Below are 287,878 nucleotides of genomic sequence, written 5' to 3' on the forward strand. Positions count from 1 at the left end.
CTCTCGGGGGCAAAAGGGCTCCCTGGGACGGCAGGTCAGGAGCGGCGGGAGGGAATATGGAAACATTTTTCTTCCATGGAGGAGATAAAGAATTCCTCCAGACAGGCAGGGATTCCGAGCTAGCTCAATGCAAGTGCAGGCCCATAATGGGCTTCTCCATTTTTGCAGTAGGTGTGGGTGCCATTCATTGGGTGGCCACCACACCCCAAGCCAGCCATACACCAGGTGGCCTGGTTGATTGCAGGCCATTTAAAATGAGCAAGGCAAGAATTGAAATAGATGTTGTGGTGATCACACAGGGTCCCCAGACGTTTCACCATCGATTGATCCCTGTGCCACCACTTTATTTCTCGCTGCCACCACCCAGGCCCTACCTGGGACAATACTGAGTCCAGTCAGCGTTAAATTGAAACATAAACTTTTGTTTATTTATTGCAGTTTAACAAGCGTGTGGTTTCATAAACAGTATCAGTCAATTACATTCACGGGGTGCCTATCCAGTCCTATAACTTTCGCTACCTGCTCTCACTCACTAAACCACCTCTCAGATATTTACTTGTTTGCCTAGCCCATAACTGTTCCTGACTCAGCCTATTTTGCTACACTAACTCAACCTACCCACAAATTCTATCCCAATTCACTCCCACTCCAACCAACCACCCAACTCCCAACGAACTCCTCACGAACTCCCCCCAGAGCTGGTTTTATAGTCCCTCTGAGTCCACCCCCCTGGGTTCTGATAGGGTAACCTGTTTAACTATTTCACCTCCAGCACTCTCATATGGTAATGTCACAGATGTCCGTCCAGCAGAATTGAAAATCCTCCTGCTTGGTGCATGGGGAATCATAGGGCCAGCTGCGCAGAAAGCCCTTTGCCTGCAGTAGGTCCCAGCTTCTATGGGAGAGGTGGGATGCTGGAGGGCTGCGTCTATGGTGAGAGCATGAATGGATAGCATGCATTGCTGAAAGTCATATCCAGTGTAATTATGGGTGATTTTGCTGTTTTATATTGTTCCGTTTGACTTCCTGCATTTATTGTACTTTAATTGTAGCTTTCTTTCATATTCACAGGCTGTTCATCACTCTGGGGGGCTTAAGGCAGAAAAAAAATGACATAGAATTAGCTGCAGAAAATCATAGAACTGTAAAGTTGGAAGGGACCATGAGGATGGTCTAGTCCAGGCATCCCCAACCTTTTGGACTCCAGATGTTTTGGACTACAATTCCCATCATCCCTGACCACTGGTCCTGTTAGCTAGGGATCATGGGAGTTGCAGGCCAAAACATCTGGAGGGCCACAGGTTGGTCTAGTCCAACCCCCTGCAGTGCAGGAATCTTCTGCCCTACATGAGACTCGAACCCGCAACCCTGAGATTAAGAGTCTCATGCTCTACCAACTGAGCCATCCCAGGGCTTGAGTTCCAGTCTGGGGGAAAAGGCAGGATATAAATTTAATAATAGTGAAATAAACCAAAAAACAACAACACTCTCCTTTCCATGTGATCACCCCAATGAGTCTTCTACTATATATTTTATTTATCAAGGTACATTTACAACACGCATCCCCACCTCCAAAAATAAACAGATTTGCATAAGGGAACCAATAAAAATGAAACAAGGATATTGATTAAAAAAGAAAATACAACTAAATCTATATCTTCTGGAAGGCTGGTGGTTGTATTCTGTTGCTGCAAAGTTCATAAAGCATCCGGTAGCAGCTTAAAGACTAACACATCTGTTATAAAGGCATAAGCTATAACCAAATCCATAACAAACAAACGGGTGAAATTACAGAACCACCAAGTAACAAAGTAGAACATTTCCCTTGGCATCCAACCAGGAGCACAGGGAGGTGCCACGCGGCCCTTTGGATAAGCCAGCACCACTGGCCAGAGCCTGGCATGTCAACCTCACTCTTCCAATTCCCCGAGGAACCACTAGAGGTCAGCAGTGGCCACTGCGAGGGCAGTCAAAGCCCAGGGACCCAACTCCTCCTGGCACCAGCACCTCTCGCCTTTCAGATTATCCTCTTTGTTCTGGGCTCGACTTGGCATTTGGTATCTGCCAGTTTGTTGGCTCGGAAAGGGATGCATGTGCAGCAAGAAGCCCGGGCAGGAGTCCAAAGGAAAACGAGGGAAATTAGCTTCGTCTTCTTTTATAAAGTGGGTTTAAAAATAAATAGCCCATCCTTTGGCTCCCCCTTAGCTTGAAATAAGCAGACTCTGGAGCCAGGGCTGCTTAGCTGCACTGGGGGAAGGGGGGAAGCACAGGGCCTCCAGACATCGTTTGACACCCACCAAAGTCAATTGAGATCACAGTGATTTACACTTGCTGAGGGCCCAGGTTATCCTTCAGAATGTGCCCAGCTGTTGGATGATTTCCTCCTGTTTGTCTCCTGGGCTCTCTCCCTGCCAGCTTCAACTGGTGGAAGGAGCTGCTCAGAGAGTTCCTGAGATGGAAATTGTCTGGTATATCTACGAAGCATTTCCAGAGGAGTTGTCAGGTAGATGAGACGTGGTTAGATGGAGAACATCAGTGCCTGCTGCTTTTACACAGGAATGAGATGAAGGGAGGGGCTGTGGTCACAAACACACCCTTTAAAGGCACCTCCCCCCACTTTGGGCAACTACAAAAGAGCTTACCTGTTCAGGAAGTACTCGATGGGACTTAAGTACACTTGCAGTGTGACCTCAGAAGAAAGTCCCACTATGTTTAGTAGGTTGAAGATTGCAGCTTCAGGGTTACACTGACAGATTCCTAGTCTTCTTTACTCCTCGGACTCAGCTACATTAGTCAAAAAACAGTGTTTGGAATATGTTATAAACATGAAACACCAGATAGCACAGGACAGCAAATAATAATAATAATAATAAAATGTATGCAATTTTACATAGCTTTTTTTCTTTTGTTATTTATGACTTATTTATAGTGTGTTTTTTCCCTGTGTGTAGATCCACCCTTAGTCCTTATAGTCATGATGAGCCTATTTTCACCCAGGAATTATTTTCTGCATTGCAACTTACATTGTATGTCAAGAAGGTTTGGGGTTTGTTTTTTTAATGCAAAGGATTGTAGCCAATGCTGCTCCTACTCAGAGTAGACTCATTGACGTTAATGCACATGACTGACTTAGTATGTCTTCTTTGGGTGGAACTTAGCTGAATACAATCCTTAGATTTCAACTGAAGGTAGAGAAATACTTTGGTAAACAAAGATGCCCCCACCCAGCTTTTGTCTATCCAGCCAAATGGGTGGGATATAAATAATAAAGTTGTCGTTGTTGTTTGGAACAGGAACTATGGGCATCATCTGATGCAATGTGTGCATCTTTTCAAGATCCACAATGGATACACACGAGAACAGGATGGCAGCACCCTCTGTGCCCATTGCATTGCTTTCAAAAGGTGGCTTGCAGAACTGACTATGTACCTGGACTCATATCTCCACTGTCACACTGGTACAACCAACCAGTCACACATAACTTCCATTTTTGTGTGGCTGAAGTTAGATAGGGGCCAAGGGTATTTGCAATCCTGCTGTCAGGCGGCAGAGGAACCAATTGCCACAGCAGGTTGCCAAAAATGGATAAGACAAGGAAAAGTCCTTACCATCTGCTTTTTTATTCAATATTTACAGAGAGAGGCTTGGGAATGCAGCCTTTTGGAATAATAGCATTGTCCCAAGTAATTCTCCACCCCTCTTTTCTCCCACTTCCTCATTCGTCAACAACACCATCCCCTCTATGGTTTCCGCTATGTGTCCTCTGTCTTTGAGCTCTTTGCTCTCCTACTTTTAAGGCTTGCCGGGTTCTGGGAGATGGAGGGTCTGGAATGCTTTCTAGTGACAATGTGTCAGCCAGCTTCTGCTGCTCCGGTTCTGCCTGCTCCTCCTCTCCCATTAGTTCCCCACTTTTCCCCTCATCTGCCTCTGAGCTGTGACCTCCCTCAAACCCCCGTTGTAAGTCTGAACTGTCTTCTTCTTCTCTGGAAGGGTCAGGCTGGGGAGGTGATCTCCTCCATTCCTCCTCTGCCCAGTCCCTGACACCTGCATGGTGCTGGTTGACCAAGAGGAACTGAGACCTGCAGCTGAATGCCTGGCAGTCTAAAAGGGCTTCACACTGTACTCTGGACTGGGGTGGTGAGGAGTCAGTCACAGATTTTCCAGGGGGAGCACATTCCAGAGCCAAGGAGCGAAAGGCCTGTCCATACTTCACTACCAAGTGTCCAATTCTCATCATGAAAGAGTGGGATTTGAGCACAACAAATAAATAACCCAGATTTCCACTGGGATGACAAAGACTGCTTCATCTGAACTGGAGGAGGTATCTCTAATGCTCTGGATTTTTTGAAGTCTGGGGAATTTGCCAAGGATCCTGCTGTACAAATATCATCAGAAGTCCCAGCAACCTGTTTCCAGTTTCCAGACAGATAAGATAGCAAGAACTTGTTGCACCTCCTGCAAATATTCAAGAAATAAAATTGGTTAATAAATAGCTTGGCAGCCAGCCTGCAACAGTGAGGTGTGGCTCCATAATTAGACTTGCAACATCTCCTCAGTTCTTCTTTGTTCAGTTTGTACTTCACAGGGTGGGGATTTGAGGGCCAGTTTCCTGTCAGGACACGATGGCTCCTGAATTTTAGGTCAGCATGGAACAGGATCAGATGTCTGAACAAGGTGTGCATTTTTACTGGGAGCCAATGCAAGTCAAGTAATTTATTACTTGAGGCTTTCTGCGCTAAGGGTCTTCAGATGAAGCATGAGCAAAGGCTTCTGGTGATGCAGTTTCTTTGTAGATATTTGTAGAATGGGAGGGAAAGAACCATTTGAGTCTACTCATAGGCTGGATCTACATTGATCTGGAAAATGCTATTTAAAAAATAGCTCCCAATGCAATTTCTCATTGGTGACAGATTGCTGCTCTACAGAGCCCTCTGGTGTCACATTTTTATAACACATTTTTAACTTTTTCACCAGTGTAGATAACACCATAAACATACACGACACCTTAAGATGAAGAATGTCAGGGACAGATAGGAGTCTGAAGGGTGGACAGAGGAGGAAGGAGGAGGGGCAGATATTTGTGGGGTTCTGTGCCTTCCCTGAGGCAGAAGGAAGGGGCTGGGCAGTCAGAAATGGGGGAATAGGAAGCAGGGAATCCTCATTCGAGTCCCTAAGGAGGATTCTCAGCCACAGCTGGGATGAGTGGCTTGCAGTGGCCATGAGCAAACCAGGGCAAGGCTTTCATGTTGTCACTTCCATTTTCTTGCAGCTTTGGTACTTAGCAAGGGCCACCCAAAAAGGCATTGAGGGCCACATGCAGGCTGCAGGCTGTGTGTTGGACCACCCTGTGCTAGATCTTTAGAAAGAGATTTCTGTGAAATCTTGGCTTGGTCAATGTTGTCAGATAATGAAGCTACCAGGAGTGAGCCAGCAGTAAAACACACTGTGCATGCTGGTGTTCACTCTTTATTAGCAAAAATGTGTTCTGCGCAGGAGTGCCAGGCCTAATAAGCACAGAAACTCATCTCCGGTAGGTCTGGCCCCCATGAAACAGTTGCTGAGACTGAAGGTCCTTGCCTCCCCCTAGCTGCCTAAGTCCCCTCCTCTTCAGGGTGTATCCCAATCAAGGGCTGAGCCTGTGTGTTACCAATCTCTTCTTCTTTGCCCTTTTTATGCCTCTTCTGATTCTGGGAGCAATCAGGGAGGAGATGTTGTTGCAGCAGGAGGGGGAGACACTTGTGACTCACCATATGACTCATCTCTGCCTCTTGGCCTCTCTCCTCTACTGCTTCAGCTTCTGCCTCCGATTCTGTACTTCTCTCTGCAACAAACTCTCCCAGCTCACTAAGCCCTGTTACCTCCTCAGCTCCTGACACCTCTTACCAGTCTTCTCCCTCCCCTCCTATGACCACTCATTGTTATCCCCACCACCACTCCCCATGCCCTGAATCTTCTTCCCTTGGTAGTTCCTCAGCTGGTTCCTCCCACCATTCATCTGAGTCCAACCAGTCCATGACAGCAGGTAAGACCGGTGGGCTATTGATCTGCCCCCAAATAACAGCAAGCTCTCATATCCACTTCTTGTGAACTGCATCAGTGAGCTATTTAACTGGTAGTGTGAGTAATAATGGCATCGGGGTCTCAGTGAGGACTAGTGTGATGTCATGGTTAGCATATCAGACTAAGATGGTGAAGGCCCAGGTTCAAATGCTCACTTATCTATGGAGATTCCTGTGTGATCTTAGGTGACCAGTATCTCTCAGTCTGACCTATCTCACATCTATATTGTTGGATAAACGGGTGGGGAAAACTTGAACTCCTTGGAATTAAAACAAAAAAAAATCCCTTCCAGTAGCACCTTAAAGACCAACTAAGTTAGAAGAAGTGTGCTGAAGAAGTGTGCATGCACACGAAAGCTCATACCAAGAACTAACTTAGTTGGTCTTTAAGGTGCTACTGGAAGGGATTTTTTTTTGTTTTAATTCCAAGGAAGGGATTTTTTTTGTTTTGACTATGGCAGACCAACACGGCTACCTATCTGTCCTTGGAATTAGATTACTATAATAATAAATGGCCATGCTGATAAAGACTGAGTGGACAGTGCATGTACCAGTTTAAGTGCCCCATTTCTTTCCTTTCTTCTTAGTGGGCATCTTTCACCATGCAGATTACTAGATTACTCTTCCCCCAAAACACACCTTAAAATGTTATCTTCCAAAACGATTTCATCAATGATGCTTCTGAAGACTCGTTTAAGAGTGAGCACATCCCCTCTCCATTTATCTCGCTCTTTCTGCCTCTGAGCTATTTTTAATTAAAATAATTTATTCTTACATTTTTAATTGATTCCACTTCTTTCTCGCAGACTTCCCATTGGGTTGGACTTCTCCGTTTACAAGGGAGGCGCGCACACACACAATTCATGCGGTGCCACAGCAGCCCCTTGATACTACGCAAAATTTATCCATGATTTGGTAAAATGTCAAACCTTTTAGGCTAAAGAGATGAGAAGGGAAATGGAAGGTGGCAGTGGGGTGGGGAGACAAAATAAATAATTATGCAGCAAATTGAGCAAAAAACACCCTCCAAACAAACCCGGCGCTTATTAAGACATCAAGAGCAGCGCTTGTTACTTCTGGCTTCAGTTCTCCTGAGTACAAAGGACGGCTTCTAAATATAGGCGTTGAAGAGATGATTAGGTCATAGGCTGCTAGAGAAGACATTTTAATGCAATTACAAACCAAACCATGCATTGTCACAGGGAAAGAGAAAGGAAAACATGACAGCAGAGAGCCTGGGTGCCCATTTCTCAGCACTATAAAAGTCTGCCTTCCATAGCTGAGTCACCGTTGGTAATATTTTCTTCTTCTGAGCTCTTGGAGTGGGGCAAGGAGCAGGGATAAAGTCTTGGAATGTGGACCGGCTGGCCTTGGCTGTCAAAGTGATCCTGAGTCACAGCTTACAAAGGTCCTCCAAGTGTTTGCAAGCTTAGGTCTGTAAGCTACAAATGACCTTATTGTGGTCACCCACACTTTTCCTGATATATTCTCCAGCATTTCACAGGCAACTCCCATCATCCCTGACCACAGGCTGGCTGCGCTGGTTTGCAGGTGTGTGATTGCAGTCCAGTTGTAGTCTAGAGGGCATCAGCTCGGGAAAGGCTGCCTTAAACATTAGAATCTCACCAGGTCTTCTCCTGCTACATAGCCTTCACCCACCTAGCTCAATATTGCCTGCACTGACTCACAGCAGTTTTTTGGTAGAGGACATTCCCAGCCCTACCTGGAGAAGCGGGAGATTGAAATTGGGGTCTTCTGCATGGAAGGCACCTGCTGTTTCTCTTCCCTTGTTGTGATGTATGGAAGTGAGAGTTGGACCATAAAGAAGGCTGATCGCCGAAGAATTGATGCTTTTGAATTATGGTGCTGGAGGAGACTCTTGAGAGTCCCATGGACTGCAAGAAGATCAAACCTATCCATTCTGAAGGAAATCAGCCCTGAGTGCTCATTGGAAGGACAGATTGTGAAGCTGAGGCTCCAATACTTTGGCCACCTCATGAGAAGAGAAGACTCCTTGGAAAAGACCCTGATGTTGGGAAAGATGGAAGGCACAAGGAGAAGGGGACGACAGAGGACGAGATGGTTGGACAGTTTTCTCGAAGCTACCAGCATGAGTTTGACCAAACTGCGGGAGGCAGTGGAAGACAGGAGTGCCTGGCGTGCTCTGGTCCATGGGGTCACAAAGAGTCGGACATGACTAAACGACTAAACAACAACATGCAGCTGTTAAGAGAAAAAGGAGCCCACAGTGGGGAGAAGGGCATATGGACTTTGGAGGCTGCCAGAGAAGGTTCAAGACAAGTCTAGGAATCTCAAGCACAATCCTAAACACAGTTACTTGAGAGTAAGCCCCACTGAACTCAATGGGGCTCCTTTCTGAGTATGTGTGCTTAGACCTTGGTTGTAAATTGATGATAGATTAGGGGGCACGACACCAGGGCCCGCCTGCTCATGAGGAGGACCAGAGCAGCTGCCTCAGGTGGCAGAATCCAAGGGGGTGGTGCCCCCACAGGTAACTTGCCCACCGCTGCCACTGGGGTAATGCAGTGGCAGGTTCTGGCAAGATCTCACGAGATCTTGCAGAACTCTCGCAGGAGCTCACTGAACTCCCAGTAAAGACATCCCTGGTTTGGTGGTTGGGGTTCTAAAGGCAAAACCTTCCCATTTAGCCTCAGGTGGCAAAATGAGACAGGCAGCTCCTGCAGGTGAGATGATCCCACCAATAGGAGACAGAATTATATTCTTGCTATCCTAAAAAGGCAGAGATTCAGTCAGAGGAAGAGTCATCGGGTATGAACTCCTTCGTACGTTATAGGTTTGGAGGCTGTTATCCAGAGTTAACTCCCAGTCTAGATGAAAGGGGGATTTCAAGGAGTCTAATTACACCTGCTAGAGGAGGGGTGGGGACCCTCAGGCCTTGGGGGCCAAATATAACCTTCCACACTTCTCTATCTGGCCCCAGACCACACCCACACTGGACTTTCTTCACTCCTTCATCGAATGTCTTCTCCTGGCTGGGATGTGTCCTCAAATTCTGATAACGGTTCTTGCTTGCCTGGATGAAGGGCAGTGTTTGTGTGCAGAAACCCCAGCCTACTGTACAAAACGGAAAATGACATTTGCTGCCATGCCTCTGGCACCGCCCATCAATATGTGGCCCTCAGAAGACTGCCTAGAGGGGAGCGTGGCCCTTGGGATGACTACAGGGATTCTAGACATCTATTTGGCTTATTGCAAGTGGTGTGGGGTTCTCTTCCCCCTGAGAGTGTTTTGCACAGCCTGGGGGTTGATGTGAGGTCCCCACTTCTTCCTTGGAGGCTGTGGGGGTCAGGTGCCTGCCCTCCCAGCAGAGAAGGCTGAGCTCTAGCACGCACAAGCAGAGGACCATCCTTTTCCCCCGACACTGTCTGGCCTGTTGGAAGATTGATGTGGAAGTGTTTGCATTCAGGCTGGCTTCCTCTGGAAATCACCGACTGTGTGAAAGAAACATACAATCAAACAAAAACCACTTTTGTACGTTCACATTGTACATATACACAAACAAAGGTTAAATGCACCAGTGAGTTAACTTTCAGCAGGGACTTAGCTATGGGGTTTCCATTACTGCTAATGGGACTCATGCAGCTTAATTTTATGCGTGCAGCAGTAAAAATGGCCCCCTTAGCTACAAAATTTCAGCTCCGAGTTCCAGCCTTTTGAAAGTTAGTAGGTAAGCAAAACTCCTCACTGTCATGCTATTTCCCTTGTGCTTGGGCTGTAGTCCTCTTCATCAGGCCCTCTTTTCAACATCTAATAAATGGGGAGGGGCTTCTCCCATGCATGCTTACTTGCAAGTAATTCCCATTGAGTTCAACAGGGTGTTTAGTAGGCTAAAGGCTGGCTGTTTCCTGTTTTGCCTACCACTTCCAAACCTGTCCTAGCCATTGGGTAAGATGCAGTGACATCACAGAATGCTCACTAATGTTCTAACGTTAAGGAGAAAGATGTGATCCGGGGGAGGGGAGCAAGAAGTGAGGAGAGGGCGCGTCACCCATGGCAGCTGCTCAAAAAACCCAAATGTGCCCATGGGTCTTCAAAGTTGGGAATCAGCAAGCTTCACCACGTCTCTGCTCACCCCTAACTCCATGTCATTTATAAGCAACTTTACAGGTAGTGGTCAGCCTAGTACTGATCCTTGGGGAACCTCACTTCTTGCATCTCTCCATTTGGAGAACTGTCAGTTGGTTTCTGATCTGTTCTTTGCTTCTTCTTCTTTCATCAGTTACTGAACCATAAGAGCACCTCTTCTATTCCTTAAAATAAAATAAAAAATCACCTCTGATGACGTTGGCACTTACAAAAATGTTCTCATCAGGGCTTTTTTCCAGCAAGAACTCACCAGAACTCAGTTCCGGCACCTCTCAGGTGTGCACCATTGCCCTGATTAGAGAACAAGGGAGGTGTTCATGGTGAATACCAGCATCTCTTTTGCTAGAAAAATAGCACTGGTTCTCATCATCTCCAGAGCTTAAAACCCAGGGAAGAGAATACTTCAAAACCTCAGGTACCTCGTCTCCTGTGATTTTTCATTCCTACACAGATCCAATAAGGTTCACCAATATTTTGAATTTAGCCCAGGCCACAACACAGGTGCACATATGTTCTGTGTGGCTAGCCCCTGTCTCAATTCCTTATCCACAGAATGTGCAGCTCAGCATTTCGATGTGGATTTAATAACCTCTGTGCCTCCACCTTTTGTGAGGGTTTTGATATCAGGCCGTCCATGCAAAATGAGTGCCAACCTCATCTGTCCCCAGCATACATTAAACCCCATTATAATTATAAACACACTTTCCCTCTGCAGATTACATTCACCCCGGTGACGAGCCTCAGGGCATCTCCATTCTTAAATGTGTTTCTTATTTTCCTATCTTAACTGGCTGTAATATCAGTTCACATCCTATTTGTATTATGTAAGGGGTGGGGGTGGGGAGAGTGGAAGTGTGTGATTTCTTATGAAGAGAGAGATCTCTTACTCTAATTTGGAAACCCTTTTTTTCTAGCATGCTTTGTGCACTCTTCAAAGAGTAGACCCAAGGCAGGGTGTCCATCCCTTCTCTCCCCACTTTGATTCATCTGTACATATAACGAAACTTGTGGGGTTTGTTTGTTTGGTTGGTTGGTTGGTTGAATGAATGGTGTAAATATTATCAAAATGTAAACTCAGGGGGCATAAGCCATGGGTACAAGTCATAGGTGCTGAAAATAACAAACCACCAGATATACTCTAGAAGGGGATTCCAAGCTGGAATGCAATTCAGCCTGAAGCTGGGGAACACCCCCATCTGAAGCCCTGGAGAGGTGCTGCCAGCCAGTGTTGGGAGTACTGAGCTAAATGGACCAACGATCTGACTTTTTGTATTCCAAATCTGCTCATCACAGCCTCCATCGCAGCCTCTCTCTATTCCGAGGAGCAGATTTGTTCGCCCACCAGACACTGTTTTCCCCTTTCTCTCCCCCCCCCCCCGCCCTGCCGCCACCCCCCATTTCATCGTAATCTTGCAATTCCACATCCTTGTCCTCTCTATAAAGGCCAGCAGTAAATCTTCACTCTCAGCCTTTCATGGTCATTCTGTGACACCAGAAAATGCCCTGCCAGCCCTATATAAGTCCTGCTTGTTTGTTGAGCTAGGACTTTAGAAATAAATAATAAAACCTTATCACAACGGGGGTTTTGTATGTGTATGTACAAGCAGCTCCAATTCCTGTCTAATCAGAGCTTCCTCCAGCCAACCCTGAGGGCCTTTCTCTATCCTGCCTCTTACCAGGATTGGTCATAGGAACCAAGGAAGCTTAAAACAGAAACACTTCAAGGCCCTGAGCCTGATATTCCATGGGCCAAAGAGAGTCAAGGAAGCTTCCTTAAATCAAACCAGATGGTTGGTGCATCTAGTTCAGCATTGTCTACACTGACTTGCAGCACCTCCGCAGAGTTCCAGGCAAATCTCACCCCAGCCCTCCTTGAAGGACCTAAACCTGGAACCTTCCTCATGCATAACAGGTGCTCTGCCTCTGAACTATGGCCTCCTTTTGAGCTCCTGAGGGCAGAAGGCCACAGCCCCACTCAGCAGCAGGGGCAAGAGCTGTGTTACAAACTGTGATATGGCAGCAAGGAGCTAAATAGTACCTTGCTGTTGTTTAGTCATTTATTCATGTCCGACTCTTGGTGACCCCATGGACCAGAGCACGCCAGGCCCTCCTGTCTTCCACTGCCTCCTGCAGTTTGGTCAAACTCATGCTGGTAGCTTTAAGAACGCTGTCCAACCATCTCGCCCCTGTCGTCCCCTACTCCTTCTGCCCTCAATCTTTCCCAACATCAGGGTCTTTTCCAGGGAGTCTTCTCTTCTTATGAGGTGGCCAAAGTACTGGAGCCTCAGCTTCAGGATCTGTCCTTCCAGTCAGCACTCAGGGCTGATTTCCTTCAGAATGGAGAGGTTTGATCTTCTTGCAGTCCATGGGACTCTCAAGAGTCTCCTCCAGCACCACAATTCAAAAGCATCAATTCTTCGGCGATCAGCCTTTTTTATGGTCCAGCTCTCACTTCATACATCACTACTGGGAAAACCATAGCTTTAACTATACGGAGTTTATGGGCGCAACAATAGAATGTCTAGGTGCAACTTTTTTATAACAAGAATACAAGTCCTTCCTCTGCCCATCTCCGTAATATTCTTAAGAGGGTCTCTTCTCCAGTCTTCAGAGAGTAGCTGGAAGTGGGGAGGCAGAAAAAAGGTCTTCCTTCCCTTCCACTCTGCAGTTTTAATCTGAAATCTTAGGGCACAGTATCAGCTCAGAATCTGCTTGTGCTAATGAAATTCCCCATCAAGGGATGAATTGCCACATTCTGAAGTAAGTGACCTAATATATAATATCATCTACAGGGTGGGGGCATAAGACAAATGGTTCATACTTGGCCTGGATAGCTCAGTTGGTTAGAGCTTGGTGCCGATAGTGCCAAGCTTGCAGGTTTGATCCCCAAATGGAACAGCTGCATAATCCTGCCTTGCAGGGGGGTTTGGACCAGATGATCCTCAGGGTCCCTTTCAACTCTACAGTTCTACAATTCTATTATAGTAAAACACACAGACTGTATTCTATATGCAAACAAGCATGATTACCTTTGTTTGTCTGCATGAGACACTTGAATACTCCTGTCTAAACTTACCTAACTTCGCTAATTTTCCATTTTAAGAGCAAACAGGACATGGGGCTGTGCGGTGACTGTGGAGCGCCTCCCCCCCCCCCCACACCTAACCCCGAGTTCCTCCCTGTTCCCATCTTTATAAGAAGAGCTTCTGGATCAGGCCAATGGACCAGTTCTCTAACCCAGATGCAAGGGGATAAGTGGCAAGCAGGTTCTGTGCGCAAGAGCACTCTTCCCACCAATTCTTACTCAGGAACATTACTGCCTCTGGCAGTGGGAACAGGGCCCAGCCTCCATCATGCCTAGTAGCCATCAGTAGCCTTATCCCCCATGAATTTGTCCAACCCTCTCTCAAAGCCATCCAAGTTGACCATTGCAGCTTCCAGTGGGAGTGAGTTCTTTAGTTCAGCTGCTACAGGCTGTATGAGGAAGTACTTTTTTTGAATCTGTCCTGAATCTTCCTACATTTAGCTTCGTGTCCACGAGTTCGAGTGTCAAGTTACTTTCATGCTGCTGAAGAGGATTCTTGCATCACAAACGTATTTGAAAACTGTCATATTAGCATTCAAAAGTCAGGTGTCAGGGCTGGCCCAGTTCCAAGCTTCCAATCAGTATGCCCACACTGACACCCCTCTCCACCTTCCCTCTGTCTAACCAATTGATTAACTGAAGCTTAAGATGTAGAGAGTTAACTGTGCATTTCCCCTGTTTTGGCAAAATTGCTCCTACAACAGCCAAGAGAAAGAAGCAAACTGGAGGAGCAGCTTTCTTGGAAGGAACTTGAAAATTGTTCTTTTTCCATTTCTCGCTTGCTCAGTCTGTGATGGGGACTAAGCCGTTGGCCCTCCCTTCTCAATTGCATTTTTCAGACTTCTGAGAAGTGGGGGGACATCAGCGGCACTGCAAATTGAAAGTAGAGGTTCCCCTGCACTCTTTACTCCTGCTTTTACAGTGTGCGGGAGGGGCGGAGTCTACCTGCTGCTTCTCTGTATGAGTCTCTGGCTGGAGTGCACTTCCCCATGGCCAGGACAGAGCATGCAGAGACACTCACAGTGAGTGAGCCTCCCATTTTAGGGGATATGTTGGGGTCACAGGGACATTTCCAGGGCAATCCCAAGTACGCATGCATAGCAGGAGTGCAGCTTCAGTGGTGTCAGCAGCTGTGCATATTTGCAATCTGTTACCAGTCCTCCGAAAGCACAAAGATATGTTGGAAACCCCCCCCCCCACTCCATTTGGAATTACTGATTCTAAGAGGATGGACTGTGTGTGAATTATTTAACCCTCTCACTCCTGCAGCTACTCATTTTTCCCCAGGCCTGAAATCCTGGACAGCCGCTGCCCCTCAGTGTTGAGCTACATGTGCCATTGGCCTGGCTCAGTAATACGGCAGCTTCCTATAACCCCGACTGAAAAAAAGAAATCCACCCCCCACCCCCCAACATTTTGCAGCGCATGAAACACCCTCTCGAGTTTCAGGACATTTTGACTTGTGAAGTCACCATCCCAGCCACTCTTCCCATCGCTGTCCTCCCCCACCCCTCGTTTCATTTAAGAATTCTTAATGATGGTGATGGTGATTTATATTCCGCCCATCTGGTTTTATTAGCAACCGCTGCGTAGATCTACCTGGGCGTGCGAACTACAGTGGTACCTCGGGTTACAGACGCTTCAGGTTACAGACGCTTCAGGTTACAGACTCCGCTAACCCAGAAATGGTACCTCGGGTTAAGAACTTTGCTTCAGGATGGGAACAGAAATCGCGCGGTGGCAGTGGGAGGCCCCATTAGCTAAAGTGGTGCTTCAGGTTAAGAACAGTTTCAGGTTAAGAACGGACCTCCGGAACGAATTAAGTACTTAACCTGAGGTACCACTGTAGTTCGTGTGTAGCGGGGAGACGGCGAGGACTGGCAAGGGGGGGGGGGGCGAGGAGCGAAGAATCCCCTGCATGCCTCGCAGACGGCAGAACACTGGATGGGTGCGGGGACGGAGAGTCTTTGTCTTAATTTTGGATGCGTGGTGGCGAAGCGCACGCGTTTTCTTGTTTTAACCTGGGGCGTGTGTGTTGCGGTGCGGACGGGGGCGTCCAGCTGGGGCTCGCGAGTTTGAGCAGCAGCAGGTAGCAGCAGGGAGGCGGAGTGGAGAGAGAAAGGAGGGGGGCTTTGATCCCTCCCCCTCCGCCCCTCCCGTAGGCGTCTGCTGCCGCCGCCTCCATATTTGATCCGGGCAGAGGGAGAGCGCTGTCCAGCAGCAGCAGCAGCAGCCCTCGAGAGCCCCTATGGCGCGCGCGCGCGTGTCCCGCGCGTATTTTCCGGATCGGACTTTCCAGTAAACCCAGCGCAACTTTCTGGGGCTGCCCCTCTGAGCGCATCGGGTGCTCAATTCGGAATTCCACCCACCAACCCACCCCGAAGAAGCTGCGGCGAGTTACAACAGGTCCGCGCTGTGTAATACTGTACAGTACTTGAAACGGTTCTGTTCCCTTAGTTACTGCCCCGAAAACATCTGGTCACAGATGGACTGGATCAAAGGGAGCTGGGCATGTTGTGGGAAGGGGGCTCATTTTAATCCTACTAGCCCTCCCCCGCATCATGTGGACCGCTTCTCTGCCGTCCCCTTGCAGCACGGCGTTTCCACGGGTCGAATTCCAATGCGGAGTCCCTAGGAGCGCTTCAAGAAGCGTGTGCGTCGGTTGGTGGCGAACCTTGTCTGGGTCCTGAGTTGCAGGCTCTCTCTCTCTCTCTCTCTCTCTCTCTCTCTCTCTCTGTGTGTGTGTGTGTGTGTGTGTGTGTTTGGTGATGGAAAGTGGGTTAAGCGCACGAGCGATTGGGTAGTATCTGTAACATCAAGATTCATTTGACGCAAGGGACTGAAAAGAAATCCTCGGGAAGGAACTGGTAAGTGGGCTAAAAAAGAGTGCATCTGGGCACGTGCAGAGCGCCCCTGTCGTGCACCCTCGCTTTAGGGAATATTTCCATCAGAATGCAGGCCAGGCATCCAATTCCACTGCTGAAGCATCGGCGCCTCTCCATTCCCAAGGCAGCGCTGTCCAATTGTAGATCGGGGCGGCTTCTTCCACTACGTCCCGGCAGTCCACCGCGCCGTCGTCAGTCAAGGGGTTCTTTTGCACGCGAGAACCGCGTATGGTGCAGGCAGACTAGCGCTTAGGCAGCCCCTCGAGGTGTAAGCAAGCCCCGTTGCCCTCCTTGGCAGCAGCAGCCCCTCCCCTCCCGCGCCTCCAAGAGCCATCGAGCAGGTCGAAATTCAACAGGGGTCCCCTCCCTCGCTCCCTGTTGAATTTTCTCGCGTGACGCGGGCGCAATTCTTGAGCGCCGGGCTCTTGGCCCCGCGTGTAGCCAATCGCCCAGCTGTAACCAGAGCAGCAGAGGCGTCTTTGGCAGCTAGGGGTCAGGCCATCCCCGACTTGGTCGTGCGGCCCCGGCGTCCGGCTCCGGGCGCTGGCTGGCCGTGGCTAGGCCGGGTCCGGGCGCTGCGCCGCGCGCGGCCGCTTGTGGGCAGGAGCCGTCGGTGCCAGCAGTCAAGATGGTGCCTGGCTGGGGCTTCGCAGGGGAGGAGAGCAGGGGGCGGCCCCGACGCGCCTCGCCAGCCGTGGCAACGTCAGGCAGCCGCTGGTGATTTGCTAGCCGCGCCGCCGAGCGCAGCTAGAGAGCCTGAGAGCGGGCGCTGCGAACTCGCCTGACGCGCCGGCGATGCTGTTCCTCCGGCCGCCGCCGCCGCCGCCGCTCCTCCGCCACTGCCGCCTCCTCCTCCTGCCTCCGCCGCCGCTGCTTCTTTAGCAGCCCGCAAGAGTTCCGCGGTGCAGAGCCCGGTAAGTCTCCGCGAGCGGGACCGAGCCAAAAACTTGCTCCTTGGGCTGGCGTGCGCAATTACGCACGGGGCAAGCGACGGCCCCCGAGGGCTCCTGCGCAAAACTTGGGGTGGGGGAGAGAAAAAGTGCCCCAAGGAAGGGTCTTTTTTTGTTGTGGTGGTTGATGGCGTTTTTCTTCTTCTTCCTCCTTCCCTCCCATTCTTTGGAGAGGGGAACATAGGGGGGAGGGTTGTCAGTTCGGGACACTTTGCAGGGCACCTGGGGAGCGCGCGGCAAGTTTTTCGGGGCATTTAATCTTTTTCTTGGGGAGCGGAGTGGCGTGCGAGCGCAGGACAGTGGCCGAAGTCGTGGAGCGTGTGAGCCTGGCTGGACTACGGCACGCGAAGAAGCAGCATTTGCGCGCCCGGGGACAATAGATATAAAATTTTATATATATATATATATATATATATATATATATATATATATATATATATATATATATATATATATATATATATTTAAGGCCGAGAAGGAAGGAAAAAAGGATTAAAAAGGCAAGGAAATCCCTTATGTCAATAAAATAATCATTTGATGTTAGAAAGCACAAGGAGATTGTGGGCTGTGCGCTCCTACGCAGTTGCAAAGGGAACAGCATCCCGTGCAAGAGAGTAGAATATTTGGGGTTTCCTGTTGAAGTGGGGGGATGCCAACTTGCTCTTCTTCGGGGGGAAGCGGGGCGGTTGCACTTTGCTCCAACCTTGCCATTTTGGGGGATGGTGCAAAGGTCGGGGTCCGCGGTGAGCGCCGGCAGTTGCGCGTGTTGGTTGTGAGCGGAGGCTGCCGAGGGCGTGCGCCGGCCGGGGTATGTGAGCCCTGGGTTCCTCATCCTCGTGCCTGGCGGAACAGGGCTCTGCTCGAGCACACGTATTTTGGGAGCGGTTATATGCAGGGCCATCGGAAGCAACTGTTGGTCAAAATAGTTGGAGGTTGCTCAAAGCGAATTATTTGGGGAAGGTGCACAGATGAACAGGTCAGTTACCCCAACATCAGAATTGCACCTTGTTTTTAAATGTGTGCGTGGTGTGGGGATTGGGGGCCTCCGCCTGCGCGCCGCAACCGGCGCAAAGGGCGCCAGCGAACAACGAGGCTAAAACAATACAGACCTCGGATTTATTTTCGGACTTTTTTTGCCTCGGGCCCCAAAGGAGTTTTGGCTTCCAATTTGATGGACACCCGCGGATTCACCCCCTCCAAGCCCAATTCAAGTGCTTGCTTGGGCAGTATATATCTCCTCGATCTCAGTTCTGAAAAATAAATGTACACTCTCCCGGCTTAACTGTATTATGAATTGGGTTGCTTTGGGGGGGGGGGTGTGTTGAAGAGAAGTGCAAAGAAGACGTCTTTTTTAAAAAGCGTTTTCCCCTGTACTCATATTAAATATATATAGGGAGAGTGTTTTCTTCCCCCTCCTCCTGCTTTAGTTGCAAAATACGAGGGGATTTCGCCTTGCTTTCTTTCCCCTGCTGGGTTAAATCGCGGCTTCTGGACCTCATGAATATCTCCTTGCCAGTAAACGCGCCCTGCTCGCTTCTCCCTTAATGGCACAGTTCAGACTTGCGCCACGAAGAGCCTTCTCCCGCAAAGTCATAAAAATAGGCGCACCCCACACAAAAAATCAAACAAATAAGATTACTCCCCAATCTTCACCCTGGATCAATTGTGAACCGAAAGCTCCGCTTAGAAGCTCAGATGCGGAGCGATCCATTCTAGCGCTGGTGCGGATGGGAAAAGGTACTAGGGTTCGGGTACCGAGCCTGGCCGGTGGGAAGCGAGTGAGACCTGACCGGGACCTGGGGACCGAGTCCCGAGTTTCCCCCAGCTCCTGTTTCCTGGGGTTGAATTATTCTAGGGTGACACCCCCTTTTTTTTAGTTCTGCACTCTGTTTGCCGTGCGGAGGCTCGGAGGATGCTGGAACCGGGTGAGAGTTAGGAGCCCATTGCTTCGTGGTTCGGGGCATTAAAAGCTAAAGAGCTACCTGTGGGTGTTTGTGGGTGGGGAGAAGTCAACCCCTCACTCTCCCGGAGACTTATGGTGGGAGTCAAGGGAGGCAGCCCTAGAAACCGGGACCCTCAGAGCCTTCCAACAGGGGAAAGTGTTGCGTGTTGTTATATCAAGTGCAGCTACTGCTGCATTGATTCTAGAAAGTTGTGGCAAAGGGGTGTCGTTGCCTATAAGCGTGCAGGGGGCGGGCGGGGGCAAAACCCTTTTTAGTCATTGCAACCCTATCCCTACCCACCTCCAAGTAGTTGGGGTTAACCTTTTAATGCCAAATCTGCTTTTGCAGTGTGTGCTTGTTGTGTGTGCACGCTTAGAAGTTGATGTGTTTGTGTATATGTGAGAGCCCGGGCAGGAGAAAGGGATGTTAGGCAGTTTGTATATTCGCTCTAATAATGTAGTCTAAAGAAGATGCTATTCAGAATGGACTATTTGTCTGTTGGCTGGCTGGGTATCATCCTGGTCTCGTTTGGAGGAGAGTGGGCTTGGGTTTGGGGAAGTGGGCGGGGGGGGGAGAGAGAATCTCATATGGATAGTAGAATTTAGGCTCCCCAGCGCTGGCTCGAGTAACCTCTGTATGCGCTCTCACTCCTCTCAGCCCCATGGAACTCCCCCCACTCCTCCCAGGAACAAAGGAGAGAAAAGCTGCTGGCCAGGATCCCAGCCATTCCCCCTGGCTGCACTTTTGTCCTGGAAAAGGCTCTGTGGGGTTGTGGAAGAGGTGATTCTGCCCAGGGCCACAGCTGAAGGCAAGGAGAAAGGAAGGGAGGATGTCCTCCCCCACCCTCTATCTTTTCAAGTTGTGGGCTGGGGAATTCTTTGGGAAAGGCTACTGGGGTAGAAATCATGGGTTTGTTTGCTCTCAGGTTATTGTGCCTCCCCTCACCGTCCCTCTACCAATTTAGCTGTGTGCCCAGGGTTAACTTTGCTTTCCACGCACCCCAAGCCTTCAGTTGTCTCTGTCCAAAAGTGGCTTGTTGGATGGAGGGGAAAGCAAAGCAGAGCAAATAGGAGTGTTTCCCCACCCACAATCCCACCCTTTCCTTCCTCTCTCCAATTCACCCATAGGATACAGAGGCACAGCCCCGCTTTCACCTTTAGTGTCTAGTTGTCTTCTTCATTTTTTGCAGGGGATGAGTTCTCTGCTTGACTTCTTGGGGTTCTCCGTTCGATCTCATCACACTGTGTGCCACATTCCCACCGCCTTTCCTCAATTTCTCTCTCTCTTCTCTCCCTCCCTCCATTTCCCTTCCTTTATGACAGCTCCAGATCGTGCAGTGGAAAGACTCCCTAATGCCTAGACCCCGGGAGTGTTATGGATTTGACTAAGATGGGTATGATACAGCTCCAGAACCCCAGCCACGCCACCGGCCTCCTGCAGAAAGCCAACCAGATGCGCTTGGCTGGGACCTTGTGTGATGTGGTGATCTTGGTGGACAGCCAAGAGTTCCACGCCCACCGGACAGTGCTGGCTTGCACCAGCAAAATGTTCGAGATCCTCTTCCACCGCAACAGTCAGCATTACACCTTGGACTTCCTCTCGCCAAAGACATTCCAGCAGATCCTGGAGTATGCCTACACGGCGACCTTGCAGGCTAAAGTCGAAGACCTGGACGACCTTCTTTACGCTGCTGAGATCCTGGAGATTGAGTACCTGGAGGAGCAGTGCTTGAAGATCCTGGAGACCATTCAAGCATCGGAAGACAACGACGCCGAGGCCAACATGGCTGACGGCAGCACCGAAGAGGAAGAAGACCGGAAGTCAAAGTACATTAAAAACATACTCATCTCCAAGCATTCCAGTGAAGAGAGTGGCTACTCCAGCCTGGCCAGCCAGAGCCTGATGGTGGAGCAGAGCCCCTCGGTCTCGACCTCCTTTGGACTCTCGGCCATGAGCCCCACCAAGGCTGCCGTCGACAGCCTCATGTCCATCGGCCAGTCCTTGCTGCAAGGGGCGCTGCAGCACAGTGGCTCCGAAGACTTGCACTCTGCTGGCGGCCGCCACCCAAACCTGTCCGAGGTGAAGACAGAAGCGATGCAGGTGGAGGAGGCCTCCAGCCATGAGAGCCCGCGGACGGCCGACTTGAGCGCTTCCGTGGGGGACAAAGGCGATGACAAGAGCAAGCAAGGGCCCGGCACCCCCACGCGCAGCAGCGTCATCACAAGTGCCCGTGAACTTCACTACCCCCGTGACGAGAATGCTGACCAGTCCTCGGAGGCGGTCCAAGGCCCGCCAGCTGGGCCAGATCTCATGGTTTCCCACGGCGACAAGACAATGGGCATCTACCCCGTGCTACCTAATCACAAAGGCGACTCCATGCTGAGCATCCCGTCCTCCATGGCACCTGCTCTGCACGTTCAGCCGGCTCTTGCGGTGTCTATGGACTTCAGCGCCTACGGGGGGCTCCTCCCACAAGGCTTCATCCAGAGAGAGCTGTTCAGCAAGCTCGGGGAACTGGCTGTGGGTATAAAAACTGAGAACCGAGCCATTGGCGAACAGTGCAGTGTCTGCGGGGCAGAGCTTCCGGACAACGAGACAGTAGAGCAACACAGGTACGTCCTTTTGGTTTCCCTCTCGAGCTCGGCAGTCAAACCTTGCCTCCAGAGTCTGTTTTCGCAGTCTTCTTTATGCAACCTTGTTCCTCACTTCCTTGACTGCAGCCAGTAGAGCTGAGTTTCCTTTTGATAGGCCTGCTAATTTTTTTTTGTTTTTGTGAAAGTTAGAAGCATGATGTAGGGTTTCACATTAACCTCATGCTACCAGGAGTAGAATAAATGGGGAGGTGGGGCAAAGAGATTCAAGATGATGGCCGAGTGGGCGCCAGGAGAAGAGAGAGGGATGGTAGGCCTGTAGGAAATCCAGCGTCCTCCTCACTAGATTATATAGCCAGAGTTGCACTAGTGGTTTTGAGATATAGCAGAAAGAGGAGCTGTTTCTATCCAGGCTGGTTGGCACTTTCTGACATGTTGTCCATTTTAGAAACATTTTAATAGCTAAAGTTTTGGAGGGGCTGATGCTTTGAGTGTAGGGCTGGGTGACACCTGCTTTTCAATATTGTGATATATTACCAGCTAAACATCACAATCTACTGATATATCACAATGTCTGAAATAAGGATGGAACTGCGTAGAGGCGAACACTGTAGGGCTGGGCGATATCTGGTTTTCAGCATAATATCACCAGCTAAACATCGCAATATACTGACGTATCACAGTGACTGAAATAAAGACGGAGCTATGTAGAGGCACTGGCTGGCTTCACAGTTTTCCCACATTGTGATTTTTGCATAACACACACACACATCATGATTTGTGATATATTGCCAGGTCAACATTTATGAAACTGATATCATGATATGGACTTCAAACTGGTTTTGGACAATATATCACCCAGCTCTATTTGAGGGTGGGTTGTGATGTATATGTCAGGGTTCCTGGGGAAATAAATGAACTCCTGCCCATTTGCTTGGAAGGACATGACTCCTTCTGGTTGAAACTCTGTGCCCACTTACCTGGGAGTAAGTACCATCAAACTCAAAGGGACATACCCCAGCTTAGACATGCGTTCTCAGTTACTACCCGATATGGCTCTGTTCCAGTCTACATAGTTAGCTATGCCAACATCAGTCGTCTTGTTGCTTCCATCTCATCCCTTTTTTATGAATTAAAGTTTGGAGCAGCTATTGATTTGGTTCCTTTTATTCCCCCTCCTCCCAAAAAGTCCCTCCCACCACTATCTCTTTGCAAGCTTTATTTCTGACCTCATGGTGCACTTGCGATGTTTGAACGATAATTATTTTGGGCATTGAGCCATTTTGTAATTGATATGTGACTTTTAAAAAAATGTTTGGTTATTGTAAGCTGCTTTGAAAATCACTTCTGGGAAAGCCAAGTATACATTTTTAAAAATAAATCAAAACAAACAGAAATTTACACTCTGTTTACTACAACCTCGGGGTTGGTTTCTGGATCAAATCTCTCTTTTTGGAAGGGAAAAAGACACTTCCTCTGAAAGCGGGGAGTTTAAAATGGATGCTATCAGTTTGGGCTGTAAACTTTCACAGCTTATTTTAACAGATTAATTCACAAAAGCAATGTAACCTATTAAGAAGATCAGCGATTATTTATTTAGTGGGGGTGTTAATACATGGAAACCAATTATGATCTTTGCCAAGTAACTCATACATTTGCTTTGGGTTTGTTCTAAAAACTATGTTGCCCAAGCTGAGAGACTAACCTAATTTAAAAAATAAATAAAACACCATTATCAGTGTGTGAACCAAGTTTGAAAGTAGGGCAGTTCTTTTTAAAATGTTGGGTTAAAAATATTCCCCATTTCAGTTTTGCAGTGACTTAATCCAGCTGTACCAGTTTTCCTGAATCCTTCTGGTCCTTGAACATAACTGATCTTTTGTGTTCCTTGAGAGTCTGGTTTTACCTTTGGTGAATGAATCTTAGAAAACCTCTGTTACTTGGGGAGAAAGCCTCTTCCCTTTTGTGGTTGAAGGCTGCTTTGGGGATCGATTCCTTGTGACATTTTTTCCCTAGTCTCTGGGTAGAAGCCTGCCTAGCAAATTGGTCTCTTGGTCTCGCAGTACTGCTTTTCCTTCCTGGTTTTGCCTGTAGTGGCAGAAAGCTGAAACTGGTGCCTGAGAATGCCTTGGTTTAGTCCCTGTGCAAACATTTGGCTTGAGTTCAGTGTATAGAGTTCGGCATATTTCTTGTGTATCTTATACTCTGCAAACAAACATATTACAAGGCAGTCCGCTAATAGGATTCAGAGCAAGAATCCTGGAGATGCTCTGAAGTGTTTTAATGAACCAACAAGTTTAATTACTGTAGTCCAAATGTACACACAAGGCTCTGACAGGATGTGCTTTTTCTCTGTCCGTTTGGGCAACTCCGGGTGCACAAGTTCTGTTTCGGGGTCTTTTAAAAAAATTGTCAGTCGTGGCCAATGTAGGTGTAGCGTATGGCTAATGTGAGATCGCTTCTTGCCAGTGAATGGGCAATTCATCTTTCCACATTTGAAGATCAGTTTAAGAAGTCTACCACTCAGCACCCCGCACAGGATCGATGCTGCCCATCTGAGCACAAAGGGGCCTAAGCACCCTGCATGTCCTATCCGAGATGACCCCAGATGACCTGAGATGATGTAACAATTTTTGTGTCATTAGGATTCTGGTTGGATCGGCCAGCTCCCTTAAAATAAATAAATACAGGTGCATTATTGCAGCAGTTGGTCAGTTCCTTTTCTTGGCCCCAAACCAGAATCCCGTGTTGAATGCTCCAGTAACAGTCGGTTGTCAGTGTTAGACCAACTCTCATAAAGAGCAAATAAGGAGGCGAAGCAGATTCTGGGCTTTGCAGGTGAGGTTCTCACAGAAGGGAATGCTCTTCCTAAACATTAACATTCTCTGCATGTGGAAATCTAGCATGAGGAGAAGGGTTCTGTCCTCGTTTTCCCCCGTACCTGCTAGTGCAGGGAGCATTCAACCCTCTCTGCCCCCTTGCCATTGGAGGCCATAGAAACAGACTTGCCCATTCACGGAGAAAGAGTTCTTATCTGACAGCATTGGATGGCAGTTCCAGCAGTTCCCTGGCTGGAGGGTCCCTAGGCAAAGAGTGTTGGGAACAGTGAGCCACACAACTGCTTCTATTAGGCTGCAAACCTATTCTCTCCTTCCTGGGACTATATGTCCCATTGGACTCAATGCAGATGGAGCCATACCATTAACCCTTGATGTGCCAGGGATTGTGCAGAATTTAGGAGTGACCGTCATCTCTGCAATCCACAAGGAACACAAATGCACAAGACCTTTGAGTGCGTGTGTTTCTTTTATATTTCTGTAGCTTGCTTCAAAGACAGGGGTTTGCATTCACCCTTTTATAAGGAAACATCCAAAGAAAACCAGTCCTTTTGTCGAGCGTGTTTGTGAGGTGAGGAGACAGAGAAATGAGGCCAATATACCACATGGTTAATAATAATAATAAAAATTAATTTTATTATTTATACCCCGCCCATCTGGCTGCGTTTCCCCAGCCACTCTGGGTGGCTCATTTGAATGCATTTTGGGGCAGCTGTAGCCAACTCCATGCCGCCCAGCAAAGGTTTGTAGTCCATAACATCTGGAGGACACCAAGCCCTGGGGTGTATTTGGGCCAGTCATTGCATCTCAACCTCTGCTTTCCCACCTGTAAAATGGAAACACCCAGTGGCTTATCTCTCGGTGTAGTTTTGGTTCAGCAGAGACGAATGGTAGGGGCACTGGAGAAATGCCAGACACTTTGTTGGTGGAAATAATGAATCACCTTCTTCTACTTTTGGAGTTGAGGTGGGACATGCAACCTGTCTCAGTACGTTAAGTACAATCTTTCTCTCTCTTTGTTGTTAAAGAGCATCTCTCCTTTTATTTGAGTGCTGGGGACAAGCTTTTATCTATGTTTGCTACAGTGCCAGGGTTTGGCAACTTGGCAAAGGTTGCAACTAGGGGATTTCTAATGCTGAAGCAGCCGGGAGTTATATATATATATATATATATATATATATATATATATATATATATTCCACTGCAGCTAATCTCAGTGTTAAATTAGTATTTACTTAATTTTACCAATGTTGCCATTTTTTAAAACTGAAAACTATGAATAAGAAGGCATAGAATGTGTCGGTATAAATACGCCTTTTTTTTGTTTTAAAAAAGCTTTCTGTTCTGTCCTCTTTTAGATGTAATTGAAGCAACAACTGTAGCTGTCTAGATTATTTATTTATGATGCTCTTAACAAAGTCTTGTTGGTTTTCTCAGAAAAAAAAGATACATGTTGGTTAGGAGTGGATGGCAAATATCTAGATGAAGCTTTCTAGTAAATGGGGTGTTTTTTAAACTGATGGGCACGATCCTGCAGAAATTAATCATGGCTGCATTTGACTGAAAGCCATGTAGTGGTCACGAATTCTACTTCCCACAAATCCAGTCAGATTTTTGTGCTGCTAATTTTTGAAGAATTTTGTACAGTGTGATTAAGCCAAAGCCAGGGCACAAGGGAATGCTTTTAAATTTACTTTGAACCTCTGATAGCTTGGCTGATAAATGCCCACGTATATGTAATCACTGGTTTTTTAGTTTTTAGTTTTGCAACCCAGACAGTGTATATAACTGATTAAGTATCCATAGTCTTTTGTGTCCTAAACTTCCTCAGGAATAGATTGATCCTGAAGGAATTCCTCCCAAGAGTGTTAGCAGTTCATTGCATTTCTAACATTCATTTTAACCTACATTGCTATGGTAAATGTTAGAAATGTTTTAGTACAGCATCTGGGTAGCTTTACATGATTTATAAATGATGAATAATAATAACTCTCAGTGTTTTCAGAGACCAGTGGGAAAAATCAGAAAATTCACTGATAAATCACGAGTGTCTAATGAGCTTTGGCTATGACCAAATTTTATCGTCATTTATCAGAAAACATTGACATTTATCAAAGAATATTAGTAAGTGTCCCCAAACCAGTCTGATGACACACTCTCTTCAGCTACTCACTTGCAGATCTGAAGAATGGCCAAGATCATGAATGACTCTGTTTCATCCTCATTTTCATCTTTTACTGGCAAATGTTGTTGTTTAAAAATTCTTTAAAGAAAGTCAGCTGAGAAACTGGTCCAGAAATATATAGAATTAGTTGAAAATTCTGGAAGATTTAATTGGACTTAATGTGCCAAAGGCTCATAGTAACTTTGGCATTTTGCGCTAACTTCATCGAATGACTGAATCGTGGGTAAATTATCAACATTAACGGAATTTGTTGAAACACGTATGATGCATTTTCTAAGGTTTTGTGAGAAGATGTGGGTGCGAGCAACATTTTACTGGTGAGAGAAGTTTCATAAGTGACTGGCAAAAGTTTTTCTTTTCTTTTTAAGTTTACAGTGTAAGATCTTCACAGCCGCCCCAATGCTTACTTTTGGGTCAACTTTTTTGCCCTGTGATATTTATTTATTTATTCCTCCCAAAGGAGCCCTGATATGCCTTGTTCATCAAGAGCTTCAAATTTTGACCTCCCCCAAAGTCTTACAAAACTCTTTGCACTAGTATAACTTTATCAGGTCGGCTAAGCTACCTTTTCAATAAGAAAGCCAACGTCGCTCAATCTCTTGCTCTTTCTTAAACTGTGCGTATGATTTTGACCAATTGACCACATCGTGAGTTTACAATTGTATTTTTTAAAAAATGTTCATTTTAATAAGAGGTTTTCTTCAAGGTTCAGGAAAGTTCAGGCTTAATCTAATGTTGGTATTGATTGTAGCTTTTAATTGCGGGCTGAGTGGGGGGTGGGAGGCTGTATAGTTCAAACACACTTAAACACAGCAATATTAATGAGGGTGTTACTCACATTCCAAGAACCAAAGGGCATGATCCTGCCAGAGTTAAGCACTCTTTAAATCCCATTGATTTAGTGGGAGAGAATTAAGCATGTGCACAACTCCCCCACGGAATAAACATTTTAACAAAGCGCTCAACTTTGGCTGGGTCAACATGGCCAAGGCTTATGGCTGTTTCAATGGCCAACTTGCCTCTGCATGTCTTTTTTTTAGCCACATTGTTACATAAATGCAGTTTTCAGTGCATCATCTGCATTTTGGAGCCCTGTTCCGTGTCCTTGAATAATCTTTCCTTTCCTCAATGTCTTTTGCTTTTGGTGTTGGCGATTAGGCAGCAGGGAGAAAGTTGATTCCAATTTGCAGTTAGGAGCAAACCTACTTGTTTCTTGAAAAGGAAAGAAAAACCAAACCGAAGCCATCCTTTGAAATTTGCAATGTCTCAGAATTTTGCAGTGCAGTTATCCATCCAGCTAATGTGTAAAGACAGGGATATATTAAAGTGAAGTGTACCTCAAAATGCGAATGCCACTGAAATTATATTGTGGAAAGTCAATTTGAAAAAAAATATGTATAAATCAGGCAAAACCACATACAATAGGATAATTCTTTTTACTAAAATGCTGTTTTATTTTCATGAGGACTTTTTTAAAAAATGGGCAAGCTGATGTGGAAATGTGGAGACTTGAATTTAAGATCAGATAACTGAGAGAAACTGAAATTGACAGATTGGTTCATACCTGGGGGTGATGTAGCAACCTTTCCCCCCATATTTTAATGTCGTGTTAATGACGCATTGGCTAATGTACTCCCAAATCCCTTGCAACCTGAATTTTTGGAATCTCTTCTGCTGTCCACTCACCCCCTCCTAGGGAAAAGAAAAACCCTCTTGACAATGATTACTTCCAGAGTTTGTAGGCTAGGTTAGCAGTCTCGTGATGGACCTTATTAGTGGCACCTGGCATTGTAACCCGCTAATGGAAACCAGCACTCTCCCACTATGGGCTGGCTGACAAGTAGCTCTGTCAGGCAGCGCTTGCCATGCGAGGAAGTTCTTATTAGCTTTATGGCCAAGAGAACTCACCCCCCATTCAGGAAATGAAGGCTGCCGTTAAGGTCCACGGCTCTGACCCCGATCGTGTAACCTGCGAGCGCCGAGGAGACCCCTCCTCAGGAAGTTTGGCGGCCAGTTCAGCCCTCTCTGGTTCTTGTCACTGGGGAAAGAGGGAGCGCATTGTGGAGGGTAGGAGCCTTGAACTTTTTGATTTATCCTGTGGGGGACTTAACTGTTTCCATGCGTGGAATGTGCGCTGGAGGTGGGAAGACCCCTAGAGAAATATGTACTCAGGCCACTTCATTGGACAGTGCTCTTTGCCCTTTGTAGCAGATCCTGCTCAAAGAGAAGGGGGGATTTTAAACCTTGATTTAGCAAGCGACTCCTCCCTTGACTACACACACACACACACACACATCTCCCTTATAATATCGCTCTTCCCATCTTAGGAATTTGATTTGATTCTCCCCTCTTTTTTGCATTTCTTAAGATTCAGTCTTTAAGCATTATGATTTCCTGCATGCCCCTGTCCTTATAAAAGGAAACCCCAATGAGGTAGCATCTAGCAAGATTTGTGCTGAACTCCATCAAACAATAAGTTGTTCATTTAAAGGGTTCTCCAAATGGGAGATCTTGAACTTCCTAAAATCAAATCAGGTTAGGCAACTGCAAGCATTGCCGGGGGGAATTCCATAATGCCATGACTGCCACCCCAAAGGTAACACTATCCAAAAACCATTGTACTCACCCCAAGCTGTCACCTTTTGTCGTCATCTGCTGCTGATTGATGCTTCTTTCAGCCAAGGGATTCAGGAACAGGGAGTTGCAGGTGATAGAGCGCCTCCACGATTTTGGGCGTGTCAGCAAAAAAAGAAAAAGAAAAAGAAAAAGGGGGTTGTCCTTTTTCTCAACCTAAAAGCGATGATCACCTGAGTGTATAATAGAGGTGACCTTCATTGTTAAGAGAATGGTGAGGGTTGAGTATTCATCCCTTTACCCTGATTTGCTTCCTCCAGCCCCACCATCCTCTTCATGTGTGTCGAACTTCTGAAATCCGCAAAGTTGTGGCTTGTCACAGCCTGAACTAAAGGCTGAAGGGCTTTTTTGTTTTGCAAATGATTGCAGCTCTGATATCTAAATTTCTTACATCTGTTAAATCAAATGAAGGCATTGATTAAAAAATGTACTTTATTTATTATTATTAAAAAATTGTCTCCTCCTTTTGCCATGTTAACATCATTCTGAAGTGCCCCATATTCTGATGAAACTAGCTTGAGATCGAGGGTGCAAATCACGTGAGCCCAGATTGAAACGATTCCAATCTGTGGTTAGTTGAACACCTTGTGGGTACATGAGTTGGTTGCATGAACTGGCCACCAGGAACGTAAATCATCGCTTCATACCCAGTGCCTAGCATCATACACATTTCGTTCATTCATGCTCTTGATGTGGCAGATTAACGCAACCGGTTCACCATGTTCTTTGTTCTATTCTGCAGATTGAAATGAGCTATCATTGAATGGATTGAAATATGCCCAGTGGTGCAATCTTGTTATCAGCTATCTGGTTTCGGTGTTTGTTTCCACCCTCTCTTTGCAAGGCTGGCTCAACCTTACTGAATGTTGATGACTCCCCCCTCTTCTTTTTACTGGGAAACAAATCTGTTTCGGAGTGAAAGGCAACACTAATTTGTTTGCGAGGTCTGGAGAGGATGAGTGAGGAACATGGAAATATTAGCACAGAGGTTTTTCCCCTAGTTGCCCAGAGTTCCCACAGAGAAGCTTGCAAGTGTCAGAATGACGCCAAACTTCTAAGAAGTCTGAGTAACCACCTTTCTCTTTGCATGAGCGGAGCAGATTCATTTTCTTATCCCGGGGCTGTGAGCAGTAGCTGCCTTTTGCTTCCCTTGCAACTAGCAAGATGAGCGACATTCTCCTTTTCATTCATAATTAGCAACCGTTGCACCCACCCCTCGCTGGTTTCAAGGAATGACTTCTAAAAATGAGTAATTACTGAATATTTCCCATCAGTCAAACATGGGGGCTGCTGCATCGCCTATCACCCGAGTGAAAAAAACAACAAAAAAACCTTCTGTTTGTAGTTAATTTTAGTGGCAGGCGGATCATGTTAACTGGTTGTAATTGCTTCCAGATATGGCCAAGGTTTTTGTGTGTTGGGATGAAGGGTCTGGTAAGTGCTTACTTCCTGTGTAAATTAGCTTGTTCCATTCATACTGGCCAGACCTGGATTGTGTCATTGTTGCTGCAATTTTTCTCTCTCCTGTCCTGGTGTTAGGCAGCTAAATGCTTTATATAGCCTTAATTCTTCACGGAGCTTCCCTTGACTTGTAGTAGCGTCTGCATACTCTCATTATCAATATAGGGACCCCGTGAAGCTGCCTCACAGCGTATCAGACCAATGTTCCACCTAGCTTAGAATCATAGAATTGTACAGTGGGGAAAGACCCCAAGCGCCATCGTCCAACCCCCTACATTACTGTCTACGTGGATGCAGGGGCATAACGTGGGTTGCTGGTGCCCGGGTCAGGGCAAGTGTTGCCCACCCCCACCCCAGCACACAGCAGTCTTTTGTGGGCTTAAAAAGGGGATAACCCCACAGATTTGGCTTTTAGCACCTGGTAGGTAGAACAAGATATAAATGGCGATTAATAACAGCAGCCTGCACAAGTAACTTCCACTCATATTTAAGTAGCACCATAATATTACATTTGATACCCAACAAATCTGTTGTGTCAAACAGTGTTATTTGTAGCATGATCTGTATGCATGCTGCTTACAGGGTCTCTCAGATGATGGGCCCCTGCCCCAAGGAACACACATTTAAAACTGCAGTCATGATTCAGCCCCCAAGTTAAGCACCTTTCAGCCTTATTGACTTCAGTGGGAAAGACCCAACTCTCTCCCACTGAAGCTGGTTGGAGTATGGATAGTGTCCTATTCTCTGATATTTAGCACATTCTACCTTATGTGCATAATATAAAAGTGAGCTGTCTGGTTTGTAGCCAACGGTGCTGGCTGTGGGGAGAGGGGTGGGTGGGGCAGTAGAGGAGAGATGTAGTTATTCCTGGACCATGTTAGTACAAAAGGTTTGCTGTTCTTATCCGATTATATATCAGTTTTACTGATAACCCTGCAGTCTGCTTAGCTATGTATGAGAAGCTGATTACCCGCTTTAGACGCCGGGTTTTTACAGACATATGAAGGCGAACTGTCAAGTGGGAAATGATTTCAGATTAAGAGAGAGATCTGAGGAGTGGTGGGATGGATGGAAATTGGTTCTCACCTTTCAAGCAGGGAGAAATAAAGAACTGCATTTTTATCTGCAAATTAGGTGGCGTGCACACTTATACACATACATAACAGCTCAGGTTGGCTGTAATGGAAAACGGTGCCCTCTGGACTGCAGCTCCCGCTACCCCTGACCATTGGCCATGCTGACTGCTGTTGGGAGTTGGAAGTTGGAGTCCAACAGCATATGGAGAGCCACAGGTTCCTCTTCCAAGTCTTGGTGTCACCTGCATGAGTGCAGGGTTCAAACACCTCCTTCCTCCCCTCTTCTGGTGCAGCTAGTAAACCCTGGTTAGTTTAAACTAGAGGTGCTGAACCTGAGTCCCTCCAGATGTTGTTGAGATCGCCGTCGTTTCAGCTCCAGACAACATGGACAATGGTCAGAGATGATGGGCATTGTACTCTAGCAACATTCTGTGGACCAAGGGCCACCCACCCCCAGTTTAAACTATTGTGGTTTTTTTAAAACCAGCCAGGATCATAAACTGTGACATAGTCCTAGATTGTTTAAACTAATCATACTTCAAGTTCCCCTTAGTTTGGATGTAATGGGGAACCTCTAGTTAGTTTAGAAGTGGAAGCAAAAGCTTCTTAATTTCTCTTCACATCTGCAACAGAGGAGCAGAGTAATGTTGGAAGAGCATGTTCCTGACATTTTTCTCAGCTCCAGTGCATAGCAGGAACGAGTCTCATTCTGGTCAATGCTGTGCCAATTTAGCATGTGCTTGTACATTGGTCTGTTCCATTATGTCCCATTTCTACATTGATCTGCATATATTACATAAATTGGCATTTAAGTATATAAAACCACATTTTGAAATGCATTCTTGTGAGAAGGGCATCAGAACGTTTGGGAAGTGCAAAGTCTGATGGATAACTTGGGTTCTGGTCTACATTTTAGTTCTGGGTTGGTGGGTCAGGTCACTTCTTAAAGAAATTTGAATAGATCCCATTCCCCAAGCCCCCTAGCACATTACACTCAACCATAGTTTAATGTTACATGCAAAAAAGGCTCTATACATACACACATATGGGTACGTCTGCATTGTATGAAAAAGGTAATTCATTTTGGATACCGAAAATGAAGATGGACTTAACCCATCTAGACTATTTTACTGCATTTATCTTCCTGCAAGTGTAATGTATAGAAGTATATATGAGCCTGTATATGTGAGATTAAGTGTGTATATATATGAGATCAAGTATATATGACACCTTTATTTATCTTCATGGCTCCTGCATGGCATGTTTTTGGAATTTGATCCTAATAAATTAACATTGTTGGAGGGCATTTGGAGTTTGTATGTGTGTGTTCAGACTTTGAGTTGAATAACTTGGAAAACGACCCACCCCACCTCTGCTGCACAATCAATTTCTGCTATCTGTCTTGCAAAACTCAAATGGTGAAGCTGTTTAAATTGGGTGCTGTGCTGTCCAGTGTTTGCAGAACTTGGTCAGCTATTTAAAGAACTCTGGTATCTCCTTGAGGAGTTTATTGTACCGGGAAGCAAACAAAAAGTAATACAAAGTCCGTTCTTTTGTTGTTTGCAGTTTTCATCATGCAAAAAAACCTCAGGCCCCTCTGTGTGTGTGTGTGTGTGTGTGTTTGACAGAAAGACAATGAGAGAGGGGGGAGAGAGAATAAATGACTGCACTCAGATGTTCTGATGCAAACCATGGTTGATGGTGATGTGAGTGAGCCTGCCCCTCTTCACAATTTATCTGCTTTTTAACGCACCATCTGAACTCAACAAACTATGGTCAATCTTAACTATTCTGTGTTTGAAACAAGCCACTGTCAAACCGTAGTTTACAAAGCTGGCTTGTTTCAACAAGATTGGTTTAGGGTTTGAAGTAATGCTAAAATGTTCTTAATTGAATTCAGAAGCAAAAGCTTGTTTTATTTATTTAAATGTTTATAAACTACACATCTGATCTCCTCATACAGAGTGGGGAAGCACACAAGCCCAGGGGAAGATAGGTTCATTCATCTCTCAGAAAGGCATCGTTTTTACTGGAGTTCAGCTGCAGCAACATCCTTTTAACAACTTGCTTGTTTACATAGACCCGTACATGAATTTTCTATCTTCAAACTGCAAAGATGTTCATTCTAACACACCAGGTACTACTTTTAGGGCAGTGGATGTTGCACTCTTACTTAACACACTGTTCCTTGTGCAAGGAAGCAGGCATTAACTGGATCCATTCACCTTCCAAGGCAGGCTGGAGCAATAGAAAACCAGAAGATTCTCCCCATTCTCTTTAAGCACCAACATCAGTAGGAGCTCAAGCAATAGGACTTTAACAGTTGCAACAAAGAACACACCACTCAGAGGTGAGGCCGAAAGAGATAATTTTCTGGGACATCTTTGGTTCCTCTGTTGCCAAAGTTAACGCACAAAGTTTGCATACCTGCCAAAATGATTTTATGGCACATCATCACTTGTGAGATGGCGCTGACCTTTATTCTCAGCCAAGGTTGCCGTGTAGTGTCGGTACGAGTGGCCATGGTTTTGCGTACTTTCCTAACCTCCTCCTTTTGTGTAGTTATTCACAGGGGATCAGAGGAGAGTGCTAAGGAGGACGCGTGATTCACCTTTCTGGTAACCACTGATGACATAAATACGAAGTGCTTGATATTTGTGTGTTAAAAAAAGAAACAAAAGCAGCGACACCAAACCTGACTTTTTCTTCTTTTTAAGGAGGGTTTCTGCTAACTGTTGAAACTTGCGAAGAGAGGGCTATTAGGAGAGAACTGATTAAATTCTGGGCAGTTCAAAAAATGTTTCAATTCCTCCTCCCCCTTTCCTTTTTCTTGGAAGTGTGTGTGAATGATAAAAATGGAGAGTTGGGTGACATTTCGCTCGTTTAAAATTTGGTTTCTTGTTGAGCCAGCTGAGGCCACCTGCCAAAGACCATGTGTCTGAACTGGAATGTCTCTCCTGGTTGCAAAATTGTTGGTGCTCACCCATACTCTTAGCGGACTGGATCTATTTTTTATTTTTTTAAGTGAAAGGACTTGGCGTCCCGTCTAGTAGGCTTTGTATATTCAATTGACATAAATTCTTAGAGGTTGTAGCTCAGCTGCGGCCATTGTGGTTCCGTACAGCGGAGCTGAAGGAGCGGAAGGTGCCAGGCCTCTCTTGTGATCAAAGATTGCGCTCTGCTCAGCCACGCTGGCCTCATCCCGCTTCCCACAAGCAAAGAGTTCACACCATTGCAGCTCCCTCCTCACGCCAGAGGAAGGATGCAGAAATCTGAACTGGCGATCCTATCTTGATTCATCTCCACCACCCCCCTCTGTTCCTTTCATGAATTGCTCTGGTTCGGATCGGCTGTTGAGGGAGTTGCAAGCGCGCTTGTTTCACTGGCTGCCTGAGGTGCCTTATCTGCTGCTGCTGGCTGCAGGGTTTCTGTGGTTGTAGCACACTTTCTGCAAGATGCACAAACTACCGTTGTGTCTGAGAGATAAGGCAGAGAGGTGTGTCCTGCAATGCTGGCTCCTTGCCAGCAGTTTGCTGATCTCTTGGGTTTTCTCTCAGAGCTGCTAACCTCAAGGCAAGAGCCCGTTCCTTCTCCTGCCTGCCCCCCGCCCCGGCACTCATGCTGCTGCGGTCTTGGCCAACTCTTGTTTACCACGGTCTCCTTATGCTCTCTCTGTCTTTGCTCTTGTGGTTCAACATAGCAGGCAAAATGACAATACCTGTCAAACGCCTTGGGCGCATTTAATTTACCGCTTTAGAAATCCTGGCAGAGTCAAATGCACGGAGAAGTGGGAGGGTGAAAAACAATACCTTTTGTTCTCTAGAGACGTAAGAAGAGGCCAATTGCCCATCTAGTCTAGCATCCTGTTCTCACGGTGGCCATCTGGGTGCCCCATTGGGGAGCCCATAAGCAGGGCCTGAGTGCAACAGAGCTTTTTTCACCTGTGTTTTCCAGCAACAGGTATTCAGAGGCATGCTGCCTCTGGTAGTGGAGGTAAATTGTAGTCATCTTAAGTTGGAGCAGTGGATCTGTGGCCCTCCAGCTCCCAGCACCCCCAGCTGCCAGCATGGCTAACAGGCAGGGACTATGGGGACACGGGTGGTGCTGTGGGTTAAAGCCTCAGCGCCTAGGACTTGCCGATCGCATGGTCGGCGGTTCGAATCCCCGCGGCGGGGTGCGCTCCCGTCGTTCGGTCCCAGCGCCTGCCAACCTAGCAGTTCAAAAGCACCCCCGGGTGCAAGTAGATAAATAGGGACCGCTTACCAGTGGGAAGGTAAACGGCGTTCCGTGTGCTGCGCTGGCTCGCCAGATGCAGCTTGTCACGCTGGCCACGTGACCCGGAAGTGTCTGCGGACAGCGCTGGCTCCCAGCCTATAGAGTGAGATGAGCGCACAACCCTAGAGTCTGGCAAGACTGGCCCGTACGGGCAGGGGTACCTTTACCTTTTTATGGGAGTTGGAGTCCAGCAATATCTGGAGGAGTCCAGCAACACCTGTGGCTGAAGCAGCCCTTGTAGGGCTTGTAAGTTCTGTCCTGAGAGAGAGAGAGAGAGAGAGAGAGAGAGAGAGAGAGCGCACTGCACATGCATGGCACTTAAGATAGTGCAGGTCCCTGCCCCAATGAGCATGCAATCTGAAATTTGATATGGGAAGCAACAGAGAAAGGGAAATGGTGGCAGGGGTGAGCAGGGATAAGAATATATGATTGTTGCTTTGTTCAGCCTTCAGCTACCTGTACCCTCCAGATGTTTTGGACTGAAACTGTCTTCAACTCCCATTGGGGAAGGCTGGCTACATGACCATTGGGTACATGGAGGGATGGGAATGGGGGGTTGTGCTGAATCAAGCTTCATGGAAAAGGTGGGCCTTGAGGAATGATGGGCAGGAAGGAAGAGGAATAGCATTGTGTAAGCATTCAAGGAGCCACCGTCAAGCATCAGGTTTCAAATCCCATGCTGCTCTAACTTGGATTGGTTTTCCCCATCATGCTTATAACTGGCACCTTCAAAGAGGAGATTGAACACATTGGGCCAGTCAGAGAGGTTTGTTGGCCTGTGGGGGGTTGATTTGCATAGGGTGAAATCTCCCAGGAAGTTCTCTTGGGCCCAAACACTGTGGCGCCTTTGAGAGGACCTGTGAATCAGATTGGGTCCCTCTCCCAAGTTGCCACCCTTCTCACCAGCCATAACCCACCATTGCCTCACAGCCTCATGGGAGAGTGGCTGCCCTCTTTCAAAGCCGTCAGCAAAGCTGAGTGTGGCAGCACCCACTCAGCGACGCTGCCCACCACTCTGTGCTCCCAGCTTGCGATGGCTCCTGCTTGCATTGGAGGAAGTGGACAAGGCCTTTTGAAAGCGGAGATTATTTCTGCCTTGGCAGGTGAGTGGAGAGGTGAGCTCCTTGAGCCTCCTTTCCCCCGCCAAGCCAAGCTTGGATTTCCATAGTAATGGTGCTGATGAATTGGCAGCTTTCCCCTGCACCTCTCCTTCTTGCTCGAGGGAGAGTTTGGAAAGGGGCCGCTCTGATTTAAAGGATTCTGAGCCCGTTGCCGGTATTGATTTTTAGCTTATCTGGCCCTTTAGCTAGAGGCTGCTCCTCTCTCAAAGTGTCTAACCAGATGTAACTTAAAGCAACAGAGAAATGTATATCATCCTTTTCCTCGCATTAATTAGGGTCTGCAAATGCATTATTTAGAGGGGTAAAAGCCACAGCAGCCTCCCCTGGAGATAATTTAGAGACGGGCTGGTACGTGCCGCTCGGGTCGCAGGTATTGCATGGCTGTGCTGGGCGAACGTGCTGTGGGACAGGCGGGAGGGGTGCAGGGCATGCAGAGCGCTGAGCGGCAGTCCAGAGAAAGGCATGCAACACAGAGAGATGTAGCTCAGTGGCAGAGCAACTGCTTTGCATGCCGAAGGTCCCAGGTTCAAGCCCCAGCATCTCCAGGTAGGGCTGAGGAAAGATTCCTGTCTGAAACCCTGAGGAGCTGCTGCCGGTCTGTGTAGACAGTATTGCACTAGATGGACCATTGGCCTGACAGTGTAAGGAAGCATCCTGGCTCAGTGTAAGGCTAGTGGGGCATGTGTGGACTTCGGATAATCCTATTTCATTCCTCATCAATGTGAGGTGCTGAGTTGTATTCTGAGCCTCCTGCCCCATTACTCCACAAGTGTTCTTCATGCCCAAAGCTGTTTCAGACATGCATGTTCATCCCCTTCCAGTGACGACTCACATGTCTGAACAGGTCGACATGGGTCAAGCCTGGAAGAGCACAAACTTGCCTATCCCCCAGAAAGGCTAATGTTTTGTTCACATGTTCAGCTAAAAACCATTGATTGTTGTTTAATCGAGTGTGATCTGACTCCAGAGGTTACAGGGCGCTCTGTGCATGCTCAAAGATGCACTCTTCTGTTTTTTCATGACTGAGCAATGGCATTGAAAATAAGTACGGAAATTGAAAATAAGCTTTGCTGTCAGGCTACGGCTGCTTATAAATCTCTTAAAACTCTTCACCACTGCAAAAGTATACAGTGGTACCTTAGCTCTCAAACTGAATCCAGTCTGGGAGCCTGTTTGACTCCCAAAACCATTCAAAAACCAAGGCACAGCTTCCGATTGGCTGCAGGAGCTTCCTGCACTCAAGCGGAAACCGCGTTGGACGTTCGGCTTCCGAAAAATGTTTGCAAACTGGAACACTTGCTTCCGGTTTTGCGCGCATTTGGGAGCCGATTTGTTGGGAGCCAAGCCGTTTGTGTACCAAGGTACCACTATATTTTGTGTGGCCCAGTGGCGTAGCGTGGGGGGTGCGGGGGGAGGGCAGCCGCACCGGGTGCAACATCTGGGGTTAGGGCAAATCCACAGGTTAGGGGGCGCAAATCCACGGGTTAGGGGGCGCAAATTACTTGCCTTGCCCCGGGTGCTGACAACCCACGCTACGCCACTGGTGTGGCCTGAGCATCACCACCATTGAGACAGTTGTTTTCCTGTGTCCTTTGTGGGAGGGGGAGAGCTTCAGTGACATTTTTGAGGGGATGGGGCAATTTTGTGCTTATCTTAATAATTACCAGCACTAGATAGCTGAGAGGTGTGTGTGCTCCTCCATTTAGCTTTTTATAAAATTGCCATTCTCTGTCTCACTCCCTAAAATTCCATTGAAAGGATGTTATGTCACAATACCCACCCATGGCCATGCCAGGAGCTGTGCCAGCTGTGGAGGATTGTGGCAGTGCCCCCGAAGCAGCACAATTTTATTACTTTTTTGGTTTAAATGTTATTATTGAAGGATGTTCATAGATAGCAAGGGTACATATACCGTATTTTTCGTCCCATAGAACGCTCCGTCTCATAGGATGCACCTAGTTTTTTTGGGGGGAAATAAAGGAATCCCCCCCTTTATTTCCCCCCCAAAACCAGGTCGGGGAAACAAAACCAGGTCGAGGAACAGCGGGATGGCGGCGCTGCGCCTCCTTCTGTCCCCCGAGCTTGTGGGGCTGGCTGATGTCTTTCCGGCGTGCGAGGCACTCTGCTTCAGGGCGCCTCTCGCGCCGGGCGGCAGGCTGCTATCCACAGCGTAGGGAGCCCTGCGGGAACTACTGCAGGGCTGCCTAGGCTGCAGATGTGTTCCCAAAGTGCCGGGCGCTCTGATTTCAGCGTGCCCGGCGCTCCAGGAAGCAGGCTGCTATTCGCAGCCTAGACAGCCCTGTGGGAACTCCTGCAGGGCTGCCTAGGCTGTGGATGTGTTCCCGAAGCCTGGAGAGCGAGAGGGGTCAGTGCGCACCGACCCCTCTCGCTCTCCAAGCTTCAGCGAAAGCCTGCATTCGCCCCATAGGACGCACCCAGATTTCCCCTTCATTTTTGGAGGGGAAAAAGTGGGTCCTATAGGGCGAAAAATACGATAATGTCTCTATTTTAAGTTCATAGTGTAGGCCTGAACCCCTTGGCCTTCCCATAATATTATGGTAAGCACCCAACCCAACCTCCCCTTTGAGAACTTAACCAATACTTTTCTGCCTCTCCCTATTGTCTTTTTGGATGTGTGTGTGTGATTTCCTGGGCGCACAGCAAAGAGACGCTTGGAACAGGGGAGCATGACTTGAGTCATTTGATCATTTGCAAATTCCTATGCAAAAGGCCTCAGACCTGAATGTAGCTTTCAAATTGATTTTGCACTTCTTGAACTGTTGCAACACGGTTAAATGTACCAGACTGCAGATTTAAATACATATTGTGCCAGAAAATGTGCACTGAAGAATGTATTTTGAGATTTTAAAAAAAAATTAAAAAATCAGGTTATCATGCAAATAGAATAGAATTATGGGCCTAAAGATACACAGAAATAGCAAAGCCCCAAAGTAGACAAATTTATCCTTCCTTAGATTTGAGAGGGGAACCACCTAAGTTTCATGTTGGGTAATTGTAGGATTCTGCCACTCCTTGGGTGCAGGATTTTGAAAAAATAAACAGCAGAATTGGATTTTGGGGCTCAGGCGTTCTGTTGTCTTGAATGCCTAGAGCTCATCCCCAGAACATGCAAAGTGCTAAAGAGGAAAACAGTGCCTCTGAGCATGAAGAAAGTGCATTTCCCCCTTGGTGTTGCTTTTCAGATAAGACACGGTTTCTCTTCCATCTTGATTTTATGTGAAAATCTGGCCAACCTGCACCCTGTGCAATTGCACAGCCCACCCCCACCACATCCCAATGGTAGAAAAATACTTCACAGTGGCTTGTGAAACTCCCAAAAGCAGGCTCCATGCCGGTAAGGAAAGCCACAAAGCAAAATCCAGTGACAGGCTCCATGCATGACGAAGCTTTCGGACTGAATGCAAACTTCGACGTGATATTAGTGACACTACCTTGTAACCTCAAACGTGTCATTTGGGAAGTTGTCAGATTAGGGATGGGTGAATGTGTCAATTTCAGTTTCCCTCTATGTCTCATCTTTCCACGTATAAGTTCAGCTCTGTACATTTCCACACTCATTTGCTGCCCTTTTGGTCGAATTTCTTCCTAGTATTTCTTCGGATGCAATTCTGCCTCATATATACATTGGGGGGGGGGGTTGAGTTCTTTTCTTGTATATGGAGTGCATTTTCCCGTGCACACATTTTTGCAGACATCAATAGACTGGGGAACTGCGTTGAAAAATTCGGGGTGGTTGAGTTTTGGTTTAGAGTCGTTTTGCAAAATGTGAATTTGGTGGGTTTGCCTAGAAATGTAAACTGAATTGCATTTCTCCCTTGCCGTCCCTCTGCCAGATGCTTCTCTTCCACACTGAAAACCTGATTCCCTCCTCATCCTAGTTGGGATGGCTCCCCCCCCCCCCCGCCTCACTCTCTGAGGTGTCTCTGAAGGGGGCCTTTGTCTGGAGGCTCCTCTGTTACAGTAGGCCGGACGCAGAGGGGTCAAGGCAGGAGACAATGGCCAGGTCAGGAAGGCCCCATTTATTTACAGTAGCCCCTTTCATTGGCCCATAGAAATGGGACTCCCAAGTGGCCATCTTGAAAGGCTACTGTCTCTGTTCAGTCAGGCCTACCCAGGCCGGAGAGGGCAGAGCACAAAGGTTGGGGGGGGGAGGGTGATGGGGAGAGGGGGTGTAGAAATGACACAGATTGCTGGAGACTAAAGGGGTCTTTATTGTCAGTCACAGCCAGGCTTGATGGAGAAAAAGGAATGATGGTGTGAGACTTTTGCTTGTTTGTGTGTGTGTGTGCGTGTGTGTGTGTGTGTGTGTGTGCATGCACACAAATGTTTTAGGTTTGTTTAAACCTTGCCTACCAGCCTCCCTGTGTTTAATTTATGTTCCTGAGATTGTTGTAGAGGTTAGGAGGCAAACTCACCCCTGCCTTTTAAATGAGCCGAGTCAGAGTTTCACACCATCACTTGGCGGGCCGAAGGTTGTGTTTGGCCCCAGCTTGCGCATTCTGAAACCAGTTATTGGTGGGGTCCATAAATGTTCTCCCCCCTCCCTACACTCTCTCTCACACACTCTGTCACACAGATTTTTCTCCTTATTCTCCAAGGCCTGCTTTCTCTCTTTCCTAACATGATCGCTGTGCGTTTCATGATAACCAGAATCAATGCACGTGGCTCGTTGCTGTGTCGAGCAATTAATTTCGGTGGAAGGGCCTGTAAAGGGTACCTGGCCATTAAGAGTTTGTGGCATGGCTGTCATGGAGCAAGTGGGTTCTCAAGAAAGGAAGCCAACTCAAAACCAATGGTTTGCAGAGAGCAGCCTGGCACTCCCTGGATGTTTTGGACTACAACTCCCATTAGCCCCAGGATCATGTGGCTAAGTGGACTAGGAAGCTTTACCCCAAAACATCTGGAGGGCACAAGGCTGGCTGGGAGGAAATGAGCACCCAGTGCAGCTTACATTATAGAAGGAAAGAGGAGAGAGGTGCTGGGTGCTGTCCCTCGCTAGTTTTTAGTGCTGGCGGATGGCGCTGTGGGTTAAATCACAGAGCCTAGGACTTGCCGAACAGAAGGCCGGTGGTTCGAATCCCCGCGATGGGGTGAGCTCCCATTGCTCGGCCCCTGCTCCAGCCAACCTAGCAATTCGAAAGCACATCAAAGTGCAAGTAGATAAATAGGTACCACTCCAGTGGGAAGGTAAACGGCGTTTCCGTGAGCTGCTCTGGTTTGCCAGAAGCGGCTTAGTCATGCTGGCACATGATCTGGAAGCTGTATGCCGGCTCCCTCGGCCAATAAAGCGAGATGAGCGCCACAACCCCAGAGTCGGCCGCGACTGGACCTAATGGTCAGGGGTCCCTTTACCTTTAAGTATCATCAGTCTTAGAAGTAAGGTTGGGCAAACCTGTCAATTTCAGTTTCTCTCGGTTTCTCATTTCCCCAATCTTATTCAGCACATTTCTTTATATAAAGAAAATCTCTACCCAAAATTCTCCACAATTTTAGCACACATTTCTCATAATATACACATGTTCTTCCCCGCACACTGGATCAGTCTAACAGTCTAGTCCAGCAATGTGTTCTCACAGTGGCCAATCAGATGTCTGTGGGCAACCCTCAAACAGGATCTGAGTACAAGAGCATTCTCCCTCCTACCTTGTCCTCCATGAATTTGTCTAATTCACTTTGGAAGTCATCTAGATGGGTGGCCTCTTGCAAGAGCAAGTTCCATTTAATGATGTGCTGTGCGGAGAAATACGTTCTTTCCTCTGTCCTGAATCTTCCAACACTCAGCTTCCTTGGATTCCCATGAGTTCTACCATGTATACCTTTCCTTAAATAAATGCCCTTTTCTCTGTATGACCATCATAGCTGAGGCTGATGTTAGTTGGAGTCCAAGATTACCTGGAGGGCAAACCCTCGCTGTGATCAACTCCCACCTGGAAGCCTATGTCCCCACTGTGGAAGGACGTGTGGATCCAGCAGTGAAATTTTTTTTCTACAGCTAGCCTCTTTCCTTATAGAAACAGGTGCAGTTATTAATTTACTGTGGGTGATGACCAACTAAGTCATACTGAAATCAATGGATTTAAATTTGTTAATTTTGGTGGTCCTATTCTGAATATGACTAATGATGGATTCTGTCCCATATTTTTTTTTTATCCCACTTTTCAGAAAATTGTTGTCTCCCAAAGTGGCTCATACCAATAGGCCTTGCCTTCCGGATTACAAAGTAAAACGACAAGACACACAAGGGAAGGGGCATGAAGGGAGATAGTAGTAGATGAGGGTTGCTCACTTCTTCAAGGCCAGAAGGAAATGGTAAGCTGTAAGCAGGCGTTTTTTAGGACGCAGGTGGCGCTGTGGGTTAAACCACTGAGCCTAGGACTTGCCGATCAGAAGGTTGGCAGTTCGAATCCCCATGACGGGGTGAGCTCCCGTTGCTCGGTCCCTGCTCCTGCCAACCTAGCAGTTCGAAAGCATGTCAAAGTGCAAGTAGATAAATGGGTACTGTTCCGGTGGGAAGGTAAACAGCGTTTCCGTGCGCTGCTCTGGTTCGCCAGAAGCAGCTTAGTCATGCTGGCCACATGACCCGGAAGCTGTACGCCCGCTCCCTCGGCCAATAAAGTGAGATGAGCGCTGCAACCACAGAGTCGGCCATGACTGGACCTAATGGTTGGGGTCCCTTTACCCTTTACCTTTTTAAGCAGGTGTTTATATCCGCTTCAGGCTAGGCTAAGCTTCCTTTGCTGTGGTGTACTTTCTTGCATAGACAGGTGACATCACGCAGTTCAGAAAAAGTACAAATTTCAAAGGATATGTACATTCAGCATCATGCATTGGTTCAAGGTTATGTGAACTAGGTAGCTTTTGCATTAAAATGGGAACCAAGCAAATTCCTCGCACCTTTCAAATCCCTGGCAGTCAACGAGTTTAGTTTCTTCCACTTTTAACTTTGATTTGCTTTCAAGGAAAATGCCACTTGTTAAGAGCCACATTTGCCGGATCGGGTCCACCCAATCTAGCATCCTGTTTCTTGTGGTGGTCAGTCCTATTCCTCTGGGAAGTTTAGAAGCAGAACATGCAAGTTTCCTGCCTGTGAACGTGGGTGGTGAGTTCACAGCTCCTTTTCTGATCTCGGGAGGTGACGGGTGAAGCAGGGGACATTTGGGGTGGTGGGGAGAGGGGTCTTCCTTCAGCGTAAAGTCCTGAGCCCACTCCCCAGCCTTCTGCTCCAAGATCGGGTAGCCTTAAAGAGATTGGTGAGCTTAAACAGGGCAGGACTGCCCAACCACCCGCCTCGGCAGCCTGGTGCATTTTTCCGCAAAGCCTTGATAAGATTACCCAGCGCACGTGTGATTCCAAGGAAGCGGGCGCAGAGAATAATTTTCACTTAACAAATTACAGCCCTTACGAAAGAGCAGCTTTGAAATCCATTTAACTTTTCAGCATCCCATACCCCTTTAAGTGTTCTGAGCGCATTCGCGCTGATAGGTTACCTTTTTTCATTCCCCCGTAGGCTATAATTAGTGTCCCTTACATGGAATTGGCTTAGAATTGGATTTAAAGGAGATAAGAATCAAATTACCAGTATTTATCTTGTAAATTCCAGAAGATCTACTTAAGATGCTGTATGTATTAAAAGAGGGAGGAGGGTTAAGGGTTTGTGTGTGTGTGTGTAAAGTTTATGCTATGAAAATGTAAACTCTTAATGGCTTTGTACATCCATATAATCGTCTTAATATTATGCTATCATTATAAAGAAAAGCAGTTACTTCTTAATTTCTAAGAACACTGTCTGTCTCTGCCCACATTTGTGAAAATGAGGAGGACCTGGAGGTGCCCATCTGCCATTCCCAGAGTTCTGATGCTGGCTGCACTTAGTGAGTGCAGAGAAAAAGCACTCTGCACATCCTCAGAGGAACCCTCTTCCACCTCGACTCCTGCATTCCAGATCCCATTGACCTTTCCTGCACCTTGTTAATTGAAGTGTGTTTCTGGACCCTGAAAAAGGCCAGTAGCCGGGCAGATTTATTGAACATGCAGCATCAAAACGCCCGAGCCGTAGACGGCTTGTTCCGTGTGGACACAATTCCTTTTTGTTTAAAGTTCACAATAAAAGCCACATAAACTGTGTTGCTCTCGTTTTTATTGGCAAAATAAATAATTTTCCTGGTTTTGAAGGCCCAGACGCCTGAAAGGCCATTTATCCTCTTTTAATCCGTGTGTACCTGGAGCTGCAGAAACATTAACTTATTTTCCCCCCTTTCCCCTTCAACCGGCATATTATGCTCAAACGTTGAGCGCGGCTGAGCCTTGTAACACTTTCGCCTCATAAAGGGCTTTGCTTGGTTAAAGCATTAATTTCCCCATTAAACTGTTCAGCAAGATTTACCATACGTTACGAATCATTTATTACTGCACGCTTCTGATGTTGAACTCCGGTGAACTCTGGCTCCGGTGAGCAGCTTCCAACAGTCCCCGTCGTTTTCCTCGCAGCCTAACACAAGTACTTTTGTAACGTCTGGGCCATCTCTGGCTGGCGTTGGGCTGACACTGCCGGGTCCGCAAGCTTTATTTTCCTAACCTGATGAATTGCCGTCTGTTTCCTTTTTATTATGATTATTCTTCATCTTCTCCCTCTCCGTCTCCGTCTCTGACTGGGTGAATATGGTGCAGATGGTGGTGGTTTTAGGAGCCGAGGCAAAATGGCCAATGCTCCCAGGAATTTAGGGAGCTGCCTTACACTGAATCGGATCCTTGGGTCCATCTAGATTAGTATTGTCCACTCTGATTGGCAGCAGCTCCCCAGGGTTTCAGGCAGAGGTCCCTCTCCCTCTGGGTGCTCTCATTTCTGTGCTTGCCTGTACCCCCTCTGTCTCCTGGGCTTAGGGTGGCTTATAGTTGTTGGGGTTTTTAAAACAACAACAACCATGGGGTTTCCAATCTGAGGAAATCAAATGACTTCCCAAATGGCTAGCAGTGGGGATAAAAGCAGCCATATAAAATTAAAAACAAAAACAAACGGCATTGCAAATTTAGAAACTGTTTTTAAAAGCACTGTAATATTGTACCAGCCAGCCCAGACCTTCCAAAGAACCCATTTTCTATCTTCCATCTTTAGCAGAAAAGTACATTGTGTGGGTTGCAAAGAGAGGGGCTTCTCTGTGGTGGCTCCCCAACTGTGGACTTGCCACCCTGAGGGAGATCGTGCCTGACACTAGGTTAAAAACCTGATCTATTTGCCTCAGGCATTTTAGATGGTGATATTTTTAGCTGCTTGGATGCCTTTGTTCCTCTTGATTTTATTGTGTTGTATATTTTCAAAGGGGGACGCGGGTGGCGCTGTGGGTAAAAGCCTCAGCGCCTAGGGCTTGCCGATCGAAAGGTCGGCGGTTCGAATCCCCGCGGCGGGGTGCGCTCCCGTCGCTCGGGCCCAGCGCCTGCCAACCTAGCAGTTTGAAAGCACCCCTGGGTGCAAGTAGATAAATAGGGACCGCTTACTAGCGGGAAGGTAAACAGCATTTCCGTGTGCGGCTCTGGCTCGCCAGAGCAGCGATGTGATGCTGGCCACATGACCCGGAAGTATCTCCGGACAGCGCTGGCCCCCGGCCTCTAGAGTGAGATGGGCGCACAACCCTAGAGTCTGTCAAGACTGGCCCGTACGGGCAGGGGTACCTTTACCTTTACTATATTTTCAAAATTGTTAAATCTCTTTGGGGATGACGCTGAGAAGTCAGTTTTGGATGAACGGTGGTTCACAGGTTGTTTTTTTTAAAATAAATAAATAAATGCATAGCCAACCAGTCACAACAAACAAGCAGCATCCAAAGGACAGAATTTGTTTTTGTTTTTGATGTGTTGCTGTGTGTAGAAGCAGTCATCTGCTAAATGTGCCTTTGCCCCAGAGGTATTGCCAAGTTCCATGTGTAACCAAGGAGTGGATGGTGTTTCTGGAGATCTGCCCAAGACCAACACAGGTAGATCCTTAGGTGGAGATCTGGGAAGAGTCCTCTTCCTGCTTCATCAGCGGCAGAGCGAACCATCAATGGTGGATTTTTGGGATGAGGTGCTTTAGATTTGGATGGCATTTTTGGGGAGAAGTTGTTTGGCTTAGGACCAGAGGAAGCGGAGAAGAAGAGAATGGGCCATTGCAACAGCTGGGAGGAGGAAGGTAGGCTCAGTTTCCCTAGAACTAGGTAAAAAGGTAAAGGTAAAGGACCCCTGGATGGTTAAGTCCAATCAAAGGTGACTATGGGGTTGTGGCGCTCATCCCGCTTTCAGGCCGAGGGAGCCAGCGTTTGTCCACAGACAGCTTTCCGGGTCATGTGGCCAACATAACTAAACCGCTTCTGGAGCAATGGAACACAGTGATGGAAACCAGAGTGCACGGAAATGCCGTTTTACCTTCCCGCCGCAGTGGTACCTATTTATCTACTCACACTGGTATGCTTTTGAACTGCTAGGTTGGCAGGAGCTGGGACAGAACAACAGGAGCTCACTCCGTTGTGAGGATTTGAACCACCAGCCTTCTGATTGGCAAGCCCAAGAGGCTCAGTGGTTTAGACCACAGCACCACCCATGCCAAGAACTAAAGTGAGGTTCATAGGTGCATTTTCATCACTTGAGAAAGTCAGCACCAGCTGATGGCACCTGTGCGATGTTGGCCCATCTCAGCTTTAAAAGCTCACAGAGATATTTTCTCTGCATAGATGCATAGTTAAGGCTTTTGTTGGTTGTGTTTGTGTTAACTGGTTTCAATGTAAGTCACCTCAAGTCACCTTTATTGAGGAAAGTGACAAAGGAACAGAATGAATAATAATAACAATAACAATAACAATAATAATAATAATAATAATAATAATAATAATAATAATACACTTAGTTTATTGATTTGTGTTCCATCTTTCTGCATACAATACCCTCAAGAGGGCTTCTATACCAGGGCAGCTAATACACTAAAAGGATATTGAGACCGTTTCACTTAGAGAAAAGGCAATAGGTGACATAGTTGAAGTGTATGAAATTATGCATGGAAGAAGTTGGAAGAGGGAAGTTTTTCTCCCTCTCTCATAACACAAGAACTTGTACTCATCCAATGAAGCTGAAGCTTGGACGATTCAGGCAGGCAAAAAAGGGGACTTCCTCACATAAAGGTAAAGGGAACCCTGACCATTAGGTCCTATCATGGACGACTCTGGGGTTGCGGCGCTCATCTCGCTTTACTGGCCGAGGGAGCCGGCATACAGCTTCCAGGTCATGTGGCCAGCATGACTAAGCCGCTTCTGGCGAACCAGAGCAGTGCACGGAAACGCCGTTTACCTTCCCACCAGAGCTGTACCTATGTATCTACTTGCACTTTGATGTGCTTTTGAACTGCTAGGTTGGCAGGAGCAGGGACCGAGCAACGGGAGCTCATCCCGTCATGGGGATTCGAACTGCCGACCTTCTGATCGGCAAGTCCTACACTATGTGGTTTAACCCACAGTGCCACCCGCATCCCTAGCACATAGTTAAACTATGAAACTTGCTCTCACAAGAAGCAGTGGCGGCCACAGACTTGATGGCTTTAAAAGAGCACTGGGCAAATTCAAAGGCTACTATCCTTGATGATTATGCTCTGCCTCCACAGTTGAGGCAAGAGTGCTTCTGAATTCCAGTTGCTGGAAACCACAGGACAGGAGGGTGCTCTGGTCTTGCTTGCAGGTTTCCCAGTTGTGACATCTGGTTGGCCACTGTAAGAATAGGAAGCTGGACCAGATGGGCCATTGGCCTGGTCCAGCAGGCTCTTCTTACGTCAGTGATGGCCAAACTCAGCCCTCCAGCTGTTTTGGGACTACAACTCTCATCATCCCTAGCTAACAGGACCAGTGGTCAGGGATGATGGGAATTGCAGTCCCAAAACAGCTGGAGTGCCAAGTTTGGCCGTCACTGTCTTACGTTCAAACAAAAACATAGCCATCCCTCAAAATTCACACTTCTCCGAATTTTGCAGTTCTGTTCACCACTTTGGGCACAGCTGCTTGCAGAAAAGCAGCATATAAGTAAACTCAAATGATGAATCAATCAAGTAATATGTACAAAGATGCACATACTAGTGCGTATAAAAATGCACATATTGGTGAAAATGCAGTATACACACATACAGAAAATGCATTATATTAGGGGAAACCTTGCCAAAAAAAACATGCCTGTTGCATTTGAAAATGTGTATTATCAGGGTTATTTCACACTAAAATGCTGCTGAATTTTAACGAGGAATTTTAAAAAATGCAAACTGATGTAGAAATGTGGAACACTGAATTTAAGAGCGGAAGAGCGAAAAATGGAGAGAAACCAAAACGGATTGATTCGCCCACCCCTGCTTCTAAGCTGGGAAACATTTAACCCCTGGTGAAAACTGGCAAATGGCAGTGCCTGACGTCTCCCATCCTTTTACACATACAGTGTCAGCAACTAAGCTACACACTGGGCACCAGCTGAGCCTTTTCTCTCTCCCCCCCTTCAGTTTCTACAGTAAATATTTCAGGCACCCTCCTCCTTGTTCTCTCTCCTCACAGTAAATTACATATTAAAGTAGCTTGGTAACTGAGCAGTGGTTGCCGTGTGATAAGGTTGAGGAAATCAATATGTTTGCCATGTGCCTGCTTGTTTATGACACTCGCCTCTGGAACGGTTGAGCAATGTTCTGTTTGTTAAGGCTACATTTCAGAAAGCCCCCCCCCCCTCCTAAAACAGAGTCGTGATCTTACTGGGAAAAGGTGCAACAGCTATTGATTTCTCTCCCTTCCTAAGTATGGCATTACGCTCTTTGAACACTGATGTCTCGGCGTCAGAGAAGTCTGTCTCTTCCTCCCACCCACCACCTCCGAACAGAATGTGTAAACTATGAAATAACATGAGTGGCAAGATTTGATTATAAAGCGCAAGTCAAGCTGTCTGGAAAGATGACTGGCCAAAAATGGAGGGTCTGGTGGAGTCTTACTTTATCTTTTTGTTGAGCTCTCTCTCTCTGTCTGTCTTTCCTTTCCCATCCCTCTCTTGCTTTGATTTCCTTCGTTCCACACCTATAAACCTTTCGATTTCTCTTCCCAAGCAATCTTTTCATTCATTATAAGCCATGTTGAGGGAACGTGTTGCAATCTAATTATTAAGGGTGGTGGCGATGAGGATACCTGCAAGTGGAAGACCAGGGCTCTCCCCCAGCTGGAACTCACCAGAACTCAGTTCCAGCACCACTCAGGTGTGCACCTTTGCCATGATAAGAAAACAGGGGCGGCGTTCATGGTGAGTTTGGCACCTCTTTTTCTAGAAAAATCGCACTAGGTAAGACCACTGTTTGTTTTGCATGCCTTTTTCCACCAGAGTTGTTGGCTGCATGATAAGATGGCAGAAGAACTTGGAGGGTATGTCTGCAGAGAAGTGTTTTTCTAAGACAATAAAACCAGCAGGACTGAGTCCTGTCCACCAGTCCATTGCATTGTTTCCAAAAGGTGCTTCTGGAATATGTTACTTTTGTGTATGGAGAAACCATTGAGCCATCCATAAGAGAGAGGGGGATTCACAGTTCACTTTACTAGCTGAGCCAAAATTGTAGCCGCTGGAGCCCTGTGGAGTAGCAGCCCACCAGCCTTCACTACAAAAAGGGTGGATGGAATGGTTTCTGCTTGCCCCGGGAACAAGCAGAAAGTTGCTGGGTACCTTTCCCAAAGCTATTTAAGATAACAGGCACCGCTGTATCTTGTGCTAGTTTGTCTTGTGGGCTCATTTGCCTCCTGTGAGGGCATCCACAAACACAGCTCATGATGAGACCCCTAACTACACCCATTTATTAAGGGAATAATCTCTGTGAACATGTCCGGCACAGTGTTGTACAGGTTCTTGAGTCTCTCCTGCCATTGTCTCTTCTCCTTCCTCTTTCTTCTGCTTTTCCATCCTTGCTTTTCTCCATGTTGTTGGAAGGAAAGCACCTTCTATGTGGTGTGTTTGAATGCTCCACACCCACACCACACCCACACCCACCCACCCACCCACTTTTTTTTTTTTTACATCCCTCTCCCTTTTTGAAACCAAAAAGTGAAAGCAAGAACTTGAATTGATGCTCTTGGCTCTGCTGAAATGCTGGGCGTGTCTCTCAATAACCGAGGGCTGAAAGGTCTAACCCATCTGGGGAAAGCTCAGGAGTGCTTAATGAGTTGCACCCTGTAATTCACAAAACAGGCCTGGCACACGGAGCCTAGAGAGGCACCAAAACACATTGGAAGGAGTCTGTTAAATCACAAATTGAAGTTGCTTTTTGTTGTTGGTTTACTTCCCTAACAGATCCTCTAGGTTGCTTTCCCTGTACAAGGGTCTCCATACTACCTCTTGGCTTTTTAAAGGCAAAAAGTGGTGGCTGTTATGGCAGGGCCAGTGGGTCTTGTGGTTAGCTGGGACATACCAAATTCAGATCCTTGTTGGATATTAGGCTCCTGCTCAACATGGACCCTGGATATGACCTCCTCAAAAGAAAAGGTGTACCACTCCACAGGTGTGGATTTGGAACAACCCATTAGAGACCTAAGGCTGCCAGGAGGCTTTCTCTCCTGGGGTCTCCTCAGGAGGAGGGAGGCATCAGAGAAGAGTCAGCTGTAAATTATGACTTAGCAGATGGCCAGGAAGGGGTGAGGTTGGCAGTGAGGTCATAAGCCTCTCACTTGGTACTGTGTTGTTAGTGCAAGGCAGCTCACAGGGTTATAGGAACTTTGTCCTATAATGAGCCAGACTCTTGGTCTATCTGGCTTAGTATTGTCTACTCTGACTGTCAGTGGATCTCCAGGAATTCAGGCAGAGGTCTTGCCCATCCTTACCAGGAGATGCTGGAATTTGGACCTGGGACCTTCTGCATGCCAAGCCAATGCTCTACCACTGAGCTATGGTGCCATCCCATATTAACAGCTGCCTGTCAAGGGCCTTTGTCCAGCGCCTGCTTGAGTTCTCTGGCTTAGCTCCTGCTCCAGCATTTGGTATTGGTCAGGGGCACATGCTTGGGTGGCCATCTCCTAGTTTTACCATGCTGGCTGGGATTGGTGGGAGTTGCAGTCCAAAATATCTGGAATGCTCCAGGCTGACAAAGGCTGGTCTTCTCTGATTCAACTGCAGCTGTGGTTTGACTCCGTATGCGGCAGCTTCACATGTTCATGTGTAACTGATGAAAGGTCACTCCAGAAATCCAAGATAAGAAAACATTGTATTTACCTCCCTTGAGATTTTGGATAGGGACATGCCATAAATCCAAGCCAGATAAGCAAATGTAAGGAAGTCACGCTACCATTGGAGTGAGTCATGCTTTGAGGTCTTGGCTTTGCATTTTGTTCTCCAAGGATTTCCATTGGTGCTGGCAATTAAGTGCCAATCATTAACCCAGTTTGGAAGTTCTCGAGGCAGATCTCCTTGGCTTTAAATCAGGGGTTCAGCGATGCTGTTTGCATGCCCCTGATCCATGCATTGTCTGAGTCCTGAGCATTGAGGATCACTGGAAGACCCATCCAAACCATGTTTAGCCTCTCCCTGACTGCACATCACAGGACTGCAGGACCGCAGAGCATTTGGGCTGAAATGCAAGGGAAACCTTTTTGATTCTATAAAGAGTGAGACAAGCAGGCTGAAACTGGCAGATGTCCCACAGGAAGAGAGTTAAGTGGGACACAGCAGTGTAGGCTTGTATCATTGGAGCATTATAATTAACTCCAGGCAGTCTGACCCTCGCATACTTCTCATTGACTCTGCCTTTTTATAATCTGAAGGATCAAGAGGTGAAGTAAAATCAAATTTAATGACTGTTAATATTGTTCTCCCACCTCCTCTCTGGAAAAAAAAAGCACTATAAAATTAGACATCAAGAGTGAGTGATCTTTTGGCCCACATATGAAGTTGGCAATCAAACAGCATGGTTTGCAAGAATTTTTGTGTGTGCGCGCAAAATTGTTGACCTCTTAACGAGATGAAGTCAGCAAGATAATAGTAATTATGAGCAGATTATTGAATGGCCAATCAATACTGAACTTTACCTCTTTCCTAAAGCAGAGGTCATGTTTTATTGGGTTAAGATAACAGGCACTCGTTTTCGCGCCCTTGTTAGAGGAGTTGAATACCTCTGATGGAATGTGGATTGGTGAGTGCCTATAGTATTTATTGACGTAGAGATAGGCTTCCATCTTCTTGTCATTACACAGATAATGAGAGAAAACTGAGTTTCCTGCTCCTTAAAGGATTGCTGCCGCATATCCAGTGGAGGATTGCTCCTTAAAGGATTGCTGCCGTCAACGTGGATCGTCATTCCAATTGGAATGTCATATGACTTTCCTTTGTACGTCGGGTTGCAGTATCAATGGTGGGATGCAATAAGCATATTTCTGCTGAGAACTTGAGGATTTACTTAGTGCCACCTTAGCGGTGTGGGTGCTGCTGCAAGATGGTCTCTTTATAAAATTGAAACCCACAACTTTCTGCAAAGAAAAATGCTGGTCTGGGAAGGAAGCAGAGCACGAACTCCACCTACATCAACTTCTAATGTTATGGAATCATGCAGGAAGGAACCAAACTTCTACAATTTCTGTGCCAATAAAAGCAGTTCCCTCTTCTGGCTCACCAGACTAAACTTATCTCTCTTTTTCAGCTAGGTTGTTTAGTGGTTAAATGAAGGCTAGTTGATGCTTAGGCAGACCCATAGGTTTTGGAAAACTGTCATATGGGATGCACCCCAAAATTGGATCAAAGCGCGCAAGCTAGGGCGGAAGTGTGCATAATAATGCACATAGTGGGGAAAGTAACACATTGAAAGGCATTATATTAGGGGGAACTACTTACGAATGGGCAAAAGATTCTAACTCTACATTTCTATAATTCTATGATTGTGTTGTGTATAATTGCATAAGAAAGTATTAAAATCTCTTTCTTCTTTTAAATTACAAATCGATTTGCAAACGTGATAAACTGAACTTTAGACTGGAAAAACGAGACACTGTGAGAAACTGAAATTGACTGATTCATCCATGCTGCAGAGAAATCCCACTGGGGGTGGAGTCGCCATGTCAGTTGTGACATCAGCCTTGGACTTTGGAGGGTTCAGTGCCTGATTAGACCAGGCAATAGAGCCTCTCACATGGTGTGTGTTATCGCCAGCTTCCCCTTGGTGCAATGTTTTTTCCCTCCCTCCTTCATATCAGATCTATGTATCTATCTCATCTATCCCATCTACCCATCTACCCATCATCTAAAACTGCCTCATAATAGGTTGGGCTGTTGGTGGTCCATTTGTAGCCCAGAACTCTTGACTAGCAGCCATTCTCTGGGCTGTGAGGTCAAGGATTCTCCCATCACCCAGACCCTTTTAAGCACAGCTTCTGTGAATAATAATAAAATAATACAGTGGTACCTTGGTTCTCAAACAACTTGGAACCCAAACAACTTGGAACCCAAACACTGCAAGTGTTCCAGCTTGTGAAGCTTTTTCGGAAGCCAAATGTGCTCCGTTTTGCATGTTACACTTCCGATTTGAGTGCCACGCTTCCGTTTTGAGCAGCCTTTCCCCACCTGTGGGTCCCCAGATGTTGTTGAACTACAACTCACATCACCCCTAGCTAGCAAGGCCAGAACTCAGGGATGATGGGGGTTGTAGTCCAGCAACATCTGGGGACCCACAGGTTGAGAACTGCTGGTTTTGAGTGTTATGCTGAGGTCTGTCTGCTTTTGCTATTTATTTTGCATTTTTGTTTTTGCAGCTCTTTTTGTTTTGTTTTTGTGACTGTGTGGAACCCAGTTCAGCTACTGATTGATTGATTGATTGTGTGACTGCAGTACATTGTTTATTGCTTTCATTTTATGGATCAATGTTCTCGCTAGATAGTAAAATTCATGTTAAATTGCTGTTTTAGGGGTTGTTTTTAAAAGTCTGGAATGAATTAATCCATTTTGCATTACTTTCTATGGGAAACTGCACCTTGGTTTTGGAACGCTTTGGTTTTGGAACGGACTTCTAGAACAGATTAAGTAAATAAACTGTAATTTATTACTTATACTCTACCAGGAATGCCAGCTTGAATAAAGTACTTATTGGGGGACCCAGGTAAGCCCTGCCCCACATAATTGGTCACAAGACACAGCACATACACACCATTTGAATGGCAGTGCTCGGGGAGCCCCCTCAAATATTTTTTGGGGGGCGAAGGGACATTAAGCTCTAGGAGTTGGCTCCTATGTACCCCATCCATCTGACTGGGTTGCCCCATATATGCAGTGCTTTTTTCTGGGGGCACATAGGGGTACACATACCCCTAAACATTTTGTGAATCTTTGTACTTTTGTCCATTTACTGTATTTATTTTTCCTGATTTGAACTATAAAATGGTGATTTTCCTGAGTCAAAATGAGAGTACCCCTAAGCATTTTTTTAGAAAAAAGCACTGTGTGTTTGTGTGCCCGCGCGCGCGCGCACACACACACACACACGCATAATGAAACATCAGTCATTAAAAACTTCCCGATACAGGGCTGCCTTCAGATATGTGAGCTAAAGCTGGGAACTTCTACATGGAAAGCAGCTGCAATGCCAGTGAGCCGTGGTCCCTCCCCTTGTGGAGCTTGTCGAATCAGGAGTCTTCAAAACTTTATTCCCCCTCCCTTTCTATGGCACTGGACCCAATAGGAAGGGTCCTGCCACCCCACAGCATCTTCTTCTGCCATGCCTTGAGATCACACTTCCCAGCCTTCCCCTCCAGATGTTTTCGACTCCAGCTCCCATCCTCCCAGCAAGCCAGGACATTGGGTGCTGATGGAAGTCCACAATGGCTGTGCCCCTTGGGGCTGATCAGAGTTTTGTCTCATTGCACCTGGAAGGCACTAGGCTGGGGAAGGCCCATGTACGGTACCTTGCTGGGTCGTGCTTTCTTTCAAAAGCACCTTCTCACGCTGGTGGTGAGACACTTCCTGCGCCAATTTACCTGAAACTCTGCTTGACCTATTACAGAACTATGGAAAAGAGAGGGGTGGATATCTGCTGATGTCACTGTGGGGCTTTGCAGTGAACCATGACTCAGAGCATTGTGTGGGGGGTGGGGGGAAACCTTTCTGGAGGTGTGTGGGTTGGGGAAACCCTTTCAGCATTTTTTTACTTCTATTTCATTTCTGTTTCCGTTCCGTGCTGCCCTTTTATTAACTGCGTGAGGTGCTTTCTCGATGCGGTAGATGGACTCAGAGGTCTCAGTAAAGGCATCACTGAAAGAGCAGCAGGGAAATCCTGAATAACAGAATTTCCTGGCTGCCAGCCTTCCCTACTTCAGCTCACTTTGGGATTGAAAAAGAACGAGAGATTTCCCTTTTGTCATTTAGCTGGTTCGTCGGCCTCCCAGATAACTCTCCTTTGGCGTTTACTGGTTCTTCTTCAGTCCCTCGCAGGAGTCCCGATTCTCTCTGTGGCCAGGTGTGTGCAAATTGACTCCTGCTCCAAATTATAAGGTTGCGCCCTCTAGGTAATATCTTAAAGATCACCAAAACGGGTAGAAAACTTGCTAATTAAAGGGGAAGGAAGTGTCAGGCAGCTCTACGCAACTTATCACAGTGATTTGGGCTGAGCACTTTTTTGAAAGCAGAAAGAGAATCGGGGGGGGGGGGGGCAGCGGGGAGACGACACCAAAAGTGGTGACTGCATGTGCATTGTTGACTACTGAGAATAGGCAGCTGCTGAGGTTTGAGTCCAGCAAACTGGGTTTTTCAAAAAGCACAAAACCAAGTTGTTTCCGTACTATGCTGCTGAACTTGCCCAAGGGAGGTTTGCAAAGGGTGCTGAAGAGCATATCTGGATTGTGCCCAAAAACTGGCAAATGTTGTTTGCCAGGCTTGCGGGCATGAGGACTAGCCACTATTGCTGAGCTGTGCCTGGGCACGTGGGGCACATTATATGCATGTGTGTAGAAACCCAAAGCACTCAAAGTCACTGGGCTGTGATGGGCCTCTCCACAGGTAGCACAGAACTCAGCGGGTGCCACATTATTCAGTTTCTCTCTTGGCCGTGTATCACTGGAAGAGGATAATAACACACCATGTCATTTACCACATGGCCAGGTGCCTTAGCTGAGAATAGAAGGGACTTAGCTCACTCATAGAGCACCTGCTTTGTAAGCAGGAGGGACCCAGGTTGAACCCTCCCCCCCCCCCATAGCATCTCCAGGAGAGATCCCTCTCTGCCTGAAACCCTGGAGAGTCACTTTCAGTGAGAGTAGATAGTGCTGAGTTAAATAGACCAGCAGACTCTTCAAGTGTCCCTATTTTCCAGGGACAGTCCTGGGTTTTACAGAAGCCATCCCAGTTTCTGATTTGATCCCAGAATGTCCCACTTTTCCTTAGGATGTCCTTATTTTCATCGGAGAAATGTTGGAGGGTATGGAGTTATGCGACCTCTGAGCCAAGGAGATAAGTAACTATACAACCTTTAGAAGACATTTGAAGGCAGCCCTAGATAGGGAAGTTTTTAAATGTTTAATGTTTTATTGTGTTTTTATGTATGTTGAAAGCCACCCAGAGTGGCTGGGTCAACCAAGTCAGATGGGTGGGGTATAAATAATATCACCACCACCACCACCATCATTACAACTACTACTACTACTATTTTGATGGAATAGGACATCCCTATTTTCATTGGAGAAATGTTGGAGGGTATGGATCAGTGCTCTGTCTTGGTGTAAGGCAGATTCCCATGAGTGCAGCATATATTTATGTGGTCACACTTTGAGATATAGGTAGCTTCTCATCATTGCATCATGAGGATGTGGTGCTTGGTGCTGTTTGGCTGCATCCTGGCAACACTCTGAGAGAGCTTTCTTGCATCACAGGACAACGAGTGCATTTGCAGTTGTGTCAATCCGTGCAGTGGCTACTGTTCTGCAGATTTATTTGATGCCAATTGTCTCATATCTAGATGATTGCAAGCCACATTCTTTTCCACATGGCATACAAGTCACACGGCACTCCTTTTTGCCTCTGAAAGGGGCACAACGGTCTGCTGAGGGCTGCCCACCATGCTCCTCGGTCCAGAAGCTGCCAGCCATTCTTTCTTTGTGGGCACTATGCGTTTTCCACCTAAGCAAGTCTGCCTGGGCTGCACCAAGTCTCCCAGGTAAACTTGGAAGGGAAATAAACACTGATGGAACTGTCACCGGGGGTGCCATTAAAAGCCGCATTTGGGCAGCCAGCGCTCCGCGGAGGCCTGCGTTTTTGCAAGAAGTGAACGCAGGGGGATTCTGGGGAGCGGGGGTGTGGAGCACGCCTCCCCGCAAAAGCATTTCTCTCTGTTTAGCTTTTAATTGCTTTCTCTCACTTTTTATGTGTAAAAGATTGTCCATTTAATTAACTCCAAGAATGCAATTTCAAAAACACTAACGTTTTTACACATGATGGCTTTTAAAATAAAAGTAGCATTCTAATATTGAGAAGTGCTCTGCTTCGTGTATTGCATTAACCTTTAGTTGGCAATTTTGGAGACAACAAACAGGCACAAACATCTCCTGGTGAAGGCAGAATGTAGGGAAAAGATTGCCGTTCTCGGCTCAGCTGGCGGGGAATCTCCAAGCTGCTGCTGTTCTTCTGTCAGTTGAGAAAGACCTTTTAAAAACTACATCAAGACGGTGGCGGTTGCTGCTACTGCTGCTTGTGTGGGGAAGGTTTGAATTTAGTTCCTAATGGATCTTTTATATGCTTTCCCCTTAAATTTCCTTCCCATGCTGGTTAAAGGGAAGCCTCCATGGTTCATCAATCTGTACCACACTCTCTGCTGCCTTACGGTGCAATAGGGCTGGATGCAGAACGCCAATCTTTGAACTGCTTGTGCCTGCTGATCTTTTGCTCTGTGGAATACGGATTTCCCAGGAAAATCAGGCCATTTCTGTGGGTTTGCAGATGTCATTTCCCTTTCTCAGTTTTTAAAGTTGGGGGGGGGGGGGGCTTTGATTCTGATGGAACTTGCATTTTTTTTTAAAAAAAACCCTTTTCAGATATTCAATTGGATTCTTGCAACTTTTTGCTACCGTTCATACTCTGGAATGAAAAGGAAGAATGTTAAAGTTTTCACAACAGTAAAAGTACATTTGTAATGTTTGTCCTTGGAAGGATGCTCTGGGTGCATGGCTGTCAGGGGAGAGGATCCATGGCCAGAGGAATGTGCGGGTGGAGACTGAAGGAAGTGGACATGGGTGTTGGATAACAGAGATCTGGCTTAAAGGCAGCCAGTCAAGCACTGCTGGATCTTTAAGGGCTCACCAGGAAGCAGGGGTTGCTCCAGGGAAGTCTGAACCCCTCTGAGTTCTTATAGGTCTGCTCAGGGACCTGATGACTCTCCCAGCCTTGTCCCTCAAGCATGGATTCAAGAAGGCATCATTTTCCATTCCTCCCACATGTATTGGTTGCACGCAACACTGTTTCCATGCTGCTGCCATGCAGCTGCTGCCATAAAACTACAATATTCACCTTGCTGTCGGCTGTGGTGAAATTTCATAATGTTTCCATGAAGTTATTCCGCTCCATTCATTTTAGTGCAAAGGAAACACAATGCAGAAGTCTGGGGGGAGTAATCAATTAATGTGTCGTTTGCGAGCTGAGAGCAACAGCAACAGTGAAAGCCAATTGCATTCGCTGGATTGATTTCCATTCTGAACATGGGATGAAAAAGTGAGCACCAGCTATTGCCACTCCTATTTCTATTTTCGTTGGAATTATCCGGCATCCCAAGTGACATTGCAAGAAGTTGTGCTGATGTCAAGCAATGATGCCCAGGGCATCAAAGTAGCCTCCGTCCTTGGGCTATTTCATAGGTTGCGTTTCCCTGGCTACATTTGAAAAACACATCTAGGGAAGCAAAGGGAAAATTATTGGAGGTGCCTGTGCAACTCCCCCTCCCCACCCCTGCAATATTGGAAGGTTCAGATGAGACCATGAGACCAGGTTACAGGTGGGAACATCTTTGAGATTTGTGCATCAATATGTAGCTCTGACCTTCTGCAAGGGGCTGGAAACTTTTAGATGATTCCTTTGGCCATATCCACTCTTCGCATGTTTTTAAAAAAATGCAAGCCAGCATATATGCTGTAGCTTCATCCCTAACTTCATCTGCACTGTAAAGCTACATAAATACAATGTCAGTGCTGATATTTTAAATACAAAGGCAAGAGCTGGCATAGAACTGTTAATTCTTGGATGGCAGCAGTGATGCTTCCTCCTTTTTCAGAAATGAAGTAAAGTGGACATAATTCCATCGTCAGAGGAGTCTCATCTTGATTTCTCTCTACGTTGTCGGCAGTTTTGGAGTCTGTATGTCCATTTTGGCTGCCCACCCTCTAATTCGGGATTGAAATGTGCCTTTCCTAACTCGGATGAAGTGGCTTAATCTGGTGGGAACCTTGCCACAAGTTGCCATTCTTATTCTTTCCCCGTGTGTATGTTAAAACTGTCAGTCTCTGTCTCTTTTTCAGAAGCTTGCCCATTGTAGCAGAAGGCTGGGAGGGTTTGAATGCCACATGTGAGTGTGGGCAGCTGAGTGGGACCATACGGCTTCGTCATTCATTAATTCCTGTGTTCATTCATCCTTCTATTTAAACTTCTCTGTAAAGACGGTGGCTACAGATGGTCTTTTGGTACACGCTTTAGCTCAGAGACCCTGGCTGTGACAAAGGCGCTTCAGAGGGAGCAGCAGAGTGTACAAAATATTTCCAGCCATTAGAAAACCAGGTCTCATTTGCCAATAGCTCCTGTTGTAGCAGGGCGAGGGGGGGGGGGAGACAGTCCTAATGCAATATCTTAAAGATAGTGAATGGGAAAGCCCAATGCTCATTGGGCAATGTGTACAAATCCTGTGCAGATTTGGGGAATCCAAACTCCGGGTTCCACTGTAGCAAATTGTTCAAAAAATCTGCTCTGCCAGGTTGGATCTTAGAAAAGAACAGTGCACCCTGTTAGGAGCTCAGCATGGGCACTGAAGCACAAACGGGGCTTTAACTTGGAGTATTTGCATCCACTTTTCCCCAGTGTGTGTTTGTGTGTTAGTCAAACTAAAAATTAGGTTCTTATTTTTACTCCATTTGCAATTCTGTCAGATTTGACCGTGATAGTTTTTATTCATTTGTTTCGCTTATTGTGAATCGGATATACTTAGAAAGAGCTCCTTTTCTCTTTCCCTTTTAAAGAATGAGTTGGAAACTGTTGTGCTTGCTGCTACAAACAACCTTGAGAACCTGTATGTTGTGAATGTGTAAAAATGCCCTTTCACCAGGGCTGCTGAGAGTGCTGTGGTAAATGCCTAGCAAAGCTCTGCTCTGGAAGATGTCTTATTGTACAATCCGATTCCCACTGTCTGAGTAAATGACCTCATGGGGTTAGATTCAGCGAGGAGCGGGGGAGGGGAAAACTGGGCTTGTGTGTAGTTAGTGATCACTTAAGTCTGACTGAATGGACATACTCTCAGCTGGGGGAGAGATGGTGTGTGTGTGTGTGTGTGTGTGTTAAAGCCTTCCAACAACTCACAAAGGAAAACAGCTTTCCTTGTTACTAGTGGAACAAGGAGTTAATGCCACTTTGGTGAGCAGTACAGGTTACCCCAGAGAGAAATTTTGCAATATTAATTCTAAAGCTACTTTCCTCAGACCTCCTCCCTCCCCCCAGGAAATAGACTTCCCACATTTTAAATAGCCACAATTAGCACATTTTAAATTATGTAGTTTGCCCATTTTTATGAATTTCAAATTCTGCCTCTCTGAAATCACTGGAATTACAATGGTTACAGTCTCAGGGTGTATCTTCTTGGGTAGGAGCTTATGGGAAGAGAAACTTGCCAGCATTCATTTTGGAAGGGATGCATTTGCAAAGGGTTAGGTATATCGTAAAAAAAACACCACACACCATATAGTCGCTTCTGTGTACTGCAAAGTGTGTCTGAGGATTGAATTATTCTGGTCCTTTCCCGCTCGGCTACCCATAGCCAGTTGGCCTGTTCTGTTATCCACACTTTGTATCCTGAATCCTAGCCTGCCATGTTATCTTGCATCAGCTGGATTTATAGAGGCACACCTTATTGCAGGTTCAATTCCAGACCACTGCAATAAAGTAGGGTTGCCCCCCAAAGGGGGGGGGGTCCCCAAAGTATGGCATCCCTACAATAAAGTGAATATTGCAATAAAGTGAGCCACACTTTTTTGTTTTGTTTCCCAGTGCATATCAAAGTTATGTTTACGTTATACAGTAGTCTGTTAAGCCAGGCCGCCCTGGCTGCTGGAGCGAGGGGGGAAACCCAGCTCCAGGCCTAGCCAGTTCCACTCCCTTGGCCTGTGTTTCATAGAATCATAGAGTTGGAAGGGAACCCAAAGGACATCTACTCCAACCCCCTGCAATGCAGGCAGCTCAGCCATGTGCATCCAAGATAGGTGGTCATCCACCCTCTGCTTAAAAGAAAGGAGAGTCCACAACCTCCAGAGGGAGACCATTCCAATGTCAGAAAGTTCTTCCTGATGTTCAGTCGCAATCTCCTTCCTTGTAACTTGAAGCCATTGGTTCGGGTCCTACCCTCCAGAGCAGGCGAAAACAAGCTTGCCTCATCTTCCATGTGGCAGCCCTTGAGATATTTGAAGATGACTATCATATCTCCTCTCAGTCTCCTCTGTTCCAGGCTAAACATACCCAGCTCCTTCAACCACTCCTCATAGGGCCTTTTTGTTTGTTTGCATGCATTTCTTTGCATACATTTAGATTGGTTGCCAGGAAGGGTATCTCTGAACATATACAGAGCTCATGCTGCTTACCGCTGAAAAATCACAGCTAGACTTTGTGCATTGAGGATAGAGGGGATCACCTGGACTTGGCTTTTGGCCCATGCAAGCACATGACCATCTAAAACTGAAACAGGGCCTGCCATCTGCAGGGGGCAGCCATGTCCTTGTCCCCACCCCCACCCCCCACAGCCAGGCCAGATGGCTTGTATACATTGTGCCTTGCTTTTGGGTGTAGGAATGTGTTCCCCTGGGAGTCTTACAGCCCCCCAAACTAGACTAACATAAACATCCTTTTCAGCTTGGTTCCTATGGGTCGAATGTAGCTGGTGCGGGAACAGCTGGGGGTGGGGTGAGGGAGCAGTTCCCCCATGTGGATTGTCTCTGGTGCTGTTCTTCCCGTAAACAGCAGGGTCCGTGCCTGGCTGTGTCTAGAAAGACTCCTAGCCCATTGAGAAACCTTTTATAACCTTTACAGCGCTTCATATGATACCATGTGCATTGATGGCGTGCTAAAGAAAATAAGCAATGCATTGTAATCAACAGATCATTCCTGCTATTCTATTTTACAATTGCTTCTGCATCTTCAAAGTGTTCAGGATTTTTCCACCTCTATTTCTCATAGTTTGTTTATTTGTAGCTAGTTTTTGTCTCTCTGTGTGAAGAGAGAGATCATCCGTGTGCACATAAAGCCAGGCTTTTCTATTTCCCCCCTACATCTTAAAAAAAAGCCATACCTGGTGGTTCAGCTTTTGCCCTACAGTAGGCAGCTGAGAAAAGGGAGCCTCCCCTTTTGAAAAACAACAACAGTGAATTGTAAGAGCCTAGGAAGCTGCCTTATACTGAGTCAGACCAAATGGGTAGCTCAGTTGGTTGGAGTGTGGTGCTGATAATGACAAGGTTGCAGGTTCAATCCCCATATGGGACAGCTGCATATTCCAGCATTGCAGGAGGTTGAACTAGAGGATCCTCAGGGTCCCTTCCCACTCTACAACTCTATGATTGTATGATTCTAAGATCATAGGTGATCCATGAAGGGATCACCTTGCCAACAAAGTCCGTATAGTTAAAGCTATGGTTTTCCCAGTAGTGATGTATGGAAGTGAGAGCTGGACCATAAAGAAGGCTGATTGCTGAAGAATTGATGCTTTTGAATTATGGTGCTGGAGGAGACTCTTGAGAGTCCCATGGACTGCAAGGAGATCAAACCTCTCCATTCTTAAGGAAATCAGCCCTGAGTGCTCACTGGAAGGACAGATCCTGAAGCTGAGGCTCCAATACTTTGGCCACCTCATGAGAAGAGAAGACTCCCTGGAAAAGACCCTGATGTTGGGAAGATTGAGGGCACAAGAAGGGGATGACAGAGGATGAGATGGTTGGATAGTGTTCTCGAAGCTACCAGCATGAGTTTGATCAAACTGCGGGAGGCAGTGGAAGACAGGAGTGCCTGGCGTGCTCTGGTCCATGGGATCACAAAGAGTCAGACATGACTAAATGACTAAACAACAACAAGATCACAGGTCTATCTAGCTCAGTATTGTCTAACTGACTGGCAGCAGCTTTCCAGGGTTTTGGCAGCGATATTCCTAGTCCTTCCTGCAGTTGCCTTGGATTGAGCATGGGACTTTCTGCATGCATAGCACCTGCTTGGTCTCTGGACTGCAGCTATGTGAACACCACACATCTGGGGACCCTGGACCAGAAGCCTCCCTCCTCAACTTTCTGATTGCCTGATCCAACAAAAAAAAGTTCTGTATATATTGACTTCTCTGTGGGGAAGTCAAAAGGAAGGAGATAGGAGATTGTCTCATTGGGCTTCGAGTCCATCTGCCCCCCCCCCAACTGGTTTTCTGGATGCCTTGAGAGCTCTGGTAAGGGGGTGGGATTAAGGTCTGTGCCAGGCTGGGACTCAGCTTGGTGGACCAGAAAGTTCGTGGGAAGCTGTCCTACCTAGCTGACACTATCTGTGAGCTGAAACCAGTTTAAACCCACTGATGCACAGTTTGGGCTTGTCAGAGTGGTTTTCCCCTTGCCCCACTCCTTTCCCAGGGAGAGCCCTCTCTTTAGTGCTAAATTGGAGCAAACAGCAACCTGGAGAAAACCCAAATTGCTGTCTGCTCCAACTGAGCGCCAAACAGCGGTTTTCCCAGGGAAAAGGAGTGGGACAAGAAGTGTGGATGAGCCCTTTGAGATGCCTTGAACTGGGCATAACTGGTGGTGGTCATAGGATTTCCCAGCAAGAGAGATTGCAGTGGGTGTTCCTACATGTTGCTTTCTGAAATGGTCCTTGATCGTTCCTATTCTTGGAGGTAGGAATAATCTCCACTGGGTGGGCAGGCAAGGTAAGACCTGCAATGAACCAGAACTGGCATGTCAACATAGGGATCGAGCAACCTCATTCAGAAATATCGATCTATCTTTTTCTTGGGAATGCAACATGGCTCATAAAGGTAGGAGGAAATCTGAGAACAGAAAATCAGAGTTCCCGGTTTGGTTTCTTTGCTAAAAACCAAGGAGGGAAGATGTCAAGAGGTAAGAAGGAAAGAAGCAAAATAACTTCTTGAAAGGGCTCTGAGATTGCTGCCTTGGGTTGGGCTAGATGCCCCTTTGGTCTGCTTCAGTTCTGTGATTCTATGAATACCTACTTCAAGACATGGGGAAGGGGAGAGAGCCAGCTCAGTTTAATTCCAGGAAGCACCCCCTAAAGTTGACTTTTATCTTCCAAATCTGCCTTCCCAAGTGGGTGCCGTCTACATGTTTTGGACCATAATTCCCATCAGCCCCAGCGGTGGCGAAAGTTGTGTTTCAGAACATCTAGAGGGGCACCCAGTTGGGGATTGCTGTTCATAGTTTGAAAATTTTGCATAAGAGAAACAAAAGATAAGCTAATAATGTAAGGCACATTCATCATCAGAAAGAAAATACACATCAGGATATGATAGGAAGTCCAACTACATTCTTTTAATTTATGCTAATAAATAGATAAGAAAATAAGAGAGAGTAAAAATACAGAATAAGTTTAATGTCTGTAAACAAATGGAGTATTACTTGTATATGCTTTTTGTTTATATGGTTTATATTCTTGTCTAGTTAAGAAGATGTGCATTATATTTGTTGTAGAAGATTGTCAATAAAGTGTTCAAGCAAAAAAAGAAAATTTTGCATAAGAGAAACGAATGAGTTTAATGCGGGGAATTTCAGCTTAATAAAAAGCCTCATTACCTGATGCTGAGGAAGATGAAGGGGGGGAAGCCCCCCACACCCAGCACCACACACATTTGATTCCCTCCCCCTTTTCAGCTGGGGCGAAAAGTTTTTTCTTCAGGGGGGAGGAAAAAAAATCCTCGAATTCTGCGATCTTGTCTTTGCACATGCTGTGCTTAAATATTAACACCAATTGAGCAAATTGCCTTTTAACTGCCTTTATTTGCTTTCATTAACAGTATAATTTAAAAGCTCTAGGATCTGCATGGAACCTGTTGTGCGGGGGGGGGGGCGCTGGGTGTGTTTTGGGTGCAGGGGCCTGTGACTTCATAAAATAATTAATTGTGTGGTGGGTAGCGAGGTGGTGGGGGTGGGGAAGCCCATTACAGGAAAGTTGGAGATCTTGTGACATGTGCGCAATTGCTCCTGCTCTCAAAAGCCACCATGAGGTTTTAGAGAACTGAGGAGAGGGAAGGTCAGCCATGGAATGTGGATAGGGTCCTTTTGGGGGGAAAGTGGGCATTTGGTTGTGCTGGGTGGAAAACCACACACAGAGGAGACCATGTGTCTCAAGGACAAGGGACACAGCTTTCTGTGTGGAAGGTCCCAGTTCCATAAGAAGGATCAGGGAAAGACCCCTGCCTCAGACCTCAGAGAGCCATTCCCAGATATTGTAGACAGAACTGAGCTAGGTGCGCCAGTGATCTGACATGGCATAATAAGATTGACTACCCAGAGAGACAACGCCTTTGTGACTCGGGACAAATAGAGACAGTAGAGCATGTCCTTCTGCAGTGCCTGTATTACAGAGACATTTGTATTAGCCTGATTTCTCCACTACTTCATAAGTACCCAGGGCGCACAGGGCAATCTATACCTCCCTGCTGCTCTCAGATACCAGTCCTGCTACAACATACAATGTTGCTAGATTCTGCACAGCAGTGCTCAAAATTCATTGGAGGATGACCTCTGCCACAAACTCTGTAAATTAATAGTTAAAATATTTTATATATCAACCTTTTATGCTCTTCCACACACCCCCAATGCTCCTATCCCTTCTTTTAGCTTCTTTTAAATTCTTATAGACTTTTATACCTTTTAGCTTTCCAAAATGCTTTTCAGATTTTAAATGACGGTATCCTACCCTTTTATGCTGGTCTATAAAGATTTGATCTGTTGTGTTTTTGAATCTGACATTGGCATAAGGCATAATCTCCTTACCTTCCTGCGATGTAAGAACATACGAGCATGTTGGATCAGGCCAGTCTAGTGGCTCATCTTGTAGGGCATCCTGTTCTCACATTGGCTGCCTGTATATCTCTGGGAAGCCCTCAAACAGAACCTGAGCCCAAGAGCCCTCTCTCTCCCTGCAGTGTCCAGCAACTGGTTTTCAGAGACATATTGCCTCTTACAGTAAAGGTACAACATTGCCATTGTAGCCTTTGATAGCCTTGTTCTCCGTGAATTTATCCAAGCCTCTTTGAAAGGCATCCAAACTGGTTCTCATCGCTGCCTCCTTTGGGAGTGAGATCCATAGTTTAACTATGCACTGGGTAAAGGTGTACTTTATTTCAGTGTTTCCCAACCTTTTTTGGGCAAAGGCACACTTGTTTCATGAAAAAAATCTCGAGGCACACCACCATTACAGCCCCGTGACGTCAGCGCGCAGCGTCACGCCGGGAGGGACATGAATTGCTAGCAAATTACATAATCACCTCCTTGAGGGCTGGCTCATCTTCTCCGAAGGCAGAACCCCATTAATTAACAGCACAGACTCACACCATAGCCAAGACGAGGGGGGAAAACCTCAGTCATGCACAGTCATGCACATGTGGGGGCTAAATGAGGACGAAGACCGGGCAGAGAGCAGGGTTCAAATCACCCCACCTGGCCAGGACAATCCCTGGGTGCTCCCTTGGGCCACTCGCCTGACCCACCTCGCAGGGCTGTTGTTGCGAGGATAACACGGGGAGAACCACGCGCGCCCCCGGGAGCTCCTTGGAGGAGAAAGCGGGCGATGAATGCAATGCACGAAATATATGAGAGGCGACCAGGTTTTGCAGGTGAGGGGCCCCCGCCAGCCTCCGCTTCCAACACCCGGCGCAACGACGCCGAAGTTTCCCCCCGGGCTCGGCTCGGGGAGCAGCGCTGCTCCCCCCCAGCTCCCCTTCACCCTCCCGGCTCTCTCTGCCGCCCACTGGGGACCCCCCTCACCTGCCAAGTCCGGAGCGCCGGTGGAAGTTGCATGCATGCATGCAGGGCGCCGCGTTGCCATTGCATTGCACTGCACTCCATGCAACGCCTGCACACATGCATTGCCTTGCACGCCCGCCAAGGGGTCTCCCCGCGGTCCGATGCGTCCCCTCCGGCGCGGATGCAGCATTGCAAAAATAACCCCCCCCGACGCAGCCCTACCTGGGGGGCAGCCTCCGCCTCCGCCGCTCCGCCTCCGCGGGGATCCCCGGGCTCCATCCTGCCGCCCGATCTCCGCGGGGGCGCAGGCAGGCTGCGCGGGGTCTGCGCGGAAGAGCCCCTGCCCGCCCGGCCGCCGCCGCTGCGCTCATTCCATGGCCGGGAGAAGAGCGCTTCAAACAAAACGCCCGGCCCGCCAGGCCACGCTGGGAAACGTAGTTCGCGCACCCCGTGCGGGCGCGGAGCCCAAGGGCGAGGGGACTACGGATCCCGGCAGCCCCCGCGCCGGGGACGGAGGGGGACAGGCCGGGTGCAGGGATGGAGGGACGGGTGGGCGAGCGAGTGAGTGAGTGGCAGCCGCCAAGCCTTGGCCGAGAGCCAGGAAGGGCCTCCCCGGAGGAGGAGGAGGAGGGAGGCGCAGAGTGGGAGGGAGGGAGGGAACCCCAGGGGTCATCTAGTGACGACGCCCCAATCGAAAATTTGACTTTTTAAAAAAAAATCTTTCAATTTTTTAATTTTTCCCGCGGCACACCAGGCAACATCTCACGGCACACTAGTGTGCCGCGGAACAGTGGTTGGGAAACACTGCTTTATTTTATCGCTTCTCCTTTTCTGGGTTACCTGGTACCTGGGTCCTCCCCTGCCCTGTCTGGCATTTGCATCCCATTCTGGTTGCCCGATAATACACCCCCCCTCACCTAGTTTTTGAAGCAGTCTTCCATTCCATTCCCCCCCCCCTCCTTGTGTTTAAGGAGGAATGAGTTTGGGATGGTTCCGTGTAGCTTTCTTCCAGCATTGCCATAAAACATGCCAGCCTTTTAAACAAAGAAATCCAAGCGATCCTGGCATACTTGGCCTCGTTTCCTTAAATGCTTCTCTCCCCCCTCCTCCCTGCCCCTCGCTGTTAGTGAGCCCACGAAAAGTCCTGGCACGGGTTGCTAACTGCAGTGTCCTTCCAGGCACTAACATTAACTGTATTGTACCGTTCCTGAAATTACCCTCGATTTAGCATTTAAAAAGTTTCCAGAGTAATTTTCGCTTGAGCCTGTTGCTTCCTCCTGTGCAGATTGAGGTGTGTGTGTGTGTGTTAATGTGGTTTTGGAACAGGAGCCAAATCAAACATTATGAATGAGCTTTGCTGAGACCACCGTGTACCATGTAATATTGAAAACTCCCGAGGGAGCGAGTTTACACAAGCTAGTTTGACACCTCCTGATTTGACAGGTCTTTTGCCCTGAAACAATGTTTTATTTGGTGCAGGAGGGGGGCAGAACCTTGTGCCTCATTTTATCAGATGACTTTGTAATGGACTCTGGCATAAAGTCAGGATATGAGGACTTGAGTCAAGTATGCCCCCCCCTCCTCTCCTCCCCGCTCCCCCCCCCCTATGTGCTGATCTGATCTTTTAAAGGAAGGGTATTTTGAGAAGCGTTCTTGCAGTGCGTAGTCGTAAGCAATTTGTTCCTCTTGCTCTGTGCAATCCAAGAACTTGTTTGGGAGGAGAGAAAGAGCAAGTATCTTGCATCAAAAACAAATTGTGCCTCTACCGTGGCTGGCCAAGTTTTTCCGAGATGGAAGGTGGCAATTAGGCTCCTTGTTTACTTGCCTGAATAAGTGACCTGATTAGTTCTGAAGAGCATCCGCATCTAATGCTTTCAAAAAGCAGGTCTTTGATTTTTCAGCTTTATGATTACATTTTTGGCAGATGCATTGTTAAACAGGGCTCTTTGGAGAATACATGCATAGCAGTTTAGTAGTCACCTTAGTTCTGAGATGTTCTTTGGATTTGCCTATCAGTTTTATTTCGGAAGTTGAAAACAAAAGGGAAAGGATTTGGTGTCGGGATCTCCCAATTTATGCCTCTCTCCTCAATGCTCACAGGTGTTCTCTCAAGCCCTTTCAAAATCCACACTTGTTGGGGCCTTTCACATTATCTCAGCCTAACCTACCTCACAGGGTTGTTGTGAGGTTGAAAAGGGAAAGGGAGACCACATAGGCAGTTTGAACTGCCTGGAGGAAAGGCAGGATCTCCATCTTGCTGCTTTTGTTCCCCCCCTGGGGGAATTCCCTTTGCAGCGCTTCTACCCACTCCTTATGGAATATTTCCATCTTACGTCTTTAGCTACATAAACACTCACAGCCTGAACTTTGCAGATGGAAGTAGCAATGGTTGCCCTCATTATCCTGCCTTTCATTCAAGGAACTGAAGGTTGTATACATGGCCCCGGCCCCCTTTGATCCTCACAACAACCCCATTGCCCAAGTAGAGATTTGATTCCAACCTGGCTGTGGCTGGTGGGAGTTGTGGTGTGCCAGGTTCGAGGAAGGGTGTATCAGGGCTTTGTTAGTCATCACTGGGGAGCAGAGTTGCATATCTGTGAACTGCTGCAATCCTCTTTTCCTCTCCCACCAAGCACTGAAGGCCTTTTTGAGATATGTTGCAGGAGCCAGGATGTCCCAGGGCAAATTATTCCCCTCCTAAGTTAAAAATGAAAGTGAAGAGGGAGGAGCAGCTGCAATGGCAGCAAGATTTTAACTTTGGGATAAGGGAACTGCCTGACTCTCCAGACTTTCCTCAACGTGGATACCTGGCAACAGTGGATAAATCTGCCTGCTTGCTTCTTCTGAGTTTCTCATCCCCCCCCCCCCAGTCTTAAATTCAGTCCGTCACATTTCCATATCAATTTATGATTTTATTTTTCAAAGTCCTTGTGAAAATTCAGCAGCATTTTGTTTTTTTTTGTTTTGTTTTTTTTGGCCAATGTGGCTATTTTTGCAAAGTAATTCCTCCAACATAATGCATGCTTTCCCCACAAATTTTACATGCATTCTTTGCCCCACTCTATGTGTATTTGAGGCCATCTTTTGGTTAAAGCATTGCAACATTCGTAGAAGTGTTAATTTTGAAGGATGCCTGTGTTTCAGTCTGCATATTGTTTCTGAAAGTGTGAATTAGGTAGGTTTGCCTCCAGATGCAAACTGAACCAAATTTCTCCCCCATCCCTAACCTGTGGTTCCAGTCTTATAGCTGGGTGGCATATGCCTGGCCCTGGCCACCTCTCCAAATTTGAACTCTGGAAGGCTCACTGCTTTTCTGTTGAAGAATCCTCCCTGTCTCCACGCAGCCCTTAAACTCATAGGTGATAATATCTTGGTTTTATCAACTCTAGGCACCCCCTTGCCAACCACTTCTTTGCCTAAGACGGTGGCACTTTCCCTCCTTGAGAAGAACTGCAAGTGCTGTGTCCTTTGGGATCTCCACTAACGAAATTCTGTGCAAAGAGCTTCATTTCCTACTCTTGAAGGAATCCCATGTGCATCTCTTCCCCCTCCTTGCCTATCTTGTCAACGCCTTTCCATTTGAGCAGAAACCTGGGAAATCTCTCCCATTCTCCAGGCCCACTTGCCTGGAAGGGATCTATCTTCCTTGGCCTGTCTGAAGAAAGGCTTCCTAACGACCAAGTATTAAGGTTTCATTAATCAAAGACACTTCCACTGCCCCTTTACAGAAACACAACTGCTTTGGCTGTCTTCTGCTGACAGCTTGTTAATTTATCTTCCTGGGGACGAGAGGGAAAAAGAAAAGTCTGTCTCTCGGCCACTTGTGCTACACAAACTCCAGCACGAGCTTGCTTTTCTCCCCCCCCCCTTTTTTTCTTTTAATTAAATTTTTATTGAAGTTTTAACAAACACCATAACAAAAAGAGAAAAAAGAGGGGAAAAAAGCAAAAAGGCATAACATACAAATACAAAAGATAAAACACGTATAACCTCAATTTTTACTTTCTTTAAGCTTACTTTCACGACTTCCTCATACCTTCCCTTTCTGTATTCTAATTTCAGATTCAATTTTCAGCAAATCCTTTCCCTACTTTTACAATAATTTTAGTAACAGATATTTTCTTCCAATTATCCCTTACTGCTTTTAACCCCTTAATAACCAATCCAACATTTTTCTAACCTTCATTAATTTTACAATATTTTTTTAGATACTCTTTAAACTTCTTCCAATCTTCCTGCGCCGTATCGCTTCCCTGGTCACGGATTCTGCTCGTCATTTCTGCCAGTCCCATATAGTCTATCACCTTCAGTTGCCATTCTTCCACGGTGGGTAGTTCTTGCATCTTCCAGTACTTTGCGATGAGTATTCTTGCTGCTGTTGTAGCATACATAAAGAATGTTCTGTCTTTCTTTAGCACCAATTGGCCGACAATGCCCAGGAAAAAGGCCTCTGGTTTCTTAGGGAAAGTGTACCTAAGTACTTTTTTCAGTTCATTGTAGATCATTTCCCAGAAGACTTTAATCTTTGGGCACGTCCACCAAAGGTGAAAGAATGTTCCTTCAATTTCTTTACATTTCCAACATTTATTATCGGGCAAGTGATAAATTTTTGCGAGCTTGACTGGGGTCATGTACCACCTGTATATCATTTTCATAATATTCTCTCTTAAGGCATTACACGCCGTAAATTTCATACCTGTGGTCCACAACCTTTCCCAGTCAGCAAACAAAATGTTATGACCAATGTCCTGTGCCCATTTAATCATTGCAGACTTAACCACTTCATCTTGTGTGTTCCATTCCAACAACAAGCTATACATTCTTGACAGATTCTTAGTACTGGGTTCTAACAGTTCAGTCTCTAATTTTGATTTTTCCACCTGGAAGCCAATTTTTCTATCTATTTTAAACACTTCCATTATTTGATGATAATGAAGCCAATCTCTCACTTTCCCTTTTAGTTTATCAAAACTTTGGAGTTTCCATCTGTCCCCCTCTTGTTCCAGAATTTCTCCATATCTTGGCCATTTGGCCTCCATATTAAGTTTTTTAATGGCCTTTGCCTCCATTGGTGACAACCACCTTGGAGTTTTACTTTCCAGCAAATCTTTATATCTAGTCCAGACATTATATAGTGCTTTCCTGACAATGTGGTTTTTGAACCCTTTATGAGCTTTGACCTTGTCGTACCAAAGATATGCATGCCATCCATACATATTGTTATACCCTTCCAAGTCCAAAATGTCAGGGATGTGAGGGCGATCTGGCTGCGACATCTGTCACCCCATTGATCGCCAGGGTTGATTCGGCTGATCTGGCTGGCTAGGCGGGTGTCCCCTTCCTCCCTCACCGCTCCATGTGCGTCCCTCCCGAAGCTGCGCGCTCGGTGGAAGAGGACGACCATCCCAGATAGAAGGAGTGTACCGTTCTTCGGTCAAGGGTATACGATAGCTGCGCTCACCTGCTAGAACCTCCAAACAAGCTCAAGGCACGAGCTTGCTTTTCTGCTGAGCTATGTGAGTGCTGGGTGTAGTGGATGTTTTCCTCTGAGGAATTGAAGTCCGGCACATATATTTTTGCATGAAGCAGAGTGCTGTTTCTTCTCTATTTTCCCTTCCCAGTTGTTGCTTTTTAATGCACAATTGCCTGCTCCTCCCTACTCCATTTTATCTGCTAAGTTAATTCCTCTCCCGCCTCTGTGGCCTAAAGTTTGGAGAGACGGAAGAGCTGCCAATGATAAATGTGGGTCCTCTGCTTGAGTACTTGTTTCATCTGATATAGTTGGGAGGGGACCCAAGCAGGTGCCTCAAGCATGCTCTTTATTTCTGAATGAAAACAGGATCGGTGTCCCAGGAACATATCCCCAAAGTGCAAGGATTTCTGCTTGCTCAATGGATCTTCCTGTCTCCCCATGTCTGCTCCATGCCCTCCCCAGATCTGCTCCAGAGGTTTAGAGGGAGTCATGGAACCAATTTAGTGGGTGAGGGGAAGGGGAAGTGAAAGAGGGACAATCCCATTGCACAAGCAGAAATCCTTCTATTGATAGGACATGTTACTACTGTCTCCCAGCCCCAGGCAAGCACTCATTGGAGTCAGAGTTCTCCAATGAAGGCAGCCCTAAGGGGAGGTTGGCCCACTCTCTAGTCTATCCCACGTGGAATCATGACCACTAGAGCCCACATTTCCCCTGAACCCTGAGGAAATACCTATGCCACTAGACTCAGATGATGGGTTATCAGACTCCTCAAGAGGATTAGTAGAGCCCTGAAGAGATATGCCTACACCCTGAAACATTAGGGCCTAAAAGAAGCCAGCGGCTGCACTGTGCATTTAACTGACCAGATGCAGTGGTCCGGGACTTTGGCCTCTTGTCAATGAACACAGCCCACGCTTTTAAGATCTGCCAGATGCTCTGGGACACTGCTAAGACAACTTTATGTTTTGACTCAGCAGCAGTATCTCTAACCGTGGTCCTGAAACTTACCCCCAGCCCTCTCTTCGAGGTGCTGACTTTGCCTTGCCTTGCTCTCTATCCAGAATAATGGGATGTCTGACCTTCCTCTTGATTAAGCCACCACCTATCTGCCATGTGGGCATCCCTGTAGATCTATGATAGCTGGAACTAAGGAGGGGGGAAAAGATCTCCTAAAATTCTCCACCCTGTCTGCAGGCAGCAGAATTTGTCAAATAGGATCCAGCAGGAAGGAGAAATTCTTTCTTGATGTTGGGCCTTGCCAGTGGCATGGCTCCGCCCTTCCTAAATAGGTTTTCTGACGAGCAGCAGAGGCACCATCAACATCCTGGACCTGGCATAGATTTAAGGCACTGGGGGGGGGGGGGGGAGAGAAGGAGAGATTTGTGGCTACCACCAAACTAACTTTTCTTAGAAAGTTTCAGATAACTTTCTTCCCTATGTCAAAAGAGCCATTTCCAAAGCTTTTGTCCTAATATTAAATGAAGTGATGCGGGTCTCTGAATTCCCTCAAATTGCATTGAAGATAATCAAACTAATGTGATGTCCTGAACTAGGTTGTGTGGTGTGTGTGTTTTTTTAAAAAAATATTTGTATTTATACATTTCATTAATTTTACAATCATTTTAGCATTTCAAGGTTTGACTTCCTTCCCCTCTTTCTGCAGTTCCTTAATTTTATTTTTTAATATCTTCTGCATATCCAAATTCATTTAATTTGCTTATTTAATTATCTACTTTAAATATAAACTCTTATGAAACTACAGGTTGTTACAATAATCCTGCAGAACTAGGGTTTTTAAGTAAGTAAGTAAATAAAGCTGTCCCCTTTAAAGGTAATTTTTGGGGGTCACTTTCAAGAACGCCTCATGTCTCTGATGCTTTTTGAAGTGTGCATGTTGTGGGGGGGGAAGCTGCCCCCCATTTCTTTGTCTCTTGGAGCCACTTTCTGCTCACCTGGCAGGAACCTGGATAAAATTGCCCCTTTACAATATATGTATAAATACCTAGCTACAGAAACAATACATATTTCAAACCTTTCAGTAGTAAAGGGTTGTGTTCTCATCAAAGTCCCCCCATTTTTCCATGTACGCTGCCATCTGGAGAGCAAAGATAGATAAATCCCACCCCCCCCACCCCATAAGACTGTACTTTCAACCTAGAAGCTCTTCCCTTGCTGTTAATTAATCCTTTGTACTTTAGGGACTGATGAAATCATGGTTCTATGAAATTTTAATCCACGTGCTGCATAGACGCAACTGACGTTATCAAAAGACCCCAGGTGTGCTCACAAAATTAGTTTATGGAATCTATTGCATATTTGATTGCTTCCCTGATTTTTTTTTTAATCCAGATCTTGCTCCTGTTATACTGGAAGTATTCAGTTTCAAATAATCTGCTAGGCTGAAACAGCAGGGAGGAGAGCAGTGTGTGTTTGTGTGTTAGCAAGAACAGAGAATGAAATGATAAGTGATTTTGTTAGGGGAAATTTGAGGGAGGACTAATGGTGGTTTGGGAAGATGATGGACATTGGGAGTGGTGGTGTTAAACTTCTTCCCCCAGATTCACACAACCCAAGTGTCCAAAAGGAGACTAGCAAAAGGAAGACGTTTTTGTGATCATTTCTTTCTTTCTTTCTTTCTTTCTTTCTTTCATTCTTCCTCCACCCTCTTCTCTGTTTTAATGGAGTTTGCCCTTCTGGGTATGGTCAGTGTTCAAAATGGCAACAACAACAACAACAATTTTATTATTATTTATATAGCATATAAAAAGCATAGTAAAACATCAAACATTAAAAACTTCCTGGTACAGGGCTGCCTACAGATGTCTTCTAAAAGTTATGTAGTTCTTTATCCCCTTGACATCTGAAGGGAGGACATTCCACAGGGAGGATGCCACTACCAAGAAGGCCTTCTGCCTGATTCCCCATAACTTCACTTCTCTTAGTGAGCGAACCACCAGAAGACCCACAGAGGAGAATCTCAGGGCTGAACACTCAGGGCTGAACAATGGGGGTGGATACAGTTTTAATTATTGTATATATTTATCATGCATGCATGCACTCCATAAACTCAAGTGGATTGGGAATTCTTAAAAGTACAGTCCCACCACGGGGCATGTATTGTGTCTCATGCACACATGTGTGACCTCCCCCAGCCTTTGCACCACCATCATGGCTGAGATGTGTTTGGTGGTTTCACCTGATTAATTTCTTACAACAGTCTGTTAACTTTCAAAGGGCAGGTGCAGGTGTAATGCACGGTTAAGGTTTATGTCATCAACACTGACCATAGCTGTGGTTAGCTGGGTTCCCTCTTTACAATGGTTTGCTAGTTGGCTTCAATCTGTAGTTAAGATGTGGGTGGCGTTTAACACAAACTTGGTCATGGTTGCTATTAAACATGGTTAAGATCAGTGCTGATACTGCTGTTAATCATGGGAAGGGCAGCTTTGAGACAGCACTGGATTACTGAACAGAGGTCAGCTGATGAGCAAACTCTGCCTTAAGTGGGAATCTGGTTCCTATGAACTGTGATTAAGGTGAGTGCTAAAGCATTTTTTATTCATAGAAGGTCATTTTATAAGTATTATTATTTAAAGGCCATGAATAATGAACAAGGAATTTACCTTCCAGAACCTACATGAAGGGATTTGCACCCGTCTATTTAATTCATGCTCATGTGAGATGGAGGGGGAATTTTTGCTCATGGCACAGCACATGTTCTACATAATGCCAAAAGTCCCAGGATACACACGCTTCAATCCCTGGCATCCCCAGTGGGAAGGATCCTCAACCTGAGACTTTGGAGAGCCACTGCAAGTCAAAAGAGGCTGCGCTGGGATAGATGGAGCAATGGTCTGAGTCAATCTAAGACCGGTTCAATATAAAGCAGCCAAATGGAATCTTTGTGATTCTTCTCTTGGTACCTCTGAGTACCGGATGTAGTGGACAAACATTTTCCCCTCGTGTGGGAATGGAATGGACCCATGGCTGAGTGAGTGCATATGAAAATGACACATGGAAAAAGTTTAGATCTTTCCATCTCCAGAAACAGGATACTGGACCTAGATTCTAGATTTCTTTTTGGTTTGATCCAGCAGGGTACTGCTTTAGCTTTACATAAGAAGCTCCTGAATTTCTTTTATTTTTGGCTGTAACAATTTGGATGATGACTTTCCCTCCTCAAATGTGGAATATGTTGATATATCAGGAAGGGAACGTGCTGTTAGGGAGATCAGGTGATGTGTTTATTTTTAAATTTGGAATTTGTGAACTACTTGCTATTTCTGAATTAGAGGACTCAAAACATCTGAATAATTACAGTTTGCCCCTGGCAGTAGACTTCTACGGTCATTTTTATCTCTCTTTTTTCAATTGGATCATCTTGTTTTCTGTTTAATTCTTTGGGGGAAGGAGGAAGAGGAGGTTTCTGGGAGGGGAGTTTTAGCCCTTTCTAACCATACGTGATGTACATGTCAAGTCTGCTCAATTTACCCTGGTCCTCTGGGATCAGTGTGTGATTCACAAAAGCAATCTCTCTTTTTGCTTTCATAACCGGTGATGCTAGATTTCCAAAGAACATCTGCGGCGGCCTTTGCCAACCTGGCACCCTCCAGATCTTTCGGATCACAACTCCTAGCCAGCACATCTGTCCAAATGGGAGCTGTGGTCCAAAACATCTGAAGGGCACCAGGTTGGGGAAGTCTCATCTAAGGAACTGAATTAGCAATGGTGATTCTAAACAAGAGGGTGCCGTGTGACTAGGAATACAGGAATACATAAACTGCACTTCTGGAGCACCTAATAAAATGCATTAGCACTTAAGCATCGCTGAATCTCCACTTCCATAGCCCAAGGCCTTAGGTGAGAAGAAATTGCTAGTTCTCATTGGCTTCATTGCTTAACCCTTCTGCTACTGCGTTCTAGCTGCAGTTGCATTCAGCAGCAGGAAATGAAGCCTTTGAGAGCAACTCATTGTCATTTTGGCTTTCAAAGACTTCCAGGATGCATTTTGAGAACTGGAACACAGGAAGGTGCCTTCTGTCTAGTCATACAGTTCATCAATTTTGCTCAGCATTGCCTATCATCAGGGCTGGCTAGATGGTGTTGGACCACCACTTCCATCATCTCTGACCACACACACTCCTGCATGTGGCTGATGTGAGTTGGAGACCAGCAACCCTTGCAGGGTCACAGGTTCCCCACCCCTTGCCTATGCAACCAGATGATGGTGCCCCAGGGCTCCAGGGCTCCAGATAGGAGTCATTCCCAGACCTAGCATGAGGAGCTGCCAGGAGTAGAACCTGGAACCTTTTGCCTGCACAATTGGTGCTCTCTAGCACTGAGCTATAGCCCTTCCTGATGCGTGGAGAAATGGCCAAGAACCGCCTGCCCCCCATCATCCTGGGGTTGAAAAGAAAAAAAGGGGTCTGCCTTCTAGCTGCTCCTACATCCTCAGATCAGTGTCGATCAAGGTTGTTCTCTCCAGGTGCTGCTGGACTCCAGCTCCCATAAGCCCTAATAACTGGTGTCAATAGGAGTGGTAGTCCAACAACATCTAGAGAGCGCAGCATTGGCTCCCCCTGCTTTGGGTTAGAATAATGGAACATAGGAAGCTGCCTTGTTGTCATGGGATGGCTGGATGCAGAGGAGTGATAAGAAGCACCAGTGGGGGGACCCCCAAGGGAAGAAGGCTCAGAGCCTTGGGATTGGAGGTGGGGTGACGATGGGTGGTCAGAGGGAGAAGAGGGGGCAGACTGGGAGGAGGAGGTGTCAGAAACCGAAGAGGCAACAGGACTTAGTGAGCAGGAAGAGTCTGTGACAGAGAGCAGTCCAGAAACAGATGCAGAAGCAGAGACTGGAGAGGAGAGGGGACAAGAAGCAGAGATGGGGCAGGCTGCTGAAGTAGCCTTCCCCTCCTGCTGCGACCAGCTCCCCTCCCTGCTGGTCTCCCATAACCTGCAGAGGTATGAAGACAGTGGAAGAAAGAGAGGCAAGACAAAGGAGCCTAGGATTGCTTGGGAAGGAACTGGGGGATAGCTGTGGGAAAGTAAGGACCTTCAGTCCTTGCAACTGCCTCATTGGGGCAAGATCTATTGGGAAGAGTTGCTGTGCTCACTAGGCCTGAACTGTTTCATTTCTTGGAATAAAGAGTTAACTTCACTGACACCTTGTGAGTTATTGCTGACCAACTCCCAACATCCTCTCTGACACTTATACTGATTCATACCATTGGTCCATCTAGCTCAGTATGGCCCACACTGACCAGAGAGAAGCTCTTCAGGGTTCCAGACAGGAGTCCTTTCTCAACCCTACCTGGAGATGCCATTGGGGTTTGAACCCAGGACCTTCTGCATGCAGAGCAGGTGCTTTACCACTGAGCTATGGCTTTTCCCTAATGTGGCACTGTTGTGGTGTATGCAATCTGTTACCTGGATCAGGGAAGTAAAATACTTTGTAGAATGATAAACAACCAAGCAAACAAAAATGGGGTGCCACTTCTACTTGAGCCTTTGCTAGGCAGATCTGTGGGCTTGGCTTCTCTCCTGCAGATGTGTGTGTCCAACTCTCGTTCCCCAGGGCACAGGCTAGAAAGGGTCTGAGCCATTCCCCTTTTAGCCTTCCTTCCTGAGAAACACCGATGGCTTATTTGGTACCAAGTCTTGTGCATCTGATTGGCAGCCAGTCCTAGAACCCGCATGCTTGTTTGCCCACCTGCCAAGATCCTTTCAGGCTGTACACCTCCAGGAATAAATACAGATGTGGAGAATGTGTCTCTCTAAAACTGGCAGGAGGGATACCATTTTTCTTCCTTTAATTCCCTTTGGGGTTGCAAAGATTTGGTGTGTGTGTGGTTCCCCCCTCCCTTCCCTGTTGATTCGGCCTTTTAACGCGTTCCTTCGGGCTCTCAAAAATTCTCATTTCAAGGTAACTGAGCAATTAATGAATATTGAACAAAGAAATTTGTTTTGGAACCGGGACATTAGAATACATTAAAAGCAGAGAAATCCAGGCAGCTTTATCTGCTGCATGCCAACTTCTCTCCTTTTTTTGCCTCGTGAATAAGGTTACAGTGAGAAAAACAAAGCTCCTCCTTGAAGGGGGGGCAGTTCTACGAGGTGGGTGCCTTTTTCGGTTGCTGCTGGAAGGGTGGCTTATGCAGGCTTGCAAAATCCAAGCATCCCTGTCTAAGGTGCATGCTCCCTGTCTTAAGGCTCATTTCCCTGCTTCCTCAAAATGGACCTTGATGATGAAGTATGATGCAGACAGGAAGCATCTGCATTCTTCCATAGACCAGCTTTGCAATGAGAACCTTCCCTTTGCTCTTTTTCCACTCCGTCAATGCAAGGTTTTTGTTTTTTTTAAGTTCCTTCAGCTGCTTTTCCTTAAAAAGCCCAAAGTGGTATACAGTGGTACCTTGGGTTACATACGCTTCAGGTTACATACGCTTCAGGTTACACACTCCGCTAACCCAGAAATAGTGCTTCAGGTTAAGAACTTTGCTTCAGGATAAGAGCAGAAATCGGGTTCCGGTAGCGCGGCGGCAGCAGGAGGCCCCATTAGCTAAAGTGGTGCTTAAGGTTAAGAACAATTTCAGGTTAAGAACGGACCTCTGGAACGAATTAAGTACTTAACCTGAGGTACCACTGTAAATACATAAGAGCTGGGGGTGGGGAGGAGTAAGAAAAACAAGTGCAGCTAAATCTCTCTTCTTCTCCGAGCGATGCTTGAGGAATTTGATCGTTGGTAATTGCAACATGCACAGACGTGATCCAGACCTCTAAGACTAATGGGCAATTTGGAGTTGAGTTGCTCCCACAGCTTTTCCTTTCCCAAACGGTCCAGTGCAGTTCTTTACTCAACACCCCTCTGCACACACATTTAGAAATGCATGTTTTCCTACAGATTTAAAGTGATGTAGATTGGAGATAGCATGATCCACCCATTCTTGCTCTTTCCTCACCATCCTCTCAGCTTATAACAATCAAAGATAAAACTAAAAAAAAAAAAAGCATTTTTGAAAAGGTCATAAATCCAACCATATGTTTTTCCAAGCCGTTCCATCTCTTTGTGCCCTGCCCACCCATCTGCACCCAGTAATTCCATACGTTTTGACCATAGTGGATAGTGAGAGAAATAACTTTGGTTTTAGTGGAAGCTGAACTGCAGCAGAATGCAAACAGCGCTGATTGAGACAAACACAGAGCAGGATGGAGATGGTTGCTTCCGTACATCTCTTACCATGATTTGAACATTTTTCCTGGTTATGCTGTCTGATATTTCCTCCCCGCCGCTCTGCAGTAAATCTTTAGAAATCTGCAACGTTGTTATGCGTGCGTCTCCCCCCCCCAAAAAAAAAACCAGCACTGAGTTTTGTGTTATTTTCTTCTTTTGTAAAACTGCAGCTGACTCCTCTTCCCTGTTTTGGAAGCTCTTATTTTAGTCTCCTATGTTTAGAGGTGAGAAGGCTGCAGTGACGGTGCAGTTGCGAATTATATTTGATACTCAGCGGTGCCTGCCAGAGCTATTTGAGACACCTGGTGGCTGATGTCACTGTTTTGTAGTAAATAATTGCTTTCAAGTTCATCGAAGCAGGGTGGGGAGGGAGGGACAGCCTCTCTGTGCCGCCGCCATAGATACACAACTAAAAACCTTCTTTGAATGGCCTTGACTCATACTATGGTCCTAAGAACCTAAGAAGAGGCCTTCTGTCAATGACCCCTTTAGCATCTTGATTCCAGAGGTTTCCATTTGAATGGCAATGCTCATTAATTTTGGGCAGGGGGGCAGCCCCCTCAAGTGTTGTTTGGGGGGGGACAAAGGGACCTAAGCCCCTAGGAGTTGGCTCTTATGGGTCTGGTTCTGTGTAAAGTATCTTCCAGTGTTCCTAATCTCATGAACAGCTCTCTCCAGGGGGGTGGAGCTATGGGAAGCCCTGACTGCCAGTTTTAGGCTTCAGTTAACTCTTAAGGACAGGTTCACACCCTTCCTTTAAAGCAGCACTTCCCAACCTAGGGTCTCCAGCTGTTTTCAGACTACAGTTCCCATCATCCCTGACTACTGGTCTTGCTAACTAGGGATGATGGGAGTTGTAGTCCAAAAACAACTGGAGGCCCAAGGTTGGGTAATACTGCTTGAAAGTACCTTCAACACAGAAGACTCCCTTGTTGGGCTGTGTATGTGATAAAGGGGAGCCATACTGGGGTGAAGGCATCCTCTTCTATTTGCCCCTGCATCAGTTTCAGTCTGTTTGCTAGCTTTTCTAGCAAGGCTGTTTCCCATACGATGGAAATGTAATAAACAAACAGAAAGAGAACCTACCCAAATGACGCTGGCATAAAACCCCCACATACACACAACGTATAAGAACACAGTGGTACCCCAGGTTACATACGCTTCAGGTTACATACGCTGCTAACCCAGAAATATTACCTCGGGTTAAGAACTTTGCTTCAGGGAGCAGCAGCTGCACAGGAAAAAGGAACGACAGCATCAATGGATTCTATGACACAGGCTCTGCTCAGAATAAACCAATCTCTAGAAGTACTCACTAAGCAGTCTGCAGAGCTCACTAAGCAATCTACAGAGAACTCTAAGAAACTAACAGAACTGACAACAAGATTGGACCTCAACACAACGACAATATCATCTAATACAGACTCTATAAACCGATTAATTCAAGAAAGCACAGAGACACGGAAAATTGCGGAGAGCGCGAAGAGCACTGCCGAGGAAACTAGAGGAAAAGTGGCGCCCATTGTCAAGAAAGTACAAGAACATGATGCAGCTTTGGCCCTTTTGGAGCTGGAGAGGAAAAATAAGAATTTGAAACTACGACTGGTACCAGAGGAGGAACAGGATAAACTTGGGGAATTTCTCACAGACAAATTTCAAGAGTTCTGGAATGACGAGTTAGAAGGAGAGGAGGACGAATTTGCAATAATCACTGCCTTCCGGATTGGCAGGAAGCAAGGCAAAAAACCAAGAGATTGTTTAATCACTCTGAGATCAAAGGAAGAAAGAGACAAAATACTAAATCTACATTTCCAGAAGGCTTTGGTCATTAAAAACTCCCAAATACAGATCTTTAAGGACATACCCAAGCACTTTTTGGAGGTGAGAACACAATTTAAAGAATTGGTGGACTTACTTAAAAAGAACAACATCCCATTTAGGTGGGAATTTCCACAAGGGTTGTCCTTCATCTTTAAAGGGAAGAAATTCAAAATTAAAACATACCAGGACAAAGAACAATTCCTGGACAGAAACTTAGAGGATCTCCAGAAAGGAAACGTAGGTGAGAGAGACATACCAGACATACCAGATATTGCAAATCTATCATTCGGATTGAATCCAGCGCCGACTGAAGAGGAGCAGGAACTTGGTGCAGTTGGTGGTAAAGCTACCCAATAACAAAAATGTCTCTGCAACTTCTGAGTTGGAACTGCAATGGTCTGAACCATCCCCGAAAAAGGGGTCAAGTGTTTCACATATTGAAGAAAGAACAATTAGATATAATCTGCCTACAAGAAACCCACATTGCCAGGATAAACAGGAAGCTTTTAACAAACAGAAGATTAGGACTGGAATTTATTTCCTCAGATAAAGTCAAGAAAAGAGGAGTAGTGATTTATGTTAAGGAGAAATTTGAACCAAAAATGATTTTTAAAGATGAACAAGGAAGATATCTGGCAGTGGAAATTCAAATCCAAGGAGAAAAGATTCTGATTGTAGGAGTTTACGCACCTAATGAGGGGAAGGCCGAGTTCTTCAAGAAGTTGCATGAGACTTTAATGGACTTTTTGGACCTGAAAATTATAATGATGGGCGACATGAATGGAGTTGTTTCTACAAACATGGATAAGGCCCAAAGACAAGTAATATCTAAAGATGGGAGATTACCAAAGACTTTCTTTGAATTGACTGATACCCTGGACCTGATTGACATTTGGAGAACTAGGAACCCTCTGGAAAGGGAGGGGACTTTTTTCTCTGAGGCAAAAATGACATGGACTCGAATCGATCAAATATGGATTTCCAGTAATCTGGCATCAAGGATTAAAAAAATAGAAATCTGTCCAAAAACCTGTTCTGACCATAATCCAGTAAAGATGGAAATGAAACTGACAACAGCTGGAACCTTTAGATGGAGAATGAATGACGCTCTATTTGGAGATGAAGCATTTTGTAAAAAGGCCCAAAAGACGCTGAAAGATTACTTCGAGATAAATTTGAATTCGGATGTTGAAAAGAGGATAATTTGGGACGCAAGTAAAGCTGTGATGCGTGGCTTCCTAATACAACAAAATTCTATAAAGAAGAAAAAACAGAATGAGAAGAAAGAGAAAATTTGGAACCTAATAAAAGAAGGGGAGAAGAAACTTAGGTTTAAACCTAAGTCCCATGAGATTTTAAGAGAAATAAAGCTCTACCAAACACAATACATGGAACTGATGAATCAAGAGATAGAATGGAAAATAAAACAAATGAGGCAAAAGACGTTTGAATCAGCAGATAAATGTGGGAAGCTACTGTCGTGGCAGCTGAAAAAGAGACAAAAGTTGAATACTGTGATATCCCTCGAAGTAGATGGGAAACTTATCAACAAACCAAATGAGATAAGTAATTGCTTTCAAAGTTTTTTTAAGAAGCTGTATGCACAGGGGCCAAAAAATGAACAAGAGATAGAAGAATTCATTAAAAAATATGGATTGTCAAAAATTTCTGAAAGAAACCAAAGAATTCTAAATGAGGAAATCACAGAGCAAGAAATAGAGCGTGCCATTCAGGACATGCAACTGGGAAAATCACCAGGACCAGATGGTTTGACTGCAAGATACTACAAAGCATTGAAAGAATGGTTAATACAACCATTGAAAGAAGTTTGCAACCAAATTTTGGAGGGGAGAAAGGCTCCCGAATCGTGGAAAGAAGCATTTATTTCACTTATACCGAAGACAGAAACTGAGAAACATCAAGTTAAGAACTACCGCCCTATATCACTCCTGAATACGGATTATAAAATTTTTGCAGATATTTTGGCAAAAAGATTTAAGAAAGTTCTACTAGAGGAGATCCATAAGGATCAAACAGGCTTTCTCCCAGGAAGGCATATGGCAGATAATGTAAGGAATATTATCGATATCTTGGAACTGTTGGAGACTGATATAAACAGAAAAGCGGTGTTGATTTTTGTGGACGCAGAGAAAGCCTTTGATAACATTTGTTGGAGCTTTATGAAGAAAAATCTTCAAGGGATGGGGGTAGGCCGAAACTTTGAAAACGGTATAGGTGCAATATACTTTGAACAAAAAGCTAAACTAATTGTGAATGGGGTGATTATGGACGAGATTCCAATTGAGAAAGGGACACGACAGGGGTGCCCAATATCCCCTCTACTGTTTATAACAGTACTGGAGGTTTTGCTGAACATGATCAGAAGGGATCAGTTGGTTAAAGGAGTACAGGTCGGAACGAAACATTATAAGTTAAGAGCATTTGCAGACGATCTAGTGTTGACATTGCAAGAACCAGAAGCCAGCACAAAAAGAGTCTTAGAATTAATTGAAATATTTGGGCAAGTAGCAGGTTTCAAATTAAATAAATATAAGACAAAGGTGCTGGAGAAAAATTTGACTATGGTGGAAAAAGATAGTTTTCAAAGGGAAACTGGGCTGGAAATAGCAAAAAGGGTGAAATACCTGGGGGTGAACTTAACATCTAAAAATGTGAACCTATTTAAAGATAATTATGAGAAGTGTTGGTTGGAGGTGAAGAAAGATCTTGACATATGGTCTAGGCTGAGACTCTCCTTGTTAGGCCGAATTGCTGTTATCAAGATGAATGTACTGCCGAGAATGTTGTTTTTGTTTCAGACATTGCAAATTATAGATAAGACGGAATGTTTCAAGAAGTGGCAGAAAGATATATCTAAATTTGTCTGGCAGGGCAAAAAACCCAGAATAAAATTTAAGATCTTGACTGATGCAAAGGATAGGGGGGGTTTTGCCCTGCCGGACCTCAGACTCTACTATGAAGCAGCAGCTTTTTGCTGGTTGAAACAATGGCTACTTCTTGAGAATACAGATATCTTAGATCTAGAAGGTTACGATAACAACTTCGGTTGGCATGCATATCTATGGTATGACAAGGTAAAGGTTCATAGAAATTTCAAAAACCATATTGTCAGGAAAGCATTGTATAATGTATGGAATCGGTATAAAGATCTGTTGGAAAGTAAAACTCCCAGGTGGTTATCACCAGTGGAAGCCAAGGAGGTAAAAAAACTTAATATGGATTCAGTGTGGCCAAAATATTGTGAAATTATAGAATACGATGGTGAAAAGTTGAAACTAAAGAGCTTTGAGAAGTTAAAGCCTAAAGTCCGAGATTGGTTACATTACCACCAGATTAACGAGACTTTTAAGCAGGACAGGAAACTAGGATTCCAGAAGGAGAGGTCAAAATTAGAAACAGAACTGCTAGAACCCAATACTAAGAATCTGTCTAGAATGTATAATCTGCTGCTAAAATGGAACACACAGGATGAAACAGTGAAATCAGCTATGATTAAGTGGGCACAAGATATTGGACATGATATTATGTTTGCGGACTGGGAACAGTTATGGACCACAGGCATTAAATTTACGGCATGTAGTGCCTTAAAAGAGAACATAATGAAAATGATCTATAGGTGGTACATGACCCCAGTTAAACTTGCAAAGATATATCACCTGCCCAATAACAACTGTTGGAAATGTAATGAATGTGAAGGAACCTTTTATCATCTTTGGTGGACCTGCCCGAAGGTTAAGACTTACTGGGAAATGATCTATAATGAAATTAAGAAAATCCTTAAGTGGACATTTGTTAAGAAACCGGAGGCCTTTCTTTTGGGCATGGTCGGCCAAATGATTCCAAAGAAAGATAGAACCTTTTTTATGTATGCAACCACAGCAGCAAGAATTCTTCTGGCAAAGTATTGGAAGACTAAAGAACTACCTACTCTGGAAGAATGGCAGACTAAGGTGATTGAATTCATGGGACTGGCAGAGATGACCGGCAGAATTCGTGACCAGAGGAGAGAGACAGTGGAGGAGGACTGGAAAAAATTTAAAGTTTATCTTAAAAATTGTTGTAAAATTGTGGAATGTTGAGATGTCGAGGGATATGATCTAGAGAATTACAGCTGTTAAAATTGAAATTAAGAAAATTCTTAAAGGGAATTAAATACAAAATTGAATGATGGATTGCTAGAAAAAAAGGATCTTAAAATAAGAATGCAGTGAAGGAGAGGTATGGGGAAGTCGTGTTTTGTTTGTTTGTATTTTGTCTATGTTTATGTTTATGTTAATGTTGTAAAATCAATAAAAATTATTATAAAAAAAAAAAAAAAAGAACTTTGCTTCAGGATGAGAACAGAAATTGTGCAGCAGCGGCACAGCAGCAGCGGGAGGCCCCATTAGCTAAAGTGATGCTTCAGGTTAAGAACAGACCTCCATAACGAATTAAGTTCTTAACCCGAGGTACCACTGTATAACTTTACCACTCCTCCCCTCTTTTTTCTCCTTCCCCAGACTTCTGTGTACAACACTAATGTCTCACATCATATGTAACTGATATATAGAAAAGACTTTACAACCTGAGGAAAGAGACAAGTCATGTACTTTTGTAAACCAAGAAAAGCATTTTTTTTTTAAAAAAAAATAATAATAATCCAAAACACACAGACAGAGAGAGATGACTCCTTACAAAGAATCCTGGGAACTGCAGTTAGTTATGAGTGCTGCGAACTGTATATCTGTGAGGTGGAAACTACAGCTGCCAGGCGTCTTTAGGAGAAGTCATGTGCTTGCAATGAGCATTGAATGTGTGTTGAACCCTCCAAAAGCTGGACCCATTGAGGTGCCACCCAGGCCCCTACCTTACCCCATTTTTTGTTTATTTACTTACTTTAAATTATTCTTTATTGATTAAAAATTTACATATATGTACAAACATTGTGTAATTATACAAAAAATAGAAAATTTCTAAAGGAATAACAAAGAGGGGGGAAAGGAAGAGAAAATAAAGAAATAATAAAGATAAGAAGTAAAGAAATCAAAAGAGGCAAAGAAAAGGCAAGACAAAATTATTTACAAAGTAAAAGTGTTCATCGACACCGTCCTTCCAATCCTTCTCATTATACTACAATACAGACATTTTTTTTTACACAGGTTTATATTGTATAATATCATTTCTATTTTGTATACATTCTTCTTTTCTTTTTCTTTACAAATATCACTCAATTTCTGCTAATAGCCTTACCCCATTTTTAACCTGGAAGAAGCTCAGGTGTCCACTTCTACCTGCCCTGTGGACCCCCAAGCCCCTGTACCCCAAAACCTATGCATGTTCATTCAGTGTCTGAGCAGGGTTTTTTGTCTGAGCAGAGGGTCAGTGAATGTGCAAAGTCGGGGGAGAGATGATGTGTCCCTCTCCCTCCTTATGCATTTGTTGTGTGCCCTTTCAACAACCGAACAGGGCTTTGATTCCTACCCCCCCCCCCAGTAATTGTTGCCTCCCCAGGCTCATCTTCTCTGCCCACTCTCTATTCCATTCCCTTTTCTGATTTGCAGGCAATCTATAACGGGGGATTTCTTTTTCGCCGGACTGTTTTTCTGTCTGATGACCTTGGGCATCTACAATATCTGCACTGTAGATGAGATGTGGCATTGCCGCATGTATCTTGATAAAATGTATCAGTGGATGAATTGATTTTCATATTGATTTACCGGAGCACGAAACGACGCGAGTGGAGCGAGCGAGAGGCAAATTAGTCTCCTTAATGGCATCCTCCAAAGAAGTTGCAGAATCAGAGGTGGCGTGCGAAGTTAGCCGTGTCTATTGCAAGACTCCTTGCGGAGTGGAGAGGCCTGTTGCTTTCTTTGGATGCATTTCCCATCTCCATATCAGGCTAGCTCTCGTGGCATAAGCCGTTGCACAGCGTATATGTGTGTGGCAGGGAAATCAGTTATTAAAAGCCACAAAACCCAAATGTACCCATTCACTGATGACATCTCGTACAGCCTGCTGCAATGCATTGCAAGCAAGGCTTTCTTGGGAGACTGTTTGGGGGGCGCAATTCAACCCTCGGCACTAGGAGGTTTGAGATGTCTGAAACAGGTTGTTCTAACTTGGAGTAGTTTCCTTGGAAAGAGTAATTCTGGGTTAAGTGGAGGTTACAGGCCGGCATTTTGACCATGGTAGCATTGTGTGGACACTGCAAAAAAGTGGGGCTTCCATGAGCATGATAAATGCTCACCTGGAAGCACCCTTAGACTATAGAGAGCAGTCTTGCTCTTAATCAACTGGGCTGGCTGCTGGTCCAAAGTACCTGATGATAACCATCAAAGCACTCACTGGGGTGGGATCAAGGCACCAAAAATAAGCACTTCTCCCATGTCAATTTGTCCAGCCATTAAAATCAGCCTCAGAGGGCTAGTATCTGGTGACCACAGATGTGGCCTTGTCTGTTGTAGCACTCTCATCTTTGGAACCCCTTGCCAAGAGAATTTCTCCCAGTGCCACCCTCCTTAGCGTTCCAGCACCAGAAGCAAATCTTTCATATTCACCCAGGTCTTTTATAGCCTTGATTCTGTTTTTATGATGGATATTATATAGATAGATAGATGATAGATAGATAGATAGATAGATGATAGATAGATGATAGATAGATAGATAGATAGATAGATAGATAGATAGATAGATAGATAGATGATAGATAGTTTTTTTAAGTGCCTGCTGTAATGTCCTTGTTAGCTTGGGTCTTTATTCTATTCTTGAGGGTTTATATGCAAGCTGATCTGAAGACCATGGCTGAAGAGTGGTATTAAGTAGTTCTCCACCCACACTGCTCAGAGTTTCTCCTTTCTCGATGAGCTGCTTTTTAGTGAAAACCAAGCAACTTATCGGGAAAGACGTGCAACGACATGGAGTTTGACCATCTCTCTATAAGTAGGTTGCTATCCCTGACCACTGGTCCTGTTAGCTAGGTATGATGGGAGCTGTAGTCACAAAACATGTGGAGGGCCAAGTTTGCCTATGCCTGTTCTAGACTGACAACATCTGGGGACCCAAGTTTGGAGAACGCTGCCGGAAAGGCTATGTGCTTTTCCTGTGTTTGCAGCTGAGGGCCCATGTTTCTTTGGCTCTTGTTTTTAAATCTTTGCTTCCTATCAGAAAACTCGGTTGAGTGTGTCTGCTGGACCACAGCCTTGTGGAAACTCCATGGGTGGCCCTCTCTGCAGAAGGGGAGACGTGGAGGAGGTGTGTGGTTGTATTTGCAGATACCCTTATATACAGCCTAATCCCTTTCCTTCCCCCCCATTCCCATTTTTATCAGTGCAAACAGTTAACACAGAACTGAAACAGCCAAATTGAACAGCGATGAAAAGAGGAGACATGGCTGTAATTTCCACTCTGTGGCATCTTTTTGTAAACACTTTCTCCCTCCAACCCCCAACCCCCATCCCAGAAGTAAAATAGATATTCTTAAGTATGTGCTCAGTCCAAGATCTAAGCTGACAGCTGATTTAACTTTTATTAGGATAAGTGAGCTTAAGCTAGAGATCTGTTGTTTTTGTACTATGTTGGCACAAATCATCGTAAAGGAAGCCATGAAACCTGATTTCCGTGTTGTATTATATATATATATTTATATATAAAAGAACAAGGGAGTTAATTTTTCTTTTGCAAATTATTGCGTCGATTTATTCATTTTCAAATGTGAACCTAAAACCAGCATGCATAATTTTTTGCTCATTTTCCATTTTTATGCAGGTCCCCCTGCAGAGCCACAAAGGGCCTGCGTACGCTCGCCTGTGGTTCTGTCTCTGATAGAACAACATATTTATAGCCTGATATAAATAAAATCAGAAGGTTCCTATAAAAGTCTGTTTATTACTGCAGTACAAAGTTAGAAAAGGCTTAAGGTTTCGGCTCCTTGGCTCTCACATACTGCAATGAATATTTTATAGGGAAGGAAATACTTAGCGTCTGAATCTTTTTATAGTGCCGCTGCTGCTGTTCGTAGGGCTGGTAACCTTCCAGAACGTGGGCTTTGCATCACAACAGCGCCTTTCGAAAAACATCTGCACAAACACATATATGTGAGTCCATAGCAAACGCTGCTGCTTTTGTGTGTCTTGGGGGATACGCAACCAGTTCAGCTTTAGAGTTGACAGTTGGCCAGTTTGGTTTCCAAATCACCCAGTAAGCTACCTCCTTATTATGGTCCTGAGCTTCTGGGCGGTCCCTCGGTGCATAGATGATGTTTTGTATTCTTCCAGGGCATAGCTGTCAACTTTTCCCTTTTCTTGTGAGGAATCCTATTTGGAATAAGGGGATTTCCCTTTAAAAAGGGGAAACGTTGACATCAGAACACCAGATTGATGGACTAAGTAATGGACAGAAAGGACTGATATGACCCGAAACCAGGAAGAAGGGACGTTGGATGAAAATTAGAAATACAAAGGGAATTTTTTTATGTTAACTTTGGAATTAATGCAATATTATTGAAATTTGAGGGATTTTGCCGGAAAGGAACTAAATTGGCTTTAGTAGAAATGTTTTTAAGGAGAAATGCATGAATGTGTTGTGTTTTTGAAATTTTAAGATTTTTAACATAAGATAAGGTTAAATGGAGTAAGGTAAATTGAATAATAGATTATATTAAAAGAGGGAAAGGCTATGTTGATTAATAAATAAGATAGAGTGTGATGATTAACTATTTAAACTAAAATTGAGAAATATGGGAAGAATTTGCTGAAATAACGAATTAAATTAGAATACAAAAAGGGAGGTGTGAGGAGGTTCAAGAATTAAGCAAATGAAAAATTGTAATTGGAGATTTGTATTTTTTCTTTTTATTTTATTTTCTATTTTTTCTTTTTTGGGCTAGGGGTTTTTGTATGTATATTTTATGGGGATTTTTTATGTATTGATGAAACTTTGAATAAATATCATTTAAAAAAAATAAAAAATAAAAAAGGGAAACGTTGACAGCTATGTTCCAGGGGCTGCTAGTTCTACCAGCATCTTTCAATGGTATATCAAGATCTAGCTGCAAACTGCCACAAGGGGTTGTAATAGAAGGGCAGATTCCTCTCATCCTGGGAAGATCATGAGAAGAGCCTGCTGGGGCAGTCCAGTGGTTCATCTACAGATGTCCATCATCTTGTTCTTAGGTTCTGTGGAAAACTGGCAAGCAGGACCTGAGCACAAGAGGACTCTCCTCTCCTTTGGTTTCCAGCAACTGGCATTCAGAAGCATTGCTGAACATGGAGGCAGATCATAGCCACCATGGCTGGTTGCCATGGGTAGCCTCGTGCTGCATGCATTTGTCCAATCCTCTTTTAAAACCACCCAAGTTTGTAGCTATTGCTGCCTCCTGTGGAAGTGAGTTCCACAGTTTAAATATCTGTTGCATGGTGAAATGTACTTTTTCTGGTCTGTCATCATAGCACCCAGCTGAAAGGATGGGAAGTCTACTAGGAAAGAGGCATATGCCTTCCTTGTTGGAAAGCCAGCAGAGATGTTCTGCAGCGTTGGTAGGGATCCACACCGTCTGAGCTGAATTTTGCAGTTCTGTAATAGTAGGTTAAACCACAGAGCCTAGGACTTGCCAATCAGAAGGTTGGCGGTTCGAATCCCCGCGATGGGGTGAGCTCCCGTTGCTCGGTCCCAGCTCCTGCCAACCTAGCAGTTCGAAAGCACATCAAAGTGCAAGTAGATAAATACGTACTGCTCCGGCGGGAAGGTAAACAGCGTTTCCATGCGTTGCTCTGGTTCGCCAGAAGCAGTTTAGTCATGCTGGCCACATAACCTGGAAGCTGTGCACCGGCTCCCTTGGCCAATAAAGCAAGATGAGCGCCGCAACCCCAGAGTCGGTCACGACTGGACCTAATGGTCAGGGGTCGCTTTACCTTTACCTTTTAATAGTACATCAAGCCTATCTTTGTCTACGCTGGGTTGGAAGAGATGACCCTCCAGTTTCGATTGTTGAAGAGACCTTATCTGCAGGGATGCACGAGTAACTGGTCACAGATTTACACTGGGTCATGCAAGATTCCTAATATGCTTCATAATTCAACCATCCAAAGAATGACCTTCTAAATTCCTAGTTGAAAGGCTGCCTTATTCCAGGTCATTTGTATATCTAGCTTAGTATTGTCTGCCCTTACTGGCAACAGCTTTCCAGGGCATTGGGCAAGGGAAGATTTCCGCCAGCTCTTGCAACCTGTTCCTTAACTCTCTCCCCAAACACTGGAGATGCAAGAAATTGACCTTAAAACCTTCTCTACATCTGTTATTGCCACAGGGAAGATATAACTCTACTACAGCCCTTTCCAAACCTCGTGCCTCCCTCGGGTTTTGCAATACACTCCCACCAGGCTCAGTTATTATGGCCATGGTGGCTGGACTTGATGGAAGTTGTAGTCATGGTGGGCACCAGGTTGGGGTTTGCTGCTTGACTATGCGCATCAAACTGAACCAATAGTCAGTTCCCCTTTCTAGGAACCCTGGCATCTTTGGCTCAGAAAGTTGAGGCTCTCTGACATGCTATTTTTAAGCAACCTTCACAAATGAAAGTTTCCGGAGTTTATGGAGAGAAGACATTGCAGCAGTTGAGTTGCTTTTGTCACGTTGGATGTAACCTTCTAGTCTTTGCAGTGTCTAAACTGCAAGAGAAAGGTGGGTGTATCAGCGATGGCAGTAATCGCCCTTCAGTTGCGACCAAAAATTGCTAGAGGTTAAGGAATAGACAGGGACGCGGGTGGCGCTGTGGGTAAAACCTCAGCACCTAGGACTTGCCGATCGCATGGTCGGCGGTTCGAATCCCAACGGCGGGGTGAGCTCCTGTCGTTCGGTCCCAGCGCCTGCCAACCTAGCAGTTTGAAAGCACCTCCGGGTGCAAGTAGATAAATAGGGACCGCTTACCAGCGGGAAGGTAAACGGCATTCCGTGTGCTGCGCTGGCTCGCCAGATGCAGCTTGTCACGCTGGCCACGTGACCCGGAAGTGTCTGCGGACAGCGCTGGCTCCCGGCCTATAGAGTGAGATGAGCGCACAACCCTAGAGTCTGTCAAGACTGGCCCGTACGGGCAGGGGTACCTTTACCTTTACCTTAAGGAATAGACAGGATCCCTTGCGTTGGAAGGTTCAAGAGGCGCGCACCTTGGATTGCAGCTGCCGTCTTAGATTCCCCAAGCAACTACTTAGGATCCTAAGCGCAGAGGTGGCAAGTCTGCCCCCCCACTGCCCCCATCTGCGTTTAGCAGCAAATGTTGGAAAGGATTAGTCAGTTGGCTGTAAAATTAACTAGTCCGACAGGTATTTAGTATAACGATGGTGCACCAAATCTGTCAGTTGCCAAATAAACTCCCCCCTCTCCCTCCCTCCTTAACACCCCATGCCCCCCCAGTAGCTCTATGCGCCTCACGAAGCCTATGCTCGAGCCCTGAAATGACAAAGCACCCTTTAGTTAATTGCGCGACGGATCGCCCAGAGTTAAAAGTTCTGATTTATATGACTGTAGCTCTAACTGCTCAATAACCCAGGCCTGTAATCTACTTTCATTTCAAACAGAACGGTGATTTATGGGGCGGCATGCCGCTTTAGCTCAGAAATGAGGTGTTCAACATATGCTCTGTTGACATAAATTTGGAATTTATTGCTCTTGTCAAAACTGCCTGTTGGACAAAGGTGCGTATTAAGGCAATAAATGACCGGGAATAGTTTTCTGTCAAATTTCCTAACCATTGTATTCAGTCTGTTTGAGGAGTTGGAGCAGAATTATACACATACTTTCGTTTAAAATAAAAAAAATCAAATGTCCTAAAATCTGTACTTCTTTTGGTTTTGCCGAGTCTGCCTGAAGGAAGAGAATCTTTGTGCAAACTCTCAGGCCCTTCTGAATGCCAACTCAGAGTTTTATGCCCTTCCCCCTTCGGAGCAAAGCACCCTTTTCTTCCTCATTAAACAAGAAAAGGGGAGAAAGGAGGGGGGGGTCGGAGGGGGAGCTTGTTAAATAAATATACTATAAAAGGTGTTTTTATGTGCAGCTTTAAAAAAAAAAGGCAGGAGTATTGGGCTGCAAACAAGTACTGTTTGGTTTACAGTGGGTTAAAAGTTGTCACCCATTGTATGCATTTATAAAAATAAAAACTAGTTTTACAAACTGGCTTTCAACCCTAACAAGGGCCCCACAGGGCAGTGTACAGAAAACAGAGATGACTCAATTCACATGTAAAGACCAATCTAACTAATTCAAACTTTTAGGAAACACTATGTGAACCCGAAATGTGAACATCCCTTGAATTTTGCACTGTTCCAATTTTGCATTGCAGCTCTGCAGCCAAGCGTTGTACAATAATGCACATACTAGGGGGATCTGTGCATTAAATTGCATATATTATTGAAAATAACATGCAGGATGCATTTTATTAGGGGGAAAATGTAAATATTAGGGGAAATCTGTCATGGAAAAATGTGTGTATTCGGTAAAATTGCATGCAGAAATGTGTATATTAAGAGAGAAATTTCCCCAAAAATGCTGATGGAATTTTCATGAGGACTTAAAAACAATAATAATGTACAAAATTTTGTGAAAATGTGGAGAACTCAAGAGTGGGAAAAGGAGAAAAAAAAAAAAAAACCCCAGAAATTCACCCATCCCTAAGAGAAAAGAAACACCAAAGAAAACGGGATGGTTGGTATATCTCCTTGGAAAGAAAGGTCAATAAAGTGGGACAAATGAATGTCCAATTTTCATTGGCCAAAGTAATAGGCCAGGAACCTAGAAAGGCCGGTCAGGGGTGATTATAGCTTTCCAGGTGCCACCAACATCTATTGCACAGCACTGAAAATTCTGAGGTGCTGATTTCTTCTGATTTCTTGGGGCCTGCAAAGTCAGCTAGTCTCAGTTTGTTTCGCCGATGCAAGGACTTTTGGTTTTAAAGGCCAGCAGCAAACTGGGGCCCACTTCTAGACTGGGAACTTCACCAAAGATTTGCATCAGCTTTCTTTCAAAAACTGGACCATTCGGACAGGCCGCTTTTTGTAACCAGCCAGTTTTATTGACGTTCCCTTGAAGCTTTTAGCAACACTGCTGCTGTTGTTGTAGTAGTAGTATTAATGTTCATGTTGTACACTGCTACATTTCCCATAAAAGTGTGGCTCATAAATATGTAAAAAAACACATTTTTGCACAAATGGGGAAAGCCACCACTATTCTGACACAGGATTGAGAAGGCAGCAAGAGCTCACACTTCCTGTGTGATGGACAAAGTTGACTCGTCTTAGAAATTGCCCGTGACTCTGACACTTACTGGATGGGAAATGTTTTGCTTTGGGGGTTTGTCTCAAGCAAAAATAGAGAATGCTTTGACTCTGGCTTGCAAACAGGTGGCCGTGGGGAAGTGACCTTTATATAGCTGCATTCATAATCTGCATTGTCCATAGTACATGCAACAGGTTCTAAGAACAAATGCAGCATAATTTTTATATTATCCAAAGGAGAAAAAAAAAGTGGTACCTCAGGTTAAGTACTTAATTCGTTCCGGAGGTCTGTTCTTAACCTGAAACTGTTCTTAACCTGAGCACCACTTTAGCTAATGGGGCCTCCTGCTGCCGCTGCGCCGCTGGAGCACGATTTCTGTTCTCATCCTGAAGCAAAGTTCTTAACCCGAGGTACTATTTCTGGGTTAGCGGAGTCTGTAACCTGAAGCGTATGTAACCTGAAGCGTATGTAACCCGAGGTACCACTGTATCTATAAACCCTCTTCATTAATGTCTGGAATTTCAGGCATTTCAGGAGTATCCCCAGTGATCCCCTTTTCTCTTTCTCTTCTCTCCCCCTCCCCATTTTAAGAGGGGCATTATATAGTAGTAGTATTTTTATTTGGAATTTAAGAAGGACCAAAACTCGCTGGAAGAGCATCTGCTTAGCATGCAGTTGGTTCCCAGGTTCAATTTCTGACATCTCCAGGTCGGACTGGGATTGTCTCCTACGTGAAACCCAGGAAAGCTACTCCAGAAGTTGTCAACCCCTGTTTTCTTTTTTAAGTTAGGAACATGAGAATCTGACTTATACTGCGTCAGACCATCTGTCCCTCTAAGCTCTGGATTGTCCACACTGACTGGCATCAATTTGGTACAGTTTCAGACAGGGGACATCCCCATCCCTATTTGGAGATTCTGCCAGGGATGGAACTTTCTGCAGGCAAAGCAGGTGTCTCATCACCAGTGACCCTCTTGTGTAATGCTAGAACTTCAGGTCACTCAATGAAATGTATTGGTGGTTGCTTCAGAAATGGACAGGTCTCCCACCCCTGAAAAATGTGTACAAAAGTGAGTGTATTAGGTGAAAATGTGCCCCCAAATGCATATATTGGTGAAAAGAACATCACATCAGAGTAATTGAAGGTGGAAGTTTCTTCCATTGCTAAAGAAGTCCATGGAAGTTAGATTCCCATGCCTGCTGCATAGCTCAGTTGTTTAGAGCGTGGTGCTGATAACGCTGAGGTTACGGGTTCGATCCCCGCAAGGGACATCTGCAAATTCCTGCATTGTAGGGAGTTGGACTAGGTGATCCTCAGGGTCCCTTCCAACTCTATGGTTATATGAGATATATGAGAAATCTGCCTTGGGGTGGTGGTGTATGCCTTTGGGGAGTGAAACATGTGTGTTGCTTTTCAGTCCTGCTTGCAGGTTTCCAGGAGGTTAGCCACTCCATGTGGGAAGCCTCTGTAGGCCTGACCTAGCCAGGCTGCCCTTACATTCCATGTCCCTCCGTCCTGGGTTAACAACTGCTGCCGCAGCAGCGCCCAAGCAACAGCAGTTGCTCTGGCTTGGCTGGAACAAAGGCCCGAGTGAGCAGTGTGGCCTTGTGTGTGAGCCTTTCTCCTCTCCGGCCCCCCTGCTGTTCCTGTGTGCGGGTGGATTCGGCCTGCGTTGACAAATGCCCGCGCACACCCTTTGTACACACACAAACATAAAATTCTCCCCGAGTGGTGCCGAATCACTTGCCACCAATCCCCTTTGCCTTTTCACACAAAGCACCCCATTGGGAAAACTCATAATTTTTACACCACACAGTCCTGACTGGTCAGTGCTGGAATTACGGTCTCTTTGAAGTGCTGCTTTTTTTTGCAGGAGATTTTACAGGCCTTTTTAATTACCTACTGCTTGCGAGAGGCCCCCTGCTTTCCAGTCCAGAGTCTGATTGTTTGTTCTTTCCAGTGGCCTTTGCGGAAGGCAGGAGTGCAGCAATTCTCTCCCCCCACAAACTCCGGTCTTCCTCAATAGTTTAAAGAGCTTCATGCTTGTTGTTCAGAGATAACTTCTCTCCTGAGTAGGTTGTCTTTGCAAGATCTCCAGCCACCGTCTATGATTGGGGCTTTGGCTTACTTAAATATTCCCAGTGTTGAAGTAAAGTCCATCCAGTTCCTTGAAGCCAACAGTCCACCACAAATTCGTTGGCATTGGCTCCACAGGGAGAGTGAGGAAAGGCGAACTTTCATGAGCACCACTGTCCAATTTTTAGCTGCTTGAAGGACTAGGTTCCTGGGTTGTTCCTAGTCCAGGTTTGTCGCCTTGGCAAACAAGGCCTACGGTATTGGCTTTGTATCTTGGCAGCTGGTTTCTGTGGTCTCAGGTAGAAGACTTTCCCAGCCCTTCTACCTGTGAGAAGAGATTCTAGGTTTCATACCTGAGACCTTCTGCATACAATTGGCACCTGCATAGAAAAAGGATGTATCACTGATGTATTCAACTGTAGGCATTGCCTCCCGCTTCACAATTATATTTCAGGTGGAACTAAAGCTGTGGGTTGTTGTTGTTATTATTATTTAGTTGTTTAGTCGTGTCCAACTCTTCATGACCCCATGGACCAGAGCACGCCAGGCACTTCTGTCACCACTGCCTCCTGCAGTTTGGTCCAAGAACACTGTCCAACCATCTCGTCCTCTGTCATCCCCTTCTCCTTGCGTCCTCCATCTTTCCCAGCATCAGGGTCTTTTCCAGGGAGTCTTCTCTTCTCATGAGGTGGCCAAAGTATTGGAGCCTCAGCTTCAGGATCTGTCCTTCCAGTGAGCACTCAGGGCTGATTTCCTTAGGAATGGATAGGTTTGATCTTCTTGTGATATATATAATGTTACAGTAGAATGGATAATATCAATATTACTGCTTCTTCTCCCCTCTCCTCTGCCCCTGTGGTGGCAGTTGGGGGAAGATAGAGGCCACTCTAGGAGGTGGTTGGTGACAGTATTCAGAACCTGAATGAAGACCACTTAGCTCACATGACTTGGCTCTTTTTTTGTGTGGACTCTCTGAATGGTTTGATAAGTCAGTAGCTGTTTTCTAGCATGGCCCCCTTGACCCAGGATATGCTCAGCTGTGCACAGTCTGGTCACATGGGATCACATTCACAAAACCAGCATACTGAAATTCAGTAGAAGCCTCAACCCTCTTCAGTTACCATATGGCCTTATGCTGAGTCAGACCATTGGTCCACCTAACTCAGTATTGTCTACACTGACTGGCAGCAGCAGGGTTCCCCCCACCCAAGCTGTACCTGGAGATGATGCCAGTTGAACCCAGTACCCTCTGCATGCAAAGCATATGCTCTTCCCCTGAGTCTATGGCCCTTCCCCATTGGTTGACTTTGATATCAAGGGCTATAAGAAGTTGGAGTCTTAAATGACTAGTAGTATTACTCCTAGAGCGTTGCTTGATAAATATACATGTATGACGGGCCTGATAAAAACATACCTTTCTGACTCTCCCCCTTTAAGAGTGGGACATGTGCAAGCTATAGCAATCTGCTGTGCTGTTTAGGAAAAAGACTCCCAAATTTCCAACTGCTAGAACAATGGCAGGCAAAGCTTGTAGATGGGTGGCTTGCTAGTTTGGGGCTGATTTATTTGTGTCGGCCTGTTCAGCACCAGTTCAGCAGAATTGTCTTCACCTGTGCATTCGTATTAACCTGTGGCACAAACCTCCCCAGGAGGATCACTTGTGTTCTCTTGAAGCAGAAGGAGATTTCCACGGTGTGTGTCTCCCTCCATAATCCCTTCTGCACCACGTTGTGGCTTTACTTTGCTTAGAGGGACGTTCATTTACTTATTCAGGATGCACAAGAGATTAGGAATTTATGATGTCAGTCAGATGTCAAATATTAAAAACTGCAGATCATTTTTCTGGACTGTGCCATTTTGGGAGTGTATAATTGGGAATCAATACCCACATACTTTGAATGTGTTTTCGTGGGTCTCTCTCCCCCCCCCCCCTCCATTCCTTCTTTCTTAAAAGCACAACTTTAGTGAAAATGGTCGACTTGTCTATTGATCTTTCTCTTTCAGATCTTAACAGCGTGGATGGCTATAATACCTTGCTTACATCTGCAAGGGTTTTCCTTTTTTTTTTATGTGTGTGGCAATAAAATAGCCTTAATCCACTGAGCATAAATAGAACATTTCAATCATATTTCGCTACCAGGAGCCTGAGAGATAAAGTGCTTTAAAGACCTTGCTGAAAGAGACTGTATGAGATTGGCTACGATAACATCATGCTATAAGCAGGTGCCAAATGGAAAACTTTTGTTCCTGCTGAAATTTGTTGATAGAGATATTTCAAATAAATGACTTGCCGAAAGCCAAAGCATTGTTATTTTTTTAAAAAACTAAAAAATAAAGACTCGGTTATGTAACCAATGGAAGGGTTGGGACACTGAGTTTGATTGCCATGTAGATCTGTAGGTGAGCTGTTGGGTGTAGTAAGATTAATGCGTTCTTTTGTCATTTCTGACACCCTGTTCAAATGCCTTGCTTGGGGCAGTGGGAGGGAGCAAGGAAGAGGAGCCTGCAAACACTCTACTGGGATTCTGGTTCTCTTCTAACACTCATGTGTCCTTCAGTATGGAAAGGGGCTCTTCAGAACAGCACATTCGGCCCTCGTGGGCTCTCATGCGGCTCTGAAAAGGTGGCGCGATGCTGTGTCTTCTCCAAAATGATATGCTTGCGCCTAGTCCCAGTGTAAGGAGGCGGCGATTTCTGTCCACCCTGACTTTGTTGCAATCAGCGCTGTTTCCGTTCCACCACAATTTGTCTTCCACAAAAGACTGCATTATTTGTCTCACTGTCCATCATGGTTAAAACAAAAATAATTAATTACAGGCAACGCCCTGTTTGTGTGGGGGTTGTGTTCCTGGTCATTGCGCGCTTATGTGAAATTGTGTGAAATCAGAATCCATTGGGAAAGCCTGCAAACACTCTATTCCGCCCCCGCTCCATCCCTGTTCCACTCTTTTAGTGACGGTTTGGTGATGTCTTTATGAAGTTTCTGGGTCATTTCCAGGTTTGGTCCTGTGCGTGTGTGTGCAATCACACACATATCGGTCGCAGCTAAAATGGGAGTTGCCTGTGTGTAATTGATTTCAATGGAAGGGAAGCATCAGAAACAATGCAGAAAATAATATAATTATTTATGGAAGATTTGCAAACTCAACAAGATGAATATGACCACTGCTCATATTTCCTTGTGTGATTTCCATTTCTGACTTCAGACGACCATGCAAATTGTGGCAATTTCTGCTGCTATTCCCATTTCTGATGGAATTCTCTACCTGGTATCCAGCCAAAATGGGGCACAGGATTCAAAAGTGAGGTAGTTTAGATCCTCGGTCCTGCATACCTGAAGGAGCGTCTCCATCCTCATCGTTCAGCCCGGACACTGAGATCCAGTGCTGAGGGCCTTCTGGCAGTTCCCTCATTGCGAGAAGTGAGGTTACAGGGTGGTTAATCCCCCCGGTGCAAAAATGGTTATATCCCCCCGGTGCAAAAATGTGGGATCAGGTTGTGCCCCCCATTATATTCTGCACTATGCAACTAAACTGGTTCAGTCTTCCTTTCACTGCTGCATGCTGCAAAGCACATTTACATTTAGGCAGTGTTATTCCGTGGCAACATTCCCCGCCCTCTGGTTGTAGTGACCCTCTCCACTGTTAAAATGTGGAGAAAAAACTGTGTGGGACTTTTAGTGCAGTGCTGAGGAACCCCAGACCTGGTGACCTCCCAAATCTGCTCTTGGGACTCTCTCTAGACCACACCCCCTATATAAACCACACCCCTCACCTGCTTTGCTTTGTACCCCCATCGAGTGTCTGGGATGTGCCCCTAGGCAGCTGCTTTTCTCATAGTTCATGCCCCTTTGAGCCTGTTTGGGGAAGGGATTTGATTGACAGGGGGGTGATACTCCATACAGTCTGTAGCTTAGCTGTGATTGGGTGGCTGTTTGCTCCATGTGTCTTTGTCATAGGGATGTAGACGAATTTCAGTGATGGGAATTTAAAACCGATAGAAGTTGGGCAACTATTTCTTCCTCTGTCTTCTTGGGATCAATCCTGCTACTGCCCCATCTTGACATATATAGCTCAGCCTGCTAAATATCATTTGGGCCGCGAGACCAATGGCTCAAGAACTTCACCAGTTCACTCTTCAATGAGCAGCTGTTTTATAAAAGAGACAGTGCACGCTCCCAACCAGAAAGGCCATGGATGGGTGCCTTTCATCACCTGTCTTAGGAAGTGTCTAGATTCACAGCCCTGGGTTAGGAGTAGAGATGGAAGCAGGAAAATAAATCTCCCAGGATGTTGATTAAGTACCTTTTCCTCTTCACCCCCCACCCTCCCCGCTTCCAATCATTCTTTTGGCATTTCTGCCCTTCCTTAACTCATATATTGCTGCTTCTTCTCACCAGTTGTTTCCACATTTTTTTTATAAATGTAAAAAGCACTTTATGACTCCTCTCTCAGCAGCCCCGACTAGCCACCATGAGAGGTGGTCCATCAGTAGATTGGGGGTGATGGGGTGGGGTGGGAACATGTTTCAAATTATAGCATCAACCTGTCTGTGGCTATTCCGTTCCGGTCATTAAAAGTGCCCATTTTACAGCTGCAGAACTGAGTCTGGGTTGAGCAAGGCTACAACAAAAAACCATCTATCACACGTCACATCAGCCCAGGTGTGTGAGAGGTGGGTTTTGTTTTGGTTTTTTTTTTGTAGTCTGTGAGTATGCTCATGTCTTTTAAAGCCTTATTTGGTTGAATGTATAAATGCTTCAGGAGAAGTCTTGAATACTTTTTTTTTATGACAACAAGCTTATGTGGTTGTTTAAACATTCCCCTGCTTAACCCTCCCAGTTAAATATAATATCTTTCCTGTGATTCTTAACTGATGAGAATCTGTCAGTAACAGTAGATTTTGTGAAACATTCCCATGGGTTAAGTGCTGATGTTTAAAAATAAATTCTTTCCACCCCAGCACTCAAAATCTCTGAACATACCAAGAGAACTCACTTTCCACCCATCTTTTGTCTTTCTGTAGGAAACTGCACAGTGGGATGAAGACTTATGGGTGTGAATTGTGCGGGAAAAGATTCCTTGACAGCCTGCGGCTCCGGATGCACTTATTGGCTCATTCAGGTAAGTTTGGAAAAATATGGGGGGGGGGCATTCCTTCCTCCCATACACTTTCCAGGTTAATGGTATTTTAGCTCAATCAGGATTGGAATATGCTGAAACTCTATCGTCATCATCCCCATCATATTGAGTTTAGAGCATACAAGAAGATGAACACTTAGGTTAGGTCCAAAATAGATGTCAATGCATTTCATGTTATGTCACCCCTTCCTTATAAATAGTGACTGGTGTGTGCATATGAGGCGGGACTTGTTCCAAAAGGCAAGAGAGACAAAGTTTGGGAAAATGTGTATTTTAAAATTGGTTGCAAGCCTCTCAGTTTCACATATCCCTTCATCATGGAGAACATTTGTTGTTTGTTGTTGTTTAGTCATTTAGTCGTGTCCGACTCTTTGTGACCCCATGGAACATACCAGGCACTCCTGTCTTCCACTGCCTCCCGCAGTTTGGTCAAACTCATGCTGGTCCAACCATCTCGTCCTCTGTTGTCCCCTTCTCCTTGTGCCCTCCATCTTTCCGAACATCAGAGTCTTTTCCAGGGAGTCTTCTCTTCTCAGGAGGTGGCCAAAGTATTGGAGCCTCAGCTTCAGGATCTGTCCTTCCAGTGAGCACTCTGTGTTCCATGGAGAACATAGAATGAATCAAATCACAGGTGTGTGTAGAACAAGGTTTTACAAAGCCACCAAACTGAGCTGTTTGCTGACAATTGGCCCTCTTTGCTGTTAACCTGTGACCCAACTTGTTCCCTTTTCATCCCTGTGAAATATTGCTCTGGTCTGCCTGTTAAAGATGCTTGTGTGATAATGGAAAGCTCTCATACCTGGTCACCAGCCTGAGTTAGGTCCCAACTTGTAAGAACGGAACAGCTTTTCTTATTTTGCATAGATTATCTTGTGTCTGCAGCTTGCTGTGTGGGCTGTTAGGCCAGTACTATTATTATTATTTTTAAAAATAGTTTTGCAGTTTAAAAATTTACAATCAATTATCCAACAACATAAAAATAAGATTCCAAAGACTCTCCTGTACTTCCCTCCTCCCCTTTGTGGGTCTGTTTGTTAACAATTTCCTCCTGCATCTTTTATAATAATCCAAATATTTTTCATCTCTGTTATATCCAAAATTCAACATTAAACTACAAGTGTTATTCCAATCCTACTAATGATTTTAGCTGTTTACGATGGTTTTTAAGATAAATTATGTAATTTCCCCATTCCTTATTAAAATTTTGGCCTTCCTGATCTCTGATTCTTCTGGTCATTTTTGCCATTTTGGCATAGTCCATCAACTTAATCCGCCATTCTTCTCTGGTAGGGACTTTGTCTTCTTTCCATCTCTGGGCCATTAACATCCAGGCAGCTATGGTCACATACATAAATAGTCTTTTCTGCTCTGCTGGGATTTGGGCACTTGTAAGTTAGGCCAAACTTGTAAGGGACGTGGGTGGCGCTGTGGGTAAAAGCCTCAGCGCCTAGGGCTTGCCGATCGAAAGGTCAGTGGTTCGAATCCCCACAGCGGGGTGCGCTCCTGCTGCTCGGTCCCAGCGCCTGCCAACCTAGCAGTTCGAAAGCACCCCCGGGTGCAAGTAGATAAATAGGGACCGCTTACCAGCGGGAAGGTAAACGGCGTTCAGTGTGCTGCGCTGGCTCGCCAGATGCAGCTTTGTCACGCTGGCCACGTGACCCGGAAGTGTCTCCAGACAGTGCTGGCCCCTGGCCTCTTGAGTGAGATGGGTGCACAACCCCAGAGTCTGTCAAGACTGGCCCGTACGGGCAGGGGTACCTTTACCTTTACTAAGTTAGGCCAATATTATCTCTGCATTGCAAACAGGCTTGGTTGAGAGAAAAATGGCAGAGCTTGCTCATGGCCAGCACAAGACTGAACCAACAGCTTTCTAGTCCATAGTGTGGTCTTGTGTCCACTTGACAACAGGCTACCAAATAATGGCAGCCATTGTGCTAGGGCAAAGGATGTGCAGAAGTTCAACTCCTTGGCCTCTAGAAGCTGTGGTCTCCTTCCCTCCTGAGAGTTTTCCATACACCAGAAACATACTTCTAATGATTGCCATTGGAGTTAGGGACCTCCTGGTTTAAATGCATACCAATTCAGACCATGAGCGACGCTTCAGACTTTGCCCTGTTGAAGAGTACAAACTACAATTTCTCAATGATTTCCCAGCCATTAAAACCAATTGGTTACACTTTGTCAGAGGTCCTCAGAGCCAGGTCTTGCCGTTCTGAATGGTTTTCCTTGGCTCCTTGATACTGCAGGTGCTTAAGCACAGCCCTGGAGCGGCAGACTTTGAATCCCAAGTGGCTGATTACTATTCCATCCTTCCAGGATGGACAGACATGGCTCCCCCTATTTCGCCCGTCTTTGTCTTCACCAATACGTTCTGCATTTCTGTGTATGTGTTGCGAAAGCTGCATTCTCTGAGCAACCACTGGAGTTGCATTAGTAAAACTGTTGCAGAATTAGGCACTCGCTTCCTGTAATGAATCTCACGATTGGGCTCAAATTATGCAGCCTCCTTAATTAAATGGCTATCGAGGGGCTGGAATGCTAAGTGGGAGGCTTGGTACCCTGAAAGTTAATTCAGTCCTAAACTTACTTGCAGGAGGAACTCAGTGTACAACCATCCCATATACTCAGTTCTCTGAATGGTGCTCCTTACATAGCTTATGTGTCCCAAGCTTTGCAGAAAGGGGGTGGTATTTAAGCAAGAGAAGTGGCAGGGGGAACCGTCCAATCAGGACAAAGCATGCTCAGTGATGGCAGCATACCGCCTTGACTATTGTGGCTGGCTGGTTGGGAGTCTCTCTCACATGATTTTGATGGGGCTCAAAGGTTTGGAGGTCCACACTGGGACCCTTTCTTGAACGGACTCGCCTCCTCACACACAAAGGCACACACCCTGGTGTAGCCTTTGTGCAGAGAGAGAGAAATCTGTCAGGTTCTGTTTCTCTCAGTTTTTCCTTTTTTTCTAATCTTAAAATCAGCATTTCATATTCCTGCATTCATTAGGCATTCTTCTTTTAACATAAAAAAAATTCATCGTGAAAATTCATCAGCATCTTGATCCTAACCCCACCCCCCAAGTTTTTACATGCAGTTTTGATAAAGTACATTTTTGAAATCTCCCCCTAAACAATCGATTTTCATATACAAATGCATTTTTATGCCCCCTTTCTTCTAAAACGTATACACATTTTTGCACATATTCGTTGGTTGGTAAACAGCATTGCAAAATTCGGAGAAGTGTAGATTTCAAAGGATGGCTGTGTTTTGGTTCTTGGTTCAAGATGTGCAGATTACCGGTAGGTAAAAGGTAAAGCGACCCCTGACCATTAGGTCCAGTCGTGGCCGACTCTAGGGTTGCGGCGCTCATCTCGCTTTATTGGCCGAGGGAGCTGGCGTACAGCTTCCGGGTCATGTGGCCAGCATGACTAAGCCGCTTCTGGTGAACCAGAGCAGCGCACGGAAATGCCGTTTACCTTCCCACCAGAGCAGTACCTATTTATCTACTTTCACTTTGATTTCGAACTGCTAGGTTGGCAGGAGGCAGATTAGGTAGTTTCTCATTAAAATTCAGAAAGCTAACGACGCCCTCCTGCCCACCACAAATTTGTTCCTCATCCCCCACTGTTGTTCATATTATTTTTGAGTCCTAGCTACACAGCAGTCCTGAGAGAAAGAGAAGGTGAGCCCTCTGCATCTCTCCCCTGGCTCGCTTGCTTAGAAGAGATAGGTGAACAGGTGATAGCAGCAAGAGACAGCAGCAGAAGCAAGGCCTGGGTGCTCCAAGGGCTGGCTGTGGACTCACTGCTGCAGTGCGGACCTTGGCGATTGCCCAGTTACGCTGATTCCTGATACTAGCCTTGGACACAGATAAGGCTCTCCTACCATGTCCCAGTTGTTAGCTTCTGGAGTATTTACAGTCTGGTCCTCGCTGTAATCATGGGAAGGAAGCAACAGTTGCAGGGTGTTCACAGAGATTTGCATGTATTTATTTAACAAAATTTAGATACTGCTTGCTGGAACAAAAGACCTCTGAGTGGCTCACAGCAGATGGTCTAAAATCTTCATTTAAAACACCAGTTTAAAAGCAGGTTACATTTTGTAAAAAAAACCACCCCCAACCCTTTAAATATAAAATAAAACCAGTAATTTTAAAACACTTTATAACTATTAAACTCTCATGTCAAAATTCTGTGCTAAAATTATATGCCTGGGTAGGCTTGATGGACCAAAAATGGTTTCGGAAGGTGCTGAAAACAACTCAGTTGTTGATTGCCTTGCTGTCAAAGGGCAGAAGCTGAGCAAAACTGCAGCCTTAGAACAGAGGAAGCAAGGGAGATGCCTTGGTCCAATCTAGCTCTCTCTCCACTGACAGGCAGTGACTCTCCGGGGTTTCAGACGAGGGTCTGTGCAGCTTTAAAGGAATTATAATAATAATAATTTATTTGTACCCCGCCCATCTGGCTGGGTCTTCCCAGCCACTCTGGGCGGCTTCCAACAAAGATTAAAAATACATTAAAATGTCACACATTAAAAACTTTCCTAAACAGGGCTGCCTTCAGCTGTCTTCTAAAAGTCAGATAGTTGTTTGTTTCCTTGACATCTGATGGGAGGGCGTTCCACAGGCTGGGCGCCACTACCGAGAAGGCCCTCTGCCTGGTTCCCAGTAACTTTGCTTCTCACAGTGAGGGAACTGCCAGAAAGTCCTTGGAGCTGGATCTTAGTGTCCGGGCAGAACAATGGGGGTGGAGATGCTCCTTCAGGTATACTGGGCCGAGGCCATTTAGGACTTTAAAGGTCAGCACCAACACTTTGAATTGTGATCAGAAACATACTGGAAGCCAGGGATTGAAACTAAGTCCTTCTGTGTGCAAGGCAGATGCTCTACCACTGAGGAAATATAGGAATATATTCCAAGGGAAGCTTCGTCCCTCCAGCAGAGCTCCACATTTCCACCCAGCGAAAACTTCTCTGTAGGTATAAAAAGAACTTTCAACCTACGTTTGAGGGTGATAAGAGGGTGGGCAAAAGTCTGTTCCTTCTTTCAGTTTTTCCTGGAGTCAGGTGGGTTAATTCTGACAGGTGACAAAATATGCCAGGGTTGCTGAAGCTCCGTGTGTTCCCTGTGACATTTTTTGGAATGGGGGATATCAGTTGCCACAATAAATTGGGGGGGGGGGGTTCAGTTGTGTTGGGGAGAGGTTAATTGGGGGACATTTGCACCTCCTGAAATTAAGCCCTACCTCTTAAAATAACTGGAATGTAGCTGTCCACTTTTATATCCTGTTTATAGGGCCAAAAATTATGGAGAGGAAGTATATGGTTTTAGCACAAATGCAAATCTATCTACAGTGGATGCTTGGGTTGCGAACATGATCCGTGTGGGAGGCACATTCGTAACCCGCAGCGGCGCAGTGGCGCAATAGCGCACACACAGGTTGTGATTAAGCACTTCTGCGCATGCGCAAAGCATGATTTAGCATCCAGTAAATGCCCAGCCAAATAACTAGGTCTTTACATGGTACTGAAATGGGCTGGGAGGAGCGTCAGTGGCAGATACGCTTCAGGGGATGAGGGGTTTCCAGGGACAAGGTGCCACTGAACATAAGGCCCTTCCTTGTCTCACCTCAAATGCACGTCTGCCCATGGCAGAGTGTCAAGGAGGAACTCCCTGCACATTTTCAGCCAGCAAGGGTGTCTTGCTTCAGATATTTGACTCCCAGGACATTTAGACCTTTATAGGTTAGCCCCATCACCTTGAAGTAAAGGTAAAGGGACCCCTGACCATTAGGTCCATTCGTGGCCGACTCTGGGGTTGTGGCGCTCATCTTGCTTTATTGGCCAAGGGAGCCGGCGTACAGCTTCCGGGTCATGTGGCCAGCATGACTAAGCCGCTTCTGGTGAACCAGAGCAGTGCACAGAAACGCCGTTTACCTTCCCGCCGGAGCGGTACCTGTTTATCTACTTGCACTTTGAGGTGCTTTCGAACTGCTAGGTTGGCAGGAGCTGGGACCGAGCAACGGGAGCTCACCCCGTCACGGGGATTCAAACTGCCGACCTTCTGATCAACAAGTCCTAGGCTCTGTGGTTTAACCCACAGCACCACCCGCATCCCCTCATTACCTTGAAACCAGACCCCAAATCCAGCCTTTGAGTCCATGCAAGCAGCCGGCTGGCTGAATAGATCATGTTAGGAAACAAGATATACAGAATTCATGTTTTGTGTTTGTGCGTGCATGTCAGAGAGAGTGGTGTGTATGTGTGTTTGTGTGTGTGAATATTCTGTAACCACCGAATGCAAGGATTGCAAAACCAGGTTTGCCCAAACCTGCCGGCGATTCCCCAGCGTCCGATCGCGCTGTCCGGCAGTAGGGACAGCACGGTGTCGGCCCGTGTGGAGAGAGCGCTCTGCTGCCTCTCAGCTGTGTTTTCCCTTCCCCTCCCTCCCTCCCTCTCCTCTCTGGCGCACGCTGCCTCTGTTTGTTGTTGTCGTTTTGGCCCAGTGCCAGCAGCTGGCTGGCTGCCTGCCTGCTTTGCGGGTACAGTATGTACAGTGAGCGTCGAGCCAAGTTTGTCATCATGAAAGGTGTTTTTTTTTTTTCCCCTTTCCTGCCTGCCTGGGTGGGAGGGAGGGAGGAGCAGCTCTGGTGCTCGAAAACAACCGCGTTAAATTCCAGGGCTGTTGTTTATGAAAGCTACCGGCACCCCCTTGGGCTGTTTTATTCCAACTTTCTCTGCCCCCACCCTCCTTTTTCCCCCTCTCCCTCCATCCCCAGATAAGCTTACACTGATTTGACTGAATGAAGGCCTCCTCTTAACACTGGAACAACGGGTTGTTTTTTTAAAACCTGTTTCTTTCTCTCTCTTTCTCTCTCTCTCTCGGATAAATTCACAACTTGTTTAATTAGAAATTGACTCCCTAGGTGGACCAGCCAGCCCCCCTATCTGTTGTCTGTTCCATTTCCCACCCCTGCCTGCACTTAACATGTTTTGTAGTATTTGGCTATATCGTTGTAAAACCTCGGGCTTAATTGAAGTTAGAGCCGCGTGTGTGTGGCGTTTTTTAATTTCACTTCGGATGCGCGTTAACTAATCAAGTGTTTACGAGCGATACCTGATGATAGAGGGTTTTTTTATTTTAAGAAATCAATTAGCAAACGATAAACCCTCGCATTAAATAACAGGATTGATCAGGGCAGCCCCTGTTCCCGCGTGCCCTATGGAGGTCAGGGCTGCCGCGCTGCCATCAGAAATGTGTGTATCTTTGTATCGTGTGCCGGAGGACTGAAATACTTGTTGTGGGCCTCTTCTCACCATTCTCTGAGTCTGTGTCCACCGGAAATGCAGCCACCCACAAATGGACCAGCCCTAAAGAGAGAAAAGGTGATGAGATTCCTGGTGGGGCATATCCCAGGTACAGCTGGGATTTGTCTCCCATATGAAACCCTGGAGGGCAGCTATAATACTGCAATACTGAGCTTGATGGACCAAGGACATGACGTGGTATATAAGGCATCTTCCTGTGCTCCTAAGAATGGCTCAGCTTTGACCAGGGTGGATTTGATTTAAATCAAGTTGATTGAAATCACGATTGAAATCACTAGTCAGTAAGACTTTATTTATTTATTTATTTATTTATTTATTTATTTGCAGAAAGACTAATTCTTGCTGGTATAATCTTAATATTTGCAACCAGAGGAAGGTTTCATTTTTGGAATAATAAATTTTCAGAGTGGTTTTTTTTACAGTTATATCAAAAATTACAAGATTTGGTTATACTATTAAAATACATAGACTGATAATTATGAAATTATTGGGAGGTTTAATAAGTTAACTGTTTGTATTTGGAGAACTTTTCTGCTGTACTTTATTGGAAGGAGAGAAAAACCTAATAATTTCCTTAATAACAATTTAAACAATTTATTTAACTAAACAGGCACGTCCAACTCCCAAGATACTGTGATCTACTCCCAGTATAAAAAAAACTGGCAGTGATCTACCCATTGTCATTGGAGGGAGGAGGAGCGTGCGTGGGGTGGGTGGATTTCCCAGAGTTGTTGAGCCATTTTGGGGGGAGGATTGCACAGAGTTTCTAAGCTCCCCCCCCCCATTATTTTTTGTACTTGATAACGATCCCGCGATCTAACAGGATCAGCTGGGGATCTACCGGTAGATCACAACCTACTGGTTGGACATCCCTGAACTAAAACAATAACATTATAGCATATGTATCCATGTTTGTTAGCTGATGTGGTTAAACATTTGGGGGGGGGGAACCCTGAGTTTTAGCACACATGAAAAACTTAAAACAAATCCTTATTTCCTAATGAATGTCCTTTTGAGTATAATGTAACTTAAATAGAAAGCTATATTTAGAAAGATTTTTCCTACAAAAGCATTTTATTTTAAAAATGCAATTTAAATTTTAAAAATCTGATATATATATATATATATATATATATATATATATATATATATATATATATATAAATTAAATCTTTGATTTTTATCCACCCGGGCTTTGACTAGGATTGTGGGTGTGCGGTGGAGAAGCAACCTGATAGTTTTATCTGGGATAATGTGATGGTTTGGGTTCATCCCTAGGTTTCAGTCGTCATGGTTTTAGAGCCAAGAAATCTTCCCCAAATCAGATTGGCAGTGAATGTGATCTTAGCGACACAGTTTTGCAGAACTGGAAGGGGGGATGTGGTTGGAGAAGGGAGGAAAAGGGGACGATAATGCAAAGAGGAAACAATATTTCTGCTAACACCCTCGTCTGATGGCTCCCCACCCTGATCCATCTAGGGAAACCTGACCACAGATCATTTGTCGGATTGGGAACCAGGAGGGTAAATCAGAAACACACTTCCAGATTATTTCTGAGTGAATCTTAGGAAAGCAGAAGAGATGGGGCAGTGCAGTGGCTAACCAGGTCCCTTGAAAGCAAGAGATCTCCACTGAGCCATAGCAGCTAAGAGCCCTTGCTAACCCTTCACCCTCTTCTTCCAACAGTTTCTCTAATCCACTCTTAAACCATGTAGGTGCATAAGCAAAATCCCTACTGGGCCCCAGGTGTGGATTCTTCTATCTCCCTTTCAATTTCCTTTCATCTTATGAGTGGGCTGGTGTAGCTTGCTGTTCAGAATGCTCTCAAGGGGTGTTTTCCACCCACTTCCACTTCCAGAGGATCATGCCCAAAGCAAAGTCCTAAAAATGAAGAGGTCTTTTTGGTGATGGCTCCCTCTCTATGCAATGCTCACCCCAGGGAGGCTCGCCTGGCAACAACAGCCAAACTAATAGGTTCTCTTCTCCCCAGCATTTGAGTGTTGTTTCTTTTCCTGCCAGCCGTTGTTTATCCTCTCCTCTTTTTTGTTGATGATACCCATGTTAGGTAGTGGTGAGCTTGTTGTTATGGTTTGACTGCTTTGTTTTCAGTCGGGGAAGCCAGTGGGAGGACCCTGGGTTCTGTATTTTTGTGATATCTAACAGAGCGTCTCTCTCCAGGATCCATTCCCGAACTTTGTCCGGGCTCCACAGTTTGAGGATATTAAACTCCGGTAGGGTGTATCTAACCAGGATCTCAGGTTTTGACGCCAAGTGGTGTTCTTTTGAAGAGATACAAAGGCTTGTTTGGCCAATAAGGTGTTTGAGGTATTTGCAAGGTTGATGTAAAATCGTAGGAATCTTAAATGGGCCCCGGCAGACACAGAGGGTAATCCAACCTCCACCCTCAAGAAAGCTGCTGGGGTTCCTTGAGGAAGGCCTAGAATCCTCCTGAGATAATAATTTAGCAAAATTTCAAGCCGTTCCAACAGCCTCTGGTTCCACCCCCAGAGTTCTATCCCATATAACATCTGGGGAATAGCCAATTACTTAGCGAATATCACCAATCCCACCCTTCAGAGAGCCTTCACCATGGCCCGTTTTCAAACCATTCCTACGGCCTATCTGTCAGGCAGATATGCAAAAATCCCAGTAGAGCAGCGTATATGTCCTTGTCATATGAGAACCAAAGAGGATCTCATACATTACATGTTGTATTGTCCCATCTATTCGGCCTTCAGGGATGCGATGTTACAAACTATTCCCAAATCGATAGTCAACTCTGAGGACCAAGTAAAGTTTTTACTGGTAGATGCTGATCCACGGATTTCTCACGTGGTAGCAGTCTTTGTGGTGAAGGCTATGAAAACTAGGGTATGGTTCCTGGATGAAACGGTGAGGTCCCTTCCATTGATCTCCTAACCTGTTGCTGTATCTTCTTTCCTGAATGGTGGGGTTTTTTGGGTAGTTTCCTTGCTGGGATAGCATGACATGAATTTTAGCTTACTTTTATAATTTTATCTTTTAATAATGTTTTATGGTATTTTGTGTAAAGGCATGGACCTCACAAATTTAATAAACTTGTTGTTGTTGTTGTTGACTGCTTTGTTTTTTAATTATTTTGTTTTCCTCTGTTGGATCGTGCATTTGCTTGCATTTGTACGTTTGCTTGAAATGCTTGTGCAAAGCAGATAATGAGCTGAATAATATTTAGAAATAATCATAATGCCATTTTTGCATACGGTGCCTTTGTAAGACACTGCTTTGTAAAGCAGTGTTGTGAAATGTTGTACCAAGTGGCATAAAGATCAACACTCACAGTGCCACTCTCCAATAAAACCACTCCATCATTGTCCTTTCTGTCTATAGTTTTGTGTGGGTGTGCTTTCTCATGGCAGTGTTTATAGCAACCATTGCATGCATGCTTGAAATAACTATAGGTATCCAAAGCATACAAACCCTATTTGTTAACATAGGCATGGAACACATGGGGCAGTGGCATATGGTAAAAATGGAATGATCCTAAGGCACTGAGAGGTAACTACAAACTCTGGATCCAACTCAGATTGGCCACACCTTCTGCCTCCTAACTCACCCGTGTGACCCTTTTGCTTTGGGCAGAGAGGAGCAGACTAGTGTGCCGGGATAAGGAGCCCAAGATGCCCATCTCTGCTCCAGTTCCTCAATGAGGGTTATTTTGGCAATTGCAGAGATGGGTTGAGGATGGGTTTCAGGTGAATGAGAGTGGCAGCAATCCATGCTCCCTACAGATCTTCCCAACCCAGTCATATGCCCTCATCAATGCGGTGGGGCATTTCTGCTCCCAGTGAGCAGGGCTGCAAAGGCAAACTCTGAAGCTGGGTTGTACGTTGATGACCCAAGTCTTGCCACCATGAGTGAGTTGCCATCAGCGTCCCCCAAGACCCACAGATCTTATGCCATTTTGAAAGTGGAGGATGCTTTTTAACACCTCCCAAATTATGGTGATATAGGACCATGAGTGTCCATGGCACCTGTTGATCTGATGACATAAGCAAATGGAGAAGTCCCTCACCCTAGAAGGTCCTAGTCTCACCTTTTGGCTCATTCTGGGTCTGTTGTTGTTTATATGAACAGTCAACTTCAAGCAACCTTTGCACCATGACTGCTGGAGCAATATACTGGGTGCAATTGAAATTTGGGGGTCCCAGGGGGGTCTGTCCTCATGTCACCCACTTCCTCTTTCTTCATGAGAGCCTTTAAAGGGAGAAGCCCCCTTCCTTTCCCTTCCCTCTGATGTCTATGTCTCCATGGCGGGAAGGTGAGGCGGTGCCGGCTATTCGACTTCAGCTGCTTGTGTGACAAGAATAGAGAAGTGTCCTGCTAGAGACAGACGGGTGGATTTGGCAGCCTGGTGCAGATGAGGCTGCTGAACAAGGGGTGGCAAAATGCACTGGATAACAAAAGAAGACCTAAATGGGGAGAAGGGGAGACAGCAACCGAACAGTCACCAGTAGCCCCCCATAGCCTGCTTATTTTGATGCAAGGCCTCAGATGCAACCCTATCTAACACCCCAAGACTTGCTTCCCTCCAGTAATAATCAGGACCATCTTCTTGCTACCCAGTTGCAACCTTCTTGACCAAAGCCTGTGTGCTTCAGAAATGAGGAGAATTCATGGGGAAGGAGTTTATTGGCCTCCTTTCCTTCTCCACCCTCCTGCCTCTTGTTCTTCCTGCCACTGGACTCCGTACTTTCTCATTTTCCTGCTCCTGCACCTTGCACCCTTTCCACCCACAATATCCAGTGCCTTGCCTCTATTCTACTCCACTTCCCTTAGTCAAACAAGTTTCCCACATCATTCAAAGAATCGGCACGGTGTGTCAATATTCTTGTGCTTTCTTTTCCCCCCTAAGCAGTGAGACTGTTTATGAATATTCCATGGTATCCACTCAGCCCTCCTTTAACATGAGTCATTTGGCATTGGTCTCTCCCTCCCTTCCTTTCACTGTTGCCCTCAAAGACTTATTTTCAACTAGTTCTAAGGACACCTTTAAAAATCTTTTCCTCTAGATCAGAGTGGCTGATCTGGGGCCCTCCAGATGTTCACAGAATTGGAAGGCTCGCCTATTCCAATCCCCTGCAATGCAGAAATATTTCATCTAACATGGGGATCGAACTCACAATCCTGAGCTTAAGAGTCTCATGCTCTACCAACTGAGCTATCCCAGTTGGCCTCCAGTTCCCAGCATCCTTGGCCACTGCCCACGCTGGCTGGGACTAGTGGGAGTTGGAACCGAACAACAGGAGGCCATCACCTACTCTAAGTTGCCTCCATTCAATGTCCGTCATGCTGAGAGCAGACCCATTGAAGCCAACAGGCATAGCTGACTTCGGTCCCTTAATTCCAGTAGGTCTACTCTGAGTAAAAGTGAGTTGGATGCAACCCAAAGGAGCGGGCTTTTTAAAGAGCAAGAGGAAAAGGAAGTGCTCATGTTGTTCCAGAGTCTCTCTAAAAAAAACCCCACTCTCTTCCTTTTCTTCCCTCCCCTTCTCGCCGCCTCGAGTTTTGGCCGCCATCCCGAATTTATTCCCAGAGTGATGTCATCGGCTTGCTGGCAGGGTCTGGATGTTCTGCCAGCATTCCAGAGAGTTTATGATCACTGGCAGATGCGGCTCCAAGAACACACTGTACCCAGAGCAGAAATTAATGCAGGCTTGAGTGCCGTCCAACCCAAGAGAAGGGGGGGGGGAGAGAAAGAAAACACAAACTGTTTAATGCTGTTTATAAATTATACACTTGCTGATGAAAAATACATTTCTTTCTCTCTCCCCCACCCCACCTTCCTGCCTTTCAAACCACCACCCCCCCCCCCAGCTTTCAGAGTTTAAGCTGACTAGAATAATATGGTTTTGCGTCTGAGCTCCTGTTCTGGCAAAGATCTTCGCTGCTGCTGATGCAGCCAGCCAGCATGTTTCCCTCCCCTCCCGCACCCCCACCCCCAGCAACCTTTACCTGATGAAATACATTTTATTTCTCAGCACTCCTGTTTGCCTGTCTCTCATTCTTGTTTTTAAAGCTCCCGTTCCGCTATTTACGGCGTTCTGACGAGAGCCCCCCTTCCCCCCCCCCTGACCGTGCACCAAAGATGATGCCAAGAGACCCTTCTGAAAGCCAATAAGTCATGGATTATTTTTGTCCGGTGCCATTGGCGGTTCTGCGAACTGCATGGGTTCTCCACCCTCTGGCCAGCCCTTCGTGTTTTCATTTCATTTCTTTTTTTTAAAAAAAAAGCTGGTAGACCTCTGCACGAGATGGAGAACATTCTAAGAGTTCAACGGAGGTCACTGTATTAGAAAACACCCCTCCATCCTTCTGGGGCGATGGGTGGTGTGGAGGCAACGGGACTCCAACCATGTTTGCAGCTAACCGTCAGCTGAAGATCAGATGATGAGCTGATTTATTCAGAACCTTTGCCCTCTCCTTCCCCCTTTTGTTATTTTAATGTACGCAGTCCAAAAAAGCACACACACTATTGTTCCTCACCCCCCTTTTTTTTTTTTGCACGGCTTCTGTAGTTCCCCCTTCAACCCCCCCCCCAACCCAACCCAACAAAAACCTGCTAATGTTTATCATTTGCCCAACAGGCTTGACAGATTTCTGCTTCCTCTCCTGCATCTCAGCTTTAAAGCCCCCTCGTTGCTAAGTAGCAGCCTCCCTGTACTGTAATGGCCTGATTGTGTATTCCGTTCAGCCCTGTATCTTATTTTTGTATGCAAGGCAAAGTGTTTTGATGGAGGACGATTGCAGAAGTGTCTGGAGGCTGTTTTGGAGTTTTATAGGCCGTACAGTACACTCTGTGCCTTCTGAAACGGAACACAGGCTGTTGGGTTTTTTGGAATGGGGTTTGTCGCCATCGCCCCCACCCCACCCCACCCCTTCCCAGCTCAGTCTGTTGGATAGAACATTACTTCAAGGGTGGGGGAGCAGCAATTATGTAATAACCTTACTTTCTCGTGTGTGTGTGTGTGTGTGTGTGTGTGTGTGTGTGTGTGTGGTTTGGGGGTTTGTTTGTTATTTTGCTGAACCAAAATGACACACGGACCCAAAATAGATGCTCCACTCTTTCCATCCTCAGCAGCGTTCCACAGATTCACAAGCCTCTGACTGCACTCCTCATGGGAAGAGTGGCCCGGGTGCCTTTGAGCCTGCCTCCCCTGTGCTTTCCACTCCAAAATGCTGATTTCCCACCCACCCCTTCTAAAATTCCCTTTAAAGAAGCTGCCCGTTGAGCGTGCACGCCTCGCGCTCTTGTTGTCTGAAGGAAATCAAGAGGCAGAATTGATGTCTTGGTGGCGCGCTGAGAAAGCTCTCAGCCGCCCCTCACTGTCTGCTCACGGAGAGGAGGGAGGGTGAGAGGCAGAAGCCATATTATCAGTGACACCTGAGCATTCATCTGTCTTGCGGCTATTAGCATAGGGCGGGATGCTCATCGCAGTCGTGTGGACGGGCGGCGGAAAGCTGGTCCAGAGAAGAAGCGGGAGCCCTGGCTAACAACAGTCCGGTGGCAGCCATCTAGGCATTAGCAGCCGCCTCAGGGGAGTCAGGAAGGCTCAGAATCCAGTCAAACATCTGCTGTAACTCAGAGGACACCAAGTGATCACATGATGCCATCTAAAACTCTCCAGCTCCATTGCAGTGATGCCCTTCATACAGGCCTGCCTTTCAAGGCTGTTGTGGGGATGCTTCTGCGCTTCCAGTAGCGAGGATGGGCCCTCTGGGCACCATTTAGAGTGGGTGGACCATCTCTTCTGGCCACAACATGGATGGGGTTTGCAGAAGACCCTGAAATAGTTATCGATGCCTGACACCACGGCCTGCTAGATCAATGATCAAGCGTCTGGTCTCGCAGGTCTCTGGTACAGCTTCCGGGACCTGCCCTCCATGTCTTCCTCTGTTCCTAGAGTCTTTGTCCCCCTTGCCCAATGTGGATTTGGGGAGATCATGCCAATTACTTCTGCACCAGGATTGCAACAGTCTAGCGTGGTTTGCGTGACTGATCCTGCAGGAAGGGATTCACTTACACGGACGTTGGGAGTTGTCGGGGGCAGGCGTTATATTGCTTTAATAGTCTGGCCGAGACCATTACCCTGTAGGTTTGAAAATGAAATAAGACCTCAGGTATGATGACGTCACCCTGACAGTCATGCTCCACGTAGAAGTCTGTTGTTGAACTATATGTACATTCAAAACAAAAACCAAGACGCACTTTTGATGAGTATATGTGTGATAGAATTAGTAGTAGTAGTAGTAGTAATCTGAGACATGCAAAACTGGGAAGGTCTCTGTGTGTGACATTTTATCCCATCTGCTTCTTTATGCAATATGATTTTAATCATATATATGTGAAATTTGGGTGTAGAGGGGAGGGGGGCCTTTTCTGGGGGTGCAAGGAACAGATACACACAGAGAGAAATTAAACCAGAGCAAACCCAGTGGCTTTTTGTGGGCAACAGAAGAAACCAAGGGACTGGGGTAGAGAACAGGCTAAATTTAAAATTGTAATTGGCTGACTTCCACAAGCTTGCGGGTGTTTTAATGACTCATAATAACTTCATTTAAAACCAGCTGAGCAGAAAATAGATTGGAGAGGAGCCTGAGGCCATTATGGATTTCTGTGAGGTTTTTTTCTTTCTCTCTCTCTCTCTCTTTTTCTCTCTCTCCCTCTCTCTCTCTTTTTGTCAAGAACAGTTTTCAGCAGCCAGCAAGGGCGCTTGGAAGACTTGGCTGTTTCCCTTTCCGAGCGTTGGTGGTCTGCCCAAGAGAGATTGTATAGAATCCAGCGTTTTGTGTTTTTTTAGACTGATTAAAAATAGATGCCTTGAGGTATTATTTTAGCATCAGTGTGTGGGGAGTGTTGTTGTGTGTGCGTGTTCTCCCCCCCCCTTCCCCTTTGCACTTTTGATGTGGTAAATGGAACATAAATAAAATTGTGGTTGGTTTTTTTTTTTTTTAAAAATGACTGAATTAATTAGGTAGTAAAGTGACGACAATGCATAAATTTGCTTTGCCACTTTTTTTACTTTTTTTTTTTTACAAATCCATATTTGTCTCCCTCCTCCTTCTTTTCCTCTTGCTTCCCTCCCCCAATTTTCTCATCAGTTTTAACACTCACACTATACAAATATAGCCCACGTTTTATTTTAATTAATAGCACATGGCCTCACTGGCTAGCAGGGGAAGGGAGTATCTGGTGCCTGTGAAATTTCTGAGGATTGCAACGTCAGAAAATATGCGAGTTATGAAACTGTGGTTGGAAAAGGGGATGCTGTTTGGAGCTGTTCTGGCCCGAACTCAGCAGCAGAGGTTGATGCCAAGAACGTGACTGTTCATTTTCGTGGCGCTTTCGGTGTAAACAGGCTAAATATACGGGAGAGGGGAGTGTCTCTGGGTGTGTGCCTTTATCCCCTGATCAGTTTGGGTGGCGTGGTCTATATTTTATGCTAACGGTATGGTCATTGTGATGATGAAAAACGGGATGCAAGAAGGAAAGTTTTGAAGGGCTTGTGCGTAAGTCCTCTCTGTCAACACAGGAGCACATCCCAGCTCCTGCAGGGTCCCATCTAGTGGGGAAGTCACGTTGCCCAGGTTCAGGCTGCAAGCAGCTCACCCCTAGAGGTGGAATAATAATAATAAGTTCTTATTTCTACCCCGCCCATCTGGCTGGGCTTCCCCAGCCATTCTGGGCAGTTCCCAACAGAAAATTAAAAGCACAATAAAACGTCAAACATTAAAAACTTCCCTAAACAGGGCTGCCTTCAGCTGTCTTCTAAAAGCCAGATAGTTGTTTGTTTCCTTGACATCTGATGGGAGCGCATTCCACAGGGTGGGTGCCACTACTGAGAAGGCCCTCTGTCTGGTTCCCTTGTAACTTCGCTTCTCACAGTGAGGGAACTGCCAGAAAGCCCTCGGAGCTGGATCTCAGTGTCCGGGCAGAACGATGGGGGTGGAGACGCTCCTTCAGGTATACTGGGCCAAGGCCATTTAGGGCTTTAAAGATCAGCACCAACACTTTGAATTGTGCCCAGAAACGTACTGGGAGCCAATTGAGGTCTTTCAGTACCAGTGTTGTATGGTCTCGGCGGGCTCCACCCATTTCAGGTCCCTCAAGTTTCTCAGTTTTGCAGTCTTCATTTCAGTTCTCCATACTTCTGCAGCCATTTGTGGTTTCCCCCCCTAATCCTTATGAAATTCCTTTAGGTTTTTCGTGCAAATATCTCCTAATAAAACACATTTTTGCTTGCAGTTTTGGCTAATGTACATAGTTTAGCAAACTGTTTTCCCTCAAGCATTTTTTATATGTTAGCTCCACCAATACATTCACTTTTAGCCACAGTTTCCTCTGTTAAATGCAGTTTTGTAAACGTTGTTCAGTTAGAGAACTGCATTACGAAATTTGGAAAAGTGCGAATTTCAAAGAAATTTCAGATTCTGTCTGTGTTTCGATTCTCACGCTCGTTCAGAAAATGTGAATCTTCAGCTCTTAAATATGAACTCAGTTGAACTTATGCCCCATCCCAACTCACCACCACCATATTAGTTTCTTTTTGGAGCAGAAAGGTCTACCTTATGCCAGGTGAGGTCTTTGCCCATCTGCTTCCATGCATTCCGCTCTGACTGGCAGCACCTATCCTAGGTCTCGGGCTGAGAGAGGTCTGACACTGTCCTAACTGCATAATCCCACCCCCTAAACTGTATAGTCTTACTCTGAGTTCAGCTTCTTATCTTGCTAGTTTCTTTTGGTTTGGCCAAAAAGCTCAGTTGTTAGCTCCAATCCAAATAACTAAATTGTACTAGTAATTGGCCATGACAAAGCTGAATAAAAAATGCAGTTGTTAGCTGAGGAGCAAGCTATTACATCACTAGAGAGCAATTGCACCCAGGAACTGTCTATTCCCATTCCTTTCTATGGGCTTGCATAAGAGAACTCCTTGGTATCTTGCATCCAGATCCCAGAGCACCAGGAACCACAAGCTGCCAGCTAAATCAAGCAGACCCACACCATGTTGACACAGTCCAGCAAACAAACCACTCCAGATGACTCAGGCAAGCGATCCAAGCCACTAATCCCACATTGTGGGAGACCATATAAAACCCAGAATCACCAGCTGGTCTGACCCAGGGAAGATTTACTTTCCAGTTCAAAAATAACCCCAGTGTACTTCCCACTGGGGCATTGGTTGGCTACTGTGAAAAGAGGATGCTGGGCTAGATATCACCAGCCATACCTTCAGCATGATGGGATCATGTTCAAAATACCTTTCCAGAAGGTTCGGGAGGCTAAATGCTGATACTCCAGCTTTCTTTCTTTTCAGTAGATCTGAATCGGTTGGGTTAATCAGTTGGCCTTATGAGAAGCTGTTTCCAGATTGTTGCTCAACACAACATGCAGCAACAATTGGGGATGAAGAAGCTTGGACTGGGATGTTATACTTTCCAATCTGGACGCAAGCGAAACCATTTAAGTCATACCAGTCCATTGAAGACAGCATCACATCTTGAGGTGGCTTCATGGACTGGCTCTCCTAAATGTTTTTGTGACATCCCTGGGTTACTAATCCTCTGGGCACAAGCTGGGAACTGGCAACTCTTCCACTTCTCCTTTCTTTATATATACAGAAGGGATGTGGGTCGCTGCTCATGTGATTGGCAGGAAAGCCAACATCTGCTTATGGTTGACAGCCCACGCACTGTGAATGGAGCCAATCAGCTTGAACAAGGAAGAAGGGCCTGGGAGCCCTTAAGCAATCCCATGTGTTCCATTGATATATCTGTCGATTGTCACTTCCCTCCAGGGTGGAGCCCTTGTACTGATCAGTTCTCTAGAACAGGGATGTCCAACAGGTCGGCCATGTTCGACTGGTCAATCCCCAGGAGGTTCCTTTGCGGTGGCATAATAGCATCCAGCCCCACCCCCTTGGCCCATCCTCCATTTTTGCACGATCGCTGAAACGACAGGTGGAGTTTTTGCTGTGAGGCAGATTGTTTCTTTAGCAACCTGTTGATGAGTGACTTTCCCCCTTACTCAATTCAGAAATTTCCCTCTCCATAATGTGATATTGTTCCCTAAAAAAATAAAATCTCAGCTACTTAGACCTGAAACATCCCCCCCCCCCCAAAAAAACCGGGACTTTCTTCCCCAAAAAAGAAGGATGAATGCAGAAGGCTGGCCAATGGGGTAGGCCTTTGTTGGCACTCATAAAGGGTATCAGCAACAGGAATAGACACATTGAAGGGGTTTTGGCAAACAGGCTTATGCTGCCAAAGAAAGCATCACTAGCATTGAGATGTCTTGGTAGTACAGGTGAGAAATGGTGTTACTCTGATGCCTAAGAGGTGATAAGTGTTGTATGACTCCTACCCTGAAGTGAATGCTGCTTCAAGCTTATTCATCTTTTCACCTGTCCTCACAAGTGCTGTTGACTTAGCTGAACTTGGAAGAGATGGCATCCTTCTCCTGGTGTCTCTTAGTGTGACTCCTGTTCCTGGCAAAATCTGCAAGTCCCTTATCTGACTGTTCTGAATCCTTCCTGACTTGCCTTCTTACAGCTCCTTCCCATCGTTCTCTCACTCTTCATCTCCTTCCATCCTCCTCCTCCTCAAATGTCGCCGCAGTTAAGAACAGTTTAATGGGTACAGAACAACGGGGGCCCTGCTAAATTATAAAATGGCTAGGTTTGGGAAAATATGAATCATTGTTTACCTGGCCTTATAGTGGACAGGTGGGATGGGGGGCGGGCAGATTCACAGAAGGCATTTGTACACCTAAACAAAGGGGGGATAAAAAATGTTGAGGTCATTTTAGTGTTTGAACAGATGCTCTTCAGTGATCTCCTTGAGAACATGTAATTGTAAATTTGAAGTGAATTACTTAAAAGAAAAATTGGGGTGTTTGGGAAGTCGGAATCATCTTTTGGTTGGCCTCTGCTGAAAGAAGAATACTGTATGTCTCTTGTGCTATAGCAACTTATGCCTGTTGCTTCCCCATAAAATTAAACTAGTGGTGGTTATAGACAGCAATTCTGCTTAGTGATCTTACCTTCTCACCCACCATTGCCTGAAACTTTAATCGCCGGTTGTGTATTCTCAACATTACCTGTTTTCAGTTCCTCCGTTACAACCCAGATCTTTCCAGTTTCTCAGGCAGCAATTTTGATGTCATTTTTAGTTGCCAGGTACACTTTAATAATACTCTGATAATAATACAGGAAAAGTGCACAGTTTAGTGCACTTGCTTCTTGCGTGGCCTAAAATGAAAAAGAAAAAGATGAAGGGAAACTCTGAATGCCACTCAGGAAGAAGTTTTTTTCCCCCTCCTGTTTCGTATGCAAAGCTTCTTGGTCGTCAGAGTGTTTAGGTGTCCAGCTCCTTGCCCCTTTCTCAAAATGCCAAGCACAGCACCATGTAATGTAACACCTCAATTATGGGGAGAAGAAAGTAGAAAGCAAAGCTATGAAAACCGGCGAGAATCTTTACATCCAGCAGGCTGGGTGACGACAATTAAGGTTTTAGACACACCAAAGGCAATTGGACGAGTGTCATTTTTAACCAGTTAGAAGATTTTTACTACTTCCTAACATCAGAAGTGCCACGAACCAGGGAGCCCCAGTTCTTCTCCTCAATAAAGCCATTAAACTGAATGGGTATTGGGGAGTATTATGGGGTGTCTAAAAATAGCAAAGCGGTGCTTTCAGAACAGATGAGTGTGTTTGGAGGCTTTCCCCCCGCCTGCTATCCTTTAACCGGCTGCGTATTTTGTGACCCGCTGGATGTTTTGCAGAAGATATAGACAGATATTAAAGACTTGCTGCTGCTTTATTCTAAGGAGCTGGGGCAGACAGCTGGCAGCTGATCAATTGCCTCTGCATTTTTCAGTGCCAAAGCCCAGGGGAGGTAGAAGAGAATCTATTTTTTTCTTCTTCTTTAAACGAATGCAAAATAGGTAAGAGTTCAGAGAAGGATTTGTGGATGTCCAGGTGCTAACCTTTTTTTCCGGAAGATTTGCCAAATGGAATTCAGTGTTTTTATATTCAAGACCAGCAAATGCTTTCTGTTCTGCTCCCACCCACCCATGCACTCCTGACTGCCCCTTTTCTGGTCTGTTCAGCTGATTCCCCCAACGTTTGCAGGAGAGAGTGGACACACAGCCACTGCAAGAACAGGATGTCATTCTAGATGAGCTCTTGGCCTCATCCAGCAACACTCCTCTTATGGTGTTGCTCTGTTTTGTGACTGATGTCGTTAGAGTGTTAGACTAGGACTTGGGAGAGCAGGGTTAGAATCCCCACTCAGCCATGAAGCTCACTGGGTGACCTTGGGCCAGTCACCATCTTGTAACCAACCTCCCTCAAATGGAGGATGAGAGGATGAAACGAGGAGGAGGAGAACAACTATATACACTACCTTGAGCTCCTTGAAAGATACAGGTGGTATATAAATGCAAACAAAAAATAAAAATAAAATATGGATCACCTTGCTGTTTTTTTTTTTTATTATGAAGCCACATGCAATATTCGATCTCATCCCAGGAAGTCCCATGGACTCAGACCATAACTGATGGGTCATAGCTGTGCTATGCTTTGGACCAGGCTTCCTCAACCTTGGCCCTCCAGATGTTTTTGGCCTACAACTCCCACGATCCCTAGCTAGCAGGACCAGTGGTCAGGGATGATGGGAATTGTAGTCTCAAAACATCTGGAGGGCTGAGGTTGAGGAAGCCTGCTTTGGATAATTTGCAGGAACAGTTAGACACACTTAAAACCACTGAAGGTAATTTTAAAAAACCCTTAAGGATGTGAGTGCATAAAGAGAAGAGTTCCTCTTCCTAAAATCTTTGAGGTGTGGTCAGTTAGTGAGGATGCATAAGACGGGTTAAACCCACTTTTAACTAAAATATGCTTTTGGGGACCAATTTCTTAAACCCTTTACCATATTTTTGCATGGTGGTGGTGCTCCTGTTGCAACCCAGCTTGGATCAAGCCATGACCCACAAGTTGAAGACCAGTGGCATAGAGAGGTGCTCTCTGCATGTGTCCAAGAGCTGTCCAAGAACTTCCTTCGCCTTGGAGACCCACCAAAGGCAAAACCTAACGTATATCTAAATGGGTAGAATGGGAGCATTATGCTTTACACCAAATATGTGGAGGGGGAAGGAGGGAGTCTCCTATACCAGAAAGTGATGGACCTCATCACAAGAAAGAGGCCTCTGACACCAGAGAGGAGTTTGACTGGACAGGAAAACACTCCGACTGACAACAGTGCCAAGAAGGATTTTATTTATGTATCGCCTTATACCATACAATCTCAAGGTGATTTGGCACCATAGTTCCGGAAAAAGATGCAAAAATAGATGCAATGAAATAAAGATTGGCCACAGAGGGTAGGACCCTGGCCAATGGATTCACATTACAAGAAAGGAGATTCCAACTCAACATTAGGAAGAACTTTCTGTTTGACAGGGGAACTGACTACCTCTTAAGGTGGTGGACTCTCCTTCCTTGGAGGTGTTTAAAGAGAAGTTGGGTGGCCATCTATCATGGGTTATTTAGCTGCGATTCCTACTTTGGACTAGATGGCTCTTGGGTCCCTTCCAACTGTACAGTTCTGCGATTCTGTGACTACCCCTTCTTCCCAGCTGCCCTTTTCTGTTTTGCTTCCTTTCCCTCTCATGTCTACATTCCCCAGCACCACTCCTTATCCTATCAATTGTTATATACATAGACACACAGAGAGACAGACAGAGAGACAGACAGACAGACAGACAGACTCACACACACACACCACCCTGCCTATCAAAGAACCTTCCACAAACTCTTTTCTAGCTTCCAAGGAGGTATGAAATTGATTCGATCCACTCTTGAGTCATGTTTATCATAATCATCTTGTGCCTCCCATTATGTTCTCACACTGCCCAATGTACAAATCTCTGCTCTTCAAAGTATGTCCCTGCCTCCGCTGTTGTTGAATTACCTGGGCTTATGGATCTCGGCCTTGCACCATCCCACTCATAATTGTACTGAGATGGATGGAGGTTGGTACTCTTCTGAGTAAACAAGATTGACTTCTCAGGGTTCTTTGACCAGTCTCTTCGTGGACTGAGGTGCTACAGCAGAGACAATTTATTTGTTTGGCTTTGCACTCCAAATACCTGCTTTTATACTTCCTCCTGCAGCCTGCTCTTTTCCTTCAATTCCAGGCTGTTCTGCCCACTTCCTATCTACTGCTTAAGAACAAAAGGAGAACATTGTTGGATCAGGCCAGTGGTCCATCTTGCCCAGCATCCTGTTCTCACACAGATGCCCAATGAGAAGCCCAAATGAGTGCACCTGCATTTTTGCTCCTCACGCTCCTCAGCAACTGGTATTTAGAAGCATACTGCTTCTGACAGTGGAGGTATCACATGGCCACCATCTTGCTTCTTGGCCTCTGGCTACATCCCTCTTCCTTTTCATGTGGACTATCTGCCTTGACCCTGACCGTGTTCCTCCCACCCTGGCCACAGCAAGGCTTCTCAGCTTCTCCTCGTACTGCATACAGATGGTGATTCTTAGACGAAAGCTACCAGTGGAGGATAAAGAATTTGCGTACCATCCCAGCTCACTTGTTCCCACTATAAGTTAACCATGAGCAAGGGCTCTAGGATCAAACCCAAATCTGGAAACCCAGCCAAGTGCACAAGCATCAGGGTCCTTTTCTGACACTGAAGGGAACACCGAATCTCTTCATTATGTGATCACAAACCCAAACAAACCAAAAACTAATGACCATACAAGCAAAATAACATACAAAGTATATTAGATCAGGAAAATATAAAACATGTCTAAAGTGAGCTATGCAGCATGTTGCCTTAAAATATGGGGATGAAAAGTAAGTTAAGAAATTAAGAAATTAATAAGAAATACCCAGATTATAAATTGCAACAGCCATTGGACAGGATAGCATTTATCAGGGAAGATTGCCTTTCGTGTTTTTGCAGCCAGAAAGAGAAATGTAGCCCCATTCTCTGTTAATAATCTGTTTGAGTCTGCCAAAAGGTAGGTCAGATCCCATTTGGAAGCCCTACCTGGACATTTTTGAGAGAACAGGAGCCACCAATCGGGTCATCTTTGTTGAAATTATAGTGAGGAACCACATGAGCAAAATATTCTTCAACCTGCTCTTCACAAGGACAGAGTAATTCGCCATGAGGGATAGCCTCAAATTGGCCATCCAGTACAGTGGCGGGCAAGCAGTTTGGACTAGCTTTATTGGAAATCAAGCAGTATTTGGGCACAGAAGGAAACAGAAGTAGCCACCATAAGCCCTTGTGATTGGCAGGCAGCATGATGTCACCAGATTGGCCAGGCCTGTTGACAATACAAGGAGCCAATCCTTCTGGGGCTGGATTAAATGTCCTGCAAGCCTGGACTTGGCCATGGTTTCCAGACTAACCCAAGAGTCTCCAGCCAGGCGAAATGCAAGTGGTCCTGATGCCCAACAGACCAACAAAGTCCTGCTTGGTGCCTCAAGGTTTCATCTACCTGTTGAGCATCAAGAGTTAGACGAGTAGAACTGTTAAACTTTCTCCTACAGCTTTTAATAGATAGCAAGTCTTTGGGACACTGAGGCAGGCTTTTGCTCACTGTTGAGTTTGGAAACATTCCCCCCCCCCCCCAGAATTCGGAGTTATTTGCCAGCCTCTGGTTTTATGCCTCGGTTCTCCATCCATGCCCATTGCTGTCACATTTTTCAGCCAAATGAGTGCTGGGTCAGCTGCAAATATTCCTGGATTGTGACTGTGCGGCAAAGAGAGGAATTGGTTTTGGAAGAGCAGGGAGCTTGCCTTGGGCTTTTGCAAAAGGGGTATGGATTGCAGGTGCCAACTTTCTTCCAGTCACCCATGCTGGAAGGACACAGGTCAAGGGCCTGGGGTGAGGGAGAGGGTAGAGCATAGCGAGGACTTGCTGTCATTCCAGAGGACCTCGGTGACTCTGCAGAATCCTGCCTGAATGGAAAAAGCCGCCTGTTTTTGCCAGCTGAGTTGAGCAAGTATCTTTATTAAGCAGAGGGCCCATAAATCTGCTTGTACAAACAGCAGCGGAAGACCGGCCGAGGATCTGGTGCCAAGGGGATGAGGCATGTTCTCAAACACACAGCTGACTCTTGGCAGCACACGGGGTCCCATCTCTCCAGGGTCAGTCATCGGAAGATATCTTTATACTGTAGGCAAGTCGAAACAACTTGCTAAAAATACCACCTTTTATCTTTTCTCCCTTCTCCCCTCCCCCACAAAAAAATCCCACCTAAAACATTGGTTATTTGGGGGGGGGGGGGGGACAAACCTGTTTACATTAAAGCTGCTAGCTTCAACAAGAGGCTTTAAAAGAAAAGGAAGAAGAAGAAAAAGCCTGTAAATAACCATCCCTTGATGTATTGCTTTTGAATGTTCCATCCCCGATGTTCCGTGCTTTTAATAAATATCTCTCCTTGTTTTTCTGAAACCCTGGTGTAATAAGCACTGATGCTGGCTGACATTTTCCTGGTGACTCACATAGTAAAATTAACATTGAACTATTTGCATATTCAACCGCTCTGTTCTCTGCCTTGGCTTTAACACTCTTTCTCTCCCCCCCCCCCACTTCCCCCCGCCCTCCAAACAAGTCCTTTTATGCATGCGTACACGGCAAGATTTCTGGCTTGGTATCACTTTTTGTTTTGCTGATTTGATTTAGAGAAAGGGGGTGGAGAAACCTCCCTGCCTGGCGTACACATCTACTTGAGCAAAAAAAAGAACACCCAGTTCTAGCCTTTGAAAATTGGCAGGCTGCGTACTGTTCCCTGACTGATAAGAGGTACTGTAAATAAAACTGTACGGCGTAGCCTGTCGTAAGATGCCCTGTGTCTGCACTTATTGTTCTGACAGCTTTTGCGGGTCGGCTGTTTTGGTACACTCTGTACTCCCCTTATATAACCAAGCATGCGTATCTCATCAGAACATTCAAGATGTTTATTTTAAAATCTCCAGGATTCTTCCCCCCTGTTAAAAAAAAACAACCTCCCCAATAGATGAGGGCAATGCTCCACTTGTTATTCGCTGCTCAGAAATATTTCTTCCATTTCTTCTCCCTGTTTACTTACGGAAGTATTTTGCTTTGTTCATTTCTTCTTAAAAGCTATATAGTCCATCCCCTTTCACCACGGGTTAAATTTCATCCCCAGAGCCCTGGACCACAATGTTCCTATGGGGGTGGGGATGTCTTTGCATAGGAAATGGCTCCATGCACCTCAACCTTTCTGGCCAAGTATCACTGGGGTAGAAAAAACAGGGGTTGCTACCCCAGATATGTTGCCCAGTCAGAACCTGTCAATGAAAAGAAGGCGCCCACTTATTCTCCCCAGGAAATGCTGTTGGGTGCCCTTTTTGGGCTAATGTGTGAGTCTGTGACACTGCCAGAAACTAGGTACATTGGTCCATCTACCCAATATCACATGGCTTGCCAATATGGCATCCATGAGTACCACTGTGCCCACCAGCCCCTCCCCTGGGGGCCTGTGAATGGTCTCAGTGAACATCCCTTCAAAAACCCATAATGCAAAAGGGACTATTTGCCCTGGCCCAATGTCTCCTACATTGAACATGCTTCCTTAAGCATGACAACATTTCATTGGATGCCAGGGTCAGAAACCCTCCTTCCCTTCCATCCCAAACAGAGGAAAGGTACACGTTATGAATGAGTGTGGCGGTGGCTGAGGCAGCTGCTTTTTTCCATAAATGAGAGAGGTGGCCGGATTTTTCTGAGATGGCTCTTTTCTGGTTTTTAGTTGCGGCAGGCATTTTGTTTTATACCACACGGGTATAGCAGTAATTTTGTGCTATATGGTGGCAGCCATTTTGTGACCAGTGGCCATGATATTTTCTCAAAATTCCAAATATGCCCACTGACCCCAAAAGGCTAGTGACCCTGCAGTGTCATCTCTGCCAATGACGTAGCGTGGGTTGCCGGCACTTTAGGCCCATGTGGAGAGGGTAGGTGGGACAGAGGGAAGCAGACGGAGTACACATGCGCGTTCAACTGCCTAACAGTGTCTGCGTCACCCAGGAGATTGCAGCAACAGAGATAAGAAAAGAAGTGTCATTCTGTTGTCTGGAGAGGTCACTTCATGGTTCATATGGAGAAGCCATTTTCAATGGAGCCCAGCATGATGCTGTATTGAGGCAGCATCAAGTGTTGAAATTTTGCGTCCCTGAGCATTTTGCACCCAGGGCAACTGCCCCTGTGGCCCTCCTCATGCTACGCCACTGATCTATAGCATCAGCAGCTTCCCAGGGCAATTAATAACGTATCAAATCTTGCCGCATTCTAATACAAATAATAAAGGCAATTACAGTAGTACCTCGGGTTAAGTACTTAATTCATTCTGGAGGTCCGTTCTTAATCTGAAACTGTTCTTAACCTGAAGCACCACTTTAGCTAATGGGGCCTACCGCTGCCGCCGCGCCGCCGGAGCACAATTTCTGTTCTCATCCTGAAGCAAAGTTCTTAACCTGAAGCACTATTTCTGGGTTAGCAGAGTCTGTAACCTGAAGCGTATGTAACCTGAAGCATATGTAACCTGAGGTACCACTGTATACATTCCAAATTATATAATTTAAAGAGACTTCCTTTCCCCTGACCAGCCAGAACATGAGACGTCTCTTTGAATTATATAATTCGGAATGTATAACTGGCTTTATTATTTGTATTATGATGTGGCAAGATTTGATATGTTATTAATTGGAGTGTTATTAATTTTAAAAAAATTATTTTTAAAAAAGCAGCTTCCCAGGGCAGGAAATGTGTTCTAACTCACCCTGAGCAATGGGCCCTGAATTGGACTACCTTTAGTTTCAGTGCCAGGGCTGAGCTCTGGAACAAGCAAAGGAGGAAAGGGCCTCTGAGGATACAAAGAGTGCAACACACACACACACACACAAGTTACCACAACCCGTCCAATTCCACCTGGCATTTGTCTGCTGACTGTGAGAAGAGGATGCTGTCATAGGTGGCTCTTCCACCTGAATGAGCTGAACTGGCCATTACCATGTGGGGTTCCCTCCTCCGGGTTAGCATTGTTTGCAAATGTTCTGCTTGTGTTTTCTCTAATGGAAGCACCCCCTTTTCTCCAGATGGAACCAGACTTGTTTCGCCAGCCATTTCCTCCTCCTCTTCCCCCTGTCCCTGCTTTCCTTCTGCTATAATGCAGCCAACGAGAAAAGCGTGCCTCGTGCAAAAGTGAATCATCGCGAACATTAAGATCCTGCACCTGAGTTTCAAATGCAGCTCACTCTTGTTTTCCAAAGAAGAGACATAAAAAACACAGGCAGATGAGCAGCTGCTTTGGGTGCCACCTGGGGCTTGAACATTCCCAGGCATCTGATTGCCCAGGTGTCTAAAAACCTGGGTGTTCTTGCACATGACTAGCAGCGATCAATCTGATGGGGCTTCACAAGAATCTGAAATGTCTCTTCAGAATTATGTCTCCCCCTACCTAATATTTTAGAGGAATATATACCTGCTGAATGCAGTTAGACTTCAATCCTGTATGTATTCCCTAGGAATCGGTTTTGTTATACACACTGGGACTTCCTTCCGAGTGAATATACCGTATTTTTTGCTCTATAAGACTCACTTTTTCCCTCCTAGAAAGTAAGGGGAAATGTGTGTGCGTCTTATGGAGCGAATGCAGGCTGCGCAGCTATCCCAGAAGCCAGAACAGCAAGAGGGATTGCTGCTTTCACTGCGTAGTGATCTCTCTTGCTGTTCTGCCTTCTGAGATTCAGAATATTTTTTTTCTTGTTTTCCTCCTTCCAAAACTAGGTGCGTCTTGTGGTCTGGTGCGTCTTATAGACCGAAAAATACGGTACTTTTCACTGCTGTCTTGTGTCTGTTTTGTACAAAATATCAAGTTTGAAGCAGATATCCCCAGTGCATTGCTAGGGCTTAGCCCCCAAACCATTATTTGATGCCAGGCTCACCCACCATTGCACAGTCCTGTAAGCGTCTTCCCTTGAAACTGTTGACTGGTTTGTCATGACATGTCATAATTTGAAAGCTCAGGCAGTACTTACAGGGTTGTATCCAATGCGTGTGAGTCATTTAATGGTATTCTGCTGTACATGTGCCAGCAGAACATTGTTGTATCAGAGGATGCACGAGCAGATTGCACCCTGAGTTTCTCCTGGCACATCTATTGACTTAGATTCCTCTGCTGTGCTACATCAAAACTAGCCTGTCTGCTAACACAAGAGCCCTCGCACTAGCTGACAGACAATACTGGATACAGCCCATGCTACCTATATGAATAAAAAGGTCTGCCTTGACCTTTAGGGATGAGGATCCTCATTTCTCCGATGCAGCACCCTTAGGACTCTGCTGCCCAGGCCTGCTCTGACATCACAGCAGCTAAGCCAATGGCAGCCACAGGCCTACAGGGACAATGAAGTACCCCCGGAAAAGAAAAACAGAACAGCTCCAATTATCTGCAGAACTTATTGCTCTGCAACTGAAAATGAGGAGAGTGGTTTGCCAGTAGAGGATGAAATTCTGGAACTTAGGAGGCAACTGCCTAGTCCACCATGGGCCCCTGAGTTTTCAGGTGGCTCTACAGCCATTGGGTAGACAAAGGGTGCAGGAGGTCATGGGACCACAGAGATTTTTGGAGAATGGGCAGGAGCTGAATACTGAGCCACAATTCATCTTGGGAGCTGTGTGCATTGTCATAATTCATGCTCAGAGCATCTTTCACTTTGCACTAATTGCATCTTGCTTCGTGGGGTTTAGGGATCAAATTAAACACTCTTAACGGACATGTTTTTCCTCCAGTTCTGGGGCAATGGTGTTGGCGTTTTGGAAAGCCTCTGTCTCCCTATTCTCTTATGAACCCCCCCCCCCCCCTCTTAAAAACCAGCCTAGGAAATGTTTTGAGATCTGACTGCTGTGAGCAAGAATAAATCTGATTTGCTCACCCCAGAGCCTTCAAGGTACCAGCCGGCACTGTACTGGCCTTTTAGGTCAATGATTCTGGAACAAAACATTCCCCGAACAGCCTCTGGCACGAAGGGCTGTAATAGTTCTCAAATAGAACTGACCTTTCTAATTATGTTGGTAATAAAGCTGTGTTTATTATTTAAGCAGGGCTTGGTGGTGAAAGGGACGGAGGGAGAGAGACAGAGAGAGAGAGAGAGAGAGAGAGAGAGAGAGAGAGAGAGAGAGAGAGAGAGAGAGAGAGAGGCTATTTGGCATCCTGGCCGTCTTTCCACTACACCTCTCTTTCTAACTAGGCCTGGCAGCTTTGTGTGTATTTCAGATGAGCCCATCCTCGTTGCCCTCCAGTCTACGGCTTTTTGTGAAACTGTCTCCCATGACTTGAAAGGCTGTACATTTATATATACATATAAAACTGAAACAAAATGAAATGTACAGGCGAGCGAAGGAAAAGCAGGCGCGTGGACTGTCTTTTCTAATATATGAGCAGACATGTGATGTCATTGTCCGGCCTCTTCTCCTTCCCACCCCCTCCGTACCTCCTTTCTTTTTTAGGGACTGGCCATTTGGTTTAGGCACACTTGAGTTGTTTTGAATGCAAACTTGACATCGCCCCGCAAGCAGCCGCGAACGGCGTATGCACAGTAAACAGGCAGACTGTCTTATTGATTAACAGATGAGACCTCTATTATCGATCAAAGCTTGGCGAGAAAATTTATCACTTTTAATTTCACTGCTGCCAAATATTTCTGCCTGTGAGCCAGCCGTTACTGAGACAATTTAAAGGCAGAGGAATTCTTTTTCTAATGGGGAATGGGGGGCGCGTTTGCTGCTTGTCTCTGTGCTTTCTTTGGGTGCACGATTCAGTGGGGTGAGGAGGGGAGCTGGCGAAACGCTCTTGAGGAAGGGGGGATATTTTGGGAGAGTGATGCTGGGCCGGAAAAAGAAGAGTGTTGTGACACCTCCAAGACCAGGGAGTGAAGGGGGGGAAGGGGGAAGAATCCAATCCAGTTCTCATTTCAACGTGAGCCTACTTGATTCTCTTTACCAAAACAGAACAAGAACCATAACCGTAACGCAGCTATCCTTCCAAATTGGCACCTTCTCCAAATTTTGCAGTGCTGTTCTCTAGCCAAAAACCATATACTAAAGCCTACATAGAAGTTCATTTAGTAGTCAAATTAACACAAAAATGCATTCTCTCAGGGGAAATTGCTTCGTAAAAGTGTGCCTGTTAGGCAATACTGCGTACAATGGCCTCGGCCCAGTATACCTGAAGGAGCGTCTCCACCCCCATTGTTCAGCCCGGACACTGAAGTCCAGTCCAAGGGCTTTATGGCGGTTCCCTCACTGCAAGAAGTGAAGTTACAGAGAACCAGGCAGAGGGCTTTCTCGGCAGTGGCGCCTTCCCTGTGGAACACCCTCCCATCAGATGTCAACTATCTGACTTTTAGAAGACATCTAAAAGGCAACCCAGTCAGATGGGTGGCATATGAATAATAAATTATTATTATTAATAATATGCTTGTTTGCATATGATTTATTACTACTACTACTACTACTACTACTCCAGTGGTATCTCTGGTTACGAACTTAATTTGTTCCATAGTTCCGTTCTTAACCTGAAACCGCTCTTAACCTGAGGTACCGCTTAAGCTAATGGGGCCTCCCGCTGCCACTGCGCCACCGCTGCACAATTTCTGTTCTTATCCTGAGGTAAAGTTCTTCACCCAAGGTACTACTTCCGGGTTAGTGGAGTCTGTAACCCAAAGTGTTTGTAACCCAAGGTACCACTGTACTACAAAAAATGTGTGCACTAGGAGAAAGCCACTCTAAAATACTGATGGACTTTTAAACTACCTATTTGAGAACTTGAGATTGAAAAAAATGAGAAACTAAGAGAAAGTGTGATTGACATTGCCCATCCCAGCTACGGCATAAGATTTTGTGATCTACCAGAGATCTACATAGTGTCTGCTGCGGCCCACAAAAGATTCTACACTGATAAAGCCATTAAGATTCTGGGGAGGGATGTTGTTTTTTAAAAACAAAAACAAAAAAACAAAACAAAGACCAGTTTGCAACTCTCGCCTCCAAATCCTCTCCTCTCCTTTCCTTCCTTTCAAGGTTACTTTTATCATCGCCGAATCCCGTGCTTTAGTTTCTTGGAACAGATGAATCAAACTTCCGAATCTAACAATTACGTTCACAGCTTTGGCCTAACAGCATATGCTTAGAAGACTGTGCTTGTGTCTGTATAGTGGGGTCTATTTTTATCTTCAAGTTTCTTATCTGCTGTTTAGACATCCTGTGCACACTTGTTTCCCTCATTATAACTGGAGCTGTGACCCAACAGACGCCGTGCGTGTTGGTAGCAATTTTCTAAGAAATACCACAAATACCACACCTCACTGATAGTTGTGGAAATATCTGTGAGTCTCAGCACACGCTCTTGCTGTTGCCACTTTCCTTATCTGATAGCGTTGTTGTCTTTCCCTTTATGGCATGCCTGACAATGGGGGGGGGGGAGTTTTGCTGCGGGGGGGGGAGGCAATTATATGGGATCGCTAACCTCTTCGAGAAGGCATTGGTGTATAATGATTTTTAAGCAAACGCCTTTCTTGTTGGAAGAGCAACGTTTGTGGTTTGTTTCATTTTTTTACACACACACACACATCTTTAAAAAGTGGTTAATATTACAGCCCGCAGCTATCCATGTTCATACTCACCCCGGGATCAGAATTGTCTTTCTGGGTCACCCCAAAAGCCTGTCTGCTTTGGAAGATTGTCATTGCCAGCTCCTTGTCAGGAAGAAGAAGAAGAAGAATCTTTATTTGTATCAGCCACTAGCCATAGCAATAAAATAGAATAAAATGTACAGTGGTACCTTGGTTCTCAAACTTAATCTGTTGCGGAAGCCTGTTCCAAAACCAAAGCATTCCAAAACCAAGGCGTGCTTTCCCACAGAAAGTAATGCAAAACGAATTAATCTGTTCCAGACTTTTAAAAACAACCCCTAAAACAGCAATTAAACAGCAATTTTACTATCTAACAAGACTATTGATCCATAAAATGAAAGCAATAATCAATGGACTGTACTATAAAATAAATAAGACAGTATTGTAGATTATAAAAATGGAAAAAAAAATTCCTTCCCTGCACTGACGATAGTCATTGTTTGGATGGGGGGCTTTTATCCATTTCCACAGTCACACAATCAATCAATCAATCAATCAATCAATCAGTAAGTAGCTGAACTGGGTTCCACACAATCACAAAAACAAATTAACCGAAAAAGCCCCAAAAACAAAAACACAAAATAAATAGCAAAAACAAAAGCGCCAAACTTAATCCGTTCCAGAAGTCCGTTTGACTTCCAAAATGTTCAAAAACCAAGGCGCAGCTTCTGATTGGTGCAGGTGCCGCAGAAACAATAGCCGACAACTGCATCGGACGTTCGGCTTCCAAAAATTGTTTGAAAACTGGAACACTTACTTCCGGGTTTTCAGAGTTTGAGAATCAAAGCGTTTGAGAACCAATGTGTTTGAGAACCAAAGTACCAATGTACTGAAGACAGAGGTAAAAACTTAACTTTAGAAAATACATTGGGGGGGGGGGTTTACATCAATAATCAAATAACAGATCTTGTTCTAATTGCCCCCGCTAAAAACCTTGCAGTTTTTGCTGTCACTTCATCATCTTGATCTGCTAAAAGAAAAGGATGCAGTAGCAATGGTTGAGCGACCCGGCATGGACAATAATAGAGGGGTCATAACCTAATTCCTCCAATTTTATAAAGAGTGCAAGCCAGAAGCACGTGAGCCACTGACTCAATACTGCCATCTCCACAGGGCAGCCTGCAGGCAGGGCATAAAAGCAGCAACTTCCCCCGTTGATTATCCCCCACACCCTTTTTTCAAAGATACACTGCACCCCTAAGTGGAGGATACATTTCTCTACCAAATGCACATGCCCAAACCCACATAAGTGGCCCTGGCTAGCCCTCTGCATTTTCATCTCTTTCTGTTGCTCTATGCATTTGATTTCTGTCTGCTTCCATCAGCCACCAGGACTCCCATCCCAACTTCCATATTTACCCAGAGTGCTGTGTATATCTGCTGCCATGTTTGTAGGAGAGCTTTGTGTCTGAGGCCCTATGCGAAGCTAAACTGGGGCAGAGGCCCTCCGGCAGGGTACACAGCCCCTCTCTCATTCCTGAATTATATCCTTCCACATGTTGATTCTGAATCCCTTCCCAATCCTTGGGGATCATGTAGTGATCTGTGTTCCTTCCACATCGATGGAAGCACTTGGACGGGCGGTAATATCGACATCTACTGCCAATACGCCATGGCTTCCCAAGTCCCTCGAGTTCAAGTGAACTTTTTCTTCTCCTTGTTTGGGTTTTCAAAAGGCGTGCCCTCGCTTTCACTGTGTATACAGTAGCCCCGTAATTGCAAAGACTTCACAGTGATAGTCAACTTTAGATTCTGAAGCATTTGACGCTCTCCGAATTTCAGAGATTCCTTATGTCTGTGGTTCTGATTTTACTGTGTCCACACAGTAAACCATTGGCCCATGAACTTCATTCAGGTGGTCTGTAGAATGTCGCCCTTAAATATTAATAAGTATGTTAAATTGTACTTTATTTAATTCTAAATTGAATTTTTATTGCTTCTTTAATTCTCGTATTGTGTGTGTGTGTGTGTTTGTATTACAGTCTTAATGTTACGGAACTACTCTTGTGCTCTTGTGCAACCCCTGTTCCTTGCAACTCCTCCCTGTGAGTTGCATCTGAAAAAAAATCCTGATATGATTTATTTGGAGTGCAGATATTGCATTTCCATGGGGTTGAGCCCAGAGTTAGTCACACTCATGGAGCAGACCCTTTGAAATTAATGGGCATGGAAAACTTAGGTCCATTAACTGAATAGGTCTACTCCAAGCAAAAGCTAGCTAGTTAGTTAGACTCATTCCCTAAGTTTCGATTTTTTATTTTCCTTTATCTCTAAGAAACCCCACACCCATTTTGGGGTCTCTGTTCAAAGAGGTGTCTTTCATTCATTTTCACTGCTGCTAACTGGATGAGTTTTTTGACAGGTATATTTTTAAGACTTATCCATGAATCTTGGTAAACATGTATTTTACAACATTCTCTCTCTCTCTCTCTCTCTCTCTCTTTATAGCGGGTGCCAAAGCCTTTGTCTGTGACCACTGCGGAGCTCAGTTCTCAAAAGAAGATGCTCTGGAGACCCACAGGCAGACCCACACTGGTAGGTGTTCTGTTTGGGGGTTTCATTTGGTTTTTTCCCAAAAATCTCCCGAATTTTGCAAAACAGTGGTTTGCTTGCAGAATGGCATTGTTAATCCAGAATTCCTGGAAAGATCATACATGAAATATCAAAGTGTGGGGTGGGGGGGGTTGCACATTCAAGCAAGGTCTGCAGGTACTTCAAGGTCTGCAGGTACTTCTACTTGCCTTCGCTTGAGGGTGAATAGAACCCTTCAGGCAACTAGGAACTGCAATAAAGCTGGCAGGAGGCTGATGGAAACTGTAGTCCAATTCATTTGAAGCACATCAGGTTGGGAGAGGGTGATGCAGGGCACTGCAATAAAAATGGGAGGATGATCATCAATACATTTGCTGACTGAAGGCTGATGTGCCTCTGATCGCCACAAGCTGATGGAAGGCAAAAACTTATCATAAACAGTTTGCTCAACAACTTGTTGCTCAACACAGATTGCTCAATTTCTAGTTTCAGTCTTGATCAATGTATTGTTTAATTGGGCTCACCTGTGCTGCGATGTGTGAGATCAACAACTTTCCCACTGGAAGACTTTCCGGAGAGTTGCTTCATAGCACAGAACCTGTCCTTGTGAATGGTCTTATCCACATGTACCCAAGTACCCTCCCTATGCTAAGCAAAGCGTGCTTTGAACAGTGAATCATGGAGCTCCCATTGTGAATCGGTGGGGTGGTGGTGGAGATAATGCATTCCTGAGAGCACTCCTGCCTTAGGTACCCTGATCATCTACAGCAGGGATGAAGGATCTGGTGAACTCCTGATGTTACTGACCTCCAACTCCCATCAGCCCCAGCCAGCACAGCCAATAGTCTGGGGTGATTGGAGTTAGAGTCCAGAGACCATATGGGAGGGTCTTTACCTTTGCTCTGTGGGAATTTATGCTTGAGCTAATAACTTTCTTTCCAAGCATGCCAGATTTAAGAAAATAGGCACGGTAAGAGAATTAGTTATGGTGAAACTGGCTGCATTCACACGGCAATTTATAACGTTTTCACGACTTTTCCCTAACAGTATTACATTTGAGCTTTCACACAACATAAAAGCCAATTCTGGAACTGCAATGGAAGTTTAGTGCTCATTTCTTTGTTATTTGCTCCGTGGGGGGGGGGGGGGAATCCATTTGCAAATAATATGAAAATGAGTGCTAAACTTGCACTGTACGTCACTCTCATGCCACTCATAGTTCCAGAAGTGGCTTTTATGCCATGTAAAATGGAAATGAACAGTTAGGGAAAGTTCATGCAAATGGAATGCACTGCCATGGGAATAGTGCCCAGTAGAGATTTTCTCTGCCGCTGAATGGAGGAACAGTCTTGAACTGGTGGCAAGGGGAATTGGAGGGGTATTGGCACCTGGGGCAAAATGCCCCACTGCCACCTCCACAAAGGGGAGGGGGGCAAACTCCATAAGGGCTTCTCCTTTCTGGATCTCCCAACTGGTGATGGAGCTTCGCACCGTCTTCTCCCCTCAGGAAAAACCAGTGCAAAGCTCTGCCACACCACCAGGTATGGGGGAGATCTCCTCCCCACCTGATGGCAAAGCTCGGCAGCAGAACGGGGGTGCTGACCCTTGGGGGTGCCCTCTGAGACATCCGCTTCACCCCAACTCATGATGAGGGGCATTTCTGGTTGCTAGGAAGGGGCTCTCTCAGAAGTTGCACCTGCCGTTTCAGCATGTTGCTCTGCCCCATAGTTTTATCTCAGTGTTTTTTGTTTCTGTTCCATTTTTTTGCAGAGGGTAGGAGGCAAAAGCTTCGCTCTTTATCATGGCATATTTTGTACTGTGACTGCCTCCTTTCACTGAGTAGTTTGCTTGAACTTACTGGCTCGGGGGTCCCAGGGGAGGCTCCAGCTTCATTCAGACTTCGAGCATGACTCTGCGCACTCCTGCGACTGAAGCGGGAGGCAGTTCCCTCCCTCCCGGACTATATTAGGGCGAGCAAATCTTTTTAGTACCGATAAACCAATAAATGCCAATGAGGATGGAATGCATGAATCCGCAAGCTGAAATTTAACACCCTGGATGCTATCTTGGCTCCCAAATATACAACAGCTGACTGTGTGCACCAGAATTAGGAAGAGCCGGCATAAGACCGTACATGCATCATAGAGCGCAACCGATGCTTGCCGTGCCATTCGATCTTGCAACTTCATTGGCAAAGTAGCAGTTAATAAATTTCAGAATGATTGTCCTCCTCCTCCTAAGACTAGCCAGCTGGTTGATGTTGGCAGCAGATAAAGTTGTTTGTTACTAATGGAATTCACAGCAGAGGCATTTTCGGGAGGACCGGGGAGGAAGGGCTCCTACCTGGAATCTACTCCAGAGCTAAGGGATCAAGCAGCAAATATGTGTGGTTGTGTTACTTTCTCTTTCACAAAACCCCTGGTGCAGTGAGAATCCTGTTTTATGTGTTGATAGGCGTTGACTGTAATAGAATTAGGAACAGGTGCTCTCTCCATTTGACCTACATAGTTTGTGCAACGTGATGGCCTTTGAGACTCTTGGCGTATCTTCTTAACTGCAAAGTCACACCTGGTTTAACAGCCATCCCCTCCTTCCAGGGGATCCTGGGAACTATAGGTCCATGAGCGGGGCTAGGGATCTGCAACAGACAATTCTCAGTACCCTCACTCAGTTCCCAGGATTTCTTGAAGAGCCAAGCGCTTGATATGTAGCCTCTGTAACTTTGCCGTGCAGTTCTGCCATGTGGAGAGTTGGGGCCGCCATTTTGGGCAGCCAACCAAAGCCGTTAAACATGTGCAGCCTAAAAGTCAGAGGTCGCGCACCTGCTGTACACACATGAGCATCTTAAGTTCAAGTCCTGGCATCTCCAGTTAAAAGGATCAGATGACGGGCAATTGGAAGGACCTCTGCCTCAGACCCCAGAGAGAGAGGAGGTGCTGCCAGTCAGAATAGACAGCCTTAGACCAGGTGGATAGATCTGACCTAGTATAGGGCAGCTTTCTGTATCCACATTCAAGGCCTCATAATGAAGACCCACGATGGAAGGAATTTGGGCACAGAGTGAATCGACTATGTGTGCTTTTATAGTGGCATCACAGTGCCACCACTAGCCAACTAGCAAAAGCCTTTGGGGCAACTCAGTGCCACATTTGCCAATGTGAGGTGGGAGCTAGCTGTGGGGGAGTGACTTTGTGGTGTCCTGGGCACATCAGAAAGATAGCATGAAGCTTGGCCAACCTCTTGCCAGGGGCTTGGGAGACTTGTAGTGGCCACCAGTGGGACCCACTGTATGCAGTGAGGTTTTGGGATCTAGGAAGTATGGCGGTGGGAGCCTTCTCTGATCCCTTAGACTACCCAGGTGCACTATTGTGGCACTCTTAAGTGTCTGCTTAATCTGTCGGCCACACAGAACCCAAAAGCAAATGAACTGCTCTCTGAGTTTTCACAACCGAAACCAACACCTTCCTGGAAATATCACAAAGAGCCCAGATAGATATAGGTCCAGGCTTTTGCAAATCTGATAATGGGAATATTTCATTTGAAGAAACCCACGGAGAAAGTGCTTTCTCTGAGTGAAAGCGACCCATCCCATTCCCTCTTCCTTTCCATATGCTTCACCATGTGAGATAACGAAACATAACTCCCTGCAAGTTAAAAGCTAGCATTTCAGGATAAATATCCTAGTCCAGTATCAGGCCTCAGCAAAGGCAGTTCATTCAAGTAGGTCAGAGACATTTTTGTGTGTTCCAAAAATAGGAAGGGGTCAAGATCCATGGTGGATTGGTCAAAATGGATTGGGGAGCTGGAATTTAGCCAGGCTGGGGGGGGGGGGGATGGAGCAGGGGAATCAGGACTCTGGAAGGGGTTGAAGGGACTATTAGGAGGCCCGGATGAAGCGTCTCTAAGATGGGGCTCTTCAGGCAGCCTTTGAACTATCGTGGGTTCTTCCAGTTCTCCATCCTCTTTCTCCAAAGAGGTCCCTCCTGAACCTGGCAGGATTCTGGCATGGGTCTTCTGCACCTCTTCTGGAGATGGCAGGGTACGGGGTGGTAGAAGAACCCACCTGCCTATGCCATGCTGTTTCCCCCCTGTGAGGGGAGCCTTGTGTTTTTCAAGGCAGCTTTCAGTGATGGCTAATGTTGCACCTGCCCCCTTCAAATAAAGGACAGTTCCTAACGGTCAGGTTTCAATATGACCTTGGATGGGAGGGGTGGAGCACTCCTGGGACAGATTAAGTATGTTTTGATTTAAAACTTTGGGACAAGAATGTCGGTGGCTGCCAGCAAAAGCGGCTGCCCTGTCAGAGCTCACAGGGTGACATGATCATGCAGAATCGAGGAACAAAAATAGGCAGCTCGAGGTCAGCGCGACCCAAGTGGAGCAGGTTTAGCATCGCCTCCTCGAGCTGTAAACAAGTGTGTCTCAGTTGCATGTCAGTAACTGGCTTTATGGCCAAAAAGTGCCTCCCTCTTGCCAAGAAATTGATAGCTTCCTCTTGCTGAGCAGGGCTGGAAATAGCACTGGTAGGAGGATCAAACTCTGAACTTGTTGGCGTTTTCTGAAGTGAAAGCTCCCTGCGCCTGGAAGAAAAACACTCCAAGGCTTATAATTCCCCTAGTCCACTGTTGAAGTAGCAAGAGTGACCCCTTCAAACCAGCAAAGTTGTGGTGGTGTTTTGGGGGCTGGAGTCCACCTTCCTGTCCCTTAGATTATTTGAACTTGGGCGCCAGGCAATTGCAATGAAGATAATAGCATGCAGATGAGACTTCCTGGATCAAGCCAAAGCCCTCTACTCAGTGAATGAAGTGCCTCTGGCCCTCCAGATGCCATTAGACTCCCAGCACCCTTGATCATGCTGGCTGGGACTGGTGTGAGTAGAAGCCGGCTCCCCACCCCTGAGCTAAGTCAACCTGTTTATGGAGAGCAGGCCAAAGACTGGAGAAGGAGATGTGCATTAGCCCGTAGGGCCACCGCAGAGGAAGACCTCCAAAGGTATACGGGGCCTAAGTCGTTTAGAGCATGATAGGGCATCATCAGTGCCTTGACTGGGAAAGCAACTTGTTTAAAACTGGTGCTATATGCAAGTAATCGGAAAGATCCTGGCTGCCACCTTCAAATTTGTAGCTTCTGAAACCATTTTCAGCCCCAAGTAGTGTCTGTTAGCAAACTCACCAAGTGTCCCTGTTTTCCAGGGACAGTCCCCGATTGACAGAAGCTGTCCTGGTTTCTGATTAGATCCAGGAATGTCCCGCTTTTCCTTAGGACGTCCCTAGTTTCATCAGAGAAACGTTGGGGGGTATGCAAGAGTGTAATCTGAAGGTTTCCAAACAAGGGATAACTGTAATTAGACTTTTCTGGTCCAGGAAAGACCCTCACTGGTGAACCAATGGCTACTAGCCACAAAGGCTATGATCTACATCCACGGTCAGAGGCGTTGTACCTCTTAATACCAGTTGATGGGATGGGCAGAAAGTCATTACCTTCAGGTCCTGCCAGTGGGCATCCCACAGGCCACTTTGAGATCAGGGTGTTGGACTAGACAGGCCACTGGCTTAATCTAGCAGGCTTATTTTATGTTCTTAGCTAGCCATAGGCACTACAGGCCATTAAAACCACCTGGGCTTCCAGTGACAAAAAAATGGTCCCAAGAGTAGCCCCTCCGAAGCAACACAGATACTCCTTCAAGGGAATGCAACTCCCAACTAGATCCTCCAGATCCTGGATTCAGGAATGGGCCAACGACATCACCTCTGCCTAGTCTGGATTCAGCTTCACTTTATTGTTGATGAATCTGTTTCTTTGCAACCTGTAAGAGCCAGTGAAACACAACAAGCTGACTTAGTGAAGACCTCTAGCAAAGAAACCCTCTATGTGACAGTTTGGTTTCTGTTCACTGTGCGGAAAAATTGCTCTCTCTCCCCTCGCAGTTCCCAACCTCCCTGTCCCCTCTCCTCAACAATTACATATATTCAAAAGAGATCAAGACATCTGTAAGCTGCTAGAAGACACTTTGGGCTCCATTGGTTTTTCTGTGGCTGTTCACATCCTTTGGCCTCTGCATTCACAGGAAAAAATGTTTTGGCACCCTGCTACGCCTGGGGGAAAGGTGTAAAAAAAAAAAAAGGAATATATATATTTCAAATTAAAAAGGAATGAATTCAATCAGCGCCAGTGGTTGCAGTGTTCAGGTTACATGGAAAATGTAGCAGCAACTGGTTGTGTCCCCTTTTTATTTCAAAAAAATGTAATAGCTGTTGACTTTTTTAAATATCAGAGGTGATTTGTATAGGATTTCCCAGGCTGGGCCAAAGTATTTCACATGCGCAAAAGACCGAGAGCAGAATGCTGTGTAACGTCAGCCCCACATGGGAAGCTTCTGTCCTGAGCTTGTGTTTGTACAGTCAATACCCTGGCATGGATTTACTCCTGACCTAGTTTTGCACTCTGCTACTACAGGGGCATGCTGGATGCCTAATATAGAGCTGATTTTCTTAGCATGTGGCGTCTCTGCCATGACAGGGTCTGATTTGCGACGCGAGCTATGCTCTTTCATGTAGTATGGGAACATTCCTCCTAGGTTTTGCCTGCTTCATGGACCAGCGCAACTTTTGAAGCCCAAAACCTTCCGCGTGGACTGTGCGAACTTGGCACAGATGAGCAAAGAAGGCAAACATCACATGGAGACTTAAATTGAGCACGGTGTCAAATTAGCATAACTTGGCCATCATAAAGATGTGCCTCATCTCTTAAGACAAAAACACAAGCAGGGTCTATTCAGATCCAATGCAAAGAAGCTGCAATTATTTTATGCATGTATTTGAGGGTGAGAGAAGTAGCTTATGCTATAAAAGTTGCAGATGTGTGTATTTTGGCATAGCGCCATTATACTCACCTTTCTTTCCGCTCCCACGGAACACGACACACCCTTGCTCAAATGATCTGAATGTCTTACATTAAGGCATCTCCAACAAGGTGTGGGCCACAATCTCTTCTCCTTGCGTATCATCCTGGAGGTGTAATAACATGGGCTAATCTGTGCCTTCCATAGCGAGGGTTCTGCCGTAGTCAGAGACAGGGAGGCTGGACTGTACAGTCCTCAGTTCTGCTTTCCGGAATGAAACTCTTAAAAATTATCAGCTAAACTGCTTCCCTTTGGGGCAAGGGACATTTCTGGTGAAACCAGTGAAAACTGGCATGCAACGAGGTTTCTCTCGCTTTCTCTAGTTCTCCTCAGACTCTTGGGGTCTTCTCCAAGTAACCTCCACTCTGAGGAGACCTATTGAAATGAATGGACCTAAGTTAGCCATACCCATTCATTTCAATGGGTTAGCTCTGAGCATGATGGGATGCTAGATGCAAGATACAGCATTACGTTTTCGGCTCCATGAGCCCATTTCCCACTGACGCAAAGATTGTTTGTCATAGGTTTTGTTTGCTTAATTTAAATATAAGCTGTTAATTGTTATTTTTTTAAAAAAAGCAACAACAACTTGCTAGCTCAACTTGGCATTTTCACTGCGCATTTGCTAGCATCAAATTTCACCTGCTGCCTTCCATCCCTGCTATGGCCATTGCTCCTATACCCTGTTGAAAAATTGTGTGGCATTCTCTGTTTTTGATTTTCATTGTCTGCCAGTCCCACAGTTATTCCATTCTTCACTCCGCAACACACACACAAACAAACACACACTGTCTCCTCTTCCCAGATCATTAGTAAACATGTTAGAACATCCTTGCTCCCAGCAGAAAACGTGTTTGCTTCTTCTCTTGCAGCTTAGTCTTTAAACTGCCCTTCCTTTGGTCAAAGACATTCGGCTTCATGCTCTGTGTCCCGTCCCCCCCGCAAACCTCCCAACTTCACTGGCAAAAACCACCCACTAGCACCCAAATGGCAGAGAGGAGTTAATAAAACCAATGTGTAACTGAAACATGAAAAGCTATAAATTGTCTCGCGCTTCCCCTCTCCCCCTTCCTTAGGATGTTGGTAGCATTTTGATTTAATAGTTGGACAAACACAAGGGTCTATTTTATTCAGCGTTTACAGGCCTCGGGGCTGTTATTCTTCCAAATTTAATAGCATTGAAATTGCAGGGTTTGTGATAATTTGCCCATCACTTTCTGCGCTTCCATTGATGTTTATTGTCAGCGGGATGAAATCTCGATCCGATTCACTTAGATAACATGTCTGTTAAACATTTAGATAATTGTGCCATCATTAAGTTGTCACATTATTTTAGAGATTCAAAACAGTATCGTGGTAAGTGGAGGTACATGGAGAGGGAAGGACGGGGGGGGGGGGGAGAGAGTCTTGCAGGAGCACAGCCGTCTCGGGGAGTGAAAGGAGTCAGTCGTGTCACTGGATTCCAGCTCGGCTTATTATCACGGCAACAAGCCAGTTTGCAGCAGATAGATATATAGATATATAGACGATATGTTTGCTTCAGGCACTTTCTTGGGAAGTGTAAAAAGTACTCCGTCTCCTGCCTAGCACAAAGAACCAGAGAATTCATTCACTTTACACGGCATCAAATGGATTTTCGAATCGGGAAAAACCTGCTCACCTTCCCTCGAAAGCTCGCTCACAACTCCACGTTTCAGGAAGCTGACTTCTACGGAGTCAGAGAAGCTTCCCATCTAGTTCAGTATTGTCTGCACAGACTGGCAGCAGCTCTCCGGGGTTTCAGGGTGCAGCCTTCCCCAGCCCTACTTGCAGAAACCAAGGATTGAACCTGAGGCCTTCTGTGTTCAAAGTGTGTGCTCTGCCACTGAACTCTGGCCTCTGTCCATGGTGGATCCCAGTTTGTGGCAACTGGTTTTCTTCTGACTTACTCATAATGAGGAGCTTTCTACACAAACACAAGGTGGCATACCATTGAACTCATGGATAAGGGAGGGAAGGAGTCTGCTCACTGTGCCCTGTGTCCTTCACAGGTAGAGCTGGGGGCTTGCAGTGGCACCTTGTTGCAGACCTTCAGTGCTCCTCTTGAAAGTCAGGAGCAGGATCCTGCCAAGGTGTGACACTGAGGGCACCTGCTCTGCCCTTCTCCACCCCATCACTGAACACGTGGAGAAGGTCTGACCTGGACTACTGACGCCATCAATTCACCATTGCCCACCGCCCTCCAACTTGGGAAGGGTGAAGGTCTGCAGAGGGCATCATCCTGACCTCATGGAGTCTCCTCCAGGGGCGTAGCATGGGTTGATGGAGCCCAGGGCAGGGCAAGTGTAGTGCTTCCCTGGTGGACTGGGCAGCGGCCATTCTCTTTGCCGTCCAGCATCTAATCAAGGGAGTCTGTCCTTGCAAACCAGCCCCAACCTGGGATAAGGCAGAGAAACGCAAAGCCACGAGCTACAGGGGTCAGCAAACTTTTTCAGCCGGGGGCCGGTCCACTGTCCCTCAGACCTTGTGGGGGGCCGGACTATATTTTGAGAGAGAGAAATGAACAAATTCCTATGCCCCACAAATAACCCAGAGATGCATTTAAAATAAAAGCACACATTCTACTCATGTAAAAACACGCTGATTCTTGGACCACCCACAGGCCGGATTTAGATGGTGATTGGGCCAGATCTGGCCCCTGGGCCTTAGTTTGCCTACCCATACACTGCTGCATCGTGTAGTCCTCCTTGCAGTGAGGCGCTCTGGGCAATGCGCATGGCTCCAGCAGTGCTTTCCCACCTTCCTCTTCCTCCCTCCCACCTTGGTGGGTGGCAACGGCAGTGGCGGCACCCTCCACCTCCTTCCCTCTTGGCCAGCCCAGGGGTGGGGCTACGCCAGCCACATGGAGAAGGAGATGCCATCACCACCCCAGCCCCGAAGGCCCCGCCCAGGCACGGCTTGCCTCACCATGGCTCTGGCTTTGATGAGGGAATCTGTCATAGGGGGTGCCTGGTTGTGCCCCCTCAGAAACTTATGCCGGGGCCAAAGCTTCCCGCATACAAGACAAAATACAAGCAAGTAATTAAACCAAAACAACAAAACAATTCGCCACTGGTCTCTCCGTTTCAGACCTTCCCCTCCATGACTCAGAGGGTGACAGCAAAGGTACTTAGCTTTTCTTAATCAAGAAGGTGTATACATAATTTTCAGTCTCTCCCCCCTTTCCTTTCTTCCTTTCTTCCTCCTTTCTTGATGCCACTTAAAATACCTCTTGTGAAACTGCACCTTTAAGCCTGTCCCTGACATGAGGCAGAACCACAAGAAGTTACTTGGTTAATTTAAAATAAAACAAAATAAACCACAGCTGGGAGTGCATGAGAGCTCATTAAAATCTTACAAGTTCCCTCCCCCCCCCCCTTCTGATCTCCCGGTTCACGATATCTTGGCAGCGTCTGGCCAATCCAGAGCATGGCTTCATTATCATGGCGCTATTACACCCGGGAAGCTTTGTGTACAAACAGCCTGTGCAAATTCTTCTTACACACACACACACACCAAACGAAAATTCCCCAAGCAGCCGACGACTTTCTATTACCGTTTCACAGTACTCTGGAGAGTTTTAAGATAGCAGCTTGATTAAGCTTGTGGGAAAAATACTATCAGCATGCTACTCCACAGACAGAGATAATGTACTGTTGGCATTAAGTATGTTTAAGGGTAATTATCTCCCCCCTATTCATATTGGTTACATGAAAACCAAAGCAAACAGGAGTTTGAGGTGCGGCGCTCAGCAGTCCCGGGCAGATCAGGGATGGGTTAAGAAGGCCTTGGTGACAATTATAAGCCTCGATGAAATGTTATCCCCTGACTGGTGTTCACTCTGCAAGTAGAGGAAGGAGCTTTCAGCCTCTGTTATGAGGAAAGGATTTATCTTTTCGTTGGGGGCTGGTGTCAGCAATCAATCACAGGCTTTCGTTGGCAAGAACTTTTCTGTCGAGAAAACGGCGCCCTGTTTTCTCCTCCGCTACCACGGCAAAAGGGATTGGGGGTGGGGGAGGAGGGAAAATCAGTCCGGTTCACATTTATAGGCAAATGTCCCTAATTCACACCTCCCCCAAAAATCTGAAACACAGCTAGCCTTTGAATGTCACACTAATCTGAATTTTGCAACGGGGTTCTCTGACCACCCCCCGCTCCCATCACCGCCCAAAATGTGCAAAAAATGCCTCTATTAGGGGAAGGTGTTCATAAAACCATACATATAATAGTGAAAGTAACATATAAAAATTCGTTCTTAGGAGAAACGGCTTGCAAAAGGTATTAGGCGTAACTGCATAGAAAAATCTGCACAACTGTGAGGCTGGGTGTTTTTTAATAGGGTTTTATTGCCATATTTCTGGGATATTTAACTGCTTGTGTAAGTGGTCTACTTGCATAATCATCATAATGTCAGAAGACAACTGGGAAGGTCACACCCTAGTTTCTGTGATCCTGGAACAGGCCTTTGCCACATGGAAGATGACTAGCTTTTTCTCCTCCGATGTTATACCGCTGTTAGGATTTTCAAGCATTCCTTGAACACATTTTGTAAGACAGTGGTGTGCTTGGGTTCTTTCTTTCCCCCATTTTGAAAGTTGTTTTGCATAGAGGCATGGAGTTTGGTGGTGTGGTAGTTGAATATTTCCACAGAAACCTGGGTAGTCCTTGTACCTCAGTCATCTGAGTACTTTGGGTTTGTGTATAATTATCGACGTGTGTCTGTGCAAAATTATTTACACGATGTGGGTTTTGACATTTCAGTCCTGTTTGGGAAGCCGTGGCAGTTTAAAAATAGGTGTGTGTGCTGACGACAACGATCTCAGTGAAGCAGGTTCAAAAATGCCTGATTTATTTTGTCCCGTAGGCAGGAAGTTGATATTGTAATCTCTGGTATATGAAGAGCATAACTCTTGGGCGTGTGTGTTCTGCGGGTTTCTGATGCTGATCAAAAAGATTTAATTGATGGGTGAAGAAGTACAGAGGGCAATTTTCTGAAGGTAGTGAATGATGCCCCAGAGTTGTTTACCATCTTACAAAAATATACATTGAACTTGACGCAAAAGGAGCCGCTAAAAGAGACAGTTCCCTCCTGGGGCCTCTTCTGCTTCAGATACACAGGCTACCTCTTACGAGGCAGAGTTGCCGATTGTCTTACTTGTTGACTAGAATGAAATCAAGTTCTCCCATGACTTTTGTCTCGTCTGTGCAGCTTTGCTGTATCTCCCACTCAGTCTTGGGATTAATATTTTGTGTGTTTGTTTTTTTAACACACTGCTCCCTTGCCTAATATTTTGAGTGGTTTGGGAGAAATCCACCATCCCTCTGCCCTCTTCTCCTTACAAATATGTAGCATCACAGTTTCCTTCTGACATTGCACAACCAGGTCACCGTTGTTGAAGAGCTGGAATGGGAAGGTCCTTTTCCAGCTTTGTAATTTTTCTTTAAATGCCTCCAGGTACCTGTTGCTGGGGAAGATCACTGAAAAGAGGTTTGACCCCTTCCTGCCCTGCTTGTAGGCTCCTTGGGGGCATTTGACTGGCCTAGAGGGGCTATTTGGTCTGATCTATCCGGGATCTTCTCATGTTCTTATGAAATACTTTGTCAATATGGCTGCTTGCGAAGGCCACTTACTCTGCGTTGATCAGTTCTGCTACTTTCCACAATCAAAAGCCTGCCAACTGTATGACCTTCCTTGTGTGTAAGAACAAAAAAAAAAGCCTGCTAGTTCAGACCAATGGCCCATCTAGTCCAACATTCTGTCTCACAGCAGCCAACCACATGTCCATGAGAAGCTAGCAAGCGGAACCTAAGCATAAGACCACTTTCCCCATCCTCTGTGGTTTCCAGCAACTGGTATTCAGAAGCATTACTGCCTCCAACAATGGAAGCAGAGTGTAGCCATCATGGCTAGCAGCCAAGTGTTGTGTTGGCCAAGTGTTGAGATCTCAATGTCAAGTCAACCTTACACTTCCAATGTGTTCTGCAATGAGATGAACTTCCATCTCACCAGTTGTCTGTGATGCGTTGTGGGGTGGGGGCAAGTGGAAAGCAGATTTCCTGGTAGATCTCTGAGTGAAAGGGTCTTAGCTCAGTGGTAGAGCATCTGCTTTACCTGCTTAAGGTCCCGGGTTCAATCCTCAATGCTATCTCTTGATAGGGCTTGGCCTCAAACTCTGGGGACCTGCTGCCAGTCAGTGCGGACAATACTGAGATAAATGGACCATTGGGCTGACTCAGTAAAGGGCAGCTTCCTAGGTTTCTATGATCTGCAGATAAATAGATAGATGAGAGTTTCTGGCTCCCAATCATTCAGCAATTGCAAGGAACCAACTGTTTAGGCTGCATAAACAAAGCTGTTGAAATGAAGAAAGCTAACCATGAGTGGTCTGTGGTGGGAAAAGACTGAGAGCTCACTTCAGTTCTGGTTCTGAAAAGAAATTCCTAGGCTCAGAACATGCTGTTTCATAATTCTAATGGGCTGTCTTTTGAAACTGGCTGGTAGATGTGGAGGTGCTAGCTTAAAAAACAAAATAAAAAATGGATTTCACAAGCCTACCCATTCATGTGACCAAGCCATTGCTTGGAGAGAGCTGTGCCTCGGCTCATTGTTCTTCATAGGGAAGGTATCTTATTCCCTCGGTCATTTCTGTTCCTCAGTTTCCCTATAGCCTTTTCGAAGGGGAGCAGCCAGAAATGCATATGGCAACAGCTTCTTGTTGGACTCTTTCTCAGTGCACAACCTGTTGTGAAGATTCCTACAACAAGGATACAACAAGCATACCATCCTGCTTGCCTTGCCACTCCCTGTCATGTCTCCCAGGCCAGTAACACCCACAGCTGACTTTGAAAGCTACTTTGGGAGCTCAGCACTTTTGAAGAATTGTACCGCTTATTCCCGGTGACTAAATATGGACTGGGGGAGTCTAACTTTAGACATTTATTTTTTGCCTGAGCTGGCTCCTGGCCACACCTTTGGGTTTTTTTTTCTTTTTCTTTTTCTGAAATGGGTACCGTGAATGTAAGCCTGGCCTCCTTGTAACAGAATCTTCCTGGCAAACCTGAAAAGGGGGCCATCAATGTGTTTACAGAGGAACAGAGAGTCCCGGAGATGGTGTCCCTTTTTGGAAAGCCTCCTGTCCATAATCGGTACCTTATGACTTGCAGCTGAAATATTTTGCTGTGTGCTTTGGCTCGGGCTTCGAAAACCAAATGCTTCACGAGCCGGAGCGCAGCCCCCCCCCCCTTGCAAAAACAACTCTCGCCTTGGCCCGGCCTTGCTCCAGCCGGATGAACTCCAAGCTAAAATGTTTTAAAGGGTTTCTGGCATCCACTGCTGTTTGTCAGGCGCAACTGCCGGATTCCATGCCTTCCGCACGTGGCTTTAAAAATGTCTCCAGCGGTGGGGGGGGGGTAGTACGGAGGCTCGACAGTGAGAGGTCTTGACCACAAACACGGCGGAACAAAGGGGGCAGGCGAGAGCCCAGAGGTGGAAAGGATTGCCTGGGCTGTTTCAGACTATAGGTGGGAGGCCACATTTTTTTAAAATAAATAAATGGTTGTTTATGATTTATCAGTTCCGAAAATGATGATGTTGTTAAGGACAAGAAGGCCCATTCAGAAGCGAGGGCAAAAGTTCCCGAATACACATATCCCCCAAAGCAATCACTGAAGGCAGGTACAAACATGATTGTGAAAACCATCCACCTTTTCGGACACCTAATCTAAATATTGGCCATAGAAAAGAATCAAAAGAGAAAGCATTAGCATTGGTAGAGAGGCAAGCATAGTGAAGGATGGATGTGATACAAATTGCATACACTCCAACACTCCTCAGATGCAAATTAAGGACATTCCAATCTACATCAGTAACACTGCCACCGGGGGGGGGGGGGCATTGCAGTTGCATGTTAAGATTTTTTCTTTTCTTTTTTCTTTTTAAAATGCTCTATTGATTTCAACAAACCATTCGACAAAAACAATCCAAAATCAATATATATTACCAAAAAGAGAGAGAGATTTAGATTCATACATAACAAATTCCAGGACGTTAAGATTTTCAGTTTTTCAGGTTGCAGGTGCACCTCCTGAAAGCCCGGCTAGCTGCAGTGCCCACCTTTGCCCTCCTAACTTCCTTTTCCCCCACCCCTCAAACGCTAGCCCCCCACAGGCCTGCCTGCACCCCGCCAGCTAAACCCTTCCCTCCCACCCACATCCCAGAGACTGCTCCTGCCCTGGCTCCTTCTTGTTTTTATTTGGCATGGCTGGCTGGCTGGGGGCCTGCCAGGCTGGAGAGTCGCAGCCTCCCATGGCAGGGACAGTGATGATGGCCCCATTGCCCAGCCCCCCCCCCCCCCCCCCGTCCTCCTGCTCCTTGCTATTGCTGCTGCTGCTAACTCCACCAGCCGGCCAGCTGGCTCCTTCCCTTGCACCAGGGTGCAAGACTCTTCCCTCTTTCCCACACTCTGCCTTCTCAAACTCCCATGAAAGCACATTTAAAGCATATAAGTCCAAGAATCCTGAGAAGTGTAGTTTAACTCCCATTGAACTACAATTCCCAGCACCCCCTCGCAAACTATAATTCCCAGTGTTCTTGGGGGTTTGCTTTAGGGTGAGTGCACGCTGCATGTTAACATGAATCCAGCACTGGATGCATCTGAAGAAGCCTGTTTTGCATCTTCCCATTGGGAAGAGGAAGAAGCCCAATGTTATTACATCACCCTGTTTCTAATAGCTCCATGCTTCACTCTCCATTCCTTCTTCCCTCTTAAGAACAACATCTTAGTGGAAGATCTAGCATTAGATGGTGAAAAGTTAGCTTGCCTCTTATAAACTTTCCCTAAGCTCTTTGATATCAACTTTGCATTCAGTGGCCCAGTTCCTTGGAAGACATCTGTTCTCAAGAGATTAAACAGTGTTACATGGCAAAATAAATCAGATGTCGCATCGCAATTATAGCCTTATTATAAATATTGCAAAGAAAGTAGATTCTCAAACTCTGGAGAGAGCTCCAGCCACTTACATCCTTCAAATTTGCTTTCAAGTCATGTATGCATTCAGTTACTGTACTTTTCAACCTAAAGTTTTCTATATCACTTGGTTGATCACTCAAAAACAAAATAATACTGCATCTTCTTCACCTAAAAATCCGCATTGTTCCCTGTGTGGATGAGATGAATGGCTGATTTAAAAGCAATAATTTCCTTGGGGGAAAACATACAGAACAAGAATAGAGAAATTCTAGTGGGTCTGGAAGCTTTTATATAACCTCCTTAGCAAAAGAGCTTGTGAGACAATCAAAAGAAGACAACATAAAGGAGTAATAAGCTGGTCTTGAAATGTTTTCGAGACACTGGCTGCATTTGTGTGAATGTTAATTCTTCCCAGCAAACTTGTGAGTAGCTATGATCTTAACTGTTTTTGTTATACTGTATTGTTAATGGGACTCTGTTCATAGTGGAGAAACTTCTGTGTGCTTCATCTGTTTGTGAGAAGTATCCCTCAATACACATGCTTTTTTTAACCATTGCAATGGGGGGGGGGAGCTCACAGAGGACTGAGGATCCTTTTGCAAATGTTGACATTGGTGGGGGACATCACGTTGATGGAGTTCTGAGTCACATCTCCTTGTTTAGGAGTGCCCACCTAGACATGGTGGGGACAAACAGATTTCTTGTCCTTTGTCTGCCCTGTCTGCATATAAAGAAGAGAGGCGTGTGGGTCATCTTTCAAGCGCTGCTGGTGCCATGTAGAAAGGGTGTACTAAATCTCCCCACATACCTTCATATGGGAAGCAGGTGGCACTGTGGGTTAAACCACAGAGCCTAGGACTTGCCGATCAGAAGGTCAGCAGTTCAAATCCCCACGACAGGGTGAGCTCCCATTGCTCAGTCCTTGCTCCTGCCAACCTAACAGTTCGAAAGCACGTCAAAGTGCAAGTAGATAAATAGGTACTGTTCTGGTGGGAAGGTAAACGGCGTTTCCGTGCACTGCTCTGATTCGCCAGAAGCGGCCTAGTCATGCTGGCCTCATGACCCGGAAGCTGTACGCCAGCTCCCTTGGCCAATAAAGCGAGATGAGTGCCGCAGCCCCAGAGTTGGCCATGACTGGACCTAATGGTCAGGGGTCCCTTTACCCTTTACCTTCATATACCTGCTGCCCCTCTTTAACCTAATATTTATTTATTGCATCTATTTACCATCTTCATACCCTCCAACACATCGCAACGAAAAACCGGGATGCCTTCTTCCGAGGAGTCGCATGACCTGTGTGAGATTTCAGCCCCCAAAAAGGCGCTTTTCAGGCATGGTGCCCCAAAGCACACCTTCTGGGGTGCCACACGAGCTGTGGCCTTGAAAATGTGCAGGAAATGAGTTCCTCCAAGGTGAGAGGATATGCCACACCTCTGCTCCCTTTGAGTGTACCTTTGTGAGCTTTGAGCAGTGTGTTTTTCCAAGGCCAGCTCTGGAGAAGTTATGTATCTCAAGCTGCATTAGCATTGCATAGCGTCGGGGTTAGTTAAGGTTAGCAATTTTATCCCTCCGATTTCTTGGTGCTCGTTGGCCTAAAGCACCCCGCTCCTCAATTCCTGGGTACCTAAACAGAGAGTCTCTTTGTGCGACTGTAATGTTGTATGGCAGCATTTGAAATTTGAGTCTGAGTACACATTCCAAAAAAACTGGGGAATCTCCCTGGTTTTCAACACAGAAAGAGGGGGAGGGAAGGAATTGCAACCTTATACATTTTTTGTTGTTGTTGTTTAAGTTGGTAGCAAAGTTCTACTTCCAGATCTCTGGGGCTCTAACGAGAATGGGTTTGCTCTGTTGGTGACATATTTTCCCTGAAAAATAAATAAAGGAGAAATTTGCAAGCTCTAGGGATCTGTATTTAAAACGAACAGTCACTGGCTCACTTTTAATTTTCCCCTCTGCAAATAGTATTTAGACAGCGATGAGAAAAGCACTCTCTCGCTAAGCTACGGAAAACCTTTCTTGTCCTTTAATTCTAGATGAAGGGGATTAGTGTGAACATATTTAGCCTCTGACCTTCAGACAAAAGCATTATCAAATTTAGTGACCAAGTGGGTCTCCATTTAACAGAACTAGTTCAGTCTCTTTGCCTTCTTCTTCTTTTTTTTCCAGAACGGAGAGGCAAAGTTCAAAAATCTATTGTTAAATGGGACGCCTCTGTGGTGCTTTCTTCAGATTTAGATTTGAAATGGTTGTCGGGGTATAAATGGGGAAAGAGGAGTCGACGCCAGCCTTGCCAAAGTGTTGGGGATCTGCCATGAGACTTTGGAAAATAAACAGAAAAGCACACCCAGGCAAACAATCCCACGGTGGCCTTGCAAGAGATCGGGCTCCTTGTGTTTTTGCGCGCGCGCACACACACACACACACACACACAATCACTCTACGTAGATATTTGAAATGGTTGTCATGATTGCCTGTCCCCTGCCGCTCTGCGATTATGCCTTCTTTTTTCTCTGGTGGCGAAAACCAGACCTTTCCAGCATCTTGATTCCCTCCGTCTGGGGACAGCCAGCAATCTACGGCATCGATATTGTGAGTGTGTGCTTGGTGCGCCGAACCCACAAGAGGATAGGTGCCATCTGTGCTCCGATATCCAATCATTCAATGACTTTATTAGCTGACTTTTAACAGGCTCTGTTGGTCTTCTCCCTCTCTTTTTACTTTTCTCTTACTGGACCCAGTTTGTGTGTGTTTGTGTGTGTGTGTGTGTGTGTGTGTGTGTGTGTGTGTGTGTGTGTGTAGAAGATCACCAAAGCAGAAGGCACCATCGGACACACACCAGGCATTTCAAGACCAAAGCCGGCCTCTTTATAAAGCAGTGCTGAAATGTGTAAAGCTAGCTGGTCAAGAGTGCGCCCCCCCTCTCTCCCTCTCTCTGTCCACCGTAAAATATTCCGGCCTGCCCATGGAATGCCAGAAGGGGCCTCTCTTAAGCCGGTGTCCATTTACAGTTCATCTCTCATAAACTCGACCACTGGGGTAAGGGCAGCCGGCCCAGGCCTCCTGGTATGTGATTGATTATCTGGTATTTATGCCATTGAGGAGTTTTCAGCGGTTGAGGGTCAAGGGGTCATCTCGTGTGTCCTGCCGCAAATCCGTTTCCTTTTGTACAGTGAGGGCTGGGTGAACAAGCACACAAAACCCACCTTTTTTCTTTTCCTTGGGAAAAAAGGGAGGGGGACGGGCCAGTGTCAATGATTTTTTTCCCCTCCAGCCGTTCCTGAATAGTGTCCTTTTTAATTCTAAAGAACTTTAATTAAAAGTAGCAGGAGAAAAAAGTTCATCTTGACAAGGTTTAGCTTACCTTAACAGTTACTTGTGTGTCCTGGGACCCTTGAAACCCAAGTTTTGGGACGGGGGGTGATAACTTCTTTTCTCCCAGTTCCCCTGTTGCTAATTAGTCTGTCTTTGGTTTTAATTAAAGCTGTGTCTCAAGTAAAGTAAAAAAAAATATGATTCATCTGGAAATGTAAAAAATAAATAATGCATGCTAGATTTTCTCAGAAAGGAACCTACAATGCTAGTCTCTGATTTTGTGACCAATGCGAAATTGCTACAGGCTTCCAAAAACTAATTCACGTTACCGATGTAAAAACCTGACCTCCAGTTCCAATTCCTCTGGCCAGATGACTACACATAGCATAACTACTAGCTTGAGCTTCTTCCCACAGATGACAATGGGTAGATTGCCAAACCCTGCAGACTGTTGGGCTGTTAGTTTGCAAAAAGCTCTGACCAGCTTTTGTATACAAACACATTACTTTTGACTTGGATTTTGACGGCAGCATGTGACTGTGCGCCTATATACTGACAGGCAAAACAGATTGGGTTTTACTTTTTTTGTGTGTGTGGCTGGTGGAGAGCTCCTTGTGCAGGACAAGTAAGGATAACTAAATATTTATCAGGGAAATGCTGCCCTCTCGGGTGTGGAATCCATCAGTTGTTAAATCAATTCAGGGTCACTTCCCTGCCTCGAGGGGGGGGGGTCCTCCCTAAATGGGACATGGGCTAGATTGCAGTTTAGGTAGGAACACGAGGCTTCTAGGTGGCTATAAAAAATTCCAGATGGTGGCAGTGGTGGATTTTTTTCAGCCTTTTCACCATGTTAGGCTGGCACAACCTTTGCGAAGGTTGTTATTTTGTGCATGTATGATCGGTTGATTGATCTTAGCTCCCTGGGCCTCCAAGGATGCTTCACTGAAGAATTTATCCACAGAGCTGTGGTTGATCTTCATTGATGTGAGCAGCTCAGGGTATTTATCAGGCTACCAGGTTTCCAGAGTGTCTGAACACTTCCGCTTTCAAAAAGAAGACGAGTTTAGTGGTTGTGCAAAACAGTTTGCGGACATCCTCTGAAATACCTTTTTGAATCAGCTGGCCAAGGCTTCTCCTGTGGTTGCTGGAGTTCCCCTTTAACATTCTCTGTTCCCCTCATTGGAGTTAAGGTGATAAGTTCTGGACCGGTCTGTTTCAGGCCTGGGTATGGCTATCCATGCTGCAGAATGAGGTGTTAGAGTCCTGGGGACAGGGAGTTTTAAGTGGATTGTTATCGCTTTGGGTACTAGGTGGGAGATGGTGTTTAAAAACAAATGCAAATAAAACTTTCATAAACCACTTTCATAAACTCTCTGCAAGAAGAAAACCCACCCATCCAGTCCAGCCCACCCATATCAGAGCTAGTTTTCTACTTGCAGAAGAATGCGTTTTAATTATCTCAGAGAACATTTAGAGATTAGAGTGGCAGTCTGTTGTCCAGATCTACCACGTTCAGCTGCAAGTACGCCAAGAATGGAATTTGAGATAGGTCACATTTTTGATGCTTCACCATGTTTGTTTGTTCGTTTATACCCCGCCCAACTGGCTGGGTTTCCCCAGCCACTCTGGGCAGCTCCCAACAGAATATAAAAAGCACAATAAAAGAGCAAACATTAAAAACTTCCCTAAACAGGGCTGGCTTCAGATGTCTTCTAAAAGTCAGATAGTTGTTTATTTCCTTGACATCTGATGGGAGGGCGTTCCACAGGGCGGGCACCACTACCAAGAAGGCCCTCTGCCTGGTTCCCTGTAACCTCACTTCTTGCAGTGAGGGAACTGCCAGAAGTCCCTCAGAGCTGGACCTCAGTGTCCGGGCTGAACGATGGGGGTGGAGACACTCCTTCAGGTATACTGAGCCGAGGCCGTTTAGGGCTTTAAAGGTCAGTACCTTAAAGCCTTCCTGATCTAGAAAAATAGCACATGAGAGGAAAGGGCCTGTTTTCTCCATGCTAAGTGCTCTGGCATCCTCTGCCCCTAAGGGTATTTAATTTTGTGGAGGGGAGAGGCATTCAGAACTGCACCCTTTTACATACACCCTGAAAGGATAAAGTCCAAGAAGAGGACAGTCTGCACTTCCCAAATATTTATGCTGCTTATTTATTTTGCCAGTTTCTGCTGGGTTGGTCTCCTTGGTGTTTTCTTCAGATAGTCCACTGAAGAAATTAAAATTTGCAATTCTGGAATTGGGGGAGAAAATTATTCCTAACTGAACCTGGCTTTTCCAATGACACAAGGGTTGGTTTTTTATGAATGGACCTTTCATTTAAAGTGTGTGTGTGTGAATGAATGAATGAATGAATGAATGGAGAGGCATGTGCAATGTGTTAAGGCTTTTTTATTATTATTAAGCCAGAGTCTAGACCAGGATCTGATAAAGAAGGTGATAAAGCCCTTTGGTTTACATTAGTTCCCACCTCACATTCGGCTTTATCTGCACTGGGAAACAGGAAATTTTACAGGGAAGATTCATCATTATACAGCTTAGCTGTAGACACAGCCAGGACGCAGCAGCCTGTTTGATTCTGGGCCCTGTTTGATTGAAAAAGCACCCACTGACATGGCCAGTCTGGAGAAGAAACGGCAGAGGACGAGCGTCCTTTTCTACCGCTTCCGCTGCTGTGCTTCTAACTCCAGGCAGTGCTTACGTCTCCCTCTTCGGAGTTAATAGCTTCTTTCAGCGTAAGCTCTTGGCCTGTTCCATCGTTCATATTGGTTTAAAGATTGGAATATCAGTGCAGTCTCTTTGTGCATCTAAATATAGACCCGTTTGTGATTATGGTGTAGTATCACTAAGCTTTTCCTTCTCAGCTGCTTGACCAGATGGGACTCTTTGTTCCCATTTTACTCTTCGTAAGAGCAAGCTAAGTCAACTTTTGCAGAGGATTTGCGCCTGCGTGCTTGTGTTTGTTTGTGTGATGTGTGCACAGGGGACAGGGCAGGTACAGGTACCTGTATCTATCTCTGTTCTGGTCCTTCTTCCACTCAGCCACTCAGGATGATGAGATGGTGAGACGTTTATCATCATTGCCTCTGGCTAACATGGAGAAGAGCCAGAATCAAAATACAGTGGTACCTTGGCTCTCTGTTCCAAAACCAAAGCATTCCAAAACCAAAGGCATGCTTTCCCATAGAAAGTAATGCAAAATGGATTAATACATTCCAGAATTTTAAAAACAACCCCTTTATCCATTTCTGCAGTCACACAGTCAATCAATCAGTAGCTGAACTGGGTTCCACACAGTCACAAAAACGAATTAACCGAAAAAGCCTCAAAAACAAAAACACAAAATAAATAGCAAAAACAAAAATGCCAAACTTAATCCATTCCGGAAGTCCGTTCGGCTCCTGAAACGTTTGAAAACCAAGGCACAGCTTCTGATTGGTGCAGGTGCCCTGGAAACAATAGCCGACAGCCACATCGGATGTTCAGCTTCTGAAAATTGTTCGAAAACTGGAACACTTACTTCCGAGTTTTCGGCGTTTGGGAACTAAGGCTTTTGAGAACCAAGGTACCACTGCTCTATAAAGGTCTGCTCAATGCCTGTAAGCCCTAGTTTTTGGCCCCTTTCAAATCAATATAAGTCAAACCATCAGTCCATCTGATTCAGTATTGCGAGCACTGACTGGCAGCAGCTCCCCGGAGTTTCAGGCAAGAGTGTCTCCCAGCCCTACCTGGAGATGTCAGAAGCTGAACCTGTGACCTTCTGCACCCATTTTAATGATATTGCTACTGGGCATTTTTTGTAAACTCTTCTAAGTTTTATAGCTGTTTTCATTTTGTGGTTATCACTGTATTATTAAAAAAAATCTGCTGTGGGCGCTTTATTTAAATGGAATCATATAAGGTAAATCTTTGAAATATGGAAATAAAAGGGGAGGTGTTGGGATGCATATCTCTGCCTTCTGGGTTTCCCAATGCACCTATTATTTAGTTTTCCAGCAATGCAGGCTTGTAAATAGTCACACCTCTGCTTGCCTAGGGTGAATCAAATGTGCTTTTGGGCAACCAGGCAGGAAATATCAGACACATAGGAAAGAGCTGGTGCTTCTTTCAGGCTGTGTAGGTAAGCCAAAAATTGGTTTGTAATGTTACATACTTTGGGGTGGGTCTTCTGGACTTACTTGCAAGGCTAGAGTAAGGTCACTTTGCTGGTCTGGGTTATCCCATTAACCTGTGACACCTGTCCATCCTTCCTTCCATGTCTGTTGTAGAATTTGGAAGTGCATCAAAAATACTTCTGAACCATTTAAAACTCCCCAGTTCCTAGTGTGCCTCATAGAGTTTTGGGGGGGAACCATAGGGGTTATTTAGTCCAACCCCCCTGCAATGCAGGAATCTTTTGCCCAATGTGGGACTCGAACTCACAACCCTGTGATTAAGAGTCTCATGCTCTGAATGGTGTGCAAGTTCCGTTGTGTGCAATGGAGCCTCGTGGAAAACGCAAATTAAGACAGCTCAGAAGAAGACACTGGAGCACTCCAAATCGTTTGCCCACGGACATGCACAGAAAATGAAGTTCGCTGGCTGACGCTGCCTCTCAGCTTAACCTGGCAGGCTACTTCACAGGGTTGATGTGAGGGTTAAGTGAGGAAGGGAAGAACCATATGCACTACCTTGAGCTCCTTGGGGGGAAAGTTGGGATAGAAATGCAATAAAGAAATAGGTAGATCCAGCTGAAAAGCAACACATAGATATCTGCATCAATTGCTGCAATGCATCCCTAATTAGTAATATTGCATATTGTATAACCGTACAAGGGACATGGCTGTGAGGTGGTGTCAGGGACCGTGCTGAGGAGGAATGGTGGGAGCCTCCCCCTGCTCCTCATCAGGATCCTGAATCTTCCCAGGAGCAGTGGGACAGTATAGATTCAGAACTGTGGTTTGCAGAGGGTCATAGTTCAGAAGGCAGAAGTTGGGAAGAACTGGGTGGTGAACAGCTAGGAGGAGAAGAACTGGGAGAGGGAGAGTTAACAAACTCACTGTCACTGGAAAGCGTTCATCTGCTCAGCCCAAGGTCAAGGAGAGCAAGAGGCAGAAGTGACATGGGTGGAAGTGGGGGGGGGGGGCCTTAAATGGGAGCACCTCGTCCTTAGGAATGGAGGCTTTGTTCTCTTCCTGTAGTCATTAAAACTTTGAACTGTAAGAGACTCCTTTAACTTTGTTCTGCTTTTTGTTGTTGTTGTTTAATCATTTAGTCGTGTCCGACTCTTCATGACCCCATGGACCAGAGCATGCCAGGCACTCCTGTCTTCTACTGCCTCCCGCAGTTTGGTCAAACTCAGGCTGGTAGCTTTGAGAACACTATCCAACCATCTCGTCCTCTGTCGTCCCCTTCTCCTTGTGCCCTCCATCTTTCCCAACATCAGGGTCTTTTCCAGGGAGTCTTCTCATGAGGTGGCCAAAGTATTGGAGCCTCAGCTTCAGGATCTGTCCTTCCAGTGAGCACTCAGGGCTGATTTCCTTCAGAATGGATAGGTTTGATCTTCTTGCAGTCCATGGGACTCTCAAGAGTCTCCTCCAGCACCATAATTCAAAAGCATCAATTCTTTGGTGATCAGCCTTTTTTATGGTCCAGCTCTCACTTCCATACATCAGTACTGGGGAAACCATAGCTTTAACTATACGGACCCAAGTCCCTGAAGTCTGACAGGTGGCTGACTACCCCAAAGGAACCCTACACTTCTGACTTTCCCCCCTACAGCATCAGCCTGGAGGATGGCCATGTTCTAGTTCTAGAGAACCCAACGCCATTTCTCGCTTAGCATCAGTTCCCGTTGCCCTCTCGCCTTGACCACCTTTCCCAGCCTCAGAGCAACCCCGAGAGAAACCGTGAAGCTGACGGCTGGGGAAAACAGATTCCTGAAACCAGTTCTTTTGTTTCTATGCTTTCTTCATTCTAACCCAGGATCTCCTTTGTGTGGCTATGAACACCCAACGGGTGTGTGGAGAACATGGTCAGTGGTCCTTGTTTTATCTCCCATTTCCCCACCCCCTCACTGTCCGGCTTCCTTGGACACCTAAATTTGAAAATTACTGAGCCTCTGCTCCTCCCCCTTTTAGCCACTTCCTCCCCCCCCCCCCCCGGTCCAGCTGCCATGGCGATTGACACAAAGCCAATATCTAAATAAACCCCTTTCCCACCCCCACAGCTACCTCTTCCTCTCTTTCCCCTCATAAAGACTTTGTGGTTTCATTTTTCCCTCCAAGGTCAAGATCAGACCTTTTTAAATAAACACATATCAAAGGATCATTAGCAAAGCAGCACTGTTAAATTGAGATATTAACTTCTGTCAAGCATGCTTTTTCGTTGCGGTTTCTCCCTCTCTCTCTGTAACTCATGACTGCAGTAGCCTTTTTTTATTATTTTGGCCTGAGGCGGTAGCATCTGGCTGCTGTAGAGACTGTAAAAATTAAAAAGCAACACAAATCATTGGGAGAGAAAAGCAGTAAATTCAATGATAAGAATTTAAAATTAAAATGTTTCGGGGCTTTTATATTCCGGGGGAACATGAAAGGAATGAGCTCGTGCTCCTGTTGCAATAAACCGCCTGCCACTAATAGCCGCTTGATTCTTTCCCTCTTTGCTCCTTCCCCGGCATAATCATTCTTCCTTGGGCAATCGCCGAAAAGGAAAGAAAGAAGTGTAATAAAGAATAAGTAAACTGATGATATGGTGCGGATAGTGATGGAGAGGAGGGGAAGAGCGGCCGGGGAAACAGCCTAATGCACATTGCTGCAAGAGTGGACTTGATATTGGTCCGTCACCCTGGAGGAAAATCATTTTGGATTGGGAAGTGATTCCTCCTTAGCTGTTTTTGTGGGAACTCAATCGATCTTATCTCCATCATCCTTGTGTTAGCAACATCTTCCCGATAAATAAGGGGAGAATGGAATCTCTGCACCCAAATCTCATCTTCCATCGTGCCGCAAGATAAAGGCTTAGTCACCTCCCAACCCACAGGCTAAAGCAGGGCTGCTGGAACTTTGCTGCTGCAAAAAAAAGTTTGCCAAAAGAATTTATTTAAGATCTGGGGGATGTCTCATCAGCAAGGGATAATGTTCTGTGTCTCCCTCTGTTCTTGCTGGATGTTGCCCATAGTAGGATCTGAAGCATATTTGCTGATTCCTCTTCAGGCATCATCATCAGAGGAACTGCAAGCAAAAAAATAAAGCCCAAAGAGCGTTGACAATGTGCAAGATTTGTTTGGTACGGGTGTGTTCCCAACGCAGTGATTGCCCCCATAAGGCTTGAGATGGTGAGAGGGTCTCTTAACTTCTGTGACTTTTCTGATGAGGAGCAGAGCTTGAGCTGGGAAACCTGGAAAGGCGGACTCTGGGGGATTGGGGTGGGCCGCCACATATGTCATTTTTATGCTCCCTGTCGCGCCGATGTGCAGAGAGGCAGGCCCTTTTGTCTCCTCTGAACTTCGGCAGCCGAAGGAGAGGTGAGAAACGGATCCGGTCATTTTGCCGCACTCAAAGGGGCCGAGAGAGAGTGTGAAGATTAGGGATGCAGAGGTCGAGCGAAGAGGGTGTGACTAACGGGGCTAGCCATTCAGATATGGGGACACATTGTTCTCAAGGTCCAGATGGCCCGTGGAATAAATCAGGGGAGGCAGAAACTGCCTTCCAGTATGAGGGAATGTTTGTTCAGTGACTTTCCTGATGCAACAGGGGCACGTAACCCACAACCCGGCCTTGAGTAATGACCATCCGGGTGGAATTCTGTACTGGCAACTGCCCCCAAACATGCCTTATGTCCCCATCATGTTGAGTTCTGTTTCCCTTATTTAGGTGCACTGCAGTGTTCCGAAGGAGGAACAGGAGCCAGTCTTATGGCAGGTCATACGGTTTACCTATGTAACCCAGCATGTCCCACTAGCTTCAGTTCCCTAGCGGACACTGGACAGTAAAAAAAAGTACAGGGAAACATTTGTCTTCCTCTCTCAGCGAAACCAGTGGGGCCATGAAATTGGAAGATTCAAAAGGAAAGGCTTCTTTGCACAGCACATAGTTGAACGGTGGCATTTGCTACCCCAAGACACAGTGGGGCCCAACAAGCTGGATGACTATAAGAAAAGGATGATGATGATTAACATTTGTATGCTGCCTTATACCTGCAGGTCGCAGTGTAGTTACAACACAAAATCACAATATATGGACATAAAACACATAATAAAAGCAAAAACAAGAGCAACCCAATAAGGTCACCCCCCCCACACACACACATTTTAAGATAAAACATTGGGTGTCAACCAGCCAAAGACCTGGTTATACATGAATGTTTTTGCCTGGCACCTTAAGGTGTATAATGAAGGCGGCAGGCAAACCTCCCTGGGGAGAGCATTTCTCAAACGGAGAGCCACTGCAGAAAAGGCCTCTCATGGAGGAGGCACATGAAGAAGGGCATCAGAGGCTGATCTCAGGGTTTGGGGTCAGTTTATATGGAGAGAGGTGGCCCTTGAGGATTAGACAAATTCATGGAGGATAAGGCTATTGGCAGCTACTAGCCACTATGGCTATGTTTTGCCTACATGTGGTTGGAGACAGTGTGCCTCTAAATACCAATTGCTGGGAATAACAAATCAGGATAGTGCTGCTGTCGTGCTCGGGTCCAGATGCTTCCCTTGGGGGCATCTGGTTGTGAGGACAGGATGCTAGACTAGATAGTCTCCCTTTGGCCTGACCCAGTTGCTGCAGGGTTCTTCTGGGGTCCTCGGAGAGATGCTTTCTCCATCATAGGCTCCCTCTTCTTCCCTTTTAGTTGGAGATGCCAGGATTTCAGCTTAGGATCTTCTGCATACAAAACGTGTTCTCCACTTCTAGTGTGTCATGGTCCCTCCAAGCAGCTTCCAAAACAGCACGGAAGTGTGCAACGCGGGGTGTGCCCAGAAGAGTGCCTCCCATGCATGCAAACTTTTCACAACACCCACATGAAGCCATTGGCATCCAAATGCCAGCCCATGTTTTGCCCTTCCTAGCTTGATCCAGACGCACCTTTCTGATGAAAACCCATTTCTACAATCATAGGACTTTAGAATTGGAAGGGACCACAAGGATCATCTCATCCAACTCCCTGCAGTGCAGAAATATTTTGCCCAACATGGGGCTCAAACCCACAACCCTGAGATTAAGAGGCTCATGCTCTACCACTTGAGCTATCCCTCATCCAGGTTCTTTTCAATGAGATTTTGAGACAAGGACGTCATGATGGTTTCTGCCAGCAACCATGAAACCACATATGCAACATCTCCAGATGTTGTTGGATGACATCTCCCAGCAGCCCCAGCAGCCATCATAGCCTACAGCCAGGAATGATGGGAGCTGTAGTTCATCCAGCAACATCTGGAGGGCTACAGTTTCGTCACCCTGTCCTGACTTCACCCACATTTTTCTCACTTTTCCAGAACAGTAACATTGTGCTAGCCTACGTTAACAGAAGAGATGTCTCTCAGATGGTCCTCTCAGGGGATCATCTCATCCAACTCCCTGCAGTGCAGGAATATTGTGCCCAACGTGGTGCTCAAACCCACGACCCTGATATTAAGAGACTCATGCTCTGCTGACTGAGCTATCCCTCAAGACATTGTGAATGTGCTTCCAGCAACCCATTTGCAATGGCTGGAAAACAAAAAACCATTGACAATATGAAGCCTGCATCTACAAGCAGCCATTATCTCTGGTATAAACTTTGAAAAGGTGGGTGCAACTGGAAGATGGCCATGTTGTTGCCCGCCCCCCCCCCATTTATGGGTGGTGGTGTGGGAAGCAGGGCAGCAGGTAAACAGAACAGAACTGAGAGTTGCCCAGGGCTGCAACTGCTCAGAATTCTGGGTTCCCATCCTCACCGGCAATAAAACAGCTAATTTTTGCAAAGAGTGACTGACCGAGAAGTGCGCTTAGCATCTCTCTCCCTCTCTCTCTCTTTCTCTCCCCACCACTCTCTTTTTTTTTTTAAGCACAGTATAGCCTTTGAAAGAGTTGTTGTCGCATGTTTCCTTTTGAAAGACTCTTTAAATACAGTATCCTTTTAAAAGTGTGCTTTTAGCATTCCAGAGCTGCTGTATTAACAGCAAACAGCAATCATCTCTCAATAGCATCATTGTTTCCTGCAGAAGTGTGTCAGCCGAGTGACATGAGATGGGAGGAAACGTGAGGCGGAGGGGGGAAAGGATGGGTTTTGTGAGTGCTGTGATGTTCGGATGAGACGCTGTGTGTGTGCATGTTTGTATATATTATATGCAGGCGTGAATGTGAAAGAGTATTCAGAAAACAGCAATTATCCAAAGGTTTCTTTTTCTGGGTTTTACCATAAGGATGTACTTGGGTGGTGCTGTGCGAGGAATGCTTCGTGCTTCAGCTTTGTCACCGGAGCACACATAATCGCGGCAGCTGACACCGAAGCCAGGTTTATCTGCTTTCGTGCAGCAGGTGGAGATGGGAGAGAAATTTGATCCAGTTCGAACCTACTGTACGTGATTCACGCTTCCAAAACAACATGCACACTGTAGTATGACCATTCTTCAAAATTCACACACCTCCCAGTTTCCCAGCGCAATCCTCCAGCACCTGCCTGTCCTTTCCAAGTCCAGGAAATGTCGCATGGGGAAGGAGAAAGGGGTTGGCAGTTCCAGCAGAGATGCAGAGCCTCCTCTTCCCACTGGGGATGCTGGCCAGTTCATCCCAGCTTCTTCCTCTTGTGGGAAAGGGACAGTCCAAACACCAGCCTCTGCCAATCACTCCTAACCTCTCCCCTGGGCAGGGTTGAGAGGAGAACTTTTATTCTGTTTGCATCTAAAGGCAGATCCACTTCACTCTCACTTCCCAATACAATGTGTGAATCTTCACTAGGATTTCTTTTTTAAGGGCGAGACAGACATCATCCCTGGTTTTTGACCATGCTGTCTGGTACTGATGGGAGTTCAGCCAACCAACAGCTGGAGAGCCACAGGATCCTTACCTCTCTATTAAAAGAGTTGGAAATTTCAAATACTGAATGCATCACCTCCACCCCCCTTTTTCTGTGTTCTGTCCCTCTTTTTAATGCTTTCCTGAAGACCATCAACTCTGGAGAAGAAGCAAGCGGAGAACATGTTATAATCCTCTGAGCTAGGAGTGGCTTTACATTCACTACACATGATGCACCCCACCCCATTTGGGGAATACATGAAACACCATTGGAGAGCCTCACAGCTGGAGCAAATGAAAGGGGGCCCATCAAGGCCAGCATCTTCTTATTACAATGTCCAACTAGATGCCCTAAGTCAGAAGGCTGCAAGCAGCACCTGAGCACTCTCCTCACTTGTGATTCCGGCAGTATAGGCAGAAAATGGCCATTGTGTCTAGTAGCCTTATCCTTTGTGAATTTGCCTAATCCTCTTTTAAAGTCATCCGGCAGTACTCTCCCCAAGGCACGTTGAGTTGCACCCAACATTATGGGGGGCATTGCATGTGCATGACGTCACACACATGATGCCCCCGCAACCCAGCCAGACTGACTCAGCCTGCCTTCCCCCACCCACCCACCCACCCTACCTTTGCATCCCTGGTGGAGGACGTGCCAGGGTGAAGATGCTTCTCCCTGCCACATCACTGGTGGAGATCGCCAGTGCGCCTTTCAAGAACGTGCTCTGGCAATCATCGAAGGGACATGCGGGGTGAAGACACTTCACTCTGCCGACTCCCTGGCGATCCTCACAAGGACATGGTAGGGCAAAGCGTCTTCACCCTTTTGAGGATCACCATGGAATTTGGGGGCTCCCAGACCCCTTCTTGAAAATTTGGGGGGCTGCCCCCTACGGCACCCCTGCTCTCCCCGCTTCTGCTCCACAGAGACTGGTATTTAGAGCTTCCTCCATCAGTGGAGATCATAAGCAGCCAATAACTGTAAGCTCTTTTCACAAAGTCATTGACCACATGTAGATTAAATACATGTGTGTGGGAGGGGGTAGCAGGATGACACCTGCTGGCCACGCCCTTGATGCCATGCCCCCTGCTACCTTGCCACCATGTTGAGCTCCTTGTCTGAAGTTAATGGGAGATGGGGACAGGACGTTCCACAATGGGGAGGGAGCAGCCCCTCTCCCATTTAGTCGGTGCAAAGAGGCAATATTGTGAAAAAGACTTAGCGTAACTCATTCTACAGAGCTTTCATCAAGCTAAAATGTGGAGGGAGGAGGGTAAGAACCACAACGAATTCTCCTCAGAGGAAAGTAGGTGAGGGTTGAAAAAAACACTAATAAATGATAGGAAATAAATTTGAGAGAATGCCACATTTTGCAGGGACCCCCTCGTGCTTAGGCAAGATGAAATCTTTGTGTGAAAGGGAGCCCCTTTGGCATTCAGGATCCTGGCCGCAGAGGCCAGGGAAAGATGCCCAACTGTCGATTAAGAAGGGCCCCCAACAAGGAGTGATGCTAAGTTGCCCTTTAGACAAAATCTGCCTCCCATGCATCCACGGTGGGCTCCTTCACATTTTATGCGCTATCTGGGAAAGGAGGAAGCCTCAAATGCGGAGGAATCAGATGTTTAAGCCTCATAATCTCCAACTGCTATTGTTAATTTGGTGGAGCATTTTCCATGTTAATTTGTTCTGCATTGTGCCATTAAGAGCCAACCGCCCTCTGCCTGCTGCTCTGCCACCTTCCCTCCCCCTTCCCCAAGCCCTCCCGTGCTCTGCATTAGGAACCGAAAACACAGCCACCCGGAAGGCCTGGAACGGCACGGGAGTTGTGAGGAAGATGGCTCTCGCAGATTCTGGGAGCTGCTAAAAACAGAAAACAAAACAAAACGGGAAAGGTGTGCTGGGGAGGGTTGCTTTTAAAGTCTCAGCAAGTGATAGGGAACATTCCATGTATGCAAGCCAAAGGTGGAAACATTCTAGACCTATTCCTTTGTAAAGACAAACATATTCCTCTATACCAGCCTTTCTCAACCTGTGGGTCCCCAGATGTTGTTGAACTACAACTCCCATCACCCCTAGCTAGCAAGGCCATAGGTCAGGGATGATGGGAGTTGTAGTCCAACAACATCTGGGGACCCACAGGTTGAGAACCGCTGCTCTATACCAATGTTCTTCATAAAAAGAGGTTGCTGGATCAAGCCAGTGGCCCATCTAGACCAAGCAACCTATTCTCACAGTGGCCAACCAGATGCCTGATGATCTGGAGTGATGGGGGTTTAATTAACCACATCTGGGGGCCCCAAAATTGAAGGACATTGCTAGGAGTGGCCAAGGAGGCACCACTCCAGATGTTGCACTACAACTCCTGTCATGCCCTGATCATTGGCCATGCTGGCTGCAGGGCCTGCTGGGAGATGGAACTCAACTACCTCTGGAGGAGAACCATATTAGCTAAATCTGCTCTGCACTATCATAGTAAATCGACTAGAGGACACCTAATTTCTGCCATTTTGTGGAAGACTGGAAAGCAAGTTTGGAACCCAGCTGAGAATATTCAGCAGGTTGCCGTGAGCAGAAGTTCTTTCCAAGAAGTTGTGAGATCAGTGCTTACTTTCCTGATATCGCAGTATGACTGCACCCTAGGTCTCCTTTTTATTCCTAAGTATCGGAATCTAAAAGTGCAAGTTGCTCTGTAAAGAGAATGGATTTTCCTGAGCAGCTGGTGTCTATAACTGTCATGAGAAGAGTTCTGCCCTTGCGATTCCAATAGCAATAATGTGATGCCCAATATTTTTAAGCATTCTGGGCTGCCTGTTCAAGAATGCAGTAGCCGCATAGGGCAAGATGCTTGACACTTGTGTTGGACTGTAAAGGATCCAGGGGAAAGATGCCATCACATCAGTATGTTGTGAGTGGTGCATTCCCCTCCCCTTCATTCTGGGCACTCCAGCATCAACAGCTGTGTTGCTTCATTTCTTTATTGGCTTGTCTCCTTTTCTGAAAGCCCATCATAGATGGTGCATGGAACAGAGGGGTGGCAAGGAAGGTAAACCCACACAGCCATTTTGATATGGCAGGGAAACCTCACTACCATTCAACCTTTCCTCCTTCATGTAGGCTGGCCTACCGTGTATCACAATGGCAGCATTTTATTTCCCAGTTTAGCTCTTTCCTGAGGAGGAGGCATTGCAGACAGGGCCATCTTTACTCGGGGTTGCAAGGGGTGCGTGGCACCCAGGTACCAATTCCCTGGGGGTGCCAGGCGCCCGCCGCTGAAGCTGCCTAAGCTCTTAACTCTCAATCGGTGGGAGCAAAAAGCAATGGAGCAAAAGTCCCCGCCCCCACTCCATCGCTCTGTTACTCCGTTGCATCAAATATTCCCGACAAGTCAGGAAACAAAAGCAGTTCTTTCCACTGTCTCGTTGTCACAGGTGAGCCATTCCCCCCCCCCCCCAAGAAAGCTCAACAATTTTGACTTCGCCCCCCTCTTAAAAAAGGGCATCCCCTCCCATAAAAGCTCAATAAAAGTTAATTTGGGGTGGCTAAACTAAATTTGGGGGCGCTGGGAGGATTTTTGCACCCCGGCGCGTAGGCTGAAGACGGCCCTGATTGCAGAAGGCATTGGAGGTGTGTCATAGACATTTTCAAGATCAGTAGCCATGCCAAAAAATTGTCACCTGAGGGGCTGCTACATTATTGCCACATCAAAGCAGCTGCTTACATTACGGAAGTGTCTTGATAGGTTGGAGCAGAGTGTCATTAAAGACAAATAGTTGCTTAAGTGTAACAGGCAATTAACGTTCTGTAACTTCAAGGGCTGCTCTTCTACAAGAGGCAGGTTGGAGGGGAGGGAGTGCAGGGCTTCACTTTGGGTGGAAGAACGTACCCCTAACCTTTTGAGCTACGTGACCTGGTGGGTGTTATCAGGGTTAGCTCCACTCTTTCCTGAGTTGCCCCCTGCCCACCATAGCCAAGAGGGCTAGTTCTTCTGTAGAAGATAGGAGATCCGTAGAGTGGTGGCATGACATCAGCAGTTATTTTACAAAATAATGTAAGAAGACAGCTGCCCAACTTGAGAAGCCAACTGTGGAGAGAAACACTGCCAGTCACTGTAGACAAAAGTTGAGCTGGGTAAACCAATGGTCTGACTTGCTATAACGCAGATTTCTGTGCCACCAGATCCTTTTTACTGCAGACTCCAGGGATTGAACCGGAGACCTTTTACACAGAAAACAGGTACTCTGCCACTCAGCTATGGCTGTGCATGCAGAAGGTCTGAGGTTCAAACTTGAGTGGCATCTCCAGGTCGGGCTGGAAGAATCCCCTGCCTGAAATTCTGGAGAGCTACTCTGCCAGTCAGTGTAGACATTAATGAGCTGGTTGGGCCCACAGTCTGACTTGGCATAAGTCAGCTTCCTAAGGGTAACAATGAATAAGCGTGGGCAAAATTGATGTACTACTAAGATTTATTTCAGTTGAAGATGCACATGGAGGGATTAAGTCAACACGGAACCCCTAAAGAAGCTGTTGAACTCTTGTTGTACCTGACCCATTAGACATGCTGACTTAGCCTGATGGGAGTTGGAGTCCGGGAATACCTGGAGGGCACCATGCTGACTATACCTGGATTGAGCCCAAAGGCTTCATAGTAGAGGTGGGCTTTGCAAGAAGAGAGGAAGGCGAGGTAGGGAACCTTGGCTCTGTGGGTCAGAACCTTATCGGATCCTAGCCTTGCGAGCTACATTGTAGGTGTTCTGGGAGGGAATACCAAGGTTTGTTGGTTTGTTTTATTCGATTTACATACTGCCCTTCATCATCAGATCTCAGGGCGGTTCACAGAATTAATAATAATAATAATAATAATTATTATTTATTTATTTATTTATTCATTCATTCATTCCCCAACCACTCTGGGTGGCTTCCAACAAAATATTAAAATACAATAGTCTGTCAAACATTAAAAGCTTCCCTAAGCAGGGCTGCCTTCAGATGTCTTCTAAAAGTCTGGTAGTTCTTTCTCTCTTTGACATCTGGTGGGAGGGTGTTCCACAGGGCAGGTGCCACTACCAAGAAGGCCCTTTGCCTAGTTCCCTGTAACTTGACTTCTCACAACAAGAGAACCGCCAGAAGGCCCTCGGCACTGGACCTCAGTGTCTGGGCAGAACGATGCATAAGAACAAGTAAATAAGTAAAACAAAACAGCAAAACCGTAACACACCCCCCCCTTCCCACAAGCAAGTCTAAAAGGCTGTAGAATACTAATCAGCCCAAGGGCTGGTTGAAGAGCAACGTTTTCGCCTGGCGCCTAAAAATTTGTAATGAAGGCACCAAGCGAGCCTCCCTGGGGAGAGTATTCCACAGTAGGGGAGCCACTACAGAGAAGGCCTGTTCTTGTGTTGTCACCCTCTGGACCTCATGTGGAAGTGGCACATGAAGAAGGGCCTCAGATGATGAATGCAGAGTCCAGGGTGGTTTAAATGGTTAGGAGGTATCAAAGGAGAATCGGCAGACTTTTCTGTATCTTGTAATGACTTCACATCCTGGTGCAGGGGGGAAACTTTTGGTGCCCAAGTGAGTAACCCTCCAGCCTTCGTTTCTTGTGAATGCAGCCCTGGCTGGGAGCTGATTACCACAAAACTACCCCAAGTCCCATTTCCACAAGCACAATTCCCCACAAATACACATATGCAGTCTGTGTGCATGTGTTCTTCCTTCCTTGCCTTTTTTTTTTGTTTGTTCTGTGTGTGCGTGTGTGTAAGAAGACTCGAAGTCAAATGTCTCAAAGTCAGATCCCTTTTTAGTATGAATTTGCTGTATCTCATTCCGAGCACTAATTCCAATTTAATTGCGAGGTGGCCCGAAGCCTCTTCAATAGGAGTAACAAATGGTTTGATTTTGTAAACTTCATCAGACTGCATTTTAAATGCGACACAGTAGCCCGCCTCGAATGCCAATGAAGCACTGAAGTAGCTCTCTGTTTACTAATTATCCGTTTTTACTTCAAGCCACGCTGGCTGGCTTGTCTGATTAAATCGGATTTGTGGGATACAGAGCAGCTAGCAGAGTTTTCTCTATAGTAAACGAGATTGGAACTATGGCGCGGCTGGCTGCACACTGTAAATTATATTTCCTTTTAAAGGGGACGTGTCTCTTTTATGCCTTTGGCCTGCCTTCTGCATATTAAACATGACGGCACGGCGGCATACGCGGCTGGCTTAACTTTTAATGGGATGTGTGTCCCCAGACATATTTATTCACACACACACACAGACCCCTCTAAGGCAAGAAAGGACCTTTCTGGTTTCCACAAAGCTGGGGTGCATTTAACCAATTAGACCTCGACTTTTTGAAAAGAAAGGTGGAGTGAGTAGACACTTGACTTAAATATATATATATACTTGTTTCTACGTGGCTGTCTGCATCTCAGACTTGGAAGTAGGCTGGATGGAGGAGGGCGTTTGAAACCTCCCATTTTTCATCTTTTAAAAGTCCAGGAAGGAAACAGATTTCTTCTTTGGGATTCTTAAGTGAAGGGAATGATAGTTGATGTTCTCCTACCTCCCAAGTATTGTTTGAAATACTTTTCCGCCACCAGCTTCCTTTCAAGTGAGCATCAGTGTGGTAAAAACTGTTTCCTAAATCACCTGTTATTTAAAGCACTCGTGCATGGATTGATCGTGGGTTGCTGTGGACCTTCCCCCCCCCCTTTTCCCCACCCAGCAAAAACCTCTCACTCTCCCTAGTAGCCACTTTAATGTCACATTCAAAAAAATTTATCTTGGTAGCAGACTGTTGCTTTTTGTGTGTGTGCTGTGGACCCCGTCATTGTTCACATGTGCCATATTAAATGGTTTGCTCCTGCTGACTTTGAGAAAAAGATCGACGTTCGGTATGCATTTCCCTCTCATAGGTGCATTCACACACCTAACCCCTCTCCCCCCCACCTGCATCTCACACACCCATCCCCACCCGACACACAGAAAAAGCAAGAAAGATGAGAAAAGGTGGCTATTGAGTGAAATGTTATAAGGCGGTCCTAAAAGCTCTCCCTGTTGTTAAGACTTTAATTCCGCAAGCTTGACCTGTCCTGCCCGCCCCCCTTTCTTCATATCTATCTTTGTGCCTAGAGCTTTTTATATTTTAATTTGCTTTTGAATGTCCTACAAAATTAATGGTATACTTCTCCCTCTTTCTCTTTTGGCCATTGTGTGGCGTACAGTAAAGGCGAGGCCCCTTGGTGTTCTCTGATAGCGGCGTTACCGTGGAAATGAATGGCCGCTACACTTTTCCCTTCTCCCATTTTAATTGTTGACAGTAAAAAGCGTTTAAATGCTGCTTAATTTGTAATCATCTTCTGGAGGGGGGAAAGGGAGGAAAAACCATTAAAACGTCAACGAAATGAATAAGTCCACCTCTCTCTCTCTCTCTCCATCTCTTGTCTGTGGTTTTTCTCATTCCCCCTTTCTCCCATTTCTCTCCCCCCCACACACACACACTGTTGGTTTAGGTGGCTGTTTGCTTATTGAGGGGGGCAATTTTCTCGCCCTCCCCATCTCTTTCACTGCCACAGCATTCAAATATCAAAACGTATCTTTGGAACAATGCTAATTTGTTTTGTGTTTTGAATAGAATCTCTCTTTTTCCAGTTTCACCATTTTTTGAGGAGAGGGAAAGGAAAGAAAGACCTGTTTTTTGGGCCAGCCTTCTGCATATTAAACTTGATAGCATGGAAACCTAGGATCCTGACATAACTTTTTAATGGGATGTGTGTCACCCAGACATATTTATTCCACCCTGCACACACACCTCTCTAGGGCAAAAGAGGACCTTTCTGATTTCCACAAAGAGGTAGGGTTTCTTGAAAAAAAGAAATAAATAGGTTGAGCTAACTAGAGCTGAAGCACATAGGATATAATACAGACAAAATGGCGCCCTCTTCCTTTGGAGCTTGGGCCTCCATTCTAGTTGCTGTGCTCCACACACCTCTGGAAGAGCAACTGGTAAAAGTGAACGACATGAGTTATAGCTTTGTTCTTCTTTTAAATGCTCACAAACTTCCTTGCCTCTACTTTTTATACCTCATGCCTTCACTCGTCGGCCTCGATACTGTTGTGTGAAGAGTCTCAACACAGAGCTAGAAGGGTGCATTTAAGTGAAATGGACTGTATTTCCAATTATTAAACCAGAATTGGGATTCTTGATGGACATGTCTTGTTTTCACTTGTTTGTTTTTCGCTCCTGGAGTGCCCAGTTCAGTGCAGCACCAGAAAAAAACCAAAAACAGATGAAAGTTTATCGCTGATGCCCTTCTCGATCCAATCTAAAGTAGGTGCATTAAGATATCCCTGAATGAGTTAAGAATTGCTAGACCCATTTGTTCTGCCCCTGAAATGCCACAGAAAAAGTTCCATTATATTTTTTTTAATAAATGTTTTTTCCAAATATTTGAATTTGTTTTAGAAAACAACAACCCTGAACCCAATTCACTCCTATGTTCTGTACTATATTCTGTACTAAAACCTGTCACTCCTATGTTCTGTACTATATTGGCCTATCTTTCCATCTAGTTGCCAATCTAGTCCCAACCCCAGTCCGGGGGGCAGGATATTCTCCTTCCATTAATGCCCCCCAGGAGCAGATCCTACAGACATTCCTGGTGATTCTTTCCTTATTCTCAAACTACCTTTATAACAAGGAAAGCTCTCTCAGGGTTGGGCTTGCACCTTCCTTCCTGGAGCTTACACCTGCTGCTTCTTGCCTTGCCCTGGCCTTAGCCTGGGAAACGATGCTCCTCTTCTTGTTTAAATACCTCCAGGTTGTCGTGGGAATAGGTGTCTCCTCTCTGCCACGTGGCAGATCCAACGCCGGCCTCAAGGGACAATGCCGCAAAGGGCGCTGTGCCAGCAGTTGGCAAGACCGCGAGAGTCTAGACAAACAGCCTTGGCGGTTGCCATGAATTGGGTCAAGCCCCCGTGTCACCTCCGCATGGCTTTGGCTTACGAAAAGCTTTTTATTTCTTGGAGTGGTGCCAGCCAGCCCCTTCGGTCTTTCTCTCGGCTGAACATCTGCCAAAGTTGGGCAAGGGGAGCCAGGAGAAGCAGTTCAGAAAACGATGTAGCCCTTTGTCCTTTTCAGAATGCTCGGTCTTCTGGAAAACCCACCTCCTTTGGGTCTCTGAGCCTCTCTCCTTCCCAGGTTCCACGAGACCTAGCAACCCATTGCATAACAGATTGCAGAGTCTATTGTACAACAAAGTTACCAGCAACCTACTTGGGCCTTCTCTTGCCCAGCTCAGTTGGTTAGAGTGCGGTGCTGATAATGCCAAGGTTGCAGGTTTGATCCCCATATGAGACAGCTGCATATTCCTGCATTGCAGGGGTTTGGACTAGATGGTCTTGAGGGTCTCTTCTAACCCTACAATTCTATGATTCTATGAACAATATTCTGCTGGCTCAGAACATTTCATCAGCAGAAGAAGTATTCAGCTAAGTGACTTTAATGTACAGCTGTGTTGGATGCAGCCTATAGAATATGAAAACCCACTTCATCTTATCAGTTCTTAAAGAGCTGCAGGGAAATGAGAGGGCTTTATCCTTTATCCTAACCAACCCAGCAATGGTTTGGCAGAAAAACAATAGCCCTCCTGATGAAAACTGCAAACAGGTCCCAAGCGCCACCTGCCCTTGCCATGCGCAGTAAGAGACAGGGACCTTCAGGCAAATGACTGGTCTTCCACTCAAATGCTATGGAGAAAGCTCTTTAATTTGCAGTGTAGTAGTCTTTTCAGCTGTTGGTTTTCTGGGAGCAGTGAAAAACTATGCAACTGTTTTCTCTGGGGAGGAGCAAAATGCTTTCTCTTGGGGATTGGCAGGGTGGCCCAAGACTGAAGAACACAAAGAGCCTGGCTGTTGGATCAGACCAAAGGAGGCCCATCTAATCCAGCATCTTGTTCCCACAGTGACCAACCAGATGCCCATGAGAAGCAGGGCATGAGAGCAACAACCCTTTCCTGCTCCTTATGTCCAGCAGCTCATGGTATTCAGATGTATACTACCTCCAACACTGGAGGTAATAGACAACCATGATGATCTGCAGTCATTAAAAGTCTCCTCCACCTCCATGAATTTGTCCTAAATCCCTTTTTAAGCCATCGAAGTTGGTAGCCATCACTACACCTTGTGTGAGCAAATTCCTTAGTTCAACTATCACAGCATCATCAATTTGTAGAGTTAAAAGGGACCGTGGGGGTCATCTAGTCCAACCCCCTGTGATGCCAGAATCTTTTTGTCCAGTGTGGGGCTGGAACTCACGCCACTGAGATTTAAGAGTCTCATGCTATGTTCTGTGTGAAGAAGTCTCTCCTGAATCTCCTAAGAGAAAGAAAAGCACTCCCTCCTATCTTGTGTCTCCACTTGCTTGCCATTTTTCTACACTAAAAAGTCCCAAATGTTGTATTCTTTCGTCATGGGAGATTTGCTCCACCCCCTTAATCATTTTGGTTCTGCTCTTCTGCAACTTTTCCAGCTCCAGAATATCCTTTTTGAGGTATAGTGACCAAACCTGAACACACTATTTCAAGAGTAGTCACACCATAAATTATAGCATTATGATATTGCCACTGAACTGCATTTTCCATTTTAATGCCCGTTTACCCTGTTTGGGGAGATCTTCTTGGAGCTCTTTCCAATCTCCTTTTCTTCTTAATATCCTAAATAATTTGATATGATCAGCAACCTTGGCTGCCTCTGCTCACTTCTAATGAACATGTTAGAAAGCACCAGTCCCAATACGGATGACTGAGGCACTGCAATTTCTGCATCCCTCCATAGGGAAAACTGTACACTTCTTCCTATTCTCCAGTTCCTGTTCCTGTTCCTTAATATGTTACAGATCCATAAGGAGACCAGTCCTCTTATTCCAGGACTGCTAAGCTTCCTTAGAAGTCTTTGGTGAAGTGTTTTGTCAAAAGTTCTTTGCAAGGTTAAGTACACAGTGTCAACTGGGTCACCTCTATCTACATACTTGTTGACACTCTCAAAAAACAATTCACGAGGCAGCACTTACCCTTGCAGAAGCCATGCTGATTCTTCTTCAGCAAGACTTGTTCTTCTATATGCTTTGTCATTCTGTCTTTAGCTATGTTTTCTTCCACTTTTCCCAGAACAGGCTTTAAGCTAACCAGCCTGTTATTATACAGCCTCCCATCTCTGAATCCCTAAAAAAGAAGAAGAGAGATGTTGTAGTGGCCACTTCCTAGTTCTTAGGTATGGAGGCTGATCCTTTTAGGTATAAGTTACATATTTTTGCCCATTTCTTTTAGAACTCTTGGGTCTGGATCTGGTGATTTCTTCATTTGGAATTTGTCAATAAGGCCTGGAACTGGAAGAAGCAATATATTATAACTGGTCACCACTTAACTGGGGAATTGTACCATCTTTGTTCCCATCCAATGTTCCTGATGCAGATCTGAAGAAGAGTTGCTTATTATAAGACACATGAATACAGTGGTACTTTGATTCTCAAACGCCTTGGTACTCAAACAACTTGGAACCCAAACACTGCAAACCTGGAAGGAAGTGTTCCAATTTGCGAACTCTTTTCGGAAGCCGGAAGTGCTCCGTTTTGAGTGCCACACTTCCGTTTTGAGTGTTACGCTGAGGTCTGTCTGTTTTTGCTATTTATTTTGCATTTCTGTTTTTGCAGCTTTTTGTTTTGTTTTTGTGACTGTGTGGAAGCCAGTTCAGCTACTGATTGATTGATTGTGTGACTGCAGTACATTGTTTATTGCTTTCATTTTATGGATCAATGGTCTCGCTAGATAGTAAAATTCATTGTAAATTGCTGTTTTAGGGGTTATTTTTTAAAGTCTGAAACGTATTAATCCGTTATGCATTACTTTCTATGGGAAAGCGCACCTTGGTCTTGGAACGCTTTGGTTTTGGAACGGACTGCTGGAACGGATTAAGTTTGAGAACCAAGGGGTAGCCAATGGGGTGCCCTCCAGATGTTTTTTTGATCTACAGTGCCCATTGTTCCTGACCGTTAGCCATGCTGCCGGGGGCTGATGGGAGTTGGAGTCCAGCAACAAAGGGAGGGCACCAGTTTGTGTCAAGCACTGCAAGGACCTCAAACCAAGAGCCTTGTAGGCCAGGCTCTGGGTCCTTTCACCACTAGGACGTCTGGGCAGAGGAGGGAGAGGACAGGGAGTCCATGTACACCAAAATCTTCCTGGAAATCAGATGATGAGGCAACTGCCACCATCTCGGCTGTGCTCTTCCCAAGAGTGGGTAACTCACTGCTGGAGAAGCAAGTGTGGGTCTAGCCCCACGGTAGTGTACAAATGCCACAAAGTGACTCATGTTTTTTCCTGTTGGGCGTGTCTTTCCCTTTGGCACAAAAAACAAAATTCTAGTCCTTTCTGGTGGGCTGTTTTGTCGTCATCACTGTTTGCATGTGGCAACTGCTCTCTAACTCTCTTGGCTGTTGAAACAGGTCCAGGTTGCATGGTTCTCTCTCTCTCCCCCCCCTTCAAATCGGGGGCCAATTAGTTTCACAAATGAGGACCCCGCGGTGCCACCGTAGATTTGTTCCAGGCCTGCGCACTGGCCTGCCGCCTTTGTCCTGCCTTCCACTCCCGCTGGCGACCTTTATTCACGGCCTCAGCGGGTGCTACTTACGGGAGACTTCTGCGGCCAGGCGTCCTGCCGGCTCAGGGCCTCCACACCACAGCTGGCTGAGGTGCGCAGGGCCTCAGACCCACTGACCTTTGCCCCGATCCTGCTGTCATTTTGAAAGTTACAGACCAGAGGGCTGCATACCTCGTGGGATTTACTCCTTTGTGGGTGCGAGGACTTTTGTTCCAGGGGAGGAGGGTGGATTTGGGAAGGCTGTGGAGAGCTTGCCATTGGCTGTGTGTGGTTTTGTTTCTGCCTTTACCCAGGACTGGGAAGCAGATAAGAGCGGGATACTGCCGGGCTCCGCCGTGTCTCTTAATGTGTGCTTTTAATTCTCTGCCTCATTAGTTCTTCCCAAAGTGTCATCTTTGCCTGCCGTCCTGGTAGGGTCCACCAGCTTCAGAATCATTCCGCTTTCCCTATGCTCAGGTATTTGCATCTTTAGAAATGAACAGCCACCTCATGAGATGTGTTTTCATGGAGAAGATCTGGTACAGCAGGCCGGTCATATCTGAGACTGCGGGGAAAGAGAGCAGAGAATCAAAATCGTTTAGCGACCAATCCTGCCATGTGTTAGTATTCGGCTTGCTGTCGGAAGTCTGTGTTCTGGAACTTTGTTTTCCTCCACCCTACCTTGAAAGGATTGACAAAATTAGTAAATCCATTCGTGTTACTTTTGCTGTACAAGTACCAATAAATCCCTCCTGCACCGGGAAGTGGAGGGGGATTGGGGGGGAAGCACCCGGTTTAATGAGCAAGCGAGCTGACAAATTTGTTTACTGTAGGTGCTGTGTAATGAAATGTGTTTGTGTGTCTGCTCCTCACAAAGCCACCCTGAGGCTTTCTGGAGCCCGTGGCGGGATATAAATTGAAAGGGGAGGGAAAAATAAGTTCAGATGGCAGCAAAGTGGCAAGATTTTATCTTCACCCCTGGAAAGATCACAGTGATGGAACTTGGGCATAATCCTTTGCCTTATTTTTTTAAAAAATAAATGTGTGTAGATATTTGACCTGTTCCGTTCACAATCCACGAATACACCTTATCTAGCCCCTACCCACCCACCCCCAAAAAAGCACAGAGAAGAAAAGAATTTGCAGTGGCATTTTGGGGAGGGGACCGGGTGGTGCTGTGGGTTAAACCACAGATCCTAGGACTTGCCGATCAGAAGGTCAGCGGTTCGAATCCCCGTGAAAGGGTGAGCTGCCGTTGCTCGGTCCCTGCTCCTGCCAACCTAGCAGTTCAAAAGCACGTCAAAGTGCAAGTAGATCAATAGGTACCGCTCCAGCAGGAAAGTAAACGGCGTTTCCGTGTGCTGCTCTGGTTCGCCAGAAGCTGCTTAGTCATGCTGGCCACATGACCCGGAAGCTGTATGCTGGCTCCCTCGGCCAATAAAGCGAGATGAGCACCGCAACCCCAGAGTCGGTCACGACTGAACCTCATGGTCAGGGGTCCCTTTACCTTTACCTTACCCACCCACCCCCAAAAAAGCACAGAGAAGAAAAGAATTTGCAGTGGCATTTTGGGGAGGGGACCTACAGTATCTAAGGTGATATGAGACTCTGCAAGCTTTTTGAGGTTTGCAGGACATTTCGATAGGAAAGAACCGTGCATCCTTGTACTGGCCCTTCCCTGCCTGTCCTTAGGGGCCAACACTAGCCATGTGCAATAGCTGCCAATAAAGGCTCTTCCCAGCCTGCTTTTGTTCGAGGCTTTTGGGGGCGGTTGTCAAAGTATGGAAAAGCATCTGCCATACATCAGCTGTGAAATGTGTGTGCATAGCGATACGCACCGTATCAAGAACACAAGGCGGAAAATAGCTGGAATGCAGGCCAGAGTGGTGCCACTCACAAGGGAGGGGGCACTTCCAAAAGAGGAATGGAGGAGAAAGTGTTTGTTACAAATCGGGGTGTGGGGAGAGAGAGAGATAAAGAGAACGTCGGGAGTGGGGGAGTTGAACTGTACATTCTGCTGTCAGCCCAGCTTCTTTTGCATCCTCTTAAGATGCAGACAGAAACCTGTCTCCCACGGAGCCGGCGTGCTGCAGGGTTTTGTGTAGAAGAGGGGGCAGGCACATCCTTGAATGAAAAAGGAGGTTTTACCCGATGCATCGACGGTCGCTGGGGCTCAAGGAAGCAGCTTGCATTCATAAGAGTTTTCTCCATCCCCACCCCATGAACAGAGTTCTTTGAGAAGGATTGGTTGGGTTTTGGGTTTTGGCTGGGAGTGGGAAGATGTCACCACAGGACTGGCTCCAGGTTTGAAGGGTCCTGGGGAAAGTGCCCTCTATGGGTGCCCTACTATTGCTACCACATTTATAGTCCTTTTCTCCATGGTTCCTACCTTCTCTATTTTATCTTCAGAATAACCCTGTACCTTCCCTTCCATCTACCTAGCTTTGCTTTCCTCCCTTTTTGTATCAGTATGTTTGATGCTGTCTGTATTTTGTCTTTGTTTTAAAAATGAATGAAGTTTCTTTTAAAAAGAAGAAGAGGTTGGTTAGGTTTGTAAGATAGTGACTGGCTAAAAGTCACCCAGTGAGCTTTAAGGCAGAGAGTCTAAATCCTGGTCTCCTAGCTCCTAGTCCAACTTTCTAACCATCACCTACACTGGTGGGTCCCAGTCTCCTAATTTTAAGCTTACCTAAATGCAGTGACAGGGATGCGGGTGGCGTTGTGGGTAAAACCTCAGTGCCTAGGACTTGCCGATCGCATGGTTGGCGGTTCGAATCCCCGCGGCGGGGTGCGCTCCCGTCGTTCAGTCCCAGCACCTGCCAACCTAGCAGTTCGAAAGCACCTCCGGGTGCAAGTAGATAAATAGGGACCGCTTACTAGCGGGAAGGTAAACGGCGTTTCCGTGTGCTGTGCTGCCCACGTGACCCGGAAGTGTCTGAGGACAGCGCTGGCTCCCGGCCTATAGAGTGAGATGAGTGCACAACCCTAGAGTCTGGCAAGACTGGCCCGAACGGGCAGGGGTACCTTTACCTTTAAATGCAGTGACTACCATTTTAATTTTCTCCCAGTGCCCTAAAATCCTCGGCCAAGCTGTGCTTAGAATATTTAAGATCTCAGTTCCTAGCCACCCAACATCAGCTGTTGTGTCTCTCTGGTCAGGGCTGGCCACTGTCCAATGGGAATAGTAGGCAGAAGGCAGGGAAGGCAACCATAGGTAGAGCCAACAAATTCTAGGCCAGGCATCCCCAAACTCGGCCCTCCAGATGTTTTGGGATTACAACTCCCATCATCCCTGACCATTGGTCCTGTTAGCTAGGGATGATGGGAGTTGTAGTCCCAAAACATCTGGAGGGCTGAGTTTGGGGGTGCCTGTTCTAGACTCTTTACCTCCCTTCTCCTGAAAAGGCTGTCAGGAGAACAGCCTTGCTATGCTGTACCTCCACTGCCAGAGGCAGTATGCTTATAAATACAAGGCATTCTTAAGAGCATTTATTTCACCCTCTCATCACACTCCATTTGATTTCCCATCAGTAATGGCAGCATGCAGCCCAGTCTGGCATTAGGGATGTTGGCCTGATCTAGTAGGCTCTTCTCATGTTGCTGAGTTCTGCAACAACCAAATTAAGACTGAGGAGGAAGCTGACAGCCAGGGCCACCCCCGTGACAGGTTGTAAGAAGGCAAGCAGGTGGGGGTTTGGCTTGGGGAAGACTGAGTTTGGTGGGGCAATGCCCACTCACCTCAATGGATGATGTTCCACTGTCTTCAGGCGTTAGCAAGAGATCATGTTACCGCTCCGTGCCACAGGAAACTCCCACCATGATTAGGAACAAACATCAGGAGCTGCCTTATACCAAGTCCATCTAGTTCAGTACTGTTGACTCTGACTGGCAGCTGTCAAAGATTGGAGGTGGCAGGAACTGAACCTGGGATCTTCCACATGAACAAAATGTTCATGTTCGTGAGCCCTTCCCATAGCATTTCCACATATCACGCTGCCTTTAAAAGCAAGAGAGAAAGGTAAGTCAGATCAGTTGGCAACCCAGAAATTGGTATAGGTACCTATTTAAGAAGTGCAGAGTCTCTGAGTTCTGAGAGTGTTTGCAACCTTTCTGTGTTCTTCCGCATGCCCTGGGGAGGTAGGGAAAATGCTGCAAAAGCCCTCATAAAGAGCAGTGAGGTTCCTTTTGGGTTTATTGACTTCATAGTACCTCTCTACCTTCCTCCCCAGCACTGACACATTTCTTCTTCTGCAAATTGTTACCCAAAAAAGCCTGTTTCTATTTAGAGGTCCCTCTCTCTGATTAAGTCGGCACTTACGATGCAGGGTAATGAGAGCCTTTCGCTCGGAAGGTGAAAGCACCTGGAATCGTCTCCAGCTGTGCTGCTCTCTTGCCCTGCTCCCTTGGTTCCCCTTAAAGGTCTAAGCACGTGTGGTTATACACAGGTGGAAACAGATTTTGCGGTGACTCCAGCACAGGCTTCCTCAACCTCAGCCCTCCAGATGTTTTGAGACTACAATTCCCAGCGTCCCTGACCACTGGTCCTGCTAGCTAAGGATCATTGGAGTTGTAGGCCAAAAACATCTGGAGGGCTGAGGTTGAGGAAGCCTGCTCCAGCAAGTGCCTGAGTATCTCTTTGTCTGAAGGGTGGATGGGTGGATGTCAGAGAGAAGAGGGATCCTAGGTGGATGTTTTTTTTACGAGTCAAAAGGAAGTATTTTGTTTTTTGGGACTTGCAGGTGCAAGATGTGGAAATGGCCACTAGATTAGATGGCCTCCTGAGAGTATTGGCCAAAGGCATAGAGGACGAGAAGTCTGTCTGTGGCTGCTGGTTGTGAAGAGTAAATGAAACTATCTGCCAGTGAACCCCAAAAACCACAGTGGGAGAGAACTATTTGTTTGGGTTTTTTATTATTACATTTCTGTCCTACCTTTCCTGCACATAGCTGTCAACGTTTCCCCCTTTTTAAGGGAAATCCCCTTATTCCAAATAGGATTCCTCACAAGAAAAGGGGAAAGTTGACAGCTATGTTCCTGCAAGAAACTCAAGGTGGCATAATATGCAGAGAATCATAGAACTGTAGAGTTGGAAGGGACCCCAAGGGTCATCTAGCCCAAACTCCCCCCCCCATGCAGAAATCTCAGCAAAAGCATCCATGACAGATGGTCATCCAACCTCTGCTTAAAAATCTCCAAGGAAGGAGAGCTCTTACTGTCAGAAAGCTCTTCCTGATGCTTAGTAAGTCTCCTTTCTTGTAACTTTGGTTTGAGACCTACCCTCCAGAACAGCAAAAAGCAAGCTTGCTCCATTTTCCATGTGACAGCCCCTTTAAAAAGTTATTTGGCTATGTCTGAAATAAGAGGAAGAGGAAGACCAAGCGAGTGATAGGGGTTCTCCCCCTCCCGATTCCGCCCCCCCCCCCATGCTAGCAATAACCCTATGAGGTAGGTATGGTTGAGGGACAGTGTGGGGAATTGAACCCTGACCTCCCAGGTTCTAGTTCAGTGTTCTTCAACTTAGGGTCCACAGGTGCTGTTGTAGTACAACTCCCATAATCTCTAGCCTGCTTAGCCAATGCTCAGGGATGATTCTAGGAGATCCTTATATTTTGTCCATGCTTTATATAATGATTTCCTAATGACATGGTTCATAAATCCCCTGTGTACTTTCCCTTTTTCATCAGCTAAATACGCATGCCAACGAGAACAATTGTTAAATCCTTCTAGATCTAACACATCACTATATTTTAATGCAATCCACTCTTTAAGCCAATTTAAACAGACAGCATCGTAATATAAATTTCAGCCTCCCAGGTTCTAGTTCAGTGTTCTTCAGCTTTGGGTCCACGGGTGCTGTTGTAGTACAACTCCCATCATCTCTAGCCTATTTGATAATGCTCAGGGATGGCTCTCTCTTGCCATCATGCCCTTTTTCTGGGCTTCCCAGAAGCATCTAGTGAGCTGCTGTGGAACGCAGAACAAAATGGACCATTGATCTGATGCAGTAGGACTCATTCTATGTTCTAAGAGGCCTTAGGTGCAAGATTCTGCAATTGATAGAAACAGGGACTGTGTTGGGAGATGAAAATGGGCACATATAATTTCCATAAGATTCTGCTGTTACTCTAACGTGAAGCTTGTTTCGTTTGAGTGAGCACCCCCCCCCAAAAAAAAATTGCTTCTAGAAATTGCCTCTTTCTTCTCACCTGGACTAAATGTGGCAATAGAGTCACAGTTCTGGCATGCGGATGCTGTCCTGTAGCAATCCCCACCCGACATTCAGCCCGATTTGGCTGTTGCAATAGAAACAATTGGCATCTCTTCCTATTCCTTGCAAACGTATTCCTGGAGGGTTCATTTCTGGCACGTAAATGAAGTGTGAATTGCTTCTCGTTTCTTTTCTTTCTTTTTCCTTTAAAGGCAGTGCAGATCCAGTGCTTACCTTGCAATAGTGTGGTGTCGCTAATGAATCGCTAATACAATTTTCAAGATAATTTTATTTCCACCCTCCCCGCGTTCTAATGGGCCTCCAAAAAAAAAAGCCAGCATTTCCTCGCTTTAATCTTCCCTGGGTAATGCAATTTGCACTGACTCATACATTTCAGAACAATCAACTATGCATAAACAAAAGCAAATTGTTTAATAGCACAAAGGTCATTGGGTATTTGTTATTGACGATGTGTAAATATTGGAATGTGGTCGTGGGGCAGATTTACTGCCTCTATGGATACAGGCCATTGAACACCTTTACGTCTCTTGTTCATGGGCTTGTAAGCTCTTTGGCTAACATTTCTCCAGTGAATTTCAAGCAGTGCAAGGGATGAAAGAGGGAATATTATTTCCCCACCTATTTCTTCTGATTGAATATGCGTAGGGGTTGAGTGGGCCATCAGCATTGAAGGTGTCAGTAGTCAGGAAGCACGCCTCCTGTTCAGATGTCACAAAGATGTATTTCAGGTTAGAAATCCAGACACACCTGGGCAGTCAACAAGCCTACAGAACAGGGTGGAGAATCTCTGGCCTGCTGCACTCTCCCCATTTGTCTGAGCCCACCTGCCAATCACCTGACATCACACATGACTGGGATGAGCCAAAGGGAGCTTCTGCAATGCCACCAATCAGCTGGTCATCAGTGCTCCAAGAGCCCTTCATGCAGCACTTCTGAAGTCCCAGTGCTTTTAAAGCACCAGCTATCAGCTGATTGGATAGACTTCAAAACACAGCGGGTGGCTCTTTGCAAACTGCATGCAAAAAGCCCTGTGCGGTGCTTTGAAGTCGTGACAATCAGCTGTTTGCTGGGGCTTCCAGAGCCCTAAACATCTGAAACTCTCCCTAAACCAAAGGCCAGCTCTGCATCTAATGGGCAAAACTAAGAAAGACAATATCCTTAGCTGCTTCCTGCAAAGTTGTGGCATTCCACCTCCTGAGGAGCTACTCCAAAAGTTGGTGTTTGAGGAAACATGGGAAGCTTGGCTTAAGTCAAGTCAAATGTTTGGTCCCTCCAGCTCAGTGTGGTCTACAGCAGCTCTCTGCAGTTTTGGACAGGAGCCTTTCTAGTTATATCGGAAGATGTTGGGGATTGAACTTGGAACCTTGTATATGCAAAACATGCCCATTGCCATTGAGCTAAGGTCCCCAAAGGTAGGGCTGGCTCAAGACATTTCGGCACCTGAGGCAAACCCCAAAATGGGGTGCCAGAGAAGACAGGGTGAGTGAAGATTGGCATAAGAAACAAGGGTGGGGAGAAAAAGATTGACCTTGAGATCTCCTGCCCTGAGCGCTCTGCCACCTGAGGCAATCAACTCACCTGAACTCTTGAGTGGGCCAGCCCTGCCCGAAGGCCAGAACTGGCCAGGAATATGGGTTGGGTTTCTGAAGACAGGAAGGAGAACTTTGGGGTCACGAGCTGGTAGGTTTGCCTGCTGCTGTTTTGGAAGTAAGCCATGCCCAATACCCCAAACTGCTCCTCCTTCCTGTGTTGTTTACGTTCCTGCAAGTCTTCAGCTTCCATGTATTTCGAGATTGCTGTTACATTGTAAAAGTCTTACTGTTGTCGTTAACTAGTCATCAGATGAAAAGAGAGCCAGGGGCTCTTCTCTGCTTTCCTCTCCACTTTCCTGCAAAGAGGCATCTTTAAAGTGATAGTTAATATTTTTAATTTTACTTCTTCAAAATTACCTCCTTCTTGCAGATGGATATTCTGGAAGCACATTAGGAAAAAAAGCATTCTCTTCCCAATTTCAGCTGATGAAATTTAAAAGCCACCATGTGCACATCATAACACTTCTCCCCCTTTTTTATAATTTGCCCTTTATTTTATTTTATTTTAATTTCCTTCCTAACTAGTGCAATCAGGTTTCATTAGTGGAGGCGTACGTTTTTCTAATATGCTTTTCTGATTACTCCTTTTGATAGTTATATCAAAAGTCACTTGTGTTGGTGCATACGATGTAAGGTGTCCCTCTGCTTCTGCAGCCATCTTGCCATTGGCAAACCTTTGTTTGCACCACTCCCCATAAAACCAAACTGACGCTCCAGTCTGAATGTTGCAGTCTGAATAAGCTGTCACAAATTAAGCTTATCTGATTATTTGTTTGTTTCTACATAGGCATGAGAACAGCCAATATGCTGGGTTGGGCCACATGTACATCAAGATATCTGGGGATTAGCAGAAAAGTCACTGAATTTGGCTTTGGGATAACTTGCTTTATCTTTTTTTTAAAAGCCAGTGAAATGACTGAATAACATTTTCAGTGTTTAGAGGGCGAGACTTTGGCACTTTGCATAATTCCTGGCTTCTCTCCATGATGACAAAAACAGAACGAATGGTTCAGCTAGTAGAATTTTGAACTGTATTTCTTTGCATGCTTTTAAACACAGCCATTTCTTTAAAGCCTCACCTGCTGCTTCCTCTGCCCTCCTGTCTGGGGTTGGCCGTTTCCAACACATTTTCGTTTACCTTGACAGCCATGAGGTCTAGAAACTTGTGGTGCAGTTTAAGATGAGATTCTACTCCCAGTTCCACCCAGCCTCGCGTGCTGTGCTGCTGGTGTCTAGACCACTCGCTCAGGCATGGTACAAAGGGGAAACAGCTGATGAGAACTCCTCTCTCCCTCCAGGCTCGGACATGGCCGTCTTCTGCCTGCTCTGCGGGAAACGATTCCAGACACAGACCGCTCTGCAGCAGCACATGGAGGTGCATGCCGGAGTGCGCAGCTACATTTGCAGCGAGTGCAACCGCACCTTCCCCAGCCACACAGCCCTCAAGAGGCACCTGCGCTCCCATACAGGTAAGCAGACCACAAAAGGGTTGGATGTTAAACTTAGATTGGCTTGCGGGAACTGCGACAAACTCCCTCAGTGAAAATGGGATTGAGGCAACATCACTGAGAATGTTGTTGTTTAGTCGTTTAGTCATGCCCGACTCTTCGTGACCCCATGGACCAGAGCACACCAGGCACTTCTGTCTTCCACTGCCTCCCGCAGTTTGGTCAGACTCATGTTTGTAGCTTCGAGAACACTGTCCAACCATCTTGTCCTCTGTCGTCCCCTTCTTCTTGTGCCCTCAATCTTTCCCAACATCAGGGTCTTTTCCAGGGAGTCTTCTCTTCTCATGAGGTAGCCAAAGTACTGGAGCCTCAGCTTCACGATCTGTCCTTCCAGTGAGCACTCAGGGCTGATTTCCTTCAGAATGGATACGTTTGATCTTCTTGCAGTCCATGGGACTCTCAAGAGTCTCCTCCAGCACCATAGTTCAAAAGCATCAATTCTTCGGCGATCAGCCTTCTTTATGGTCCAGCTCTCACTTCCATACATCACTACTGGGAGAACCATAGCTTTAACTATACGGACCTTTGTTGGCAAGGTGATGTCTCTGATTTTTAAGATGCTGTCTAGGTTTCCCATCGCCTTTCTCCCAAGGAGCAGGCATCTTTTAATTTCGTGACTACTGTCACCATCTGCAGTGATCAGGGAGCCCAAGAAAGTAAAATCTCTCACTGCCTCCATTTCTTCCCCTTCTATTTGCCTTCTATTTCCCTATTCTCACTGAGAATAGGGAGATGTATATCCTTCATTCCTCCCTCCCTGTAACAAACTGTGAATCCAAGGATCCTCTCTGAGTGGCAGGGGGTACATTATGGATCTGCAACAAGGACTCCTGGTGTTTGGGGTCCCAGGGCAACTACAGTGGTACCTCTGGTTAAGAACCTAATTCGTTCTGGAGGTCTGTTCTTAACCCGAGGTACTATTTCTGGGTTAGCGGAGTCTGTAACCTGAAGCATCTGTAACCTGAGATACTACTGTAATTCCCAGTTCTGGGCATAAGGTAAAGGTGAGGCATGTTCAAAACGAAACTGTACTCTATTTAGCAAGCACTCAAAGAAGGATTATGCTTGACATTTTCACTAGTAAAGGCACAGTCCTTAGGACCTGCCATAAACACTGTTGGAGGTTTAAATGAGAACTTTACTTAGGATTCCCTGCAACAAAACTATTTCTGTGAAATCTTTTGCTCCCTACAAAGGCTATTCACTTTACGCTGCCCATAAAACAATTACTGTTTGGAGATGCTGCTTCTGGGCACCTACATGATGCTTTTGAGTTTGCAAAGCACCTGCCGCCACTTCCAAGCCAGCAGATCATATGTGAGGAAGGAGAAAGGGGTTGGCAGTGCCAGTCAGTATGTGGAACCTCCTTCTGTGGATGCCAGGGAAGCCCATGCCAGCTTCTTCCTTTTCAGGAAAGGGGCACTCCAAAACATCTGCCTCCACCACTGCCACCTCCCTCCCTGTCCTACCAGCCTGAGTAATGGGGCGGGGGGGGGGACGACTTCAATTAGGCTTGCATTTAAAGGTGAACCTACCTTTCCAATAGGGACACTGGTGGTGCTGTGGGTTAAACCACAGAGCCCAGGGCTTGCCGATCGGAAGATCGCAGTTTGAATCCCCGCGACGGGGTGAGCTCCTGTTGCTCGGTCCCTGCTCCTGCCAACCTAGCAGTTTGAAAGCATGTCAAAGTGCAAGTAGATAAATAGGTACCGCTCCAGCGGGAAGGTAAACGGCGTTTACGTGCACTGCTCTGGTTCACCAGAAGCGGCTTAGTCATGCTGGCCACATGACCCGGAATCTGTACGCCAGCTCCCTCGGCCAGTAAAGCAAGGTGAGCGCCACAACCCCAGAATCATCTGCAACTGGACCTAATGGTCAGGGATCCCTTTACCTTTACTACCTTTCCAAAACAAGACACTAACCAAAATGCAGCCACACATTGAAATTTGCACTTTTCTGAATTTTGCAATGTAGTTCTTCAGCCTCGTAATCTGCACAAAATGTGTATACTGGCATAGAGTGTGCATAAATGTAAATATATCTGGGGAAGCAGGATAACAAAATGCATTATATTGCTTTGCAAGATTATGTACTTTGCAAAACCTGAGTGGTACCTTAGGTTAAGAACTTAATTCGTTCTGGAGGTCTGTTCTTCACCTGAAACTGTTCTTAACCTGAAGCACCACTTTAGCTAAAGGGGTCTCCCACTGCTGCCACGCCGCCGCCACGCAATTTCTGTTCTCATCCTGAAGCAAAGTTCTTAACCCGAGGTACTATTTCTGAGTTAGCAGAGTCTGTAACCTGAAGCGCCTGTAACCCGAGGTACCACTGTATATATTAGGAGGGATTTGCACTAAAATGTTTGTGAAGAGTTTTCATTTTTTTTTAATAAAAAATGGAAACTGATGTGGAAATGTGAAGAAATGAATTGAAGATGGGGAAAATGAAATGCTGACGCGTTTGTTGGCCCTGAGGTGAGCAGACAGGCCTGGTCGAAACTCAGAGGTCAGGGTGATCAGGCCTTACTTGAAGCCTGCTCCCCCCATCCTACTTGTCAGGAACAGAACAGGAGTGGCCATCGTTGTGTGAAACCCCCCATTCAGTTTTTCACCACATCCCTAGTGTGAGGTATTCTTTATTTCCAAGAGGCCTCTGTCCACCATACAGAGAAAGGACCATTTCCTCTCTCAAGCCAAGGATAACGTTTGGATACTCGCTTCCCAGCCTCTTCTCAAAGTTGTAATTTGGGGTGAGGAACCTGTGACCCTTCAGAATGTGCAGCACTCCAGCTTCCATCAACATGGCCAACAGACCAGAGACAATGAGAGTTGGGAGCCCAGCAACATCTGGTTTCCCCCCTCCCTGAGGCAGTTGATAACTGCTGTACTTCTGCCTCTGGAAATTCGGTTTGTGGGCCAGAAGATGAGAGGTGGGGCTGAGACGTGATCTGTCATATGACCTTAATAAGTGGGCAAGTGATCACAATTCAACTGCTTAAGGTGCTGGATACAGCTCACTAGGCCAATTCCCCCCCCCCCCCCCCCCCGTTCTTAATGGGATTACAACAACCTGTGCTGCATGCGACTGGGATTTAAATTGCATCAGGAAGTGCTTTTGGAAAGCTGCCTTCGATTGGAGGAGGGCTAATGCTATTAATCCACTGACGTGTGGGCTTTCCCTGCTCCGTTCCTTTAAGTGCCAAATCCCGGGGAAGGATGAAACCTCTGGCTCTGGGAAACAATTCCAGATGCAGCTGAATATAGAGCAACGCTTTAGATATCATCCCTTTTCTAAAACGTCTCTCCTTTCCTCAAGCTGCACATTTCTCCTTGTAGTGGCTGGGAATTTGATGTGGGGCTTTAGTCAGGATGGAGCGATGGCCACTAAAACCTTTTGGAAGGAAAAGGCAAATTCATAAAGGACAGGTATCTGAGCAGCAATGCTCTTGGCCAGGATAGCTGAATGGAACCTCCTTGTTCAGGTGGAGTCTACCTGTGAGTGCACCGTGGCACCTCATGTGAACTCTGTCATTTCACCACCCAACACCACCCGGTGTTGGCACGAAGTCCCATGCTCTCCTCATATGCTCACGTAGAACCTGCATTCTCAGCCTCTGGGCTGTCGATTTTTTTCTCCTTCTGTGAGATGTACAGTTGCACAACATTAAGATTGCCTCTCCAGCTCTTTCTGAGAGCTTAGCTGATGCTCGCGTCACTCGCAGGCTTTCTGCTCTGCCTCATTAATATTCCATCCTCCCCATCCCCATTTGCTTCCAGGGCTGCGTGTTTAGCATCAGCAGCTGCGTTCAGTACACAGGGCCAACCGAGCTGCTGGCATTGACGGATCCCTGATTTACTTGGCCGGCTGTATAATAAGACCCTTTGCTGCGCCAGCGAGGCGGCCTACAAGCCTCCGGATTGGCCACTCAGCCGGCTCACGAATGCAGCAGGTAACAATGGAGAGGCCGGGTCACAGGTGCAGCCAAGCGGCCAGAGGGGGCTCTAATTAGTCCCATTTGTCCTGGACTTAATGTCAACCTCATTAAGAGGCCTTGCAAAGTTAATCAACGTGCCATAAATGGGATTTTTCTTGCTGTTATCGTTGCTGTCTGGCAGCTGGTGTGTGTGTACAGTACCCCAAACGCAGCTCCAGTTTCCTCCCTCTATATGGCTCCTAAAGCAGGTGTCATTGGTGTGAGCACTTCAAGTGTGCACATTTAAGCTCATTTAGCATGTGATTGGCTTTATAATTGAATTTGCTCATACAGGCTCCGGAATTTCAATGCTCTGCTTAGAACAGCGAGCCCTAAGTTGGAGAGAGAGATGGAGAGAGAACTCTCTCTCTTTAACTTAATAATAATAATAATAATAATCTCAGAAATCCTCCATAGAATACGAGGAATTGGAAGACGTGACTGCCATCTGATTGCCATCGAAGCTTGCACGTTGCGTCTTCTGAAAAAAACAATAATAATTTGACACAGAGAAGTGTCATCACTCTGACTTTGAGGAGGCTGTTTGTTTGCATGTGAGAATCAGAAAGCATGGATATCAGTAGTATGAGAATCAGAAAGGGCAGCACTGAATTGGAATCGAAGATCCTTGCCATGGCAGGAGTTTGACAGCACTCTTTCCGGTGCGAAGCATTTATAGGGTTGTATATAATAAGCTCTACTTAGAGTAGACCCACTGAAATCATTATACCTAAGTTAGCCATGCCCGTTATTTTCTGTCGGTCTCCTCTGAGTAACACAAGCATTTAATACAGCCCATAGTGTTTGGGGGCCTCAAGCTACCCTCCACCACCATGAGGTTGGTTTATTTGGTTCAGGGGCTGAAGTTGAGGACTAGTGGCTTGCCCAAAGCAGTGAGGTGCACATTATGCCACACTAGACTCCAACACAGTCTTAAGGACCATTACCCTTCTTGCTTGGAGCACTTGGAAGCGAAGCACTGATACAGGACTTGTCTCCTCAATCCCACCTCCCTCCCCAATTTGGAGATGGAGAGGGCAACACTGGGGCTAACCTAAACTTCATCCTGGGTGTTCCGGGTAATGCATAGGGCTAGAGACAAAAGCCCACCTCCTGTGGTCTCGGCAACCACCAAATTATTGTTTGGTGGCCCACAATTTTTCCTCCTAGGGTAGATGAAAGAGGGACCATGGGCTCAGTGGTAGAGCATGTGGCTTGCATGCAGAAGGTTCCAGGTTCCGTCCCTGTTAGCATCTCCAGGTGGGGCTGGGAGAGACAGTAGATTCCTAGATCAAAGTTGGAAGTGAATCATAGAATTGTAGAGTTGGAAGCGACCCTGAGGATCATCTAGTCGAACCCCCTGCAATGCAAGAACATGCACTTTCCATTATGGGGACCGAACCTACCGCCTTGGTGTTATCAACACCACGCTGTAACCAACTGAGTATTTGTAGAGTACAATGGTAAGAACTTAATTAGTTCTGGAGGTCTGTTCTTAACCTGAAACTGTTCTTAACCTGAAGCACCATTTTAGCTAATGGGGCCTCCCACTGCCGCCGCGCCACCAGAGCACGATTTCTGTTCTCATCCTGAAGCAAAGTTCTTAACTCGAGGTACTATTTCTGGGTTAGCGGAGTCTGTAACCTGAAGTGTATGTAACCTGAAGCATCTGTAACCCAAGGTACCACTGTACTCAGAAGAAGATGCTTAGAAGAAAGACTTTCTTCAGGGAAGGGCCATAGCTCAGTGGTAGAGCATGTGGCTTTGCATGCAGAAGGTCCCAGGTTCAGTCCCCAGCGTCTCCAGCTATGGTAATTCTGGGAGAGATTTCTGGCCTGAGACCCCAGAGAGCTGCTGCCAATCAGTGTAAACAATATTGAGTTAGATGGGCCCAATGGTCCAATTCAGTATGAGGCAGCTTCTTCTGTTCTTCCCTGTCTCTGGGGGCCCCTTCTGCATAGCTCACTCCTCTCTGCAGCAGAAGGAATACAAGGTGTGCATGTTGTTAGTACACATCAGGTTGCTGTGTTTTTAAAAGAAAAGATTAACAATATGGGGGGGTGCTGTAATTGAGGCAACGAGGGTCCTAATTGAGGGGAAAGGGGGTGGGGTGATGCCCACGGAGGGGAGGGCTGAGGGCGGCAGGATGAGGGAGGAGGAAAAAGGAAGAGAGTAAAATATCATTGTAAAGAGGAAGTGGAGGCGGCAGCCTGCAAGTCTATAACAAGAAGGACAATTTATGCTCAGGCACGAGTTTGGTTTGACATGGGGATAATGAAAAAGCGTAGGTCATTGTGGATGACTTAAGCCTTCAGCAGCTGAGGAAAATGTATGAAATGCGAGCGGCATTACACGCTTGGCGGCTCTGCACATCTGCAACGGGACAAGTGAAATACAGTGGGGCCATTCTTTACCATAAACTTGTGGTCGTCGGATCCGCCAAGCCCAGAGAAGATTGTAATTACACTGACAAGACAAATCAGCGATATTTAAATATTCATGAACAAAGTCTTGGGCGATCAATCTATCTTTATTGTCCTTCCGTTCGGCTTCTGTAATAAATATATTTTTTAAAAAAAAACTGGAAAAAAGGAAAAAAGCTAAAAGGAGCTGGAAGCCCCTCACCTTTTTTTCCCTCCTTGCCTTAAGAAGCAATACTGGGGAAAGGGGGGGTAAGTGCTGGAGGGGAAGGGGAAGGGGCAATAGATTGGTGAAGCTGATGGCAAAAATCTAGAGATTTTCAGTGTTTGATGCCCTAAAATGCAAATGATATGGAGTATGATCCAGTGGGAATTTTGGCCCCACAAGCCCCAGTGACACAAAGGGGTGGTGTGCAAGGGGAACTAGTTCCCTTGTGCCATTCCCCCTCGTATCACTGGGCATCTGTAGCCAAACTTACCAGTGAACCATGCCCAATGTATTCTTGTGGTGCCTAATTTGCAAGTGATTTCTTAGGCGGTGAGCTTTCCCCAGCAGAAGAGACTTGCCTCAAAACAGACCAATTGTTCCCCAAAGTCTACACACACACACACACACACACACACACACACACACACACACAATCCCACAGTCCATGTTGGCTCTGGATTGTTGACCAAGATAGGAAGAGATCGACAAGCAAAAGGACAATTGTCAAAGCATGCCTTGACTGTTTCTTCAGAGAGCGTCTGTCTTTTCTTTCCAATTCATATGTGAATCGCACCAACCCACCCCTCAGTCCCTGTGCCCCAAACCAGAAGTGTCAGGAACACACATGTTTTCTTAATTGTATGCCCTTTTTCGTCATGGCCTATGGTTACAGACAATTAAAAGTCTGTTTGATTGGAACTGTATGTACATTGATAAGTACTCACTTAATTGTGGGTTAACCCACTTGATTGGCCCAGAGCACAGTGGCACATTGGAAGCAGATGGCATGAGTGAGTGTTCTTCCAAAAATAGGGGCCATCGGAGAGAGAGAGAGAGAGAGAGAGAGAGATAGAAGAAAGCGTACCAGCTTCTAAAAAATACTGGGTAAGGCAAAATCTGTGTAGGGAGTTGCCATCCTGAGTGAAAACCTTTCTTGAGCATCAGCCTAGGGATCCATTAGCCCATGGGTAGTGAGCATTGTGCCTCCAAAATGCTGGGCCACAATTCCCATCAGCCAGAATGGCCAGGGATTATGAGAGTTGTAGTCCAACAACATCTGGAGAGAGCTACATTGGCTACCCGTGCATTGGACAGAGTCGTGTCACAAGACCCAACCTCTTGATCAAGTTGCTGGCTCTGTCATTTCATAGATGGGGCCATGCAGCTGAGTGGGACTTGGACTTTTCCAGGCCATCAGCAGGAAGCTGTGGCGAATCAGGTGGGAACAGATTCCCAGATCCTGGCAGATCTGTTGAAAGGAGGTGGGAGTAAATTCCATTAAAAAATCAATAAATGCTCCAGGGAATAATGATGTTTGAAATTGACATGTACAGGAGGGCAAATTTGTAGCATCCCAAGTGCATCCAGGGGGAGAGGGGGGGTTTCACCACAAGATTATACTCTCTGGAAAGGACTCCCATGGGAGGTAGTGGACTCTCCTTCCTTGGAGGTTTTTAAGCAGACATTGGGTGGCCATCTGTCATAGGCACTTTAGTTGAGATTCCTGCATTGCAGGGAGTTGGACTAGATCAATGTTTCCTAAACTTGGGTCTCCAGCTGTTTTTGGACTACAGTTCCCATCATCCCTGACCACTGGTCTTGCCTAGCTAAGGATGATGGGAGTTGTAGTCCAAAAACAGCTGGAGACCCAAGTTTGGGAAACACTAGACTAGATGACCCTTCCAACTCTACAATTCTATGATTCTTCCACTTGAGTGTCATTTAGGTCTGCTAGATCAGCCTCACCAACCTGGTGTCCTCCAGAAGTTTTGGACTACAGCTCCCAAGCTGGCTGGGGGCTGGTGGGAATTCTGGGCCAAAACATCTGGAGGGCACAAGGTTAGAGAAGGCTGTGCCCAGACCGTCAATACCTGCGCGCGCACACACACACACACCATATCCTCTTTTTGCACAATGAACATCACCTCACCATCTTGGGCTTCTTTAATGACTCACAAGATTGTCCTTCATCCTAATGATTTGTGTAGTTGGGTTCCCCATCTTGGTGCCGAGCGAACTATGGCTCCTTTGAGAAGGACTGCCTGATATGAGTTTTCATGCAGATGTTCCTAAACCACTTCCTGGCAAGAAACAGAGAATTGTTGTAGAGGAACAGAACATGCCTCTTCCATCACCTTCCTTGGTCTCATTCTTGTTAGCAGCATGCTGGGATGGGGGGTGACCTCTCCCTAATGGGGTCCCTTCCTCTCTCCAGCACAGCAGCCCTCTCCGTCAGCTGCGCCTCGCTCTACTAAGCGCTCCTAACCCCTTTTCTGGATTTGCTTCTCAGGCTAGGAAGTTGCCTGCCTTGTTAGCACCTGCCTCTCCTGAGCCAGGATCTCAAACTTCCCAAGGGCACTGAATCCAAAGTCAAGAAAGGTTGTGACTAGATACAGCAGCCCCAGCCCCTCAGCTGAGAAGCTGCTAATTCCCACGAAGGATGGCAGACAGAAAGAGCAAAGGAGCCATCACACAGCTGCCATTTTGAAATGCTAATTGAGGCACACAGACTTCCACCCATTCAGAATCTTCTTTTGTCTCACCGACATGTATGCGCTGTTCCACCTGCCGTGACCCCTAGCCCTGGCCAAAAGCCAGGACTCTGACACAGATGAGGAGAGAACAGCTGAATCTGGAAGAATGGTTGCTCTAAACTGGATCCTGTCATCAAGAAGCCCCCTGAGTCAGATCCCTGCTCTGCCACAACCTTTGAATGTTGGACAGGTATCTGAAGAGGGTGCTGGCTGTACACCTGTAGTCTTTTCCATGTGATGTGGCGAGGGGCAGTTGCTCAGGACTCCTGATCATATGGAGCAGACTATACAAGTGTAGCCACCTCTCCCTTCAGACCTAATTGCCTAATTTATGGATGTCAAGAGTGGAGTTGGAGTCTTGCTTCCCTTCCGCACAGTTCGCACCTAAAGGAGCCTCTTCTCTTTTTTAAATAATAATTTTTTTATTTGGTTTTACATATTTAAGTTTACAATCATACCACAACGCATCCAAAGTTACAAGATTCTCCCGAATCTCTGGACTTCTCACCTTCCCCTCCCTGGGTTCTGTTATTAAACCTTTCCTACTGCATCTTTGTTTAAATAATCCAAGTTTTTTATAACTCCATTGTATCCATAGTTTTCGCTTCATTACAAGTGTTACTGCAGTCCTGATAATGTTTTCAACTGTTTACAGTGGTCTTTAAGGTAAATTGTCATTCCCCCCCCCCCCCATTCCTTATTAAAATGTTGGTCTTCCTGGTTCCTGAGCTTTCCGGTCAGTTTTGCCATTTCGGCATAGTCCAACAGCTTCATTTGCCATTCTTCTCTGGTAGGGACTTTATCTTCTTTCCGTGAAGGAGGCTCTTCTTGACAGAGCAAGAGGTCTGCTTGGCGCTATCCAAGGTGCTGGAAGTCCAGCTCAACACTACCTGCTGGACTAAGCCACCCTTAGATGTCTCTTGTATGCTATGGGTTCTAGTTGGGGTCAGGACAAGGAATGACCCCTGGGCCCCCTTTTGCTTCTGTTGACTTATATCCAGCTTGTGCCTTCCCCCTCTGACAGTTCCCATCTGGTTGTAGGTGACCACCCATACGAGTGCGAGTTTTGTGGCAGCTGCTTCCGGGACGAGAGCACTCTGAAGGGCCACAAGCGCATCCACACTGGAGAGAAGCCCTACGAATGCAATGGCTGTGGCAAGAAGTTCAGCCTCAAGCATCAGCTGGAGACCCACTACAGGGTCCACACAGGTAAGGAAAAGGATTCAGCCATGGATCTCAGGCTTTCCAGGCAGAAGATGCCAGTTCACTGCTCGGCATCTCAGGAGCTCAGGCAGCAGCAGAGCTGGAAAAGAATGTGGAGAGTGGCTGTCAGTCAGAGCGGGAAATACTGAGAGAGTAGGAGCAAGACTCTGGCAGCTCCATATACAGTATGCATGGATGGTGCTGTTGCTCAGCTGTAGGGCACATGCATTGCAAGGAGGTCCTTAGCTCAATCCCTGGCATCTCCAGTGCAAAGAATTTCCAGCAACTGAGCTTTGAGTCTTTCTACCTAACAGAATTACTGCCAGATGCAACAGATAGTACTGAGCTAGGTGGATCAGTATAAGTACTGAGCTAGATGGACCAATATTCAAAATCCACACTCTCATTGGGCTCTGCAACCGTTTCCAAATATCACCCTGCTAGCCCTTGCAAGCTATATTTAGCAAACCACTTAGAAGCTAATTTAGGCATTGAGCAATCAATAATAATATTATTAATAATAATAATACAGGACAGCCCCAGATATATAGGAGATGACATTCTACTGGGGATCAGGGTGACAAAGAGTGACTGGTAACCCCTGGCCCAAAAGCAGACTCCTGAGAGAGGTACCAGCAGCCAGCTCAGTCTTTTCTCCCGCCATCTGCACTGAACAGGTATGGGTGTCATGGCAGGAAGGGGATGGAGAAAGCAGCAGAGTGAAAGTGAACTATTGTCATTCAAAAAAGTGAGGTGCATGCACAATGCTGGCTCCCTCGCTTTTCTTGATCTGCGATTTCTGAATGGCACCCCTTGGATTCCTTTGGAAGTTGAGCAGGTGTCCTCAAGGAGAAGGTTCATGCTTCTTGGAAAGGCAGCTCATCCATGCCACTTCTAAATGCCCCCCCCCCCGGAATTTAACAGGGAACAGAAGTGATGTGTCACACACCCTCCCCCTGTAAGGCCTCACACATGCTCACATGCTCAAGATGTGCTGAGACACATGCCCTTGGCTCCAGAACCTTTGCAACTCACATGTGCTCCATAAGAGACATTCAGGGGTGCCGTCAGAAAGAGGGGTGAAGAAAGGAAGCTGAAAATGACTTCTCTGTGCAATCATTTGTGAAAGCTCAGTTCTAGAGCATCTGCTTTGCATGCAGAAGGTCCCGGGTTCAATCCCTTGCATCTCTAAGCAGGGCTGGGAAAGACTCTTTTGAAACCCTACAGAGCCACTGTCCATCAGAGTAGACTGAGCTAGATGGTCTGATTCAATATGGCCAATTCCTATATTCCTATTTCTGCCTTCATGGTTGCAGCAGAAGGCATCCCTCTATATGGGCAGCCCTGAGGACAATTTCCCTTATTTAATCCACCTCTTCCCCATGCTTTTGCTGCTGAGATTCCCCACTTTTTTGAGTACAAGATAGAAGATTTCTTGTGTACTGTGGAACCCAGATCTCTCACTGCCAGCTAGCGAATTGCTGAGTGCTTCAGCAGCCCACAACTAATATAAATAGCAGGTCAATATTTAGATCACTTTTGCTGTTCATTACTTCATTATTCGCTCTGTCTGTGCACAGAGCAGGTATCAATATTGAGAAGACTGAGGCAGTTAATTACTGCGTCGAAAGGAGCCCCCTTTGGCTTTCGATCGGGGCTGCCGTGGACAGTATCGAAACATATCTCTCCGGGAAAGACCGAGTAACTCTGCTGTAAAGGTGATGGTCATCTGCATGGTAACCCGAGCCCTCTGCAAAGATGAAATAAGCCCATAGCCAGTCAACAAAATACTTACGGGCTTGCAGTACTCTCCCCCCCCTTTTTTTAATGCATTTAGCCACAGCTCTCTGTGTGCTGTGATCTCACAGGAACACAGAAAAGGTTAAAAATGAGGTATTGGACACAATACAGTTCCCTAGGGAGGATCTCTGCTGCCTTTTTAAAAAGCTTCCAGTGCTTATAGCAATTTTGAAATCTCAAAAGTCTGGGCATAGCTCTTTCCCATGACTTGCAAAGAATGAATTATGCAACAACAACAACAACAAAATAGCTCAGATTTTATTTGACCAGGCTGAGGAATTCAACCTTGCTTTCTGAAGAATCATTAGGCTTCCCGGCACAAAATGTTGGATTTCAGTACACTTTAAGTACAGTGTACTCAGCCTAGCTTAGACTACAACGTGAGAGAGACCAGGGTTCAAATCCTGCCCACCCATGAAACTCAGTGGGTGACGTCACGCCAGTCACTCACTCTCAATCCAGCGTACCTGACAGGGCTGTTCTGAGGATAAAATGGTGGGGAGGAAAACTATGCACCCCAACTTAAGCTCCCTGGAGGAAAGGTGGAATATAAATGTAAATAATTAAGTAAATGAATAAATACATAAATGCTGATCTTTTTAATGGTGGCTGAGGGGTTTTGTAGGGTCCTTTCTTTCATTCAAAAATACATCTCTTGGATACCTGCACCCTGCAGCCTCCCTGGGTGCCCATGTTTCATTCAACGCCCAGTGTAAACCTCCTCCCTTGGGGTTTTTCAAATCAGGAAGCCTGGGCAGCCATGGAGGCTGCAGAGCACTGGAGAAATGTTTCCTGGGAATCAAAAACACACCGCCTTTGGCCACCTTGTTTGAAACCCACCAAAACCCCCAAGGAATTCTCAAGAGTCTTGAGGATGGGGCATAACAATGGAAACCTCTTTCACAGGGGATCGAAACCCCTTGAGAAACAGAAGGGTTGGTTTTTGACTTAGGCGCCACCCAGAGCTGTCATTTTCCCCAAATCGGTGACTTTTCCCTTGCCCCCTGCCTTGCTTCTCTAATTACAGGTGAGAAACCCTTTGAGTGCAAGCTCTGCCACCAGCGGTCCCGAGACTACTCTGCCATGATCAAGCACCTCAGGACCCACAACGGAGCCTCCCCATATCAGTGCACGATCTGCCTGGAGTACTGCCCAAGTCTTTCTGCCATGCAGAAGCACATGAAAGGCCACAAGCCGGAAGAGATCCCCACCGACTGGAGGATAGAAAAGACCTATCTGTACCTTTGCTATGTCTAACAGGACAAGAGGAGGGATGGAGGGATGAAGCTGGGAAGGACTGGGCAAAACCAACCACCCCCCTAAGTGGTCTCTGGCCTCCCGTCTCTCCTTCTTCTTTTTCTCTCCCCAATCCCACCCCACCCCACCTGGTTCTGTTTCTGTCCAACTAGGATTTGCTGGCAATCTCCTTCCTAGCTCATGAGGGTCCTTGTTGCAATCGCAGCGGGAGTAAGAGAAGGAGGAGGGAAACTCTTTGGAGTTCCCTGGCCAAAACCCACAAGAGGCTAACAACAACAACAACAAAAAGCCCACCCCTCTCTCAGCCCAGCCCTAGCCATGTCTTCAGTTGCCTCATGCGTGTCTCTGTCTCTCCATGCACATAAAGGGCCTTAGGAGGGCTTTGGTTTAGCCTCTTCTACTCCTTAGTGGGGCTGTTGCATTTTACTGAGGCCTCATTCATGTTGTAAACTGAAACCAAGTCCTCACTCCTGCGTTGCCGTCCTGATTTCTCCCAAGGAACCTTGGGAACTGCAGTCTTACGAGGCCTCTGAGGATTCTCTGTTAGGTATATTGTGACCTCGTTTAGATGCAGATCCCTAGCAGCCCACAATCCTTGGGGAGAAGGACACCAGTCGGGACAGGCTTCAGTTTACAGTGTCAACATTCCCTGGAAGCTGCTCTCCACCTGCTTCCCCCGTCCCATCCCTTTGGCAAGTGGCTTGAACCTCCCAGTCCATTCTCTTTGGAGCAGGAGTGTTGCCAGAGGTTGAGGGGGCACCAATGAAGTGGTGTGGGATTGGAGAGGTGTGCCACAGAAGGTGCTGAGGTGAAAGTTTCAGATGGTATGTGGAGCATTGTGCCCTGCTTTCCTCACTCTTGAGGGTCTTGCAGGGCAGAAGGGGTGGGAGTGCTGAGTGTTTGTGTCTGGCCTTAGCCAAGGGGGAAGGTAGGACTGTTCTTACTTTGCTCTCCAGAGTGGGGAGTGGGTAGGGCAATGGAAGTGCTGAGATGCCTGCAAATCACATTGTCACTATTTCCCCTATAGACACCCCTCCCTGTGCTTCCATTTTGGGCCTATCGTTTGCATCATGGCTGTGCTCCTGATTTTCCCACAGAGCATGACCAAGGTCAAGTTGAGTTTACAAGAGCACACAACTCACCTGTAGACCATCCCTTCTAGGTCACAATGCTTTCTCCTGACCAAAGACCATTCTATGCATTCTTTTAAATTTAATTTAATGTTTTCTTTTGAGTGGGAGTGGGAAAGGGGTTCGGGTGAGAGAAACCAGTTAGGGACAGCATAACTTTGCACATTTCTTGATATGAGTGGTCAGCCTTCTCGGAGGAGCCGGGGTGTGGGGAGAACAGTTATTTTTCAGCTCCTTTCAAAAGAGGCTGGTGGGAGACGCAATGGCTTCCAGGAACAAGCACTCTGATCTGACGATCTGACGACCCTGGAATTTGGGAGAGGGATCTGATGTACAGAGAGTTTCCCCATTTACTTCCATGAAGGGACAAGGTCCATGCACACATTCCTTTGTGAACATGGAAGCAGCACCATCATTGAACTAAAAGATGAGACTGGCATTTGCATTATTGGTGGGCATGAGGAAGCCTAGGGCAGTAGTAGCTATCCAGCCATAATACCAATTCTTAGCAATGGGGCACTCTGCATTTGCAGAGTCTTGCCTTCCATAGCCAATAATAGTGCCCAGTTGCCATGCATAGTTTACTGAATTGGGATTGCAATTTGCTGCAGTGTCCAAGGGGACTTCATGGGCTCATGTGCATGAGTCACCCCTCTTAGGGCTGAATGGGCATCAAAGGCACATGCTTCCCCAACCCACCAGTGCCAGCCTTCATACTATCTGCACAAAAGTTGGGGAGGAACTGCTGGCCCAGCGAGGCAAGTGCAGTCTGCCTACAGCAACCACGGAAGCACTTTGCATTCTTACTACAGTAGGCCAACAGAGAAATAACCCATCCTCAGTTGCATAGCATGGAGGGGCAGGGGACCGTGGCCACAGGTGCAAATTCCTGAGGGGGCGCAACCAGGTTCCCCCACAACAGGCTCCTTCATAGAAGCTGGAGCTGCAGGGAGACAATCCATTCCCAGGTCAGGCCTTAGGGGCTGGGGCAGTGTCGGTGCCTTCTTCACCTCTTGGCCAGCGAAGGGATGCCCAAGAGCATCCCTCCCCTGGGCCAACCAAGAGGGAAAGAGTGGAGGGCTGTGGTGCCACTCATCAAGGAGGGAGGAAGATAAAGGCAGGAAAGCACTGACGGAGCCACGTGTATGGTCCACAACTCCTTGCTGCAAGTGCAGGAGAGTGAGGAGACACAGCTTCGTGTTTCTCTGCCTTATCCCTGCTCCCTTGATTAGATGCTGGACGGTGAAGGGACTGACCACTGCTCAGTCCACTAAGGGAGTGCAACACTTGCTTATCCTGCCCTGGGCACCGGCAACCCACGCTACACCCTTGCCTATCCTGTTAGGTCTGGCCAAAGGGTGAAAGGCACAGGTTGAGTCTCTATCTCTTGTGGAATTTGGGAGGGAAATGTTGACTGTAAGCAGTGTGCGTGTGTGTCTTCTGGTAGGGTTCAACCCCGCTGCTTGAAACCCCCCAGTGAGGACTTTGCCTGGAGTTACATTAGCTGCCTAGAGGGGTGTGCCAGCTGGTTGTCATCCATGGGAAGGACTTGTCCTATGAGTTGCCTGCCACCTTCTTGGAGCAGGGAGCGGGGAGCCTACAGCTTTCCAGATGTTGCTGGACTACAACTCCCAGCAGCCAGCATGGCCAATTGCAAAGGATGATGGGTACTGTAGTTCAGCAGTATCAGCTGCGCCCCTCCCTCTTTTTCTGACTTGCTTAGTTCTCCCGCATCTCATACCTCCTGCCACAATCGGGGCAGCGATCTTGAATTCTTCCTTGTCCCTCTTGACAAGGTGCCCTAAGTACAAGTGAGGCCCACTTCCTTCTTCTGTCCACCCCCCACCCAGGTGATGGCTTTTGAAACATGCCCGCCCCCGCCCCGCCAGTCCTCCTGCCCAGTCCTCTGTCTCCGAAGGAGTCGAATGGGAAAGGCTTGTTGTTTATGCTTTCCTTTGTTTTTGCTTTCTTACTTTTACGTTACGTTTAATGATTTCTGCATTTAGCACATTGTACTTGAAATTACCTCAGTTTCTTGTGACCTCATGAGCTTGTTTGCATTGGCTTTTTTGTGGGGGAGGGGGGAGAGAAGTGTTTTAGGTTGATTGCTGAAAGGGCTGCATCATGGCGCCTGCAGAGAGAGTATTTGCGTGATGCGCCAAAGTGCCACAGAACAGCCACTAAAGCGCCGTGGCAGTCGGTTCCCACGTCAGCCTTATTTTTATTTTTATCATGTATTATTATTACCAAAATTGGTGTTTTGTTTTAATGGCCTGCCTGATGGAAAGTGGGTCGTATTATCTTGAAAGCTACCTCTTTTAAATTGGGGAGGGGGGTTTGGTGAGAGGGTTTTTTTCGCAGTAAGGGAAGCACATTTTTGCAATATTTGTGTTTTTTTGTTAAGTTTTTTTTTCTTTTCTTTTCGCTTTGTGATGTTCATTTCAATTTTCATCTCATGCTTTATATTTTGCCAGTGTAAATTTTTATTCTGTAATTTAGCTTCATTTTATATACGGGGGAAAGTTTTAGGGGAGCCTTGCATAGATGGATGAAAAGGGAATTTTAACGGAGTGTCTCTGTACTGCTGTCCACCCCACCCTACCCCTGCTCCTCTGATCTTGTCTCAACTGTTGGTTAAATACTGAAGGCCTTAAATTGGGGTAGGGGGAGGGAAGGAGGGAGGGGGAGGAATAAGAGGAGAGAGAATATGTGTCATTGTAACAGTTGAGAGAGTTTTGACAGTTTAGTGAAAAAGTTAGTGATTTGGTAAAGGAAGAAAAACGAACAGTTAAACTTGAATATGTGAATAGCTAAGTAGAGTTTTGTTTATAATGTGAAGAAAAAATATGATGTCATTTAAGGCAGACCCTTTAAAGAGAAATATGCAGTAAGCGTACCAATGTCACATTTTGCCAGAGATGGCCATAAGGTTGTGTCTATGTGCTCCCGACATTATTGAGCTATTGATGGTGTTCTTGTTGTTTTCTTGATTTAAAAAAAAGAAGAAAGGTTGCTCATTTGAGGAGCCTTTGCCCTTCCGCCCCACCCGCCCACCAAGCTGAAAGTGTTGGACTGATGACATTATTTGCAGAGTGTAATATTTTTGTAACATTTGTTAGTCCCTGTGTCAGTTTTAAGCAGAATGATGTTCTCTCTCTGACCCCTCTCCTTTTGTAATGTGAACAGGAATCTGTATGCCTCTGTGTGTGTGTGTGTGTGTGTGTGTGTGTGTGTGTGTGTAAGCCCTAGTATTAAATAATAGCAGTATTGTTGTAATCTAGCATCACATAGGATGGTACTAAATCAGGGTGAAATCGCAGCTTCCTAAGGGCACTTTGGGAAACGCATTTAACCTCCTGGTCAACCTCTGTGTGGGCCTTTCCTGCATCCAGAAATGTGGCCTTGAGGTAGGCAGGGAGGCGGCGGTGATCCTTGCAGTTTCCGATGGAGGCATCCTTACCGGAAATGCACGTTTTCACTGCAACTGACCTTCCCTCTTCTGCAGGAAGATGCCATTTTCCTCTGAATGTTTCGGTTGTTTGCAAGGCGTCTGCTACATTATGAATGTCGATGGGAATGTGGGCGAAGTTGTTTTTGATCAGTGAACACAACACAATCCAGAAAATGGCCAGGTTGTAGGGATGGGGAAGCATGTTGTTGACTTGATCTAAAAGTTAGGCTTGCACAAACCAGATCTGAATTTAGAAGGGAAAGGGATTCCCCAACTTTAAAGCACCAGCAGTTTTTGCGAGGTGCTCTGTAGAGTGGCCTGATCGCTGGGTTTCATTCGCCACGCAAATAACCCCCACTTAAACTGCCATTTTTAGCACATGTTATGGTACTCTGGGTTACAAATGCCTTACACAATTTTCCTTCAAACTTTGCCCACCCGCCGTATGGAAATTCACAATTCTGGCTGTCCTGCGTAACACTTTTTATTTTTTGCAAGTATATTGCTTTGGGAATAAACTTCAAAAAAAAAAAAAACCGAAAGCATTTTCAGATGCATTGTATACATACATGTGCGAGTGTGCATTTTCTGCATGTCTGCGTGAGAAAGAAAAAAAATAACTTTTTTTCTTTTGTATTGTTTTTGCTGCTTTGTGGCGGAGGGAGCAAGACAGGCACTGATTTAGTACACAACTTTGGGAAGATGGCTTGTTTTATCTTTGTGCCTAGTAAAAAAAAAGGATAGGATTTTGTTTCACATTTAAAAGAGGGGGGAATTGCTGCAATGCCTGCTCAGTTATTTGGTACCCTGGGGAAATGGGTTGGACTTTGTTGCAAAGGGGATGTCATGGTATGCTTTACCGTCCTTTATTTGAGATTTTTTTCTCTCTCATATGCCCCTTTCCCCCCGCTTCCAAACTCCTGGCTTCCTGTAGGTTTCAGCCCTTTAAAAAACCCTGAAGTTGCTTCTTCTAAAATGCCACCAGAATGCCACCATTCTCAGTTGTACTAATAGAGGCAACAATTTGCCAGCCACCTTTCCAATTAGTGTTCACTCTAATTGTCCTACAAATCTTCTGCCGCACCCACCCACCCACCCACCCACCCACCCACCCACCAGCCCCTTCCCCCTGAAAGCTTGCTCTTCTGTTGTGGTGTGAGGTTCTCTTGCTCAGTCACCCACCATCGTAAGCTGTAGGGTGGGGAATCTGAGGGCTCATCTATACTGCCATTCAGTGTGGACTGGAAGCGCGTCATGTGCTTCCATTCCTTCTCTCTTGCCCCATATGACATTCTCCTCCAAATTGCTGCCTTCCCACCTTCTACCCTCCCTCGATCTGGATTTTCCCACACAACGACAGGTATGAGAGAACCTGGACCGAGGGAGAGCCAAGTGTTGGAAGTTGGTGATTTGGAGGAGAGCGTCACTTGGGCAACGGATAACGAATGGCGGCAGAGGAAGCTTACCTTCCATATTCAACAAGAGTCTGGATGAGTCTCCGGATCTTGCCTGGGCCTGGAGAACTTCCTCACCCACATTTGCTCCCCCTGCTGCCATGACATCCCTGGGCACCCTAGGGTGCCAATATCTGGGCGTGTGTCTTGGTGTTTGTTTTACATAGTGTTAAAAGTATGCATGATCTTTTGAGGCTAAGAAGCCATGCTATGTCTCCATGACGTTTTATGTTCATAAAATATATATATATATAAATATATATTATAGCACTGAGGACCAATTGTTGTCCTTCTGGACCAAGCAAATTTAAAAGCTTATTATTAATTTTTGTTGGTTTGTTTTCGTTTTTCGTTTTTTTGCTTGTCTCTTAACGTTGTGACAGCACAAGTGCCAGTTTGATTGCTTCGTATTAAAAAATGAATAAATAGTGTTTTTAATTGCTGTCCTGGCTCTGTCTACCTCAGCACCTCCTGTTAGCCTAACTTTAGAAGGTGCCCATTTGTTTTTGTTTTTTTTTAATTGTCGTTGCTGTTTCCCACCCCCAACCCTTCCTCCATTGTGAATTTTTTTCCTCTGTACAAAATATTCTTCCATTTGTTCCTTTGCAGTGCTGCTTGTGAGTCTCGTTATGTGTTCCTCTAGAGTCACAGACGCATTTAGCTTAAAGATAACACACACACACACACACACACAAACACACACACACACCATAAATCAGATTCCCTCCCCCCACCCTGATTAAAAAGTTGTGATTGTCCCTCCCCCACCCACTAGTTGCCGCTGTCTGCCTCTGCATCTGTCCTTCTGTGTTGGGTGCAGGTGTGGTCCTTTGTAAAATCTTCAGTGTTTCTGGCGAGGAAAAAAAAATTAAGAAAAGGTTTAAAAAAAATTAAAGAATTTACTGCTGCAGGTTTTTTTCTCTCTCCATTTGTCACTAAGTGAAGTTTGTGCCTTCTATAGCAAAGAGAATATTTTTTACATCCTACTAACAGTAGATTTTTTTGTAGTGGACATTTTTTGTATTTTTATTTATAAGTCTCATAAGGAAAATAGCAATGTTCAGTTGTATACCTTGAATCTGCAGTTAGGAAAAAAAAACCAATAAAGTTAATTCAGTCGTTGATACCTGTTGCCTCGGTGTTTCCTTTGGCTCCCTGCATTTTTATTTTTAATTTATTTTATTTTATTGCTACTGCTGGTGTGGCAGGATTGGTTACATATAATGAACTTGCCTCATTCCTTTTTTTTTAAATAAATAATTGTTATTGAGATTTAAGATCACCCACCAACACTCACAAACACCAGTAAAACATCAAATCTTATTACATATATCCTACTTTATGCTCCGTAGAGCTGTTGACTTCCGTCCTTCCCTTCCATCAGTTTTCCTATTCTATTCTATAGTTCGCAGTTTCTTTGATTAGATATTACCACATGACATAAGATTTACTTCAATCCTGCCAAAGTTTTCAAATTTGTACAGTTCTCACTTATATAGATCAAAAATTTGTGTTAATTTTTGAACTCGCCTCATTCCAAATGTCCTCTCCCACCCCACCTGCTCCGGCAATGCCTTCAAATAATAGAATTGTAGAGTCAGAAGGATCCCCCCAAGAATCATCTAGTCCAACCCCTTGCAGTGCAAGAATCACAACTAAAGCATCCATGATGGGTGGCCATCCCACCTCTGTTAAAAACTTCTGATAAAGTCCACCAGCCTCCAATGGAGTCCATATGAACCTACCTGGACCCTGAGATCATCTCCTGAGGCCCTCCTTCGTGTGCCTCCTCCTCGAGAGGTCCGGAGGGTGGCAACACAAGAACGGGGCCTTCTCTGCAGTGGCTCCCCGTCTGTGGAATGCTCTCCCCAGGGAAGTTCACCTGGCACCTTCATTATACACCTCTAGGTGCCAGGCAAAAACGTTCCTTTTTAACCAGGCCTTTGGTTGATCCGATTTATATCCTATGCCCTTTTAAAATGTGGGTTGGGGGTTGGAGGGGCTATTGGGTTGTTGTTTTTATTTTTTATTAGGTATTTTGTAGTTTTATATCTTGATTTTATTCTGTGAACTGCCCTGAGACCCTTCGGTATAGGGTGGTATATAAATTATAATAATTATTATTATTATTCCACCACTGTCAAACAGCTCTCGCTGTCAAAAGGTTCTTCCTGGTGTTCATTTGGAATCCCATTTCTTATAATTTGCCTCTATTCATTCTGGTCCTGCCCTCTGTAGTAGCAGAAAAGAAACTTGCCCCATTATCCATGTGACAACCCTTCAGATATTTGAAGATGGCTCTCATATCACCTCTCAGTCTTTGTGTCTCCAAGCTAAACATTCCCAACTCCCTCAACTACTCCTCATAAGAAGGCTTGGTGGTGGGGCAATGGGGTAAACAGGTGGGTCCAGGTTGGAATGTGCAACATTAATTGGACTCCAAAACACCCTGCTGCATGTTGGCCCATGTTCTGTTCACGTGGTCCACAGCATGTCCATGTTAAATATACTGAATTTGTTACTGTGTTTTATTGCTTCCTTTGTTTCTTATGTTGTTCTTTATTGCATAGTACAGTTTGACATCTATGGAATGTGAATGGTAATATAATGAAATACAACATAAGAAATAAAAGAAGCAATAAAAATACAATTAAACATCATACAGCATATAGCACAGAACATTACAATTGCTACCACAGGCAAAAAACATATCATTCAGTGGTCTGTCATTTTCAATTGGTCTTTAGGAAAGCAAAGTTTTGGAACCACCAAACATTGGAGCATAAGTGCAATCGGCTCTAGGAATGAGGATCTCCTGGGTGAGGGATGGGAGCTCTATGTTGCCATGTCTAGTGGAGGGATTATCGACACATACTGGTAAATGTTAACAATCTCCAGTTTCTACAATTGACAGTAATATATATTTTTTAATATTCTGAACAGGCTTCCTTTTTAAATTTTGAAATGCATCCTCTAATATGAGAGAGTGTTTAGACGTTCTCCAAAATGGCTTCCCCAGTGATGTCATAACGATGGATTAAACGGTTTCCCTTGTGTTAGTACTGCGTTGAAGTCAGCAGAAAAACATCCAGGCCAATAGGGGGAGCCCCCTTTCAGCACACTCCACCTTGTAAGGTGCCAAAGTGTCCAAAGGAGAGCATCTAGCACCTTTTCACCAATGCTCTGGAAGGCAAAACAAAGACGGTATTTGAAAACGGGGGCTAAGCAGATACGCGAATGGAAAGTCCCTTATGCTCTTCAGAGCAGGCAATATGGTCCTGTGCTTTAAGTGTCACCTTTTATTCCTGTATTAAGACACTCATATGCCGCCCGTAGTCAACAGGGCAGTTTACAACATAATAAACAATGTAGATACATAATATCCATAAAATGCAACCGTAATGTCCAATACAATTTGGCCCTCCTCTCTCTGGCTGCTGTCCTATCTGTGCTTACTTGGGTCCATGTCCTACTGAACTCAGTTAAGTCTTGTTGTTGTTGTTGTTGTTTATTCATTTAGTCATGTCCGACTCTTCGTGATCCCATGGACCAGAGCACGCCAGGCACTCCTGTCTTCCACTGCCTCCCACAGTTTGGTCAAACTCATGCTGGTAGCTTCGAGAACACTGTCCCACCATCTCGTCCTCTGTCATTCCCTTCTCCTTGTGCCCTCAATCTTTCCCAACATCAGGGTCTTTTCCAGGGAGTCTTCTCTTCTCATGAGGTGGCCAAAGTATTGGAGCCTCAGCTTCAGGATCTGTCCTTCAATAAGTTAAGGCTTGTTGAACAGAATATAGCAGACCTTTTGTGAAATCTGAAAGCCACACCCTGTGACTCCTCACAGTTGCATCCCTATCTGGGCTGCTCCTGTAGCTTTCTAAAAACAGTAACTGCTCTGCCCAACCATTTGAGCAGTGGACTTACTTCTAAATAAACATACATAGGACCCCACGAATATCTGCACAACCCTTCATCATCCCTCGTGTACTGGAGAACCTCCTTTGCTTTCTCCAGATGTCACTTTCTTTGCAAAACGAATGTCATAAACAAACAGGTCCAAATAGCTAAACAAAGTTCAGGATTCCTGTGGGTTTCCTCTTCTCTTTCTCCACAGCCCCCTGGCCCCCGGCCAAACTTGCATCTGTGTTGCCGGCTCCCTGCTTGAATGACTCTCACCCGAGCTTACTTTAGGGCATCATCTTGAGAACAACATTTAATTGCAGTTTTCTGCTGTCGAACATCAAAAGGTAGGGGCTTAGGCTAAGGAGCAGGGAGGAAGGTCACGTGTCTTTGGCTGTGGGGGGAAAAGACCTGAGTGAATAGAGCCTGAGGTTGAATAGACATTGTGTGGCAGGGGGGCTTTTTCCCCCCTTCTGTGCTCTTTGACCCAGATATGATCTAATGGATAGAAAGGGGACCCTGACAATGTGAGCCAGGAGAAGCTTTGTGGTGGCTTAAAACCCTATATTTATAGATAGGCTCAGCTGCCCCACAGCTCTGGAGGGGCAACTCAGTGACAGAAGGAAAAATGAGCTGGACTGGGCATTTCGGGTGGCCAAATCACCCTGTCACAAAATGTGGAAGACTGTTGAGCTGTGGCCATCTGTAATAAGGGGCGTCCCACGAGATTCCCAGTGAGGAACAGATGAAGTCCAAAGATCTGCCTTTTCATCCAGACGAAAGAACCACTGGCAATACACCTCCTCTTTCTGTAACTGCTAATGTTGTAACATGTGGCTTTTATTCTTGGATTGTTTAAAACTTTGTGTGTGATGGTTCCATGCATTTTGCTCATCACTTTGAGCAATTTTGGATTTTTTCTGAAAGCCAATCCATCCAGGAAAGGAAACAGCATTTTCTCCAAACATGTGATTAGAGGAGGATAGTTCTATTTGGGGTTTATTTGGTGGAAAGCAAAGCAAAGATGTGCCCGAATTACTCCCATGAGATTTTTTCCCCCTCAGCTTGGCAGAATCATTGCTTGGAGAGCTGCCCTGGCAAGGACCTCAAGAGCGTTTCAAGTTTTCAGCAGGAAGACCTTTCTCCCCCTGCCCATTTGCAGCAAAAATGTTGCTGGCCCCCAAAAACCCTTTCCAATTTCTTTGAAATAATCTTGGCTGCTTTTCACCCAAGCGGGCACTTCCAAAATCACGTCCGAAAGAAAAATCCTTCGGGTAACATGGAGTGGCAAGTCTATATTTGGTGTGCAGTAGCAAGAAAGGAGGTTGACTCCAGTGATGCCCTTGGTGAGGCTGAGGGCTACTGGAGAGGGAGAAGGACCATTGCTCAGTGGCAATGTGCCCTGCCCAAAACCCTGGAGCATTTCTGCCAGTCAGTGTCAGCAATGTGGGAATGTTCAGGGATGCAGGAGAGGATATATTGTTTGATTATAGCCTTTCCAACTTGAATTAACAAGTTCACAATTTTGCAGAGTAACATTCCCCTTTTTAAACTTGCACAGTGGATGCATTTGCTCAAGCTCACTAAAGCCTCTATAATAACCGTTCTGGTTTTTCCCCCTTATTCCCTCATAAAATATAAGACATGACACAGTCTTCTATAAAAGTATAATAAGAGTTTACTCACATTCTGTTTACAATCGGATCCCAGAAGGCAGACTTAGCTTAGAAAAGTAACATACACCTGGAAACTATCTCATAAGGAGACAATCCCTCTGTCCTCTCTTGGCTGGAAGCCAAGAGAGCATCTTTGGCTAAGCAGATGTTGCTTTTCGTTGAATGTAGTCAGAGAGAGAGAGATGACTGCCCTGCCCTGTGCTTTTGTTGTTACCTGCACAGGTGAGGCCACACCCACCTCTAGTCACATGCAGAGGAAGTCTGTCCCAGCCCAGAAGGAAACAGCAAGTTTACCTGCTGGCTGGACAAACAGCAGTAAACATGTTCACTCTAGGAATGTTGTATTTGACTGCTCTTGTGTTTCACATCCCACAAGCAATACTGCACCAGATGGATCCATCATCTGGCTCAATATAAGTCCGCTTACCTGAAATGGTCAAGCGGCATTGCAGCCTGGCCACGGGCCTGGTTAGAGATCCAGCAGCCAGCTGGGAAGGACTGCAGGCCTGCCTGTAGATTGGCCTTTGGCTGGCAGGCCTAGGTCTGGAGATTCCCCAACCAGTCAATGGGCCTTGCTTGGGTCTTGTTATGACCAAATAAGGTACCCCTGCCTGTATGGGCCAGTCTTGCCAGACTCTAGGGTTGTGCGCTCATCTCACGCTATAGGCCGGGAGCCAGCACTGTCCGCCGACACTTCCGGGTCACGTGGCCAGCGTGACAAGCTGCATCTGGCGAGCCAGAGCCGCACACAGAAACGCCGTTTACCTTCCCGCTTGTAAGCGGTCCCTATTTATCTACTTGCACCCGAAGGTGCTTTCGAACTGCTAGGTTGGCAGGTGCTGGGACCGAGCAACGGGAGCGCACCCCGCCGCGGGGATTCGAACCGCCGACCTTTCGATCGGCAAGTCCTAGGCGCTGAGGCTTTAACCCACAGCGCCACCCGCGTCCCCCGTTATGACCAAATAGGTCCATTCAAACCATATCATTCATTGCCCCCTGGGGGATAAATTGAGGCGAGCCCAGCACTCCTCATTTGGTGGAGGTGACTTGAAAACTGCCTCAGGCTCATCGTTTCATTAGCAGTGGTAGGAGCATTTCATGGGCAATAAGTGTGCTTCATTTGAATGCTCCCCTCAGCTTGAGTTTCTCCACCCTGGATGTACAAGCTTAGCTGCTGCCCACCTCAGGTACGCTTCTAGACCCCTGTTTGGACTTCTGGGGCACAGCATACATCCCCAGGCATTAAAAATGTGGGGGTTTTTTGGGGGGAGAGGAGCTCAGTAACATAATGTTGGCAAACATGGCAGCCATGACAGTTTCGCTCAGGATGATGAGGCAAAGGTGGTGTGAAACGCTTAAGCAAGGAGTGCGGGATTTCATGCTTCAAAATCAGCCACATTTATTTAGCCAAGGAATTCTGGAAGAAGAGCTCTTCTGGGTTCGAGGGGTGAGGGCGGTGGTCCGCTAGGCCTGCTCTGGCCCTGCACGCGCCTCTGCTTGGTGTCTTTCACAGGCTCTTCCCCCAGCGTATTTTTACACTCCCTGGGGAGCTGAGCAAGTCTGCCTCAATGAAAGTGAACTCGTTCATTTAAACCTGACTATAGGCTGCTCCGGCCCCCTGCTGGGTTAATTATCCTGTAGTTCTAAACTGATTGCTGTACCCTAAGCTTAAAGCCCTCCTTTATTTATTTACTGACTACATTAACTGCAGTGCCTGCGCTCCTTTTATTTAGATGCAAACTGTACAACCCTTTGCTGGGGCTCGTATGCCTTTTATGCCAACATGCGGGACCCGGCTTGCCTGACTCAAAAGGAAACAGCTGCTGGGGTCCTACGGCGTGGCTCCCATTCATCTCAACTCGGGTGTGCACAGGAGAGCATCCTGGCAGATCGTGCCCTGTTTGGTGCCAAACTGTCCTGGGCCAGCATTGGGCATGCAGAGAGCAGCTGGAATCCACCTTTAGAGTTGCTGCTTTGTACAGTAGTGATCAGGGTGTATGGGGTGTTAGGGGAGGGCTAGTACCTCTGGTAAGGGACATGGGTGGCGCTGTGGGTTAAACCACAGAGCCTAGGACTTGCTGATCAGAAGGTCGGCGGTTCGAATCCCCGCGAAAGGGTGAGCTCCCGTTGCTCGGTCCCTGCTCCTGCCAACCTTCGAAAGCACGTCAAAGTGCAAGTAGATAAATAGGTACCGCTCCTGCAGGAAGGTAAACGGCGTTTCCGTGCATTGCTATGGTTCGCCAGAAGAGGCTTAGTCATGCTGGCCACATGACCCGGAAGCTGTACGCCGGCTCCCTCGGCCAATAAAGCAAGATGAGTGCCGCAACCCCAGTGTCGGTCACGACTGGACCTAATGGTCAGCGGTCCCTTTATCTTTACTAGTACCTCTGGTGGGGGAAAACATCAGGCTCCTTTGGGGTCGTTTGTCCACCTTTGGTCCGCAGCCTGCACTCAACTCTTACCTGGGGCTCTGAGAAGCTGTCAACATGCAACAGCAGCCACAGCCCAGAAACGGCTTCGACTGGACGGCTAAACCAGGTGAAGGTAGCCATTGGTTCTAAAACCCTCCGTGAGTTAGGGACTTCTGCTGCATGCAAAGACAGGCTCTGGAAGATTGAGTGGATGTGACCAGTAATGGGTCCAATGGTCCAGAAGGTGGTGTTTGCATGTGCTGTAGAGGTAAGGGTGGGGCAAATCGGGCTCGTCAACCTGAGAACGTAGCCCATCTAGGAGAAGGAGAACACTGGTGCTAAACCTCTGCTGCCTTGTGGGAAAAGGCTAAGGAGTTAACCCAACACAAATCCAATGTGGAGTCCCTAAAGCAGTTGGATGAGACATGATATGCCTTCTTCTGGCAACTCCTGCAGCCCAGCTGGTGCCAAACATATTGCTCTGCTTTCCTTTGGATCACATCAGTGAGGTCGAGAGGGGGTTTTGGTCATCTGGGCATCCCAGGCCCTTCATACACACTTCCCAGGCTTGCACCACAAGGAGGTTGCTTCAGTGCTACTAGCGCAGCAGTTTGACTTCACCTCCAAAAGCTTTCTCCCTCATCTCTCGAGACAGACGGGTGCCGATAACAGTAGCAATCTTTGGGTGAGAGAAAGGGGCAGCCTCCTTTGATGGTGGTGCTAGGGCAATGCCTGGAATGTGTGGAGTCTTTGGGTACCAGCCAATGTAACGTGCAGGTGGGGGCCGAGGGGGTGGAGTACTCCCATAAAAATTAAAATGCAGTTAAACGTTAATTATGTGGGATCTACAGGGGTAATTAGTGTCGCTTAATGTAAAGTGTTGTTTACCCTTTAAATTATTGATGAGCTATATAGACATGATCGGTGGCTCTGTGCAGTCAAAATGGCTCCTGGCTTGGAAACAACGGAGAGCCTTGTGGCTGCGTCCAGGTCCATGCAGCCAAACATGCCTTACAGAAGCATCATTTGATTGCGGGAGGGACCTCAGTAGCCTTGCCCACCTTTCCTTTAAATTTTCAACAAGAACACACACACATACTCCTAACTTGCCATCATACTGTTTCCTTGCTGAGAACCACAGGTCTTCTCTGGTTTACATCTTAAGCCTACAATTGCAATACAGAAACTTACCAGGAAGTAAGCTCCATCCTATCTATTATTTTTGTGTGTGTGTGTGTGTGTGTGTGTGTGTGTGTGAGAGAGAGAGAGAGAGAGAGAGAGAGAGAGAGAGAAATAGAATTTCCAGTCAAATATTTGGCAAACCTAGAAAAAGCAGTGTGTGTGTGTGTGTGTGTGTGTGTGTGTGTGTAAATTTCCAGTCAAATATCTGGCAAACCTAGAAGAAGCACAGTGTGTTTAGAGTGTGGCTTTTGACTTTAGGGTCCTCAGGGTTCAGACTACCAACACTCGAGTCATTTTTCTTGTTGATTTTGCTGCAATCGCTTAACCCCTCCATTTAAACTCCATTTCAAGCTTCTGATCAATCATCTGTCGGATGTAGAAGCCCTCTTCTCAGATCTTGGCATCGTATGAAGGTATTTACTGAAGTAGTATTACCTCACAATATCATTGCCATCTCCAGGGCTAGAGAACAAGAGCATAGAAGCCCAAGTGACAACAATTGACCATGCCCTGGTATAAAGGTAAAGGTACCCCTGTCCGTACGGGCCAGTCTTGACAGACTCTAGGGTTGTGCGCCCATCTCACTCAATAGGCCAGGGGCCAGCGCTGTCCGGAGACACTTCCGGGTCACGTGGCCAGCGTGACATCGCTGCTCTGGTGAGCCAGAGCCACACACGGAAACGCCGTTTACCTTCCCGCTAGAAAGCGGTCCCTATTTATCTACTTGCACCCGGGGGTGCTTTCGAACTGCTAGGTTGGCAGGCGCTGGGACTGAACGGCGGGAGCGCACCCCGCCGCGGGGATTCGAACCGCCGACCTTTCGATCGGCAAGCCCTAGGTGCTGAGGCTTTTACCCACAGCGCCACCCGGGTCCCTCTCATGCCCTGGTATAGATTCTACTAATAACCAGTCCCTCCATGCCTAAAAACATAATGTCCCCCAAACGCCACTTGTGGATTTTGCTCAACAAGCTCCTCAGCTGGCTTCCTTTGCAGGCCCCCCCCCACCACCACCATCCTGATTCTTCCCACTCTGCTCTGTGGGGTATGGTAGGGGTGAGGTCCGAGAGAGATGTGAACACCTGCTGTGGAAGATCTATACCCCTTCTCTGTTTGGAAGCTTGCATACAGTGGAATCACTGGGCTAGGCTGCCATCGTGTGGACAGACCACAAAATGCCCATGCCTTGCTGAAGGCACCAGTTGACACATCATGTTACAAGCCCCTCTCTTCTCAAGGAAGGTATTTGTCACATCTGTCCAAATCCTCCTGTGCAGGATGCAAACCTTGCAGCCTCCTGAAACACAGTTGCACAGAGAACGTAAGGCATAATCTGGGTTGTTTGTTGCCACCTCGATTAGTGGTTTGTGCGGATGCAACTGCCCAGTTGCAAATTCAGGGCTCCGTGCTAGATAACAACAGGCTAAATGCATTTTTCACACAAATGCACTCCCAGGAATGGAACATCCTGCAAAGGAGGATTTAAGTGTGGAGGCAGTCTGCTGGAGGGATCAGCCAGAAGGAACCAAGGAACTTTGCATCCTACCTCCAGCTGCAAAGCAGCACCATGCATTAGCCAGCTCTTCACAGCAAAACCCATCTCAAAGGGCGTGCAAGCAGAGGACTGGTGAGCAAGAGGTGCCATAGAAGTTAGAAGACCAGGAGGCTCAAGAAACTGACCCAAGTTGAATATTACATCTGTGATTGTTCAGGAAGCCACCCCACTGCAGAGGAAGGCTGTTGCTCTGAAACAGCAAAAAAGGCAAAAAAGGCAAAAAAAAAAAAAAAAAAAAAGATGGGAGGCTGGATCCAGTTTCAGATCTTTTAGAGAAGAAGGTATCATCTCCACACTAACAGCTGGCGGAGTGAGTTGTGGGAGAAGGCAAAAGAACCCCATTATCACCACAGGCCAAATCTGGCTAAGCAGAAAACTCTCCTCAAGACCATAGGGTCATTCAAGGATATTTCATGTAGGTGCAACAACACACCAACCAACCTTAGTGCTCCTTTCTTTCAATGTGCCTGACCTTACAAAATAAGATTCAGCACACATTTTATTTCTACATTTCAATCCCAAATTGTTCTTTTCAACATTTCCTTTGTGAAAGATTTTGAAAACTAAACTGCAATATTGCTGTAATGTATCTATGTGCCATATTCAGGGAGCCAGCGTGGTGTAGTCATTAAGAGCGGTGGACTCGTAATCTGGTGAACCGGGTTCGCGTTTCCGCTCCTCCACCTGCAGCTGCTGGGTGACCTTGGGCTAGTCACACTTCTCTGAAGTCTCTCAGCCTCACCCACCTCATGGAGTGTTTGTTGTGGGGGAAGAAGGGAAAGGAGATTGTTAGCCACTTTGAGACTCCTTAAGGGGAGTGAAAGGTGGGGTATCAAGTTCAAACTCTTCTTCTTCTTCTTCTTCTTCTTCTTCTTCTTCTTCTTCTTCTTCTTCTTCTTCTTCAGTACACACAGGGCTTTTTTTCAGCCAGAACTCACTAGAACATAGTTCCAGCATCTCTCAGCTAGGCACCATTGCCATTAAAAGAGAACAAGGGAGGTGTTCATGGTGAGTCCAAGCACCTATTTTTCTAGAAAAATAGCACTGAGGACACCTTTTATCTGTTCTGGTGAAGGTAGGTTCAAACTATCCTCACTCCAAATTCATTTCAGTCTCAGTCTTAACACTGAATCTAGACCCATTACATTTCTCCCAAAAAGCCTTTTAGGAGTCAGAGACTACTAGCCAGGCAACTCGGATAATCACTAATTAGCATTACTACCAAATGAATCCATTCAAATCCCTGTTAGCTAAATGTATGTCCCCAAATGCTAAGCCCAAATTCAGAGTAGGACTCAGCCACAGAGTGATGTATGCAAGTGTGATGAAAGGCCACAGGCCCACCCAAACATGCACACAGAAAGAAACCCAGTTTTAGCTATCTTGAGTAGTAAATTTTGATAATAGCTTCAATCATTTGTCTAAAAATGTGAACAGATTGATAAAGGATAGCCTACGAAACCCAGACAGCTGAGCTTTTTTCCTAAAATGCAGTGGAATAAATAGAGGAGGCCCAAAACTCAGTTTAGCTGTAGGCGTTATCCACCCAGCCTACTCATTAAGGAAGAGACGCTCAGGTGAGTTGTGAATGGGTGTGCCTCTCATGCATTCAGGTGCCTGTGCATTCTCTACTCCAACACTTGCTTTTTGAATGTACACACGGAACACACACACCTTGTCACGGCACCAGGAAGGGCCAGATCGATGTGGCGATTGGATTTGTCTGTTGAAGCATTTGATGTTACATGAAGGCAGCTCATTCCAGCGGTTGTTAATTGCCCGTTGCAGTGATCAGGTCTGTAGCACCATCGATCTCGCTAGGATCAATGGGGCTGATTTAGTGTCTTACTAACTCTTTAGCTGGACACCTCATCAATAGCCAGCCACTTACAGATCATCAGCACATTATTGCGAACCCTGCTACCGAGATCCCACACTTGCACCATACTGGTTACCACCTGCCAGTCAGGCTGATATTTTTTTCTTGCAGGTGGGATGGTCAACATCAGAGTCCTCAACTTACGAGTCCTCAAGCTAAACTGATCAAAATACCATGCAGAATCATGTCAGTGCTAGACACTATCTCATCTCAAGTGGCTTATAATTCATACCAGTCCTTCTGTAGAACATCTAGCTTGTTGAGTTGAAAGTTGGATCTGGAGGTCCAACCTGTGCAGAAACCCCTTCAAACATACTAGTTCTTGATGGTCAATCTGTGAAGCCCGCAGGGTAAACCATTAACGGAGAAAAGGCCTGTTCAACTGGGGAAGCTCCCCTGCCCTTTGCTACTAGACTGCCAGGAAAACAGAGGCATGCTGACTCAGGACCATTTCAAACATTACATGGAAACAAACCTGGGTTTGTCACTGGGTGCATGCTGGTTACAGGGATGCATGTAACTCTGGGGTACATGTTGTTTGCACATGTTAGGTGTACATATAAGCCATCAGAGATGTGATGTGCTAATTAGCTGTCACAAACCTATAGCCCAACTATCTCAACATACTGACAGTAGCTAACTGCATACCATGAGGCCAATGGGATGGGTATTAATATCACCTTGTCAGAACCTCCCTTCAATACAGAGGTTGCTAAATCTCCAAGTGGGCTTGTAGGTATTCATTTAATCTCCCACGCAGTATTTGTGCAAGTGGCTAAACAGGCATTGCATGGCAACAAGTTCCATAGGCAATATATACCATGCCTGAAAGACATACTTTGTCACCAAAAAAATGCACCCACTTCTCAGCATCTGCCTCTTGCGACTTTGATGAGAGTTTTTGGCAGTGTGGACACCACTTCTGGCAGTCCACACAAATAAAGTGTGCTTCCCTTTTCATTTGCTGCAGCTGGAGCTTTGAGCTGGTGGTGACATACAATAAAGAGGTGACACCATAATAATAATAATAATAATAATAATAATAATAATAATAAATTTTATTTATATCCCGCCCTCCCCAGCCGAAGCCGGGCTCAGGGCGGCTAACAACACTAAAACAGTACAACATTATAAATACATTCTAAAAATTAATTAAAATACAAATTGATGGCAACCATAGACTAAAGCTTTGTAGAGGCCATCCTCTGCAAAGAGGTGATAGTGAGGAATGGCTGGATGGGATCTGCATCTATTCCATGAAACAGATGGAAGCTCCAATGCACAGGTTTATAAGCCAACATTCTCCAGATACTTGCTTTGATTTTTTTTTATTTTTCTAACATTTTGCAAGATGATCACTCAACCGCTTTCTATACCCTCCACTCAAATACAATTTCTGACAAGTCCTTGTCTTATATTAATAGCAGATTGACACTGACAGCATGCAGCTCCTTTTGGATAGACGCATACGGGGAAAATGTTTATGCATACACACACACATGCCCAAGAAAAGTCTGGATGGGTGATGTGTGCTCATTATTATTCCTTGCAAAGGGATGAGTCAAGGATGGGTTCCCTTCTGCAGCAACAGAGACCCAGAGAGGTTTGAGTGGGGCACCATGAGATCTGCAATGATATTTGCCAAATGACAGATGGACAAGTGTGTAGGTGTTGAGCCATTATTGAGACCAGCTAATGTTTGGTATTTTCAAGTCCATGTGAGCTGCTTATTATTTTCTGCTTTTCATTCCTTTGAGCTTTGTTGTGGACTTGCGGTGTGAAGTGCCCACGCAGCTATTGTATGTACACACACACACACCGCTTAGCAACTTTGTGTGGGGTGGGTGTGCTTTTGCCTATTCCACCAGCATTTGACCACTGATTTGAGTTAAAAGGATAGAGAGACACCTTCAGGGCAACACACGGCAAAGCTTGGGGCTCTGTCCGTGGTGCTGAAAAATCCCCCGCAGAACAGTTTGCTTTGGATTTCAGATTTCATCCCAGAACGTGAATGAGAGAAGAAATGGTAAGGTGCGCTTTTTGCTCAGATCAATTTTATGCCACTGTAAGATTGTGAAAGTTTCCATTTACACAGTTTTTCTTGGCAGGCAGAAGTGGGAGGACGCTAGTTCATAGCTGTATACAGAGAGAAAGGACCAGGGAACCTAAGAAACATCCCGGCTTCATTCTATTTGGAATCAATTGTTAATTTTCATTACCTGAAATTAATACACATCGGAAGGAGGGGGTTGTGTAAAAACAGTTGTGCCTGGGATAGTGTCATAGATAAATAACTCTTAAGTAGTAATACTAGACTGACCTTCTACGCTGTTGTCAGGAGCCAGAGCAGGTCAGCGATAAAAAAACACTGGTGTCTGTGAAGTTAACTCTTTATTCAAAGAAACTAAATCAGTGCAGGCCTAGTGATTGCAGCAACTCTTCCCAGTAGGTCTTGCCCCAAGGAGGCAGTTGTGGGGATTAAAGGTCCCCACCTTCCCCTAATTCCTTCCTCTTGCCTCTCTTTGCTCCATCCTCTTCATATCTCTGTGTGTTCTGGGAAACATGGGGGGGGGATGGAGCTGGTCACAACAGGAGGGGAAGATTCCCTGGCTTCTTCAGCAGCCTGCAGCCTTTACTCAGCCTCTTCCCCCCCCCCCCGCCGCCCTGCTTCTGCCTCTGAGTCATAACTGCGCTCTGCCACAGCCTCTTCCTGTTCAATAAACCCTGTTACCTCTTCACCTTCTGACACCTCCTCCTTCCAGTCTACTCCCTCTTCCCTCTCTGACCACTCGTTGTCATCCCACCGCCAATCCCCTGCCTGAGCTTTCTTCCCCTGAGGGTTCCCTTCGGGATTCCCCAGCTGGTGCCTCCCACCACTCATCCCACCAGTCCATGACATTTGGATAGAAGATGTATCCTTGAGTTACTGAACACAACTGATAGAAAATAGTTGACTTAAGTTCCAATGAAATCAATGGGATTTAAACTGGATGTGACTAACAAGTTCTGCTAATTTCATTGAGACTTGAGGACAGCTATGGACCTCTAGATTAGGATTTACACATTCCAGCACCAACAGAAACTGACCAAGTGGAAACTGCCGTCTTATCTTCTCTATACCTTCTAGTGCTCTATCACATCCGGGAATGTATTTGCATTTCCCCCAAGCCTGGGATGAGTGTTTTCAATGAGTGAATCAATGCTGAATCAATGTTGATTAAAAAAGAAGAAGAACCAGTCTTACCTTCTCCTGATACTTAACCGAGGGGTCTTCCATGCCCTTTCATTCCTTGCCCATAGCCCCCACCTCCTTTCTGGCTGTAATGAGTAACTCTGGCACATTCCATTTAATTTAAGAAACACCCAGTTTATTGCACAACAAATGGATGAACCACGAGAAAAGAAGCTGCCTGCTTTACAGATGGCTCAGGTGAAAAGGTTAATGCAAGCAGCTAGTTACTGTACAGGTGGGGAGGAACGTTATTTACAAAATGGGTGAACAGTCGGAGCATCATGCACCCTTGGCAGCAAACGTCTGAGACATTTCAAGACGTCTGAAAAATCTAGTCCCCAATAAGAAATGGCATCAGGGTGAGGGTACATGTGAGGGAGAGAAAGTGCTGGTAGAACATAGTCTTCAGCAACAACTGGCCTCAAACCCAGTAAACAGATGCAGCAGGGAGGAAAGGATTGTAGCAAATGACTAGATGTGACCCTGGTTTTGGTTCTCCACAGTGAAACTTTCTTTGTATAGTATCTTGAGATTAAACCTCTGCTGAAGAAATTAAGCAAAGTCAAGCTCCACTGCAAGATTTCTATCCATATTTGGCATATTCTCGGGATGACAGGTCTAGTTAAAACAAAATGGCTTGGCCACCAGGATGAAGCTCCTTTGCGCTGAGATGGAGGTGGGAAATGTGCTCTACAATGGAGCGTTGGCAATGAAAATGTAGAATTGGGGTGGAAAGCAGGAAGACTGGATTTAGGGTAGGGTAAAAAAAAAAAATAATCAGTTCCATGCAACTCATCTTCCGTTCCCCTTCTGGGATCCAGTTTGGAGCCAGAATCAGAATTTGTTTTTAACTGGCATGCATCATAAGGTATTTATTTATTTTTAGGATGTGTACAAACATCGCTTAGGAGCAATTGCATGTGCTTCTGCCCTTTTTTGCAGGTAAGACAATTGGGGATGGCAGGTCACAAGCCACTTAGGCAAGTATTGCACCTTGATAACAATATAGATACACATTGACTAGTCTTATGAGACACTTGAAGCCACCAATCTTAAGATGCATGTCCATGAGCAGTACCTCAGAGCCTGGGTCTAAGTTCTACATATCAATGAGTCCAAAGACCTCAAAAAGACTCATCAAGCATAACTGCTTGACAAACCCATCTGTATGGTGTGTGTCTCAGGCGTATTGCCAGATGGACCACAGAGTGCCCAATGTGATGCTATAGGCCAGCACAGCTACTAGGTATGCCCGGAAAAGAAGAACATCCAGGACGTAGCCCACCTGCAGCCATTCACGGGCAATGTCACGGAATTCATCCCGCTTCTCCAGAAACTGGCGAATGGCTGCAATCTCTTGCAGGATACTTTCAACCACCAGTGAGCTCTCCCCTTGTGGCTGGGTCATAGTACCACTTGCTCCTCCTTCGAAGTCACGTGTGCTTTCACAGCTGTAGTGGTTCAGTTTGGCTGGAGAGAGGTAAAGGAAATGGTCAGTAAAGCTGAAACAAATATGAGGGACACACTGGGGAGCTGTGTCCTAGCCTAAGTGCCAGAGCCATGGGTCAGTTCACAACAGCTCCCCACTTCGCTCATTGCAATCATTTCAATAACTTAACATGACAGCAAGGATCATTCGGTTAGGAACCTAAGGGTGGCCGCAGCTGACAGACAGCCAATCAAGATAGGTGGCGGTGGAGGAGGTGTTGTCTAGCAACCAGCCAGGTTGGCATGATCCTTGCTAAGGTTCTGATTGGCTATGTAAGGTAAAAGGACCCCTGACCATTAGGTCCAGTCATGGCCGACTCTGGGGTTGTGGCGCTTCGCTTATCTCGCTTTATTGGCCAAGGGAGCCGGCATACAGCTTCCGGGTCATGTGGCCAGCATGACTAAGCTGCTTCTGGCGAACCAGAGCAGCGCACAGAAATGCCGTTTACCTTCCCACCAGAGCGATACCTATTTATCTACTTGCACTTTGACATGCTTTTGAACTGCTAGGTTGGCAGGAGCTGGGACCGAGCAATGGGAGCTCACTCTGTCACAGGGATTCAAACTGCTGACCTTCTGATTGGCAAGTCCTAGGCTCTGTGGTTTAACCCACAGTGCCACCTGGCTATGTAGTTCTGAGGAAATTTTCCCCTGTATGTTTGGTTGCATGTCTACCCCTGCTGTCCACAAGGCCTATAAATAAGATCAAACCTCTCTGTTCATTTCTCCTCATATTATGTCCTGTTTTTGTTCAGTTTGCCCAGTAAAATATTAGCAGCTATTTTCCCTCTCACTCTCTGTGCTTCATCAGCTTTCACTCAGTTAACATTTCTATCCCCAATAATGTACCATTCGACATGGGCATCCGTCTGAACAGAGTGTTCACATGCTTGCATTCCCATTTGGGACTTTGATCTTGCTCTTACCTGTACTGTCATTGTTTTCCATGTTCCCAGAGATGTCAGAGCTCTGAGTGTGGACCGGACAGAACGTGTTCCTGTCTCGGATGCAGAGCAGGATGGTGGCCCGTTCCAGCACCCAGCGCTTCACCCAGTCAGGTACATGAGGCTGTAGATCTTGCTTATGCACGAGTCGCACTATGAGGATGGTCTCGGTCAAGCTAATGACCAGCAACGCCATGCACACCACAAAATAGACCCCTGTTGGAGGAAAGCCATGACCTTCAGCCAAGTCCATTTCTGAGCTAAGTAACTCAGTTGGTTAGAGAGTGGTGCTGATAACACCAAGGTTGCAGGTCTGATCCCTGTAAGGGATAGCTGCATATTCCTGCATGATCCTCAGGGTCCCTTCCCATTCAAAGATTCTATGAGATAAAGCTTCTAGCAGCAGAAACAAGCCCTCCATTTCCCACACCCCCTCATCTCCCGCTACCGCTCAGCCTTTGGGGCTCTTCAAAAACCCTGTGTGGGGCTGTTGATCCTCCCTCAGTGAAAACTCCTTTAACATTTCTTAGCCTAGATTCTTTCTCCCTTTCTTCTTAGGCCGAGATCTGCACCTCAACCACACCTTCTCACACATGGAATAACGTTCAGATGATGCTGTAGGTAGCCCAAGCTGTGCAGTTCATTGGCCATGACCCACATCCCAGGACCGCTTGCAAAAAACCCTCAAAAACAGGAAGGCATACCTAGCAAACTTGCCAATAATCCCCATGGAGCACACCCAGGCTGTTGTATTTCCTGATGCATTTAAGCATTTTCAGCCTCTGCTTTTGGGGTTTTTCTGGAACTAAGACATTTTGGGCATGGAAAGCAACTAATAAAAAAAATTAATCATAATATGGCCAATGTCATGAGCACATCTGAACCATTTCTTGCTTTATCTTGCAACTGACTGAACACAAGGCACCACCAGCCATGCTGCACAAGTCATCCCATTCATGCTTTTGTCAATGGGGCTGCTGTGATCTTACTCAGCCCAGTATACCTAAAGGAGCATCTCCACCCCCATCGCTCAGCCCAGACACTGAGGTCCTCCTCCAAGGGTCTTCTGCTGGTTCCCTCATTTGAGAAGCAAAGCTACAGGGAACCAGGTAGAGGGCCTTCTTGGTAGCAGCGCCCTCCCTGTGGAATGCCCTCCCTTCAGATGTGAAGGAGATAAAGAACTACACAACTTTTTCGAAGACATCTGAAGGCAGCCCTGTATTGGGAGGTTTTTTAACGCTTGATATGTTCTTAGATATGTTGTAAGCCGCCCAGGGTGGCTGGGGAAACCAAGCCAGATGGGCAGGGTATAAATAATAAAATTATTATTATTACCTATCAGTGGGGTCCCAATAGCCGTGGCTGGCAGTGTATCAGAGACAATGATCAGGAAAACAGAGTAGCCCAAGAGCAGGGTGATCTTGAAGGAGACCCTCTCTCCACTGTCGGGGGGCAGGTAGAAGCCCACAATGTCCATGACCATCAGAAAGATGCTGGGGAGCAGTAGGCTGACGGCGTAAAAGAGGGGGCGTCTTCGGATGACCACCTGCCGAGGCACAAGGAGTCAGGCGTGGGCCTTGGGTCTAGCTGAGACATGCTCTAATGGGTGGCTGGCTCTCCCTCAAATTCACCGTCCCATTTAATGCTTCCTAAGCTGCTGCAAAGTGGCACAAGCCAAGGGCTCCATTGGCACCAGGCGTCTGGCTAAGCTGGCAGGGGGGCATCAAGGAGTCCTTTGGGATGTGCATCACTGCCCAGTCTTTCCTCCCGCTGCTGAAATATTTATGCCCTTTGCTTGCTGCAAAACTGCCTGTCAGGCAAGGTTAACCCTTCCTTCCCTGGACCGGGGCTGGCTGATTCCACAGCCCATGTTTTCACAACATATGGTCCCAAAATGTACTCCTTCATAATATTAGAAAAGCACCAAAGTCAAGACACAGGGAATTCAGGAAAAGTCACACTAGGTTTGCAAGACCTCTCCAAGCTGAGTATAATATTTCAAAGTGGGGAATCTGGTGAGGTCAGTGCTTTTTTCCCTGCGGGTACTCAAGGGCACACAGTACCGGCACCTTCCCTCGCCAAAAAATTGGAATGTAATCCATTCTTACAAATACTGTAGTAGGTTAAAATCTCATGAAGTACAATAACAACCTTGTAAAATATACAGCTTTGGGTGTGTTTTTCTCCCCTCCCCCCTTTATTTTCCCTTCTACACAGGTTCTGTTTCTCTTTCTCTCTTTTATTTAAGTCTCACCATGTTTAGTGCACACATAATTATGTACTTTTTGAATTTCCAATAAAGATTTTTTTAAAAAGTTAAGTGTGGCACTTGCTGTAACAACTTCATGTTGAGTACCAGCATCATTTTCCCTTTTAAAAAAAGCACTTTAAAAAATATGATTTTAAAATATATATATGTTATGAGATATATTGCAGGAAGAGGCCCCATTTTCTCTGAACGTGCATTTTAAGAAAAGGAATGCTCAGGAAAAAACCAGGAAGAGAAATTAATGATAGCTTAGAAATTCAGCCTTCTAAGAAGTCATTGAACATGATGTTCTGCAGTCCTGGAGCACAATGCCACAAAGCAATTGAATGCTGCTACATGATGTAGTGACCAAGGACAAAAGAGGGGAAATGAGGGTGAGGGTGAGTAAGGGCAAAGTTGATGAATGATGTTTGGCAAGCAGTGCCAAAAATCACACAAAAATTGGGGGGGGGGTGCCTTTTGGTCTTTCTGAATGAATTGTTTCAGCTGAGCTGTAGTTCCTGTGACTTGCCTCCAATGACACGCCACACTCAGAGTAGACCACTGAAATTAAGAGGCATGGACAACTTAGGCTCATGAATTTCAGTAGGTCTGTGCTGAGAAGAAGTTAGCTGGCTACAACCCTGTGCTTCTGTAAGGTATAAGTCACAACCTGCAGCAGATTGACTCTCTTCATTCTGATACTGAAGCATCTTTTCCCCCCTTCTGGATTCAGGTAGCTCCAGTTTAGAGAAAACCCATTTCTCCTCCCTCCCCCTTTTGAAAACTAGCAAGAAACCTGCAGCAGTAGCTTCTCATCGCCAGAGCTTTGCACCACTCTTCCACCTCCAGCCTTCTTTAACAAATAATATGCACTGAAGATTGTGTTTCTGGCTCCCACACACCACCCCTGCCCAAGCCTGCCAAAACTTCTTACGAAGAACTTCATCTCAGCATAGAAGTCGCTGTCACCAACACTGAACTCTCGGAACTGGCTGAGAACGTGCAGAAGCTCCCATTCCCCCTGGTTCATGAAGACACTCTTGTCATGTTTCACTTCCTCTGGGGTCCGCCACAGGGAGATGTTAATGTCCCGGACTGAGGAACAGAAGACAGGAAGAAAAGTAGGATGAGGGTGCCAAAAATATCATCCCCTGCAGGAATCCCCTCCCTTTTCCATGCTATACCCATCCCCAAGTGATTTGATGACCTTTCTCTGTGTCCCATCAAAGACATAACTTTGGACTGATGGCCACACACGAAAACCCCACGATGCGGGTTCCAAAATGAGAGCCCATGATATTAGCCACCCAGAGTGGCTGGGGCAACCCAGTCAGATGGGCGGCATATAAATACCGTATTTTTCTGTGTATAAGAATAGGGTTTTTCCCCTTTAAAATAATGTCAAAAATTAGGGGGCATCATACTCTGGGCCATCTCCCCCCATTTTCTTAAATCTGAGTCCCCCAAAATAGGGGGTGTCTTATACATGGGGGCGTCTTATAGATGCAAAGATATGTCGTTACTATTATTATTATTATTAGTCATTGAAATGCCAGATTAATGGGCCACATGCATGCTTAGCACTTGAAGGAATGGGACCATGTGAGAATCAGGTTCAATTAAAAGGTATTGGTGGCCATAGAATCTGCCAGGTTGGATCACATAAAAGGTCTGTCTTAAGCCACAAATACACCATACGTTTAAAACACTATACCATTTTAAGCAGTCATGGTTTCTACCAAAGAATTATGGGAGCTGTAGTTTGTAAAGGGTCCTGAGAGTTGTTAGGAGACTCCTTATTCCCCTCCCACAGCCACACTTCCCAGAGTTCCCTGTGAAGAGGGATTGCTTGTTAAACCACTCTAGGAACTGTGGTTCTGGGAGGGGAATAGGGATCCCCTAATAGCTCTCAGCATCTTCAGCAAACTACAGCTCCCAGAATTCTTTAAAATGGTCTCATAGTGCTTGAAACATGTGGTGTGGATGTGGGTTACATTCAGTGCTCTATTCCTGGGAGATTCACACCTCTAACAGTTTGCTCCTGTATCTGCTACTTGGAGGTAGAAAGCATATGCATATGATGCTTGCATTTAGCCATCACAATAAGCAGCTATTGACAAGCCTATTCTGCAGGGAGGAGGTTGAGGGGAGATGGCCTCTTCTCCCAGCATGCAACAAGCCACAGGGCAAAATCAACACAACTGCTCACGTACTGTTATGCAGCCAGCTGGTGAAGGTCAGAGAGCAGTTCTGCACATCAAAGGGGAAGTTATAGATGTCCAGGCTGCAGGCAGTGACCACCTGGACAGGCTTGAGGTTCCGCACTTCCCCATGATGGAGGATGTAAACATAGGGAATATCGGGGGATTTCCCCACATCCACACTGCAGGAAACAGAGGGTGGGGGAGCCAAAGTGAGGGGAGAGAACATGAACCATTTGGGCTGCAGTCAAAACCCACCAAGCAATAGAACTCCTCCCTCCCAGATTCCAGATGCTGAGCTACAAGTAGTTACAGATAACAAAACATTGCAGCATGCTCCCTGTTCAGGATTCTAGCCGCTCCACCACATTCCTCCTCTCCTACACTAGATTCTCATTTGTCCTCTGGTCTCCTAGATCCTAGTCCAACACTCTGACCGCTATACCACACTAGGCACAGATGGACCATAGGTCTGTCTCAGTAATGAACAGTTTCCTATGAACCCTGTAATTCTCCTCTCCCCCCCCCCCAGGTCTCAAGTGGGTTCTCTCTTGTGATGACCCATTAAAATAATGCACCCATTGTCCAATGAAGCTGTTTACCTTACAAACATGAATACGGAAAGGGAATTTTCCTCTCCTCCCCAAAGGGGCTTTCTGACCCTTGCTTAGGTCTTCCAGTGGTCACAATAGAAGGAGGGTGGTTTAGAACAATAACTCCATCCTCCCGCCTTTCCTTCCTTCTTTCCCTCTCTCCCAAGTATGCGTTGACGGCTCCACAGCTGCCCCTCCATTGTCTCTCCCTCTCTCTCCTCAGAAAATTTGAATCCCACGCCCAACACAGCAAGGGTAATTATGAGTGTTTATAGTTTTCCACTACTGGAACCGTCCCAATTTCTCAGCCTTCTCCCCATCTGCAATATACAGTACACAGAGGGGCAAGCCAGTGGAAAAGCATTGTCAAGAATACAAAGTGGAAAGAGAGGGTGGCATGGGAAGGGAGGAACGGTGAGGGAACAGAAATAAATCCTCACATTCTCTTCCATCCCATATTTTCAGCTTCCACAATGTGGAAAGAGGATGGGGGGGAGGACCCAAGAAGGATGGTGCACTTACAATTCATTGATAAGAATGTCTGGGACCCAGATGGCTTCAGTAGGGACAGACATCTGGGTGATGTTGTCAAAGTCCCTTGGATTCCACTGCAAAAACTCATCGATCCAGTGCTGCAAAACAGAAGGGAGGATCTGACACAGTGGTAGATGGAAATAAGTAGGTGGGGTGCTGTGCTGAACCACTTGTGGGTAGGTGTCAACTATTCTATTCTGGGATCTGATTTGAGGAAAGAATGGCTCTGGAGAGTTGCCAATTTCTTAGATAGCCAGGACTTGCACAGACAGAGCTATATAACTGTTTAACTGTAACTTTAAGAAACTTGTTACAGGTAGGTAGCCGTGTTGGTCAGCCGTAGTTGAAACAAAATAAAAATATTCCTTCCAGGAGCACCTTAGAGACCAACTAAGTTTGTTATTGGTATGAGCTTAGTTGGTCTCTAAGGTGCTACTGGAAGGAATATTTTTATTTTGTTTAAGAAACTTGTGGTTGAGTTTTCTTTTCCCCTCCTCCCTGTGTGAACCTGGGTTAGAGGAGAGGAATTCTTCACTTTCCACCCCATTTCTGTCACTTTGAAAGGGGGAGCAGGGGTACTGAGATTCCTGTGGAGCAGAGACCCTCAGTGGAGGCTGGGGGGGGGGCTTTGATCAGCCAAAAGGGGGGAGCTGAACAAAAGCTTACACAAGAGGGTCCCGTCTTGTCACCTAGAACTAAGCACCACCTTCTTAGATGGGAGCAGCCCCACCTGCCCCAACAGAGTGTTTGCCGGCAAGCTCAACATCACCACAAGGCAAGCGAGTCTTGTGAGTGAACATGCCTTGCCTTGCCTCACCTCATCTTTAAAAGCAGGAGAGGTGGGGGATCTTGTTGGGACATCTCCATCACTTCTGTCCAGTTCTGAACTTCTGGCCCTGCTTTTTAGCTCCTGAATTGTGACTCTCAAGCAGCATATCTGCTGCTGAGCCTGTACCGTTACTTGTCTGCATAAATATACCTTCCTTACTTCCAAGTAATAGCCTCTGTCTGTGTTGGGTGGGAGCCAAGATGCTCTCTGTCATTCATTTTTTTCTCCTTTATCATGCTTCTCTTTTCTTTTTTTCAATTGTAAGATGCAGCCTTCCGACCCACCTGCATCTCTGAGGGTGAGGCCTGTTTTATTTATAAGCTGCTCACGTCATGCACTCTCATCTTCCCTCCTCTGCTACTTCATCCCTCAAACAGGCTGTGGGGCAAACTTCCTTCTTCCTTTGGTACCCAGAATAGTGACATTCTAAATTGCTGTACAAACCATCAGTGTGCTAGCCTAGCCCAGGCTTGTGCCCCAGGGTCACATTGGTGCTACTAATGCAGTGGTGTGACTTCTTCCCCAGAGGTTCACACCATTGTCTCTAGAGACAGTATGATGCCAAAAACAAAGTCTGAACACCAGGAGCAACTTGTATTGGAGAAATGGGGCTTAATTGCCTCTCTATGCTGTCAAATGCTTAGTGCTCATGGCAGATGCTGCCTAGAATCCCAGCCACAGTCTGCAGAAGCCAGCACAGCAGAGGGGGACTATGGAGTCCAGTGAATGGAAGGTTGCATCCTAGGAATCAAGAGACCTATGTGGTGTCAGTGATGAGCAGCTGCTAGGTCAAAGGGGTTGGGCAGGAAAGGAGGAGAGCAAATTGCTCCCATTGGCACAGCCTTCTTACCTGTCTGTACCAGATATACGTTGTCAGGACTTGGTTTTTCTCATCCTGTTGTTGAAAACAGAGAAGCAGAGATCAGGCTAATGAAACCAAAGGGTCAGTTCCCTATGACCTCCCTATATGGCTGGCTGCAGGGAAGTAAGGTGACACCTTAAAGAATTTGCAGGGAGCCCCCATAAGCAATCAGACAACAACCAACACACTGCATGCAGGCACACTAAGAAAGAAGAAGCAGCCAGTCCCAGCACTATATCTCTAACATGCCTATGTTTTCAGACTTTTTTGGTTTATTTACAGGGTGTATCCAGCATAGCACTTGTGCAAGGAAATTTCCCCTCTGTCCTCTCCTCACCCCTTGCACTCCTAAATCTGTTCTGAAAGTTCCCCCAACCCTACAGAGGGAGCTTGTGGGTCATGCACAGGAAGAGGAGAAGGGGAGTTCTGCTGCACAAGTGGAAATCCTTGAGCTGATGGAACACATAAGTACTGCCCACATTTTGCTTTTTTTTTTTTTACATGCATAGAAACACACCATGGATGTCCCCATCTGGAGAGAAAAAGACAACGTATGAAAGAATCCTAAGTGATGCTTTAGAAGTGAACCCCTCCACTTTCATTACTCAATAAAATCAACATATAAATTCCAATTGTGTCATGTGAATCAGGGATGGGAAGCATCTGTCACACATACACACACAAACATAAACATCCCGATGTTGCTGGGATCCAACTCCCATCAGTCTCTCCATCTCCCCCAACCAGCATAACCATTGGTCAGGGATGATGGGAATTATACTCCAGCAGCAGCATCGGGGGGGGGGGGCACAGGTGCTCCCCATCACTGATGGGAAACATTGTGGAGACCAGCTTCTTTAAATGTCCGAAGCAGAAAACCTGGACATGAGTGGGAGGGTATTGTTTTCATTTGTTGCTACGTTATGCATTTTTGTGTTTTTATATCTTAAATCTCCTGTGATCTTCGGATGAAGGGTGGTATAGAAATCTAATAAATTATAGTAATAAATTAAAATGTTGCAACTCCCTGGGAGATGGCAAGGGCTACCTAAATTCAGGTGGGTCATGTCTGTCCCCTTGCCCCCAGTGATCCATGGGAACAGGAAACCTGGACCGTTTGAGAGAGAGGAGGAGGAGAAGACCTACCACACTCAGGATGGCATAGACCATGACATCGATAGCTACATTGGTGGTCTTCCTCCAGTTCCGAACAGGACGGACATCCTTTTTGTAGTTGGAAAATAAATAGTCAGAGAGCAGACGGAGAGCAGGCTTAGTCAAGTTTGCTTGTTTGCTGGCTGTTTTATGATAAGCTGGAGAAGTTGGAAAAGAAAACAATGTATATCATTGACCGTATCTTCTTGGCAATGAAGGTGATTTTCTGCAGAGGTGATTTTAGACTGGCATGACCCATGCAGTGGCACTGGGCACTGGACTGCAGGGGGCACTACAACAATGCTGTTGAATGGAGAGCAAGAGGTGGGGAGCGCGCCGAATTTTAGCATCACACAGGGTGCCGCTGATATTTGAGAGCCCAAAGCCCGCCACTGCTTTCTGCATGCAAAAATAAAAATGAAAAAAAAAATCAATTTCTAATCCAGCAGTGGAGTCTGGTTCCATTAAGTGAAGGGGGCACTGCTTCAGCAACCACAGTCTGCCCTCAGCCGCCCAGATTTACCTATGTGATCCCCTCATTGAAAACAGACTGTGTACTACATTTAGGCTTGATAGGTGCTCCAATCGGCTCTAATTGAGACTGTAAACAGCTTTGTGGTGGACATGTACGCTGGTAAAAGCTTTCTGGGAAATGATATATAATGAATTAAAGAAAATGTTTAAAAACACATTTGTTAAAAAAAAAACAACCAGAAGCTTTTCCGTTAGGTATAATAGGTGAAGAGATACCAAAAGAGGATAAAAGACTTTTTATGTATGCAATAACAGCAGCGAGAATGCTTCTAGCCCAGGGATGGAAGGAAGGAGAAGTACCAAGAGAAGAATGTAGGACAAATCTGATGGAGTACGCAGAGATGGTGAAACTGATGGGGAACATCAGAAACCAGGAAGATCATGTATTCTTAAAAGACTGGAGTAAATTCTTAATTTATTTAAAAGACCACTGTAAACGGTTAAAATCATTGGCAGGGATATATTGACACTTGTAATGTGGAATTAATTATGGTAACTATAGATATTTAACATATGGATAAAGGGAAAAGATGCAGAAACTGTTATCTTGAATATGGAACCCATGGAGGGAGGGAAGGAGGTCCAAAGGTTCAATAGAACCTTTTATTCAAATGTTTGAAAGGGTTAAAGTTAACATGTATAAAATTATGTTAAAAAAAAAAAGTTATATATATAAAAAAGAGAGAGACTGTAAACATCTTGCAGCAGAAAGGCCTGTGGGTTGGTTGGTTGTTTTCTCTCTAGCACTACTCAGTAAGATGCCATGTAACCTGATGATGCTATATAGATAAGCCAGAATAAGTAACATGTGGCTCTGCTGATTCTGTATCCAAAGCAGAGGCAGAATCTCTCCCATTAACTTCTTGATCTTTTCCACCAGATCAGGTTCTGTCATGAAACAGTGGACCTTATGAAGACAAAGACTTGCTACCATCTTGTTAAAATCGGTGAATTGTAATGAATTGATGTAACAAACAAACAAACAAACAAAAGTAGCATCGCCCACCTCTACTTTCATAGTTACGGCTGTTCCAGCATTAATAGCACTGAAATTTGCCTTTGATGCAAGCTTATCTTGCAAGGCAGCTCACAATGGGAGGGAAAAAGCCAGGTCAAAACAGCAGAGCTGCTGCTTGCCTGCCTGCCTGCCACGTCTCTCCCTGAACATGACTTCCTAAGACTGGGGCACAATTCACACTTTGCAAGCAGCCCCTAATTGGAATAGATCTGCAGGTGCTTGGGGGAGAGCATCCTTAGAGGAGGCTTTTCAAGCAGACCCCTCTGCCTTTTCATACCATCTATAATTCCTCTAAGCTAGCTGGGCGCACGAGCTTCAGGCAGCTGGAGGGAGAAGATGGGGAGGGCCAGGCAGAGAGAAGAAAACAAATTAGGGGAGTCCGCTGAAAGCAGGCTGGCTGGGTAATTCAATGGCAGATTTTGCCTTTGTCTCTTCCAAATGACCCTTAAAGATCCAACTGGCATGCAGCAAGGTCTACAGCTGGCTAGGGTTGGCTACAGGATTAGCTCTTGGGCCTTTTGCCTCTGCTATTGAGGTTTTTTTGGGGGGAGGGGGTGGTTTATGCACTCTTGCTAAAATGACAGAGAGAGGATTTGATGGGTTGTCCATGGTCCAGCTGTCAGGGAGGAAGGGAAGAAACTTGGAGGACACATAGATTCACTGGGCTCTTGAAAACATCATGCCGAAGAACTCAGTCCCAAGATGCTTCTGGATTCTGCAAACTGAGCATGGAGGTGCATGAGCTGAGCCAAGGGCTAGTGGACTTGGCTTGCTCCAAGCCAATGGCTTTGGGGACCTGTGGTTTTGGAAGGAGCAGGAGTGAGGTCTTTGACACACATTTCTCAGCCCTTTCCAAAAAGACTCCAGCACCCAGGAGTAAAACAAGCTTTTCTATCTCTTCCACCCCCATATTTCCTGCATGTGGCAGATGGGAGTGGGATCTGTTTTTTTAGAAAAAAATAAAACAAAAAACAGCACATTGGGGTTTGTTAGTTTTTCACATGCCAGGAACACAATGAATGTTGTTTTTCACCTATAAAGGGCAAAGAGGTGGTGGAATTTGGAGCAGCCTTGCGCTGACTGATGTCTGGCAGGGATGCAGACTGAGGCAAGCAGGGCACCCTCTGATGGAAGGGAAGAATTTCATGCAAATCCATCTTCGAGAAAAGTGGCAATCATTTGAGGGAGCTGAGTGGTTAAGAATGTAAGAAGAAACCTGATGGATCAGGCCAGTGGCCCATCTAGTCCAGCAATCTGTTCTTACACTGGCCAACCACATGCTCCAAAGAGAAACCCAACAACACTCTCCTCTGTTCTGATTTCCAGCAACCGAGACAGGCGTACTGCTGTGGAGCTAGAACACAGCCATTATGGCTAAGAGTAACTGGCAGCTTTCTCCACCATGGATTTCTCCCAATCCTCTTTTAAAGGCATCCGGACGCAGGTGGCGCTGTGGGTTAAACCACAGAGCCTAGGACTTGCCGATCAGAAGGTCGGCGGTTCAAATCCCTGTGATGGGGTGAGCTCCCGTTGCTCGGTCCCAGCTCCTGCCCACCTAGCAGTTTGAAAGCACAAAGTGCAAGTAGATAAACAGCGGGAAGGTAAACGGCGTTTCCGTGTGCTGCTCTGGTTCACCAGAAGCGGCTTAGTCATGCTGGCCACATGACCCGGAAGCTGTCTGCGGACAAACGCTGGCTCCCTCGGCCAGTAAAGTGAGATGAGCGCCGCAACCCCAGAGTCGGTCACGACTGGACCTAATGGTCAGGGGTCCATTTACCTTTACCTTTAAGCTGGTGGCCATCACTGCCTCCTCCTTGGTAATGAGTTCCATAGTTTAACTATGTGTTGCATGAAGGAGTCCTTTCTTTTGTCTATATTGAATCTTGAATCTTCTAGAGTTCAGAGTTTAGAGTCTCTCTCTCTCTCTCCCTCCCTCCCTCCCTCCCTCCCTCCCTCCCTCCCTCCCTCTCCTCCTCTCTCTCTGGCTGATCTCTCTGGCTCAGGAGTAGCCAACATAGTACCTACATGTTGTGGAGTCCAACTTCCAGCATCATGGACTATTGCCTGTTCTGGTTTGGGCTCATGAGAGCTGTAGTCCAGAACATCTGGAGGACACCCCGTCAGCAAACCTTGTCTGAGCTTCTACCTCACTGGCTGTGTCTTCTTTGAAGGAGAATGTCCTGGGTTAAAATTCCTGACACTCTGACCAGCAACGGTTTCAGGTTGAAGGACTGAGAAAAGTCCTTATATATCTGAGAGCCTAGAGAGTTGCTACCAGTCATCCTGAGCTAGAGCACGATTCCCCAACCTAGTGCCCCCCACAATGTTTTGACTTCATAGTCAGTGGCTGTATATCAGTTTCTGGAAAACACAGGAGAGGAGAGTGGCCTTGTGCTTGGGTCCAGCTTGTGGGCTTCCTAGAGAAAGCATCTCATTGGCCACTGTGAGAACAAGATGCTCAACTTGATAGTCCATTGGCCTGGTACAGCCAATGACAACCACTCCCATCATCCCTAGGCAGCATGTTCAATGACTAGGGATGATGGGAGTTATAATCCAGCAACATTTAGACGGCCCCTAGAATAGCCTGCTGTATCAGGCAAGTGGACTTTCAAGTACAGCATCTTGCTTTCACAGTGGCCAGCCAGAAGCCCCAATGAGAAGCCCAAAAGGAGGACATGAAAGCGACAGGAAACCTCTTCTGTGATTTCCAGCAACTTGTACTCAGAGACCTCCAACAGTATATTGTAAGGCTGGAAAAGGTCCACCAAAATGATGGGAAGGGCTGTAGCTCAGCTGGTAGAGCACCTGCTTTGTACCAAGAAGGTCCCAGGTTCAAGCCCATCATTTCCAGGTAGAAATAGGGGAGACCCCCTGCATGAAATCCCAGAGAAGCACTGCTAGTCAGTGTAGACAATGCTGAGGTGGACCACGGGGTGTGACTCAGCATCAGGCTGTTTCCTATGTTCGTCTTGGAAGGATAAAGCACCTTCCCTGCAAGTAAAAGCCAAAAGCATTTTGGGGCTTTTCAGTTGGGCGGGGAGTATCTTGGTGAGGGACATGATTGAGGTTTATCAAATTATGTATGGTGTTGAAAAAGTGGATAAGAGAATTACTTCCACCCCTCCTTCCACTTTCCTAATACTAGAACTTGGGGTCATCCAATTAAATTCACTGGCAGTAGGTTCAGGACCGATAAGAAAGTACTTCTTTGCTCAATGTGCAATTAATGTATGGGATTCTCTGCCACAAGACGGGGAGAGACGGCTGCTGACTGAGATTCTTCTTAAGGGTAAGGTATTAGGCAGGTTCAGGAGGGTGAGTTTATCAATGGCTACTCACTTTTGATGGTTGCATGGAAATGTCAAGTTCAGAGGCACTCTATTTCTGTGTGCCAGCTACTGGGGAACAACAACTAGAGAGGGCTGTTGTTTTCTTGCCCTACTTGTGGGCATCTTGGGAGCTTAAGATTGGCCATTTTGAGAAACTGAATGCTGCACTAGGTGGACCTTTTGGTCTGGCTCAGCAGGACTCCTGTTATGTTCTTATGGATTATTTAGGTAAAGGTAAAGGGACCCCTGACCATTAGGTCCAGTCATGACCGACTGGGGTTGCGGCACTCATCTCGCTTTACTGGCCGAGGGAGCCGGCGTACAGCTTCCGGATCATGTGGCCAGCAAGACTAAGCCACTTCTGGCGAACCAGAGCAGTGTACGGAAACGCTGTTTACCTTCCCGCTGGAGTGGTACCTATTTATCTACTTGCACTTTGACATGCTTTTGAACTGCTAGGTTGGCAGGAGCAGGGACCGAGCAACGGGAGCTCACCCCATCACGGGGATTCGAACCGCCGACCTTCTGATTGGCAAGTCCTATGCTCTGTGGTTTAACCCACAGTGCCACCCGCGTCCCTATGGATTATTTACAGTATCCCTAATAATTCTGGCCACAGCCCTCCTCAAAATGTGCCCCATTGGAGACCCATTGGAACAAACATGTTGTGCTCACCCAACCTTCTTTCCATAGAATCATAGAATCGAAGAGTTGGAAGGGAGAACAAGGGTCATCTAGTCCAACCACCAGCAATGCAGGAATCTTCTTGTCCAAGGTGGGGCTCAAACCCACAACCTTGAGATCAAGTGTCTCTTACTCTACCAATTGAGCGATCCCTCGTCCAGGTTCCTTTCAACTGGATTTTGAGACAAGGACTTCAAGACAGTTTCTGCCACCAATCATGAAACCACATGTACAATTCTCGATGGCCTTCCAGATGTTGTTGAACTAAATCTCCCATCAGCCCCGGCAGCCATCAGGTCTACAACCAGGAATGATGGGAGCTGTAGCCCTCCAGATGTTGCTGGGTGGACTACAGCTCCCATCATTCCTGGTTGTAGACATGATGACTGCCGTGGCTGATGGGAGATATAGTTCAACAACATCTGGAGGGCTACAATTTCCTCACATTCCTGACATTCCACATTTTGGTCACGTTTCCAGAACATTAACATTGTGCTAGTTTAAGTTAAGAGGAGGGATGGTCCCAAAATGAAAGCCACGTTCAAACCTGTCTTGGGATGGCAACCAAACAACAGCAGATGTCCACCTGTCAGTATTTTCCAGCTCCTCTCCATTCTGCTCCCACTGCTTAGCAAACCAAAGAGCCCCTAATTGACAGATGATCATTAGCTAACCCAGTCCATTGTGTTATCAGGAACAGGAAGCCTGAGCAACAACACAATCATCTGTTCTCTGCACCGTTGCTGCCGTCCAAGGATTTCAACCCCCGCCATTCTGAGCAATGAGCGATACACAGAACTGGGTTTTCCAAGTTCAACTTGGCTCAGGCAACAGGTTCTGAAACAACATGTCCCCATCCCCCACCCCAGTGCTTTATGGTTCTCCGCAGGTCTGTGAATAAATGTGCACTTTTCCATCTCTCCAGTCTCCTCTGCCCCCAGTTAGTTCAAATGATAAGAAACTTGAGGTTAGAATAAAAAGCCACAGTAAAATGGTAAAATTATCTGTTCAAAACTTGGGGTGTGTTTTTAAGGTAGCAAGCCTAAATCATTAAAGAAAAGAAAAGAAAAGTTGCACTTTACTTGCAAAAACAAAAGGTATTGTGATTCATCCACACAAATGTTAAAGATTGCTTTTAATATCCCATGAAGAAAAGAACCTCTTCATCCAGATCCAGCATCTTCTATTAAAAGAATGTGGAGGACTTAAAGGCACTAGACAACCAGGGGTACCATCAGGTCAGAATGTTAGGGCAGATGCCCAAGGACTCTATCAACAAAACTGAGCAAGAGGAGCCCCAAATACAGCAGGGCTGGGTTACAATATTTTGAAGTTGTGCATATTATTGTCATCTAAACAGTGGGGGCATAAGGCCAGTAAATCTGGAGTCTGCACCAGCCTTCTCAACCTACTGCCCTCCTGATATTGCTGGACTCCCAAACTCCTACCAGCCCCACACAGTATGGCCAATGGTTAGGGATGAAGGGCGTTGGGTCCAATCATATCTAGAGGGCCACAGGTTAGGGAGGCCAGTGGCGTAGCGTGGGTTGTCAGCACCCGGGGCAAGGCAAGTAATTTGCGCCCCCTAACCCGTGGATTTTAGCACTCGAGCCTGGCACCCCGCCCCTCCACAGTGGGCAGCAACCCGGCGGCTCGGATCGGACTCGCACAGCCAGCACTGCAGTGAGAGAGAGAGAGTGAGCCAGGTAGGGGCAGAGAGCTGCAAGTGCGAGCGCCCCCCCCCCCCAGATGTTGCGCCCGGTGCGGCCGGCCCCCCTGCACCCCCCACGCTACGCCACTGAGGGAGGCTGCTCTAAAATGAGATAAATGCACCACAAAGTAGAAAAGAACCCTGCTGAACTGATGACGCTTTAAGCCGATCATTCTATTTCCAGCAGTGGAGTAGCTCATGTGAAGGGCATGAAAACAACTGCTCTCTTCTTCTTCTTCTTCCTCCACCCACTACACCTGGGATTTGGAGGTAGACTTCCTCTGAATCTGGAGGTTCCATTCATTAGCCATCAAGTCTCATAGCCACTAGCAGACCTCTCATCCTCCTGTACGAATGTGTCTTGTCCCCTTTTAAAGCCATCCAATTGAGGAGCTGCCTTTGCAGCTTGTGGCAGCAAATTCCAGAGTTATCTTTTACAAGAAGGCTTTCCTTTCTCTCTCTCTCTCTTTAGTTTCAACTTATCCTCCCCTCCCCTTCCCTCAATTCAAAACTCAGGATTGCCCTGGAGCAATCCAGTATTACTGAACAAAGGCTAGCCGTCAATGTTCTTTCATAAATGTACAGCGACACGGGACCCAGAGTTCAGATGATTCAAGTTGCACCGCTGTCTTTAATATGAAACGTTCAGCTGCCGCTCCGGATCGACCTCGCAAATGCGGAGAGCACCCCCTGCCCCCCTACAAAGTCTCTCCTTCAGCTCACAGGCACAAAACAAGCAGCCTTTCAAACTTTTGCTCAAGTTTCCTTACCTTTGCATTGCAGCACAGAAGTAAAGAACAGCAGAAGCAGAGAGACCCTCAGAGCAGAGGGAGCCATGAGCACCTTGGGGAGCATGGGGAGCACTTTATGGCTCAATGCTTCTTCCAATCGCCTTGACACAGCAGAGGAAATCTTATGGTTCCCTCTCGCACCCCTTTCTTCCACTCTGTCTTTGCCTCTGCAGAGAAATTAAATGCAATTAAGGAGGCAGAGCGTACTTTATTCCCCTCCTTTCTTGTTTCCTCCTAACTGTTGGATTTTTTAAAAATGCATAATTAATGTTGCAATCAGTCTCCCTCTGCTGCCTCAAGTTTCAGGCAGAGAGGACTCCAAGATATTCACCCACCCACCCAAGCTGATGTCATGCAAAGATGCTCAGGGATTGATGCTCATCACTGCTGCATCCCTTTGGTTACGTGGAGGGCAGGGTACCACTGTCTGAGCTTTCTGCGCGAGGGTAAAACCTGAGAGGCCATGCAGAACCTGAGACTCACTTGAGCGCTTTCCTGACAAATTGATGAGGACATTTCAACGATAATTTCTGCATTAATGTATCAAGTGCTGCGATAAGGGTGCGGCCGGGAGCAGATAACGTCAGCACAATCTCCGACAGGACTGAAACACCGAACCTCAAGTTACACAGTGCGGGAATTCAAGCCGCAGAACCACAAGGCATCCCTCTGTGGAACAAAAGTTATTCAACTCACAATGTGCGTGAGATGCTTAAGACAGACCTAGAATGGCTGCCACGTACAATTTACTGGCTATCGTCTGGGCAAGCCCCATCCATATGTGGGAGGTGCTTGGTGTCAGTGAACAGAAGCCAGAGGTCACGTTAAGGGGCCCTTGTGTCATTCCCCTCCTCCTCTGCTTTATCACTATTCCTTTTGTGTGGGGAAGGTGATGGAGGACAAGGCTGAGGCCCAACCCGTGAGGGAGGAAATCGGGTATGGTAGGAGACTTGCGCTGTGAAGGTCAAAACTTGCTGGGTCTCTAAAGCTGAAGTCTGACGTATCCTGGCCTTGAAGTAAAAGGCAATGTCTACCCGGAGCAGAAATATGTGGTAGAGTGAGTCCCAGATCCTTCAAGTGCCTCTATTTTCCAGGGACGGTCCCGGATTTACAGAAGCCATCCCAGGTGCAAACTTTATTCAGTAATGGGAAATCACGTTGGTTAAAGATGGAACTCCACAGCGCCATCTGGTGTCACAGTGTTATAATGCATATAAAACACTTTTTCTTTACTAATAGGATGTCCCTATTTTCATTAGAAAATGTTGGAGGGTATGGAGTCCTCAGGTGGTGGACTGCAGCACTGCAAACTGCAGTTTGGAAGACATCATTCTTGAATGTTCCCTAATGTCAAAAACAAATGCCTCTCAAGCAGAAGATCAACACAGTGAGAAAGGGCTGGGCTACAATCTCTTTCAGGTGTGGTATTTGGTGGCTCTGTGGGTCGTGGGTGGCGCTGTGGGACGTGGGTGGTGCTGTGGTCTAAACCACAGGACTTGCTGATCAGAATGTCGGCGGTTTGAATCCCCGCGACGGGGTGAGCTCCCTGCTCCTGCCAACCTAGCAGTTCGAAAGCACATCAAGTGCAAGTAGATAAATAGGTACCGCTCCAGCAGGAAGGTAAAGCCACATGACCCAGAAGCTGTCTGCGGACAAACGCCAGCTCCCTCGGCCAGTAAAGCGAGATGAACATGCAACCTCAGAGTCGTCCGTGACTGGACCTAATGGTTAGGGGTCCCTTTACCTTTTTATCATCCAAAAATGGGAATGCCCACCCACCAGAATGCGGCACTTTCTGCCACCTCACGCCCACTTCATTCTGCCACATGTTTAAACTTGGTATCTGGCCCATACTGTGTTGTTATTAGTGATAGTAGTAGCAGCAGACCTGTGTCTGTGGTACTGGGGAGATGGAAAATGCCGTGTGTTACCTTTTGCACTGTTGCTTCTATATAGATTTCAAAGCTCATTACTTGGGAGACCTTTTGAGAGCAAGAGTGGGCTGGACCCTGATTGATATTATTTGCAAACTGTTGGCAGACCACAATAAAACCATGACAAATAAGGAGGCCAGTGGCATAGCATGTGGGGGGTTGGGGGAAACCAGGGGTGGTTGCCCCAGGAACAAAATACTTAGATCGCTTCTGTGCCTTCTGTTGTGTTTACTAGAGTTGGGAAAGGAAAGGACTTGATGGTTCTTGGAACACCCAATTCGTGTTTTCATCTGCAAAATGCAGGAGGAGAGGAAAAGCAGAATGAGCCAGTAAAATCCTAGAGTGATAGACTGGATTCAGTTCTGACTGCATTTAAAAAATAAAAAATAAATTCTTATTACCCTGTTACAGAGAGGAGGAGGAGGCCATGGGCCTGAAAAACAGCATGCAGATAGATGATAGATGGATAGATAGATAGATATAGATGATAGATAGATAGATAGATAGATAGATAGATAGATAGATAGATAGATAGATGATAGATAGATAGATAGATAGATGATAGATAGATAGATAGATAGATAGATGATAGATAGATGATAGATAGATAGATGATAGATTATAGATGATAGATAGATAGATGATAGAGATAGATAGATAGATGATAGATAGATAGATAGATAGATAGATAGATAGATAGATAGATATAGATAGATAGATGATAGATAGAGATAGATAGATAGATGATAGATAGATAGATAGATGATAGATAGATAGATGATAGATAGATAGATGATAGATAGATAGATAGATGATAGATAGATAAATAGATAAATGATAGATAGATAGATAGATAGATAGATGATAGAGATGATAGATAGATAGATAGATGATAGATAGATAGATGATAGATAGATGATAGATTAGATAGATGATAGATGATGATGATGATAGATAGATAGATAGATGATAGATAGATAGATAGATAGATAGATAGATAGATAGATAGATGATAGATAGATGATAGATAGATGATAGATGATAGATAGATAGATAGATAGATGATAGATAGATAGAGATAGAGATATAGATAGATGATAGATAGATAGATGATAGATAGATAGATAGATAGATAGATAGATAGATATAGATAGAGATAGATAGATAGATAGATAGATAGATAGATAGATGATAGATAGATAGATATAGATAGATGATATGTTGTCATGATCACATTCCTTAATGCTCCAATACTTTTTTAACAACAACAATAATACCTCTCCCTGCAACTAGCACATAATGGAGAGAGGTGGCAGCCCTTGTTGTGCTAATTTTCTCCTTGCTTGGATTCTCATCTTCCAAATAGAAGAGTATTCCAAAATGTGGGTTTCTCCCTTCCACTCCCTTCCACCACCTTAGATAGTCCTGGGCTAAACCTCAGGTTAATGGCATATGCCAATTCCTTAGGCATCCTTTCCACTCAGAGCCCCTGCAAGGGCAATGGCCTACAGGAACTGGTTATTTGGAAATCAGGTGGAGACAAGTGAACCAAATTGGGGAAGCTTGTTTCTTCCCTCTCATGGTGTTTATTCTGATGCCCTTCTCCTCCCAACAGAACAACAACCAGGTCTTATTTTTCCAAAGCCTCTCCCTGCTACCTCCCCCACCTTGCGCCACCCAAAACAGAGATGTCCTATTAATGGAACTGATGGTAAAACAAGCAGAAATTGGAGCCCTCGGCCACAGCGCAGGGGCAAATTGCATCAGATGGCAGTGTGGAGTCACTTAGAGAAGATAAGAAATTAGTGTGGAGCCCTGATGAACTCAGCCCTTGACTGCCAATACTTGTGTCATGGAGAAAGTGAGCGTAAAGCCAGCGCTAATTTGATTTCTTGACTCTGTTAGCAGATGGCAAGCCTCCTCCCCGTGGAAGTGGAGACGGTAGCTCAGAGCCGTGCGCTCTTATTGAATCTTGAGAGCCAGAAGCAAGGAGTGGCTGGCTGAGGCGAGGATAGGTCCCTGGGAGGCTGGCGGCTGCCACCCTGATTGAGAGAGCCACTGTTAGTTTGGCGGCACCGTACTTTAGCAGCCAGAACAAGCTCCGTGGTCAGAGGGGCTTCTACCCAGGGACAGAGACGCTACATAAAACAGAGCTAGCTTCTTCAATAAACACATTGTAAAGTAATCCTCCTAGTGAGGGTGGCAAACAGGGATCATCACCACTTGCAGAGAGCCTCAGTGCCTCCAACATTGCTGAGATGAAAATAGGGAAAGCCTATTCCATACCCTCCAGCATTTCCTTGGTGCAAATGAAGATACAGTTGTACCTTGGTTTTTGAACAGTTTAGTTCTCGAACGTTTTGGCTCCCAAACACTGCAAACTTGGAAGTGACTGTTCCGGTTTGCGAACTATTTTTGGAAGCTGAACGTCTGATGGGGCTTCTGTGGCTTCTGATTGGCTACAGGAGCTTCCTACAGCCAATCAGAAGCCACGCTTTGGTTTCCGAACGTTTTGGAAGTCGAACGGACTTCCAGAACAGATTCCGTTTGACTTCCAAGGTATGACTGTAATCCCCTCCAACACCTCTCTGATGAAAACAGGACATCATACTATACCCTCAGATATTTCTCTGATGAAAATAGGGACGCCCTAAGGAAAAGCGGGATGCGGGTGATGCTGTGGGTTAAACCACAGAGCCTAGGACTTGCCGATCAGAAGTTTGCTTGTTCGAATCCCTGCAATGGGGTGAGCTCCCGTTGCTCGGTCCCTGCTCCTGCCAACCTAGCAGTTCAAAAGCACGTCAAAGTCCAAGTAGATAAATAAGTACCGCTCTGGCGGGAAGGTAAATGGCATTTCCGTGCACTGCTCTGGTTCTCTAGAAGCGGCTTAGTCATGCTGGCCACATTATCCGGAAGCTGTATGCCAGCTCCCGAGGCCAATAAAGCGAGATGAGCGCCACAACCCCAGAGTTGGTCACGACTGGACCTAATGGGCAGGGGTGCCTTTACCTTACTATACCCTCAGATATTTCTCCGATGAAAATAGGGACGTCCTAAAGAAAAGCGGGACATTCTGGGGATCAAACTAGAAGCCTTTATACTTGGTGGGTCTGATAGAAGAGGGCATCCTGAGTATCTTCTGTCCATTTGGCATCCAATGGAGCTACATACTGGGAGATTCAGAACAGACAAAAGAAATGACGTTTTCATGGAGTGCATCGGTAAACTATGGAAGCAGTGATGGCCACCAACTTGTATATCTTGTACAGTGGTACCTTGGGTTAAGAACTTAATTCGTTCTGGAGGTCTTTTCTTAACCTGAAACTGTTCTTAACCTGAAGCACCACTTTAGATAATGGGGCCTCCTGCTGCCGCTGCACGATTTCTGTTCTCATCCTGAAGCAAAGTTCTTAACCCGAGGTAATATTTCTGGGTTAGCAGAGTCTGTAACCTGAAGCGTATGTAACCTGAAACGTACGTAACCTGAAGCGTATGTAACCCGAGGTACCACTGTATGGATTGGAACCATTCATGGGGGATGAGGCCATCATCCCTGATGCACTGGCACCGTCACACAAGTGACACACACATGTGATGTCATGCGCATTAGAAGGAGGCTGCCTAGCAAGGCCCAGCACCACTGTGGGGAGGCTCAGAGAGGCCCGGTCCCTCAAGAGTGGGGGGCTCAGCCCCATCCCAACATACTTGGGGGTTGGCATCTATGTCATTATGGCTTTGCTCTTCCTCCACAGTCAGAGACAGTATATTTCTGAATGCCAGTTTCTGGAAGCTGCAGGAGCAGGGAGTTCTCTTGGGAGAGGGCCCCGCTTGTGGGTTTGCCCCAGGCATCTTGGTGGCCTCAATGAGAACAGGATCCTGGCCTAGGTGGGCCCCCTTGGCCTGATCCAGCAGGCTCTCCTTATGTTCAAGGGACTCTTCTCAAGATGTCCCACATCAAACCTGGAAGGAGCTGTGCCAATTTCTTGAAATTCAGAAGTCTCAGTGACTGACTTCACCCCACCCCCAACTCTCCATTTTAGATTTTCTACCAGTTTAACAGTCGTGGCTCCCACTCCCACCCCCTTAAAAAACAATCCTTGGAACTGTAGTTTGTTATAGGTGCTGAGACTTACAGGCTACAATTCCCATCACCTTCAACAAACTACAGTTCCCAGTATTCTTGTGGGGAAGCAATGATTTAAAGTGCTTATAAAAGTGCTTGAAATGTTTGGTGCAGAGGGTGACTATATATTAATTATGCTGTGGTACACATCTCCAAGTGGCAAGTGACTCCTTGGAATGAAGGTCAATGGAGACTGTGGTGTCTCTAGGATATATGGTTTTATTTACGCATATATACAACCTGAGCATAGGAGGGGCTCACAGCATTAACACTCCAGCAGATTCTGCCTCCCCATTAGGTTTCCGAGGAAGCTGCAAGCCATCACTTTGGTTCCTGAATAGAGCAAGACCAGCCTCTGCATCTCCAGCTTGAAGCATCAGCCAAAACTCATGCACACACTCTAGACCTACTGTTCTTCCTTCTAGGATAACATGGCAACTAACCAAATGGGAGGAAGCCCACCCACTTGTCTCTATGGCAACAGAGCTCACTCTTTTGACATGTTAATGGTGGTGTTTAACTGGCCTGCTAAGGTCATCACCTTAACAAAAAAGCTGGTTTGACCAATTAGAGATTCTTACCTCACAGATAGAAGAGAAGAAGAAGAGTTTGGATTTGATATCCCGCTTTATCACTACCCGAAGGAGTCTCAAAGCGGCTAACATTCTCCTTTCCCTTCCTTCCCCACAACAAACACTCTGTCAGGTGAGTGGGTCTGAGAGGCTTCAGAGAAGTGTGACTAGCCCAAGGTCACCCAGCAGCTGCATGTGGAGGAGCAGAGACATGAACTCGGTTCCCCAGATTACGAATCTACCGCTCTTAACCACTACACCACACTGGCTCTCACACAGGACCACAGCCCTTGAAGATACAAAAAGGTTGTGTCCAGCTTACATTTCCATAAGCCATGCAAGAGATCCTTTGGGGCGAAACATGCAGGCTGTTAAATACCTGTTATAGGTTGGGGGGGGGTCAGTCTGGATGATATCCAATTGAGCAGCAAGCAAGAAGCCACCTGCAGCTGGCCTGCCACTCCAGCATCACCCATATTAAAGGTAAGCAATGACCATGTAGTCTTCCCCACTCCAGTCCAGGGAGCACTGCAACCAGCTGTGGAGGGGGCTCAGCTGTTGATCTAAATGCAGGGGTGGGTACCTGTAAAATGAGGCAGCCCTTCAAAGAACCGGGCCCCAGATTCTGGTGGCGCCAAAAACAAAAGTGGGTGCAGCAATTAATGTACAGGGGGTCACTTCTACACACACCCCTCTCCATCCTCCATCCAGATAAATGAGAGGCATGATCAGTGTTCAAGGACACATCTTAGGAAGGCAAGAAACAACAACAACGAAACAACAACTGGGTGCCAAGCAGGGCTGGAAATGAGTGTTGTTGACCTGGGGAGAGTTCCAAGGGACACAGAGAGAGGACTGAGGGCCCACATTTGGTCCCAGGACCTGAGGCTCCCCACCCCTGCACTCAATGTCATGGAGGGGAGAGGAGGCACTGTGGAGCTGGTACTTTGTGGCCTAAGTTGGAGACATTGTGAAAGCTGATGGGGTTTATGTGCCATCCCTAAATGGAGCTTCTCCCTTCCTCTGGCCCTGCTTATTTTGGATATCTAATTAGCCGGATGGATTGTCGTTTCGTATTACCCTCGCGTCCGCGCCTTTGCCCCATCCATCTCGAGCTGTTAACAGGATGCCTGCCAGAATGGATGCATTCTTTGTGGGCCATCAAGGATAAATTGGCAGCATCCCGATCAGATTTACTTTCTGAAAATGGTATAATGGGATTTTATTAGCTCTCTAATCTGCTGTTCAGTAATTGGTTTTCTGGGAAATCAAAGGAACTTGGTACCTAGAGACTGCCAAGCTTGGTGGAGGCGGGGAGGGTGGAAGGAGCCCTCCTTGAGTTGTGGCAAACTTTGCTCATTTGAAGCACACAACCCAATCACTCGGCAGCATCCCCTCCGAGGTGAGGTCTCTCCTCTCTCCATTTTGAATTTTTGGAGGATGACTTGCCACCCATTCCCCATCGTTTAATGGGGCTGTGCTGCAGCTCAGTGGTAGAACATCTGCTTTGCATGCAGAAGGTCCCCGGTTCAATCCCTGGCAGCAACTCCAGGTGGAACTGGGAGTGTCCCCTTCCCGAAACCTCTAGAGGTTTGCTGCCAATCAGTGGAGACAATACTGAATTAGATAGACCAATGGCCTAACTTGGTATGAGGCAGCTTGTCCTATGTTCTACACACAATTATAGCAGGGAGGAGAAATATCATAGCAAAGACAGAGCTCAGTTGCAGTGTACATGTTTGGCATGCAGAATGCCCCAGGTTCAGAATGTGGATGGTAAAAGGTAAAGGTAAAGGTACCCCTGACCATTAGGTCCAGTCGCGGATGACTCTGGGGTTGCGGCACTCATCCCGCTCTGCACAGAAATACTGACTCCAGCAAATTATTTTAGAACTGGAGGGACCTTTTTATCCTTCACCACCCTTGGGGTTTTGTTTTGCTGTGGTTTTTTGTGTGGGGAGGGGGACTGTTGAATTCCTTGTTCCGAGATGCGGTGACATTTTTCTGAGTGACTCAGGAGAAAGTGGTTCGACTTGATTACTTACAAATGCACAAGCATTTCTGTACATACACATTTTCCTTCTTCCAGCATCCTTAAGGACTTTGTTTGGAAACCTGCCCCCGCTTGGCTTTCCCTCAAGAGAGGCGGGCGAACTTGCATTGCATATCATTTCAGAAATGACCCTTCTGGGTTTTGTTTTTTCCCCCTGGTTGAAATTCTAATTACAATTAGAGGGAGAGAGAAATGCAGATGAAAATTAACAAAAGCACTTGTCAGATTTTGCTGACGTCATCACTTTCTTCTCACTGTTTCTTTGTGGCTGTCCTCCTTACCTCATGGCCAAACAGAGCTTTAAGAGCAGGGGAGGCTGGTCTTTTGGGGCCCAAGAGCCGTGTTCACCCTCCCAAAATCCTTCCAGGGGCCACATGCCAGCGGTGGGTGTGACCAGTGCTGGATTTCCAAATAAGCACTCAAAGCACATGCAGTGAGATTTTGCTGGTCCATCCTTCTAATGCAGATCAAAGCTTCTTCTTTGGTGATCGACCTCATAGCCGAGTAAGCTTGTCTTCCATGAACACAGTTTTAACAGTGAGTCTGTGACTGTGGAGGGCAATTCTGGATCCACATATCCTTCCACAGTGGGGACATAGGTTTCCAGAAGGGAGTTGATCATAGTGAGGGTTTGCCAAGTGTGCCTTCCTCTTAGTGCATTTATCCCTTTCATCCTGAGTTCAAGCTTCTTCAAAGCCCATGACACCTTTGGTAAAGGCTGTTCTCCTGTAGGAGCACTCATGGGCCAGTGTTTCCCAGTTGTCAGTGTTTATACTACATTTTTTAAGATTTGCCTTGAGAGAGTCTTTAAACCTCTTTTGTTGACCACCAGCATTATGCATTCCATTGAGTTCAGTCACTGGATCATCACCTTGTTGTGGTGAGTGGGCTTGCGCGTTCCTATGAGCCTTGTGAGTGAAGCCATTGAGAGTCTCATACTCCCAGCAGGGTCACCCAAGGCGGTAAGGTCAAAGGGGAGGAGCTAGACAAAGAATGATCCAAGAAGTCCTCAATGGCAGAACAGGCGGACGATAACAAGCAGTATGTTATAACGGCTGTCAAGGTGGATGAAGGCTGCAGCAGTTAAGAATCTACTGGTTGTCATGATACTCATGCCATCAGAATAGAGCCTTACTGTGAAGACTGTGTGCTGGTCAGCATGCACTGATCTCCACACATGAAACAAATTAATGCACAGGCCCATCCTAGACACAAACCCCCGAAGTCCCATTCTGATCAGCAAATGGTAACGGGGGCAGATCAAAGCAATGTTTTGGAGCAATGTTTTGTTAATTCAGCTTCAACTAACTCTTCAGAATTTTGCAATCAGAAAATCTAGGAAGAAGTTATTTTAATTTCAGTGTACGTGTGAGTTTTGTGTCATTTTCTATTTTGAACTGCATATGAGGGCAGTACCATAATCTTTTCAGTGTTTAGGCCCTTTCAAGTTCTTAATCCAGCCTTATCCATCTGAGTGTGTCCACCCCACAGAGGGCACACAGACACACCTTAGGCACACAGGCTATCACCCTTTCCTGCTCATCAAATGATCGACTTGACAACTGTCAGAGTGGGTGGGTTTGCATCTCCATCAGAGCTCTGTACTGAGTGGGAGATTGCAACTTCTCCACGCACCCCAGGGCTCTCCCCACCACCACTGCTTACATTGAGAATGGGGGTGGGCTTAGAGTCCAAAAGCAAAGGATATTTCATCCAAGGTGCTGGGGGGGGGGGCGAAGAGGATTCTGTTGTCAAAACAGACCAAAGTGTTTCGGCCAATTATTGATTAAAGGCCTTCCTCGGGGTCGAACTGAAAAACATCCTGCACCTGCAGAAATATCTGCTTGCGGTCTCTCTCGTGTACATTGAATAACCACTCGGCATCTTGTGATAACATCTCCTTTAGTTTAAGGTTCTATGTAGATATTCTCTGCTTGTTTGTTTTTTGGATTTTTGGGGGGTGGGTCTTGGAGGGCCAAGAAAAATTGCTTGGGGGCCATCTCCAAACACCAGTGCTGCGGTTAGTCATCCCTGCTTTGGAGGAATCAGTTGGTTAGAGCATAGTGCTGACAGCACCAAGGTTGCAGGTTTGATCCCCATATGGGGCAGCTGCATATTCCTGCATTGCGCGGGGTTGCAATGGACTGGCATTGGACTAGATGATTCTCAGGGTCCCTTCCACCTCCACAATTCTATCATTTTTTGTTTCTCCCAGAAATAGTAGGAGAGGAGGGAAATGGTTATCCTTTGGGTCCCCCTGAGCTTCCCACATTCAGCAGAGCAGAAGTGACCCTGACCCTGGTGCCATCTGCGAGGGTTGTGAGGACAGGTTCCCTGTGGCTGCACTCCACACTGCCTCGCCAACATGTCTGAGGTGAAACGGAGGTTTGTCAATGGCAGCACGGCCAGCTATTCCTTTCTTTGATTGAGACAAGCTCCCCATAAAGGCTAATGGGTTTTTGAAGGATATCAGGCACGGGAGGATATGTAGGGCCGTTCGGTCTTCAATTTTGTGGGAACTTACACTGCCTTGGGCTTACATTTCCACAGGCTGCGGTGATTCCACTGCCACTTGGGAAGTCCTCAAATGGTCGACGGGTTTGGCTGACCCAAAGGCCAAAGGAGATGGGTTGCGAGAGAGATAGCCTCTGATGCTATGGATCTAGAGTTTGAGCCCACAGCAGTCTCCAGCGTCCTCTCTGCCAAGCAGACATCATCCAGGACAGTCCCTAGGGCCTGTAGCCACTTCCAGTGAGAGCATGAGCAAGAACTCCTGGGAAACCGAGCAATTGACAGTACTTTTCCCTGCTCCTCTGCATCTTAATTCTCCCCTGCCTCTTTCCCTCTGCGGCCTCCTCTTTAATGCATCGCATTTGGGGAGGCAGAGAGCAACTCTCAGTGGGCTATTAACGTGGTGCTGTATCAACTGGCCCGGAGAGGCAGAAAGCTTTCCCAGAAGCACTGGGAGAGGGATTTCTCCCCTCTCTCTTATCCCCAGACCCCTGGGGATGGTGTGGCTGTAATTCACTTTTACAGCGATGCCCAACGAAGCGCAAATTTAAGTGTGCGTTCTCCCCCAATCCGATCCGCATAAAACCTGGAAGGCTTTTGCCAGCAGGACGCTGAGCTGGGGGTGGGGGGTTCTGCTACACACAGCGCTAATCTAATCGCTGTCATGGGTCATTTCAGACACTGATGGGTTTTTTGCTCCCTTGCTAAGAGGCAGGCCGTTGCCAGCTTCCCGGGGCCATGCGTTGTCTTGCTAATTATGAAGCCATAAATGTCTCTTTAGGTAAATAACTCACCATAAATAGAGGTGGGCTGAGAGATGAGGAGCGAAGTGGTGGCCGCCTCAAGGCGGTCACAGTCTTCTTCTGTGGGATGTCAAAGGCACCTGTGCCAGGAAGGTGTAAACCACCCAAAGGGATGGAAGGAGCTAGCGATGGCAGGAACTTGACCCAGAGACCAGTTTATGTGCCAGAGCTTAGTGCTATGGCCACGTGATACAAGGTTATGGACCCTCAGGCATTTCCTGTATTACAGAGGGTTGGACTAGATGACTCGTGGGGTCCCTTCCAACTCTATAGTTCTATGATCCAGTGAGGGGAAGCTTCCGTCTATGATATGCACAAGTCTCTGTCCACTTCAGTTCCTCCCAGCTTCTCATTTTTGCAATCTTAACTTCAGGTATCTATATTTCCACATCAGTTTGCTTTGGGGGGTTTTTTAATCCTCATGAAAGTTCATCAGCAAATTTCTCCTAATTGTATGTGTATGGTTTTGACTAACACACATATTTTTGCAAACAATTTTCCATAACACAATGCATTTTTGTCATTTGTTTTCAGCAATATATGCATTTTTATGCACACTTTATTCTAGTACATACATCTCTGAACATAGTACTTGGCTGGAAAACTGCAAATTTTGAAAGCGGGCTCTGCTTCAGTTTGTGCACAGTTTTGAAAAGTGCAAAAAATTGGTAGGTTTGCCTTTGAACAAGAACTGAATCAAATTTATCCTGCACTGGCATGGTGTCAGTGAGCAGAGTCATAGCTTCTGTTTATCATTTTCCAGCTCTTGTTCTTCCACTTAGAGCTTGGGAGCCAAGAAACGGAAGCCAGAATTTCATTTGCAAAAATATTGAACAAGTCAGGAAAACTAGAGAATGTGCTCAAAAATGGAAGCTGTAAGGGAGAAAGGAACATGGGGAACAGTGATGCTGTTGATATCATTTATTGAATTAAAGCTCTTGTGTACACTCTTGAAAGTGTACAACTTCCTCTGACTCTAATGGGTGAACATAACAAGAGTCATGCTAGGACAGATCGAAGTTCCATCTGGTCCAATGTCCTGGTATGACAGTAACCAGCCGGATGTTCATAGAGACGCCACAGCAGACATAGAATCATAGAGTTGGAAGGGACCCTGAGGGTCATCTAGTCCAACCCCCTGCAATGCAGGACTATGCAGCTGTCCCATACAGGGACAAACCTGCAACCTTGGCATTATCAAGACCACATTCCAACCAACTGAGCTATACATGAAAGTTAACAGCCCTCCCCAGCTTTTTGATCCACTTTAATTGGCAATTCACAGGTATAGTGCTTCTGGGTGTGGAGGTTCTGCTTCACTATCGTGGGTTCAGTCAAAGGCATCTCTTAAATCAATTACATAAAGGTAAAGGTAAAGGTACGGGCCAGTCTTGACAGACTCTAGGGTTGTGCGCCCATCTCACTTAAGAGGCCGGGGGCCAGCGCTGTCCGGAGACACTTCCGGGTCACATGGCTAGCGTGACAAAGCTGCATCTGGTGAGCCAGCGCAGCACATGGAAACGCCGTTTACCTTCCTGCTATAAAGCGGTCCCTATTTATCTACTTGCACCCAGGGGTGCTTTCGAACTGCTAGGTTGGCAGGCGCTGGGACCGAGCAACGGGAGCGCACCCCACCGCGGGGATTCGAACCGCCGACCTTTCGATTGGCAAGCCCTAGGCGCTGAGGCTTTTACCCACAGCGCCACCCACGTCCCTAAATCAATTACATAACTGGAGGCAAAAATCCGCCATCCCCTCTCCCCAGATAATTATGACCCACAAAAGTTGCCTTAATTTTAAAAGCATTTTTTTCCCAGGACTAGAAGAGGCTACCCTGGGGGGGCCTTTAACTTTTATGGGAGACAGACAATGGGGAGAGTGTGCACCCCCTATAGGAGAGGAGGGTTCATTGCATCAGAAGCCCAGTGTGACTAAAGGAGTGCTCTCTCTCTCTCCCTCTCTCCCTACATCACATGACTATTGTAACATGACCAGAACTTACAAAGTTTAATATTTTTTTGACATGGTTCCCCCCCCCCCCCCCCGCTGAAACTCTTGCAAGAATGCAACTCCTCTGTTTCATGGCTTTTGCTATTAGCAATTGCTGGAAAGATCCAGGATGCTGGATTGCCCCCTCAAGCGCCTTTCTGCACTATCGAGATTGAGCTGACCCCTGCTTTTTGTCGTTTCCATTTCTTCCGCCTGCCATATCTCCCACTTTCTTAGGCTTTTACGAGGGAGCCTGGCTGAGAAAAGAAGTGCGTAATGGCTTCCAAATTTATTTGCACGGCTCTTTGGAAATTGGAATTTATTATAGCGATAAGAAAACTTTCCCAAGTCGCATCCACGTCCTTAATAATAAAAGTGAACAAGGCTAATAAATCACGTGCCCGGGGGGCAAAGCAGGGATTCGAATGGCCGTGGGATTGTAGTAAGGGATTCTACTGTATTTCATTGTTTAATTATCAACTGCAGCAGAGCCAGCATTGGGGGCATTTAATTCATGTTTTACTTTTATTTTAAAATGCTGTGGAGCAGCCTTCACCAACCTGATGCCCTCCAAGGTGTCAAATCCCATCAGTTACAGACATAGGAATGTAAGATCTTTCTGGATCAGGCCAATGGCCTATCTAGACCAGCATCAAATTTTCACTGTGGCCAACCAGGTACTTGTGGGAAGCCCTTAAGCAGAAGCTGAGCACAAGAGCAACCTCCCTCCTGTGGTATTCAGAAGTATTATTGTCTCCAACCATGGAGACAGGGCAAAGGCACCATGCCTAGTAGCCATAGATGCAACTCATATCCAGAACTATAATAGCCACTACTTGAGTCACCACCAGCCACCAGAAGCAGCAGAGAAATATGTCGGGGAGAAGCAGAATGAGGTTGAAAGGTGAGCATTAGGAGGCAGAGGGCTTCTGGGATAATCAGAAGAACTTGCCGTAGCCCCCACAGCTCACCTCCTGAAGAAGTGGGATCGTGGGGAGGTCACCCGTGTTGGTGGGGTGAATTCGCCAGAAGCTATTGGATAGAGAGGAACTAAATTCTAAGTCAACCTGATGTTCTCCTGCTGCTTTGGATTACAGCTGCTGGCTGTTGTCTGAAACATCTGCTGATGACAGGCACCTACTGGATACTAAGGAGTAGTCACCAGGAGAAGCAGGGTTGGAGACTGACATAGAAGGCGTCACTTGGGAGAACCTGTAACAGCCAGGAGACAAGAGGCAGAGGCAGGAGAAGCTGTGGCGTTGGAGAGTGAAGAGGTAAAGGAAAAGGACCCCTGGATGGTTAAGTCTAGTCAAAGGAGACTATGGGGTTGCTCATCTCATCTCTCTTCAGGCCAAGGGAGCTGGCATTTGTCCACAGACAGCTTTCCGGGTGATGTGGCCAGCATGACTAAACTGCTTCTGGCGCAACAGAACACCGTGACAGAAACCAGAGCTCATGGAAATGCCATTTACCTTCCCACCGCAGTGGTACCTATTTATCTACTTGCACTGGTATGCTTTTGAACTGCTAGGTTGGCAGGAGCTGGGACAGAGCAACGGGAGCTTACCCTGTCGCGGGGATTCGAACCGCCGACCTTCTGATCGGCAAGCCCAAGAGGCTCACTGGTTTAGACCACAGTGCCACCCGCATCACTAGAGTGAAGAACAGGGGCAGGAGAAAGGAAAGATAGGTCAGGCAGGTGTGTAGTCAAGGACTTCCACACCACCACCTCCTCCTTTCTCCATCTCTCCTGCTTTGCTGCCTCCCAGGACCAGAGGAGGATTGAAGTGGGAGGAGCAGATGAAGTCTTTGCCTGCTTGCACACAGCTCAGATAGAGCAGATATGTAAGCCAAGGTCAGGGGCAGCGCCTCACTGTTGTGGCAACTGCTTCATCAGGTGCACACCTGGGAGTACCTGAGAGATGCAGGACTGCAGAACACACCTTCCCTTAACTTGTAAGTGAAGAGTTAATTTGTCACTCTGGACATTCTGTGCCTGACAGCATGGTGACAGCAGGGGACCAGGTTGGGGAAGGCCATGGTAAAGATTCTCTCCCTTCCTCCAGTCTATGAAGTCCAAGGCTGTCAATCCAACACCTCCCACTCAGCTAAATTCACTTTGCAAAACGGCCAGTCCAGAGAGACTTCTTCTACCTGCTGCTGCTGCCTCCATTAGTGCTTAGCACTAATTGCCCATGAAATGCTCCTACCACCGCTAATGAAACGATGAGAGCGTGAGGCAGTTTTCAAACCACCTCCACCAAATAATCCCCCCTCTCTCCTCTTCCAACCCTCCCCTTTCCACCTCCTCCAGCTCTGGAAGAGGAGGCAAGGAAGAGGACACAGAAACCCCTCTCAGGGCCTACTTGATAACAATGATGGGCTCTATGTCCCTTGTGCTAAGCCTCTGGGAATCACCAGCATCCAGCAATCGATGCAAGCTGAAAACTGCGGAATCTGATACCTCGTAGAGCAATGGTTGCTAAGCCTTCATTTTGGGCTGGCAGCCAGATTCACCTTTGATTCCTCCCCTATTCCTCATCATGGCTAAAATCTGAAAAATGGGCAGGCTTTGAGTCCTCAAGGGGTGCTGCTGTTGCATCCCATAATGCTCCCTCCTTATTCCCTCATTGATGCCACTTCACCTAAACTTCTGATATGCACATTTTTCCTTCTTTCACCATACCTTCATCCCTCCATCCCCCCATCATTTTGTATATCATGCTCCGAGTGAAATATGGAAAACTGAATAGTTGTGATTCCACAGAGGTCCAAACCATCTGAAGGGTTAAGGAAGGCTGCCCTATGGAAATCAGTGGAGCTAGTGACTCACGGCTAGCTGAAGTCTCGTTGGTTTCAAAACTAGTATGTTTATTGCTATAAACTTATTACAGTTCATTTCCATACATTACTGATTTCTGCAAACTCCCCCTGCCAGGAAATCCTAATGAAGTGTCACTCAAAGGGTCACCTCATTTTTCTTGATGTTCTTCGCTGCATCTTAACCACGGGTGCTGAAAAAAGCCTAGGAGAGGCACTTCCATCATCCCAAATGCATTTGCATGGATCTTATGAGCAAAATAAGCCCCGGAGATGAGGTTAATGATGCCCCATTTGATGCACTGATTGGATTGGGTTTGGGAATGATACTGCAATCATGGCTTTGTGGAGAGACAGAGGTTGAACGGGAGAGGAGAGGCATTCTATAAAGCATGACGGCAGTGGAGTCAACGACATGGTGCCCACTTTATCATCATGTTTTCTCCTGGGGTCCCTGAAGCCCTGCTAGAAAGACCTCTGTGATGATACTAGTTTCTCAGAGACTTGAAAGCAATATAAGAAAAGAGGGATTGTTACCCATAGCATCAGGAAGGTGTCCTCCAGATTTGATGGACTCCAACTCCCATAGTCCATTGGTTCAACTGATTGGGGCTGATAAGTCCAACAACATCTGGAGGGCAACTCATCGCCACATCTGCCCAGTACTACCCACTGTGTGAGGTAATAACCCTTTAGCCCAGTAACAAAAAAGTGGGGAAGGAGAGACAAGACAGAAGGAGCAACTAGCTATGACCTTAAACAAGTCTTGGCCATTAATACGAGAACATAACAAGAAACTGGCTGTTGGGTCAGGCCAAAGGCCCACTTAGTCCAGCGTTCAGTTTTCTCAGTGGCCAAACAGGTAACCGGGAGCCCTGAAGCAGGACTTGAGTGCAACCTGAGTGCAGGTTATTTTGTGGGGCAATAACACACATCTTCTGGAAAGGAGGGACTGATATTTGCCAGGACTGCAGCAGGAATTGAGAGGGGCTTTGAGCATTTCCTGCAGTCCTGAGGACAGCCACTTCTCAGAAATAGAAGGAAAAGCTTCAAATTCCCGCTTCACATCTGCTGTGATCCCTATGGTTATTTCTCCTATGATTATGTCTGCATATTTAAAATATATATGTGCATGCATGTTAAATTTATTTAACTAGACTAGACTAGTCAACAGAGAAAATTGAGAGAGCGCTCGAGTGCCAAAGGTGATGCCCCACATTTTAAATTGTGCTCTCCAATGCTGTAAGTGGGCATAATGATTTGACTGGGAATGTCATTTACGATGCCCATGTGGCCATTCTTCAGTGCCATGTTGGACTGCCTTGCCAGCTGCCCCTACTGGGAGCTCCACGTCCCCCAGAGAGAACCCATTGTGACTGCATACACAGCCAGCACTAAAAGATAGGCCCGGAACAGGAGTTTGTCAAGCTTGTTTGCAAGAGAGAGCCAGTCGCCATCCACTTTGGCAGCAACGCCTAGGGCACGAAAGTGGGAGCTGATGGGGAGGAGTTCTCTTCGGATTTTCTCCATTGGGGGTGTGGCTGTCCCAGTGGCATGGTCTTTTACAGATGAGCCTTCCAAAGCCAAGGGTATCCCTGCAGAAAGACAGAAGCACTTCATCATGTTGGAAGAAGAGATGAATGAGGGCTTGCTTCACTTTCATTCCTAACCCAACCCATTCTTACAACTCAGTCCTGGGCAGGCATAGTTCCTTGTTGACCTCATGCATTGGACTGGATGACCCTCGGAGTGCCTTCTAAGACTACAATTCTAGAGTTTTACCAACAAATCTATGCTTGGACAGTCCTTAAGAACATAAGGTCCTGGGAGGTCAGACCAATGGGCCCATCTAGTTCAGCCTTTCCCAGTCTGGCATCCTCCAGATATTCTGGTGTGTAACTCCCATCAGTCCATGCTGCCTGGGGCTCATGGGATTCATTGTCCAAAATATCTGAAGGATACCAGGCTGGGGAAGTCTGCTCTAGATTCAAGCTGGTTCCCCAGAGATTTCTCCTAAAATCCTACAAGTAGGGCAGAATGAAGGCACAGCCATACTTCATCATTGCTCCTTCACAGTGTTCAAGATGTAGGCTGCCTCTAAAGTTTCAATATAGGCACCGTGGCAAATTGCTATTGGTAGACCTATTCTCTTTCTTGAAGTTGCTCTGTCCTCTTCTAAAGACATTTAAGCCAATGGCTATTGCTCCATCTTGCAGCACTGAGTTCCACAAATTAATGATGTATTGTGTGAAGAAGGGCTTTTGTATGCCTGTAATCCATCAATAGTTAGTGTTATGGGCTGACACACACATCCTCCACTCCAGTTCTAGTTTTGTGAGGTGTGGGTGGGAAGACCTCATTTCTATCCACTTTCTTATAGTTTTATAAACTCATTTTCTGTCTCCCATTACTTCTTGGCCTTCTGTACCTGCAGCAGTGCCAGCTTTTTCTCCTGCGCTCCTAGCTGCCTTGGCGTTTTCACCCGCAGTGTCAACAGTGTTCCTGCAGCAGTAAGAAGCAAAGGGCTTATCCCGTGTGCAGTCATCACCCAAGTAGAGGAATTTGATGAGGAAGATGGACTTGGATAGGCTGAGGACCAGCAGAGCCATGCAAATGGTGAAGAAGGCACCTGAGACAGAGGTAAGAGGAGGAGGAGGAGTTACTTGTGAACCATTGGCATTGCTATGATCCAGCACACAGAGCCCATATAAAGGGACTTCTCCAATGAGGATGATGACCACAAGCCATAGGCACTTATCCAGAGACTCTTGCATTGCCCCAAATCTATCAGGTATGGGGGGGGGGGAGTCAATGAACTCAGTGAACTGGCTGAGGTGCTTTGTTCTCTGCACTACAGGGCAGCTAGCAAAACCAGCTGGCCAGCTCCTTGATAATGGAAGCCTGGCCAGGTTAGCTGATCCAGGGAGCCACATGGAGCCCTGCTGCTCTTATCTAACAGCTGCTTCAGGCTTGGCTCCCCAGCAGCTCACCTAGAGAACCTGCTGCCCAGCCACCTGCCTGCCTTGGGCTAGGTTGGCACTGCTCCATCACCATTGGTCTACAACCTCAGTGAGAACTTTGATGCCTGCTTTGCACTCCTTGCTTCCTCCCGTATGCCCTCTAAAGGCTGGTACAGAAACAGGACAGGCACACAAGAACACACACCTGAAGCACTGTGGGATATTTCCCAAGAGGGGCTGCCCATATTTTGAGACCCACTTTAGCCAAGGCTACTGCTGCAGAAAAGCTCATTTGGCACCCATGCATTTTGCCTGCAGCAGAAGATTGGTTTTCTGCTATGACTTACTTTGGCTCAATCACAATCCGTTCCTATTGTCCTGGTAATAGTGCAGTGGCTGGAAGAATGAGCTCTATACCTCCTGGTGCTCCAGTTAGAATATTGCCCCTGCTGGGTTTTCTTTAGGTAAACCACAACCTCACTGCCTCAGTGCCTTCACCTGCAATATGGGCGTAATGCTATACCTTTTCAGAATTACTGCATTACACGTGTGAAACAATATGAACCCTTGTGCTATTATTATTAAGTTATACTCATATTAGTGCTACCCTGTTTCCACTCACTGATCAGAGATGTGCCAATCCCAGTACTTGGCAGCTCATCTGACATGTTGACTTTGAAGAGAGTGTAACCAACCAGCACGCTGGTTTTGAATGTTATCCTTGTTCCAGAATTCGGGGGCAGGTAGAAACTACCCAGGTCCACAACGAGCAGGAAGATGCTGGGAATCAGCAAGCTGACCACGTAGAGCAGGGGACGTCTGGTGATAACAATCTGGAGGAATCAGATGGAGGAAGAGGGCTGGCAATTAATGAAACTTCAGAGATAAGGAATTTATACTGCCTCTGGGGCAGTGATCTATCTTTCTCTACTGTTCTGCCTCAGCTGACCCACTGGGCCACAATGGTGACACCAGTTTCCTTAAGGGCATAAGAGGCCCATCAAGTTCACGTGCTTCTGGAAAGCCCGCTCCTGCTATTGCTCCCTGGAGACTGATATCCAGGGACCTCTGAACTTGGTGCTTCTGTATAATAGCTGTTCCACTTGCTTTTAGTGCAGACAGTACAAGTCAGATGTGGCATCCAGAACAGAAAAGGCAGCTTGTTATAAATGTTTCCAATTCATGCTTTTCTGTACTAAATTCAGTTGCTTACACAGATATGCCAAAGTTTGTGATGGAGTTATTCTAGAGAGTTCTGTTCACAATTCTGCTGTTGTTGTTGCTGCAGCTGTTGTTACATTTATATCCCTTCTTGTCTTGAACTGGATCTGGATCTCAAAGTGGTGTACATAGTTATCCTCAAAACAACCCTGTGAGGTAGGCTGGACTGAGAGATTGGCCCAAGATCACCAATGAGCTTCATGGCTGAGTGGGGGCTAGCATTGTGGTCTGACACTTTAACTGCACTGGCTGGCCTAGGAAACATGGGAGGGAGGAGAGAGCAATGCTGACGTTGGTCACTAGCTATCAGTTCCTTATTTCATTGAGAATTTGAAAACCACAAAATTAGAAAATTTTGTGTTGATTGAAAGCTTATGTAGTGTCAAACCCACAAATAAGCTTTGCTTGGCCCTAGACAGCATCTTAAAAAGCAGAGACATCACCTTGCCAACAAAGGTCCGTATAGTTAAAGCTATGGTTTTCCCAGTAGTGATGTACAGAAGTGAGAGCTGGACCATAAAGAAGGCTGATTGCCAAAGAATTGATGCTTTTGAATTATGGTGCTGGAGGAGACTCTTGAGAGTCCCATGGACTGCAAGAAGATCAAACCTATCCATTCTGAGGAAATCAGCCCTGAGTGCTCACTGGAAGGACAGATCATGAAGCTGAGGCTCCAATACTTTGGCCACCTCATGAGAAGAGAAGACTCCCTGGAAAAGACCCTGATGTTGGGAAAGACAAGGAGAAGGGGACAACAGAGGACGAGATGGTTGGACAGTGTTCTCAAAGCTACCAACATGATTCTGACCAAACTGTGGGAGACAGTGGAAGACAGGAGTGCCTGGCGTACTCTGGTCCATGGGGTCACAAAGAGTCAGACAAGACTAAATGACTAAACAACAACAACATACTATATTCCTCCACAAGTGGGAGCCTGATTCCTTTGAGAGGCACAATTGTTTTCTCCAGTCAAAACCATTGTGTCTGTCGAATGCTCAGAAATTTGAGATGACACCACATGGCGATTTCAGATGAGGACAGTGGGGTATGAACCCTCAATAGGATTCGGGCCACCCTGCATAAAACATCCTCACCGGGAACTGGTATCGGCCAATGGCAGCAGCATGTTCCTTCAGAATCTTCAGCTCTTTTCTGGGCAGGGTTTTGTGGAGGTGTCCATGGTCCTGAATTGCAACCTATGATTCTCTCAGCAACCAAATCCTTCCCTTCCCATCCTGTCTAACAGCGATGGAGCTCATTGCCTTTAAATTCCCCAGCACAAGGAAGGAAGCAAAAAGAGGAGAGCGCTTTCGATTTAGTCGTGTTTGCCATTAGACACCCTTCAGGTGCTAGCGATATTATGCCACCATTTCATTATCCATTAACGCCAGGTAATAATAATAAGTACACAAAAGGTATTTGCAGCCCATTGGCGCTAATGAAGGGAATCAATCTCATTCGGTGCCCGTTCAGCAGCTGCAGGCTGGAGATGGAATATTATCCAAGGTTAGGTGCCAACTGTCTTGCTGGCGGAGGACCCCACCAGCACTCAGTCTTGCCTAGCTGCCTTCATGAGGCGAACGGGGGCCGACAGTCAGACACAGCTTTGCAGCTGAAGCTGGCACCTTTCCCTTCTCATTTATTCAACAAAGAAGCACCAGATAACGGTAAATTTGTAGATTCTGTGTGAAGGTAGCATTTCCTGTGCTGGAGTGAGAAGGGTTGAAATGCTGAGTGTGTGTGCTGAATTTGTGGAGAATGTCCATGTATGGTAATGGTGTGTGGTTTGTTTGTGCCATGGCCACTGCAGACATGTGACACTTGAAGGCAGTGCTGTGGCTATGGGGGCTAGCTGGGTTTTTTGCCCTGGGTGAAGCCTCCATTGAGGCTCTCAGTCTGTGTGTGTGTGTGTATATAAATGTGCATAGGTAAAGGTAAAGGGACCCCTGACCATTAGGTCCAGTCATGGCCGACTCTGGGGTTGCGGCGCTCATCTTGCTTTATTGACCGAAGGAGCCGGCATGCAGCTTCCAGGTCATGTGGCCAGCATGACTAAGCCGCTTCTGGCGAACAGAGCAGCACACGGAAACATCGTTTACCTTCCCGCCAGAGCGGTACCTATTTATCTACTTGCACTTTGCCATGCTTTCGAACTGCTAGGTGGGCAGGAGCAGGGACCAAGAAACAGGAGCTCACCCCGTCGCGGAGATGCGAACCGCCAACCTTCTGATCGGCAAGTCCTAGGCTCTGTGGTTTAACCCACAGCGCCAACCGTGTCCCTTATAAATAGTGTGGTGCAAAACTGGGAGTTTGACCTGGGTGAAATAAGGCCTCTGCAGCACAGTCATCTGAAGAAGCAAACAGGAAGAGTGAAGAGAAGGATGGATGAATTGGAAGACAGAAGCAGAAGAAGCGTGAAGAAAGAAGAACCAGGAAGATCCTTACTAGGTGCAAACCAAATTTCTCTTACTCCTAGCACTGAATCACATTACACACTGATTGGAAATCTTGGGTTCCTAACAATTATCACATCATTGCTGATTTCAAAGTAAAAAAATGTATTTTCATTCCACCCTGTACCCACAGGGCACTCAGAGCAGCTTCACAAGGTGAGGATTATTATTTTTTAATCAAATGCAAAAGTGCCGTTTAAAAAACACAACTATAAATGAATGAACAGCAACCATCTAAACTACAACACAAAAACCAGGCAACAGTAAAGCTGAAGGACCAGGTATAGGCAGGAAGCCTTTGTGAACAAGAGATGAGAACAAGAACAAGAGGACATGGGACAATATATGAGAACAAGACATGACATCATTAAATGATGCCATTAAGGGAAGAGAAAGGAAGAGGAGAGGATAGAGTGGCCAGGTCACAATGTTCCAGGTACTCACATGAAACCGAATCTGAGCAATGCTCCCAGTCTGAGTTTGCAGGATACGCCGCTCAGAGAGCACAGAGACCAACTCCCATTCCCCATCATTTAGAAACAACTTCTGGTCACTCTTGATCTCTTCATATCTCCTCCAAAAAGCAAGATCCACATCCTGAACTAAAAAGGATGCAGCGGGGGGAAATGACAAAACTATTAGTCATGCACATTTAAGATCAAGTCCAGTGGTGAACAAAATGTTACGTTACAGCCTCACTGCACATTTAAAGCACATTGCATCACCCAAAGATTCCTAGGAACTGTAGTTCACCCCCCACAGAAGTACAATTCCTAGCCCCCTCTGCAAACTAAACTTCCTATGATTATTTTCCAGTAATGTGGAGAAGTCAGAGGGAGCAAACAGAGTCAAGAAATTAGTTGACATGATGGAGAGAACCCAGACTGTGGGTACCTATCATTCCAAGGTATATCTCCTTGCTCCTTCCCACTAAGAGCCAACTCTTGTCCTGCAAAGTAAGGCAAACATGAAGCAAAATAGAGGCAGCCTGTATCCAACACAAGAGTCTAGTCTCCTAGTTGTTAGAAGAGCAATCAATCCTGCCCAAAAAACCTGTTTGGGGGCTTCTCTCTGGTCAGTTGAGAGGCATCTCATCTGGTCTGACCAGACTCCCTGTAGCTCCACCCTTTGGCCAGCACTGGGTGGTGGTGTTGTAAAAGCAATGATGGAAACAGAGGAAGCTGCCTCAGACCATTGGTTCATCTAGCACCGTATTGCCTACACCAGTGTTCTTCAACCATGAGTCCCCAGATGTTGGTAGACTATAATAACCATCAGCCCTGGCCATGGGTGAAGCTAACTGTGGATGATGGGAGTTGTAGTCTAGCAACATCTAGGGGCTCAAGGTTGAATACCTAGAGATGCTGGGGATTGAACCTGGGACCTTCTGCATGCAAGGCAGGTGCTCTGCCACTGAGCTACAGATTTCCCCCCTAATAACACCCAGTCCCTGGGTTCAGAAGTCCTGACTCACCTGTGTGCAAAGCACTGCTGAAAGTCAGGCTGCAGTTCTGTGTGTCAAATGGGAAAGTGTACATTTCCAGGATGCATGCGGACACCACCTGCATGGGTTTGTAATTCTTGATCACGCCACTGGCATTCAAGTAGACAAATGGGAGATCTGGGGATTTGCTGGCATCCACGCTATACCAGGAAGAGAGAGAGAGGAGAGGGACAGCCCATGATGTATTGTACATTACCAGGGAACACTATTTCCATTGCTAAATATTGCATCTTTTGTTCAGGCATGAGTGACATTTGTAGCCCCAGAGCTTGGGATGTAGGGAATGGAACAACTCCCCTCTGAGTTACTCCATTCGTTACTTCCCAAGTTCTGAGGCAATAAATGTCACTCATGAGTTGTCAAATGTCCCCTCTGAGTTGTTCCATTCCCTTGATCCTTTTGGTCCTTCCTTCCTTCCTTCCTTCCTTCCTTCCTTCCTTTCTTTCTTTCTTTCTTTCTTTCTTTCTTTCTTTCTTTCTTTCTCTTTCTCATATATCTGCAGTAGGCCTCCAAGGTGGCTAAAACCAATAAACCATATTTATTACTATAATATAATAAAATGCCACTGAAAAGCAACAATATCAAAACATCTTCAGCTTAACAACTGCAGCCCGAGGTAAAACCTACTTAAAAGAAGTTTATGAGACCCTGAGTCACCATCATCTCAAACCAACAAGGTCCACACTTACGATTCACCAACAATAATATCAGGAGCCCAGATGCGGTGAATGGGCAAAGAGATTTCTTGGATCCCATCATAACGACTGGAATTCCAAGTGAGATACTCATCCTTCCAGATCTGCAAAAGAGAGAAAGGAGCATGTCTAGCTATTTCTAAACTGAACTCAAGTCAAATGTATCATGATGGAAGCTGAGATTTTAGTTTTTGGTTAGAGAAGTGGGGGAAATGGGTGGAGGGTTGAATTTAAAAATGGGGGGGAGGAAGAGAGGGCTACTTGGGTTATTAGGGAGGCCTGGCTTACTAACAATTAACAGTTGGAGCACCACCTCATACAGCAAGGATATGGAAGCTGTGGCCCTCCAATGGGGGACACACCATCAGCCCCAGTCAGTATCGTCTTACCTGCCGATACCAAATGCTTGTTTTCAGTTTTTGATTCTGAGCATCCTGGAAAGGAAAAAGATGTAAATTGTGCAAATCATGCAGATAACAACAATAATTATGATGGAAGACAGTCAAATCAGGAAATTATCATTGTTGCACATTTGCCAAGAGAGTTAAACAGGTTTTGCCTATTGTTAAATAGGATGTTTTCATGTGGCTTCAAATCATCTCCATCCCTGTCTCTCCCATTGCAAATTCAAACAGTATGACTTGCATGGAACTAGATCCACTTAGGTGTTCTAGGGGCATGGCTCAAGAGCCCAGCTGGTGTTGGACATGGGACCCAAGCCATGCCAGAGCGGGGTGCAACTCTTTTGCCTCTGTCTGTCTCTGGTCAAAGGTGGGAACTGCAGAGAGACCAGCCTGAGATTCTCTTAAGAGCAGTAGGTCAGAGCAGGTCATATGTTACTTTATGACTTTCCTACAGGAAGGATAGAGAAGCCAAGACCCTCTGGATGTTGTTAGACTCTAACTCAGGGGTCGGCAACCTAAGGCCCATGGGCCGCAAGCAGCCCATGGGGTCATTTAACCAGCCCATGGACCCCTGCCACCGACTCGGTCGGCTCTTGTGCGCCACCCTAAACTGGTGTGGAGCAGAGTGGGGACCACCTTCCGTGATGCTGGCTGGCTTCCCAATGGGAAGCTGCACACACCTCCTCTCCACTAGAAGGAGCACCAGAAATAGCATTTGCACATGCATGCGCACACACACACACACACACACACACACACACACACACTGGCCCACTGCGGCATCTGTGGGACCGTGAACCAGCCCAAGCCGCAAAAACTTTGCCGACCCCTGCTCTAACTCCCAGCATCCCCAGCAACTAGTGTGGTCAGAACTTGGGGATGATAGAAATTGCATCTGGAGCTCCACAGATGTTCCTGACCCTTGTTCTGGGTTAGGATTTTATGCAGGTTTAAGCAATGAGGAAAGAGCTTTGCCTGTTTCTTGTGCTGGCTAGAATTATTCTGCCTTATCTCATCGCTGTCTTGCCCCATCTCTAGATTTGCAGGAGCTGCACCTGGAATCCAGCTAAAAAAGGAAAAGGGGGACCAATCAATTTTACCAAATGGACAACTCTCTGGAAGCCCATCTCCATCACTGTCTTCTCCTACACCTGGCTGACGCTGTTTTGTTGACCCTCGACTCTCAGGTACCCCCCTCTGTCTGCTGCTCCTTACAGTAAATTACCATTGACAAAATGGCACACCGCTGCCGGCTGTTGACACTATAAACGAATCACCCATCTCTCCCTCCCTACCACCCTAATTAGTTACTCTGACATTAATCAGGTTGCTAAGAATAATGCATATTCTCTACAAAAGCAGGGCTTGAAAACTGGGCAGCGTTGATTGCCTTCTTCTCTGGAAGGCTCACAGTTTGGAAGCATCCCTTCCTAGCAAAGAGAATAACAGAGAAATAATTGCAAGCGGGGGTGAGAGAGATATTTTGCCATTGTGCTGGTGAAATGGCCACCATATTCCATGCATGCTCAGGCCGAGAGGAAAGGGAGGGGGCAACTCAGAAAATATTTTGAAGTTTAAAAATGGTAGTCCCACTTTCCAAGGAACCTGCCACAGTCCACACACACTTATAGCCTCGCAAGCGGAAGGATGCTTATTCAAGGACACACTTCAGCCCTGCAGAAGCACTCAAGGAGGGCATGAATGGGGCTGGTTAAGGGGTGTGGCCCTAGGGAAAGGAGGGGCAGCTTGGGGAGAGAACCTGATGGCCAGACAGAGAGGGTTGGAGGGCTGGATTTGGCTCGCAGGCCTGAGATTCCCTACCCCTGATTTAAGTCTTCTCATGCATACCCCTACATTGTATGAACAGCTAATTCTTATCCCCATCTCTGCTTCCAGCACCTTTCCTGCTTATCACTGCTGTATCAGCACTCTTTGCTTTGCGCAGCCCATTGGCTGTTGACATTCCCTCCATCCCTAGTGCCAGAGTTGAGGGAGTTGTGGGGGGGGGGGGAGTCAGAAAGTAAAACTTGACTCCCCTTCAGAGTTTTCCTCCATGCCAGCTGGCCAATATAATTGCTTCTCTCGTTGTGCCATTTGAAACTATTCCTTCCTCTCTCGCTTTGGGTGTGCATGTACGGATCCCCTTCCATCTTGCTTGTTAAAAGCAAAGGATATTTGGGAGAATTGGAATTCATTAGTCTCCCTAACATAGGAAGCCTACTTTAGTCTTAAATTGGTGGTTAGCAAACATGCAGATAATTCCTCCGCATTCTTATTTATCTTTCCCCCAGTTCGGCATCCTGTTGGAACAGCTGCCTCGGCGTCTGTCTGGGAGGCTCTAAGTCAGTGGAGTGGAAGACGGAGGTGCGTGGAATTCGGCACTGACGAAACTCAATCTAAACAAATTGGAGCTCTTTCTCCGTTGACTAGATTATCGGTCTAATCAGATTTCCCCAAGGCCCTCCTAATAACTGGAGAGTCTCAGACTGCTCCCCGCCTTTTATGTGCGTGGAACAGGAGGCAAAAGATCAACAAAAGGAGTCGCAGGCGACAGGGAAGATGGGGCGGGAGCACTTTGCGTGCCGCAATGCCTGCCGAATGGCTCCTCTATTAGCGTGCACACCTGCCGAGGCCTGGGAGGCATCGAGCGTTCTTGCAGAGCCAACGGCAGCGTCTGACAACGGTGATTACACAGCCAAATCTCTCCTCTGATCACCGGGGGGTACAAATACGGTCGCCATCCGTGTAAGTTGATCGTACAAAACAAAATGAGCAAAGTCAGTCCCTTGCAAGCAGTGGCCTTGTGGAGCCACTGTGCTTTCCATCTTATGGGCATGGGAACCTGCCTGATATGGAGCCAGACAAAAGCAAAGTCTGCCTAGCTCAGTACAGTGGTACCTCTGAAGTCGAAAGGAATTCGTTCCGGAAGTCCGTTCGACTTCCAAAACGTTTGGAAACCAAAGCCAGTGCCGGAGGAACCCTCTCCGGCACCCGGGGTGGGATGCAGAGGAGCGGGGCGAACCACCCAGTGGCGCACACATGGCGACTGTACGGATTGCGCATGTGCGGCATCCTGTACAGAATGTGCATGCACGGCAGCCCATATGGTCGCCGTGTGAGAGGCAGCTCGTACGGTCGCCCATGTGGATGACGTGCGAGAGCAGCAGCCCATATGGACACCACATGAGCCCATACGGACTGCATGCACCCTCGGCCGCTCTACAGCTGGGGGGAGGCAGGGGCCATCTTGTCACTCCCCAGAGTGGCACCCGGGGTGGCCTGCCCCCTCCACACCCTGCTTTGTATGCCCCTGACCAAAGCGCAGCTTCCAATTGGCTGCAGGAAGCTCCCTCGGACATTTGGGTTCCAAAGAATGTTCGCAAACCAGAACACTCACTTCCAGGTTTGCGGCATTTGGGAGCCAAAACGTATGAGTACCAAGGCGTTTGGGATCCAAGGTACGACTGTATTGTCAATTCTGACAGGTAGTGATTCTCCAGAGTTTCAGGCAGGAGGCTCTTCTGGTTCCAGCTGGAGGTGCTAAGGACTGAGTTCAGGACCTTCAGCATGCTAGGCAGATTCTCTACCACTGGGCTCCAGCCCTTCCCTCTTACATAGTGATCAGGGGGTTAAAGACCCCTTACTATTGCTGCAGCAGAGTCCCAGCCTCCAGCAACTCAATCAGTATGAAAGGGGAGCTTTTTAGCAACTATCCACTCCAGAGATAAGCATTTAGGAACACTGAAAAAGCAAGGTGCTTCAGTTTCTAGAGAATGGTGTGCAAATTCTATTATGTATGATGGAACATCTCGGAAAACACAACTTGAGTCACTCCAGAAGGAGCTATTGGAACACTCCAAATCATTTGCCCAGGTATGTGCACAGAAAACAGTATATCTAGCTTTCAGAAAGGAGGAGAGCTTAAAAGCTCTTTCCATGGCAGGAAAACCTGGTGTGGAAAGGTCTCTCTGCCTTGCTTACCAGGCTCTGGGAAGATCTTGCATAGCCTCTGGAGGCCATGAAATCTCGTGAGATCTTGGATGGCCCTGTAAGATCTTGCAAAGGCCCCACAAGATGATGCCAGACTTTCCCAGAACTCAGCAAGCAAGTCTGAGAGCTTAAAAGCTCTTTCCACACTGGGTCAGAAAGAGCTTTCAAGCCCTCAAACTTGCATGGGATTAATTTGCATGATTGCATGCTGGCCAGACACCAAGTGCCTAAAGCTGCAATCGGGCAAGTTAAACGCACGCAAGCTGCGAGTCAACTGTACATGCATTTTTGCACACATTACTTAGCCGGAGGCCAGCACTGCAAAGTTTGAATCCGGAAAGATGGTTTTGTTTTAGTTTGTGTGTTGTTTCGCAAAGTTCCTTTCAGGGTAGTTTTGCCTTTAAAATGTTGACTGAATCAAATCCCTGGTCTCTGGAAGTGCTGCAATATTCTTCTGCAGATCTTGCAAAATTGCTGTTGCAGACAGGTAATAATTACAGGGTTCAATTTAATGCAGAGCTACTAGCATCCAACCCAGATTTAGACCTCAATGACTACAGAAGCACATCACACACGGGCTCTAGCCCCTGTTTAAAGGTGTTCCCCTTGCAGAGACTTCATTGCTATTCCACCCTGCAGGTCAACAGCTTTAAATGAGCTAGAAGCTCTCTTTACCACGGCCAGTACTGCATGCACAAAGAGGTCAAGATAGACGATGGTGGGCTTGCTCCAATTTCTGACAGGCCTCACTCCCTTGCTGTACTTCTTCAGAAGCCGCCGGGTCAAGCGGTGCAGTGTGGAGTTCCTGGGTCGTTGAGTGGCGGCAGCCAAAGTACCTGGGAAGCAAAGAGACTCAGGTAATTAAGTGTGATGAGAACATGACAAAAAGCTGACAACACTTTCTTGGGAAGGGCTGTTCTTCCTGAAGCACTTGGACCCTTCAGGATGGGACAAAGAGCCTAACAGAGAGGTATTAACATAAAGCCTGGAGTGGGCCAGCTGGCATGTGGACTACCACCTCTCTTGAAGTTAGGGTAGCAAAAATGCAGCCAATAAAAAGGCAAATCTAAAAAAAATGTAGTATAAACACTGACAACTGGGAAGCACGGGCCTGCAAGCACTCCAATTGGAGGAAAGCCTTTACCAAAGGTGTCAAGGGCTTTGAAGACACTTGAACTCAGGATGAAAGGGAGAAACATGCTAAGAGGAAGGCCCACTTGGAAAACCCTCACCATGATCAACTCCTGCCTGGAAATCTATGTCCCCACTGTGGAAGGACGTGTGGATCCAGAATTGGCCTTTATAGTTACTTACAGACTCACTGTTAAGACCATGTTTATGGAAGACAGTCTTACTCAGCTACGAGGGATCGCTAAAGAAGAAGAAGATATATATGACTGATGCCCTTCTTTGGAAATTAAACCAATGTCAAGACTTTAACATTCAAAAACTTTACTTGCAGAAGCTTACACTTATAGATGAATTAAAACAATATTCATAGTCACATGCTTATCCAAGCATGGGCTTACAGTCTCTTCTTCTAACTTCCAAACAACTGCATTTTCCTATTTCCAGAGCTCAGCGCTCAGCCATCTGTATCCCAATGAAGCCATGCCTTGCAGGTCCTTTGAGGGATTTCCACCTTCTTCTGCATTTTTGCTCTCTTTCTTACAAACAGAGAAGAAACACTAGAACACAGTTCAGTATTCAACTTAGCAGTGTTCACACTAGATTGTAAAACACAGCCATCTCACTTCACATAAAATGGAGTCGATCCTTCGCTACATACCTCCCATGTGACTAACGTTAGCCAATCACACAAGAACTACTAGAGAACTCTCTAGAATTCAGTTACCAACCATCAAATTTAAACACATGGTAATTCATACATGCATTTACAATTTCAGTGAATTAAATTACTATACTTAACAACCCCCACAGGGTCTTATCCTCTTTCTAGTCTCAGCCAGTGTGGTGCAGTGGTTAGAGTTTTGGACTATGACTGGGGAGATGGGGTTCAAATCCCCACCCAACCCTGAAGCTCACTGAGTGACCTTGGGTCCATCACTGCTTCTTGGCCTAACCTACTTCTCCCTAAACCACTTTCTCCAACTCATTGACTGAAATGTGTCTTCTTCTTCTTCTTGGGCAATCACTCATAGCCAAGTAAGATTGTCTTCCATCAACACGGCTTTAACAGTGAGTCCGTAAGTGACAGAGGAGGCCAATTCTGGATCCGCACATCCTTCCACAGTGGGGACATAGGTTTCCGGGCGGGAGTTGATCATGGTGAGGGTTTGCCAAACGTGCCTTCCTCTTAGCACATTTCTCCCATTTGTCCTGAGTTTGAGCATCTTCAAAACCCAAGACACCTTTGGTAAAGGGGGTTCTCCAATTGGAGCGCTCTCAGGCCAATGTTTCCCAATTGTAGGTGTTCATAACTACATTTTTAAAGATTTGCCTTGAGAGAGTCTTTAAACCTCTTTTGTTGACCACCAGCATTACGCTTTCCATTTTTAGCTTTGGAATAGAGCAGTTGCTTTGGAAGATGGTAATGAGGCAACTGCACAACATGACCAGTCCAACGAAGTTGATGTTGAAGAATCATTCATCCTCACCACCACCATATCTGTAACCAAGGCTGTGATCCTGTGTATACTTAGTGATTTGGATATTATAAATTCCCAGTGAACACAGTGGAACTTGCTTCTGCACAAATATACTTTGAATCAGGCTTCTGTCCCTACCAAGGGAAGCAGAAGGAGTAAAGCTCAATCTGCTAATTGGATACATTTGGCATCAGTTGTCAGGTGCAGAGGTTGCCTGTTGTTAGGAAAGAGAGAGGTGTTGGTTTGGCCTTTGCACTGCTTCTGCCTTTCTTCTCTGACAGCTCATGTCACACGACAGCCAGACTACTGCCTTTCACCAAGCTCTGAAGTCACTTTAATTTTTAAGATAATAGACTATGTGTTTCCAGTTAATGGGCTTTTTCTTTTCATTCAGTGTTCTGCAGATCTCATTCAGGAATCTAGACCACAGAAGTGAATGTGGAATAGGAATTAGTGAACCCCGAAAGCCACATGGTTTGGGAGCTGATGAGATTGTGCCTGATCCTGTACTCAGATAATTTAGTTCTCTCTCTCTCTCTCTCTCTCTCTCTCTCTCTCTCTCACACACACACACACACACACACACACACACACACACATCCTCCAACCCACCCACCCTTTCCCCCATATGAGAAGCTTCTTTACTGGAACAAAAAAACAAAATCTGTTTGCATAGCAGGAGAGAAAAAGAGCCAGGGATGCGTGAGCATTGGGGCGGGGGGGGGGGGAGAGAGAGTGAGATACGGAGACCCAAAATTGCATGTGACACATTCCTGAGTGGCCCCTCAGAAATGCAAAAAGATTCTCTCCCCCGCCCCCTGCTCACTGTTCCAGCTGGCCCTTGGGGAGCTCAGCCTCACCAACTCATTGGGCTGAAGCAAATTGGCAACGTGTGTGAGCAAAATCTAATCTGCAGGGTCCGAGATGTACGCTTTCTCCCGCTTGCCGGGCCTCTGATAGCTGTTTTGATGAGCTGCTGAAGGGACCAGAGTTCCAGCAGGAAACTGTAAATGAGATGTCCTCTCTCAGCACGCTGAGGCTGCTTATGTCCATTTTTTATGAAGGATGCCATGTCAGGAGCTGGGCTGGGAAGCGATCCCTATCTTTGATCAATGTCACAGCAACCAGAATGTTACGGACAGGGCTGCAGGTGTGTTATCCTCAGCAGAGCCTGAGGAATAGCAAGCCCTGATTTCATCTCAGCCAGGAGGCAAGAGCATATTTCCTTCCTTAACTGGAATCAGAATGATAAAAGGAATGTTTTAAAGGGGAAACTGGAATCAAAGCGGCCTGAAGAATAAATTTAGTTTCTAAACTCAGGGAATATACCCTAGAACAGGCATGTCCAACAGGCAGATCGTAATCTACTGGTAGATCGCAGGGTGTTCCTGGTAGATCCTGGTAGATCTCTGGCCCCTCAGTGATCCCCCCTCAAAAAAAATGCTCAACAACTTCGGCTTTCCCAAAAAAGCTCAACAATTATGGCTTCCAAAAAAACCTTCACAATTCTGGCTTCCTAAAAGAAGCTCAATAACTTTGCCTTTCCAAAACAAGATCAACAACTTTGCCTTTCCAATAAAAGTTCAACAACCTCAACAACTCTGGTAGATCAATGCCAGGTTTTTTTATACTGTGAGTAGATCGTAGTATATTAGGAGTTGGATGTCCCTCCCCTAGAAATATGGTTTGTGTTCTTGTTAAAGACTTGGTTGGGGGATATGGTTAGAGTACAAACTAGGACGAGGGAAACCAGGGTTCAAATCCCCACTCAGCCATGAAGCTCACTGGCTGACCTTGGGCCTGTGTTCGTTAGAGAAAGAGATATGATATAAATGCATGGATCAATAAATAAATGTGTCAGCTGTTAAGAGAGCAGGTGCTCAAAGTGCCAAAATATTTTATTATGCACAACATGCTTCAGAATTATGAACTTGCTTCATTAGTGGCTGTGCTTCTCATCACCAACCAGTAAATATAAACACCTGTGGCTTTCACCTTTGCTGTTTTATACCGCATCTATTGATTGATTTCATAAAATTCAAAAACCACTTGATTATAAGAAACCTCAAAGTGGTTCACAAAAGATAAAACAGTAAAAATAATAATAATTGTAACCTTACTTTAAAGTACCCAAAACTTAAAATATGAAAACAGATTAAAATTACCTCAACTTTCTAAGCATCTGTGTAGGCTTGTCGAAACAGAAATGTTTTCAGGAGGCACTGAAAAGATTACAGTGGAACCTCGGGTTGAGAACGTGATCCGAGCAGGAGGCATGTTCGCAACCCGCAGCGCCGAGTCTGCGCACGTGTGTGGCGTGATTCGGCGCTTCTGCACACAGCGTCGAAACCCAGAAGTAACCCATTCCGGTACTTCCAGGTTTCGGCACGTCTGTAACCTGAAAACGTGTAACCCGAAGCGTCTGTAACCCGAGGTGCCACTGTACAGTGAAGGCACCTGCTTAATCTCAATAAGCAGTGAATCCCAAATATGCACGCACTACAAATTGCAGTAGTCTTAACTTGGAAGTTGTCAGATGTCTCTTCCCAGGAATGGCTGTAGCAGCTGACTATCAGGCTGCTGCCAGTGACTTCCATGGCCCGGTTGCCCAGGAATGTACAAAGACAAGGAAATGTTTCTTACCACTCACTTTTTATTCAGTATTTACAGAGAGAGGCTATAGAACCCAGCCTCTTGGATCATGGCGTTGTCCCGAGTAAATCTCCACCCACCCCGTCTCTCCCACTTCCTCTTTCGTCACTTCTACGGGTGCTGCTACGTGCCCTTTGTCTTTGAGCTCTCTGCTCTCCTACTTTCAAGGCTCGCCAGGTTCTGGAAGAGGGGGGGTCTGGAATGCTTTCTAAAGACACTGAGTCCATCAGCTGTCGCCCCCTTGGTGCTCCCTCTTCCTCTTCCTCCTCCTCCTCTCCCACGATTTCCCAACTTTCCCCCTCATTTGCCTCTGAGCTGTGACCTCCCTCAAACCCCTGTTGTAATTCTAAACTGTCTTCCTCTTCCTCTTCCCTGAAAGGGTCAAGCTGGGGAGGCAGTCTCCACCATTTCTCCTCTGCCCAGTCCCTGACACTGACACACCAGTCTCATCTGGTAAAAGGCACTCTACCACACCTGGGCCTCTATGACAAAGCTGGGTTGAGGAGCACCCCACATTGTGAACCTGATCTTTTGGGACAGTTGTTCCCAAACTCTTCCCATCATGGACCAGCAGAAAATTCCCGAGGATCCTGGAGAACCACTTAAAGATTTTTTTGCCCACCGTAGCAATTGGAGAGCACCGTGCTAAACGATGCGTGCTTTTTAATTGTGCTTTTGCAGACACAGACAACCCGACTGAAGCTCACAGACCACCAAGGGTTCACAGACCAGTTTGGGAAGTCCTGCTTTGGAGCACAGATGGGGAATCTGTGGCCCTCCATATCTTGTTGGACCACAGCTCCTATCACTCCTGCCCACTGGCCAGGCTGGCTGGGGCAGATGGGAGATGGAGCCTACCAACATCTAGAAGGCTACAGCTTCCCCATCCCTGCTTTGGGGTAAGTGCTGCCCCATTCATAAATATGGCTGCCCCATTCATAAAATCTGCATCAAGCAGATTTTTAAGCTTGATGCAATCCCCAAAACAGTGCAATGCGTGGAAGTCCTGCTGAAGACTCAACGCCCGCTGGCCTGTGTCCAAAATGGAACCAAGTTAGAGACTTTAACCTGCTACACTGATTCAGAAGTCAAAACTGGACGTTTCCATGGGGACAGCAATGCTCGATGGAGTTAATGATGGTGCTAAAAATAAGCCTAATAATGATCAATTGTCGGCTGTGGCGCAATATCGTTGCGAGCTTTGTGCCCACCTGTCCCCATTGTGGCTACCACCAAGGAACATGATGCTTCTGGGCTGCGTTCCAGCAAGAACTGTGGAAACAAGCAATGTGCTTGAGCTAATGTCAGGGACAGAGATGGCTCTCATCATTAGCAGCTGCACATTTCCTTCGGCAGCCTGGAAGCGTTGCAAATGAGGCTCCTAAAACTCAACTGTCAACGGAGCTAAACAAATAGACGTTGTTGATAATAACAACACCTCCCCGGTGTAGGAGCACACAGGGAAGTAAGGCTGAAGTGGCCACATTTCAAAGCTGCAAAGTATCTTTGGGGTATTAGCCCCCTGTAGCAAACATTCACATGCTCTAATCCTACCCTCTGGGAGTGTCAGAAACATTCCTCGCCAGTTTGGCCGCAGCTTGGGAGTTTTGTGCTGCTTCGGTGAGGCTCTGGGTTGTGATAGAGAGAGACCACTGGAAGTGTGATGCAATCAAGGGAAGGGAGACGCTTACACAAGACCTTGGCATCACTGGAGCAACTCAAGAGAGGGAGAAATACTACCTCGTCATCAAGAACCAGGAATGTCCGCTTGGCTTCTCATCCTTGAGATTTTATTTATTTCATAAGATTTATATATTTGACGGGGGACGGGGGACCTCCAAGTGGTTTACAGAGAGAATAAAAGGATAAAATTGTAAGCAAGAAGAATTAGCAACAATAATTTAAGACTTTCAAAAAGTTAAAATAACAATAAACTAAAAACAGATTAAAGCTTGCATCAGCTTTCTAAAGATCTGGACAGGCTTGTCTAAACAAAAAAGTTTCATCAGGTGCTAAAAAGTGTGCAGCAAAGATGCCTGCCTTAAATCATTAGGCAGGGAGTTCCAAAGGGTAGGTGCTGCGCCACTAAAAGACTGAGTTCTCACAAATGCAGAATGAGTGTTATTTGACACCTGTAACCGTACCAGTTCTACCAATCGAAGCAGTCAAAAGGAAGTATATGGGGTAAGGCCATCTTGTAGGTGCCTGTGCCACAAACTAGATTTAATGAACACTCATTTCAGAGTGCTTTGTAAACTGATAGTCATAGCCTCTTATATACTAACATTTTATGCTCTTCCACTTCCATTTAGTGGTCCTAACCCTTCTTTTAGATTCTTATAGTACCTTCTGTTTTAATAATTTTAGCTCTTCAAAATGTTTTACAGATTTTAAATGATTGTACCCCACCCTATTTATGCTGGTTTATGACTGTAATAAAGATTTGATGATGAATCTTGAAGGTAAACTGGTCCTAAGTTGTTAAGGGCTTTATATACTAACACCCAGTGCTATTTCTCTAGAAAAAGAAGTGCCAGAACTCACTATGAACACCTCCCTTGTCCTCTTCTAATGGCAACGGTGCCCCCCTGAGAGGTGCAGGAACTGAGTTCCAGTGAGTTCTGGCTGAATAAGAGCCCTGGTAACACTTTGAATTTGATCCAGTACCAAATAGATAACCAGTGCAGGTCTCTGAGCACAGGTGTAATATGCCGACAAGGCCTCACTCCCACCAGCAGTCATGCAGAAGCACTCTGCACCAACTGCTTCTGGATCAAGCACAAGGAAAGCCCCACATAGAGTGCACTGCAGTAATCTAGTCAAGAAGTAACCAACGTATGAACTACTGTGGTCAGCCTTTCCTGGGTAACTGTATTCTGCACCCATGACTCCCAGTTGCCTCTGTTTTGTGCAAAATCATAGGTCCACACACACAGAATGTCCTGACTATAATAGTCTTGCACACAGAGAATTTCCTTCCCTAAAGGGGTTGAAATCCAGAATCTCTGCACTCATTCCACCTCCTGCAAATATGTGCAAGGCATGAGTCCTGCTTTTGTGCATGCACAAAAATCATGGGGGCAAATCTTCCCGTAGGCTGTGCCACTTCAGACTGCAGGGGGAAGCTGGCAGTTTCGGATGCCCCCAGAAAGAAAACAATCACCCCGCTTGTATTGGTATGTTTGCTTACTTGTAGCATTTGTACGGCTGCCCATCATTCCCTGAACAGCTCACAAGCAAAAAGCCAGGAAATGCAAGATGGAGCTATCAAGATTTTAAATAAAAAACCCGGCAAATGGCAGCATAAATATTTGATCAGCAGAGAAGAGTAAAAAAAAACAGTTCTGCAGCAGAAGTAACGGTAACATGACGGTAAAGAGGGGATTACAAGTGAGATATTAAAATCACAATTTTAAAAGTCTGGAGAGAACAACACCAAAAAGTATTCAAGAGGCACTCACGAGGCCAAAATGTAAGCTCAAAGCAAGCCTCATGGGAGTGGAGTAAGGGCAGGTGGATTTTACGACCATCAAAAATGTCTTCTCCTTTGGGTGACTGCTCTATCACCAAGGAAAGAACAATGCACATCACTTTAAAAAGAGGACTAAAAGGGGACACTGATTTGCATGTAAAATTTTTACATAGACTAAGTTATATGTATAGATGTGCATTTGGAGACAATTACTCTAGCTTTAATAGAAATACAGTATATCTCCCCTCAGTGGGGAAGACCAGGGGCAGGTAGCCTGTGTTTATGCTCAGTTTGCTGTCCAGGTGCTGAAATTTGTTGATAGGCAGCTTCTAATTGCCCCTTACTCTTGCTCTGTAGAATTCTTTAAACTGGGTAGCCCATCAAATAGAGAACTGTCTTCTGTGCAGCAAAACACGTGGCCACCCTACCTTGGTAGCCACCTGTTGCACCCCCCCTTGACAGGACACTCAGAGTACGACCTGGGAATTTGATCTTGAGTTTCAAGTGGAGGTTTCTATGGGAGAAGAGGATCTTTCAGGCATGCTGGCCCCAATGCCATGAAGGCTTTAAAGGTAAGAAACAGCAGCTTAGACTGGGTCTGCAGATGGACTGGGAGCCAGCACAGCTGACAAAGCACAGAAGTCATGTGATCAAATCACCCAATCCCCGCTGTATTATGGACCAAGAGCAGTTCAGATACATGTAAAATCTGGCATGTTTGAAAGAAGGGCTCTCCCCAGCAACCAAATTTTCTGCTTGCTTCTACACCTCCCCCCACAAACATCACTAAAGCATGCAAAGTGCTACATTCCAGGTCAAGCATTATTGCCACCTGATTTTGCTGCATGTCTGAACAGGGGCCTTAGTGGCTATAACATCAAGGAGAATTCCACCTCCTTATTACCTTTCAGGGTGGACTTCTGGCTAGCCTGCTGGTTCCTTTTCTAGATCACTGGTTGTTTTGTGTGTATTTTAACCTCTTGCACAGTTCAAACCACCCTGAACTGTGAAAAGGTGGCTCAGAAGCGTGCTAAATGAATAACTTATGACTCGCATACTTGACTGCTCAGGTGTTCAGCTGAGAGTCATCACCAAGTGCTAAGTTACTGAACAAGGAGTGTGAGTGTATGAATTGACCCAGTGATCAAATCTTTCCCTCCCTTCCACTCTCTCCCCAAGTACTGAAGTCAAAACTGTAGCCTCCTCAGGGCAAGGACCTGCTTAGGTTGCCCTGAAAGATGCCATGTATACAGATGGCAATGTAATAATAACAGACCTGAAATCTTACCTGCAACAAAAATGAGGAGCAGGAATACCTTCATCATCATCATAGCTACCACCTGGTAACTCACAGAATCTGATTTTTCCCAGGAAAGGACTGATTCTCCAGCATCTCATCAGAGGAGCAGACAATTCTTAAGCAGGAACTTCACCTTCTCTCTTCTTGTCCGTTTCTTCATTGCACATCAATGAAATGTCCAGCACCACCAGTATTTCAAGCTCTGAAAGCCTTTCTGCGCTCCCACGAGATCTAACACTCGCCACCTCTTCTGCTTGGGAAAGTGATCGCAGACAGCATTTTAATTCCGCTGACGTGCTGGTGCTAAGTGGCTGATGGCAATTGGTCTGGAGATGGAGAGTTGAGGTTGTGGGGGGTAAGAAATCCTACTCCTAACAGGATTTCGCAGAATGCTTTTACCTGGGAAGCTGCCTTATGCAACAGTCTTTGCAATAATAATAATAGCATCCCCAATAGATCCTCTGCATCAGACTTATGCACTGGCATCTCTGGCATTGACAGCAATTAAGCTCACTGTCTTGAATTACCTCGGGTAATGGAAGCTTTCTATTGTCTAATGAAGAACAATCACTAACACCGTAAGCCAAGGAGGAGGGAGGCTGGTGTTGGGAGATCCAGACTGCATGTCATCTTCTCGTCTCAACTCCCTTTAATTAAAAGACATGCTGTGCTGTGATGGATGGGAGAACTTAACAGCCTCATCTCAGAAGGGAAAGGAAAGCCCTCTTTTCAAGCAAGGTTATTCCAGGGGACCTGTCCTCTACCGGACTGGCACTGAGGTGTTGGCAAAGGTAAAAGGTAAAGGTACCCCTGCCCGTACGGGCCAGTCGTGACCGACTCTAGGGTTGTGCGCTCATCTCACTTAAGAGACCGGGAGCCGGCGCTGTCCGAAGACACTTCCGAGCCACGTGGCCAGCGTGACGAAGCTGCACTGGTGAGCCAACACCAATGCCACACACGGAAACGCTGTTTACCTTCCCGCTATAAAGCGGTACCTATTTATCTACTTGCACTTAGGGGTGCTTTCGAACTGCTAGGTGGGCAGGAGCTGGGACCGAACGACGGGAGCTCACCCCGCCGCGGGGATTCGAACCGCCGACCTTACGATCAGCAAGTCCTAGGCACTGAGGTTTTACCCACAGCGCCACCCGCGTCCCGAGGTGTTGGCAAACACTTTTTTAAAACAAGGGCAATGTTTTGGAGGGAGCCAGTGACTTGGGGAGCAATTCAAAGGGGCACCATCTATTGCCTCTCTTCCCATGTGTACCAATATAGGAGCAAAAGACTCTTTAACACACACACCCTTTCCACCTCGATGGACCAACTGTTCCTTCTTATCCACTCATTTCACTTAGATTCTTACAAATGGGGATGGCCATTTTAATTAATTTTATTGCCCACCCTCCACCAGTAAGTCCCAGGACAGGTTACAGCAATTT

At 46.3% G+C, this 287,878-nt stretch overlaps 3 protein-coding genes across 4 annotated transcripts; 1 reads left to right on the forward strand and 2 right to left on the reverse strand.

Moving 5' to 3' along the window:
- The first annotated feature begins 16,800 nt into the window (after positions 1 to 16,800).
- On the forward strand, positions 16,801 to 210,695 carry ZBTB16 (zinc finger and BTB domain containing 16). 2 transcript variants are annotated; one of them, XM_028708300.2, is made up of 7 exons: positions 16,801 to 17,071; positions 20,373 to 21,662; positions 104,315 to 104,412; positions 139,976 to 140,062; positions 191,974 to 192,144; positions 202,360 to 202,527; positions 205,349 to 210,695. In XM_028708300.2, the coding sequence occupies exons 2-7, from the start codon at positions 20,425 to 20,427 to the stop codon at positions 205,576 to 205,578; spliced, it is 1,992 nt and encodes a 663-aa protein (XP_028564133.2). In that variant the 5' UTR covers positions 16,801 to 17,071; positions 20,373 to 20,424; the 3' UTR covers positions 205,579 to 210,695. The 2 variants fall into 2 exon arrangements, with proteins under 2 accessions (XP_028564133.2, XP_028564134.2); XM_028708301.2 differs by lacking the exon at positions 16,801 to 17,071 and adding an exon at positions 17,907 to 18,083.
- Positions 210,696 to 227,572: 16,877 nt separating this feature from the next.
- Positions 227,573 to 246,738, reverse strand: HTR3A (5-hydroxytryptamine receptor 3A). Its single transcript, XM_028708491.2, has 9 exons — positions 246,354 to 246,738; positions 238,296 to 238,462; positions 237,138 to 237,182; positions 235,447 to 235,556; positions 234,344 to 234,513; positions 233,065 to 233,225; positions 231,215 to 231,425; positions 229,862 to 230,095; positions 227,573 to 228,917 (listed from the first exon to the last, which is right to left on the reverse strand). Exons 1-9 carry the CDS (start codon positions 246,436 to 246,438, stop codon positions 228,628 to 228,630), a joined length of 1,473 nt encoding a protein of 490 aa, XP_028564324.1. The 5' UTR covers positions 246,439 to 246,738; the 3' UTR covers positions 227,573 to 228,627.
- A 16,878-nt stretch (positions 246,739 to 263,616) lies between these two features.
- HTR3B (5-hydroxytryptamine receptor 3B) lies at positions 263,617 to 278,202 on the reverse strand. Its single transcript, XM_077919817.1, has 9 exons — positions 278,196 to 278,202; positions 277,082 to 277,242; positions 272,402 to 272,446; positions 272,007 to 272,116; positions 271,288 to 271,457; positions 270,258 to 270,415; positions 266,762 to 266,972; positions 265,608 to 265,808; positions 263,617 to 264,774 (listed from the first exon to the last, which is right to left on the reverse strand). The coding sequence occupies exons 1-9, from the start codon at positions 278,200 to 278,202 to the stop codon at positions 264,515 to 264,517; spliced, it is 1,323 nt and encodes a 440-aa protein (XP_077775943.1). The 3' UTR covers positions 263,617 to 264,514.
- Positions 278,203 to 287,878: the final 9,676 nt, after the last annotated feature.

This window comes from Podarcis muralis, chromosome 15, assembly GCF_964188315.1.
Source record: "Podarcis muralis chromosome 15, rPodMur119.hap1.1, whole genome shotgun sequence".
NCBI classification, from domain to species: domain Eukaryota; kingdom Metazoa; phylum Chordata; class Lepidosauria; order Squamata; family Lacertidae; genus Podarcis; species Podarcis muralis.

Bases quoted from the DNA above. Each gene is read 5' to 3' on its own strand.
- ZBTB16 (XM_028708300.2), top strand. From the start codon at position 20,425: ATGGATTTGACTAAGATGGGTATGATACAGCTCCAGAACCCCAGCCAC. The intron at 21,663-104,314 runs GTACGTCCTTTT...GTCTTTCTGTAG, and splicing joins GAGACAGTAGAGCAACACAG to GAAACTGCACAGTGGGATGA. The intron at 140,063-191,973 runs GTAGGTGTTCTG...CTCTCCCTCCAG, and splicing joins CCACAGGCAGACCCACACTG to GCTCGGACATGGCCGTCTTC.
- HTR3A (XM_028708491.2), bottom strand. From the start codon at position 246,438: ATGCTCCCCAAGGTGCTCATGGCTCCCTCTGCTCTGAGGGTCTCTCTG. The intron at 238,463-246,353 runs GTAAGGAAACTT...CAACTTCTCCAG, and splicing joins TTCTGTGCTGCAATGCAAAG to CTTATCATAAAACAGCCAGC. The intron at 237,183-238,295 runs GTAGGTCTTCTC...TTTCAACAACAG, and splicing joins TCTATGCCATCCTGAGTGTG to GATGAGAAAAACCAAGTCCT.
- HTR3B (XM_077919817.1), bottom strand. The intron at 270,416-271,287 runs GTGAGTCAGGAC...CATCCTTTTTAG, and splicing joins CAGCAGTGCTTTGCACACAG to TTCAGGATGTGGATCTTGCT. The intron at 266,973-270,257 runs GTGAGTACCTGG...TGATTCCTCCAG, and splicing joins TTGCTCAGATTCGGTTTCAT to ATTGTTATCACCAGACGTCC.